The sequence below is a fragment of the Sarcophilus harrisii genome, chromosome 6 (assembly GCF_902635505.1).
Source record: "Sarcophilus harrisii chromosome 6, mSarHar1.11, whole genome shotgun sequence".
NCBI lineage: Eukaryota > Metazoa > Chordata > Mammalia > Dasyuromorphia > Dasyuridae > Sarcophilus > Sarcophilus harrisii.
In genome coordinates this window covers 182,963,545-183,174,982 of record NC_045431.1, presented here as the reverse complement: position 1 = coordinate 183,174,982, position 211,438 = coordinate 182,963,545, and the positions used below count along the sequence as shown (strand labels likewise).

General features: G+C 35.8%; 2 protein-coding genes across 2 annotated transcripts in view; both read left to right on the top strand.

Annotated features, from left to right (window-relative positions):
- LOC100926778 (peroxisomal acyl-coenzyme A oxidase 3-like) overlaps positions 1–6,836 on the top strand; it is an 87,864-nt gene extending 81,028 nt beyond the window's left edge. The window contains 3 exon segments of the mRNA XM_031943542.1: positions 427–590; positions 3,387–3,473; positions 5,553–6,836. Coding sequence (XP_031799402.1) covers positions 427–590; positions 3,387–3,473; positions 5,553–5,672 — 371 coding nt within the window. The 3' untranslated portion in view covers positions 5,673–6,836.
- A 34,539-nt stretch (positions 6,837–41,375) lies between these two features.
- On the top strand, positions 41,376–127,355 carry LOC100926515 (peroxisomal acyl-coenzyme A oxidase 3-like). Its single transcript, XM_031942373.1, is given in 18 exon segments — positions 41,376–41,566; positions 42,978–43,211; positions 44,613–44,636; positions 44,638–44,688; positions 45,711–45,800; positions 48,409–48,552; positions 52,362–52,450; positions 79,268–79,364; positions 83,061–83,243; positions 84,313–84,435; positions 85,801–85,921; positions 99,792–99,914; positions 101,652–101,765; positions 108,626–108,741; positions 118,782–118,956; positions 121,013–121,080; positions 123,838–123,924; positions 126,004–127,355. Coding segments are annotated over 18 exon segments (2,121 nt in total). The 5' UTR covers positions 41,376–41,404; the 3' UTR covers positions 126,124–127,355.
- The last annotated feature ends 84,083 nt before the right edge of the window (positions 127,356–211,438 follow it).

Below are 211,438 nucleotides of genomic sequence, written 5' to 3'. Positions count from 1 at the left end.
CAATCAGGTTCACAGACCCTAAGTTAAGAATCTCTCAATTTGATTTTCATAGCCTTGAAGAGGAACTGTTGTTGGAAAAGAACAATGAACTAGGAATCAGGAAACCTAGATTTTAATCCAGGTTTTGGGACCTTATGAAAATTACTCAAGCTTTTTCATCTTATAAAAAATAGAAATGGTAAACCTGCCTTACATCCTTCAGAGGGTTTTTGTGAGGTTCAATTGGAATACCAGATATGAAAATGTAAAGCAGTATAAAAATAGAAGAAGTTATTGATATTGTTTCTAATGAAACAAAGACAGGTTAAATTATGGGGGAAATGAAGCTGATTACTGGGTCAGGCAAAAAACATTTTGCAGAATAAATAGTACTTTTATAGGCCTAATAATTTGGAAAATAATCTTCAAGGTCATATTAATATTTAAAAACTATCCTTAATTTAGGATCCAGGATAATTTTTAAAATATGTTCCATTCTTATCCGTGTTACTGTATGTGTATGTATGCTATATATATTTGCAGGTGGATATTTTTCTGGTGAACAAGCAGGTAAAGTGATAAAGAATGCTATTTTGGACCTGTGCGCAAAGGTAAGTCCAATTAACTTCTAGTGCTGAGTATTAATAACATTATGTGGTAAATGGTAGTCAAACGGAACTCTAAATTCACCAGAACTTTTCAGCACATTTAACTTTTAAGGAAAATCAACAACAAAACTACACAAAATTTTAAATCAGTAGTTGAGTCACATAACTAATGTTCATAGAATGCTCATACTTTTATAGACTATTAGGCCCTTAGAACAAAGGCTGAGGGCCCTTCTAAGGATATTTGAAAGATAGAATTTCAAAATGGGAAGGGTTTTTAGAACATTAGCTACCAGAGCTAGAGAGGAACTCTTTAAGGTCATCTAGTACAACCATCCTCATTTACAGACCTGAGGCCCAAAGAAATAAATGAATGTGCCCTGGATCATTCAAAGTGGCCAGCAACAGATCTGAAGCTGAAATCCAAGTCTCCCAGGTCCTAGTCAGGTACTCTTTGGGGATAATGAGAAAACTGATACTATTTTCAGATCAAATTCCTACAGTGTCTGCATTAACCATCACAGGATGGTAGGATTGGAAGAGATTTTAAGAGATTGTGTAGCCCAACCTTCTCTTGTATAGAAGAAGGAATAAGGTTTAGAATGAAGAATTTACTTAGTCACAAGGACTCAGAAATTTCATAGCAAAGACACAATTTTAACACAGGTATACAGATTCTGTCTTCAGCATTCTTATTACTATATGATGCTTCCTCTCCTCCCTCCAGTTATGTTTGATACTCTTTTGATGTCATATCTTCAGGTACTTTAATTTATTTAATTCTCAAAATTAAATTATTTTTATTATACTTTGAGCTGAGACAGAAAAAAGTATTAATTTATGTTTAAAGATTTTCAACACAGTTTTCAAAGAAGAGTTTCAATTAGCCCTAAAATTTGTTTAAGCAAAGTATCCAATTTCCAGAACAAGTTTTTACTGTATTATTGTTTTACTCTGATGAGTAAAAATGAAAATTAAACATCTACCAACATTATTTGATGCCATTTTAAAGGTTCATTGGCAAGATAGCACAAGTTTTTCATTTCTTTAAAGTTATTATCATGAAAATAAAAAATGATTTCTTTGTGTTCAGTTTATGCATGGATCCGAAACATGAATAAATATTTGTGTACTATTCGTGACTGGAAAGAATATGCCATTTGGTTAAATATAGATTCTACTTATTTCTCAAATCATTAAAATAAATTCAGTGTAGCCTATACTTAGAAAGAAAATGTTTATGAAAAAAACTATAAATTGAAGGAATAGTCAAAACACAATTTTTTATAGTAAATACAATTTTAGATTTCTTATGAAATTACTTTTTGGTTAATGCTTATAGTTTTGGTTTCCTTAAAAAGGATTTCATTTTTGAATCCCAGCCACTATTTAGGGTAATGCTAATGTCTCAATTTGTATCCCATACTCTTTTGTTTATGTAAAATTTAAAATAGGAAGATTTTAACTTTTCATATTATATGCTTTGGAGTAGCTCTTAAAAAATACACACACACACACACACACACACACACACACACACACACATCTAAGCAAGACAAATACAATTTTAAGCTTTCTATTAGAATTTTTTTTAAGTTCTTCTGTTTTGATAGTTCCTAGTTCATTATATTATTAATTAGACCATGGTGTTTGATTCAGTTTTTTATGTGGACTAGTTGCTTTATAATCTCAGGCTGTTTCTCTAACTCCCGGCTTTGTATCTTGGAAACCTATGCTGTTGTGAATAATAAAGGAGAAAGGCAAGGTGCTATGTGTGATTCAGTGAAAATTCGATCTACTGGGACAACTATATGGTGCAATGGATAGAGCAGTCCTTAAGTCAGGAGGACCTGAGTTCAAATCTGTTCTTAGTCACTTAACATTTTTTAGCTGTGTGACTTTGGGCAAGTCACTTAATCCCAATTGCCTCAGCAAAAAAAAAGAAAGAAAGAAAAAGAAAAGAAAAGAAAAATCAACTTACTGCTAGAAAAACAGAAGAAAGGAAGCTCAGTAGTATCTATTCACCACGAAAAAGATGAAAATTGTTATTTTTATTTCATTTGTGTCTGTCCATCAAAAATAAAATGTGAAATGCTTAAATATTAGTATAAAAATAAGTAATATGAATATCCAATTTTATTTCATTTATTATATTCTACTTTATGTAATTCGTTTGAAGTATTATGTATTAAGTTGGTAGTTACAGACCAGACCTAAAACTTTATTCATAACCCCATTTTTTGTATTAGAGCAATTCATTTTAATGATACAATAAAATATTTTAAAATCTTTTTGCATTTAAAGGGAATTCCTCGGGGTTTTCCTATATAGATTTTATTTGTCATTTTGAATAATGGTGAGATAATGACTGAATAATAAAACATTAATGATGATCATGGACCATTTCTTTTTATTACTTTACCAGTTGGTCATAAACATCTTTTTTCACATCTCTTCTAACTAAAACAGAGAGTACCTGTAAAACAAGAGTCAAAAGAGACAAGACCAGGAAGACAATTGTAAAAAAAAATTAATGAGTTGCAAAGAAATCATTTGTATGAATGTGTCAGGCCTCATTGAAAATAAGTAAAGGACAATATGGTAAAAATATTAAAATGCAAACTAACGGAATCTGTTATCCAGGCCAATAAGGAGATAATATGTTCATAATGGATCTGTGTGTGAGTGCTTCAATTGCCGGTGGAGTGTGACAACAACTCTATTGCAATTCTTTTACTCCCTGGTAACCATTGAGACCCCAAGGAACTGCCAAGTTTACAAACTTTTGTTTTCAAACAGCTGAAAGATGATGCAGTTGCCCTGGTAGATGTCATCGCTCCTCCAGACTTCATTCTGAACTCACCAATTGGCAGGGCCAATGGCGAGGTAAAGAGGAAATCTTTCATTGTTTTGGAAAAAATAACTTATAGAAATGGGCAAATGAGGAAATTGAGAACTTAAAGGTTGGCCACAGCTGTTCTCAAAGAGAGTGTAAGGGCTGCTATCTGCATTAGTGGAGGGAACACTCACACTGGTGCAATCACAGGTGGTTGAAGTCTTGTGCAAATGAGAGGCTGTTCTTGTGTCCTCCAGGATTCCTTGCAGCTCTCAGATTCACAGTTCTGAGCAAAAACACAATCAATGATCAAATTATTACTGGATGTGATTTAAACAAACTGTGTTGAGATTGAAAATTTAACCATGTGTTCCTGGGTGAAGAGTTCATATTAAACCCAGTAACAACTAATGATCAGATCATTACTGGATATTGTTTAAAAAAGACAAATTGTTGAAATTGATAATTTAACCATGTGCTCTTGAGTGGGGAGTCCATATTAAATACAAATCAAGAGTAATCCTTCTAATTGTAAAATAAAACATTTAGTTTGTAACATGTGAAGTAAAAGACAAAGCTCATATGTACAGGAAAATGAAAAATAAACAAAATTGGAAAAAAAGAGGATACTAGGAGGAGAGGTTGATGGAAACATATGTAAGATAAAAAGAACCTTAGATGTTATTGAAGGTAGATAATAAGTAGGATCCTGCATGGAAATAGTAGTTTCTTATAAGCAGAATTATTTAGACCAGCCAGAGGCCTATATGCTATTCAAACTGATATTTTCTGACTCATTAATATCTAATTAACTGTAAGTCCCAGTGTTCATTGAAAGTTTGCTTTACATGTTTATTAACCTGATTGACAGTTTCAGTTAGGAATAATGTGTAATGACTAAAATAGTGAATGAAGACGCAGTGTAGCTCCATCTGCTCCTTGGGTGTTCATCCCTTCATCTATAAAATGAGGCATTTGCAATGATCTCTTAAGTTCCTTCCAGCTCCACAGTCTCTGATCCTGTGGTTCTGAGAACGTAGCCAAGGCAACCCTGAGTTTGTGGCTGCACTGTCTTACTCGGCCCAAGCTGTGTAGAGAAAACGTGTGTGACATGAAAACCACATTGTTAGGACTAGATAAAGGATGCCTTTCTCAGAGAGACGTAACCCGAATTTGGTGCTACACATATTTTTACTAAATTAAGTTAATGTGTCGAAATTCGGTGATAGTCTATGTTAGATATGAAAAGGGGCTGCTATCATAAAAACTCAAAAATCATAGATGTTCCATGCTGGAAGGGACTCCAGAGCACATTTAGTCCAGATTTTAATTAACCAAAAATTCCCTCTGCTGTGTCCCCAGCAAGTAATTATCCAGACTTTGTGTAAAAATATGGAAAGCAGCCCATTCCACTTTGGGGTAGTTGTAATTGTTAGGAAGGGTTTTTCCTCCCTGACATCAAACCTAAATATGTTTGTCTGCAATTTCCACCCATTGCTGCTAGTTTTGTCCTATGGAGCCAAAGAGTCCAAATTAAATCTCTCTCACATTGTATCCCATCAGATGCTGGAAGACAACTCCTTTCCCCTCCCTCCCCAGTCTTCACTTGTCAAGGCCACGCTTCATTCTCACATGATGTAACCTCAGCACTCATCTGGCTGTGTTCTTCTGGCTGGCCATTCTTCACCCTATCAGTACCTGTACCCCAAACTGAATATAGTATTTCAGATATTTCCACCCACGGTAGAGTACAGTGGGATTTATTACCTTCCACTTTGTGAACATTATAGTGAAGATCACATGTTTTTGTTGTTTTGTTTTGTTTTTGGCTAACATCATATTGACATCTTTTGCTTGTGATCCACTAAAACCCTGAGATCTTTTTTTCCCTAGTAAACTGTCACACTTTTCTTACCTTATATTTGCTCTTGTCTTCATATACTGTATTTTGTGACTTCATTTCAATCTTTTTTTTCTAGGACTAAAGATTTATTATTAGTTAAACATTTTAAAGTTATCCTAATAACCTGCCAGTACCAAATTTTTTGTAATTTCAACAAAAGTTTGAGCTAGGAGGTAAGAATTACTTATATATTCAACCATTTGAACAATGTGTTTCTTTTTTGCAGCTATATAAAAACCTCTGGACCACTGTCCTTCAGGGAAAGAAAGTCCTAGAGAGGGCATCATGGTGGGCTGAATTTTCTACCTATAAACCTACCATAGGAAGTTTGAAATCAAAACTCTAGATTGAGCATGAATGCTAAGGTACCACTTGGACATTTATCCTTGAGCACTTGCATCCTTTCTACAAAGATCCACTCTCGGAGGGCTATCATTCTGGCATCCTATTTGACTACATACAGAAGACTTTGAACAGCACCACTATTTCCCAGGACAGCACATCTGTTCTTATCAATCAATTCTGGACACACACCAATCTTGTTTAGCAGTATTTGCTTCCTTGCATAGGATAATTTATAATTTACCGTTATAATTTTATGCTTATCATGATTTGCTACATAAAATGGAAACATGGTAAAGTATATTGTCCTTGATAAGTGAACAGACTATTTAGATTGAGATTTACTTAGATTATTTGAACTTCACACAATTTTTTTATTTAAATCTGTTGATCATAGTCACTCATATTAAGTGCCTTCTTTGTGAAATTTATTATAATAATTCCTGAGGGAGATAACAAATATAAAAAAGAAAAAGTCCTTCAAGGAACTTTTAGTCTAATAGAGTCTGGATAAAATATTTATATAGATAAAAATAATTCATCTTAGAGTATGGTACAAGTAAAAAAAGAATTCAAGATGCTGTGAAATAAATGTAAGGAGACATCACTTCCAAGTAGGGCAAGTCAATGAAGACTTAATGGAGGAGTTAGCATTTGAAGAATATAACAGGGAGAGGTAACAATGGAGAACATTCCACAAGAGCAAGAACTTGGAAAGTGGAAAGTATGGGGTATGTGCCTTGTGGGAAGTTGGTGCTTAGCAAACATTTATTCCATGTCCAGGGATTCCAGGCCTTTGCTCTCTTCAATCAATCTGGGAATGTCTACTTCACTGAATTCCTTGTGCTGTTTGAGATTTATTCTAAATCTAGATTAGCTTCTTTTACCTAATCATTGCAATTCAATTTCATTAATCTGCACTAAATAAGGAAACACAAAGTCTGAATTATGGATTTGAGGAAGCATTGTGGTTTCATTGCTTTTAAGCATTTAACTGGAACTAACCATCAAGAAAATGTCTTTAAGAAGAGAGAAGAAATCTAGAGCTCATTTGCTAGATCATTGCTAATTTGAGACATTCATTATATTCCTTTGTTCCCTTCATTCATTAAACGTGTTTCTTCTCTTCATCAACTAAAATAAATCTATTGCTATTTTGTTTAGAGTACTCATTTGTTTAATAACCTGTTCTCCATAAGTAATGCAAAGGTAATTTCAGACTAGGTTCATTTTCTATAAATCCTAAATTAATAGAATTGAAATGATTGGAATTGTACATAATTCTAATTAAATATGATACAAATTGAATAATGATAAAGCCAAATTAATTAGATAAAAGACATCTTTTTTTTTTACTTTAATTTCATTTATGTTTGTATTTCTGATATCTCTTGGACATCATTGCATCTATAGCAGTAAATAGTACTGATTAAATTTCCAGCTAGGACTAAGACCAAAATGGTCCTTCTTGGTTAGACTCAGCCTTTTCTTCAAGTGGAAGTTGTGATTTGTGTTCCTTTGTTCCTCATTTTTCAAAGGACGCTTTTTTCCCAAAACCCATAAGTTCTAAATGGAAAGCATTAGATTACAAATCATCCAGTCCATTTCCCTAATGGTATAGAAGAGGAAACAGAAGCCTAGATAGGACAAAGGAGTTGTTCAAGGTTGATGGAGCAGGTGAAGGCCCTCTCTGGGACTTAGCACATGAGGACTACTTGGTGAATAATTTCATTTTTATCCTTTTTGAAAAACAATCTCTTATTTTGAATTACAATTACATTTCCAATTACATTCATAGTTGGGAATTCCCAATTCCCATTTCAAACCATTCTCAAGTCTAGATTTCTCTGACCTTTATTAGGCTGAAGAATATCAGTGAAAGGCAATCAGGATAGTGAGAGGCTAATAACCATGCTAGATTTATTAAAGGAATAAGGGATGTCTAGCCTGGAAAAAACAGGGCTCCAAGAGCTAGCACCAGGAGGGCCACAGGAATTATATTTCTTATGTCTGACTCCAGTGGAAAGAACTGGAACCAGTGAATAGAAGTTGCAGAGAAGAAATAGAATGTTTAATTGGTGAATTCAAGGCAGAGAGACTCTCATGTTCAGAGAAATCACCCAACTATGATTTACTTACATCACAACAAAGAATACAGGGAGCTTCTATAGACTAGTTTGTGACATGGCCATCCAGGATGCCATTGCTGTGGTTCTGGGGCCTGGCAGTAAGCAGGGGTTGGCCGGTTCTGCAGTGATGATTGCACAGTGAACTTGAGTGACTCAGTGCTATACAAGAGAGACATCCTTTTATACTCAAGTGTAAACAAGCTGCTCAGGTGTAGCTTACAAACACCAAAAAAGCCCAACGCATCTGGGAATTTATGAAGCAAAAGTAAATCAGATGAGAATGCTTGACTGGGATGGTACAGTCACTTTGGTGTGTTGTGGTTATACTTATTGGATTTGTCAACAAATCTTCTGGTTTCTTTATACATGTTCTGTCGCACTCCCACTATGGCAGAGGGAGGGGGTAATATGTGTCTGTTTTTATAATTTTGTGCATGACAGTGAAATACTGAATTGCCCACTTCTTGAATTTCACTCTTGCTACGTGACCCTTCCCTCCTTTTCCTTATATAGACTAGATATTGTCCTTTATATGACTTATTCCATGCAAAACATTTTGGGTAATATGTGCAGCCAAATGCCCGCCACACATCTTTCCATAGCATCTAAGTTTACACACACACACACACACACACACACACACACACACACATACAAATGAACACTTTGGTGTCTTGTGGTTATACTTATTGGATTTGTCAACAAATCTTCTGGTTTCTTTACACATGTTCTATTGGATTTGGGATGGGGGAGATTCCAGGCTAGGGACCAGCATGAATAAAGGCTTGGGGTGGGCCATTGTGGAGAGCACTAATCTAGCTGGAGCAATGTTCATCACAGGAGGAGGAGGAGAAGGCAGGGGTCAAACTGAAGAGGCCCCTGGATGTTAAATCTGTGCACAAGTTTCCCAAGACACATTAGAACACGTACTTCTAATTCTGGCATGACTTTTGCTGCATTTGGACACCATGTTGTCTAAGTGAGGATGACAAAAATTCATAGTTAGGGATAGAAGGGAGGCATTCAATAAAAACTTTCTTTTGTCACACGATTGCCCTATTCAAAAAATCATCAATGGCTTACTACTGCTTACAAAAATGATATTTTCTCTCAATGGCATTGAAAGCCCTCCACAAGCTTATCTTTACAACTTCATCTCATAGAAACACTCTACACTCTAGAGAAGCAGAAGTTTTGCCCCCAACCCAGAACTCATGTCTGACAGAGACAGGTAGATAGTCTAGTGGTCTAGATTCAAATTCTGTCTTAAACATTTACTAGCCATAATGACCCTCATCAATTCAGAACCTCCCTCCATCTCCGTTTCTGCATTTGCAAAATCATTGTAATAATAACCTTTCACAAAAGGTTATCATGAGGATAAAATCAGATAAATATATTAAGTATGTTGCAAACCTTAAAGCCAGTATATGTATAAGTCAGTAGAGGCTTCCAAATTTTCCAATACTCAAAAAGCATTTTGAGAGGCTTCCAATGTCCATCCTCCCTCCTTTCTGTCCTGCCATTTTCTCCACAATCCATCTTTCACAATCACCTTGCTTCCTAAGCCAGAAATCATCTAATGAAGTCTTTTTGTTTTTTCAGTTTCCTGATTAGTGACAGTGCCTCTAGGAATATTGTTTCAAAAAATCCTAAACCATCCTTCATTTTCCCAAAGGAAATAAATTATATTGAAACAAAGACATAATTTTTTTCTTTTTAATTTTATTTTAATAGTTGTTATTTTTCCAATTACATGTAAATATGGTTTGCAACTTTGCAATTGTAAAGACTAAATTTTTTCTTCCTCCTTCCTACTCTCCCTTCCCAACACTAGCAAACAATCTGATAAAGGTTATATATGTATATTTATTTTTAACATATTTCCATGTGAGTCATGTTAGAAAAAAAGAGAAAAATCATGAGAAAGAAAAAACAAAACAAAAGAAAAAAAGTGAAAACAGTATGTTTTAGTTCATATTTAATCTTCATAGTTTTCTCTCTAGATGTGAATGAGATTTTCCATCCAAACTTTATTGGAAAGGGATGAGAGAGGAATGTACTGGGAGAAAGAGAAAGGGAGAAGTGGGATGGTGTAAATTTTCTGCCATAAAAAAGAGACAAGAGAAAGCTTTAAAATTTTAATACACATTGCTCTATGAATCATGTTGGGAAAGAAAATCAGAGCAAAAGGGAAAACCATGGGAAACAAAAAAAAAAGTGAACATAAAAAACAAAAACTTTTCAAATCACTATTGATCAGAGAAATGCAAATTAAGACAACTCTGAGATACATACATACCTGTCAGATTGACTAAAATGACAGGAAAAATGATGGATGTTGAGGGATGCAGGAAAACTGGGACAGTGATGCATTGTTGGTAAGTTGTGAACGAATCCAAACATTCTGGAGAGCAATCTGAAATTATGCTCAAAAGTTATCCAACTGTGATACCTTTGACCCAAGAGTGCTACTACTGGGCTTATACTCCAAGGAGAGGGCTTATACCCCAAGGAGATACTAAAGAAAGGAAAGGAACCTGTATGTGCAAGAATGTTTATGGCAGTCCTGTTTGTTGTGGCTAGAAACTGAAAATGAGTGGATGCCCATCAATTGAGAATGGTTGAAATTGTGTATATGAATGTTGTGAATATTATTGTTCTGTAAGAAATGACCAACAGGATGATTTCAGAAAGGCCTGAGAGACTTTAATGAATTGATGCTGAGTGAAATGAGCAGAACCAGGAGGTCATTATACTCTTTAACAACAATACGGTATAGAAGGTGTATTCTGATGGAAGTGGATTTTTGACAAAGAAACCTAACTCAGTTTCAATTGATCAATGATGGACAGAAGCAGCTACACCAAAGAAAGAACACTGGGAAATGAATGTAAACTGTTTGCAGTTTTGTTTTTCTTTCATGGGTTATTTCTACCTTTCTGAATACAAATTCTGCACACATATATTATATCTAGGATATACTGCAAACATATTTAATATATATAGGACTGCTTGCCATCTAGGGAGGGAGTGGGGTAGAGAGAGGAAAAATCGGAACAGAAGTGAGTGAAGGATAATGTTGTAAAAATTACCCTGGCATGGGTTCTATAATAAAAGTTATTATAATTTAAAAAAACTTTTAAAAGTTGAGGGAAAAAGGGGAGGAGAATAGGACTAAGTGAACCTTATTCTATCAGAACTGGCCATAGAGGAAATAATATACACAGTCAATACAGGTATAGAAATCTATCCTGCTAGGAGGAGAGAAATGGGAACAGGAAGGGGTGACTGGTAAAAGAGAGGGCATAATGGGGAGGAAAATGAGAGGTAGCAAAACACTTTTCAGGATGGAAAAGTGAAAGGAGAAAGGATAGAATGGGAGGGGAACAGTTAGCAATAGTAACTGTAAAAAGAATTTTGAAGCAGGTTTCTCTGATAAGGCAGAGGGAACTGAGTCAAATTTATTAAAAAAAGAGCCATGACCCATTGATAAATGATCCAAAGATATGATCTGTGCCCAAAGGGCTATGAATTCATACATGTTCTTTAACCCAACAATACCAGTACTTGGCACAAATATCAAAAGATTTTTTTAAGAAAAGGAAAAGACCTATATGTACAAAAATATTTGTAGGAACTCTTCCTAGGGCAAAAATTGAAATTGAGGGATGTCCATCAATTGGGAAATGGCTGAACAAATGTGGTATGTGATTTCATAGAATGTTATTATCCTATGGGAAATGATGAGCAGGATGCTCTCAGAAAATTCTGGAAATTCCTCTATGAACTCAGACAAAGCAAAATATACTGTATACAAAGTAGTAACAATGTTCTGGGATGATCAGTGTAAATATCTTTGCTGTCTCAGTAGTATAATGATCCATGACTACCTGAAGGAGTTATGATGAAAAATCTATCCATACCCAGAGAAGAAACTGATTATGTTTGAATACAGATTAAAGCATTCAGTCTCTTACTGCTTTTTTCTCTCCTTCTGTTCTTCTTCCTCCTTCCTCCCCTACTCCTCTTTCCTTTCTCTTTCTCTCTTTGTCTTTTCTTAATCAAATATTTTTCTTGACTTTTTTATTAGTATGGGAGATTTATATTTTTTCACAACATGACTTATGGAAATGTTAAAAAAAAAAAAACTAGTTTATTGGAACTGCCTTGGATCACTGTATCACTGAGAAGAGCAACAATATAGCTCTTGGTAAGGGTACAATGTTTTCCTGGATCTGCTCACTTTTACTTAGCAAGAATTCATGTAAGTCTTCCCAGGCTTTTCTGAAATCATTGTGCTTATCATTTTATAGAATAACATATTCCATTAATCTATATACTCATAATTTATTTGGCCATTCCCCACTTCAACAGATTTCACTCATTTTCTAATTCTTTGCTACCACCAAAAGAGCTCCTACAAACATTTTGCACTTTCCTCTTTATGATTTCCTTGAGATATAGGTCCATTAGAGACATTGTGATCAAAAGGTATACACAGTTTTATGTATAATTCTAGTTTAGGCATAGTTCTAAATTGCTTCAGAATGGTTGGATCATTTCACAACTTCACCAACAATGGATTAGTATCCTACTTTTCCCACATCCCTCCCAGTTATCTACCTTTTCTTGTCAGCCAATCTGAGAGATGTGAGGTGGGTACATCACACTTCTTTTAATTTGCATTTTTCTAATCAATTGTGATTTAGAGCATATTTTCATATGACTATAGATGCCTTTAATTTCTTCATCTAAAACTGTTCATATCCTTTGAATATTTATCAACTGGGAATGACTTGTATTCTGCAAATTTGGCAGGTTTTTATATATTTTAGAAATGAGGTCTTTATCAGAAATACTGGTGTTAATTTTTCTCCCAGCTTTACACCCAAATCATGTACCCATTTAGACCTTATTTTGGTATAGGGGTATAAGATATAGATCTAAGCTGAGTTTTGACATATTATTTCCTCTTTCTCAGCAAATTTGGGAAACAATAAGTTCTTATCCCAGAAGCTAGAATTTTGGGGTTTATTAAATAGATTATTATACTCATTAAGTATTGTGTTATATGTATTCTAGCCCATTACATTGATCTATCACCCTGTTTCTAGCCAATACTGTGGTTTTGTTGTTGTTGTTGTTTGTTTCTTTGTTTTTGGTCTTTGCTTTTTTTGTTTGTTTTTGTTTTTGTTTTTGTTTTTTTGCTGAGGCATTTGGGGTTAGATGCTTACCTGTCACATAGCCAGGAAGTCGTTAAAGTGTCTGAGATCACATTTGAACCCGATCCTCCTGACTTCAGGACTGGTGCTTTATCCATTGTGCATCTAGCTGCCCCAGTACCATGATTTCATGACTGCTGCTATAGTATTCAGTTTTAAGCCTGGTTCTGAAGGAAACCAATTTTGTATTTTTCCCATCAATTCTTTGATATTCTTGACCTTTTGTTCTTCCAGATGAATTTTATTATACTTTTGGCAGTTTGATTGAATGGCATTGAACAAATAGACCAAGTTAGGCAGAATTATCATTTTTATTATATTAGCATGGCCTTCCCATGAGCATTTGATAGTTTTCCAATTATTTAGATCTGACTTTATGTGAAAAGTGTCTTGTAATTGTGTTCATATAGTTGCTGGATTTATCTTGGCAGGTAGACATCTAAATATTTTATTCTGTCTTCACTTATTTTAAGTGGAATTTTTCTTTCTATTCTTTGCTGCTGGGCTTTTATTAGTTAGATATTGAAATGCTAATTATTTGTATGAAGTTTTCAATATCCTACAATTTTGCTAAAGCTATTAATCATTTCCAAGTAGTTTTTGATCTTTTATAAAGTTCTCTACATTACTATCATATCATCTGCAAAAGAGGGATAGTTTTATCTCCTCATTGCCAATCTAATTCCTTTAATTTTTTCTTTCTTATTGCTAAAGCTAACATTTCTATTACAACATTGAATAATAGTGGTGATAATGGGCATCCTTGTTCAACTTCTGATTTTATTGGGATCAAATAATGCTTCAATGGTTTTAGATAGATGCTGCTTATCATTTTAAGGAAAACTCCCTTCATTTATATGCTTCTGTAGTATTTTTTAATAGGAATGGGTGCTGTATTTTTTCAAATGCTTTTTCTGAATCTATGGAGGTGGTATCTCAGAGATGTTTTAATTTGCATTTCAAAGCTATAATTTTTCCCATCTAAGTTTATGCACCTGTAAAATCTAAGGGGAAAAGTGTCCATGAATTTCAAGTCAAGAACCCTGAGCCTGCATGTCTATGGCTGACCTGATATGTTAGACCAGAGTCCAGGGTTCAGAATCACTGCTGGGAGCAGTCAGTAAGAACCATGAGTTTATCCGCGTGTCAACTGTGTACTTGTGAGGTCCCTTCTGAGTGGGCACAATTCCCCAGTGGATAGAGACATGACATACTGAAGGTTTCTGACCAGATAAGAGCAAGCAGAACTTTGCTTTAGAAAATCACACTTGAAGGAATGTTAGTAACTTCCTTAGATTCACGTTTTGGGGTAGCAGAAAAGTGTATGGGGGTTTGGGGTCAGGCCCTCCTCAACTTTACACTTATTCTACTTATTCCTGGACAAGGTACTATCTTGCCTACTTCTACCCTACTTTTTAGGAGTGTTGTGAAAAGCAAACAAAGTCAACATTTTACAAATTTCCAAAATATGATAGAAAGGTGAATTGTTACTATTGTGATTATGGTCCTGGTGAGAGATGATTAAACTAGGGCTGGTGGCAGCAAGAATAGACCTGTCTCTTCCAGTTCTGAAACTCAATTATGTTTTTCATTTCTAGCAATGCCTTGCATAATTCTAGGCCAATAATTACATGCTAAGTTGAATTGGATATATAAGCAGACAGTGGCATGCAAATTAACTTGGGACAGAGCAAAATAATTAAATTTAGGACATACAATGAACCTTATTCCATTTCACATCTTTTAAAAGACTTTTAATAAAATGCAATGTCCCTCCTTTTGCTTCAACCATTTATTATTATATGACTAAGCACTGAGTTCCCAAGATTCTGACCCACGTCCTTCAATTTTTCATCATAAAACCCTCACTTTTGTCACAAAGGAAATTAAATATCCCTTTGAGTGAACAGTTCCCTTTTCCCCAAGTATAGTTATTTTGATTACAGCCCACTAATTTTTTCTAATGGAGTTTAAATCAAGGAAGCTCAGGCTTTTGATTCATATTTACTCCATCACTTAAGATAAATTTTTAAAACTTTGTCATATATATGTGACAAATTTGTACTGTAGAATTTAATCTCCATTTGGGAATTTCTATCATGTCAATATATCTATCAGAGTTCCATTATTTCCTCAATAAGAATAAATCAGGTCCACTGGAAGTCAAAAAACTCTCAATTAATTTTTACAGATACATTTTTATTATAGTTTTTTATTTACAAGTTATATGCATGGGTAATTTTACAGCACTGACAACTGCCAAACCTTTTGTTCCAATTTTTCCCTCCTCCTTCCATCCCCTCCCATGATGGCAGGTTGACCAATACATGTTAAGTATGTTAAAGTATAAATTAAATACAAAATAAGTATATATGTCCAAATCATTATTTTGCTGTGCAAAAGAATCAGAGTTTGAAATAGCTTTACTATTAGCCTATGAAGGAAATAAAATGCAGGCAGACAAAAATAGAGGGATTGGGAATTCTATGTAATGGTTCATAGTCATTTCCTAGAGTTCTTTCACTGGTGTATCTGGTTCAATTCATTACTGTTCTATTGAGCTGATTTGGTACATCGATTGTTGAAGATGGCCAGGTCCATCAAAACTGATCATCATATAGTATTGTTGTTGAAGTATATAATGATCTCCTGGCCCTGCTCGTTTCCTCAGCATACAGATACATTTTTACAATTTGATAAAGATGCTCAAATCTTAAAGGCTCATTTGGATTTCAAAGAGATTGTTTTGACTTAAAATTGAATTTAAAAATGACTAAAAATGAATATAAAAAACTATTTTTTTTCTCCCAATCTTCAGTACTGGAATGAAAGGAACATTAGCCAATCTAATCCAATGGCTGTCATTTTACAGAAAAGGAAACTGAGGATCAAGAAGGGTCTATGACATGATCTAGAAGAATAATTCTAAAGAACAATCTGTGGACTTATGAGTGTCATAAACCCTTTCAGGGATCCATAAGGGAAAATTATTTTATAATAATACTAAAATAGTATTTGATTAGTAAAATGTTTCTCCCTTTTCCAGGTACATATCTATGAAGTTGGATTTCTTTATATACTCCAAATAAAACAATATATCAAAACAGACTAAATGAAAAAGCAGATACAGAATCCAGTTGTCTTCTATTAAACTAGACATTAAAGAAATTTGCATAAATATGTAAAATAATGGTATTTTTATTAATTCTAAAGAAAAGTTATTTTATTAAATGTATTAATGTCAAAATATAATTATAATATTATTTTAATGAAAATGTTTCTAAATTTTTAGATTTTAATTTATAACATGGTAAATATCCATAGATATAACCCACATAAATAAGTTCTTTGAGGTCCTAAATAATTTATTGTACTTGTGTATTTTTCAGGTCCTTTCTGAATGGGAGAATTTTAGTGGACAGAGCCATGACATACTGAAGGTTTCTGATCAGACTTGAGACCAGAGTTTGAGAATTGTTGGCATGGATCTCACACACACACACACACACACACACACACACATACACAACATTACCTTCATATAAAATGTAGTTCCACCTTCATGGAGGAAAACTCATCCAAAACAAAGACATTTTTAAGCTATGTTATGAGAGATTTGTGTTAGGGAAGTAAAATCTTCACACAACAAAAATCCTTCTCTAAAAGACCATTTATCAAATTCTTTTACTGTGTGCCAGACATTATAAGTTCTGGGATATAAAGAAAGGAAAAAGACAGTATCTACCCTCAAAAGAGCTTAGTCTAATGGAGGAGATAATAATTAAACACTATGTACAAACAAACTATATACAGGATGGGATCTGAGACAGGATTTAGAATCACCTCATAAGACTCAGGAGGATAAGGGCATTCCAGCATGAGAGGCAGCCAGTGAAAATGTCCAGAGTTTGGGGATGGAGTGCCCTCACAAGGAACCGCAAGGTGACCTGTGTGTCACTAGATGGAAGAATACATATGGAAAGGAATAAAATTTAAGAAAACTAGAAAGGTAGGAGATGGTTGTGAAGAGGTTTAATGTCAAAGAGAATTTTATATTTGATCCTAGAGTTAATAGGGACCCAATGGAGTTTATTGATGAGGGATCAAAGTGAAATGCCGTCATTGGATCTGAGAGCATTTTATTCATCTTCATAAATGAAGGTTATTTTGGTTTATTTGTTTGATTTTTTTTGAGGAGAGGACAACAACTCAATAAATATCCAAGATGTCGTGATTTACATTGGTAGAGAGAAAACCACAGATGGATCCCAGATTTTTGAAGTATTAAAATATAAGAGTTTTTTTAGAAAAGTTCTGTCCATATGTGGTATGGCCCAAAATAACAATGTTTTGCTAACCTGCTTTTTAACGAATTCTAAATATATCACAAAATCCACCTTATTTCAAAAGAAATGCATCTTCTGATTATATTCTGGTTCAGTGGTTATGCATTTTGCTATAAATGGATTTGTACTTCAGGGTCTTGGTTAGGGCAAGAGGAGTTAGGTAGGAAGCAGGGAGCAATTTAGCAGAGCTAAGCGGATGAGGAATGAGGAAAGGAACACAAAGCTTTTACAATAAGTAAGCAAAGTAATCCCTCTGTGCACTGAATGATAGATTCATTTAAATGTAATCCCAAATGACTTACATGTCATTCTGATGTCCAAAAATTGATTAAAACAGAACTTGACTAGTTTTTAATCTCCCTTGCCACTGACACCTTGTTGGGCAAAAAGCTTAGCAGCTGGTAAATTAGCTATCAGAATAGTAAACTATGATCAGTGTTCCATTAATGAATCAATAACACATTATTGTTTCTGTCTTATATAACTGGAGAACCTTATGTTAAAAGTACAAAAAGTTACTGTAGGAACAAATCAAATCTGTTCTAATCCAACTTGAAGTTAGACCAAAAATTGGAAGGGTACAAAATTGTTGTTAATATGAGTTTGTCACAATCAAAAGGTATTAAGAATGTTGGAGTAGGGTGGGAACTTCCAGGTCATTTAATTCAACCCCATAATTTTATGAAGGAGGAAACTGAAACTTAGAGAAGAGTAATGAATGATAAAAGGTCACACAGATGGCAGAGTCAGAAATGAAAACCATGATTTTCACCTTTATATTGAATTTTTTCAATAGATCAAACGTTTTTAAAGACCCCATCATACACAGCTCATTATGTTGGACTTTGGGAGAATATAAATTGTGATAGCACATGAATCCTATATTTATGGAACTTATGGTCAAATACTGGGATAAAATATATACACAATTAACCATAATTCAAATGAATATATAATAAGGGCCATCATAGGCACATAGGCAAAATGCTCTGGGAGGTCTTGGGATATGTCATTTTACATTATAGTTATTTGTATATATATCATATTGCCTATGTTGAATGCCCCATAAGGCATGGTATTTTTGTTAGTCTAGCTCCAAGCACTGAACTTTAAAGCAAAGTGCTATGAATTTAATGAATGCTGAAATGAAGCTCATATTCACCAACTTATCTATGAAAATCATCCATCTGTCAAGAGATAATGGACTGAAATTTTCATATGAGAAGTCCTTCACAAAGCCTTGCCAGGTAAGGAGAGAAATATACAAACAAATATAAATGAATAGATTATAAATATAAAATGAATAAAAAAAATAAAATAATAGATACAAGCAAAATAGTTTAATATAAGGTAATTTGGGAAGAAAGGCACTAGCAATTGGGGAATCAGGAAAATCTTCAGGCAGAAAGAGGGACTTAAGCTGTGATTAAAAGGAAAAGAGAGACTGTAAGAGGGATACTAAGGAGTTAAGTGAATTCTAGGCAGGAGATGGTTTGAAATAGAGTGCAATGTGTGAGAAGAAAGTGTTTACACTGGATCAAGTGTAAAGAGAGGTAGAGGATGAAAAGAGAGATAAAGGTCATTTTAAAGAGCCTACAAGCTAAACAGAAAAGTTTATAGTTTATCCTAGAAACAACAGGAAGCCATTATTGATCCACTAGGACCAAATGATATAATAGTTGTAAAGAGCTTAGCATAGTGACCTAGCACATTGTTGTTTTTTCACTTATTTTCAGATATGTCCAACTCTCCATGATGCTCATAGTTTTCTTGGTGGAGATACTGAGTACTTTTGCCATTTCCTTCTCATCTCATTTTACAGATCCTACTCCAAGGCTGATGCTAATCAATATGTCACTTACTGCCCTTGCCACTAGAGACTTTTAAACAGGGTGTCATGAAGATGTATATTCATATGTATAAGAAAGATTATTTGGGTACTGATAGAAAGACAGATCACTCCATTGTCCACCTTTGTGATGTCTGCTTCAGCACAAATCTTTGATTCAGGGAAATTCAGAAGCCAGAGAAGGAGGCAGGAGCTCAAGCTCAGAACCAAGAAAAGAGATAGGACTCTAAGAAAGCTAACTGGCCCCAGGAAGGAGACAAGACTTTGAAAGAGACAGTAAAGAATTTGGACTTTTAACCCCTGGCTGCACTTGTGGTGATTACTGAACAGAAATGAAGGCTGCCTCCAGAGACTCTAAGAAAACTCAAAAGAGAACTATATATATATATATATATATATATATATATATATATGTCATAAAAACACTAAGTTGTATATGGCCTGACCTAGCAATATCATGCAACCTCAAAGATAATGAAAAGAAAATAACTTTATGTACAAAATGTTACTAATAAATCTTTTGTAGTTTCCAAAAACTGGTGAAGTTTCCAAAGAACTGAAAATAACCACCTAAACAAATTATAGCAGATGAGCAAAATGGCATGCTACTTTTCCCATAAAAAATGAAAGGAATGAACCATTGCAATCACTAACATATCTGTTGGGAAATAATAAATTATGCTACTTCCTGAGAGATAGGTAATAGATTTAAAATGCAGAAATTTTGGACATGGACAATATAGAAATTTGTTTTGTTTAACTATTATATTCATAAAAGGGGTTTGGTTTCCTGCCCTCTTAATGGGGAATGGGAAGAGAGGATTTTTAATGGAATAATCTGAATATTCATGTATTTATTCAACAATCATTTATTAAGCAATTACCATGAATTATGTAGAGTACCAGCCAAGTTCTGAAAAAAAAGAGTCCTTCAAAAAGACTTTAAAAATCTAATGGGAATAATAAGAGATCCATGACATAGATAAATACTGTTCCTAGCCATTACTGAAACTTGAGCCTAGATCCACATTATTTATGGCTTGCTTTTACCTTTCTGGGCCTCCTTGAAATTCAAAGCCTAAACCAAATGATCTCTGAAGGTTCTTTTAATTTCTAAAACTAGAATGTATTATATGTTTTCCATGCTAGTAAAGCATAGTGGTCAAAATAAGTGCCTTAAGAGTTTACATCCTGATTTCAGAAAGATATGGAGAGATTTACAGAACTGATGCTATGAAGTGAGAAAACTAGAGATTATTATATGTAGCAACAATAAGATTGTATGATGATCAATTTTGATGGACATGGCTTTTTTCAACAATGAGATGATTCAGGCATCTCAAATGATCTTGTGATAAAAAGCCATCTGCACCCAGAGAGAGGAATGTGGAACTGGTTGTGGTTCACAAAAAGTATTTTCAATCTTTTGTTGTTTGCTTGCTTTTTGTTTTTTCTCATTTTTTTCCCTTTTGATCTGATTTTTCTTGTGCAGCATGATAACTGTGAAAATATGTATAGAAGAATTGTACATATTTAACATATATTGAATTACTTGCCATCTAAGGGAGAGGGTGAGGGAAAGGAGAGAAAAAATTTGAATACAAGGTTTTCTAAGGATAAATAATGAAAATTATCTATGTACATATTTTAAAAATAAAAAAGCTTTTTAAAAAGAGCTTAATCCTATTCTCCTTATATTAAATTACATTGCCTTAAAAAACTGATTTCATAAATGCAATATGAAGCCACAAGACTATTCCTGTGAAGCAATTCTGTTTTTAATAACATCATCCTAGGCCTTTCTATTACAAGGAAATATCTATTTTTGAAAATTTCCTCCTTTCTTCCCTGTCCCCAAATATTCAAAAGAATTTAACCTTTGTTAAAACAAAACTAATAATGGCAAGATTATTTTTCAAAGACTTTCATCAGAAGACAGCAAGGTATGGTGAAAAGGCAACAGAGTAGGAAAAATTCTGGATTCTTTGTTCTGCCTGTACCATTTATTTGGTAGAAGACTTTCAGGCAGAAGTCAAGAAACCTTTTATAGCTTTTAAGCTCTTTATTTAAAAAAAAAGATATTTTTTCCTGACACTTATAGATTATTTTGGAAACTAGATGAGATGATCTGTGAAAAAATCTTCTGAAAGCTTTTGTAACCATAAATTACAGTATCTGAGCTGTATCAGTTCTGAAATATCATTCTTTCAGAAACTAAATCAATATCAAATTTAGGAATATACAGCTGATTAATGAAGCTTTACTGATTATATATCTATAGAAACGGATATCACCTTTCTGCATCTGTAAGCAAAGTTGCTTTATATTTCTTGGCAGGAAGAACAGACAAACTACTGAGGAAAAGGATACAGCTGTTTTCATGGTAGCAAAGAACTGAAAATGAGTAGATGCCCATTAGTTGGGGAATGGCTGAATAAGTTATGGTAAATGAAAGTAAAGGAATATTACTGTTCTATAAAAATGATGAATAAGCTGATTTGAAAAGGCCTAGAAGGATGGGAAAGACTGATGCTGAGCAAAACAAGCAGAACCAGGAAAGCATTGTAACACCAATAGGAGAATTGTGTAATGATCTAGCATCACAGACTTGGTTCTCAGCAGTTCAGTGATCCAAGACAATCCAAAACTTTGATGGAAAACACCGCTTCATTCAGAATGAGAACTGTAGACTGAATGTAAATCGTGTTTTTCTTTTTCTTTTTTTTTTTCCTTCCTCGTGGTTTTCCCTTGTTCTGATTTTTTCCTCATAAAGAAATATGTATAAAATGATTGTAACATGATAACTAAAAATGTTTTTGCATGTTAACTAGAGAAAAACATTTTTAATTTTTTAAAAAGGAAGAATAGGCAAAATTGTAGCAGTCCAGAATTGAATATAATTTACCCAGTGAATGCTACTAGCTTCCTCATTTCTTTCCAGACTAGTTAAGTTTTGAGCCACTCCAGAGCAACTGTCATGATTTTACATGTTGGATAAAGGCTCAAGTTAATCCTCCCAAGACTCCTCTGCCTCAAAGTACATCTTTGGGACAGGTCCAGAAATAAAGAAGTCTTCAATAAGTGTTGGATGTCCAAGAAACAGATCATTTTTACACAATCACTAACAAGCATCTATTACCAGATAAAAATACATTTAAATGCTATGATTATCTAACTACACTATTTCTGTAAGTTCAAACATTAGGCAAAAACACTTATTCTTTTAACAACCTGATTTTTATACCTTAAAGTGTCATAGAAAGTTCAATTTTAAATCCTACTAATTGAGAGGGCAATGTGATAATGGATCCATTCCTCTTTGGAGATGGAAGACTTGGGATCAACTCCACAGCTGACACAATTTGGCTGTGTGAGCCTGAAAAGTCAGGTAAGCTCAATGCTCTATATAACTCTCTAAGACCAACCTTCTAGTATTCCTTTTCCATAATTTTCCAGCCCCCTTTTTTCTACTACAATTTATATGTCCTATACTGCCCTCTCTATAATCTAAAAGATATTAACTAATCTGATAGTTTAATCAATATCAATGTATTATTCTTTTAAATAATATGTGCATTTTAAAATTTAAGTCTCTACATCTTCCTATGTGCAGTGGCTTCTCATGAGCCTAATCCCTGCTGACTGGCACAGAAAATTTGACCTGCTTCAATTCTCTTTAAACATGATTCACTCCCTCCCAAAGGGCTCACCATATTGGTAAGCAAACTTAGTGTGAAAAGCCTATCCTCTTCACTACTACTTCAACTAAGCTTACTTGCAAGCAATCCAGCAGCCTCAGCCTCAACCAGCAGGGATTACAGGTACACCCAGGCAACAGGTGCATTTTAGCAGGGCAATTTTGGAAATAAAATTCAGAAAATCAATAATGGAGGAAATGTACTTAATAATTTAAATAAAAAAGGCATTGTATCATGGGAAGAAATAAAGTTTAAAACTTTAAAGTTTAAGTTTCAAATTTAAAGGCCCTACTACTATCAGCTATTAGGGGACAGTAGTTAAAACAAATCAGGATCCTTGCCTACCTGGGTCTAATACTCTAAAGAACAATTAAAATTCATATCGCTTCTACTGCATGGTTATGGAAGCTACAGGCACAGTTGGTAAGAAACCAGAAGACATAATGTATTTTAGTAACTTTATAATTCCATATTTAAATCACACCCTGGAAGTTATTTTTGCTACTAGAGACTTCTGAAAAAGCTGGACACAAAACCTATTTCCCTTTATAAAAGAAGGTTTCCACAGGCCCAACTACTCAGCATCTCTCAGCAGATGAGAATATCTTGCAAACAAAATGGATTTCAGATGGGACTTTTTCAGAAAAGAATACAAGTCTTTAAGAACTAGATCTTCTAATTGCACATGTTTAACATAATTGGATTACTTGCCATCTAGAGAAAGGGAGGGAAAAATTTTAGAACACAAAAATTTGTTAAGATGAATGTTGAAAATTATCCATGTATATATTTTGAAAATATAAAGTTTTCATTAAAAAAAAAAAGAAGATGAAGAACTAGATCTTACTTTATCTCTTAGGTAAGGTGAGAGCTTGCTTGAGGCACTATTTTTATATGGCTGATCCTTTTCAGATATAAACATTAAAAGTTAGGACAATCTGTAATATATGACATGTAAAAAAGTCATCATTTTCAATCTTGTCTAACTCTTCATGATGGTATTTTCTTGGCAAAGATTTGGCAAAAAGTGGTTTGCCATTTCATTCCCTAGCTCATTTTACAGATAAAGAAACTGAGGCAAATAAGGTTAAGTGACTTGCCCAGGGTCACACAGCTAAAACCTTCTGAGGCTGCATTTGAATTCAGATCTTCCTCACTCCACACTCAGCCCTCTATCCATTGTGACATCTAGTTGACTTTGAAAAGGAGGGAAGGGAGTTAGCAAAAGCATACAGTTCCAATTCATGGAATTAATTCTTGGAAACCTATGTATTTCTCTTTGAAACAGTTCTATATAAATTAAATAGAACAAGGCTACCTGGCCCTCCAAAAGTTTTAAAATTTATCTTCCAATTGGACAATTGTTGTCAATCTCCCTAAATATCCAATAGCACTTTGTGCAAAGTAGATGTCAAATTTGTCAAAGTGATTTTGAAGAGAATTCCCATTACCAAAAATAAAAAATATGGAGCAATTTGCTTAAACTATATCAAGTCAATAAAATATTATGCACTATTTTTGATAATCCCAAACTGTCTCCAATGTCCATAATCGTTCTTTATCAAATTTTTACTTTGTGTTAGGCACTGTGAAATCATTACACTATCTTCTCCCACACAGTAATTCTAAACTACAACAAAGAATACTTTTGCTAGTAGCAGGAATTTTCTGCTTTATGAAAGTAGAAGTCCCATCAAAAATAAATTCTTCCATTGATGGTATATAGCTACCCAATCAAATTGTGAATGATTCAAAATACATTAGACAGATTAAAGAATGTAAATAAAATTCAGCACTGGAATGATGACATGTATAAAAATTACTGAGTCCCACTAGTAAGTATGTGAATGGCTTGAAAAGATGTGCTGTTGTGTTGATGTTATTATTCATGAAATATTAAAAGACCTCTAACTGAAAAACTAATCCTCTGTAGTGTAATTTATACAAGAATTACACAATTTAGGAAAGCCCAAACAAATATCTTAACATGTACCAGTACAGGTGGTACTCATAGAGATGAGACCACACAGAAAAGTCTCAAAGGGAATTCCATAATCAGACATACCTCTGTTTAAAAGAAAAAGAAAAAAAAAACAAATCTATTCACTGAAGTATTTTTGCCCACATTAGAATGCTGGCTATAGTAAATGCCACATCTAAAATTATCGGCTTATAAAAAATCTTTATACAAATTTATCTTTACTAGAAAAGCAAAATTAATTTTCTGGTTAAAGTTGTTTATTACATTAAAAAGTAAAGTATAACAAAATGATTCTGAGAAGAAAATTACTTTGAATTGATAGCAACAATAGGTTTGTAGAACTTTTGCTAATGAAATGTGAATAAATGTAAAATAAATATCACATCAACTTTGACTCAGCTTATCTAAAACAAAATTTAAATTCCTTTCCACAATGCAAAATTAGGAAGTTGAATTGATATAGGTCACATTCAAATATAATGTTTTCCTTTCAAAAGAAATTTGCAATTATTTCCATTAACTTGATTTACACTTGTAAGGTCCAAGGAATGCCCATTGTAAAAAAAAAATAAGAAAACAATAGATTTTTGCAACACAGCAAATTAGTATTATTACCAATGTCAAATTGTCTTTAATAAGAACCAAATAAAAAAATACATACATATATATATATGCATATACGTATTACATTTCTAGGTACTACATAGTTTTAAAACATAATTTTAAAAATATGGACAGAGTAGACTTCTAAGTACTACATAATTTTGTTTTGTTTTGTTTTTGCTGAGGCAACTGGGAGTTAAGTGATTTGCCCAGGGTCAACAGATAGGAAGTGTTAACTGTCTGAGGCTAGATTTGAACTCAGGTTTTCAGGGCTGGTGCTCTTCCACTGTGCCATGTAGCTGCTCCATATTACATAATTCTTAAAACATAATTTTAAAAAATTATATATATATATTTATATATATATAATATATAGAGAGTGCACTTCTAGGTACTACATAATTTTAAAAACAGTAGTTATGCTAAAATGTTAATTTTTCTTTCTTTGTTTTTGCTGAGGCATTTGGGGTTAAGTGACTTGCCCAGGGTCACACAGCTAGTAAATATTAAATGTCTGAGGCCACATTTGAACTTGGGTCCTCCTGACTTCAGGGACTGGTGCTCTATCCACTGCACCACCTAGCTGCCCAAAATGTTAATTTTTCTAAAATAAATCACTACATTTTCTTTTAAGAACTGTAGAAACAAAAAGCTTCAAAAATTTTGATCAGAATTTCTATTATCTTACTTGATGAGAAGAGTTATCAATCAACAAGAATTTAATGAGACCACTATAAACAGGCACTATGGTATCTTTTTTTGGGGAGAACAGACATCTAGTTTTAATGGTGGTCTTAATTCCCAGCAAGGAACTTCCCTTTGTTCTGTAGTTTATAATTTTAATAGATTTGTTGTGGTACTGACAGCTTAAAATGTACCAGTCACACATCCAATGTGTTAAAGGCAGACTTAAACCCAGGATTTCTGACCCCAAAGTTGGTTCCTGATCTGCTAGGCCATATTGCCTTTCTGGTGATATATAGATAAAATATAGTCCGTGGCATCTGAACTAGACATACTACAGCCTTTGAGTGGCACAATGAGCTGTCCGTATATGCAACTTCTTCCTGATCGCTGAACAGTTAAGATTACCCATCAGCTGTCCTTGACTATCTTTCTCCTTCTTTTCTCTCTCAGACATTTCATATCTTGATTTTATTATAATGGTATCAAAACCCATATTAGAAAACTGAGTAAGTATTGTAGTCTGGACAACCTAGTTTCTGCTCCCAACTGCTCTAAGAAGTCTTTTCAACAAGGCTTTCTACAATTTAACTTTTTGTCCAGTTATTTTATGCAAGGATGTGATTCAAATACAATATACAATTTACTGATCATCTTGGGATATCATCTGAATTTGGAGTAATGAACACCCTCAGTTCAAATCCTGCCTCAGGACTTATTAGCTGTGTGATTATTTAGCCTTCTGATTCTTTCCACTGCAGGTTTAAGGGACAGCTGGTAGAAATGAAAGAGGAAAATAATATACTTTTAATCATCGTTAATCCAAATGTGTAATTTAATTCATACAGATGTTATTTTGTATGAAAGATTAGGCCTTGAAAGGCTTCAATATTGGGTCTTTTCTCATATATAAAATGAAGACCTTGGACTCGGAAGAGTAAATGGGACTCAATTGAACTATTTAATGATCAAATGAGGTAATATCTGTAAAGGATCATAGTACAATAATCTAGCTATTATTCATGTCAATTCCAATTAAACTGATAGCTTAAATATGGATAAGTATGGGTGTTTTTCTTACGTGTGATACAGTGGAATTCCAGAGGGCTGGACTTAAAATTTGAAATGAATGTTTATTGATTAATGTTATTAGCGTGTTTAGGGTATCAGAGTAATTGTCTCTCCCACTTAAACCTTGGAGCCCTCCTTTTCAAAATGGGGCTACTGTGAGAAAAGTTATAAGTGGTAATTGAAACTATATAAATGCGAGAATGTGTGTCAGGATACTAAACGTTAGAAGATTGCGTGCGGTTTCATTAACCTGAGCAGGTAATCCTTGAAAGCTTCCAGCCTGCATAGACTAAGTTTCTAAACTCTAAGCTTAGTTTCCTCACGTAGAAGATGCTAGGATGTTATTTCTGTCCACACTTAATCCTTCCATATCGTCCTCCAATGTCTAAGGTCGATTCAAGCTAGACATTTGAGGGAGTGACTTGAATGGTAAGAACTCGTAAAGGCAGCAGAATCATGTGAAACAGCTACGAACGTAGGAGGTATCTAGGAGGGCAAACGGAAGTCGCTAGGATAGGCTGAAAGGAGACCAGTTAAAATTCGCCTCATGATAGTTATATGATGTTGCAAGCAAACTCAACCTGAGAGGTTTATTAGTGCTCTCCATTTGAGAAATGAGATATAACCGCATTCTCCTTACAGAGCTGTGTAAGACAAACGGAGATATCTAGTGTGTTTTAGATGCAATAACAGCTATTTATAATTAGCTGCAAGCAGTGGCAGCATTGATTAGTAGTAAAGCACAGTCAGTGTGTGGTATGCAGTAGGCCGTCAGTAGCAAACTTCGTGCATTCCAGCAGCACACACCAGTAGTGGACATTAGGGAGAAATGTACAAAGAATTGTTCTCACTCAGGTGACAGCACTAACGAGTAGCTGTAGCCTCTTGCGGAAGGAAGAGTAGGGACTGCAATCTCTCGGGGATTCTAGAAGGTGCGCTAGCCCCACGGAGCCCCGCCCTGGCTGTGGAAGGCGCCGTTACCTCGGACAACCATTTTTCTCGGAGCTGGCCACGGCAGCGGCTGTTGGCTTGGGATGGTCCTGAGCATCACCGGGCTCGGGCTGGTCCCGCGGCTTGGCCTCCGGTCCCCCTAAGAAGCGCAGCTTCTCATCCGGGAGGTGAGGCTACGAAGAGATCCTCCAGGCGGTCTGGTCCGAGGAAGGCTGGGCCTCCAGCTGCGCCGCCGCTCCCGGTTCGGGCCGCGCGCCGTTCCGGGCCCTCAGCTGGCCTCCTGGGGCCTCAGCCTGCCACAGGCGTTGTGACCACCTCGGCTCTCACCCACACGGCCACGGCTGACCAGGAACCGAGGGAGCGCTGCTCTAGGACAAGGCCTACCCAGCAACCCCATGTTGGAGTCCAAACCTAATGGCAGGATCTAAGAACTAGAGGAACCAGAGCGAAGATGACGAGCTGCTTTTCCACCTCCAGCCTTTGCAAATTCAGTCCCTTCCTGGAGATCAATAACCTGAGTTTGAGGGGATTTAAGATTACCCAGCAACAGTTTCACAGAATTCTCCAGTCACCTGGGAGATCACGATAACCAAGTCTCTCACCGTAAATAGCCCTTTGTCATTTTCTGGACAAGCTTAAATTCTTTCAACAACAAAGATGGAATGGGAGGAGTGATTGTGAATTCACGTTTTCCATATATTTTCTCCGCTCTACAATGTGCTTTAAGTTAAACTCTTAGTAATTTTTTTACTGTGCCAATAGCTTCTACAGAATGAGTTTTACTGGGATTTAGAGGAAGACAAGGAGGTTAATAAATAGAATGGAGAAGGAAGGATTCCAGGGATGGGGCAGCAAGAAAATGATGGAGAGTCGCTCATTAGATTATACATTGTGGAGCAAAGTAAGAAGAGGGAAAAGTAGAGAAGAGGTTAGTTACCTAGGGTTTTGCATGCAAATAGAGAATTTGATCCTGAGGATAGTTTGAGGCGGAGCAGGGTCGATGTCATTACAGGACCGGTTTTACCAAAGTCACATTAGTGACCAGGAGCATGGATGAAGTGGAGGACAGGCGCCAGGCAGAACACTAATAGGTTCTCAGAGTCCAAATATGAAGTATGAATGTTTATATAGAGGTGCCGTTCAGAGAGAGTGTATGAGATAATAGAGATGAAATGGAAGACTTGGCAATGCTGAAGAGGATGAGAGATAAGAGGAACCAAATTTAGACTGGAAGTTTGAGGATTTGTTACCCTTAAAGTAATAGAAGATGGAGTGGAGAGGCTTTGGAGTCAATAAGAGTTCTGTTTTTGATATATTGAGTTTAAGATGTCTGTTGGGTTCACTTATATGTAGCGCTTTGTCTGTCCTGTCCTTGCCTTCTGACAAAAACAAATATATGTAAAAATGTTTTGCAAACATTAAAGCACTATATGTCGGCTAGCCATTCCTGTTGTTACTGTTATTGTTGTCTCCAGGGAGGAAGAAAAGATTAAATTGTATCTATTTGTTTCCTTTCTCTCAAAGCTGGAGGGGACTTGCTGGGAATTGCTTCCTTAGTAAGGAATTACTGGGACCTTGGAACTCATCCAGGGCCTACCCCAAAACGTTTCCTAGGTGATCACTAGTCGCCCTAATGATGACACATGAGAGCCTGCCCCTATGATTACTCCTATGGGTCTGGGTCAACCAGACCCATACCTGTGGAGATGGCGGGAGCACGTGGGGCGGGACGGGGAACATAGAGGTTTTCTTCCGCTCCACCCCTTGTTTCTCATGTAGCCCTGCCCCAGATCCGCCCCTTCTCTTGGTCTTAAAGCCCAGGGACCTAGAAGGGCTTCCCAACCCCTGAGTGTCCGGTACCTGGCTGGACAGCAGCTGAGCCGGTAAGGGAGGGAGCGCCTGGGCTTTCCACGCACAGCCGCGCTCGTCTCTCCACTTCCCTCAAGTCATCACCCTGGTCTCCCTCGTCCCTCGGGTCTCCTGCGTCCCTCCGCCCCTCATGTCCCTCGCTGTCCGTGGTGTGTCCTGTATCCCTGAACTTTTCTGCCTCAGCCCCTCGTCCCCTGCGGGATTTATGTCCGTGTCTCTTGTCCCAGCTAGTCTCACGTCTTCAGGTCCTCCTGGCCTGTCTGCCCTCCCCCTGTCCCTGGGCTGGTGACTTCCTGCATCTGTGTGCTCTCCTTCCCTTTGTGTTTCTGTCCCCGTGACCTTGCCCTCGGCCCCCGCCCGGGAGCTGCTCGTGTCTGTATCCCTGCTGCGCATTCTCTGTACTTTGCCTGCTGCCCCTCCTCAGGGTCTCTGTTCCTGTGTCCCCTCTTCCGTTCTCTCCTCTCCCTCTGTGTCACTGCCCAAGTGTCTCTTGGCCCTTTCTCCATTCCCATGCCTCACTTTTAGCGAGTCTTTGTATTTCTGTATCTTTATGTCTCACGCTTCTTTACCTCTCTGCTCCTCCCATCTCCATGGAATCCCTGTACCCCGTGTTCTTCTAAGAGAGCAGGTCCCTGTATCATTCTGAGTTCTGACATTCCATATCCTCCTTCCTTCTAAGGCTTCTTAAACTTTCCTGTCCCTAAGTTCTCTGCTTATTCCCTTTACACCCTTATGCTCTCTGGGCCTCAGTTTCCCACTTGTAAAACGGGAAATTGAAGTAGATAAGGGATTCCTGCCCCCCTTTTTCATAGTCTCCTTTGGCAATCTGGAGAAGTTAATAGACCCCTCAGAATAATGTTTTAAATATTTGAAGGGAATGCTACATTTCTATAGAGGTTACTGCAATAAAGATATTTCTTTTATTTTCATTCAAGTTTAAAGACTCTGAAATTCTATCCAGAATCGTGGTTCTGAGACCCCTCCCAACTCAACTCTAAATGTTGCTGTTCTATGATTTCTGTCCTATGTGTCCCTAATCCTTAGTGTTCTGATCCTTGTGTCTTCTGTCCCATTTGTCCCTGTGCTTTTCTGTCTCTGTTCTTATGTGCCCTCTTTTGTTCTCTCTGATGCCCTAGATATCCTGTGTTTTTTGTATCTGTAATCTTTTGTGCTTTTTGTTACCTTGGCCTTCCAGGCTTCCAATACCTGAGTCTCCATTTCTCTCTTCTTCACATGAGTTTTTTCTATGGCTCTTTCCATAAAGAGACGGATCATGAAGGTTGTAGAATGACAATTATTCAGGAGACCTGTGACCAAATCTCAGCTTTAACTCTGTGATCTTGGGGAAGTTACTGTACTTATTTCTCAATTTCATCAATAAAATGGAGCTTTTAAACTTCATAAAGCAAGGGGAAAATGCTCTGTAACACTTAAATCACTATAGAAATATAAGTATGCATCATTAATGTCAACAATAAATATAGATCTCACACCTTATACAGCTGATCTGTAGTTAGTTGCCTTTACTATTCCTGGATGTTTCATATAACCTGTTTTTCCTGGTTATCAGCTACTAAAGAGCATACAGTCTTACTAAAAGAATTAATATTGGGTCTATATGATTATAGAGAATTGAAGAGACCCAACAGCTGGTATAGAGCTTATTTTACCAGTAATGCATGAATGCTGATCATGGCTATAAGAAGAGAACATATGATAACAAATTAGAACTGGCATCATCTTTTGAAGCTGTTCTACAAAAAGAGATTAGAATAATAAGTAGTTAATCACTTTATAAATCTGATCACATAATGCTCTGGGACTTGATTCCTCAGGCAGCCAAAATTCTATAAGTTGGAGTTGCTCTGGAAATTGGAAATGTTTAAGATGAAAGACAGACCTGAGATGTCACTGAAGTATTTGGGTAAAATTAAGATGTGGAACTGTTAGTGACCCACATGGATTTGTAACTAATGTACTTATATAATATTGTATAATCTAGCTATTGTGTTGGTGTTGGTTTGTAAATCATACATGTCATCAGAGTTTTAGGTCAAACACATTGGACCCAAACTTTGTGTTTCTATTAGTTCCAGACGAGGTTCTCTTCTCACAGTTGGGTTTTTTAAAATCTTTCATTTTTTCCCAATTAATGTTAGACAATTACTTTAGAAAAAAAAAAGTTTTTGATTTTCAAATTTATACTTCTTACTCTGAGAAGGTAAACACGCTGATATAGGTTATATAATTGCAATTATGTAAAGATTTCATATTAATCATTTTGTGCAATGAATTTGAATAAGAAGGACAAAGGAATGAAGTAAAGAGGGAAGAAGGGAGGGAGGAAGAAAGGAAGGAAAAAAAAGAGTGTAATTTGTTCTGTATTCAGAAAACATTAGGTCTTTCTCTGCAGGGGGACAGCATTTTTTCATCATGGATCCTCTGGAATAGTCTTGGATTAATTATATTGCTGAGAATAACTAAGTCATCCCTGTTGATTATATATAACATTATTGTTTCTGTATACTATGTTCTCCTGATTCTGCTACTTTACTTCTGTATCAATTCATGTAAGTCTTTCCAGGTTTTTCTGAGATCATCTATTTGTCTTTTCTTATAGTACAATATTCCTTACAATCATATTCCATAACTTGTTTAGGCTTTCCCCAGTCTGATGGGCCAGCCACCACAAAAAGAGCTGCTATAAATATTTTTGTTCAAATAGGTTTTTTCTTACAGTGGATTTTTGGTAAACAGATTTATACTTTGTAGCAGATATGTCATTTGAACATTTGCAGTACTTTTACAAATTTGTATTTACATTGTGGTGGATTACTGTCTTTCATTCAAGTTGTCCAATACCTTGATGAGGAAAAGGTAACTCTGGTTCTTGGAAATCTGTATCATCAGAATGCAAATCTAGTAGGTTTTTAACGAGCAGAAATGGAAGAGAAAGGATTCTGCAAGAAGGAGATGGCTAGAGAAAAGAAAAAAAGGGAAAAAATACAGGGTTTGTTTGAATAATCCTAAATTGGCAGTATAACTTGAGTGTAGGAAATATTTAGTAAAGTGATGTTATATGATGTTGGAAAATAGAGGATACATCACACGGACTATCTTGAATGCCAGATGAATGAGTTTATCTTTATTCAGCTGGCACTGAATAGCCAGTGAAAGTTTTTGAAAAGGGAATGAATGGAATATTAAGAAGCTTTAGAATAAGAAAACAATGTAGTGGTATAAGGTAAAATTTCAAATGGAAAAAAAAATCTTTGTATTGTATGTCCTTGGTTAAAAATCTTATTATAATCAAGTTTCATATTATAGGCACACATTTATATATGACCAAAGAATAGAAATAATTTTAAAAAGCATTTCAAAATACTAACTACCACATGAAATTTTGTTCCAAAATCACTAAATGATAAGAGAAATGCAAATTAAAACAATCCTTTGAGTTTCACCTCATTCATCAGATTGACAAAGATGACAAAACAGAGTAATAGTCAACATCAAAGGGGCTTTGAAATATAGACACAATAATAAACAGTTGGTGGAGTTGTGAATAAATTTGGGAAAGCAATTTGGAATTATTTGGTAAAAGTTACTAAAATGTCCATACTCCTGACCTCAAGAACACATTGTTGGTACATGTGCCCCAAGAAAGTTTAAGACAAAGAATAGATTCCCACATACTGTAGAGTATTCATGGAGTAATTTGTTATGAAATTTTGGAAGTTAAGAAATGAAAGCAAAGCAGATGTTCATGGATTGGGCAGTGGCTAAACAAATTGTAAAAAAAAAATGAATATAATAGAATATTATTGCATGTTAAGACATGAGAAATATGAGAAAAACAATGGAAATATTATATGAGCTGATGAAATAAACAGAACTAGGAAAGCAAGATGCACTATTGCCTCTACAGTAATGTATTGATAACATCCATTAATCGAAGTTGAATGCTGGGTAATATACTAATCAATCTTGACACGGGAAAACAATCCAAAGAAATATATCTTACTCCTTTAATTAAAGAGGTAATTGAGGTGGAATGTTCTGTGAGTATATATATAACACTGTCAGATCCTATCCATCTGTTATAAGGGAAAGTTCACAAGGTGGTAAAGAAGGTGTTCATCTAGAAATGAATGGGGAATAAAAATAAAAGACATTAATTAAAACTTATTAATGAAAGAAATGATTTAGTAGAAGCAGTTATCTAAAAAAACTTATTAGAAGGGGAATCTAGGGACGAGAGAAAGAAACCATAGACAGTTTTTGCCTATGGCTCTGTGAAAGACTTTAATGGTAAAATGCATTTAATCTGAAATTAAAATAATGTGCCATCATTTCTCAGAAAGTGAGTTAACAGGCTACTCTGAATCATAGCAGAGAGCCAAAAGTAAGACAAGAGTCTTTGAGAAGCTTGTGTAGACATAGCAACAATTTTTGAGGTTCCTTTCAAAAGAAAATCTAGAGGCAATGTCAGCTACCCTCATTTCTAGTCAGTTTTTCCCATATCAGTGTTCTATTCCCAAACAAAACTTGATCTTCTAGTTTTATCTATGCTCAGGACTTGACTATATGCAGAGATCGGGGAGATAAATCTGTTAAATAATATTCTGTCAGTCTTCATGTTATACCATGGGCTCCAGACAGAGTGGGGAGCTTTGTCTCCTCTAATGTTCATCTGAAATAAATTCTACAATGGCTTCTCACCCAAACATGCTTTCTTTAGTTTGTACTTATTCCAAATCTCCATGCCAGCTGTCTCATCTCTGAGATAATGGACTCTGCCTACTTGAACCTTTAATTTAAAGATTTATTTTAATGTTGTCTTTGGACTTTACTCTAACTCTGAACTTTGTCTAAATGTCCTTGTCTTTTCATTTTTCCTCTCTTGGCACATAGTAAAGAGTTTAATAAATATTTGTTCATTTGTTAATTTTTTCAATAGTCTTTTTTTTCTAAATTTAGTATGTTATTTTCCCAATTACTTGTAAAAATAATTTTTAACATTTAGTCTTAAAACTCTTGAGTCCCAACCTCTTCTTCCCTCCCCACTTCTCTTATTGAGAAGGCAAGCAAGTTTTCCTTGTCTAAGCTTAGACATTGTACTCATACAAAACATATTTCCATATTATCATGTCATGAAAGAAAGCATAGGCCCAAAACATAACAAAAAAACAAGAAAATTTAAAACAAAATAAAAAGGGTATGCTTCAATTTGTATGCAGATATCATCAGTTTTTTTTCTCTGGGGATGAATAGCATTTTTCATCATAACTCCTTCAGAGTTGCCTTGGATCATTATATTGTTGACATTAGCTGTCAGTCATAGCTGATCATCTTATAATATTGTTATTTTGTACTTAGACATTTTACTTTGCATCATCTCATGGAAATCATTCCAGGTTTATGAGATATCCTGCTCAACAATACAATTGTATTCCATCATAATCACATACCACAATTTGTTCAGCTATTCCTAATTGATGAGGGCATTCCTCAATTTCCAAATCGTTGCACCTGAAAAGAGGTATTATAAATATTTTTGTAATATAAGTCCTTTTTCCTTTTTTAATCTCTTTGATACAGACTCATAGTGATATTGCTAGATCGAAGGATATGCATGGTTTTATAGCCCTTTAGGTATACTTCAGATTGTTCTAAAGAATGGTTGATTAGTTCACAGCTTCACCAACAATACATTAATGGCTCATTTTCCCTACATCCTCAACACTTGTCATTTTTCTTTCTGTCCTATTAACTAAACTAATACGTAGTGCCTCCAATCAATAATAAGTTAGAATAATTTTTCATGTGGCTATAGATAGTTTTGATTACTTCATCTGAAAACTTCATGTCTTGATCATTTATCAATTAGGGAATGCCAGTTATTTTTTATAAATTTGCCTCAGTTCTCTATATAGTTGAGAAATGAGGCCTTTATTAAGAAATTTGCTTCAAAATTTTTTTCACAGTTATCATTGCTTGTTATATTTCCCTGCCTCCTATCCCTGACCTCATTTATCTTATTCTGTCTCTCACTTGTCTCTCCTAAAATGTTTTGTTCTGACTACCCCTCTTCCAATTTTCTCTCTTCCATTCTACCCATCCTTGTCTTATCCTTTTTCAATGCCTATTTTTATGTAGAGTAAGATGGATTTCTATAACCAATTGAGTGTTTTCTGTTATTCTCTTTTTGAGCCAAAGGTTCATATACTTCCTCACTTTGAGAATTTTCCCCTCTACTGTGAAAATTTTTTCTTTCCTCTTTTATAGCAGATAATTTATCCCATTATATCTTTCCTTTTCTCCCAGTGCATTCCTCTTCCTAACCCTTTAATTTTTATTTGATTTTAGATGTAATCCCTTCATATTCAACTGACATCTGTGCCTCCTGTCTATATATGCTGCTTCTAAGTTCCTTAATAATGAGAAAATTTTATTGTCTTCCCATGTAGGAATGTAAATTGTTTAACTTTATTAAGTCCCTCATGATTTCATTTCCGTTTACAGTCAAATTTTCTATTCAGGGTCTGGTCTTTTTCATCAAGAATGCTTGAAGATCCTCTATTTCACTGAAATTCAATTTTTCCCTGAAAGATTTTCACTTAATTTTGCTGATAGGTCATTCTTTTTTGTTAATCCTACTTCCTTTGCCCTTCAGAATGTCATATTACAAAGCTTCCAGCCCTTTAATGTAGAAGCTCTAAATCTTGTGTTATCCTGATATGCTGAATGCTACTTGCATTGTTTCTTTCTTAATATTTACAATATTTCTTCTTGATCTAGGAGCTTTGAAATTTGGCTATAATATTTCTGGGAGTTTTCATTTTGGAATGTCTTTCTTGTAGTGATTAGTGAATGCTTGATTTTTGTTTTATATTTTGGTTTGAGAATTTCATGGAAGTTTTCCTTGATAATTCCTTTGAAAGATGGTGTCTAGGCTCTTTTAAAAAGATTATGGCTTTCAGGTAGTATAATAATTTTAAAATTTCTCTTGGGGAAAGGACCCATGTGCAAAAACGTTTGTGACAGCCCTTTTCATAGTAGCAAGAAAGTGGAAACTGAGGGATGCCCATCAGTTGGAAGATGGCTGAATAAGTCATGATATATGAATGCTATGGAATATTATTGTTCTATAAGAAACAATCAGCAGGATGATTTTGAGAGGTCTGAGAGACTTTATCATGAATCTGGGTAAAGTGAAATGAGCAGAATCAGGAGATCATTGTACACACCAACAACAATATTATACGATGATTAATTCTGATGAATGTGACTCTTTCCAACAATAAGATGATTGAGGGCAGTTTCAATGATCTCAGATGAAGAGAGTCCATCTATACTCAGAGAGGACTCAGGAACTGAGTGTGGATCATAATATAACTTTCTTCTCTTTTGTTGTTGTTCATTTGCATTTTGTTTTCTTACTCATTTTTTTCTTTTTGATCTGATTTGTAGCAAAATAATTGTACAAATATGTTTATATGTTGGATAGATATATTTTAACTTGTATAATATATTTAATTACTTGCCATCTAGGGAGGGGGTTGAGGAAGGAGGGACAAATTTGAACACAAGGCTATGCAAGGATCAATGTTGAAAATTATCCGTGCCTATGTTTTGAAAATGAAAAAACTTTAATAATTAAAAGTCCCTCTCTCCTGATTTATTTTCCAGGTCATTTGTTTTTCCAGTGAGATACTTCATATTTTCTTCTATTTTCATTTGTTTGCTTTTGTTTTATTGTTTATTGATTTTTCATTAAGTCATTAGCTTCGATTCTAATTTTAAGGAATTCTTTTTCTTTCACTGAGTCTTTGTACCTCCCTTCATTTTGGCCAATTTTACTTTTTTCAAGGAATTTATTTTTCTTCAGTAAATTTTTGTGCCTCTTTTTCCATTTGACCAGTTTTGCTTTCAAGGATTCTTTTTCCTCATTAGCTTTTGTACCTCTTTTATCATTTGAACTAATCTTCTTTTAAGGTGTTATTTTCTTCAGCATTTTTTTGTGTCTCCTTTTCCAAGCTGTTGATTATTTTTATGATCTTATTGTATCACTTTCATTTTTTTTCTAATTTTCTTCTACTTCTTACTTGATTTTCAAAATTTTTTAGACTCTTCCATGGCCATAGAATGAGATCAATTCATATTTTTCTTGGGGTTTTTAAATGTAGGAGCTTTGACTTTTGTTATTATCTTCCAAGTGTGTGTGCAAATCTGCCTTGTCACCATAGTAACTTTCTATTGTCAGAATCTTTTTCTGTTGTTTTCTCATTTTCCCAACATATCACTTGATTTTTTAATATTTTATTAAAGTAGGGCTTTGCTTCCAGGGGTGAATGGTATACTGTCCCAAGCTTCAAGAGGTTTTGTAGCTATTTTCAAAGATACTCTAGGGACCTGTGAGTTTTCAATTCTTCCAAGTTAATATGCTAGTTCTAAAGAAAGAGAGTTAGAAGGAACATTATTGTGCATCCATTCCAATCTGCCTTGACAAAGATATCCTCTACAATACTGATTTAAACATTTGTTGGTTTTCAGTTGTTCAATCAAGTTTAACTCTTCATAGACTTTACTGTCCAGGGATTTTCTTAGCAAAAATATTGGTGTTATTTGCCATTTTTCTAGTGGATTAAGGTGAATCAGAGATTAGTGATTTATCCAAGAGCGTGCAACTTTTTTTTTTTTTTAATTTTAATAGCCTTTTATTTACAGGTTATATGTATGGGTAACTTTACAGCATTGACATTTGCCAAACCTCTTGTTCCAATTTTTCCCCTCCTTCCCCCCACTGTCTCCCCCAGATGGCAGGATGACCAATAGATGTTAAATATATTAAAATATAAATTAGATAACAATAAGTATAATGACCAAACTGTTATTTGGCTGTACAAAAGAATCAGACTCTGAAATATTGTACAATTAGCCTGTGAAGGAAATCGAAAATGCAGGTGGGCAAAAATATAGGGAATGGGAATTCAATGTAATGGTTTTTTAGTCATCTCCCAGAGTTCTTTTCTGGGCATAGCTGATTCAGTTCATTACTGCTCCATTGAACTGATTTGGTTGATCTCCTTGCTGAGGATGGCCAGGCATCAGAATTGGTCATCATATAGTGTTGTTATTGAAGTATATAATGATCTCCTGGCCTCTGCTCTGTTTCACTCAGCATCAGTTCATGTAAGTCTCTCCAGGCCTTTCTGACATCATCCTGTTGGTCATTTCTACTAAACAATAATATTCCATAATATTCATATACCTACAATTTATTCAGCCATTCTCCAACTGATGGGCATCCACTCAGTTTCCAGTTTCTGGCCACTACAAAGAGGGCTGCCACAAACATTCGCAAGGTCATAAATTAATACATGTCTGAGGCCAGTTTTGAACTCAGGTCTTCCTGACTCCAGGTCCAGAACTGTGCCCCATCGCTGTCTCAGATAGAAATGGGAACCACAAAACTTGACTTAGAAAACTAAAAATTGAACATTATCTCTGTTTGTTGTATTTTTTATTTATCTTGTTAAACATTATCCAATTGCTCTTTAATCTAGTTTACAAACCACCTAGTTGATACCTCTGTTGTGCAATGACTGCCAGTGCAATAGTCAGAGGCTGGGTGCTGATTAATTCCAACTCGGGAGTTCATAGTTACCCATCCTCTGTTTAACAATCCTCTTCAATGGAAAATAGAGGAACATTAAAAAATTGGATCATACCTATACTTTACTAGGGAACATTCCTATTTAAAATCCAGTCTGTCTTACACTCTGATTTCATACTAATTGCATTTTAGATTAACTGAAAACTGCTCACCATCATCCATTGTGGTCCTGTCCTTTTAGTCTTTATGTTTTTCCTCATATTAACTCCTATGCCTGGAATGGATTCTTCTTATTCCTTTCTATGCCTGTTAAAAGTCCCATATGAGTTTTCCTCTTCTTCTTTACATTTCTTCTGGCATATTTCCTGCCTGATCTCCTTTCACTCTTGCAGTCTACCTGATGATACTGTTATTTGTGTATTTTCATCTGCATGAATATGTTTAGTGGTCTCTTAATAAATGTTGAATTTATAATATTTTGAAAATGCCTACCAAGGCATTTTTTTGATGAAGTTTTCTAAGATCATTTTCTCCTTTCCCAACTGCAAGTAGTATTTTTCTCCTGAAGTTTTTGTAGCGTTGTGTTTGTTAGGATTTCATATTTACACTTAACTCCAGTTTCAATTCTATTTCATTTAATTTATCAAACATTGATTAGGCATTAACTATTTGTTATAAAGTTAAATGTGAGACAGAGTTTTTTTTGAGTTTCTGGTAGAAAGAGGGATAAATGACCCAAATAATTGCAGTGCAAAGGAGGTTGAGATTAGTACAAAGAAGAATTTGAGACAAACGTAGAAATCTGAAGAGTTATTGGAGAAAATGGGGAATATTAGGAAAGACTCATGAGGAGGTAGTATTTAAATTATACATTTGTAGTAAAAGAGGGGAATCAACAAATGAATATTAAAGTGGGCAGTTATTTCTGGGAAAGGTAGTATTAGCAAAGGCTGGGAGAATATGGAAGTCTGCATGAAGGGAGAGTATAATCTACTATTTAATTGCAATATGAAATATACACAGAAGAGTTAGAATTTAACTCAAACTCTTAGGGTTTAACCCTCTATTGGAGGCTTTGAATGTTTGAGTTACAAGTTTTTTGTTTGATCCAATCAAGTTGGGGAATTATTGCAAATCTGAGTAAACGATGACACTGTCATAACAGTACATTAGGAGGATCCTGTTGCAGAATATAGGCATAAGTCAGGAGAACAAATTAAATTGCGAAGACTTGTACAATTATTACAATATTCCAAGTAAGAAGAGACGAGGGTCTGCATTGTGGTGCTGGCAGCAGCAAGTGGTACATGGGACTGATATTGCAGGGGCCAAAATTAGGGATCATGATTGATGGAGTAAGAAGTATTGCCAGAGGGTTTGGTCTGTGTGACCTGGGGGTGGGGACACTGTTAAAAGAAATACAGCATTTAGGATTCTGGAGAACCATTTGCCCTCTGGGGCCAAACAGAACAAATATGACTAATATTTCTTCACCTTTGTGACTTGTATTTGTGACAGATATTTAGTAAGCATCTACAACATGCAGAATACTGTGTTGACTGCTAATGGTTATTAAAAGGCTGCCTTCATAGAAGTTTTGTTGAAGGGAATGTTTGTTTTTGTTAAAGTATCTAATAAACTTCATTTTTGATACTACAAAAATATCAACCTAACAATATTAACTGATTTTTTTTGCAGAATAATTTCCAAAATGACACCAAATTCTAAAAGAAATGATTACAATCAAAGCTCTCAGAATGCTCTGTTGCCAGATCTCCCTAAAGGCCCATTATGTATTTATAGAGAAAAATCATCCTTCAGTTGGAAGGAACTGTTGCTATTCTTAGAAGGAGAAGACATGATCATTTTTAAGGTGAGATGTTTATTTGATATTATGTAAAATATATCAAGCACTTTATGGACTTGTCACACTGGGATTTATGCATTTAAGGAGTTGTTAGACTTTTTAGAGAAAGTGGACTTACTATCTTACATGTATTTAATGCTTTTTTTTTCCTTTATAAAAACTTTGAGGAATGAGTCATGCAAATGTCACCCCCATTTTACAGAAGAGGCAACTGATTAAGAAACTTGCTTAAGGGTACCTAAGGAATCAAGTGATAGCACTAAGTTTCAAACTCAGTTCTTTGACATTAAATCTAATGTTGTTTCATCTATTCAAAGATAATGTGTACTCTTTACAGTTTGACATACTTCACTTAAATCTCCTTTCAATTCACTATAATTTTAAATGATGAGGTTTAAGTATGTCTTATATACTAACTTAGGCAGGCTATTTAGAATAACAGAACAGAATTAACGACATTTAGAGATCATCTGTGATGACATTTCAAATTAATTTTACCTAGTGTTGAATGAAAGACTATATTTTTAATAACTAGAGACTTGATTTTGATGTCATTAAAAACCAGAACAGAGTTTCCGTTTACCAGCATGACAATCCTATTGAATGAAAGTAAGACATGTCCTCAACATGAGAGGATGTCACTCTGTGCTAATAGGCACATCTGGGTTATTGTGGAAGTTCTTGGCCTTGAATTTTTGCAAAAGCATTGACCAACCTAGAAAAAAGCAGAAGGGACAACCAACATAGGGTCAAGATTTTGAAATAGGAAAATTAAGTGAAAGAACAAATTATTTAGCCTAAAGTTGAGAAGACATAGAGAGGATAAGATATAGCTGGCTTCCATTATTTAAAGAACTGCCACCTGGAAGGTCTGGACATGTGTCTCCCTGGCCCCAGAGAACAACTGGAAGCAAAGAGTAAGATCTGTGAAGAAGGAAATTTCAATGTATTTCAAGAAAGATGGTATAGAAATTATGGATCAAAAAGTAGAATAAGTTTCCTTGGGAAGTAGCCCTCTACTACTAGAGGTTGCCCTCTAAAATTAATTTCTGATCATATGAGTGGACAAGATTATCTTTGACATCTCTTATAACTCAGATACTTTGGTTTTTTATAATGACTTGGAGCCCTTCTATCAGAAAGTTCCTGTGATCCTGTTTTTACTATGTATTTAGTGATCTGACACATTCCTTATTCAGGTTTGGCAGAACTGCAGGGTCCAAAAACAGCTTTGATTTTCCCCACTGTAAACCACCAGATCAAAGCTAGAGTGCTAGCACGTCTCCTACTATACCTGGGTTTTCAGAAACCCCAGACCTAAACAAATATGAAAATCAGTAGTCTATGAAAATTGGTTCCTTTGTCTGTGATTTTTTGTCTTTAGTACTCTGCTGTTTTTTTTTTTTTCCTATTCGAGAAAAGAATCTTCTCAGCCTTTGAAAATGATCCTCTTTTTGCTCATCACCCTGGAGAAGAATTGCCTATTGAGAAGTATCGTGAACTAAACTTTCTGCGCTGCAAAAGACTTTTTGAATATGACTTTCTTAATGTACGAGAGATGATAAAGAATCCACTGAAAATTTTTATGCTGATTAACTGCCTAGGAATGTATGATTGGTCCTTATCTATCAAATACTTTTTAAACATATATGTAAGTATACTTAATTTTTTTCCAAAGGGGAGAATTTTCCATTTCAAAGAATTGTGAAGACCACTGAAATAAAATGTCTAAAAGAATTTTAAAAACATTTTAACATTTAAGCCTTTTTCTTAAATAAAAGAAACCTCTCTAAATTAAAGATATACTTGGATTTTTATGATCATTACTTGAAGCTTCTTATGAGAATATGTTATGAGGTACATTTAGTTCAAGGGAAACTTTAAAAAAATAGGAAATTGTAAATAGTTGGGAGGATAAAATGTGGTGAAGTATTGAATAGAGGCTTATTATGAAATTTTGTATTTTTCAGAATTTTTTGGAAATAGCTAAAGATTAGTCAATTAGTATGAACTTATTTTTAGAGCATTATATGCTATATCCTGCATAAATGCATTATTAAATTTGTATGTACAGCTGCATCAATTAGTTACAAGTAGGTGTGATGATGGTGAATATATAGTGATAATAGGTCTTCATGGCACTTTTTAGTGAAAGGGCTTTCTGACCTTTGTTGGGGCAGTTCTTGAATGCACTTAAACTTTTCCAGCTGTATAGAACTTGTCAGACTTGTCTTCCATGAATAGCTTTGAGAACCCAGAGTAACTAAGGAGTCACTAGATTAGAACTTTAACAGAAGAATAATAATCACATTCATGTTTCAGTTTAGAATGTTTAAGGTTATAGTGCTTTCTCACAAAATTCCATTAAAGGCAGATAGGAGAGCTATTTTGACCTCTATTTTACAGATAAGGAAAATTAAATTGAAATTTAAGGAACTTGTCTCTGTCACTTAGCTAGTACACTAGAGATTCTAACCTGTGTTTTCTGATATATCCAGCATTCTTTTCATCCTATCTCTATAAAGCCATGGTCCTAAAAAGGACATTAGATTTTCCTCTTGGCCTCTTATATTCTTAAATTTTCACAAATGGAAAAATGAAGATCTACATCTGTCTTCTCTCTTCATGATGGCATGAAAGATCTTAGATAAACAGATGCAAGTCTTCTCATTTTGAATAACACATTCCATCTTTAAGTTTTTTATTGATTTTGTCTCCCTACCCACTTATATCCTTTTCAGGTTTTAAAAATTCAATTTGGATTCTTTCTTACAAATCAACTATCTTTGGGTCAAAATAACTTTTTATTTCTAATATGTCCTCAGTATTATAGTTCTTAAGATAAAAATCTATAATGGATAGGATCATACAATTTTAGAGGTAGAAAAATACAGGTCTTATTATCTGATCCAATCTTCTCATTTTACATACAGGAAGCTAAGTCCCAGAGAACAGAAAAGACTTGGCTACAGAAGTCTATTCATAAGATGGTCTATGATAAGCTGGATACAGTTCAACAATACATAGTTAATTGTCAGTATTATATTTTCAGGTTTTTGCTTCTACAATTCAGAGTTTCTGGGTCCCAAAGACATATGCATTTTATTCAGAAAACCTTAAACATGGAGGTAAGTTTAAACAGTGACATGTAAATTCATTATTCATTTTCTTTTTTTTTTTTTTGTTTGTTTCACTGAAAATTCTAAAGAGGAAGAAAAAATAGATGAATCTTTAGGAAGGATGATATCCATGTTATATGCAGTGAATGGTTAGCTCTTTCTGCCATTTCAATTTTCTTATTTTAGTCTCAGTTACTTTACTTTGCTTAAAAGGTAAAATTCCAGTATTCTCTGACAAGCAAGTACTAGTTACTACTCTGGGATGTTATCATAACACACAGTGAAGTAATCCTAAAATTTTCTCCTTCTTCTGTTGGACTCAGAAACAATTATGATATATCCATAGTGTGAATCTCTTCCTCCAATAGCAGATTCTAACCTATGGTCTTCCTGGTTCAAGTATGTCTTCTAGCCACTGTGCAACATTTTGTTTGTTCAGAACACCTCTTTTAGATTGTCAATTTATTCCAGAGAGATTGGATATCAGTGATTCATTAGCAGTCCTCAGGCTGACCAATAAAGTACATGTAGACAATGTTCCTTAGAATACAATTTCATTCTAGGAAAGAATTTAGATGAATTAAAGTTAGTTGTGCTGGTATGGTTTTTTGATACTATATGATAGATGTTTTCTTAAAGAAAGAGAAATGATGGATTTTCTTCATACCTGACAAGCCACATCTAATCAATTCCTACTGTGTCCTTCAAGACCCATTCAAATGTCATCTTTCTCTAATTATTCTAACCCCAAAAGCTGCAAGAATTTTTTTTCTTCCTCTGACTGAAGAGGAGTACTTTATATTTTTATGCCATTTTAACACTTATATATATTTTATGCAGTTATTTGTGTCCATGCTTTCTTCTGCTATTAGATCATAACCTCAAGGAAGCTAAAATCCCCATCTCTTATTTATATCCCTCAGCATGGGGCAAGACTTGAAAATAAAGGACCAAATATCTTTTTGTTCTATTGAATTGAGATGAGAAGGACATATGGTCATTCTTCATTGACTTTGTGCTTGAATATTTAGATTTTTGGATGTTTTGCTCTGACTGAAGTGAGTCATGGGAGCAATACCAAGGCTATTCGGACAACGGCCCAATATGATCCCACCACTCAGGTTAGTTGTCTTTAATCATAGATCTTTAGGTTCATGATATAAAAATTTCTGGTGTTATTAATTTAAAGCTTTCAAGGTCAAAATTATGTTAATTTTCATTAATAAATGTACTTGCAAATGTTTTTGTGCAATATGAAGAGATATAACATGTTTGCTCGGAAGTACATATATTTTTGAGGGAATTTGTAGTTGGGTCATATATGTGTGGGGAGAACAAAAAGAAAGTGTGTTGACCTCTAACCCAATTATCTTTTGAAGTATCCAATACCAGTATCAAAGAGTTTAGTGCAGAAGATAGAAATAAAGTATACTACTCATTGGATCATGAGGGGCCCTCCGTCCTAGAAGTGGACAACTCCAGAAACCTATGCCTCTTAATTTCCCTTGACTTTGCTTTGAGTAGACTCTGTGCGGAGGCAGTATCTATGCAGCAAGGCTGCTTTTCAGGTAGTCCCCATGATCTCTCTGTGCCCAGGACACTCCAAAGAGCTTGACAGATTCTTTTGGTCAGTGATTGGCCCAAGATGACCTTGTGTATTTGTGCTGTGATGGCAGGTCTCTCTCTTTTTTCTACTGGTCATTAAAGGTGGCTCAGAATTTTGAATTTTACATGGAAGTCTGCTAACTTGGTACCGCTGACTGGAGGCTCTGATATCCCAGGGCCAGTCTGGTCATTAATCTCCCTAAATGATGAGTCCACCAGAGGAGACGACACTAGAACACACAGATCAGAGATTCTTCTTGTCCCCCACCAGTGCCATGTAATTAGCTGGTCCAAGGCTAAAGATGCAGATATCTGAGTGTTTTTCACACAGTCACTGTTCCCCAAGTCACTCAATTTGGATACTTGATGACAACTTCCTACAAATACTCACTTGCAGTCACCATCTTCCGAGGAAGTTCTCCCAAATGCTGACATAGACAATCTGTAAAGAGAGAGCCAGTAATGGACAAGACTTGTCTCTAGGAGTTTTACATGCAGTCCTGTGCCCACTAAGCTGATGCTACAGACAGAGCTTCTCCCTTGCTCAAATGGCTCCGAGCTGCAGCAGCACATTCCCACCACTAAAATCAGATCCTGACCCGAGTCAGGGTCTGACAGGGCCACCGTGTCAGAACCACGGAACCCCCACAGAACAGGGGGTTGCCAGTGTGTGCTTTTGCACATAACTCACTTCTCCTAAGAGCCTAATTTAGGGCAATACTGGTACGAGGTGACCATCCTCAGCTTTGAATCCATCTCCATAATGTGACCCTTTCTCTGAAATAGGAACTTTTGTTTAGTATTGAGAAAAATCAGTCACCAACCTTTGATTATTTTTATCATTAATTAATGTTCTGAGGTAGCAGTGTACAATGATAGTCAGATATATTATCATTGAGCTTCTGATAACCAATTCTTGACTGTTGCTTCCTCTGTATGTGTGTGTGTGTGTGTGTGTGTGTGTGTGTTTGTGTGTGTGTGTGTGTGTCTGTCTGTCTGTCTGTGAACGTAAGGAAACCCCTCAGGAAGAGTAATCACTTTCCTGATTCTGACCCTGGGATTTTAGGAAGCTGACAGCAGGTTGCTGAATTGCATTCCCCCTGTATTTCCATTGATAGATTTAAAGCCGTCATCGTAGGTTTACCTACTCATGTCTTCAGGTGGCTTTTCTTCTGAGTTCATACAATCTAGTATACACTAATATCCAACATTGAATTTTTACAAAAACTAGTTGTCTCTAATCTATGTCTGTAAAACTTTGAGCTGTCACAAGGGATTTCTTGAGCTATTTTATCATTTGTATTTCTAAATTATGCTTAATATTAAAGGATAAGATTGTACCACTGACAAAGATATTTCAGATAAAATCAGTCAGAATGCTGCTTCTGGGCAATGTGACATCACCAGACACATTTGCAGAAATTGTATGTTAGCAAGAAGTCCAAATAGAATTATTGCCTATAGCATTATTTCTGCTATAGAAATAGCAGCAGGTTAACATTCAAGATTATACTGATAAAAAGATCTTTCAATATGTAGTTTACAGGAATTCATTTTTCTTTAAGCATGGAAACTGCCAGTGGTATTTTTAGTGGATATGTTCTCTCAATCCACATAGATCCAAGCTTCTCTATGCCTTAGTAAATGGTCTTTGTGAATTGCTTATATCGAAAAAAAAATTCATGCTTAATGCCAAATTTATCTGGGCTAGTGCTTAGGTAACAGAGTAGAGCATGTGACTGGGTCTGTATTTGAAGCCTCTTGTGAACCTATACAAGGTCCAAGTCCATTGTCATAACCTTCATGAACCCAAGGTCTTTTCCACAACAAGACTTTTTCAAGGCCAGGGCTATATTATTGATAAGATTAATGGCCCCAAATGTTTGCTTTTATACAGATTATCATAAACATATTGTCATTTAAAATTTTGCAAAAAATATTGACTTTTATTATTATAGTATTATACATAGTATATATAGCATATATATTATTTATTATTATACTATTATTACTATTATTAGTCCATTCATCTAATTCTGTATTTCACAAAACATTGTGAAATAGTACATTAAAACCCCCTGACAATATATGCTTAGTTTCCTTATTTCCTTTTTATACTGCTAGGAGTTCATCATCAATTCTCCTGATTTTGAAGCTTCTAAATTTTCCATTGGTAATATGGCAAAGAATGCCACTCATGCAGTAGTATATGCCCAGTTATATACCCCAGGAGGCCAGTGCCATGGATTACATTCTTTTGTTGTACAGGTAAAAAGTATTGTTTACATTTTTCTGATTTTATTTTTTTCAATGAACAAAAATCTTTCTCTCCCTCCTATCTTTCCTTCTCCGCTATTTTAGGGGGAAAACAAACAAAGAAAGAAAGCAAAAAAAGTCACCCTTGTGACTTGCAAAGGTTAAGAGAACTACATAGAATTATATAACTGGTAAGTACAAATTCAAGAGAAATTAATTACCCTCAATGGCCATATCCAAAAATAATTCAGTATGCTCCCTGAGTTTTTGTCAAGAAGTGGGCAGCAGGCTTCACCATCAGTTCTTTGGAATCACAGTTAATCATTCTCTCAATTAGAGCCCTTAATTCTTTTTTAAGTTGTAATTCTTTTGAAGTTGTATAAATTCTGCTTGTTTCATTTTGTATTAGTTCATACAGTCTTTCTAGATTTCTCTGAACTGCCCCATTCCATTACTTTCCATTTTGTTCATATGCAATAATTTGTTCAGCCATTTCTAATTTGACATGTGCTCCTTAGGTTCTTTGACACCACAGAAAGAATTATTATAAATATTTTTATATAAATGGTTCTATTCCTCTTTCTTGCTCTCTTTGTGATATAGATCTAGTAATAGTATCACTAATCTAAGTGTATATATATAGTTTAGTGACTTTTAAGAAAACAAATTCATTACTTATTTATTTTTAATATTCATTTAAACATTTTTGAGTTCCAAATTCTTTCCCCTAGTCCCATATTGTTAAAAAAAAAGCAAAAAGAATAAAGTGAAAAATTATATTTCAACTTGCATTTAGACATCATCAGTTCTCTCTCTGGAGGTGAGGTAGATAATATTGTTCATTATACATCCTTTGGAATTGTATTAGATCATCACTATATTGTTCAGAGCATTTAAGTATTTCACAGCTGATAGTCTTTACAATATTGCTGTTACTTGTGCACAATGTTTTCCAAGTTCATATATGTTTTCCCAGGTTTTTCAGAAAATCAACGAGCTTATCATTTCTTATATATAACAGTATTGCATCACTAGCTTAATAATTTTTGGGGTATAATTATAAATTGTTTAGACCAATTTATAGATCCTGTTTTCCCACAAATCCTCCAGCATTTTTCATTTTCCTTCTTTTGTCCTTTCTGTCAGTTTGATGACTATGAATTAGAACCTCAGAGTTGTTTTAATTCACGTTTTTCTAATTATTTATGACGTCACATTTTTTTTTTGGTGACGTTTGAGAACTTGGATTTTGTTTCCCTAAAGACTTCTTGTTCATATCCTTTTACCTTTAATTTTTTAGGCACTTCTCTAATTTTAGAAAACCATAGACTTTCAGAGCTGGAAGGTATTCTAATTCCTAAGATTATATCTCATTTACATAGTGTTGGGGTTTCAGAATATATTCACATCCATTTGATTTTAACTTTGAGGTAGGTATGAAAAGTATATACTCCCCATTTTACATTACATTTACAGTAATGAAATTTAGGCTCAGAAAGTCTCAAGATTACATAATTGGTGAGTAGCAGTTTTATAATTTGAACTTTTTTCAACAAGTATGTATTACCTATTATGAACTCAAGGCGTCCATCATCTTATGATCCTAGTGTCTCTCCTTTCAACATTCCAGTTTATCAATATCCTTCTGAACCTGTGGTACCCAGAACTGAACATAGTATTTCAAATGAGCTCTGATAAAGACAGAATATGGTGATACTGTTCCTTCTTTCTTCCTTTAAGCTAGGCCTTTCAATTCAGTCCAAGATCTAATTAGCATTTTTGGCTGCCAAATTACCCTGCTGATTCATATTGAGCTTGCAGTTCACTAAATCTCTCCACATCTTTTTCAGAATAACTCTTACTAACTATGCCTCTCCCATTTTTTTGTCCCCAATTTCAAGACTTGACATTTTCCTATTTATTTCATCATATTAGATTAAAGCCATTGCTCAAGCCCACACAAAGGCTTTTGGAGCCTCAGTCTTAAACTATTGCATCAGCTCTGTATCATCTGAAAGTCTGAGCATGCCATCTATAATCATTATTAAGTCAGTAATAGAACTGTTAAACAGCATGCATTCACTCACAGTTATTTGGGGTACTTCCCTAGAGACCTGCCATATTGACATTCCACCATTAGCATTTAACTACTCCTTGAGCCGGCCATTCAACTAATTCTGTATCCATTAGGTTGTATTATCATTTTATCCATACATCTTCATATTCTCCATAAGAATGGTATGAAATACTTTATTAAAAGCTTTGGTAAATTTAGATAAACTACAATCACAGAATTCCCCTTCTCTATTAGCATTCCATTCCTTACAATTCTAGTCAAAAAAGGAAGTAAAATTCATCTGACATAACCTGATTTTGATGAAAATCCATGTTGGTTTTTGCCATTCACCACTTCTTTATCTAAGTGTTTGCTAGTCATCTCTTTAATACTCCATTCTAGACATGTAGAAAAGGGATTCCAGGATAAGAAAAAGTGCAAAGTTAGACTTAAGGGTTGAAACTGAAGGGAAGAAAGGAGAAACCTAAGGAGGACTAGGGGACCAGAACAAGGAGAGGTGAGAGGATGGATAGACAGGCAAAGAAGGGTGTGATGAGAAGTACATGGAAGGCTAGGAAGTTATGATTAGAGAAATGAATCTTAGAATTCTGAATCATGCAGGTAGTTAAGTTATTGTTACATCTAAGACATGACTGTGGCTGAAGCGGAATGAGAGTATCAATAGGTCATGAAAGTTGAAAAGGTTAATGCCCTGTGGGGTAAGGATAGTTTGGGGGAATCAGAATTTATATTGAATTATGACAGCAGGGGCTGTGGTATGGAGACCAACCTGATGGCCTATAAATAACTACCTGAGACATTAAAGGAGGGGAGCTTACTAGTGATGATGGAAAATAAATAGTCTTTCAATGGATTCCATCTGCTTAAGGATGTTTAGGGCTGAAGGAATACTGGTGGGAAAGGGGAGATCAATAGAGCATATTAAAAACAGGAGAATATAAAATTTCAGATTATTTGGTCTAGCCTCTTCAATTTGCAATAACTTTGCATTGAACTGATGTTTTTCTTCTCATTGTTGCTTTTCAAGTACCCATGATTTTTTTCCTGAGTTATTTTCATGGTAGAAATAAATCACCATTGGATTTTCTAGTTGTTAATTTGCCTCTTTACTACAGGTGTGTTTTTCCTAACCTGAGCTCCAGATATCATTTCTTCTCTTCAATTATGTTTGAAGAGGCCAGTCATATCAATATTTTTACAGAGAATATTAAATTCTAGTTAGATCTAAAGCCTTTATAGCCAGAATTTTAAATTCACTATAGGTTAAGTTTAAATAATTTAAATCAATTACATTTTAATATTAATTTTTAAAAAGTTAAAAATAATTTGCAGAGAGAACTGAATCTTTACACCCACTTTTAAATGTGTTTATATTTATCTTTTAGGCTTATTGAAAGTCTATTTATCAAGAACTGTTTATACAATATTTGCAGAAAGAAACTTAGGATTTAAATATATAATTCAAAATCCTTTTCCCCCCATATAAAAATAATAACCATATTTCAGATCATGGAAAAGCTTTTTCTTTACCTACTAAATCATCAATCAACAAGTACCTATTGATTGCTATCTGCTAGTTATATACATTTACGTTAGATATACACATATATATCTTCATATATATATATATATATATATATATATATATATGGAGAGAGAGAGAGAGAGAGAGAGAGAGACACTTTATATTTTTGCTTGATTATAACATTGCATTTTTCTCATTGCTTTTTATGGGCATAAATAGATACGAGATCCAAAGACACTTCTTCCGATGCCAGGAATCATGGTCGGTGACATTGGAAAGAAACTCGGACAGAATGGTTTGGACAATGGGTAAGTGAATATATCCTGCTGGAGAAGTACGGTTTGGTCCAGTTTGGAATCATTTGGTTAAAATTACTCACAAATTAGATTCATACTAAAAACCTAAGGTTCCCTCTCTACCCGCAAACAAAATGAAAGAAAACAAAACTGAGACCCAGAGAGGAGAGGTCACTTGGTCAAAGTCCCACTGAGACTTGTTGGCAGAGGGAGGACTGGAACTCAATTCTGGTGGTTCCTGATTTCATCAGTGTGCACAGAGTGCTGGGCCTGGTTCAAATCCCAGTTTGAAACCTTGGATAAAGCTTTCCTCTTGTGTAATGTGGACATAGCCGTCATGTAGGTAAAGCTGACAATGGTCTTTCAAGGCCGTGTGGAACTCGTGATATGGGGGCTGAGCTTAGAAGGAATCTCACGATTCCAGGACATTTGAGGTGAGCAGGGATTGTGTTCTAAGTGCAGGAGACAGTTCATGCACAGAATTTAGAGACTTGAGATAGAATTTTGAAGTGGGGCCCCCGCTAAGAGTCAGTCTCTACATTACACATAGCATGAGTAGTGCAGATAAAGGGGGAGGTTTGACTAGCAGAATAAGCACAGTTTGTCACATCAAGGATATGTCGAGTCCACAAGCATTTTGTTAAGTGTCTCCTGTACCCCAGGCACTAGGCCAACCTCTAGAGCTTCAAAGAGAGACAAAAATAGTCCTTAAAATCAAGGAGCTCACAGTCTAATGGGGAAGATAACATTCAAATAACTATGTGTAGAAAAGATGTATATGGGGCAGCTAGGTGGTGCAGTGGTTAGAGCCACCGGCCCGGAGCCAGGAGGACCTGAGTTCAAATGTAGCCTCTGACACTTGAACCTTATTAGCTGTGTGAGCCTGGGCAAGTCACTTAACCCCAATTGCCTTGCCAAAAAAAAAAAAAAAAAAAAAAAAAAAAAAAAAAAAGGAAAAAAAAGATATATTCAAAGGATTAATTGGATGTAGTCTCAGAGGGAGATACTTGCATAAGGTAGGATTTTGGCTGAGACTTAAAGGAAGCCAGGAGGCAGAAATAAGGAATGAGAGCATTTCAAAATTAGAGGTCAGCCAGTGACCAGACAGATAGTCAGGAATTTTTAGTGCCTTGTACAAGAAATAACAGCCAGGATGCCCTTGTCACTGACTTGTAGACTACATGGAAGAGAGCAAGGTCTGAGAAGACTTGGACAGGTAAAAAAGGGCCAAGTGATGAAGCCTTGAAAAACCAAATGAAAGATTTTATATTTGACCCTGAAAGCAAAAGGGAGCTATTGGAGTTTGTGGAATGGGGCTAGGGAAGAGGTGAGTAGTCAGAGTTGTATTTGAGGAAGGTTCACTTGACCCCTGCCTAAAGGAGAAATGGAGAGACTTGAAGCAGGGAGGCCAGCCAGAAGTATGTGCCTCTCTTTGAGTTCTCCCTTTATACACAGTCTGCTAAAACCCAGGAAATACTTCTCCATTACCTTCTGGGTCATCTAGGCAACGGACATTCTTCATTTATTTATTTTTTCCTGTGTAAGTTGGTGGGAAATATATAAAAAAAGAAGACATTTGAGTCAGTCCATTGAGGAGTAACAAATAAATTGTCTTGAACTTCCCTGGTGTCCTGATGATGTCCAGAGAAAGTGAGATAGGCCCACAGCTTATTGGGCAGACCCTCTGGGGTAAGGAGAACACCCTCACTGATAGGATCACGTCCATTTGAGTCTTCATATGCTACCTGTTCACTAGAATCAATATGTAACAATCCAGGTTCACAAGTCAGAAAAATTAGGGGGTAAGTCAATGCTTGGGGTATTGGCACATTGATGGCACAACAGGGTCCCCTGAGCAGCAGCTTCCTCCGTGAAGTCTGATGGAGGTTACCATAATTTATGTGCCACATTCAGTAATCTCCCTCTTTTATGAAGGACTGAAGGGCCTCATCGTGGTATGTCAGTGATCGTGGGGGATCTGGAAGGCCATATTTGAGGACACAGAAAGGTTCCAAGCTTGATGACAGGCAGACCCACACATCTCAGCGCAGAGAAGGCCCTCCACAGCCTGAAGGCTAGCGACTAGCTAAGGAGCAGTTTCAGGCTCAGTAACTTCAAAAGACAATCTGCTTGAATAGAGAGGGATTAAGATCTGCACTGAGGGAAGGAATCTCCGGGAGCATCTTCGTGAGTAGCCATTGTGCAAAGTGATTGTTTCTCTCCTTTGCTTGTCAGCCAAAGCTGCTACCTGGGCTTGGACAGGGGCCAAGGGGTGACTCCTTTCTTCAGCACTCACAAGGCCCTAGGTTCTACAGCTGTTATTGAGCCTGTAAACAGAGACAAGAAAGGCTTGATGCTGAGGCACAAAATACTGGTTCTTTTCTTTTTCTTTTCTTTTCATCACTTAACAAACATTTTATTTTCTTTCTCACTGCCTCTGGGGGAAATAAAAAGAAGAAAAATAAAACTCTTATAAACAAATATGTGTAAGTGAGCAAAACAAATTCCCAGGCTGGCCATGTCTAGAAGTGTATGTTCACTGAATGTACCTTTTGTCTGTCAGGAGGTAGGCAGCATATTTCATCATTGGATGATAGTGATTGGTCACTACACTAAGCAACCGTTCTTAAATCTTTCAACTGGTTTTCAGATACAATTATATTGTTACTGTACACATTGTTCTCTTTGTTCTGCTCACATTACTTCATAAAATACTTTTTCCAAATTAGGTTTAAGGTTCTCTGACATTAATATTGTGCAAATGCTATTTTTCTATATTTAAATTTTGTTTATTGTTTTTATATGGCCTTCCAGCTTTTCATTATTTCAAGGTTGTAGATTCCAAGTAGTTGTGCGACCCCAGGAACTCACGTAACTTTTCTGAGCCTCTTTTTTCTACTGTAAAAAAAGGATTATGATATACATATATCCCTTCCAGGGTTGTTGTAAGAATCAAAGAAGGTGGCATATATGAAGCACTTTGTAAACCTAAACGCTATATATGTTAGCTATCATCATTATTGCTATCATCACCATTCAGAAGTTGGCCCCTTCATCTGAAGTAAACCACTCCAGGGGTCTTCGATTTCATTGTACTCCCACTCCAAACAGAACACAGCCCTTTTTACTGCTTAGCAAACATTCTTTTTGAGTTGCTGTGATGAAAAAAAATGTCATGGATAATCTTTCCTTCTGGTAATGAACCTGTCTGAATTAAGCTAATTTGGCTTATAGGTAATAGACATAGTTGTTGGGCCTGACCTAGACCTTTCCAGTTGGATCAGATCTGCCAAAGATAATGCTCTGCTGTAATAGATTAAAAAAAAAAAAGAGCCTTTCTGCTCCATGAAAAACTGGGAGGAATCTGTAGCAAAAGATAAGAAATTAAGAAAATTTAATGGGTTCTTATTTCTGTAATCAGTTTTAGAACACAGATTTTAGTCAGAAAGAATCTAGTCCAACCCCCTCACTTTACAGAGGAGCAAGCTGAAGAGGTTGAGAGTGACTTCTTTTGGATAGCTAGATATTGGCAGAGCCAAGACTGTAAATCATATTTCTTGACTTTTAAACTGGTGCTTTTTCTATCATACTATATACTGCCTCCGTTTGCTTTCTTATTTAAGAAATCACCATTGTGCATTCTTCATTAAAAACATTCAGCTTGGTTCTACCATTGTTCCCTTAAACTGTCTTGCCTGGTGACTGTTTTCTGTGGTTATAATCCACAAAACCTCTAAATAAGATTACATAAAGTCAGTTGCCTTTCCATTTATTCAAGTAACAACAAATAACATTCATTCAATTAATAAAATTCATTTACATAAGAGCAGTTAACTATATTGCTGTAGAGCATTCAGGTTTACCACGCTTTTTTCCTCCCAATAACCTAGAGAGGTAGGCAGTAGGTAGTACAAGTCCCCATTTTACAAATGTGGTTCAGAGAGATTATATGACTTATCCATGGTCACCTGGCTAGTTAAGTGACAGTAAGAACTCAAAGCTAGACCTTCTGGTTCCAAAGTCAGGGCTCTTTTCTCTATTGTTATTAGTCATTGAAATAAATTATTCAAGATACTGGGAGAAATATGAAGTTAAATGAGATATAAGCCCTCCTCGCCAGAAGATCCTTTTCAAGGTATCTTTTTGGGCAGATTTCTTGTTGTCTATTGACAATGCATTAGAGGAAGTTTGCTGTTTTTCTTCTTGAAATAAGGAACAAGGTGAAATTAATGTATGTGTTGAAATAAAGAATCACCAATTCTTTCAGTGTCATCATCCTTGTGGCTTCTCATAATCAGACTTCTGTCTTTATTTCCCTTTGAGGCCTTTTTTCAATAGTACAAAGTTCTCTTTCCCTGCTTCTCCCTCCACTCTTCCTAAATGACTTGTCTGGAACAATGCCAAGGTTCTTTTCCCTCCTGTTTCTTCCCAATGTAGAAGAGTGGGGTGGAAAGAACCTTGGACTTATAATTGGATTATCATTCTTTGTTTACTATTGACTATGGAAATTCTGGCAAGTCATGTTTTTTCTCTGAACTTTGATTTCCTCATCTACTAAATTAGAGAACTGGAAATCATGACATCTGCGACCCCAACAGTTACCAAAAAAAAAATGTGCCATTCTCTTCCTCTCTTTTGCACAGGGGATCCAAAGGAGGGTAGGACTTGTCTCACACTCTGTTGCTTTATCTCTAAAATGGACCTCTAAGGATTGTTGTGAAGAAAGCACTTAGTAAGGATATTTAGATCTTAGTTCTGAATTTAAATTTAGACCTAAAATAGTCCTTAAAGATATACAGTACAACCTTCTCAGTTTTATAGATGAGGAAACTTAAGCTTAGGAAAGTGGATTAACTTCCCTATGATCACACAAATAATCAGTAGCAAAGTCCTTTGATAAAAAATCTGGTGTTTGTTCCATGGTGCCATGTACTTACTCTTTGTCTTTCCTTTTATTCACTACCCTCAGCCTCTGTTTTTTCATCTGAAAAACAATGGGCCTAGATCAAGTATCTCTAATGTTGCTGGGAGTTTAAATGCCAAGCTAAGCTATGTGGATTTATAAAACATGGGAGTGGGCAGCGACTGAGTTTTTTGAAAAGAGTGCCATAATTAAGAAATCTAGGAGCTATTTCTAGGAATTTTTCTGAGTACTAATTCTGACCATGGCCTGTTCTATCACCACTTCAAAACCATTGTAAAACACACACCAAATAAAGCAAAATAAAAATAAAAAAACAAAAAACTCTTAAAGGTGATCTCATGGTGGAGACAAAAGGCCACACTCCCAGCTGTCCATTCCCTCTCCAGGTCTCAGGACTCTCCTAGTTCTAAATTTAAATTAAAAACTCAAAATCTAAATATTGCTTTTAGCTTTGCAAAATACTTTCTTCACAGTGACCCTGGGAAATCCATTTTAGAGATAAAGAAACTGGCTGTGAGACAAGAGGGCTGATGGCTCCATTTGGCTCATCTTGGGTCCCCAAGACTCACTCCTAGTAGGAACTTCACTTTAAGGGTTATGAGAATTTTACCAGTGAATAGTACTACCACTGTTGCCATCATTACCACCACTGCCATTGCTGCTGCTGCTAATAATAATCATCATTTATTAATCTATACTAGTGATTACTAATAATCATTTTTATAGTTCTTTAAGGTTTACTTCATCTGAATAATTTCATTTGATCATTGCAGTTTTTTTTAATCACCATATTAGAAATGGGAAAACTGAAGCTGAAGGAAAGAAAGTGTCTTTACCAAGTATCTCAGGCAGTATATGAACAGAGGTCTCATTGATTACAAGTCCCAAACTCTGTTCCCTGTGCTGTCTAGCTGCCTCTATAGTCAAAAGAAGTTGGGAAGTCACAGTGACTGGGTCAGACTTATACCATCTGTACCCAATAGTCATCCCTTGGCAACAATTAAACCAGAGCACGCCTTCTTTCTTTCTTTCCTTCTTTTTTTTTTTTTAATAACTACAACTTTTTATTGACAGAACCCATGCTAGGGTAATTTTTTTTTACAACATTATCCCTTGCACTCACTTCTGTTCTGATTTTTCCCCTCCCTCCCTCCACCCCCTCCCTCAGATGGCAAGCAGTCCTATACATGTTAAATATGCCACAGTATATCCTAGATACAATATATGTGTGCCGAACCGAACAGTTCTCTTGTTGCATAGGAAGAATTGGATTCAGAAGGTAAAAATAACCAGGGAAGCAAAACAAAAATGCAAACAGTTTACATTCATTTCTCAGTGTTCTTTCTTTGGGTGTAGCTACTTCTGTCCATCATTGATCAATTGAAACTGAGTTAGATTTTTTGTCGAAGAAATCCACTTCCATCAGAATATATCCTCATACAGTATCGTTGTTGAAGTATATAATGATCTCCTTGTTCTGCTCATTTCACTTAGCATCAGTTCATGTAAGTCTCTTCAAGCCTCTCTGTATTCATCCTGCTGGTCATTTCTTACAGAACAATAATATTCCATAACATTCATATACCACAATTTATTCAGCCATTCTCCAATTGATGGGCATCCATTCATTTTCCAGTTTCTAGCCACTATAAACAGGGCTGCCACAAACATTTGGGCACATATCCCTTTCCCTTCTTTAGTATCTTTTTGGGTAGTAACCCAGTAGTAACACTGCTGGATCAAAGGGTGTGCACAGTTTGGTAACTTTTTGAGCATAATTCCAGATTGTTCTCCAGAATGGTTGGATTCATTCACAACTCCACCAACAATATATCAGTGTCCCAGTTTTCCCGCATCCCCTGCAACATTCATCATTATTTTTTCCTGTCATCTTAGCCAATCTGACAGGTGTGTAGTGGTATCTCAGAGTTGTCTTAATTTGCATTTCTCTGATCAATAATGATGTGGAACCCTCTTTCATATAAATGGAAATAGTTTCAATTAAATCATCTGAAAATTGTCTGTTCATGTCCTTTGACCATTTATCAATTGGAGAATGGCTTGATTTCTTATAAATTTGAGTCATTTCTCTATATATTTTGGAAATGAGGCCTTTATCAGAACCTTTAACTGGGAATATGTTTTCCCAGTTTGCTGCTTCCCTTCTAATCTTGTTTGCATTAGTTTTGTTTGTACAAAGGCTTTTTAATTTGATGTAATCAAAATTTTCTATTTTGTGATCAATAATGGTCTCTAGTTCATCTTTGGTCACAAATTTCTTCCTTCTTCCTTCTTAATTTATTTATAATCTCGTTCTTTATGCCTAAATCATGGACCCATTTTGACCTTATCTTGGTATACGGTGTTAAGTGTGGGTCTATGTGCACTATGCTCAGAGAGAAAAACAGCCACACAGTAAGTATAGGAAAATTGTGAAGAATAGTGTGAGTTAAGAGAATCCCGGGAGAAAATTCCAAAAGAAAATTAATTCTAAAATAATTACAAAGAGAGTCCTATAGAAAAGAATCAATTGACTACAAAGCTTGAAGAAAGAGATAAGTAATAAAATTTGAGCTTTTGATGAAAAACTATACTTCTTGTCATTGTGAGAGGCTGAGCCTGAAGGAAGGCGTGACCACCTATGTTCTAAAACAAAATAAAGCTGGAGATGTAAAGAGCAGAACTCTGGAGAAGTAAACTTGAAAGAAGGTGTTAACTCAGTAGAATTGATAAGACAATGGTTATCTAGTTTAGCTTGGTGATTAATAGTTGTCCAGTTCAGTATGATTGATTTATTCTTATAACAAGGTGTTAACTCAGTTGAATTATGATAATGATTCTCTAGTTTACATGTACTTAGTATTTAATATATTCTACAAGATTGACACCTATGATGATGTATACTTCTAATAGAGTATATAAGAGCCAACAAGTACTGGGAGAGAGACATTCCATCTCCTCCAATCATGGTGGCTCTCCTGTCCTTCATTTCTCCACTGAGACCAAGGCCTATCTGAAGGCCTAATGTTACATATTGGGAGTTAAGGCCAACTTAGCTTCTGAACTTAGGCTGATCAAAATGTGGTTAAGTTCATGGGAGTAGAAGGTCACCAGGCAGGAAAAATGCAGCAAGTTAAGAGCTTTTATGCGCAATATTGAACTTTGTAGGTAGAAAGAGAAGGAGGCTAAGAGTAAGGAATTAAGGAAGAAGCAAAAGTCGAAAGGATCATAGATAATTTAGAACAAAAGTTGGGAAATTTTAGCAAGATATAATATACCCTAAAAAAAGGAATGGAGGAAGTAGATTAAATAAAGCAAAATCAAAAAGCAGCAAAACTGAAAGAATATATGATATGTAAGATTATGGAGATAAAATTTAAGAATTGTCAGAATTTTTAAAAAGCTAAGGGGGAAATCTAATGTCTATATTTCATTAAGGAGAATAGAAGGCTTGGATAGAATATATTTCTTTATATCCCTAGTTCCTAGTACCTCCCATATACAAATACTTCTTAGTTGATTGAAAGGGAAAAGCAAAACAACAAAACCAAACTACAAAGGTAAACCAGTTTGGGCAATTTTAACGTAGTACATGATGATCAAGGACAGAAATTGTCCCTTGAGAATCCCAGCTTCTCTAAGGATCAACAAGGAAACAAAAAGAGACAAGTTCATATGTTGCATGTTCAGAATTAGAGTTCTTAGGGGAGAAGGAGGGAGGATCTTAATAGTTCTTATAATTGTTGTGCTGCAGCAAAAGAGAATCAAAATGGAAGATAGGGAAAAGAAAATGTTAGTATCAAGGAAATCTCATTTTTATTTGAACTAGGCAAGGGAAAGTGGAGGAGGGAAATTTTAATGGTAGAAATATAATAAATAGAAACCATAAAAAGGGTGTTGAGAAGGAAGGAGGAGTGATAAGTGATAGTCACAGGAAGAGCTGAAAGGGAACTCAAAGATCGTGGGTCCATCTTTCTTTGTTTTACAGATTAGGAAGTGAAGGCTGACAATGGTGAAGTGATTTGTCCAATTTCTCCCAAGAAAGTAAGTGACCAGACGAGGATTCAGACTCATATCCTCTGATTATAAATCCAGTCCACATTCCCTGATGCAATGATTGGAAGGAAGTCATTGTTTAAACAGTGTGAGCTGGAAATCCCTGAGCCCTGTAGTGAGAGACAGTCCAGACTGCACCTGGCATCTAGACCACCCTCCCCTCTTCTTTCACAGATGAAGAAACAAAGTCCCAGAGAAGAGACATAAATAATCATAATTTACACTCACGTAGCACTTAAAGAAGCTTACAGAACACTCTGCATACCACAAAGTCAGTGGTGCAAGTATTTTTAATTCCCATTCCAATTAAGGCAACGGCATCCTAGGGGTAAAAATCCCTTGACTCTGGCTGCCAACCTGATAAACATCAAAGAACAGAGTCTCTAAGGCTGGCTGTCTTTCTACCATGATACTTGGTTTGTGGTCATTTGTTTCTTTTCCAAAAAGCTGAAAACTGAGAAAAATTCCAGGTAATTAAGGTTCCCACTGAAGCTTTCCTATATCATGATATTTTACACTCACCAGCACATCTTCAGAGAACTTTACTCACTGGGGACTAAAAACACCTACCGAGTACAGAATAAACTTCCATAGGTTTGACTAACATAAGTGATTCCTTATCCTCAAATGCAGAAAGGGAGAAATATTAATGAATTAATACATGTTCTTTAGAGATAATAGTGCCCTCCAGTAGTATCATCAGAAATGGGCCTGTGAACAGACATCGGGCTTGATATTCTCTAAGATCATTTTGCGTCCAGCAGAGGGTGCAATTGCTTTGATTATGTGAGACTTCAAAGCTTGAAGTGAATTTTGATAGGTGATTTTCCTTTTATTCTGCCTTGTTTGCCCACCTAATTCAAAGGCAAAATTTTGTGGCACATCACATTTGTGATTTTAATAGTTGAGTGATTTTTTTCAGTTCAAAAACAGTTTGGTTTTAATAAGAAGGAACTAAAGAAGAAATGTCTTGGTGTAGCTTTGTCTGGCAACTGAATGAAACAAGATTCACAGATCAATGTACTCTTTTCCTTTTAAATGAAATCTTCCTCCAAATTCAAAAGAAGTCTAGGAATGAGAGGATCCTAGAGAGAATTTGAATGGGAAAATTCTCTGGCTCACCTCCACTTTAGCCTGAAATGAGGAACATTCCCTGTCCTCTTCAGGATGCTTTCTTCTCTCATGCCCTAATTTTTGCACTGACAGGCTTGGATACAACCACTAGGGAATGAAAATATACTTTATTAACATTTTCAGATAATGGAAGGACAGGTAGTTAAATCATCCCAACCCCTCCTATAAAGGGGAAGTTTTTTCTGGGCATCAGTTCAGGGAAGCAAAGGGAAGGTAGATGCGATGGATAGATTCTCACAGCTTCACCAACCCTAGAATGCTGATTGGTCCTGCCTCATTTCTCCCCATTTTTCCACATACTCTATCGTGTCTCCAGGTCTTAACTTTGCTTTCCCTACTTTGTGTCATATTGGCAGGGCCCAGGACTCCTGTTCCTTCCCCCCCCCCCCCAATCTGTTGACACAGCAGGAAGCAGAGAGGACCAGTGAAAGTATCAATTATATGCCTTATTTGCTTCCTGGAAGAAAAGATTTCCATCTCCATAGTCCAAAATCCCAGAAATGTACAGATCTCTGGGTAATGCCTGCATACCATTCTTCACATCTCTATAATAGTGCCCTTTGGGGAGGAGTTACTATTGAAAAAATAAAATATTGCTGAAATAGTATAGTCAGAATTATTTGAATTTTAAATTTATATAATTTTTTTGAAATTAGGGATCACTTACAATTTTTAAACATTTAAAATACTATATTTAAAACTATTTTTTTAAAATGTCTAGACTTTAAAAGCTGAAGCTTAGAGAAGTTATATGACTGGATTCCAGGTTACAAAGCTAGTTAATACCATTTAATTAAATAGAGGAGTATTTTGTCATAGATCACTTCAATCAACTACCAATAATTGATGGTTTAATAGATCATGTTTCTATAAGATTAAGTCCTTTTCTCATAAATCTCTAATGTGTTTCATTATTTTATTCAGTAAGATCCTTTTAAGCATCTTCTCCATATACTATGCTAAGGTGATAGGAAAAAATAGAAAAAAAATATGAAATATTTTATCAGAAAAACAACTGACTTTAGATCAAGGAGAAAAAAAAATATATGTAATAATTACTGAACTCCCTGAAAGTTATTATTAAAATAAAAAGAGCTCAGATACAATGTTTTAAGGTATTAACAAGAAAAACTTCCCTAATATCCTACAACCAGAGAAAGCATCAACAATTACCTCCTGAAAGAGATTCCAAAAATGAAAACTCCCAGGAATGTTATAGCTAAATTCTAGAGTTCCTAGGTCAAGGAAAAAATATTACAAGCAGCTGGAAAGAAACAATTCAAGTATCATTCAACCACAGTCAAGATAACACAAGAGTTAGCAGCTTCTACATTAAATAACCAGAGAGCTTGGAATATGATATTCCAAAAGGCAAAGGAACCTAAATTGCAATCAAGAATTACTTGCCAAGCAAAGCTGAGTATGTATACACACACACACAGCACACATATACACACACACTGCTGGGTATATAAATGTAACTTAATCAACAAGAAGGGAATAAGTATAAGAAAAAGGGGAAAGAATGATTTAAAAAAAGAGAGAGGACAGATTAAAAGAGACAATGGTCAGAAGAAAACAGACTTTTGAGAAGAGACCAGGTTAAAAAAAAAAAAGTGAAGGATAAACAGAAAAAAATAGATGGGGCAATTACACAGATATTTTTCAGTTATTTCCAGTTCTTTGTGATCCTAGCTGGGATTTTCTTGGCAAAGATACAGGACTGGTTTGCCATCTCCTTCTTCAATTCATTTTACAGATGAAACTTAAGCAAACAGAGTTAGGTGACTTGCCCAGGGTCATACAGCTGGTAAGTGTCTGAGGCCAGATTTGAACTCAGGAAGAATCTTCCTGAGTCCAGCCCTGACACTTTATCTACATCGCCACCTAGCTACTTTATATTGAAGTAGAATATCTCTACTGAATTTTAGGGGAATAGAGGAAAATATCTTTGTACCCGGGGCCCAAAATAGTGTCAATTAATGAAATTTTTCATTTTGGGCATGGCATCTTTTAATGCAAAAAAAAAAAAACACAAAATGCCTTTTGGATGTCTGTTTATTTGTTATTAAAATAAAATTTGAATATCCTACACTCAGTAGTTTTTGAACAATTAGCATATATTTTAGCTTGCATATTGTCAATATTAAAATACCTGAGGGTTTTTTTATTTTGAAAAAAACTGGCAATTATTCCCTCTTTTCTTCTTATTAATTATTATGATAATCCAGATATCATTAAGTTTTTGCCCATTTGTTCAAGTATGAAGCTTTTCTGCTTTCTTAACTGCATGTATACATAGGTATTATATATTTTTAAAATTTCATTATTATGGAGTCCCATAATTAAAGTTCCTTTTATATTGTCTGTATGATTATCTTATGTCTAGACTTTAAACTTCTTCAATCAACTTTTTATCTTGTGTCTAGAATAGAGCCATAAGTATGTGAATAAATTGAATTAAGTTCCCAGTGGATTTTAATTAAAACCAATAATCTGATTTAACTTTCCCTTAATTTCTAAATAATATTAATTGAATGGAATATAATTTTCTAATCAATGTTTTAAAAATATAATTATAAAAATATATAATTATCTTTAGTATAATACAGCATAATAATAGACAGTTCACAAGCCTCTTATAATATCATTTTAGATTGACCCTTGAAGAAAATGTAAAAAAAATATGTAATGCTCGTTCTGTGTTGAAAAATTATGCTGTAGTGTTTCTACTGGGCTTATACCCCAAGGACATACTAAAGAAGGGAAAGGGACCAGTATGTGTCAAAATGTTTGTGGCAGCCCTGTTTGTAGTGGCTAGAAGCTGGAAACTGAGCGGATGCCCATCAGTTGGAGAATGGTTGGGTAAATTGTGGTATATGAATGTTATGGAATATTATTGTTCTGTAAGAAACGACCAGCAAGATGAATACAGAGAAGCTTGGAGAGAATTACATGAACTGATGCTAAATGAAATGAGCAGAACCAAGAGATCATTATATACGTCAACAACGATACTGTATGAAGATGTAATCTGATGGAAGTGGATTTCTTGGACAAAGAGACCTAATTCAGTTTCAATTGAACAATGATGGACAGAAGCAGCTATACCCAAAGAAAGAACACTGGGAAATGAATGTAAACTGTTTGCATTTTTGTTTTTCTTCCCGGGTTATTTCTGCCTTCTGAATCCAATTCTCCCTGTGCAACAAGAAAACTGTTTGGATCTGCACACATACATTGTATCTAGGATATACTAGGACATATTCAACATATATAGGACTGCTTGCCATCTAGGGGAGGGGGTGGAGGGTGGGAGGGAAAAATCAGAACAGAAGTGAGTGCAAGGGATAATGTAAAAAAAATTACCCTGGCATGGATTCTGTCAATAAAAAGTTATTATAATAAAAAAAATCAATGGACAATAAAATAATTCCAAAATGAAAAAAAAAGAAAAGAAAAGAAAAATTATGCTGTTTTAAAAACTGAAATGATATTGCAACCTAAAGGCACATGAGAGTGCTCTAAGTAGTCAACAATAAAGGAAAAATGTTTAGCTACTAAAATTGATACTGTCCAATATATTAATGTCTACTTTTAAAAGCACTAATGAATTTAGGTTCCTGTGGTTGAGCAAATTGACCAACACTTTATAATGTACAATTTATTTTATATATATATATATATATATATATATATGTATTTATAGTTTATAATATATATGTGTATATATACTTATAGTTTATAATATAAGTTTATATTATACAGTTTCCTGGATAACTTTAATAATATGAAATTATTGTGATATTGCATTTAAGAGACTTCTATACAGAAGAGATTCCAGTCCTGAGGGAATCAAGTTTATTAAATGCTTCCAAGGATTTAGAGATTCAAGTCAATTAAGTGAACATTAAATGCTTGTTGTTCAGTCTGTTTTCAGTGACACCATTTGGAGTTTTCTTGGCAAAAATAAACTTTAATGATTTCCTATTTCTTTCTCCACCTCATTTTACAGATCAGGAAACTGAAGTAAACAAGGGTAAATAATACACAGGTAGTTTGAGGCCAGATTTGAACTTACTAAGAAGAGTCTTCTGGACTTCCAGCTCTATACTCTGTCCACTGTACTACTGTAGCTACCCCCTTGTTAAATGTCTATTATTTGTTTAATATAGAAAAAGGAAAAATAAAAGTCTCCTTATCCTCGAGGGGTGGATATTCTGTAGGAAAAATAAAATATGAGAGATATGAACTGTGGCCAGTGAGCCAGAAAAGCCCTCCTGGAGGAGGAGGAGGCAGTTGCTGACTGACAGGCAAGTGACTTTCCTTAGTTGGGAATCCACCTTTGTAAAGGGATGGAATTGAGAGAGAGTAGCCTTTGTGAGCAGCAGGTCAGACAGTTTGTCTGGAGCAAAACATAAGCAAGAAATCAAACAGAAATTGCCTTATGGGAGGCACAGGGTGAAAGGAGAGAGAATAAATGTGGGTGGGTGGGAATACAATTAGCAATAATAATTGTAAAATAATTCAAAGCAAGTTTCTCTGATGGAATATTATTGTTCTCTGGGAAATCTTGAGGAAATTCTCAGGCAAAAAAACAAACAACAACAACAAAAAAACACCTTGAAAGTCCTCCATGAACAAAGTGAAATATTGCATATACAAAGTAATAGCAATGTTCTGAGATGCCCAACTGTAAATGACTTTGCTATTCTCTGTAGTATAATCATCCATAACTACTCTGAAGGAATTATGAAAAATCCTATCCATACCCAGAGAAGGAACTGATCTAGTCTGAATACAGATTAAAACATTCTCTATTTCTTTCTCTCTTTATTTTTAGCTTAATTTTTCTTGAGGGTTTTAATTTTCATGGGAGATCTGTTTTCTTTCATAAATTGACTTTTATGGAAATGTTTTACATAACTTCACATATGATTTCTTAATTGTGGGTGGTGATAAGAGAGAGAAGCTAGAATTCAAAAATCTTAAAAACAAAGACAATTGTTTTGAATGTAACTGGCGAAATATTAAATTTTTTAAAAATTTAAAAAATAGAAAATATCTCATTGGATATATAATGCTCTTCAAAACCAGCCCTTCCTTTTTTTTTCCTTTCAAGAAGATCTGAGTTCAAACTCAGCTTCAGACATTTACTAACTGTGTGTCCCTGGGCAAAACACTGAGTCGCTATGTGTGGGATGCAAAAGACCCTTACCCAAAATGACTACTCAGAGTTCACTCAAAGTAGACAGCAGAAAAGGTTGTTTATTATAGCAACTAATGAGTGGTGGGCAGTCCAGCCATGAGAGATAAAGGGAAGTGAAAGCACTCACAGCAGGAGGGCCAAAGAGTCAGTGAATACATACCATTTTTACAGGTTTTATTACAAGAGATTATACTACAAATTAGAAAGCCTTAAGAAGTGTGGGGCCTCCTAATTTGGATATTGCTGCCAAAAGAGATGGGAATGGAATGTTTCAGTTTCCCTGAAATTACCTGCTTTCTAGGAAACCATAAGTCAACAGATAACTAAGCTGACAGTATTTAAACTAATAGACTCAATAATATCAAACATTGATAAATGTCACCAGTTTAGGTTAAGTAAATATGTCTGTAACTGGCCTAGGTTTAAGTAAATAGAGGCCTGCACATATTGTAGGTCATAGGAACATACAGAAATAATGAAAATAAAATAAAGAAAAATAATTCACACATCCCTGTAAGTTCTTCATCTCATCTTTCCATTCCACACAGCTACCTGCCTCAGTTTCCTTTTCTGTAAAAATGGATGTCATAATAACACCTATCTCCTAGGATTGTTGTGAGGATCAAATGTACAGTGCTTAGTGCAGAGCTTAACACAAAAAATGTGATTTATTATGCAAGCAGTGGGCTAATTTCCAAGGGAATTTTAGTAAAGAGTCAGATCCGGGAGATAATTGTGACATCAATTAAAGTGGGCTAAAGTTCCAAGGGAATCTAAGCAAAGAGTCAGAATCAAGGAGATAATTTTTTGGAAAGAGAAACAAACATTAAGTTGATATGCTAATATGATGGCGTAGAGGTACAATTGAGAGGTGGTAGGAGTGAGATAGTTCCCATCGTTAAGTTCTATAACTTATTATAAGAAGGGACAGGTAGCTGTAATTACAAAAGCTACATGAGTGGAATAACACGATCGCCCCTATATTTGAGGAATAGAAATTTGGCAGTTGTGTAAGAGATAGACTGAAGAGGGGAAGGCTATGGAAGAAAGATAAATTTGGGGCTACAACAATAACCCTGGTAAGAGTGAGGAAAGTTTGAATTAAGAATGTTATTAGTACTTGCCACAAAGTTCCTTGTAATTTCTTAACTGGGAACTTATTATATTCTCCCTGTAAAATATAACTACCTCAAGGATAAGAGCTATTTAGTTTTTTTTTTTCTTTTTATGGATAGAGTTGGGCACAGCACTTTACTTTTTGAAGTAAATATTGTTGTACTCTGTTGGGGTTCTTTCCTTATCTCTAATATGAAAGTGTTAAATAGAAGGATTTCTAAGTTCCCTTTCAGGGCTAAATTATTTATTCTTCATATCCTATGATGTAATGATGGCTTAATATAAATATTAACTTTCCTTGTTAATGCCATATTAATATTCTATTTTCAAGTATATATTTAATCATGATTGTTTCATTTTTTTTGTTATTGTTCATTGACAGCAAAGGGTAAGCAATTCCTTTAAAACTTGGCCACATTTTAAAAAATGAGATAGTTTTTCAAATGTATTCAAAAAGACATTCTCTGGATTGTAAATTAATTAATTGGACTGTGATATAGTAGTCTGATTTTTTTAAAAATAAATCTACTTTTAGTGAAACAAAGTGTATTGTGTAGACTGTGAATTCAGGAAAACCTGAATTCTAGACCTACTTTATATACCACTGGCTCACTTGAGTTGAACTTTATTTAACTTCTCCATGCCCCAGGCAACTCCTTCAAACTGTAATATGTGAAACAATTGTTTTTTTAGTGAAGGGAGCCCCCACTTCTTTGAAAATATTATTTTGAAAAATTTTGAAAATAACACACAGGTAAATTGTTTTGCTCAGACTCTTGATCAAGTTTTATTTTTTTTAAATTTATTTTATTATAGCTTTTTATTTACAAAACATATGCATAGGTAATCTTTCAACACTGACCCTTGCAAAACCTTCTGTTCCAAATTTTCCCCTCCTTCCCCCCACTCCCTCCCCTAGATGGCAGGTAGTCCAATACATGTTAAATATGCTACAAATATATGTTAAATCCAATATATACATATATATATATATATATATATATATATATATATATATGTATATATATATGTGAAGATCGTGTATTTTTAAATCAACAGGAGTCAGGAATTCAGGTTAGGGGAAAATCGTCAGTCTTTATTCTCAGTGAAGAAGGATCGGAGGTGGAAGAGAATCGGCGATAGCAATGTGTGCAGCTGAGTCAAGAAGCTAGCTCGACCAGCAGCCACACAACCAGCAGCTCGGAGTCTCGAACCCAGGCCCAATCTCTCCCAGCTTCTCTTCCTGTCTCTCTCTCTGCCTCCACCCACCAAAATCGTCATTTCCTATACAACACATCAGGACTTGCACAGAGAGTGGGCAGGGACCATTCTTTATCCAATCATGTATATTAATAGAGTATAGCCCAATTACTATTTAGCCTCACGTACTTGGGACCTCAGTGCATCAACTCAAACCTCAGCCCATTACATCTCCCGCTTTCTTTTATTTTAGAACACAGGTGGTCATGCCATCCCTGACTCCTCAGGGAGGTCAGAGCCCCCAAGGGGAGGTGATCACAGCCTCCCTAACTTCTCAGGGAAGGAGGTGAAAGCACCGAAAAGGAGGTGATCACAGCCTCCCTGACTTCTCAGAAAAGGCGGTGAAAGCACTAAAAAGGAGATGATCACGCCCTACCTGACATCTCAGGAAGGGAGATGAAAAGCACCAAAGGGAAATGGGGGTTGCTAGCGGGTTTCTGGGCTGAAGGGTCTTATTATGCACAAACCCATCAGCATGGGAGGTATTACACAAGCACATAGCAATAACGCAGAGGCTATTAGGGATGACCCTCCCCTCAGTCAGTGCAGGCTCGATGTGGTGTAACAAACATGAATTGTACACACAAGTAGCAGAATAGTGTGTGAAGGAGATGAACAGCAGCATGGCAAAGAAGCAGGCCTGGCTTCTCAAGAACAAAATTAAGGCTTTCTACACTGCAGTAGCAGCAGACTGCTTTAGGGATGGCGTCAGAAGTCTCCTTCAGGCCTCGGGCTTGGGCAGAATGAAACCAAACACTATGGTGATCGGATTTAAAAAAAACTGGAGGAAAGCTCCCTCTGCAGAGATTGAGAACTATGTGGGAATTATACATGATGCCTTTGACTTTGAGATTGGTGTGGTAATTGTCAGAATCAGCCAAGGATTTGATATCTCTCAGGTTCTGCAAGTACAAGATGAATTAGAAAAATTAGAACAAGAGAGACTGGCATTAGAAGCCACAATTAAAAATAATGAGAGTGAAGAAGGAAGTAAAGGGATCCGGGGACTGTTCAAAAAGGCTGGGAAGTTGAATATCATCAAGCAAGTTCCCAAAAAAGACAGTGGCATTAACACAATCCAATCAATGCATGTGGGAGAGTTCAATCAGAGACTGGTGGAAGCCAGCACTCAATTTAAAAAGAAGCAAGGCAAAGGCACCATTGATGTTTGGTGGTTGTTTGATGATGGAGGGTTAACACTCCTAATCCCCTATATCCTGACTTTCAGGAAAAAATGGAAAGACTGCAAATTAAGGATTTATGTTGGAGGCAAGATAAACCGTATTGAAGAAGAAAAAATAGCGATGGCTTCACTTTTGAGCAAATTTAGGATAAAATTTGCAGACATCCATATCATTGGTGACATCAATATTAAACCAAACAAAGAAAGTTGGAAATTCTTTGAAGAGATGATTGAACCATACTGTCTTCATGAAAGCTGTAAAGATTTAACAACTGCTGAGAAATTAAAAAGAGAAACTCCTTGGAAAATTACAGATTCAGAACTGGAAGCATTCAAGGAAAAGAGTTATCGCCAAGTCCGATTGAATGAACTCTTACAGGAACACTCAAGAGCTGCTAATCTCATTGTCCTGAGTCTTCCAGTGGCTAGAAAAGCCACTATTTCGGATATCTTATACATGGCCCGGCTAACTCAGTCAGTAGAGCATGAGACTCTTAATCTCAGGGTCGTGGGTTCGTGCCCCACGTTGGGCGCCAAATGTGAAGATCGTGTATTTTTAAATCAACAGGAGTCAGGAATTCAGGTCTCCCAGCTTGTCTTCTTCCCTCTCTCTCTGCCTCCACCCACCAAAATCGTCATCCTATACAACACATCAGGACTTGCACGGAGAGTGGGCAGGGACCATTCTTTATCCAATCATGTATATTAATAGAGTATAGCCCAATTACTATCTAGCCTCATGTACTTGGGACCTCAGTGCATCAGCTCAAACCTCAGCCCATTACATATATACATATATACACATATTTATACAGTTATCTTGCTGCACAAGAAAAATTGAATCTAGAAAAAAAAAACCTGAGAAGGAAAACAAAAATGCAAGCAAACAATAACAGAAAGAGTAAAAATGTAATGTTGTGGTCCACACTCAAGCCCCTTAATCCTCTCTCTGGGTGTAGATGACTCTCTTCATTACTGAACAATTGGAACTGGTTTGAATCATCTCATTGTTAAAGAGAGCCACTTCCATCAGAATTGATTGTCATATAGTCTTGTTGCTGTGTACAATGATCTCTTGGTTCTGCTCATTTCACTTAACATCTATTCATGTAAGTCTCCCCAGGCCTCTCTGAAATCATCCTGTTGCTCATTTCTTAGAGAAAATAATATTACATAACATTCATTTATCATAATTTATTCGGCCATTCTCCAATAGATGGCATCCATTCTGTTTCCAGTTTCTAGCTACTACAAAAAGGACTGCCACAAACATTATTTTTGCACATGTGGTTCTCTTTCCCTCCTTTAAGATCTCTTTGGGATATAAGCCCAGTAGTAACACTGCTGGGTCAAAAAGTATGCACAGTTTGATAACTTTTTGAACATAGTTTCAAATTGCTCTCCAGAATGGTTGCATCTGTTCACAGTTCCAGCAACTATCAGTGTTCCAGTTTTCCTACATCCCCTCCAATATTGGTCATTATCTTTTCTTGTCATTTTAGCCAATCTGATAGGGGTGTAGAGGCATCTCAGAATTGTCTTAATTTGCATTTCTCTGATCAATAGTGATTTGGAGCACCTTTTCACATGACTAGAAATAGATTCAATTTCTCTGTCTGAAAATTGTTCATATCTTTTGAACATTTATCAATTGGAGAATGGCTTGATTTCTTATAAATTTGAGTCAATTCTTTATATATTTTAGAAATGAGGCCTTTATCAGAACCTTTGAATGTAAAAAATGTTTTCCCAGTTTATTATTTCCTTTCTAATCTTATCTACATTAGTTTTGTTTGTACAACAAAACTTTTTAACTTAATATAATCAAAATTACCTGTAAGGATCTCTAGCTCTTCTTTCATCATAAATTCCTTCCTTTTGCACAGTTTGAGAGGTAAACTAGCCTATGTTCTTCTAATTTACTTATAATATCATACTTTATGTCTAGATCATGAACCTATTTGGACCTTATCTTGGTATATGGTGTTAGATGTGGGTCAATGCCTAGTTTCCACCATACTAGTTTCCAATTTTCCCAAGAGTTTTTGTCAAATAGGGAATTCTTATCCCAAAAGCTGAGTTCTTTGGGTTTGTCAAACACTAGATTGCTATAGTTATTGACTATTTTGTCCTGTGAATCTAACTTATTCCACTGATCAACTAGTCTATTTCTTAGCCAGGACCAAATGGTATTGATGACCGCTGCTTTATAATGTAGTTTAAGATCTGATACAGCTAGGCTACGTTTATTTGATTTTTTTTCATTAATTCCCTTTTGTTCTTTCAAATGAATGTTTTTGTTATTTTTTCTAGGACAGTAAAATAGTTTCTTGGTAGTTTGATTGGTATAGCATTAAATAAATAGATTAGTTTAGATAGTGTTGTTGTCTTTATTATATTCACTCGACCTATCCAAGAGCATTTGATATTTTTCCAAATATTTAGATCTGATTTTATTTGTATGGAAAGTGTTTTGTAATTTTGCTTAAATAGTTCTTGACCCTCCCTTGGCAGATAGATTCCCAAATATTTTATCCTTTCAACAGTTATTTTAAATGGGCTTTCTCTTTGTATCTTTTGCTTTTGGATTTTGTTAGTGATGTATAAAAAATAATGATTTATGTGGATTTATTTTGTATCCTGCAACTTTGCTAAAGTTGTGGATTATTTCTAATAGCCTTTTAGTAGAATCTCTGGGCTTCTCTAAGTATACCATCATATCATCTGCAAAGAGTGATAATTTGGTTTCCTCATTACCTACTGTAATTCCATTAATCTCTTTTTCTTCTTTTATTGCCAAAACTGTCATTTCTAATACAGTATGGAATAGTAATAGTAATAATGGGCAACCTTGCTTTACTCCTGATTTTATTGGGAATGGTTCCAGTTTATCCCCAATACATATGATGCTTACTGATGGTTTTAAATAGATGCTACTGACTATTTTAAGGAAAAGTCCATTTATTCATATACTCTCTAGTATTTTTAATAGGAATGGGTGTTCAATTTTATCAAAAACTTTTTTCTACGTCTATTGAGATGATCATATGTTTTTTTGTTAATTTGGTTATTGATATAGTCAGTTATGTTAATAGTTTTCTTAATATTGAATCAGCCCTGCATTCCTGGTATAAATCCTACTTGGTTATGGCTTGGGATGACTTTCTAATCTCTTTGCTAATATTTTATTTAAGATTTTTGTATCAATATTCATTAGGGAGATTGATCTATACTTTTCTTTCTCTGTTTTTGTCCTACCTGGTTTAGATATCAGTACCATGTCTGTGTCATAAAAGGAATCTGGTAGGACTCCTTCATTCCCTATTTTTTCAAACAGTTTATATAGCATTGGAGTTAATTGTTCTTTAAATGTTTAGTAGAAATCACATATAAATCCATCTGGTCCTGGGGATTTTTCTTAGGGAATTGATTAATAGCTTGTTCTAATTTTTTTTCTAAAATGGGACTGTTTAACCAATTAACTTTTTCCTCTGTTTATCTGAACAACCTATATTTTTGAAGTTATTCATACATTTTATTTAAGTTATCAAAGTTATTGGCTTAAAGTTGGGCAAAGTAACTCCTAATTAGTGCTCTAATTTCCTCTTCATTAATGGCAAGTTGTCCCTTTTCATTTTAAGACTAACAATTTAATTTTCTTCTTTTCTTTTTCTGATCAAATTTACCTATCTATTTTGTGGGTTTTTTCATAGAACCACCTCTTAGTTTTATTTGCTAATTCAATATTTTTTTTTTACTTTTAATTTTATTAATCTTTCCTTTTATTTTTAAAATTTCAAGTTTAGTGTTTGAGTACGGGTTTTTAATTTGCTTTTTTCTAGCTTTTTGAGTTGCAAACCTAATTCATTGATTTTCTTTTTCTCTATTTTATGCAAATAGGGCTTTAGAGATATAAAATTTCCCCTTATTACTGCTTTGGCTGTATCCCACATATTTTGGTATGATGTCTCATTATTGTCATTCCCTCGGGTGAAATTATTAATTGTGTCTATGCTTTACTGTTTCACCAAATCATTCTTTTGGATGAGATTATTTAATTTCCAATTACTTTTTGGTCTATTTTTCCCTGGTTTTTATTGAATGTAATTTTTAATGCATCATGATCTGAAAAGGATGCATTTACTATATATGCCTTTCTTCATTTGAATGTGAGGTCTTTATATACTAATATATGGTCAGTTTTTGTATAGGTTCCATGAACTGCCGAGAAGAAAGTGTACTCCTTTCTGTCTCCATTTAGTTTTCTCCAAAGATGTATCATACCTAACTTTTCTAGTGTTCTATTTATCTCTTTAACTTCTTTCTTATTATTTTGTAATTTGATTTATCTAGTTCTGAGAGCTCAAGGTTGAGATCTCCCACTATTATAGTTTTGTTGTCTGTTTCTTCTTACAACTCTCTTATAGCTGTCTTATAGCTCTCTTATAGTTTTAGATCAGATCTAGCTAGGCCACCTTCATTTAATTTTTTTTCATTAGTTCCCTTGAAATTCTTGACCTTTTGTTCTTTCATAAGAATTTTGTTGTTATTTTTTCTAGGTCATTAAAATAGTTTCTTGGGAGTCTGATTGGTATAGCATAGATTATGCTATAAATAGCATTAGTTTAGGTAGTATTGTCATCTTTATTATATTAGCTCAACCTATCCAAGAGCACTTAATAGTTTTCCAATTGTTTAGATCTGACTCTATTTGTGTAGAAAGTATTTTGCAGTTTTGCTCATATAGTTGCTGACTTTCCCTTGGTAGATAGATTCCCAAATATTTTATATTATCAACAGTTATTTTAAATGGAATTTCTCTTTCTATCTCTTGCTGTTGGATTTTGTTAATGATGGATAAAATAATCTTACTTGAGGTCAACAAAATGTCATCTCTGTAGCTGACCACTTCTCTAGCTTCAATGTCATTTTAAGTACATTAGTTTTGTTTTTAAAGTTCTCTTTATGGCTGATTCAATAAGAAGATACTACATATGAAATTGAGGATGATCATAATAGTAAGAGAAGTTGCTATAGGAACTACTGATATTTTTCAAATACATTTAGCACAGTTTGTATAACATCTGTGAATGTGACTAGGCACATTCTCTAGAGTGTTGTGAAATAAATTTTTCTGAATTGGCAAACAGAATCCTTTCATTATTAATATTTTTTGATTATATAAATGTATATGGTTGTCCAATGTTTTAAAAACTAGAGCCATTATGATCTCTCCAAGCATATTTTTCAGTTCAAGAGAAAAATATTCATTTCTATTTGAAACCTATAATAGAGAAATATGAGTTAAAAGGGACCACAGTCAGCCATCTGGTTCAAACTCTGGTTCAAAGGAAGTCCTTTTGCAGACTTACTGCTTAAGAGATCTGCCAGCCTTTGTTTGCAAGGGAAGAAGAGGAGTCTATGCTTTTGGAAACAGCATGTCTACTTTCAGAGAACTCAAAGAGTTAAGGAGCTTTATATTCTCTTAAGCTTATGTTTTTTGTTTTTGTTTTTGTTCTGAAGTTTCTTCAGCTTAACTAGTTCTACCTTTAGCAATCAAGCAGATAGTCTATTCCTTCTTCTGTGAAACAGCCCTAAAAGTACTTGAAGCCAGCAGGCTTAGTACTTGCCCTATTTTTTATAATAATTTTTTGCTTTGTTTTCATCATGTTACATTATAAAATTTAGCAAGGTGTCAATAAAAAAAAATTCAGTTATTTTCCCAGACCCTTTTAACACTTTTGGTTCCCTTTTAAATAGCTGAATTTGAATTTCTAACATTTGTCTTTAGGATCTTTTCAACACATTTCTATAAACAGGTCTTGTAATTTCATTTTACCATACAGAAATATCTCAGGAAATTGAAATAAATGCTATCTGAGTTATCTAAGCACATGGAGGGGAGGCAGTACTTAAAAATTGAGAACAAAATGTGATTTCTGCTGATGTTATTTCGCCTCAAAATATTTACCATTAAAGGACATTTGCCCTTTTGTATCACTCAGACTGTTAACAAAACAAGAAATGAGATACCTGAATTATGAGAACTAGATGGGAGCAAGTGTGGCTGTTATGTCAAGAGAGTACAATAATGTTTCTTTTTTATCTTTCTCTTTTCTTATTTCTTTTTTCTTTCCTTCCTTTTTTTTTTGGTAAGGCAATTGGAATTAAATGATTTGGCCAGAGTCTCAGAGCTAGTAAATATTAAGTGTCTGAGATCAGAGTTGAACTCAGATTCTTCTGATTGCATAACTGGTGCTCTATCCATTATACCATCTAGCTGACCCATTATACCAATGTTTCTGCTCTTGCCAGCACTAATTTCAACCAGTATATCCATAGCATGAATAATAAATCACATTTATATATAGATAGAACTTTATAGTTTACCAAGATCTTAACCTATGTTGATAGGTTTTATCTTCACAGTACTCTTGTAAGATAGGTAGTATAACTGTTATTCCCATTTTGCAAAACAAAATTTGGGTCTTGGACATGTTCAGTGATTTGCCTATTAGTGCAAAAGTAGTACGTTACAAGCTTATGGCTTGTATCTTGGCCTACTAATTTAAAATCCAGTTCACATTCCCCCTATTTGTTTTCTCTCTTATTTGAACAACTGAACTTAATGAAATCATCATTTTAAAAAATCACAAATAGTAGTAGTTATATAAATAATGATGTACACACAAATACATTTTGCATCTACCAATATGTTAGCACAAGGAGGAAAGTTTGAAAAGTTTCTGAAAGTTTGCACGTAAGTTTGCAAAGCATTTATTTTGATAACAATGCCATGAAGTATATGTAGTTCAAATCTTATTATCCCCTATGGACAATCAATGTCAGAGGAGTAAAATGATTTGCTCTTCCTGAAAAACATGTTTGGGAAGACTTAGGAGTCTGGTACAAAGAAATAAAAGCTCATCTTTAAATTAAGTGATTTCCCATTATCTCTAGGTGCATATACAGGCTCTTCGATTTGCCATTTAAAGCCCTTCACAAACTTGGTCCCAGTTTATCCTTTCAGTCTGGTTACACATTGCTCCCTTTCATGATGGTTCAAAGAATCCCTTACTTTTCCTCATACACATTATCTTCCTGTAATGAATCCCTTCCTTGCCTCTGCCCCTTTGAATCAGCTCTGTCATCTGCTGATTTTGTGACCTGAGAATAATCCCTGAATTTCTTTGGGCTTCAGTTTCCTTATTGGTAGAATGAAAGAGTTGAACTAATTAGTTTCTGAGATTACTTCCAATACAAAACCTGGGATCCTAGGAATATATGGACACTTTTCTTGAGACTTTGCTGGAGCATCACCTTCTATAGTGTATCTATTTTGATTCTCTCAGCTTCAACTGTCATCTTCTTCTAAAAGCACCTTTCATATATTTGGTCTCTATCTGTTTATGTGTGTATAGGTGTTGTTTTCCCCATAAAATATGAGTTCTTTTAATTTTTTTGTCTGTTTTCTTTGTATGTAGTAGTGCCTGGCACATTATGGAGAGTCTATAAATGATTGTTGGTGGATGGATATAACATAGTTCTAACAAGCATTCCTGTAGTTTCATGATATCATTCATCACTGGCCCTCATCATTCCAATTAACCATCTCTCTGTACCTTCTTAGTTTTTGTCATTCTTGTATACTTTCTTTTTTGTAAATTCGCAGTAAAGGATGTACCTACACACTTCAGAATTTCCTCTTTGTCCTTTACTATGTCAGGTGATGGAAGTATTCTTCCTCTTATTATTCAGCCAGCCTGTCATACAAAAGTAAGCAGATTTTTTTTTTGGCCAGTCCTGATATTTAATTAATTGTTAACAGTATCCTACAGTCAACTTGTGAAGTATCAGAATCAGTGGTATAACCAAGCTTTTGTTACACGAACTAAGAGGTTTTTTTTTTTTACAATTCTGAATTGTCTTATTAATGTTTTTGAACAGATTCACCATGTTTCATAATGTGAGGATTCCCCGAGAAAACCTGCTAAACCGAACAGGTGATGTCACTCCTGAGGGAGTCTACAATGCTTCCATTAAGGTACTGTGCTCCAAGATTAAATCTGCATATGAAATGATGACTATCAGATGCACAGATTCCCATGAATAGCTGATCCATCTTTCATTATACCAAGAGAGACATTTTCCCATCAAATGAAACTTGGCCCTTTGGAATCAATAGGATGCAGTAGAAGGAACAAACCTGGAGTGTTGGACTGGTATTGGAATCCTAGTTTTCTGCTACTTATAAACTATGTGAATGTGAACAAATTGCTCAACCTCTGTGGGCCTCACGTCTCTCAACTGGACAATTGCAGGGAGGTTGAACTAGGAGACTTTAAGGGACCTCCCAGTTCTAAAGGGCATTTGAAATTTCCCCCATGGATGCTTGCTACTTCAATAGAATTCTGGATGTATCTATCTGTAGGACAAGCTGACTCTACTTTAAGAGAAAGACAGGATCAGATAGCTCCAAGTGCTTGGGCAGCTCCCTAATGGGGTTAAACGTTTGTGGGTTAGTTATTCACAGTGTTTACATCAACTGTGTATACAGACCTGCTGTTCATAAGGTTGCCACAGTGAGCCAAGAGGTCTAGGACTGTTTAAAAGCAAAAAGGGAAAAAAGAGTGAGTATTTGTAAGTTGGACATGAATATTTTCAAGTCGCAAAATTCATGCTTCTCATATTAGCTTCAGTAGTCTTTGTTGGTACAGTAAAACACCAGATATCATACATAAGTAATGAAATAAGCAAAATTTAACAAATAAATTGGTCTGACTTATAAAAAATTCATATGAAATTATAATTTAAAACAAAAGAAAGAGAAATGCTATTTTTAAAAGGGCATTATAATTTAGGATTTCCATATGCAAGAATACTGAGTTGAGAATCTTTTCAGCAGTTCTCCATGAATTCAGGAGTGCCAAATTATCTCTGAGAAGGTTCCACAAGGTCCCTATGGATTCATTCTTGGAACTCACACTGACAGCCTAAATCCCCAGAGTTTAACAGCTATTCCTACTTTCTTCAAGATTCTATGGACAACCCTAAAGCCCCGAGGTTTCTAAAATTATTGCACCTGTCCCTCTATCCAGCATGTCTCCATCTCCAGAATGATTAGTTTGCTGATATCTACCTTTTACAAAATGATGTTTATTAGAAAGGTATAGCAAGAATAAAAAGACAAAAGGCATTTCCCCAAACTGTGTGGTGTACTCTTCCCTGGGGCAGTGGGCTCAAATTTAAAGTTGAAAGGTACTTAGTCTCATATGTAGGGAACACATTTGGTCAGTAGATACCTCAAGACTTTTTGCATAAGGAGTTCTTTTCCCACCAAACTAACTTCTAGGTGTAGTATCACTAAGAGGTGAGCTACTGTCGTACTTAGCTGAGCTAGCTCGTTGCAACACATGATGTCCTCCCGCCATTGGACTGTGTCAAGCAGATCTCTGCTCAGGGTCAGCCCTTCAGTAGACTCAGCTGTGGCTGCTTCCAGTCCCAGAGTCTCTGCTATCTCCTCCAGCTGCTGAGGGGACCTCTGCTGGCTCTTCCAACCTTCTGAAGCTCACAGCCATAACCTGTGCTGTCCTATGTCTGGATGCTCCTTGACCTAACAGTAGGAAAGAATAAATACAAAAGATTTATGGAGGGGAGACAAGACAGCCACCATTCTAGCCCTCACTTAGATGCTCCTCCTTACTTGAAAGCAGCCAGGGAGTACAGAAGCATAAAAATGGAGTGAACTTGCTGAGTTTTAAGAGTAGATCAAGTTTGTCCCTGAATATGATTCTTATAATGTTTAACATAGTGATTGCCATGTGGTAGGTATTAAATAAATGCATGTGATTCATGGACAATATTAATTTATGATGTTAAATCATGACTAGATGGTAAGTTCTATAAATCCCGGAATCAGCATGAATATGGACCCCAGAGAATCTCTTGAGCCGCTCTAGACCTCCCCTGGAATCCCCTACCTAGCATCTCTGACAAGGGCTGTTATCCAGCCAGCCTCTGCATGGAGTCTTCTAGTCCCATGAAACCCTCTGCCTCCTCCAACAGCATATTCCTTTTACATAGCTCTGGGTGTTAACTATTTTCTTAATTAGAATTGAAACCCACTTCTCTGCAATTTTTATTGGTTATTCCCAGCAAAACAAGTCTTTTATATCTTCTGTACCCCCAGGGCAGTTGAAGCAGCCTAGCTGAAGTGGCAGGGCATCCTGAAGAAAGCCAGGGACTCAGACTTCCTTCATCCCCACCATCTTGATCTCCATTTCCCCTCAGAAGCAAATGGACATAGTTCAGGACCAGTACACAAGCCCTCAGAATGGTAGTGCCCCCCTCCTCTTCCCATGCTTTCATCCTTATTTCCAGGATGTCTTCCATAGGCATCATTAAGGGGATCAATCCCCTGTTTTCAATACCACTAATACCAGCCATCAACCAGTTTCCATCATTGGGCATTTAAACCCCAAAACTTCTGGAACAGTAGTGCTTTGAAGCCCACCTGCCCTGCTTAGGACAGCCCATGCAACCATCTGGAGAGCAGCCTTTCTGAAGAAGGGGCCAACTACTCCCACCAGCTGCCAGCCAACTGACCCAGTGGGGCAGGCAGGCAAGCCCTGGGGGGAGAGAGGTGGGATGGACAAGGCAAATCCTGTCACTGTTACCTTGAGCACCACTTCCTCAGGCCATGGTCAAGGTAGCCCTGGAGCCCAAGCCTAAGAGTCCTGGGAACAGCAGTGGCCTGCTTCCTGCCCCACCTCCACCCTATGGAAATGTGACTGAGCTGCTGCTGCTGCAGGTTTCAAAGCCCTGTGAGGACTCACAAAGAAAGCTTTTTCCTCCTAAAGTTGGGCATGGACAAACAAATCTAGGGCAACCACGGTTTGCCTCTACCATTGCACCCTAATGACCATCAAGCCTTTCCAATTGATTTGAAGCCGAAATCTGTGTTTCTCTCCTGCCTTACAGATGATAAATAGCTGATAAATGCTCATTCTTTTATTCTAAATGACAGATTTTTAGTGAAGTTGGTGATTATTTTCTAAGTATTTTCTCTCAATATCTCCAGTTCCTTCAGCCTTTCTCTATATCACATAGTCCTCAGCCCTCTTACCATATTGTTTATCTTCTGGATACATCTAGTTTTTTAATGTTTTTCCAAACGAATGTGTCATCCCAAACTAAACCCAATGCTTTAGAGATATTCCAACTTCAGCAACACTTTTATGTCCATCATTCTGAATATTGTGCTTCAATAATGCTGCCTAAGAGGGCATTAATAGCTTCTAATAGCTTTTTTTGGCTGCTAGATCCTATTATTAACTTCATTTTGAGGTTATGACTTGCTAAAAACCCAGATTCCCCACACACATACACACACATATTTACTCTTCTTTAAGTAGCTCTTTTCCATCCTGAACTAACTTTTCTCACATTTAATTTTCTTACATTTGGCTCAACATTCTAGACTACCAAAAGTCTTTTGGATTCTAATTATAATTGGCCAGTCTGTTAACTGTCACTTCTAGATTTTTGGCATCTTCAAATTTGATAAACATGCTATATAGGAACGGATAAAAGCTTTAGCTAAGTATATTTATCTCCTTAACTCTTATCCAGTCAGGTATTTAATAAATATTTGCTAAATTAATTGAAATGTTATTTATTCATAAATGCAAGCAACACATTTTCTGATTACTTGAGTGATTTCTATCTTTTATACCAACAGGATTTTCAACAACGTTTTGTTGCTTCACTGTTTTCTCTGTCTCCTGGTAGAGTTAGCGTTATTGGAATGTCTGTGGTGAATTTGAAACTGGCTTTATCAATAGCAATTCGTTTCTCAGCAACTCGTCGTCAGTTTGGACCAAGTGACGGTGATGAAATTCCAGTTCTTGAATATCAAATGCAGGTATCAACTCATGAAATGAGATTTTTTTTTATGTGATGGTGTGTGTGTGTGTGTGTGTGTGTGTGTGTGTATGTGTGTGTGATAGAATTTATTTATAAACTGAATTAAACAGCTACTATTAAGTGACTGAAGATTAGGGAAACTTTTCAATGTCGAAGATAAAGCAGCAGAAGTGAGACCTCAACACAGGAAGGCATTCAATCTTGAATCATTGACTCAATGCCATAAGTCCCCAAACAACTAATCCTTGCCAACACCATTTTGGTAGTAAAGTTGCCTTTATATATTGCTTGGAACATAGTAAAGGGATTTTTATAATAGTCAATGTATTGCCTTTAATATTTTCATAACTTGAAAAAGAAGTGAAATAGTCATATAGCAGAAGTGGAGGCAAGGGCCCTGATTATTGGACTGAGGTCTATGAAATGTTAAAAGACTTGAAGGAAGGTCTCTAGAAAGTATGGATCCTCCAAAGAATTTGTAGAATGATGTGAACAATAAAATGAAAAGACATGGAGGTGATGTGATCTGTATCAGTCAAAGGAGTACCCACATCACTGAGATCTGAGAGCTAGCAAAATAAATAGTTGATTTGTAAATGTTGATTTTGACCATATTTCTTTTATGAACTTGTCATAAATGATCATTGAAATTATATAAAACAATGCCATATTTTCATTTGTCAGAATAGATGATGATTTCTAATAGTTGGAAGAGACCATTAGGATGCAGTCTTTCATCATCATTATCCTCATCTTCTTGGAAAGATGGTGTTCCAGTGACTAGGAAGTCATGAGGCATTTCTTTCTGTGGTTTGGCAGCTCTCGTTGTTAGAAAGATTTTCTTTTTATTTCCTCATTTAAATAAAAGAATTTAAATGAAATGAAGTAAGAAACAAATTTGTCAGTAAGATAATGTTAGGCTGGTGGGGTATTGAAAAGAATATGATTTTGGAACTGGGTCAGAAAAAATCATTGGAATAATTTTTAAAATTTTACTTAAATGTATAGCACATTTGGTTAAAGGTAAGTATGAAGTGTATTATATTAATTTAAGATTTTTTTTTCAGCAATGGCGCCTGATTCCTTACTTGGCAGCTGCGTATGCCTTAGATCATTTTGCAAAAACTTTGTTCGAGGACATGATAGAATTTCAAAAAGGCCTTTTACAAAATGATAAAAGTATTAGACAGGTAAGATGATACCAAATATTTTTTGGCATGCTTATAGTTGATAAAGTGATACTAGTTAAATAACTATTTTATGTCCAATAAAGACACAGTACCCTTTTAGCTCAAAACAGTATTAAACTTTTTTTTCATAGAGTTAGTGTTTAAGAAATATTTTGAGTTGTGGTGCATCATTGTATTGATAAAAATAGTAAGTCTTTCAGAGTTGATTCCCATTATAGTATTGTTATTACTATGTACACTGTTCTTTATTTGCTCACATCATTTTGCATCAATTCATATAAATCTTTTAATGTTATGTTGAAACCATCTCTTCCATCATTTTTATAGTACAGCTTGTTCAACCTTTCCCTCAAATAATAGCATCCTCTCAATTTCTAACTCTATCTCTACAAAAAAAAAATGCTATAAGTATTTTGGTACAAATAGGTCTTTTCCCTTTTTTTTTTATCTTATCAGGATATAAACCCAGAAGTATATTATTGTTGGGTCAAAGGAGAAGCAGTTTTATAGTCTTTAGAGATAGTTCCAAATTGTTCTCCAAAATGGTTGGATCAGTTCACAACTCTACTAACTTTGTATTAGTGTTCCTATTTTTCCACTCTCTCAGAAAAACTTTTGCAATTTTTGTTAATTTCTTCTACAGTTATAGTTGGTTCATAGAATTAAATATTTCATCATCAAAATTGTAAGGTTGAAGAAGTATTAGAATGATGTGCCAGAAACAGCACTGCATTAGCAACCAAAAAACTTTGGTTCTAGTTCTCTGCCACTGGCAGCTTTGTGCCCACTTCTTTCTGAGATGACTCACTTCCTCTGTAAAATGAGGTGCTAGATTTAATGATCTCTAAGTTCTCCGCTTGTCAACTCAATATTTCTTTTTCTAATGGGTATCCCTCTGGCTTTTTTTTCTGATACAGCAAATGGTTCTCAACTTATAATCTGACTTATTCATCATTTCTATTCCATTAACTATAAATAATGAGGACATTTAGGATAATACCAACAGTAATCATAATAATATTATCTTACATATATGTAGAGTACTCCAACATTTGCAAAATTCATGGGAACCCCATGAGACAGGAAATGTAAATATTATCTCTTTTTTTCATTTGAGAAACTGAGGTTCCCAAAACTAAAGGTATTTGCCATTAGTCACACAGATTAGTGTCAGAGCAAGTACTTGATCTCAGGTTTTCTTTCTGATTTCCAAATTCAGCTATACCATATGCATAATTTAATATACCATTAATTTCCTACATATAATTTTGAAAAATAATTGTTGTTTGATAAGATGAGCCTTCTTTGGAATATTATGGTGTTTTGAGGATTTAAAAACCTTCTATTTAATCCTTTCTTTTTAAGGCTGAACTTGGATATGAAGTTCATGCATTAGCATCTGCTGGCAAACCTCTAGCTTCCTGGACTGCCCAGCAAGGAGCTCAGGAATGTCGAGAAGCTTGTGGAGGGCATGGTTATTTGTCCAGTAAGTGTGAAGATAGTCTTCTCTTTTGCCTCTAGTTCTACCATTTAACTTTGGATACCTTAAGACCCTTTATTCTGAACTGAAGATAATAATGCATTACATAGAATCTGTGAGAAGCAAAGCAATACAGCATTTCAAGAGGAACTCAACGTCAATCAATTTGAATTCTGACTTTTCTTTTGACTGCTTGGGTAAGTTCATTGACGGGATTCTCTCAGTGGGGAGAGAAAGTGGTACAGTGACTCCCACTGACTTGGGGGAATCAGAATCCCTGAGTTCTAATCCTGGTTATACCTAACTTGCTATTATGTAATTATGGACTGGTTATTTAATTCCTTCACATACCCAATTTCTCATCTGTAAAATGAGGAGGCAAGATCCCTTAAGACAAATGTTTTGTGAGTTTAAAAATCGGTACAATTAGGAACATTATGTTTAAAAAAGCATTTTAAAATACTCCATTTTGACAACTCAGATACTGATTTTACTGGTAAACATTTCAGAAATGAAAATACATATATTTCAATCTTTTTTAGTCCTTCAAGTTTTTGTATTAGCAAAAATTTGATAGATCAACTGCCTCTTGCACCTTTCTCATAAACTTTTCAAATGATCAGAAATGTAAACGCTTTCAGTGATAAATCTCTTTGTTTAAGGATATCCCAGTGATACAAAGGTCTCCTCTTCTTTCTATTCAGTGGTATTTTACAGCAAAGCAATAATTCATATTTTTATAGATTTTGAAGTTTGCCAGGTACTTCTCCTTATTTAATGCCTTTGTCTTTGTATCAGCACAATCCTCTAGAAAATGAACCCATTCTGTGACAAAGAAAAGCAATTGAACAAGGACCATCAGATAAAGTAGATAGTCAGGTGTCTGTTTAATGCCATGACAAAAGAAATATATTTACTATCTCTTCAGTACCTTCACTGGTTTTTCCATTTCTTGGAGCTCAATTTCTTTTTGGCATTTTAAAAAAATATATCTTCTTGTAATGATTATGCCAACATTTGTCAAATTATGGAGAAAGCAAGGGAGTTCTAGAAAAAATATATATTTCTGCTTCATTGACTACATTAAAGTTTTTGATTATGTGGATCAAATGTGACAAGTCCTTGAAGAGCTGGGAGTATCAGATAATCTTATTTGTATCCTGAGGATCCTGTATGTAGGTAATGGAACAAGATGCAACAACTAGAACTGAGCATGTAACAGCTGATTGATTTAAGAATAAAAAAGGAGGCGGAGTCAAGATGGCAGAGATGATACACATTTCTCTCTGACCTTCTTTACAAGCCTCACAATGATTATGAAATCCGGCCTCTGAATTAGCTCTGGATGGGCAAAACCCACAAATATTGGGAGTGCAACAAATTATCAGCAGAAGGTAATTTCAAAGATTGCAAAAAAAAAAAAAAAAAAAAAGATCTGTTTCAACTGGAAACAGGAGGAAGGTAGCCAGGGCAGCCAGTATAAATGCTAGCGCAGATAGCTCAGTGTCCCCCACAGAGAATTTGCAGGAGGAAACATACCAGAAAAGATCTCTTTCAATCAGAAATGGGAGAGAGGCAGCAAAGCACAACAGCTGACCACAAACACCAGCACAGACAGGGCAGAGCCTGGGGCAGAGCAGTCTCAGGGTGATGGTATGACCTACATGGGGCAGAGAGTTTGCAGGAGGAAGAGGACCAGAGAAGGTCTATTTCAGTCGTAAGCAGGAGAGACACAGTGAGCCCTGGGTAGCTGACCACAAACGCCAACACAGACAGCTCAGAGTCTGGGAACAATGCAGTCTCAGGGTGGTTGAGCAGACTCAGACCACAAACACCTGGGCAGACAGCACAGAGCCCTGGGGCATTGCTGATGACTCCACGTGGCTGAGCAAGGACCAGGAGTGAATCGGCACTGACCCAGTGCAGTGGTTGCTTGGAAACCTCTCCTGCCCTAAAAGCAGACCTTAACTAACTTTTTAAAAATGATCAAAAAGGTAAAGAGGATTCTAAAAATTGACAGCTTTTATGGTGAAAGAGAATAAGAGATTTCAAACCCTGAGGAGACTAAAGGCAGATTGTCTCCAGATGAAGCTCTAAAAGGTGAAATAACCTGGTCCCCATCATACAAGGCTCTCCTAGAAGAACTTAAACGGGATCTTAAAAGAGAGCTAGAAGAAAAATGAAAGCCTTATCAGAGAGTTTAGAAAAGACAACACAAAATAGACATAATGAAATGGAAAAAGCATATAATTCATTAAAAGATAGATTTGATAAACTAGAAAAAGAAAGCAACTCCCAGAAAAACAGAATTTGTGAAACAGAAAAAGAAAATATCTTCTTAAAAAACAAAATTTGTGAAATGGAAAAAGAAAATAATTCTTTAAAAAACAGAATTTGTGAAATGGAAAAAAAATCCATAGAACAAAACAGCTCATTCAAAAATTCAATTGGATATATACAAAAAGAAGTGAAAAAAGTAAATGAAGAAAATAATACACTAAAATTCAGAATTGGAGAAATGGAAATGAAGGACTCAATAAGGCAACAAGAATCCATCAAGCAAAACCAAAAAAAAAAAAAAAACTATAAAATACCTAATGGGGAAAACAGCTGACCTGGAAAATAGATCTAGGAGAGACAATCTAAGGATTATTGGACTCCCTGAAATACATGATGAAAAAAAGATCTTAGACACTATTTTTCAGGGAATAATCAAAGAAAACTGCCAGGATGTCATAGAAACAGAAGGTAAAATAGACATTGAAAGAATTCATTGATCAGCTACAGAAAGCGATCCCAAAATTAAAACTTCAAGAAATATTGTGGCTAAATCCCAGAACTATCAGACCAAGGAAAAATTACTATAAGCAGCCAGGAAAAAAAAAAACAATTCAAATACCAAGGAGCCACAATTAGGATCACTCAGGATCTAGCAGCTTCCACATTAAAGGATCAAACTGCCTGGAATAGATATTCTGAAACGCAAAGGAACTTGGTATGTAGCCAAGAATAACTTACCCAGCCAAACTGAGCCTTTTCTTCCAGGGAAAAAGATAGACATTCAATGAAATATGTGAATTCCATTTATTCTGATGAAAAAAAAAAACAGAGCTAAACAAAAAGTTTGACCTCGAAATATAGGACTCAAGAGAAGCATAAAAAGATAAAAAGAAATCCTGAGAAGTGTATTTCTATTATGGGTATACAAAAAGAGTACATGTGTACTTTGGTTTACTATTATAATATGCAAAAAGGATCTAGAGGTGGAAAGGAAATTGTACCAGAAAAAAAGGGAAAAGTAGAGGTACTACATCTTATAAAAAGGCAAAGGAAATGAATTATATCTGAGAGATAGAACAGAGGGAGATAATAAAGTGTAAATCTTACTCTCATCAGAATTTGGCTCAAAGAGAAAATATTAGAAATATTTGATTTACAGAGAAACTTCTCCCACCTCATTGAAAAGTGGGAGGGGAAAAGGGAAAAGGGAAGGGGTAGGATAAATAGAAGGGAATTCAAAAATTGAAAAGGAAATTTGTTTGTTTGTTTGTTTGTTTTGTTTTACTTCAGTTTTTTTTTATTATAACTTTTTATTGACAGAACATATGCCTGGATACTTTTTTACAACATTATCCCTTGCACTAACTTCTGTTCCGACTTTTCCCTTCTCTCCCTTCACTAGATGGCAAGCAGTCTTATACAAGTTAAATATGTTCTAGTATATCCTAGATACAATATATATGTGCAGAACCGAACAGTTCTTTTGTTGCACAGGGAGAATTGGATTCAGAAGGTAAAAAGTAACCTAGGAAGAAAAACAGAAATACAAACAGTTTACACTCATTTCCCAGTGTTCCTTCTCTGGATATAGCTGCTTCTGTCCATCATTGATTAATTGGAAATGAGTTAGATCTTCTCTTTGTCAAAGATATCCACTTCCATCAGAATACATCCTCATACAGTATTGTTGTTGAAGTATATAATGATCACCTAATTCTGCTCATTTCACTTAGCATCAGTTCATGTAACTCTCTCCAAGCCTCTCTGTACTTATCTTGTTGGTCATTTCTTACAGAACAATAATGTTCCATAACATTCATATATCACAATTTACCCAACCATTCTCCAATTGATGGGCATCAATCATTTTCCAGTTTCTAGCCACTACAAAAAGGGCTGCCACAAACATTTTGGCACATACAGATGATCCCTCTCCCTTCTTTAGTAATTCTTTGGGATATAAACCCAGTATAGCACTGCTGGATCAAAGGGTATGCACAGTTTGATAACTTTTGGGGCATAATTCCAGATTGCTCTCCAGAATGATTGGATTCATTCACAACTCCACCAACAATGCATCACTGTCCCAGTTTTCCCGCATCCCCTCCAACATTCATCATTATTTTTCCTGTCATCTTAGCCAATCTGACAGGTGTGTAGTGGTATCTCAGAGTTATCTTAATTTGCATTTCTCTAATCAATAGTGATTTGGAACACTTTCATATGAGTGGAAATAGTTTCAATTTCATCATCTGAAAATTGTCTGTTCATATCCTTTGACCATTTATCAATTGGAGAATGGCTTGATTTCTTATAAATTAGAGTCAATTCTCTATATATTTTGGAAACAAGGCCTTTATCAGAACCTTTAACTGTAAAAATGTTTTCCCAATTTGTTGCTTCCCTTCTGATTTTGTTTGCATTAGTTTTGTTTGTACAAAGGCTTTTTAATTTGATGTAATCAAAATTTCTGTTTTGTGATCAATAATGATCTGTAGCTCTTCTTTGGTCATAAATTCCTTCCTCCTCCATAGGTCTGAGAGGTAAACTATCCTATGTTCCTCTAATTTATTTATGATCTTGTTCTTTATGCCTAAATCATGGACCCATTTTGATCTTATCTTGGTATATGGTGTTAAGTATGGGTCCATGCCTAATTTCTGCCATACTAATTTCCAGTTTTCCCAGCAGTTTTTGTCAAATAATGAATTCTTATCCCATAAGTTGGGATCTTTGGGTTTGTCAAATACTAGATTGCTATAGTTATCGACTATTTTGTCTTGTGAACCTAACTATTCCACTGATCAACTAATTTATTTCTTAGCCAATACCAATGGTTTTGGTGACTGCTGCTTTATAATATAGTTTTAGATCAGGTACGGCTAGGCCACCTTCATTTGATTTTTTTTTCCATTAGTTCCCTTGAAATTCTCAACCTTTTGCTCTTCCATATGAATTTTGTTGTTATTTTTTTTAGGTCATTAAAATAGTTTCTTGGGAGTCTGATTGGTATGGCACTAAATAACTAGATTAGTTTAGGGAGTATTGTCATCTTTATTATATTTGCTCAGCCTATCCAACAGCACTTAATATTTTTCCACTTATTTAAATCTGACTTTATTTGTGTGGAAAGTGTTTTGTAATTTTGCTCATATAATTCCTGACTTCCCTTTGGTAGATGAATTCCCAAATATTTTATGTTATCAACAGTTATTTTGAATGGAATTTCTCTTTGTATCTCTTGCTATTGGATTTTGTTGATGAAAGGAAAATGTTTAAGAAAAGGGAAGGGACTCTAAGGGCATCCTAAAGAGAGAGAGCTGTGTGAGGCAAGCGGTGCTCATAAGTTTAATACTGGGGAGGTGGGTAATGGGAAAAGGAAAGAGAAGAGCATAATCCGGGGTTAACAAGATGGCATGAAATACAGAATTAGTAATTTTAACCATAAATGTGAATGGGGTAAACTCTCCTATAAAGTGGAGGCGGATAGCAGACTAGGCTAAAAGCCAGAATCCTACAATATGTTGTTTACAGGAAACATATTGAAGCAAGGTGATACATACAAAGTAAAGGTAAAGGCTGGAGCAGAATTTACAATGCTTCAAGTGAAGTCAAAAAAGCAGGGTAGCCATTCTGATCTCAAATCAAACAAAAGAAAAAAATTGATCTAATTAAAAGAGATAAAGAAGGGCACTATATCTTGCTAAAGGGTAGCATAGATAATGAAGCAATATCAGTGCTAAACATATATGCACCAAGTGGTATAACATTTAAATTCCTAAAGAAGAAGTTAAGAGAGCTGCAAGAAGAAATAGACAGCAAAACTACAGTAGTGGGAGATCTCAATCTTGTATTCTCAGAACTAGATAAATGAAACCATAAAATAAATAAGAAAGAAGTTAAAGGGGTAAATAGAACACTAGAAAAGTTAGGTATGACACATCTTTGGAGAAAACTAAATGGAGACAGAAAGGAGTACACTTTCTTTTCAGCAGTTCATGGAACATATATAAAAATTGACCATATATTAGGACATAAAAACCTCAAACCCAAATGCAGTAAGGCAGAAATAGTAAATGCATCCTTTCAGACCATGATGAAATGAAAATTACATTCAATAAAAAGCCAGGGGAAAATAGACCAAAAAATAATTGGAAATTAAATAATTTCATCCTAAAGAATGAGGTGAAACAGCAAATCATAGACACAATTAATAATTTCACCCAAGAGAATGACAATAATGAGACAGCATACCAAAATGTGTGGGATGCAGCCAAAGCAGTAATAAGGGGAAATTTTATGTCTAGAGACCTAGTTGAATAAAATAGAGAAAGAGAAAATCAATGAATTAGACTTGCACCTAAAAAAAGCTAGAAAAAGAGCAAATTAAAAAACCCCCATCAAACACTAAACTTGAAATTCTAAAAATAAAAGGAGGAATTAATAAAATGGAAAGTAAAAACTATTGAATTAATAAATAAAATGAAGTTGGTTCTATGAAAAAGCCAAAAATAGATAAACTCTTGGTAATTTTGATTAGAAAAAGGAAAGAGGAAAATCAAATGAAAAGGGAGAACTTGCCACTAATGAAGAGGAAATTAGAGATAATTAGGAGTTACTTTGCCTGACTTTATGCCATAACTTTGATAACTTAAATGAAATAGGTGAATACCTTCAAAAATATAGTTGCCCAGCTTAACAGAGGAAGAAGTAAATTGGTTAAATAGTCCCACTTTAGAAAAAAAAATAGAACAAGCTATTAATCAATTCCTTAAGAAAAAATCCCCAGGACCAGATGGATTTACATGTGAATTCTACCAAACATTTAAAGAACAATTAACTCCAGTGCTATGAAAAAATAAGGAATGAAGGAATCATACCAAATTCCTTTTATAACAAAGAAATCGTACTCATACCTAAAGCAGGAAGGATGAAAACACAGACAAAAAAGAAAATTATAGACCAATCTCCATAATGAACATTGATGCAAAAATCTTAAATAAAATATTAGCAAAGAGATTACAGAAAATCATCCTCAGGATAATACACCATGACCAAGTAGAATTTATACCAGGAATGCAGAACTGATTCAATATTAGGAAAACTATTAATATAATTGACTATATCAATAACCAAATTAACAAAAAAAATGATTATCTCAATAGATGCAGAAAAAGCATTTGATAAAATCCAGCACCTGTTCCTATTAAAAACACTAGAGAGTATATAAATAAATGGACTTTTCCTTAAAATAGTCAGTAGCATTTATTTAAAACCATAAGTAAGCATCATATGTAATAGTGATAAACTGGAACCATTCCCAATAAAATCAGGAGTGAAACAAGGTTGCCCATTATTACTATTACTATTCAATACTGTATTAGAAATGCTAGCTTTGGCAATAAAAAAGAAAAAGAGATTAAAGGAATTATAGTAGGTAATGAGGAAACCAAATTATCACTCTTTGCAGATGATATGATGGTATACTTAGAGAAGCCCAGAGATTCTACTAAAAGGCTATTAGAAATAATCCACAACTTTAGCAAAGTTGCAGGATACAAATAAATCCACCCAAATCATCAGCATTTTTATACATCACTAACAAAATCCAACAACAAGAGATACAAAGAGAAAGCCCATTTAAAATAACTGTCAATAATATAAAATATTTGGGAATCTATCTGCCAAGGGAAAATCAAAAACTATATGAGCAAAACTACAAAACACTTTCCACACAAATAGTCAGAGCTAAACAATTGGAAAAAATATTAAGTGCTCATGGATAGGTCAAGCGAATGTAATAAAGATGACAATACTACCTAAAGTAATCTAGTTATTTAGTGCTATACCAATCAGACTCCCAAGAAAGTATTTTAATTACCTAGGAAAAATAACAACAAAATTCATCTGGAAGGACAAAAGGTCAAGAATTTCAAGGGAATTAATGAAAAAAAAAATCAAATTAAGTTGGCCTAGCTGTTCCTGCTCTAAATCTATATTATAAAGCAGCAGTCACCAATACTATTTGGTGGTCTAAGAAATAACTAGTTGATCAGTGGAATAGGTTAAGTTCACAGGACAAAATAGTCAATAACTATAGCAATCTAGTGTTTGCCAAAAGCAAAGACCCCAACTTTGGGGATAAGAATGTAGTATTTGACAAAAACTGCTGGGAAAATTGGAAATTATAATGGCAGAAACTAGGCATTGACCCACACTTACCACCATACAAAAAGATAAGATCAAAATGGGTTCATGATTTAGGCATAAAGAATGAGATTACAAACAAATTAGAAGAACATAGGATCATGTATCTCTCATACCTTTGGAGGAGGAAGGAATTTGTTTCCAAAGAAGAACTAGAGATCATTATTGATCACAAAATGGAAAATTTTGTTTATATCAAGTTAAAAAGCTTTTGTACAAACAAAACTAATGCAGACAAGATTAGAAGGGAAGCAATAAACTGGGAAAACATCTTTACAGTTAAAGATTCTGATAAAAGCCTAATTTCCAAAATACATAGAGAACTGACTCAAATTTATAAGAAATCAACTCATTCTCCAATTGATAAGTGGTCAAAGGATATGAACCAGACAATTTTCAGATGATGAAATTGAAACTATTTCTACCCATATGACAAGGTATTCCAAATCATTATTGATCAGAGAAATGCAAATTAACATAACTCTGAGATACCACTATAAACCTGTCAGATTGGCTAGAATGACAGAAAAAGATAATGACAAATATTGGAAGGGATGTGTGGGAAACTGGGACACTGATGGATTGTTGGTAGAGTTGTGAATGGATCCAACCATTCTGGAGATCAATTTATTGTCAAAACTGTGCATACTCTTTGATTCAGCAGTGTTACTACTGGGTTTATATCCCAAAGAGATATTAAAGAAGGGAAAAGGGCCCATATGTGCAAAATTGTTTGTGGTCCTTCTGGTGCACTAGAAGGTCCAGCTAGAAACTGGAAAATGAATGGATACCCATCAATTGGAGAATGGTTGGGTAAATTGTGGTATGTGAATATTATGGAATATTATTGTTCTGTAAGAAATGACCAGCAGAATGAATACAGAGAGGCTTGGTGAGACTTACATGAACTGATTCTAAGCAAAAAGAGCAGAAGCAGGAGATCATTATGTACCTCAGCAAGAATCCTATATGAGGATCAATTCTGATGGAAGTGGCTCTCTTCAACAATGAGAGGATTCAAATCATTTCCAATTTTATCAGAACTGAACAGAACCAGCTACATCCAGAGAAAGAATACTGGGAAATGAGTGTGGACTACAACATAGCATTTATACTCTTTCTGTTATTGTTTGCTTTCATTTTTGTTTTTCTTCCAGGTTATTTTTAACCTTCTTTCTAAATTTGATTTTTCTTGTGTAGCAAGACAACTGTATAAATATGTATACATATATTGTATGTAACATATGCTTAAATATATTTAACATGTATGGGACTACCTGCCATCTAGGGGAGGGGATGGTGGGAAGGAGGGGAAAAGTTGGAACAAAGTTTTTGTAAGGGTCAATTTTGAAAAATTACCCATGCATATGTTTTTCAATAAAAAGTTATAATAAAAAAAGAATGAAAAAGGAATACAACAAAGCTCTATATTATTACCTTATTTATTTAACTTATATGCAGAGTATCTCATGAAAAATGCTAGGGTGAATGAATCAAAATCTCACTTTAAAGTTGCTGGGAGAAATATCATCAATCTCAGATATGTAGATGATACCACTCTGATGGTAGGAAATAAAGATGAATTAAGAAGCCTGTTGATGAGGGTGAAAGAGAAGTGTAAAAGTTGTTTTAAAGCTTAATACTTAAAAAAAAACTGAGATCATGTCATTTGGTCCCTTTACTTCCTGACAAGTAGAGAGAGAAAAAATGGAAGCAGTGTCAAATTTTGAAATCTTAGGCTTAAAGACCATTACAGAAGATGGCTGTAGCCTGAAATCAGTGGACTCCTGCTTCTTTTGGAAGAAAAACTGTGGCAAATCTGGACAGAATATTAAAAAGACATGATCTTTCTGATCCAGGTCTATATACTCAAAGCTTTGGGAATATTTTAGTAGTAATGTATGGCTGTGAAAGTTGGACTATAATGAGAGCTGAGTGCTGTAGAATTGACACTTGAACTATACTAGAGAAGATTTTTGACTCAGAGTACCTTGGTCACCAAGGAGATCAAATCAATCAATAGTTTAAAAAATGAATTCAGACTATTCAATGGATAAGAAATATTGAAGCTAAAGCTGCAATACTTTGGCCATATAACAAGAATACAGAACTCACTGGAAAAGGCCTGAAAGTTTTGCAAGAGTGAAAGCAGAAGGAGAAGGGGACAGCATCAGACTTTGAAGGCAGAAGGACCTGATGGCTGTCCTCCATAGGGTCACAAAGAGTTCAACATGACCCAATGATTTTGTCTGTTCTTCTCTTGATTCTGTTTATTTTGTGCTCTATTAGTTCATATGGACATTTCCATGTGAGGCTGAATACTTCATATTAATCATTTCTAATTGTACAATAACACTATATCATATTTATCTAGCATAATTTGGTTTGTTTTTTTCCCTAGCCATTCACTAATTCTGTGAGCATCTACTTTGTTTCTATTTCTTTGCTACACAATAAAAGAAATGCTGCTATACATATTTCAGAAACATTTGGTTTTATCTTTGACTTCCTTCCGGTGTAAACTTAATAGTGGGACTGCCAAATTAAAGGATATGGACAGTTTAGTCACTTTTCTTGCATAATTTCAAAATGAATTCTAGGACACCAATAGTATATCATTGTGCCTGCTTTCCCACAACCTCTTCAGTATTGATTAATCCCATATTTTTTTCCTCCTTGCCAATTTGCAAAGAGTGAGGTGAAACTTCTGAACTACTCAATTTGCATTTTTCTTACCACTGATGGTTTAGAGAATGTTTCTTATAGTCTCCTGTAGTTTGCAGTTCTTCTTTTAATCTTTTGAAAGGAATGGCTTTTGGCATTATGTGCTTGTATATCAATTACATAAATATTTTGGACATTAGGTTTTTCATTGATATTTAATGCACATGTTTTCTATATTCTCACATTTTTCTTCTACTTCTTTATTGATTTTGCTTGTGAAAAAATTTGTAATTTTATACAACCAAAATAGTGGGTTTTTTAAAAATCTTTTATGATCTCTTCTATCCCTTGTTTTGTTAAGAAATGTCCCCTTAACCATGGTTGTTAAAGTAGTTGATTTCTTTCATTTTGAACTTTGATTTTGAACTTACTGTGGTATATGGTGTATGATACTAGTCTAATACTTCTTTTTCACAAACTGCTTTCCTGTTTTCCAAGTAGAAAAGGGAATCTTGCTCCAATTCCCACTGCCATAATTTAGTTCCTTGAGATCATCAAACACTGGTCTAACGTTTTTATCACTTCATTTTTTTGCTTATTTAATCTGTTCCGCTGATGAATTTTTTCTGTTTTAATCAATAACAAATGTTTTTCACTGGCTGATAATATATTTTGAAGTTTAATAATATACTGTGTCTATTCATTTATAGATTTTCTTATGATTTCTCTTGAGATTTTATACCTTTTTTATTCCAATTGGATATTGTTATGGTGCCTAGTCCCATCCCACTCTACCTTCCCCCAAAATACTCTCCACATAATTTGTTTACTTAGCATTAAATCTTTTATTTATTTATTTATTTTATAATAGCTTTTTATTTACAAGTTATATGCTGGGTAATTTTGCAGCATTGACAATTGCTAAACCTTTTGTTCTAATTTTTCCCCTCCTTTTCCTCCACCCTCTCCTTTAGATGGCAGGATGACCAATACATATTAAATATGTTAAAGTATAAATTAAATATAAAAATAAGTATACATGTCCAAACTGTTATTTTGCTGTAAGAAAAAAATCAGACTTTGAAATAGTGTACAATTATCCTGTGAAGGAAATCAAAAATGCAGGTGGGCAAAAACATAGGGATTGGGAATTTTATGTAATGGTTCTTAGTCATCTCCCAGAGTTCTTTCGCTGGGTGTAGCTGGTTCAGTTCAGTACTGCTCCATTGGAACTGATTTGGTTCATCTCATTGCTGAAGATGGCCAGGTCCATCAGAATTGATCATCATATACTATTGTTGTTGAAGTATATAATGATCTCCTGGTCCTGCTCATTTCACTCAGCATCAGTTCATGTAAGTCTCTCCAGGCTTTCTGAAATCATCCTGTTGGTCATTTCTTAACAAACAATAATATTCCATAATATTCATATACCACAATTTATTTAGCCATTCTCCAATTGATGGGCATCTACTCAGTTTCCATTAGCATTAAATCTATAAATTTATTTAAGTAGTGGTATTATTTTTGTTATATTGTCAAGGCCCAACAATAAATAATAAGTTTCTTTCCAGCTATTTGTTGTCTTCTATTTCTGGAAAGTGTGTGTTATAATTGTATGTATTTTACTTGAGTAGGCTAACTCCTAGACATTTTGTTAATTTTAAAATTATTTTGACTGTAATGAGTCCTATTATATTTTTTCCTGTTCTTTAAAAAAAGATACCATAGAGAAATACTGATAGCTTTTGTAGAGTTATATTTTTAAACCAGCAACCTTGTAGCCTCAATTGTTTTATTTTCTTCACTGCTTCTCTGTGGGTTTTTAACTACTCTTTCATGTCATTTACAAATGGGGAACAGTTTTTGTCTCTTTGTTGCAAATGTTTATTTTTTTTTCTCTTATGTTATTGCTATAGTCTTTTTCCAGAATGTGAGATAAAAGTAAGAAGAAGGGATATTCCTAACTTTACAAGCTGGCTTTACTGAGAAATCTTCTAGAGATTCTCCATTGCAAACAATGCTAGCTCTTGGTTTTAAATATAAACTTTTCAATACATTAAAGAAGGGACTTTCCATGATTGATTATGATATTAGTATTGATAAGTACTATATTATCTCAAAGGCTTTTTTCTACTTCCATTGAAGTCATCGTGTGGCTTTTTTAAATCTTTGTTGGCTAATTGCTTTCATAATGTTGAAAAACCTTGAATCCACAAAATGAATTTAACTTGGTCATGGTGAATTATTTTCTGGATAGATAAACAAACAGACAGATAGAGAGCTTCAATTTGTATTCAGATTCCTTCTCTGGGTATGGACAGGATTTTTCATCATGTCTTCAGAGTAGTAATGGATCATTGTATTGCTGAAAATAGCAATCCTTTACAACTGGTCATCCCAGAACGTTGCTATTACTTTGTATATAGTACATTTCACTTTCTTTGATCAAGTTCATGGAGGACTTTACAGAGTTTTTTTTCTTTCTGAGAGCATCCTGCTCATCATAGGAATGTTATTTCTTGATGAAAACAATAGTATTTCTGTTAGTCAAGAGGCTAAGATGAATAATTTCATATAATTTCTTCCATCTTTAAGATTTTTTACTTCCATACTCATGCTGAACTTAGAATTTTGGATCCTTAAATTATCAGTTATAATCATCTTTATTGTACTACATATCTGATACATTCCATAAGCTTTCAAAATTGTGGTTTTATTTCAGTGAATCATTTGGGTGATATTAGAAATGACAATGATCCAAACTGTACCTATGAAGGAGATAATAATGTCCTGCTTCAACAGACCAGCAATTATTTACTGAGATACTTCAGAAACAGACATCAAGGTTAGTGTTTTTAATGGAAGTAATAGCACATTGTGGAGTATCTTATTTAAACAAAGTGATTAATCTTACAGAGTATGCAAGAGTGTTTTCCTTTTATGTGCTTATTTTAAAAGGTACCTTATATTTGAGAGAAGAAAATATTATATATTTAAAACAGTGGTTCTCAAAATGAGGTCAGTAGACCTCTGAAATTCCCTGAGATCAAACCTAGGTTTATAGTGATATTAAGTGGCCCAGTGAATAGAATCATGAGAACCTACATTCAAATATGACCTCAGACACTTACTAGATGTGTGCCCCAGACATGTTACTTACCCCTAATTGCAAAAAAAAGATACCAAGATGTTATTTGCCCATTAAAATGCTCTTCCCTTTCCTAGTTACACATCTGTATGAGGCTAGATTTTCTTCATATACGTCAACCAAACCACAAATTACAGTGGATTGAATGCAGAAATAAAACAATTAGCATTTTTTGGTACTGTAAAGTATAATTTATTTTTCATAAAATTATGTTTTTGTTAATGTGTAGTGGGCTTATTGTTACTTTAAACAAAGTTAAATTAAACAAAAAATAAATTTTTTTTTACATTTTATCGATTTTAATTTCTAAAATGGTAAGTATTGACAGCTATAATCAGTGATCTGCTAGGTAAGTGTTTAATAAAAATATGCAGATTATTAACATTTCCTCCATCACTTTTTAAGTTTAGATTATCAGCAAAACAGTACACAGGCTGGATTGATAGTCTTTGCCAATATCCAAAGCATAAATATTTTCATTGAAAATTTATTATTCAGCTCTTGTGAGCCAGTATGAGCTGACTCTAGTATTCTAAACCCACATAGACACATAAATCAAAGTGTTTTGGGATTCTCAATGATTTTCAAGAGTATAAAGGTGTTCTGAAGCCAAAAGGTTTGAGAACCACTGCTTTAAAAGGTATAAATCAATATAGGTAGTGTGATGCTGTTTAAAATGTTATCCCAGAAGAAAAGAAGAGCTTGTGTTCATGGGGGCTTATTGAGCAGCATTTGGTTTTTAGAGTCTTAGGATGAGGAGGCCTGAAAGCAGCTTCTGAAAGCAGAAAAAGGCCACTGTGGGCTGGTATCCCCTCAGTGGCACATATTCTGGATCCCTGGAGGAAAGTATATTAATGACTTTGAGCAAGGAATCCAAGTGAAACCTCCAGGTGCCCCAGCAGTGCAGCCCTAGAACCTGGAACATGGGTAGTTTTTCTACATTTGCGTTACTGTGTTGTGTGATCTGTGAATTGCAGTTTTAGGCAGTGAGTATATCAATAGGTGATATATATATATCAAAAGGTGATTATGACTATCACAAGGTCATTGATGGTATCTTTTGAGTCAACTCTTCTTTCCCTTGAATGAATCTAGATCTTGGGGCTTGGAAATCAGTTGTTGCTGATCTGGAAAGAGTGCTACATTGGGATCTAAGAGAACTACATTCTACTCCTACTCTTGCTGCTAAGTAGCTGTTAGGTTGCCTAGCCTTTTTATGTCCCAGTTTCCCCACACAGAAAGTCAAGGATAGGATTAAATGACCTCTGAGAACCCTTCTGATTCTAAAATTCTATGACTATATGATTTTGTATGACTTCTAAAGTGGTAATTCTGAAAGAATAAAGCTTACCAAGGCAAGACATTCATTCAGTCAAGATTATATATTCTTAATTTGTGTTTCATTCTTTCAATAAATATGTTCAATTTTATCAGATAAAACTCGTATTAAAACTCCCCTGGAATCTATAAATTTTCTTGCAGATTTTAAAGATATTCTTGGCCAAAAATTTATGATATCCAGAGTTGAAGATTGCATGGATTCTTCAGGTAACTATTTTCTCTTATTTTTAATAGTTTTTTACTGTTCTCTTGTATCTTGCATTAATCATATCTTACATTATTATAATCACAAAATTCACTGCATATTTAAACATCAAGAAAATAATTGTAGATTATTTAATTTAGGGCATGATTCAGAATGTAGGGTTTTATTTCGTGAAAACTTCATATTTTATCGAAAAAAGTGCTGGACTTGGAATCAAAAGATGAGTTTGAATTTTTTTCTCAGTCTTCTTACAAGCAATTTGATCCTAGGTGTCCCTTTTTCTCTCTAAGGCTCAGGTTCCTATTCTGTCAAAGAGATATACTACTTGCCCCATAGAACTTTTAGAAGAAAAGCACTTTGAAAACTTTAAATTTCTATAAAACTAGGAATTATTATTATTCACTTGTATTATTTCTTTTCTTTTTGATATGTCATGGGGTTCTCAACTAAGCCAGTGGTGAACTACCCAACAAGTTCAGATTTTTAAGAATATGACATTACAAAGTAAACTTTATTTGGACATAGGCTTTCCCTTTGCTTGCAATCGTTAATCAGCTTTTCATGGTCGAATGACTGGCAAGCTCACAGGATCTCTCTGTGTCCAAGCATCCCAAGTTTATTTTACCACCAACTACTACTCAGACTGTTCTGCTTGTCATCTGTGTATCTCTAAATGAATTAACTGAGGGATCACTAAGAATTTGGGGTTTTATCCTAAAAAATTCAGGCTGTATCCTATTATCTGTGTTGTGCCATTGAAAGCTTTGAAGAGAATTGATTTGATCCCTCAGGAATATTAGTTTGGTGACAGGTACAGAGTAGATTAGAGAAGCAGGGAACTCAGCTGAAGCTAATGATATAGTTGAGATGGTATGAAACTTCTTTTGAGATGTGTCAATGTGTCCTTCTGGGTATTATGGAGAAAATATTACATGCTCTCTCTTGCTGTCTCATAGTTACTACATATTTCAAAGATGTATAAATTCACAAACTCACAGCAGCTTTTGCTTCTTATGAAATGTGAATAATGTGAAATAAGAATAAACTATGGAGGACCTAGGACTAAATTGCTGAAGCAGTAAAGCCACCCATTGTTATCAGTTCATTGGTTAACATTCATTGTCTTATAGTAGTCACCTTGACATCTCAGGGAAACATTTCAAGGAAAACTCATTTTGTAAAAATTGTTTGCTGTTGAAAAAAAAAAAGGCATCATCTCTCTAGATTGTGTTGGAAAGGAAGTTAACATATTGAGCCAAAACCTTGGCCTCGGAAAAATTTTGATCATTTAATCCTGAATCTCTGCACTGACTAAATAAGTTTTGTCTCATCTGGATTTATATTAAAGATTATAATTCATGTAGAACCATGATGCTCCACAGGAACTGAGTGACCCCAAACCATCCACAATTAATTCAATCTGTTAGATTAAAAAAATTGATCAAGCTTGGTGAACCCATTTTATCAAGGATAAATCTTTATTTTGGGGAAAGCATATTTAAACTGTCTGTTTTATGCATTAGTTTAGTATTTATTGCATTGAAAACATAATTTACTCCATATATTCTATGTGAAAGAATTTTATTTATTTTCGAAAAGTGATTCATGTATTCCCCTTTTATATTTGGATTCTAGGCTGCTCATTGCTGCCAAGGTCCATTCTCATAAACTGTCAGTATTCTCTGTCATGGTATATCCCTGAGAATCATGGACTACCAAGATCTCATAAGAATCAGAATTAGAGATGGCACAAAGTACAGTAGAGAAATAAATTTCAGGTGTACCATAAGTACACTAAAATATATTATTAATGGCAACTTGCCAGAAGTAAAAAATATGACCAAAGACATGTATGACCTCTTTTTATATCCCCAGCACTTAGCACAGTGTGGGTGCTTAATATATTTAATTGTGATCCATAAAGGAAATGGGTGAAGTTGAATTAGCCACAGCATCCCCAAATATTAAAAAACCTAGAAAAAGTCTCCAAAACCCTAGGTGATCCTTAATTGAAGTTGTGCTAAGGCTACCATAAAATCACACTATTCCTAATTGTAAAGACACTAAAAAGGCCATATCAGTTTCCATAGAGTGTATGAATTCTTTCTAGCATCGCTTAGAGATGCCATCCTGGTTCTCATTGAAGGCCTCCACTAATGGAGTTCACTGTTTCTTGAGGGAGCTAATTTCCATTTTGAGATGGTTCAGAATGTTCAGAAATTCTTTCTTCTATTGTGCCAAATTCTGTCTCCCTGTAACTTTTAACCATTGGTCCTAATTCTGCTTTCAAGAGGCAAGAAAAATAAATCTGTTCAGTCCTTCACAAACCAGCACTGGAAATATCTGAAGATTGTAATCGTCACCCCTTCCCCACTCTTCAAAAGTCTTTTCTTGTCCAGACAAAATATTCCAGATTTCTTTAACTATTCCTAACATGGTTTTTAGTTCTGTACTCATCCTGAATATATGCTAGTTTATTAATGAATATATTTACAACCTTGTCTGAGGAAAGTAGTGATAAAGTCAAAAAAGTTTTACCAAGTAATTAGCTTAAGATGTGTTTATTGCATTTTGGAGCAAGGTGACTGGTTTTTTTTTTTCATTTCATCCATTATTTTTGGTTCATTTGGTTTATTTCATCATGTATTTGATGTACAATTGCAGTCAGCATCAGCTGATACTTATCAACTGTATGTAGGCAAGAAAGCCAGAGAAGCACTTGGCTCTTAACAGTCCTTGAGCAGAAAGAATATTAACTCCCCACTTGCCTGGAGAGTCATGTGTGTTCTTACTGCTAACTATGTTGGATTCCAAATGTTTTTCATTCCAACTCACCTGATTGGATGATGCATCAAGTTGGATCATCTCAGCATTCTGTACTTAAACGTTTCCCTGTCCCACCCTAAGTGGAATGAATGATACCCAGGAAAAGATCACAGACCATGGAAAGCCCAAATGCTGATGGCTGGGGCTGGATGGGACTACAGATTGTCCCATCCAAACCCCTTGTTTTCTGTATGTAGGAACTGTGTCCTGGAGGGGTGAAGTGACTGGTCAGAAGCTATGATTCCAAGTCTTATAATTTGAAAAGTCGATTTCTGCTGTATTGGCCTGGGGACCTTCCTTATCACTTCTCAACTGTGTCTCCTCTGCAGACCATGGCTTTGTTTTTCTTCCAAACTATTCTTAGCCATTCACACTACTACATGCAACTCTCTAAATAATCTATAGTCTATAGTCTATAAAAATGTAATAATGAGAGTCAAGATAAAGTTAGACATTTGTCAGCAAGAGTATTCTCAGTGTAAGAGAGTGGAATAACTCATATTTGAATATGTCTATTTTTGTGTCTTTATTGGAATTTGTTTTAAGCTGATTTTCAGTATGAAAATACCAAATAGAATAGCACCTCTCAAAAACTAGCATGAATTTCAATTCAACTCCACCTGAAAATTATTAGTTCAGGGCCTACTATGTACAAGGTCCAATAGAGATTATTGGGGATGCAAAGAGTTTAATTAGTGAGACAAAACATGGACCCAGACAACGAGACAAGATAGAATTTAATAAGAACAAATGGAAACTCAAAAGATTGTAGGAAAATGGAGGAGTAGTTTGAGATTTGGAGGTTCAGTAAAGGCACCACAAAGATTTCAATCACTGCACATCTTCAATCAGGGAATATTCTAGGCATGGAGAAAAAACTACACAGATTCATGGAAGCAGGGAAACACTGGTTAATGTCAGGAAATAGCTAGTAGTTGAATGTGAAAATAAGGCTAGAAATGAAGTACAGAATCAGATTGTGAGGGTATTAAATGCAAGAGTAAAGACTTTGTGTTTATCTTATAGACAACAGATACATCTAATTCATCTAGTAGGACAATTATTTGTCAACCCCAGAAGGATAATTTAGAGAGGGGAGGAACCAAAGACAAGAGCAGCCATCAACTGTTCATCAAGAGTTCTGGTAAGGTATCTAAGTGCAGATTCTGGTACATTCTTGGGATTATACTCAAGCTTAGGAGAGATTGGGACTGAGTATACAGATTTAGGAGTCATCTCCAGAGAGGTGATACTTGAAATCATAGGAATGAATGAAATCACCCTCTGTGGACAAGAAGACTAAGGACAAAATCTTGAAAGCATTTTTTAAAGTAGCTACTGTGTGTAAAAAGCTACTCGGGGAGGAACAGTCATGAAAGTTTGAGAGTCTGTAACTCCTGCCCTCAAAGGGCTGACAGTCTAGTAAAAGGATATGCACAGAAATAACTATATTACCGGTTTATGGGTAGGAATAGTCAAATAGAATGATGTAGGGGCTTCAAGCCTCACATAACCTTAGAGTTGAAAGAGTCTTAGGGATCATATAGTGTAACTGCATATGAACAAAAATCCCTTCAACAGTATTTTCCAAAGAGTGACCATCTCTACCTGATGCTCAGAAAGGGAAAGAAACACACACACACATACATACACACACACCCCACCACCAGTTATTGAATAACAACATATAAGTGCTGAAGGCATTGGACTCGATCCTTTTTTCCTAGCTCTAACATTCTACCATTCTGTGATTTCCATTTTAAGACTTCCGGGGCAGCAGTTGAGAAACAGCACATGTTGTGGAATGGTCTCATAGTTAGTGGATCACCATGCAGCTGTTATTTCTGATTTGTTGAAAAATGGAATTGGCAAACAAACAGTTTTGTGCTGTTGGCAGATTCCTTGAAATACTTGACTGCATGGAAAATATTACCGTCCTCTTAATGCCAATCTTGTATTCATTTTTATGAGAACTGACCATCAGAGGAAGAATTTAAGACAATGAGACATAAAAGAATATAAAAATAATTTTGTGGAAATGTCAACAGATATGAATGTTCCCCAGATTACTACTACACCAGAAATATAACAGGTTTTTTAATGTTCTAATAATAAACATTCTAGTTGGTAAAACTGAGTTTGTTCAAAATAAATTTTACAAGAATTTAGAATCTTTATTTCTGTGACTGAGAATAAAAGGTATTCTACAGCATTTTTTAAGAGGAAAAATGCCCTTAAAAAAACTAATTAATGTAGCTCTTTCTCAATGCCCATGGCATCGAGGGCCATCTCCAGTTGGCCAGATCTATATCTTATCACTGAACCCTTATGGCTCTGAAGGGGAAAGTGAGGCAGGTGATCTTGCCCAGCCCCACTTCAATTCAGTTAAATTCATTTGCATGCCATGGCATCCCCTCCTTCAAGAAGGAAGGACAAACAACAACAATCCTTTTTGACCTCTTAGCAGCTTTTGATATGATGGGCCAGCTCCTCTTAGACACTCTGTGTTCTCTGGCTTGTGACATTGCTCTTTGTTGCTTTATCTTGGTCTTCCTTGCTGGATTGTCTCTATCATTATCTATATCATTTCCTTTCACTATGTATGTCCCCAGAAGCTTTATCCTGGATTCTCTCGTCTCTTTTATTTTTTATACTTACATACTTTTATACTTACTTTTATACTCAGTGACTGCATCATATATCATAGGATTAATAATCATCTTTTTTTGTAGATTCCTAGGTCTGTATGTCCAGCCTTAGTCTGTTTCCCTAGCTCTAGGCACCAGATGCCTATTGAGTGTTTTGAACTATATGATCTATTGGCTGAAATTCAATATGTCCAAAACAGAACTTGTTTTCTCACCTTCCCTCTCCCACTCTACCATTATCATTCTAGTAACCTAGCTCTTTAACCTTGATATTATTCTCAATGTCTCATTCACCACAATACCAATCAGCTGCTAGCTCCATAACTTATCTATACCCCGTTTCTCCACTCACATCTCAAAATCTTATCACCTCTCATTCAGATTAGCGATAGACTGATGCCCCAGGTTCAAGTCTTCTCATTCCAATCTGTTTCACACAGTTGTCAGAGCAATTTTCCTAAAGTGAAAGCTTAGCAGTGGTATTTTTTACTCATTAATTAATAGGGACTCCTTGTTACCTTTAGCATGAAATGTAAAACCCCTCTGACACTTACAGCTCTTTACATTCTGGCCCCTTCCTGCCCTTACTACATACTAATTCCCTGCATGCACTCTATACTCAAATTAAACTAAACTTGTAACACTCCGTCACTTGTCTCAGTACATTTCTGTTGGATGTACCTTCATTCCTGTAATGAAAATGAAGTAATTCCTCACTTCTGCTTCTTAGAGACTCTGCTATCCTTTAAGACTCAGCTGAAGTTCCATCATCTGTCTTTTCCGGTTCCCCGGCTGCTGTACCTCTCTTTCCATTTCCTTACAAAGGTTATTTTGTATGTATTTTATATGTGTTCATATATGTGCAAGTTGTTTTTTCAGTTAGAATTTAATCTCCTTGAGGGCATTGTATACCTGGTATACAAGTACCTGGTATATAGTGGGTACTTAATAATGCTTATTGATTGATAGATTAGCTTCATTTAGAATACTCATTTTGGGGAAAAAATAGCATTCAGTCCATCCTGCATCAGAAAAATGCATGATGTGCATTTGACACTAGCCTTAGTGTCAAAAAATCTGGATTGTGATCCTGCCTCCTCCTCCTCTTCCTCCTGCTAGCTTCCCAGATTTTGACATTTCAGTGCTCCATGCTCAGTCTTTCTTATCTGCAAAATACAGAGGATGCACAGTCAACCCTCACAAAATTGTGGGGAGAATCAAATAAGATAACATCTATACAGTACTGAGTGACCATCAAGTGTCATGTCACGTGAGCTCTTATTAGTTGCCTTTTTTCAATTTAGAACTCCACAATGTAAGTGCTTGCTAATGGCATGAAGATCCCAAGCTACAGTCATTTGACAGCTGTCATTTCTTTTGTTTTTAAGTTTCTCTGGCAGCATACAAGTGGTTGGTTTGTTACCTACTACGAGAGAGTTATGAAAAATTAAATCAGGAAAGAAAATCTGGAAGTGGTGATTTTGAAGCAAGAAACAACTGCCAGGTACTAATCTGGTAACTTTTTAAGCTTTTGATTCCTTTTCCCCCCCAGTTTTTAGCTGCTTATGCCTCCTAGCAATATAACTTTAAGTTGACATAATGTACTGACTCAGTTTTCATTATTTTCTATTGTTTGGAAAGCTTCATGTGAGAGTCTTTAGTTCTGCAGTTTGTTGGAGGGAATTAACAGTTTGTAGTCTTGTGGTTAGAGTCGTGATCTGGGAATCAGGAAATCTGTCTTCATTTCCCAGATTTGCCCCTGACTCATCAGGGATTAAGTGGTTTATTCCAGGTCACACATCCTCACTGTTTGTTTTTCTTTTATAAAATGAGGATGTAGTCAAATGTTGTCTGTTCTAATAGAGGAGAAAATGTGGTGTGAATCATTCACATTGGTTTAGATTGTGATTTTCTTTTATTTGGGGCTGTATGTTTCTTGAATCTTGATTTTTCATAGTACAAAAATGTTGGTTAAAAAGTATGGGACACAAAATTTACTATAAATAAATGTTCTCTCTAAACACAAATAATGTATGCCTATGTAAAAATACATGATCCTATAGAAAGTATTATATGTCTTCTTACTTGTAACTATACTGTAAACAAATGGTGTGTCTTGCATATATATCAGTGCATTTAATATATGTGTATATGTATTATTTATATGCATATCTATAATCCCCCCATATACATATTATGTATATCATCACCCTTTCTGTCCTAGACACTTTCTTTGTGCCTTTTGCTAACCTTGTCATGATTTAAACAAATCTACCTACATTCTCAGGGGGCAGCTGCGAAGAGCAGTGGTTAGAGCCTGGCATCAGGAACACTCATCTTTATGATTTCAAATCCAGCCTCAGACACTTACTGGCTCTGTGACTCTGGGATAATCACTTAACTGTGTTTACCTCAGTTTCCTCATCTATAAAATGAGTTGAAGAAGGAAATAGCAAACCCCTCCTATATCTTTGCCAAGAAAACTCCAAATGGAGTCAAGAAGAATTGGACATGACTGAAATGATTTATAACAACAACAATAACAACAAACCTACTTTCTCAAATACTTAATTCTTCACATTAGCTATAACCTCAGTTCCTCTGAGGATATCACATCCTTGCCAATCCTCTCTACTGCAGATAACCTCTTCCATTTTCTTCCAAATTACAAGGTTATGAGGGAGGGCCAAAGGTTAATTAAACCTTTGCTACTTTTCATTCTTCCCATATGCAGTCATTTGGCAAGTTCTGTGATTTCTACTTATGTCATCTCACATCTTTTCTCTTTTATCTCTTCTTGCTACCATCATACTAATTCAGAATTTAATGGGATTACCCAATTTAGAATTGGAAGGGGTTTTAGAGATGATCTAATTTAATCTCCTCATTTGGCAGTTGAGGATTTTCATGACTTCTTTTAAAAATTATTTTTTATTTTTAACATTCTTTTAAAATTTTCAGTTCTAAATTCTCTCCCTTTTTCCCACCCTTCTCTCACCTATTGAGAAGACAAGCAAAATGATATCAATTATGCATATAAAATCATCCAAAACATTTCCATATTAGCCATATTGCAAAAATAATAAAAAAACAAGAAAATTATACTTTATTTTACACTCAGAGTTTATCAGTTCTCTGTTTAAAGGTAAATAATTTTTTTTTCATGAATCTTTGTAATTACTTGAATCATTGCACTGAACAGAGTAGACAAGTTTTTTTTAATAGTTGATCATCATTACAACTATTACTATGTATAATGCCAGTTCTTCTCATTCCCAGTTCTTCTCACTTCACTTTGCATCAATTCATGTAGTAGGTCTTGCCATGTTTTTATGAATCCAACCCCTTCATCATTTCTTACAATACAGCAGTACTCCATCACATAATAAATAACTTGTTCAACCATTCCCCAATTTATGAGCAGTTCCTCAATTTCCAATACTTTGTCTCTACAAAAAACAGCTAGTTTAAATATTTTTAAACCTGCTAACAATATCTGGTTTGACTCTCCATTTCTCTTTGGTGTATTCACTCCCCTTTCTGAGAAGTCAGGGAGGTCGTGATCACCTCCTTTTTGGGGTTCTCGCCTCCCTGAGAAGTCAGGGAGGGTGTGACCATCTGTGTTCTAAAACAAAAGAAAGTGGGAGTTGTAGAGGGCTGAAACTCTGAAAAGGTGTACTTAAGACTCAGTATGATTGATATAATCTTGCAACAAGATATTAACTCAGTGGAATTGAGGAGATAATTGTTCCCTAGTGACATAATGATTGGCTTATACTCAGTATGATAAATTGATGCAATTGCAATAGAGTATTTAAGAGGTCAGAGTCAGACCAAAATGAGATGTGCAGACTGTTGACTGCTGACTGACTGACTGACTGACTGAGACTGCTGGTGCAGACTAGGAGAGTGAGAGTGTTCTGTAACTTTAAATACTCCAGTACAATCATGTCACTACCTCACACAGAGCATGCCCAACCACACTTGAGCATGCGCCAACTTGTCAAGGGAGCCATCACATCACCTTATTACCTTAAGTATGTGTACTTGACTAGAGTGAATACATCAATAGCTAGAGAATTATTACCTCATCAACTATACTGAATCTTAAGTATACCTTTTCAGAGTTCCAATCCTCTACAAAAGTCCTTTTCCTTTTTCTTTGATCTCTTTGAGATTCAGACATAGTAGTGATATTTCTGGGTCAAAGGATATCCTTTGATATGCACAGTTGTAAAGTCCTTTGGGTAGAGTTCCCTATTGTTCTCAAGAACAGTTGGACCAGTGTACAACTTCACCAACAGTTTATTAATGTATCTGTTTCCTATGATCCCCTCAGTATTTGTCATTTTCAGTAGTTGTAAGGAGATACTTTAGACTTATTCTTGATTTGCATTTCTTTTTCATGTGCCTCTAAATAGCTTGGTTTTCTTCTTCTGAAAACTGTCTATTCAAATCCTTTGATCATATATCACATAGGGAATAGCTCTTATTAATTTTGCTTTAAAATTATTTAATAATGCTTCATTGTCTATGGTACATTTTAGCAAAGTGTAATTTCTCTACTTATGTCATTTAATTAGATCTATTTTTGCTTTTGCTTTGTCTGACATCATGATTGCTATCCTTGCCTTTTTTTTTTTTTTACTTCAGTTGACTTATAATGATTTTGCTTCAGCCTTTTATTTTAACTCTCTGTCTTTTATAAACAGCATGTTGTTGGATTCTGGTTTCTAATCTATTTTGCTATCTATTTCCATTTTATAAGTGAGCTCATCCATTCACATTTACAGTTATGTATTTCATTCCATTCTATTTTCTTCTGTTTCATTTTCTTTCTCTCATTTTGTAAGCTCCATTACAGGGCCACTGATTGCCAGGGTCATACATATCAATCTTCTCTCGAAACACATGAAGATGAGTTGATGTTGAGGTGCCAAACAGCTTTTCTTTATTGGTAATCTCAGCAGAGGTTAGCAGGAAACAAGAGCAAGTGTATGTATATCTCTGTGTCTCTCTGCATCCCTGAATCTCTCTACATCTCTGCCTCTCTTTACTTCTCTTCATATTTTTATTTTCCTATAGCAAAGCTGGCCATTTGTATTTACTCTCCTCTGGGATTACCCCGTGCCTAGCCCACTCAACACTGTGTAGGTAGATGTGCAGAAGGGATACACCTGGAGTTAGTGCTACAGCCTAAGAAGAGGATACACCCCTTTCCATCTCAAGGTAACACCTGTAAGACACAACCTCCTGCCTCAGAGACCAAGCCCTTTTTTACCTCCTGGGTCCACCCTACCAGCTGATGTGGCATACATGGCAATTCTCAGAAGGGAAGTTCCTAACATCATTTGATCTTCTCTCTCCTGAAAATTCTGTTTTGCTTCTGACCTTTGACTCTTATCTTATTCTCTTCACTTCCTGTTTCTCTACTGAATAAGATAGATTTTCATACCTAACTGAATATGTGTCTGTGTGTCTATGGGTATTTATGTGTGTGTGTATCCTTTCTCTCCTAGAACCAGTTCTGATGAGAGCAAGGTTCAAGCATTACTGGTCAATTCCTCTTTCCCCCATTTGCCCCTCCATTATATACCGTTGGGTATCTCTTTTATATAAGTGGAAAATTTTTTCCTCATTTTACCTTTCCTTTTTCCTTCCTCCCAGTACATCTCTTTTTCTTATACCCTATCATTTCTTTTTCTTTTATGAGATCATCATATTTGAATTATTTCTTTAAGCTGTATCCAATTTTCTCCTTTGACTATAATGTTCCTGGAGATTATTGTTTGGAATCTTTTTCTGGGGGTGATGAGTAAATTCTTTCCCTTTCTTTATCTTCTGCTTCTAGGGTATTAGGGCAGTTTTCCTTGATAACTTCTTAAAATATAAAGTCTTGACTTTTTTATCATGGCTTTCAAATAGACCAATTATTCTTAGATGATCTCTCTTTAATCTATTTTCCACATCAGATTTTTTTTAATGAGATATTTCACATTTTCTTCTATTTTTCATTCTTTTGACATTGCTTTTTTTCCTTGATTTCTTATAGAGAGAATGGCTTTCAATTGTCCAGTTATAATTTTTAAGGAATTCAAAATACCTTTGGTACCTTCTTTTCCATTTGACTTCTAATTTAGGAGTTCTTTTGTTCAATGAATGATTCTGCCTCTTTTTCCATTTGACCAATTCTGTTTTTTAAGGTGCTATTTTCTTTCACTATTTTTTGAATTTCTTTTACTGAGCTGTTAATACTCTTTTCATAAGAGAATATCTTGAATTGTCCTCATTTCTTTTTTCCAATTTTTCCTCTAGTGTGCTTATCTCTTTAAGGCTTCCAGGAATTCTTGTTGGGCTTCAATTAGCATTTACTTTGAGGTTTTGCTTATAATGGTTTTCACATTGGTGTTATTTGGTGGTTATATCTTGATGTTCTTGCCACTGTAGTGGCCTTTTATGCTCCTTCATTTTTGATTGTTGTTTGTTTCTTTTCCCATCCTATTTCTTAACTTTGAATTTTATATTAAAGTTGGGTTCTGCTCACCTGAAAAATCTAATTCTAAGAGCCTGCAGATTTTCAGTACTTCCCAATCCTTGGTGAAATATGTAGTCTCTCCTGGTTTATGTTATGGTCTTTCTCCCCCAGTAAGAGCCTTTGCAGATGCAACCCCCTTTGTTTTAATACTTTGCCCAAGGCCCTTACTTCCTTCTGATTTCACCCCCCTTTCCCCTTCCTCCAAACTCCTTTTTGTCCTAAAACTATGATCCAGAACTAAATAAGGACAATAGACATACCACCATGTGCCACCTTCACCCAATGTTTGCAAAAGACCCCTTGCAATCTTTCTGTTAGTCTGACCCCCATACTGTCTCTGTCCTGAGAGCTCCTGCCACTGATGCAGCAGCCTCCAAAGGCCCACCTCTTGGGCTGTGACCATTTGTCCTCTGGCCAGCCCCCCCAAATTCTGTGTTACGGACCTTTTCCCCTGACCTCCTTAGTTGTCTTAAGGTGGAAAAATGCCTCACTGAATTTTTTTGTTTGTTTGTTTCTCCAAAGTTTGATTTAAGAAGTTATTTTTGCCTCTTCATCTACTATTTCCTCCATGATTTCAGGTTTCAGTATTTCTAACATACTTATTGATCTCAAAGTTTTTCCATTTCCTATAATCTTACATAGTCCCATAGTCTTACAATTCCAATTGTAACAGCAGATATGTCCATCCTGCTTTACCTTCACTGGCCTTGGGCTTCATCCTTACTCATAACTGCTCCACTTTTTATCTTTTCCTCTTTCCCACTTCTTTACTTTTGCTAAACTTGGTCTTTAGTTTCACTATGATCTATCCCATTAGAAACTCAGAGTTTCTCCATGTGGTGGCCAGTCTCCTGGTGAACAGCTTCTCTGTACTTAGCTATGCTAGTCCTCAGAGGGCACATGAATGGATCTTTGTCCAACCCCTCCCCCCCAGACAATTTTCCAATGGGACTAATGTATCTCAATTTTTGCCCCCAATCATTCATTATTAAATGTTTGGTAAATTTTATCTTCTTTCCTGAGAGTCATTATAATGGGATTATACTTGACTTCAAACTCAATGAAAACACACTTGGAAATTGAATTCAGAAAGAAGCTGGAGCTTATTCTTTTCAGGTCTCTGTATTCAGAAATTTCCCTCCTCACACACTTTGCTGGGAACAAAGTGAAACAGACTTATCTTCTTTATCTTCCTTTAATTGGAAGTCCCAGAAAGTCCAAACACCTATGCAGGGCAGAGATCCTGATTCTTGTGATGGCTCTGCTTCACATATGATGCTGGGTGATCCTGGGCAAGTCTACTTAAACTCTAAACCCCAGCTTCCATCTCTGTAAATGGGAATATTCATAATTATACTACCTAATTCATAGGAAACTCAATCCAAGCAGAAAGGAACTCCTTAGTAAACAGTGTTCATGAATCACTCTAGCTTTCAAAACTCTTCACCTGATGAACAGTCTCCTTGTGATTATCTTGTCGGCATTTAGCCAACCTGATCCTCTAAGGACTCAGGTATAATCTTTCACCAAGTCTCTCCTAGAGACTTTTCCAGAACCTCCAGGAGTTGTATTCATTTGAGAAGACCTTCAGAAATCCAGACCCCCCTCTCCACTGTGATTCAGTGTTAAAGGAAAACTTTAGAAAATGATCTCTGGCATATTTTGGGTGAAATGATTCATTTTATAGACCAACCTGAGAACTGAATCAGTTTTTACAATTATTTTTTCTAGGAGAAAATACATTCTTCAATCAACTTTTAAATAACATTTAGATTATAATTAATACCTTGTAGACCCACTTCATAGGATTGTTGTGAGGTTTCTATGAGAGTATCTATGTGATATGCATTGTAAATTTTAAAGTGTTATATGTTTGTCATCATTATTATTCCATAAAATTCTTCTTGGAGAATTATGAGAAAAAAATTTTGAACCTGGAAGTATTACACTTGAATGTGGATTATTATGTCAGTATTCAATGTGATTTACATGATATTAATTAGTTCTTTCAAAGTTACATTGGAAAATTTAGTATTAACTAAGAATAAATAGCGTCATTCCTTAAGGTGTTAGTATGCTTTTCCCCTTTTAAAAGATTATATTTTATAAAAACAAAATAGTACAACTGAAGGTTTATTTTACAGATTTATTTCCCCTTAAATTTTCTCAGGTGAATATTACCAGCCAGTAATTTTTAAATATCCTTAATTGGAATTTTGGATAAATGTTCTTTTAGAATCACCAACTCAGAAGAAAGATCACTGATCTTTAGGGCTTTAAATGAATATTAGCACATATTCAAATCCTAATCCAGCCTTGAGATTTGTCTTTGACAATCCCAACTTGCCCTTTTTTGTATCTTCTCTCCTCCAAAACCATGGTGACAGTTTTCCTCAGTTCCTCCAAGTTATTTTTAATCCCAATCTCAGAAAAATTGTCCTATAGGATTTGATCAACTCATTCACATTAATTAAAAAGATTATTGATAGGGTTAATGTGTTTTCCCTACCAGTATTTCTAACAAATGAGAAATCCTTAAGTCTGAAGAATGAAATTTTATAGCATTTCAGGTATCAGGCAAATGAGTTTGGAATAAATTTTTTTGGGGGGGGCAGGCAGTGTTTTCTGGAACACTTAAAATTAAATTACATAGTTAGCTGCTTACTCAAAAGACATCTCTAATCAAAGCAATGTTAGAATTATCATGTGATTATAATTTCAGGGTATTGTAAAACTCTGAGAAAGTAGTTCTTCAGTTTTTAAGAAGTGGTACTTATATTTCTTTTTAGTCAGATCTTTTTTTTTAATTGAGGTTCTTTTTTCAGTCATTTATTATGCTGACTTTTTATTACATCCTTACATTTAAGTTAATTAGCATACTGTAGTGTTTCTATTACTTTTTTTTTTTTAATGTTTAACTGTATCTCTTAGGCCAACTTCTGATACTAGGTCATTGTATCCTAGTTATTCTTTGACTGAACTCTATGAAGTGTCTCTTCTTCAAATCAATAGCACATACATTTTAGTCCATATATGGCTTTTTCTTCTCTATCATGAACTCCATGATGAAACATGATCACTTGCTCTGACAGTTCCTATTATTTTTCTTTTGGCAACTACTTCCTCGGTTTGGTCAGAGTCAGAACCAGATAGTAGTTCCTCTTGTTTCTTTGCTTTTTGAAAAAGAAAATTATGATCATCATCATCATTTTCATTATCATCATCTACATATTATAGATGTGCCAGCTTTCTCAGTCTCATAAAATTAAATATAAAGAACAGAATAGAAATTATCTCATTAATTATTGGGTCAGTTCCATGAAGAGAGGAAATTGAGGCCAGAAAAAGAACAATAGAATAGTGAGGACAAAGAATATTTATGAGCAATGAATCAGCAGAGATATGGAATTACAGATTATGATCAGAGAGGGCAATTACAGAAATAAAGGTTATAGAAGTGACATGGTTTGGGGTGGTAGAAAAGTAGATCTCTTAAGACATGAGCAGTTCTATCAGTGGCTATAATATGGGAGTTGAGAAAAATTAATGATTTTGGAGGATTTTATTTTCAGGGAAATATTAAAGTAAGATATTAAAGCCACCAAAAATTAGGACATATGTTGGAGAAGAGGGGAAGACTGTGAAGCAAGAGTAGAACTTGAGAAAAGAGGCCCAGTAACTAGTAAACCAGTATGTGATAACAGGAAGATTTAGGTTGGATGATACAGAAAGTTGGAATGAAGATTTTAGGATCATGGGTTCATAAATATAAAACTTAGGTAGAAAGGACCATAGCGATCATCCAGTCCAAGTCATTTCTCCTTGTATTACTGACTTTGGTCAATACAGACTTTGGTGTCTAAGATCTTTCCCTCTACTCCTGACTTCGTATACTAAATTTGCCACATTTTAGATCATTCCTTGTTCTTTTGAAATGTTTACATTATATGTGAGTGCTTGCATGTGTTTATACATGTATATATTGGTATTATGTATATGTGTGTATGTGTATAAGTATTTCTGCTAGGTCACTTTAACGTGCAATTGGTCACTTGGTCTTTTTGATCCTTTGCATATATTTCCAATAAGAAGTTTTCAAACATTCTCCAGGCATCCTGTGGTCTGTTTACTTTTTTAAAGTACTACTCTTAGTTTTGTTCTTGACTGCTGCTAGCATGATGTCGTAGTTCAACTAAGTAACTGCTTGATAGATTCCTTTGGCTTTCTGGGGCCCATGAAAGTTTTGGAAAAGTTACTCATCATTTACCAGAGCTCAAAACTGTTTCATTTCAGTTAGAAGTGTTTTTAGCATCTCTTCTAAACACATTTCTTAGAGTATGTTTCCAAAGTCTTCCTCAGTTATCACAAATGAATTTTATATCAGATCTCCCCTAAAGCCTTCCTCTTGCCTATTTGCCATTGCCTAAATCCATTCCTTTATCTGCCACATCATATTTAGTTCCTGAGACATTCCCTCCCACCATCTCAAATGTTAACTTCTGGAAAGCTTGTCTCATACCATCAGCTCCTCTCATTCTCTTCCCTGAGACTCTCTTTTCCTTTCTTATGTACTTATCATGTTAGAATCTGTAATATAACCACTCATGTACATATTTCATTTTCCCAATTACACTGTGTGCTCTTGGAGGGCCAGGACCATTTCTTATTTATATTTGTATCTCGGGGTCTATGAATTATACAGAAGTAGGGAATGGACTTGTGATTTCACTGGGATAGAGAACTCCCAAATGAGAAAGCTCCTTTTATGGATGTAGGTCAGCACCTTCTCTTCAGTTTAGGGTCCTTAAGGTTGGCTGAATCACTGGGAGGTTAAGTGACGGGCCTAGAGTCACATAGTAAATGTCAAAGGCATCACTCAAACCTTGGTTTCTCTGGGCTCCAGATCAGGTCGTGATCTTCTTCCACTCTACTCATGATAGGTACTTTATATGTTTGGTAAATGAATGCAGTTAAAGTCCTTCTTATGTGATTTCCCCCCCCCCCCCAAGGCCTACTACTGCCATTCCCTCGCTCTTGTCTTCATTGAGCACACAGTGTTACAGAGGTATCATGAATATACACACCAGTCCAGCATACCAGCTCCTCTTCAGCTGGTCCTGAGTCGTCTCAGTGCTTTGTATGGACTCTGGTCTCTAAGTCAGCACATGGGAGTGCTCTATCAAGGTGAGAGGCTTTCTTTTATTATATGACAAAAGCAGCAAGATATATGAGGTTTTTTTGTTGTTGTTTTATTTTGTTTTTGCAAAAGAGAAATGTCCCCATTGAAAGGGAAACCAGCAGTATCCATTTTTGTTTAAGTCCATGTTACCCACTCACATTTTAGCTTTCTCTCAATTAGATACTTAGATATGGAGCATTAGTGTAATAAAATTATAATTATATTCTAAAAATAACCAAGCAGCAAGAGTAGGAGGCAAATCAGAGTGAGATTTAAATTCTAATAGATAAGTGGAAAATCTCCTTACACTATACATTCTTGTACGTTGAAATTATTAGCCTATTCAAGAGACATATAAAATTTTCTTGTGGTCTATCCCAATCTACTTGGAATTTTATTACCTCAAATAGTTTACCCTCTTTTGTAGTCATCAAGCTATTACTGTATGTTTCTTTAAAATAATTTATGAAAAGTTAATAGAATTAAGGGCAGGATTGTTTCTAAAAGGATTTCATAGTTTATGGTTCTTCTAAGGAATGCTCATTTATTATTTTTTTCCTGAAATCCTCTTTAGTTTTTTTTTATACCAAAAAAATGTGTTTAAAATAAAACCCCTTACCTGTATGTGCCAAAATGTTTGTGGCAGCCCTGTTTGTAGTGGCCAGAAGCTGGAAAATGAATGGATGCCCATCAATTGGAGAATGGTTGAGTAAATTGTGGTATATGAATGTTATGGAATATTATTGTTCTGTAAGAAATGACCAGCAGGACGAATACAGAGAGGCTTGGAGAGACTTACATGAACTGATGCTGAGTGAAATGAGCAGAACCAGGAAATCATTATATGCCTCAACAGCGATACTGTATGAGGATGTATTCTGATGGAAGTGGATTTCATCAACAAAGACCAGATCCAACCGAGTTTCAATTGATCAAGGATGGACAGAAGCAGCTACACCCAAAGAAAGAACACTAGGAAATGAATGTAAACAGCTTGCATTTTTGTTCTTCTTCCAGGGTTATTTATACCTTCTAAATCCAATTCTCCATGAGCAACAAGAAAACTGTTCGGTTCTGCACACATATATTGTATCTAGGATATACTGTAACCTATTTAACATGTATAGGACGGCTTGCCATCTTTGGGGAGAGGGCGGAGGGAGGGAGGGGAAAAATCGGAACAGAAGTGAGTGCAAGGGATAATGTTGTAAAAAACTACCCTGGCATAGGTTCTGTCAATAAAAAGTTATTAAAAAATAAATAAATAAAATAAAATAAAACCCCTTAATAAGACACATATTATATGTGTGCATCATGTGCCCTGTTAACAGTCTGCTGAAGTCTATGGACCCCTTCTCAGAATAATGATTAGATGCATAAAATAAAATACCTATGATTGCCAGATAAATAAAATATATTGAAATTCTGTTTACATATATATGTGTATATATGTAAATATATGTAAAATTATATATGTATATTATATATATATTTATATGCATATGTAAATACGTGTAAAATTACATATATATGTATACATATGCACATATCAAGTTCACAGACCCTAAGTTAAGAATCTCTCATTTTGATTTTCATAGCCTTGAGGAGGAACTGTTGTTGGAAAAGAACAATGAACTAGGAATCAGGAAACCTAGATTTTAATCCAGGCTTTGGGACCAAATTATTCAACCTTTTTCATCTTATGAAAAATAGAAATGGTAAATCTGCCTTACATCCTTCAGAGGTTTTTGTGAGGTTCAATTGGAATACCAGATATGAAAATGTAAAGCAGTATAAAAATAGAAGAAGTTATTGATATTGTTTCTAATGAATCAAAGACAGGTTAAATTATGGGGAAAATGAAGCTGATTACTGGGTCTGAGAAAAAACATTTTGCAGAATAAATAGTCCTTTTATAGGCCTAATAATTTGGAAAATTATCTTCAAGGTCACATTAATATTTAAAAACTACCCTTAATTTAGGATCCAGGACAGTTTTTAAAATGTGTTCCATTCTCATCTGTGTTACTATATGTGTATGTATGCTATATATATTTGCAGATGGATATTTTTCTGGTGAACAAGCAGGTAAAGTGATAAAGAATGCTATTTTGGACCTGTGAGCAAAGGTGAGTCCAATTAACTTCTAGTGCTGAGTATTAATAACATTATGTGGTAAATGGTAGTCAAACGGAACTCTAAATTCACCAGAACTTTTCTACACATTTAACTTTTAAGGAAAATCAACAACAAAACTACACAAAACAATTTTAAATCAGTAGTTGAGTCACATAACTAATGTTCATAGAATGCTCATACATTTATAGACTATTAGGCCCTTAGAACAAAGGCTGAGGACCTTTTAAGGATATTTGAAACTTAGAATTTCAAAATGGGAAGGGTTCGTAGAACATTAGCTACCAGAGCTAGAGAGGAACTCTTTAAGGTCATCTGGTACAATCTTCCTCATTTACAGACCTGAGGCCCAGAGAAATAAATGAATGTGCCCTGGGTCATTCAAAGTGGCCAGCAACAGATCTGAAGCTGAAATCCAAGTCTCCCAGGTCCTAGTCGGGTACTCTTTAGGGATAATGAGGAAACTGAGATTATTTTCAGATCAAAGTCCTACATTGTCTGCATTAACTATTAGCCATCACAGGATGGTAGGATTGGAAAAGATTTTAAGAGATTGTGTAGCCCAACCTTCTCTTGTATAGAAGAAGGAATAAGGTTTAGAATGAAGAGATTATTTAGTCACAGGGACTCAGAAATTTCATAGCAAAGACACAATTTTAACACAGGTAGGTATACAAATTCTGTCTTCAGCATTCTTATTGCTATATGTTGCTTCCTTTCCCCCCTCCAGTTATGGTTAATTGATACTCTTTTGATGTCATATCTTCAGGTACTTTATTTAATTCTCAAAATTAAATTATTTTTACTATACTTTGAGCTGAGACAGGAAAAAAAAATGTATTAATTTATGTTTAAAGATTTTAAGCACAGTTTTGAAACAAGGGTTTCAATAAGCCCCAAAATTTGTTTAACCAAAACATCCAATTTTCAGAATAAGTTTTTACTGTATTACTATTTTATTCTGATGAATAAAAGTGAAAATTAAACATCTACCAATACAATTTGATGCCATTTTAAAGGTTCATTGGCAAGATAACATGCAAGTTTTTCATTTCTTTGAAGTTGTTATCATGAAAATAAACAAAGATTTCTTTGTGTTCAGTTTATACCTGGATCCCAAACACGAATAAATATTTGTGTACTATTCATGATGGTAAAGAATATGCCACTTGGCTAAATATAGATTTTACTTATTTCTCAAATCATTAAAAAAAATTCTGTATAGCCTATACTTAATAAGAAAATGTTAATGAAAAAACTTTAAATTGAAGGAATAGTCAAAACACAATTTTTTATAGTAAACATACAATTTTAGATGTCTTATGAAATTACTTTTTGGTTAACATTTATGCTTTTGTTTTTCTTAAAAAATATTTCATTTTAGAATCCCAGCCTATATTTGGGATAACCCTAATGTCTCAATTTGTATCCCATACTCTTTTGTTTATGTAAAATTTTATTTTGTTTGTGTAAAATTCAAAATATTTAAATAAATATTAATTAATAAATCAATAAAAATAATAAACATAAATAAATAAAATAAAAAACTTTTCATGTTATATGCTTTGGAGTTACTCCAAAGCATATAACATGAAAAGTTTTTTATATATATAGTTTTATATATATATACATATAGGCAAGACAAATACAATGTTAAGCTTTCCGTTGGAATTGCTTTTTAAAAGTTTTTCCGAATTGATAGTTCCTCGTTCATTCTATTACTAATTAGGCCATGGTGTTCCATTCAGTTTTTATATGGACCAATTGCTTTATAGTCTCAGATTGTTTCTCTAATTCCTGCCTTTGTATCTTGGATACAAAGATTGTGCTATCCACACAATAGCTATGCTATTGCAAAGCTGTGCTATGCAAATAATAAAGGAGAAAGACAAGGTGCTATGTGTGTCAGTGAAAATTCAACCTACTGCTAGAAAAACAGAAGAGAAAAAGCGCAGTAGCATCTCTTCACTATGAAAAAGTTGGTAATTATTTGTTATTTTTAGTCCAGTTGTGTCTGTCCATCAAAAATAAAATGTGAAATGCTTAAATATTAGTATAAAAATAAACAATATGAATATCCAATTTTATTTCATTTATCATATTCTGATTTATGCAATTTGTTGAATCTTTTGAATTATTATGTACTAACCTGACAGTTATAGACTAGATCTAAAATTTTATTCATAACTCCATTTTTCTATTAGAGCAATTCATTTTAATCATACAATAAAATATTTTAAAATAAGGTTTTTGCATTTAAAGGGAGTTCCTTGGGGATCACCTATATAGATTTTATTTGTCATCTTGAATAATGGTGATATAATGACTGAATAATAAAACATTAGTGAAGATCATGCACCATTTCTTTTTATTACTTTACCAGTTGGTCATAAACATCTTTTTTGATATTTTTTCTAACTAAAACAGAGAATACCTGGTAAAAACAAGAGACAAGACCAGGAAGACAATTAAAAAAAATTAATGAGTCGCAAAGAAATCATTTTTATGAGTGGATCAGGCCTCATTGAAAATAAGTAAATGACAACATGGTAAAAATATTAAAATGCAAACTAAAGTACTCATTTGTTATCCAAGCCAATAAGGAGATAATATGTTCGTAATGGATCTGTGTGTAAGTGCTTCAGTTGCCGGTGGAGTGTGACAACAACTCTATTGCAATTCTTTTACTCCCTGGTAACCATAGAGACGCTAAGGCACTGCCAAGTTTACAAATTTTTGTTTTCAAACAGCTGAAAGATGATGCAGTTGCCCTGGTAGATGTTATCGCTCCTCCGGACTTCATTCTGAACTCACCAATTGGCAGGGCCAATGGCGAGGTAAAGAGGAAATCTTTCATTGTTTTGGAAAAAATAACTTATGGAAATGGGCAAATGAGGAAATTGAGAACCTAAAGGCTGGCCACAGCTGTTCTCAAAGAGAGTGTAAGGGCTGCTATCTTCATCAGTGGAGGGAACACTCACAATGGTGCAATCTCACAGGTGGTTGAAGTCTTGTGCAAATAAGAGGCTGTTCTTGTGTCCTCCAGGATTCCTTGCAGCTCTCAGATTCACAGTTCTGAGCAAAAACACAACCAATGATCAAATTATTACTAGATGTGGTTTAAACAAATAAACTGTGTTGAGATCGAAAATTTAACCATGTGCTCCTGGGTGAGGAGTTCATATTAAACCAGTAACAACTAAGGATCAGATCATTACTGGATATTGTTTAAAAAAAACAAATTGTTGAAATTGATAATTTAACCATGTGCTCTTGAGTGGGGAGTCCATATTAAATACAAATCAATAGTAATGCTTCAAATTGTAAAATAAAACATTTAGTTTGTAACATGTGAAGTAAAAGACAAAGTTCATATGTACAGGACAATGAAAAATAAACAAAATTGGAAAAAAAGAGGATACTCGGAGGAGAGGTTGATGGAAACATATGTAAGATAGAAAGAACCTTAGATGTTATTGAAGGTAGATAATAAGTAGGAGCCTGCATGGACATAGTAGATTCTTATAAGCAGAATTATCTAGACCAGCCAGAGACCTATATGCTATTTAAACTGATATTTTCTGATTCATTAATGTCTAATTAACTGTAAGTCCCAGTGTTCATTGAAAGTTTGCTTTCCATGTTTATTAACCTGATTGACAGTTTCAGTTAGGAATAATGTGTAATGACTAAAATAGTGAATGAAGACGCAGTGTAGCTCCATCTGCTCCATGGGTGTTCATCCCTTCATCTATAAAATGAGGCATTTGCAATGATCTCTTAAGTTCCTTCCAGCTCCACAGTCTCTGATCCTGTGGTTCTGAGAACGTAGCCAAGGCAACCCTGAGTTTGTGGCTGCACTGTCTTACTCGGCCCAAGCTGTGTAGAGAAAACATGTGTGACATGAAAACCACATTGTTAGGACTAGATAAAGGATGCCTTTCTCAGAGAGACGTAACCCGAATCTGGTGATACACATATTTTCACTAAATTAAATTAATTTGTCGAATTTCGGTGATAGTCTATGATAGATATGAAAAGGGGCTGCTATCATAACAAACTCAAAAATCATAGATGCTCCATGCTGGAAGGGACTCCAGAGCACATTTAGTCCAGCTTTTAATTAACCAAAAATCCCCTCTGCTGTGTCCCCAGCAAGTAATTATCCAGACTTTGTGTGAAATCTGGAAAGCAGCCCATTCCACTTTGGGGTAGTTGTAATTGTTAGGAAGGGTTTTTTCCCCCTGACATCAAACCGAAATATGTTTGTCTGCAATTTCCACCCATTGCTGCTAATTTTGTCCTATGGAGCCAAAGAGTCCAAACTAAATCCCTCTCTCACATTGTATCCCATCAAATGCTAGAAAACTCCCTTCCCCTCCCTCCCCAGTCTTCACTTGTCAAGGCCACGCTTGATTCTCACATGATATAACCTCAGCACTCATCTGGCTGTGTTCTTCTGGCTGGCCATTCTTCACCCTATCAGTACCTGTACCCCAAACTGAATATAGTATTTCAGATATTTCCATCCACAGTAGAGTACAGTGGGATTTATTACCTTCCACTTTGTGAACATTATAGTGAAGATCACATGTTTTTGTTGTTTTGTTTTGTTTTTGGCTAACATCATATTGACATCTTTTGCTTGTGATCCACTAAAACCCTGAGATCTTTTTTTCCCTAGTAAACTGTCGCACCTTTCTTACCTTATATTTGCTCTTGTCTTCATATACTGTATTTTGTGACTTCAATCTTTTTTTTTCTAGGACTAAAGATTTATTATTAGTTAAACATTTTAAAATTATCCTGATAACCTGCCAGTACTAAACTTTTTGTACTTTCAACAAAAGTTTGAGTTGGGAGGTAAGAATTACTTCTATATTCAACCATTTGAACAATGTGTTTCTTTTTTGCAGCTGTATAAAAACCTCTGGACCACTGTCCTTCAGGGAAAGAATGTCCTAGAGAGGGCATCATGGTGGGCTGAATTTTCTGCCTATAAACCTACCATAGGAAGTTTAACATCAAAACTCTAGATTGAGCATGAATGCTAAGGTACCACTTGGACATTTATCCTTGAGCACTTGCATCCTTTCTACAAAGATCCACGCTCGGAGGGCTATCATTCTGGCATCCTATTTGACTACATACAGAAGACTTTGAACAGCACCACTATTTCCCAGGACAGCATATCTGTTCTTATCAATCAATTCTGGATACACACCAATCTTGTTTAGCAGTATTTGCTTCCTTGCTTAGGATAATTTATAATTTACTGTTATAATTTTATGCTTATCATGATTTGCTACATAAAATGGAAACATGGTAAAATATATTTTCCTTGATAAGTGAACAGACTATTTAGATTGAGATTTATTTAGATTATTTGAACTTCATACATTCTATTTTTTTATTTAAATCTGTTGATCATAGTCACTCATTAAGTGCCTTCTTTATGAAATTTATTACATTAATTCCTGAGGGAGATAACAAATATAAAAAAAAGAAAAAAGTCCTTCAAGGAGTTTATGTTATATCAATAATAGAGTCTGGATAAAATATTTATGTAGATAAAAATAATTTATCTTAGAATATGGTACAATTAGAAAAAGAATTCAAGATGCTGTGAAATAAAATTAAGGAGACATTATTTCCAGTTCGGGGAAATCAATGAAGACTTAATGGAGGAGTTAGCATTTGAAGAATATAACAGGGAGAGGTAACAATGGACAACATTCCACAAGAGCAAGAACTTGGAAAGTGGAAAGTATGGGGTATGTGCCTTGTGGGAAGTTGGTGCTTAGCAAACATTTATTCCATGTCCAGGGATTCCAGGCCTTTGCTCTTTTCAATCAATCTGGGAATGTCTGCTTCACTGAATTCTTTGTGGTGTTTGAGATTTACTCTAAATTCAGATTAGCTTCTTTTACATAATCATTGCAATTCAATTTCATTAATCTGGTCTAAATAAGGAAACACAAAGTCTGAATTATGGATTTGAGGAAGCATTGGGGTTTCATTGCTTTTAAGCATTTAACTGAAAGTAACCATCAAGAAAATGTCTTTAAGAAGAGAGAAGAAATCTAGAGCTCATTTGCTAGATCATTGCTAATTTGAGGCATTCATTATATCCATTTGTTCCCTTCATTGATTAAACATGTTTCTCCTTTTCATCAAGTAAAATAAATCTATTGCAATTTTGTTTAGAGTACTCATTTGTTTAGTAACCTGTTCTCCATAAGTAATGCAAAGGTAATTTCAGACCAGGCTCATTTTCTATACATCCTAAATTAATAGAATTGAAATGATTGGAGTCTGTATATAATTCTAACTGAATCTGATCCAAATTGAACAATGATAAAGCCAAGTTAATTAGATAAAAGACATCTTTTTTTATTTCCTTTAATTTCATTCATGTTTTTATTTATTTCTGATATCTCTTGGACATCATTGCATCTATAGTAGTAAATAGTATTGATTAAATTCCCAGTCAGGACTAAGGCCAAAGGGGTCCTTCTTGGTTAGACTCAGCCTTTTCTTCAAGTGGAAGTTGTGATTTGTGTTCCTTTGTTCCTTAATTTTTCAAAGGAAGCTTTTTTCCCCAAACCCATAGATTTTAAATGGAACTCATTAGATCACAAATCATCCAGCCCATTCCCCTAATGATATAGAAGAGGAAACAGAAGCCTAGATAGGACAAAGGAGTTGTTCAAGGTCGATGGAGCAGGTGAAGGCCCTCTCTGGGACTTAGCACATGAGGACTATTTAGTGAATAATTTCATTTTTATGTTCTTTGAAAACCAATCTCTTATTTTAAATTACAATTACATTCCCAATTATAATTGTAGTTTGGAATTCCTAATTCCCATTTCAAACCATTCTAGTCTAAATTTCTCTGACCTTTATTAGGCTGAAGAATATCCAGTGAGAGGCAATCAGGATAACGAGAGGCTAAAAATCAGGCTGAGATTTATTAAAGGAATGAGGGATGTCTATCTGGGAAAAAACAGGGCTCTGAGAGCTAGCACTGGGAGGGCCATAGGAATTAGATTTCTTATATCTGACTCCAGAGGAAAGAAATGGAACCAGTGAATGGAAGTTGCAGAGAAGAAACAGAATGTTTAATTGGTGAATTCAAGGCAGAGATACTCTCATGTTCAGAGAAGTCACTCAACTATGATTTACATCACAACAGAGAATACAGGGAGCTTCTATAGACTAGTTTGTGACATGGCCATCCAGGATGCCATTGCTGTGGTTCTGGGGCCTGGCAGTAAGCAGGGGTTGGCCGGTTCTGCGGTGATGATTGCACACTGGACTTGAGTGACCCAGTGCTATACAAGAGAGACATCCTTTTATACTCAAGTGTAAACAAGCTGCTCAGGTGTAGCTTACAAACACCAAAAAAGCCCAACGCATCTGGGAATTTATGAAGCAAAAGTAAATCAGATGAGAATGCTTGATGGGGATGGTACAGTCACTTTGGTGTCTTGTGGTTATACTTATTGGATTTGTCAACAAATGTGGTTTCTTTATACATGTTCTATCGCACTCCCCCTATGGCAGAGGGAGAGGTAATATGTGTCTGTTTTTATAATTTTGTGCATGACAGTGAAATGCTGAATTGCCCACCTCTTGAATTTCACTCTTGCTACGTGTCCCTTCCCTCCCTTTTCTTCTGTAGACTAGATATTGTCCTTTATATCACTTCTTACATACAAACATTTTGGCTAATATGTGCAGCCAAATGCCCGCCACATATCTTTCCATAGCATCTAAGTTTACAAACACACACACACAAATGGACAATACAATATAATCTTATAGAGAAACCATCAAAGTTATACCAAGCTATTCCCCTTTGCCCATAATAAGACGTAACTCTGGGCCTCTTCTTGGTTTCCCTGACAACTCAGCTCTGCAATCTCAGGACCAATCTAATAACACTCTCCTAGCCTCCTGGTGATTTTAAACTTGTAGAAACTGGCTATAGGTAGCCTCAGAAGGAAATAGACTAATATCCTTTGGAGGATTGGCAATAGCTGCTGACTTTCTAGTTGTGGTGACACCATTGAAACAGTGTTTCATAGTCCCACATCCCATTCCTTCCTGTTCTCTCAAATACATCCACAGAGTTCTAGGGTTTTTTCCTCTTCTTTGGGGAAAAAATTAAATTAAGCACTAGTATAATCTTTATAAGGGCAGGATTCTTAAGGGATAAAAATAGAACTTGAGAATTATTGTTGAATTTATTCCTCATGTGTTTTTGTTTGAAGTTCCATTTGATCTCTTTGTTAGAATCCTTGTCAGTTCTTAAGGTATCTCTAAATTTCATATCTCACCATCAATAAGCTTATACAAACAAAATGAATACTTAGGAATATATCCCTTTATTATTATGCTAAGAGGGAGCTGGTGGGTTTTGGATTGTTCAAGAATAAGCTAACCACAATTAGGACAAGTGGGCTGGACCAGGTGAAAGACATTGGAATTAATTCACAAAACATTTATGAAATTCCTAAATAGGTGTTCATTTTATGAACATTCAACATTTTAAATACAAAGATATAAAATGCATGACACCATTTCTTGTCTTTGGGGAGTTTTTAGTATTCCTGGAGGTGTATGTAGACAAATTGTGTGTATAGAATCAGGGAGTAGCAGGTGAGTGTTACAGTAAAGGAGAAGAATGCCAGGCCTGGAGTCAGAAAGAATTGAGTTCAAATCTGGCCTCAGACACTAGCTGTAAGACCTTAGAAAAGTTATTTAACACTGTTTGCTTCAGTTTCCTCATCTGTAAAAATGAGCTGAAAAAGAAATGGCAAACCATCCAGAAGCTTTGCCAAGAAGACCCCAAATAGGGTCACAAAGAATCTGGAATGACTGAATAATAACAGAAATACGGAGGTTGAGATATTTATGGATACTTAATAGTTCTAAAGAACATTAACAATCTTTGATAAATGAGTCTGAATTTTAAGGGAATAATTGGTAAGCTATTCTGATGCCAGTCATTCCACATAAAATACTATGTGCTAGGCACTGTGCTAATAACTGGATTTACCAAAAAAAAAAAAAAAGGCAAAAGATAGTCGTCATCCTCAAGGAGCTCACAATCTAATGGAGGTCAAAACCAGAAATTCACAAAAGCAAAAGCTATGGAGGGAAAACTGCAAAAAATAAAAAAGTAGGAAAATATGAGTTATGTCTGGGAGCTGAGGACATAAAGGCAGTTTAGGAATAGGGCTGGGGGACGGAAAGAGATTACATTTAGAATAAGATAGAAAAAACATCTTGATCAAAATATTTTTTATCATTTTAACTGTTTGGGAGGGGGGAGCATAAAATGAATGGGATCTGGAGCCCTATCTCTTCTATCTAACTTTTTTCCAATCTACTTCCAATGTACTTGAGCACATTGTATTGCCTACAATGAAGAAGTGAAAAGATCTTATCCATGACTTCATGTGACATAGAACATTTAGATCCAGTAGAAGTTTTATCTGTGAATATATATTTAGGGAAATGAGAAAGGATTGAAGGAAAGAGAGAGTAGAAGTAAGAATATATAGTCTTCACTTTTCACACAAATTAAGTCTGATCTAACTAATTGGAAAAATATTAAATGCTCTTGGATAGGGCGAGCAAATATAATAAAGATGACAATATTACCTAAACTAATCTATTTATTTAGCGCTATTCCAATCAGACTCCCAAACTATTTTAATGACCTAGAAAAAATAACAACAAAATTCATATGGAAAAACAAAAGGTCAAGAATTTCAAGGGAATTAATGAAAAAAAAATCAAATGAAGGTGGCTTAGCTGTACCAGATCTAAAATTATATTATAGAGCAGCAGTTACCAAAACTATTTGGTATTGGCTAAGGAATAGATTAGTTGATCAGTGGAACAGGTTAGGTTCAAGGGATAAAACAGTCAACAACTATAGCAACCTAGTCTTTGACAAACCCAAAGACCCCAGCTTTTGGGATAAGAACTTATTGTTTGATAAAAATTGCTGGGAAAATTGGAAACTAATATGGCAGAAACTAGGCATTGATCCACACTTAACACCGTACACCAAGCTAAGGTCAAAATGGGTTCATGACCTAGGCATAAAGAATGACATTATTAATAAATTAGAGGAACACAGGATAGTTTACCTCTCAGACCTGTGGAAGGAGAAGGACTTTATGACCAAAGCAGAACTAGAGATCATTACTGATCACAAAATTTCGATTATACCAAACTGAAAAGTTTTTGTACAAACAAAACTAATGCAGACAAGATTAGAAGGGAAGCAATAAACTGGGAAAATATTTTTACAGTCAAAGGTTCTGATAAAGGCCTCATTTCCAAAATATATAGAGAATTAACTCTAATTTATAAAAAATCAAGCCATTCTCCAATTGAAAAATGGTCAAAGGATATGAACAGACAATTCTCAGATGAAGAAATTGAAACTATTTCTAGTCATATGAAAAGATGCTCCAAGTCATTATTAATCAGAGAAATGCAAATTAAGACAACTCTAAGATACCACTACACACCTGTCAGATTGGCTAAGATGACAGGAAAAAATAATGATGATTGTTGGAGGGGATGTGGGAAAACTGGGACATTGATGCATTGTTGGTGGAGTTGTGAACGAATCCAACCATTTTGGAGAGTAGTTTGGAACTATGCTCAAAAAGTTATCAAACTGTGCATACCCTTTGATCCAGCAGTGTTACTACTGGGCTTATATCCCAAAGAGATTATAAAGAAGGGAAAGGGACCTGTATGTGCACGAATGTTTGTGGCAGCCCTGTTTGTAGTGGCTAGAAACTGGAAACTGAATGGATGCACATCAGTTGGAGAATGGCTGAATAAATTATGGTATATGAATATTATGGAATATTATTGTTCTGTAAGAAATGACCAACAGGATGATTTCAGAAAGGCCTGGAGAGATTTACACGAACTGATGCTGAGTGAAATGAGCAGGACCAGCAGATCATTATATACTTCAACAACAATACTATATGATGACCAGTTCTGATGGACCTGGCCATCCTCAGTAATGAGATCAACCAAATCCTTTCCAATGGAGCAGTAATGAACTGAACCAGCTACGCCCAGAGAAAGAACTCTGGGAGATGACTAAAAACCATTACATTGAATTCCCAATCCCTATATTTATGCCCACCTGCATTTTTTATTTCCTTCACAAGCTAATTGTACAATATTTCAGAGTCTGATTCTTTTTGTACAGCAAAATAATGGTCTGGTCATGTATACTTATTGTGTATCTAATTTATATTTTAATATATTTAACATCTACTGGTCATCCTGCTATCTGGGGGAGGGGGTGGGGGGGTAAGAGGTGAAAAATTGGAACAAGAGGTTTGGCAATTGTTAATGCTGTAAAGTTACCCATGCATATAACTTGTAAATAAAAGGCTATTAAATAAAATGATAATAATAATAATAATAATTAAAGAATATATAGTCTTCTTAGGGACAGTAGTCAATTAATATAAACATTACTATTCCTATGGATGTCTGTTTCTAAATTGCCAAACCATTGCCAGGGAGATGTTCTTGGGATGTTCTTTCAAATAAAGATCAACGGCCCTTTGGAAATGCTTATAGCTTCTCCTCTGGAATTGTACAAAGAAATATTCATTCATCCTATAAGGGAGGGAAAATAAGCATCCAATGCAAAGATTCCCAAGGGTCTTGGTGAGGGAGGGGATGGAAAAGCTTTCATTTATACTTACATGGCTATACAGAAATGTGTGTATATTGCATCCCTTAGCAAATAATATCAACTCGCTTATATTCTTTTATAAATCCTATAGAGGGTCAGAGAAACCATAAACCAATTACAATCAATCTATCTACCAACACTGATTATGCAGTTTGGCAGCATGCAAGGCATTGGAGACTCTTAAGACAAATGGAAAACAGTTTCTACTCTTATGTTTTAATGAAGGCAGCAACATGCATCACACACACATATATGTACATATATATCTATCTACAGATATATACATATATAAAGAATATATATATGTATATATACATGTGCACGTAACAATGGGGCAATTAGCTGGTGCAGTGAATAGTATGCCAAGCATGGAAGACTTATCTTCTTGAATTCAATAACCTCAGACAGTTCCTAGTTTTGTGACCCGGAAAGTCACTTAACTTTTTTAGCCTCAGTTTCCTTATTTGTAAAATGATATAGAGAAGGAAGTGGCAAACTACTTCTGTGTCTTTGCCAAGAAAAGCCCAACTGGGATCATGAAGAATCATAAACAACTGGAAAGCAACTAAACAGCAGCAGAACATAATATATCTGTATTGTTATATGTATATAGGTATATACAGAATTTAGTTGATCCCATAAGAAACAATTGGCTACTTTATGGGTTGCTGAATTTTCCTCACTGTGTAACTCAAGCCTGCAGGTATGGATAGACACCCTAAATCCATTTAGTAGATACATTCTTGGACTTGTGCATGTTTGGCTCTTCTCTCCCTCACCCTAAAAATCGAGTGTCAGCTGAGATGGTCTGGGAGTCAGTGAACTTGGGTTCAGATCCCAACTTTGATACTCATTTGCCCTTATGAAGTAGGCAAGTCAATGATAAGATTGTAGCTTCAGAGCGCAGAAAACAATCTTAGAGTCTACCAGAAGTCCTCAAACTTTTTAAATAGGGGGCCAGTTCACTGTTCCTCTGACTGTTGGAGGGCCGGACTACATATAGTAAAAACAAAAACTTTGTTTTGTGGGCCTTTAAATAAAGAAACTTCATAGCTCTGGGTGAGGGGGATAATCGTCCTCAGTTGCCACATCTGGCTCATGGGCCCTTAGTTTGAGGACCCCTGTGTGTGTAAATGAGGAAATGCAGGCCCAGAAAGGCATGGGTCTCTTTCAAGAAATCATCTGACTGGAATTTTTTCCACTACAAGATGTATCCTGGTCCTCAGTTTTCTCATTGGGAAAATCAGGGGAATGGGCTTACATTCCCATCTCTTCCAGACTTAAAATACCATGATAACATATGAACTTGAGAAGCCAAAGGGGAAAGATTCTGGATTGGATTCAAGTCCCATTTTTATTCCAAGCTGTATGATCTTAGGCAAGTCATTTTCTCTCAGGGTATCAGTTTCCTCATCTATAAAATAAAGGTATTGGATTAGATGGTTTCTAAGGTACTTTTTCAACTCTAAATCTAGTTGCTATACTCCCATAGCAGTGAGATCAATAGAAATGGAGGACCTGAAGGGAAGATTTGGGAAGCCTAAGGGATTAATACAGTCCTATTTTTTTTTTTTTTTTTTTGCTGAAAAGCAAACCAGACCATTCTAACAAGACCTGAAAGTGATATACTGTAGCTGAAACATACTTGGCACCAGATTTAGGCAGGTTTTGCAACAGGTAAAAGACTTGGCTTTCAAAGTTGTGAAACCACTAACTTGTTTAGGGGTGTGGGGAAGAGGGGAGAAGGGGGCTCTGAACAAAGGCTCTTTATGGAGCGGAAAAAAGAACTGTGTGTTTTTCAGTGGGAAGCCACTTCTCCATGGACGGCCCAGTGACTTTTTGCCCAAATTGTTTGCATCTCATTTGCAGTCTGGTTCATGTTTACTCAATGTCTTCCCACAGCGTGACTCTGGCAAAATGCAGTACAATCAAACTTGAGTGTGGGGGAATTTTTCCACTGCAGCTTTCCAAATAAAGGCTTTAAAGAAAATAGCAGGCCCAGACCCAGGGGTTTGGTTAGAATAATTTCCAGTGGTTTCCTTAAGTGACCTTGTAAACTTTAGATTTTTTTTCAAGGAGTATGTGACTCGAAAATCCAGAAAAAGACAAACTTCTAGGATAATGAATCATAGCACATGAGTGGTGCAAAAAACCTTAAAAGGCCATCTAGTCTAATGTCTTCATTTTAGGGCCAGTTAGAGAATATAGTATGGAATGGGGGAAGGATGAAGAACTCAATTTGGATATGAAAATGCTAATATTAATCATGGCTCTTCTGGAGGCCACAGTTTTCTCATCTATAAGATGAACTGGTTGGACTATGTATTTTTTAAAGTACCTTTCAGTTCTAGATCCTATGATTCATACCAGGGGAAATGATTTACCCAATGTTTATAGTTGGTACCTTGTAAAATGACATACATCACCTAAATAATAGCAACAATGTCCCTGAAAAGTGGTTATCTACATGGAATTTCTCCTTATAATACTTAAATTAAGGCTCATCTCTGACAAGTGGTAATTCACCCTCCACTTTAACATCTCCAGTATTAGAAAATGTACTCCTTTCTTAGGTATAGAAGTAGAATTTTAGCATCAGAGACTTTTAGGATCTGAAGAGATCTCAGAGATCATCTGGTTGGGTATTCTCATATTTCAGATGAAGAAATTGAACCAATTAGATAATATCACTGTGTGATTACACATTAACTGCCTCCGTTTAATTCAGTATTGGTTCCAAATGCATTGGAAAAAATCATCAAGGCTGATTTTCAACTCTTTCCATTATATCGCAATACTTCTTTTGAACAGTTCTAATTGCTTGTTTTTCAGCATTAAGGATTACAGAAATCCCTTAGACTCTTTAGTTTTTCTACCAGCATCACCAGAAGAATATAAGACTAATAAGTCAATCAGTATATATCATGCACTTACTTTGTATTAAGTAACGCTAACACTGTAGATACAAATCCAGGCAAAAAGAAAGATGGTGGAAGGGAGGGGGAGAAGTCAAGAGAATAAAGAATGAGTAATCTTGGCCCCTTCCCAAAATAGACCTCCTAGGAAGAACTCCCCAGTGGGAGAAGGGGGCCACAAGGGTAGAAGGTAGGAGAGAAGGAGTCATATGGGAAGAGGTTTTATGAATATGGTCATCACACCCAACACCTTCATTTTGTAGGTGACAAAAATGAAGCTCAAGGTAACCCAACAAGTAATAGACTTAGTATAGGGACATGAGTTACTTGTTGCAAAAGATTATAATCAACCAGAAAACTAGGCGTGTATTCATTGGCATGAAATAATAGAAGAAACATTCTCCTTAAAATTAGGTCTGGGTTCAAATTCTGGCTCCAGTCTATAACTATATGACACTGGACAAGTAACTAGAACTTAGTTTCTTTATCAAGAAAATGGGACTAATGCTTTTACTCCCCACTTTGTAGGATTGTTTTCAAAAACTGTTTTATGCATGATAAATACCCTAGGAGAAATAGGAACAATGGGAATATCTTAATGGCCATATGTTTACACATCAAATGTGGGCCACATTTCTAGTTCTCAAAGTCTAGTCTGTGAAAGGCCTTTCCAACAATCTGCAGATGGGTCTCTTGTGTTGGTAACTTCTAGCATCTGCACTTTTAGTTTTGGCAGAAGAGAAGAGTTATATAAAATAAAAGCCAGATTTTCTTGAAATTATATAAAAGTAACATGTGGTGTCCTGTTTATTCTGGATAGATTTTAATCACAGGGATAATGGGTAGAAGCAGGTGGACTCAGTAGTTTTCAAATTCTTCTGGTTCATGTAAAGAATGTTACGGGAATGGTCGTAGAAAGAAGGAACCTTCTTCTATCCAGACATATCATGCAGTAAGCAAATATCCAAATGAAAAACTGGACTTGCAAAAATATATTCAACTAATGTTAATTGAATACCTGTTGTGTACCCAGAACTGTGCCAGAACCTTGAGCAGATGTGAAAGAAGAAGAGATAATCACTGTCCTTCTATAACAAACTCGTGGAGGGATAACACAACATGACAAATATTTCTTTTGTGCCTTTTGAGTTCAGAGTAAGACATACAAAACAATGAAAAAGGACCCATATTTAGAAATGTTTGCATTTATGCCTTCATTCTCCAGGACTCATGATATTTAAATCTTATAATGGTATTTAAAACTATATGATAATGAGTCATGGCAGAGAGAGAGGGGCGGGGGGGAGAGAGAGAGAGGAAAAGAAGAAGGAAGAGAAGGAGGAGGAAGAGAAGAGAGAGAAAGAAGAGAAAGATAAAGAAATAGAGAAACAGACAAAGATGAGCTATATCTAGTAGTATGAGATTTGATCAGCAGGAAAGGCTTTCATGGAGGAGGTAGGGATTTGAACTAAGCTGCAGATGATGAATAGAATAATTGGGGAAAAAATGGAAGGAAGAGGAAAAGGTACTCTAAGTTAAAAAGGCAGATGTAAACACAAAATTAGGAAGAAGGTGATTATTTGGTGGTGTGAGAAGAACGCTAAACTAAGTCCTGAGATCTTCATAAGACCTTATGAAGTCCATGACTATAGAGAGAAACCACAGAGAATAATAGCTTAAGGACAATAACTGATTTTAGTGATAAAGGGAACTCCCAGAAATGTAAAATCCCCCTGTCTATGCAGATTGGCGCCTTCACTTCAGTCTCTTATTCTTTGCAGGGGTCCTCAAACTACGGCCCCCGGGGCCAGATTCGGCAGCTGAGGACATTTATCCCCCTCACCCAGGGCTATGAAGTTTCTTTATTTAAAGGCCCACAAAACAAAGGTTTTGCTTTTACTATAGTCCGGCCCTCCAACAGTCTGAGGTGCAGTGAACTGGCCCCCTATTTAAAAAGTTTGAGGACCTCTTTGAGAAAAGTGAAATGATTTGCATAAATTCTTAGAACTAGTTCATGGCAAGCAGAGACTAGAACTCAGGCCTAGGGCTACTTTTTCTCAGCTCCCTTCAGAATTACAGACTCCACAGGCCAGTTATTTCCTCACCTTCCTTTCATCTTAAAGTCATTATTCTCACATCATTTATTCAGAGTCACAGGAGCATATAATAACTTACGGCTAAAGCTGGAAAGGATCTCAATGAGCATCTAGTTCAATCTTTACATGTTATAGATGAGAAAAATGGAAATCTAGGGAAGCTTTGTGATTTACCCTTTGTAACCACAGAGATAAAGAAGCATAACTGAACCCAACGAAAGAACATTGGGAAATGACTGTGGACGGCTTGCAATTTTGTTTTTCTTCCCAGGTTAATTTTGCCTTTCTAAATCCGATTTTTCTTGTGCAACAAGAGAACTGTACAAATATATATATATATATATATATATATATATATATATACATATATTGTATTTAAGATATGCTTTAACATGTTTAACATGTATAAGATTGCCTGTCATCTAGGGGAGGGGATGGAGGGAAGGAAGAGAAAAGTTTGAACAGAAGTGTTTGCAAGGGTCAATGTTGAAAAATTACCCATGCATATGTTCTGTCAATAAAGAGCTATAATTTAAAAAAAGAAGTAAACTGAGTTTGGTATCTAGTTCCCCTAACTGCAAATCAGCACTTCCCCCCACCCCCGTACCTTAAAACTCCTCTTAGCCCACCATTTCATTTTATTGAAGATGAAATTGAGCCTCAGAGAAGTCAAATAATCTGGGCAAGCTTATATATATAGAAAGGAGCAAAGCCAGCATCTAAATCTGTATCTGCTGAATCCAAATCCAGTGGGATTTTTTTCCCACTTTGCTTATAACCTCAACATGTAATTCTTTAAAAAAAAAATCCTGAAGTTATGGAAAAATGAAGCAGTTATCTCTAAAGTCCCTTCCAACTCTGAGAAGCTATAATTTTCAGATTGTATTAACCCAAGATCCTATGTGGGTAGGAGAACTAAAAGAGCCTTAAAGTACCTTACTTTTTGAAAAGCTCTGTGCTGACAACAGAACTGTTTGAGAGTCAGAAGTTAAGAAATGACTTTAGATTACAGAGAAAGGATTGTTGTTGTTTGTTCTTCTTTCTGGAAGAGGGCCATGACATAGCGGAGGTGATGGCATGACTACGCCCAGAAGGTGCTAGATTCAGCATCGGGAAGACCTGAGTTTCGCATCTCTGCTGTGTGTCCATGAATAATATTCTTAACCTCTCTGAAACTTAGACAACTTTCTGCAGTGTATCATCCATGTTGCAGATAGGGTGTGATCTTTAGGGAATGAAATCACTGATCTTAGATATACTTTGAAAGTGGTACAGTGAAAAAGATGCTAGATATGGAATTAGAAGATCCTGGAATCAAATCTTGGCTCACCACCAATGTACTGTGAGACTCTGAAATGTTTGTCTATCAATTTCCCTCTCACTCTCTCAATTTCCTCCTCGGCAAAATGAGGTGTGAGGGAAAATAGCATGATCTCTAAGATTACTTTGCACTCTAATATTTTGATTCCTTAACAGTAAAATAAATTAAACTTTTGCCATCACCACCAAGTCTCCCATTCTATATTTGTCTATAACTAAGTACTGCATTTATGCCAGGATTTTTTATATTTGTTCTAGGATATGAGGAATTTTAGAAGTCAGAAACCAGGTCTTTTCTATTCATAACCTGATCAGATTTTGGCCCAGTGATGTACAAATAACCTATGAGTCTTCATCCCATACCATGTAAAAAGTGCCATAACAGAGCAGAAAGTGCTGGTTTTGAAGTCAGGAGTTTTTGGGTTCAAGGTCATTTACCATGTGATTTAGATCCAGTCAAGATCACTTAGTTCTATCATTTACTGTGTGATTTAGGCCTAATCAAATCACCACTCTGGTCTCATTTTCTCCCCTTTAATCCCTCAAGATTTTACTCATTTTCTCCTTTTCAATATCACCCTTTTAGAAAGTTATCCAACATTTCCTTCCTCTGTTTCCTCCTCATGCACTTAACCGTTTGGAACCAATCTCTACCATTCTGCTGAAATTGTTCACTCAAAGGATAACACAATCTCTTAACTGCCAGTTCCCATAACCCCCCTCTTTGAATGTTCATTCTCCTTGGTCTCTTTGTAGCTCATGGCACTGTTGACCAACACTTCCTTCTGGATGTTCTGTCCTTTGTTGTCTTCTAGGCCTTATTGCTATTACCTTTCCTTCTCTATTCATTTGTTGAATTGCCATCTATCTCCCGATGGCCTCCACTTCTCCCCACCCCAGCTAGCACAGTGCTGGGCCCTTGTAAGAACTTTAAGAAGTATTTACTGATTAGTCCCATCTGCTCTGTGGCATCAATAGATAGATTACTCCAAAATGGATATATTAAGTCTCAGTCTCTCTCTTGAACATCTCACATCACTAGTTGCTTTGTTGGATATCTTTATCTGGATGTTTTATCATTATCTCAAACTCAGGACCAAAATGAATCTCATCATTTCCACCCTTAGGCTTGTCCCTTCTTCAGATTTTTCTCTTTCTATTGAAGGGGCTGTCATCTTTTCATTTATCCTAGTTCATCACTTGGTAGTCATTCTTGACTATTGAATCTACTTTCCTTAGTCAATCATTTTCAAGATCTAGCAGAATATTGTTTCCTTTGTGACACGTCTCATAACTATCCCATTCTTTCCACTCACAGAACTACCAACCTAGTTTTAAATCCTCATTATCTCTCTTCTGCAATTTTCTCCAAAGTGATTTGCCTGATTCCATGTTCTGCTTTTCCAACCTCACCTTCCATACTGCTGCCACAGTAATCTTCCTAAGACACTGGCCTGATCACATTGCTCTTCTGACCATGAGCCTTGATTGGATCCCTGTGGTCTCAATAAATCACAAATTTCTCTGGTATTGATCCAGACTTTTTCTCTCTTCAATGTGGCTCTAACCTATTTTTCTTTCCTCATTTCATATTATTCCTCTTCACATACGCTACATAATAATAAAACTGAACTACTTTTCAATAAACCTGACATTATCTCCTGTTCTGCTCCTTAATCCAGACCGTCCTCCCTGCATGAAATGCACAATACTCCCTCCTCAATTGTACCTCGTAGAATCCACTTCCTCTAAGACTCTTTACTTGAGCTCTTTCTTCTGCCCCAAGTAGTTCGTATTCTCTTTTGCTTCGAATCAACTGCATGTTCTATTTATTTCTTTTCATCTAGCCAGTGATTTCATTGGTGTAAGGAGCTCACAGATCAGGAAAAACTCCCTGTGCTGTAGTTAACAGTCAAATGACTTGCTCAGGGCCACAGAATCAATATGTCCCAAAGGTGGAACTCGAACCCAGAACTTCCTAACTCTTAATCCAGTTCTTTATCCACTGTGTCAGTTTAACTCTGATGTATCAAATGAGAGGATACATATAAAATTTGCAAACCTTAGTGTCATATAAACATCAGCTTTCCCCGAGTAGACAGCTAGGTGGCAACAGAGTGCTAGGAAAAAATAAAAGTTCATATTTAACACTTACTAGCTGTGTAACCTCAGGAAAGTCACTTAGCCTCTCTGTGCCTATTTTCTCATCTGTAAAATGGGGATAATAATAGCCCCTATCCCTCTAGATTGTTGTGATGATCAAATGAAATAATAATTGTAAAATGCTTAGCAGAGTATCCAGCACACAATAAAAGTGCCATATAAATATTTATTCCTTTCCCCTTCCTCCTTCCCCTATAGAAAGAAAGATCCTTGGAGACCACTGTTATTTTTGTCTCTGTAACCTTAGTGTTCAAACAAATCTAGACCAGTTAGGGCATCTAGGTTGTGGAATGGATAAAGTGCTGGGGTCATGAAGACCTGCTTGTGAATTCTGTCTCAGACAAGATTTCTAGCTCTGCGACCCTAGACCCCTCAGGGCTTCAGTTTCCCCTCTGGAAAATGAAAGCCTCTTTCAGCTTTAAAAATCTGTGTGACTCTAAACACCAGGAATTGTCAACCACGGTTATCAATTCTACTCAGCAAACATTTACCATGAAAATCAGCGCTTAATAAATAGTAGGAATACCAAGCCAAACATAAACGTTCTTTGTCTGCATATTAAGTTTAAGAGAAAATACTATTTAGAGCAGCCTTAGGCTACAATCCCTTTAGAACAATTGCTTTTTATGAAGTCTCTGCCTATGGAGAACACCAGGCTGAGCACTGGGGGAAAGACAGAATGTTTAGAAACGAAGTTTAGTAACTGCCCTTTGGGAACTTATGTTCTGGATGAAACCCTCAGTTTCCTCCTCTGTAAAAAAAAATAAAAAAGTGTATATCTATGTATTGGTATATGTATGTTATGTGTGAATGTATGTATTGTGCATGTGTGTATGTATTTGTGTATCTACATATGCGCACAATCTATATATAACCTATATACACATACATAATCTATAGACATACACACAAAAATACATCTATATACACACAAAATATAAATACATATATGCACACACAAAATATAAATACACAGTGTACCTATGTATATACATACATGATATAAATACATATATTTATGATAGGTGAATATTATATATGTGCACACATATAATGCAAATATACCCACATGTGTGTAAATAGATGCATATATGCTTATATGTATAAACTTATGTGTGAGCACATGCACACATATCTACATCTATGTATCTATCTATTTATCTATCTATCCTAGCTATAGTTTTGACTCTAGGTTGAAAACTCCAGTAATAGGAGGGCTGGAAAGATAAGGCTCAGAGCTCCATAATATTATATAATAAGGATAACCACAGTTGGAATTGAGCAGCACAAGATGGGAGTGGAGTGGAAACAGCAGACCGGGAAGGAGAACATAAGGTGTATTCAGGAGCCAGAAGTCTTTGCCTGGAGCGCAAAATGTATTGCAGGATACTGGCATAAGATACATCAGGCTACCCGGCTGAGACGTGCATATCCATGAAGTTTGAGTCTGGATGTCAGGAACCGTTTATCTGCTTTCTAGAGTGTGTATGGCTGATGAAAAAAAGAATCCAGCTAGATCACCCCCCGGAAATGCTCATGATGTCAGTGGGCCATCCGCTGGGGTTGGCCTGGTTTTAATTAACTGGAAGGTTCTGAGTTGTAAAGTATCTCAACACTCCTTTCAAGCCCTGGCTTTATCCTCTCTTGCCCCGACATTCTGAAGTTGTTGCTAGGGGTAGGATTTTTGGTCAGATTGTATTCTGTTTCCTAGGGTCAAGATTAGAAATTCGCTTCATGGATAGCTCATATTTCTAATGCAATTTAGTTTCCAAATAATTTCTGATTCCAATTTAGTTTGGTCTTTACAAAGATCTTCTGAAGAGACAAATGTAAGAACTGTTATCCCCATTTTTCAGATGTGGAAACTGAGATGATGTCTTATTCTCTTTTGGGTTGAGGGTGAAGCTGACTCTTTTATTTGCTTCTCTAAGAAGAAACTGTGAGCTGTTATTTCTGTGTGACTACAACATCTTTCTGACTACTTGTGGTTTCTCATGTGGGGAGAAACCTAACAGAGATGTAATTTAATTCTTTCATTACTAGACCAACTCAGTGGTCACTGAACAGAGATCTCACACTTATAGAGTTGTGGTTTTTTTGGCTTAATAATATTTTTATTGCCTTTAGATAAAAAATATGCTCTTCCATCTCCACTGAACCCTACTTATAACAAAGAAAAGCATTTAAGCTAAACCAGCATATAGATTGGTTATGTCTGACAGCACAAACAGCTTTCCATAATATCCAGTCCCCCACTTCTCTAGTGAGGAGATATCACATTTATCTTTTAGATTTTTTTTTGTCTTCCTTTAGTCTTTTTTTTTCTTCATTTTGTTTATTGAACTAAGTACGAAATAAGAAAAAATAGAATAGAAAAAGGAAGACAGAAAAGAAAAATATAACAAAACATTGTCACATGCCCTTCAGAACAACAGGGAGGATTCAAAATATATAACAATAAATTTCTATTTCAAGAAAGCATATATAATAATAGAAGAGATTATATTCATGAGGGTCCTTCTTTCTGCTTTGTAGGTTATTCTTTTGTTCTCTGCTGTGCACTTTTTACTTTATTCTTTTCTGCCTTTTCATTCCCCCCCCTTCTTCTCCAAGAAGGCTACAATTAAACAAAAGATATATTTCATATATATATGTATATATACATACACATACACACACATACATACATACTATGAAAGATATTGCAACCTTCAAAATCTATAAAGAAATAAGGGAAGGGGGAATAGGATAGGGTGGGGTATAGAAGGATGTGTAGCTGTATGGCACTGAGCCAAATACAGTAGAGTATAGATTGATGGGCAAGGGTAAGGATAAAGTGGGATATAGAAGGGTATGTAGAATTATGATGGTGGGATAAGGTATGTAGATTAATGGGGAAAAGATAAACTGGGGGGCAAAGGGCTGGCATAGGATAAGGTGGGGTACAGGAGTGTGTTTAAATGAACAGAAGTGGGATAAGGTGTGTAGATTAATGGGAATGGGATGAAGAGGAAAGGTGGAGGGAGAAGATAAGGGAGGGATTCATGGGTGGGGGGTGGGGGGATGTTAAGTAATAGCAAGACAAGTTAAGAAACAGAATTAAAGTAGAAGAGTTAGGAATAGAAAATAAGAGATATGCACAAATACTACAAGGAGGATCAGGAGTAGAATTCATTAGGGAAAAAAGAAGCAGGGCTAATAATCATTGATCTTAGACAAAGTCAAACTTAAAGATTCAATCAAGAGAAAAATCTACATTATATGTCAGTCATATTAATATTGTTTTAGATGCATGTTTACATATGAGTAAATGTATATGTGTATAGCTCTTTTGAGCTATACAGGTGTTGATGTCAGTCTTAACATATGCTATACATTCCCATGTTTAAAAAAACATAAATGATTTGTCCATGTTAAGTTCTTTGAAATTTATCTTTGAGATTGGCTCTTACATGTTAAATTTTCTAATAAGTTCGGGTTTGGTTGTGGCAAAATCCTGAAAATGTGCAAGTTTGTTGAATGTTCATTTTTAAAATTCAATATTATGGATAATATTGCTGGATATGATATTTTTGGCCACAGGCTTAGATCTTTTGATTGCTAGTATGTATTATTCCAGGACCTGCAGCCTTTTATTGTGTTTGCTGATAAATCCTGTATAATTCTAATTGTATTTTTGAATTTCTTTTTTTTTTTCTCAGAACATTTTCTCTTTGGTCTAGGAGTTTTGAAATTCAGCAATAATATTTCCGTGTGTTTTCCCACAAAAGATCTCTTTGAGGTGATAACTGATGGGTTTTGTTTTCCTCTCTTTCTACTTTCCCCTCATGTTCTAACCACTTCAGGACAATTTTCTTGGGTTGTTTCTTACATTATTGTATCAAAGTTCTTTTTTTTTTTTTTGGTATATTTTAGGTTATTTAAAAAATAATTTGTGCTATCTTTTGATATGTCTACATTTCCTCTTCTTTTCTTTCTCCCATCCCCTACTAAAGTTATAAAAGGATCTGTCCAGGATGACATCTGTAGTAAATGTCTAATATGGGATTTCAACTAAGGTTCCTCAGCTCTAAATACTTGGCTGGTTAGTTTGCCAGCAAATGTTTAACAGCTGACTCCAGGGGAAAATGTAGGCATAATAATACTTTTAAATTGGATTACCATTGTTAATATTTTCTTCATCTCTTTCTTGTCTATGAGTTAACAACACAATAAATCAAGTTTTGATTTTCAGTGTTTGTTGATTTCTGAGATGTAGATGTTCAGAATGAAAATCTGACACAACTCTCAGAGGTAGTAAACTCCTGCCTATACAACATGAATGACCTGGGTCTATTTGGTTGATTTCTCACCTCTTTGTTTTCACTTTTCTGTCCCATCTCCATTCATAAAATATGGAAACTTTACAATCTGACGCCGCCCAGGGTGTATATTGTCATCATCTCTTCTTACATGCAAACAGTTAGCAAACTCAAGGAACAGAACATCTATTTTCAAATCAATGAAAACAAAACAGACCTCATAAAAAATACGGCCACCCCCAAATGAGCAATCTTTCCCAAGAGTCATGCACCGGATGGCATATTATTGCTTCTCCTAGTTTCTTATATCCTACTGCCACCTTTGCCCTAGCTCTTTGCATTAGGTTGTTTTTCTTCCTTGTCTCTTCTCCTGTTATTTTCTATAGTTCTCTGCAGATGTTTCTAATAACCCCCTTTTTCCTGACACTCTCTTGTCTGGGATTCTCCATTCTGGGATGATGGTAATGTTGAGAGGAGCAACTTAAGAATTTTCTCCATGGTAGGGAACTAAAGATCTCTCTGTATTACAATTCCAAAAAGAGATACCAGATAAAATTGCTTCCACTCTGAAGCCTTCTCTTACAACATAGTTCCCTCATCTTGATCCTCATGCAAAAGTTCATCCAGGAGCTAGGAGATAGGAGCACATCTTGTTCTTCTCCTCCCTAAACTACATTCCTTGGTTGATACTAGGAGGAAACTTCATGGTCTACTGTATTCTTCCCCCAATTTCCCATCCATATTAATCCCTCCTATGAGCATAAAATCACCCCAATTTCTCTCCAATTGTGTCTCAAGCATCTGAGTCCTTTTGGAAGCAACTAAGCCGGAAGTTAGTCATACTACTTTCTACCATTGCTTGAGTAGGATAAGAGAGCCAAACATTCCCATTATTATATACTGAGATGATAAAAGATTGTGTTGGGGTAGGTAGTCACCTCTATTACACACATAGCAGGGAAGACAAGAAACACCAGAAATAAAACTGAATTGAGCATCAGGATACCTGAATGGGAATCTCATCTCTGCTACTTGGAAGCTGTAGGATCTTGGGGGAAATGATTTCCCTTAGCTAAGGTTAAGTTTCTTCATCTGTAAAATGAGTAGAGGAAGACATGATTTGATGTGGGTCCTTTCAAAAAAAGGAAATGTGTTTATATTTCATATGTCTTTGATTATCACAGGGCTTGAATTTTTTTCAGGAAGCATATTTAATGATTATTGGCTAACTTACATTTTGACATTTCAGTGGGTTCAGAATGTCTTCAATATGGGTACTCCATTCCAAGGGGTGAACTGTGACTCAGTCAAAGCAGACTTGAATTAAACAAATGACATCCCTTTAGAATAGAAATGCATGCTGTCTAGGGGAGAGAGATAAAGGGGATGGAAGAAGAAAAATTTGGAACACAAGGTTTTGCAGGGGTGAATATTAAAAACTATCTTCGATATAATTTGAAAATGAAAGGCTATTATTAAAAAACAGCTTCAAGTTTGTTTTGTCACTCAATAGTTTTTTTTCTTTCAATTTTATTAATCTCACATTTGATTTTTAGGATTTCCAATATTATGCTCAACTGGGAATTTTTGATTTGTTCTTTTTCTGTGTGTTTGTTTGCAAGCCCAATTCAATGATCTACTCTTCCTCTTTTTTTATTGATTTAAGAATCTAGAGAGATACATTTTCCTCTGGTTATTGCTTTGGATGCATAATTTTGGTATGTTGTCAAATTTTTTTAGTTTTCTGTAATGAAATTTTTGATTATTTCTGTGAAAAAAAGAATAGAAGTGCATGCAAAAGGACATTTAAGGAATTTTCTTCTTTAAAAAGAAAGTATAAGTGAATTATATATGGGCATGTATAATGGTATAATTATATATTTATATGTGTGTATGTATATATATGTATGTGTGTATATTACAATATCTTACTATGCTATTCTGTAATTTTATGTGATATGATGACATATACTACAAAATAGAAAAATAGTATTAGACTCCACATAGAATATATAATAAAGTAATATATTTCAGCATAATATATATGTATATACCATATGTAATTTGTCTTTTTGCCACTCAATATAGTAAAATGGAAAGGCACTGTCCTGAGAATCAAGGTACCTGCTTTCGAATCCTGACCTCTATGGGTAATCTGTATTACTCCCAATCCTATTCCCCTTCTAAATGAAGGCACTATTGTACTTCCCTTCTGTGTGTGCCAACAATAAGAGGTCCCTAGCCAGCTTTTGTGGCGTGTTTTAGACCCTTCTGGGGATCCAGTTTTCAGTTTGGAAGTAGTTCTCTCTGGGCCTAAATGTAAAATAAAATTAGATGATGTGATCACCAAGGTCTCTCCTGACTCTTATATTCTCAAAGTCAATGAATCTCAAGTTTCAGTCTCTGAACACTTCTTCCTGCTTCTTTCCCCTCACTTTTTGAGATTGTCTAACCATGGCATACCCCAGATCAAATATAAAACCCTATAATTGTCATTCAAAGCCCTTCATAATCCAGCTCCCCAACTACCTTATTTTCATACACCTTACCCCTGAGCCACCCACATCCTCTACAATTCAGTAACACTAGCTTCTTTACTCTTCCTTACATTAAACAGTCTATCTCCCCCAAACCAGACATTTTCTTTAACTGTCCCTTATTCATGTCTGGGACTCTCTCCCTCCTCATCTTCACTTCCTGATTTTTCTGCCTTCCTTCAAGTTCCAGCTCAAATCCCACCTTGTACAGGAAGCCTTTCCCAACTTCCCTTAATGTTGAATATCTCCAAGTCATCCTGTATGTAATTGTTTACACATAGTTGTTTGTATGTTGCTGTTCTTATTAGATTGTGAGCTCCTGAAGAGCTGGCTGTCTTTTGCCTTTATATCTCTAGTACTTAACACTGTGCCCAGCACATAGTAGGTACATAATCTTTCCTGGCTGCCTGCCTAATTGACTATTTTAATAAGAACCAGTTAGGTTCACCCTTCTTGTTAAGAATATTTTAAGAAGTCTGTTCTTTAGTTCCCAATTTAGTCATTCTCCTGCACTCTTCCATAGAAACCAATGGCCAACAAAGTTATATCCATGCAACATCTCTGTAGCCAGATCTCCTAATGGGCAACACATGATTTGCAATGTATCCAGTTCCATACTATCAATCCAGTCCAACAAAAATTCATGAAGTATTTATTATGTACAAGTCATTGTGCTAAGTACCGGGGACACAAAAACAAAACAAAAAAGTCTTTGTCCTTAAGATGTCTACATATTAGTGGAGGTAAACAATAAGGAGGGGATAAGTTTATTCTATATTTGATGGTTGGAGTGGGAAAGAGAGGAAGAAAGCATTAACAATTAAAGGGAAGTAGAGAGATATCCTGCAGAAAATGAAGCCAATCTCTATCAAGCATATTTTTACTGTTTGAAGGTCTAAAAAATAAATTGGATAGAAAATCTCTTTATTACATTTGATATAGAAGAGGAAGAAAATGCCTGGACTCAGAGTAAGAGTCTGATCCTGATTGTGTGGTTTGTTAAGTCCCTGAGCCTGAAAGGGTTCTCAGTTTCTTTCTCAGCAAAAAGGACTTTGGACTAAATAATTCTAAAATCTTTTCCAGTTCTAGCAATCCACATTCTCAGGTCCTTTTCAGCACCACAACAATGACAACTAGTACTTACATAGTGCTTTAAGCTTTACAAAGTGCTTTCTAAATATTACCTCATTTTATCTTCATAATAAATGTAGGAAGTAAGTGTTATTATTCTCATTTTACATATGAGGAAACTAAGGCAGAAAGCCAAGTGACTTGTTCAGGATCACACAGCTAAAGTGTCTGATGTAAGATTTGAACTCATGACTTCTTGACTCCAAATCCAGCTCTCTATCTACTCTACTACTAAGCTGCCATTATTGTATGAGTTTAAGTCTTTTTAAGGCTTAATACTTGGGAAAACTCTCCTAATAAAAATGATTAAATGTCTTTTTTCTTTCTTTCATTGTTAACTACTCCCTTCTTCTCCCACTCAGATTTATTTCCTCACTTGTTCTTTACCTCCAGTAATATGTCGACTCCTTAAGGAAAAGACTATTTTTGTTTTGCCTTTGTATCTTTAGCACTTAGCACAATGCCTTGCACATAATAAATGATTGATGAAGGATTGTTGGACTGGATTGGGTGGGATGGAATTGGATACATTGGAATCATGTGTTGCCCATTAGGAGATTCAGCTACAGAGATGCTGGATGGTTGTAACTCTGTTGACCATTGGTTTCCATGGAAGAATACAAGAGAATGACTTGTTAAATAGGTCACTGAAGAATAGATTCATTAAATGTTCCTAACAAGAAAGATGGATTGAATTGGTGCTTATTAAAGTGGTCAGTTAGGCAGGCAGTCAGGAAACATTAAGCACCTGCATTCATAGCAGAAAGTACAACAATTGCATCATGAGAGAGTAGGAAGAAAAAGAATTGAAGTCACAGAGGCCATAAAGAGAATAATTAAGAGCCAAGGTGAAAGAAATTAAGGATACCACCTAGCTAATTCTAGGTGTAGAATAAAAGGGGCTTCCTGGAGGTCTTCAAACAGAGTTTAAGCCAACTTCTGCCAGGTTTGCTATGAAAAGAATCCCTGAAGAAGCCTGCAGAAGTACTCTAATATCCTATGAGTTCTGAACCAGAGGAAAAAATACTTCTGCAATCAGATTTCTAATGACCTTTCCATGTCATTCTGAGTTCAGGTTCATCTTTCTTGATAGGCAACATAAACATCCCAGTAGTTCCTTAGGTTCTTCTTTAATCTTTCTAAGTCTCAGTTCCCTCATCTGTAAAATGGGGATTGTTATTCTATTTAAGGTTGTTGTGAGGATGAAATGTGGTAATAATTCAATCATACCCTTTTACATACCTTAAAATACTATTATACACATATTCATTCAATTTTCTAGGCTCATTTACCTTTTTTGGGTTCTCCCAATAGGAGATAGGATTGATTTTCCTTTCAAGTCATCCTCTTCCATCCCTCCTTTTGTAATGAAATTTCTAAAAGTTTATCCAGAGGAAAAGATTCAACTGCTATGATCATCATCTCAGCATTTTAAAAGACCTGGGATGACAATGGTGTGAAGACCCTACTGAGAGTCCCCCAGTCCTTAAAAGTTACCTTATTCAGCAACTAAGGGCAAAAAAGTGATTCTCTTCTAGCTAAGTGGCTGGTGATAGATGGACTTTTCCAAACTTCGTGAGATTGGTTCTTGAATGACATATATGCTGTTCACATTGTTAAAATTTGTCTAAGCTTGAAAATCTACCGTATAACCCTCAAAGCCTCAAGATCATGTCCCCAGTGCTTAGCACAGTGCCTGACACATAGTAGGCATTTAATAAATGCTTATTGACTGACTGATTGACACAGTTTGTGGATATTAAGGGGCTGTCTATATAGTTTGAGCATGTTAAGAAGGCTAAGACTAATACACAGCTGTTAGATGAAAACAACTATCAACCTTCCCACCCCCATCGCCTTCCTTTTAAAAAAAACAATTTTTAAAAAAAGTAAATGCCTGCACTCTGTGTCCATAAAACAGGAGTCTCTATGGCAATGTGTTTCTTATCCAAGATAAAGGTCAAACACATCTGGAAGTCATAACAGTTTTGTCTTCTACGGAGAGCTTCAGCTTCCTCCCTGCAAAACTCTACTATAAACAGACCCCTCCCACCCATCTCCCATCCCCTTCAATCCCAAATTCATCTGTTCTCCTTCCTGACTGTCAAGGGTTTCCAAAACTGCTCTGTCCGTTTTCAATTATAATTTGCTGAAGAAGGGAGACGTGTGATACACAAGCGTGAAGACACATTAGCATGGCTTGGAGTTGAGCAATCAGTTGGGTTCTGCTCCTTTTCCCATCATTCAGGGATCACAGAAAGTATTTTGGTAGTTTTCCTTTTTGGAGGAGAAAAGTTGATTCAATTATTTTGCAGGCTCTTCATCGGTTTAAATTATCAATTGATTTGGAATAACAATGGCCATCGATGACATCTCAGAGAATTATAAAATCCCAGATATTTATACATGGGAAAGACCTTAGGAAAACAGAGCTGGAAGGAACTTTGGTACAGGAAATGTTGAAGTCAAGAGAGTTTGGATGCAGGATAGCTCTGAACCTTAAGGCAGAGAATATTTGAGCTGGAAGGAACTTTAGAGCATAGAATGCCAGGATTGAAAAGATTTTAAAACGTTAGAGCTGGAAAGGACCTTTGAATAGAGAACATCAAAGCAATGTTCACTTAGAATATTCACTCTAGAAAAAAGCCTCAAGGAATAGAATACTAGAGCTAGGAGGACTCAGAGACCACATAACTGAGCCACCTCATTTTATAAATGAGGAAAGGAGACCTAGGAGAAAAAAATAAATGACCCAGAGATGCACAAAGCCAGATTAGAACCATGGACTCCTGGTTCTCATCTCTTTTGAATACTCTATGCTATCTCCATGTATATAGCACTTCAAGGTGACAAAATGCTTTTCTATATGTGATTTCACTGACTTTCCACAATATTCTTTTTCCCCCTGATAGGCAATTGGGGTAAAGTGACTTGCCCAGGGCCACATAGCAAGGAAGTGTTAAGTATCTGAGATCACATGTGAACTCAAGTCCTCTTTACTTCAGGGCTGGTGCTCTATCCACTACACAAACTGCCCCTCCATAATGATCTTTTTTTTCTTCTTAAGGAAGTTGATAAGGCAAAGATAGCTATCATCATTTTCCAGATGAGAAAATTTAAATCCAGAGAGAAGTTATTTGTCAAAATCACAAAGCTAATGAGTGGTCCTCAAGTCCAATGCTCAAAAGCCATTATCCCAAGAAACTTGTGTTCTAACTTATAGAAAGAGAAAAAGCAGAGAACTCCTTTTGGAGGTTGATTTATAGATTTAAATTGCTTAAACTCTATTTTTAAGCCATGAGAACACAAAAAATAGCTGACACTTATACATAGTTTTAAGACTAGGGAAGTGCTAATATGTTATCTCTTTTGATCCTCACAATGACCCTGGGAGGTTGGTGCTATTATATTCATTTTACAGTGGGCGACAGAAAATTACGGGGTTTTTTTTGGCCCAGGAACACACAGCTAAAGTGTCTGAGGTAAGGTTTGAACTCAGCTCTTCCTAACTTCAAGCTCAGAATAGCACTCTGCACTGTGTTACCTGTTATTATAAATGACATTTTTAGGTCCTTAGTCAATAAACATTTATTAAGCACTTATTTTGTACTAGGCACTATGCTAAGTGCTGGGGATACAAAAAGAGACAAAAGGCAGTTCTTGCCCTCAATGAGCTTATAATTTAATTTAAGAAACAACAAGCAAACAAATATTTACAAAGTAATCTATTAACAGGACAAATAAGAAATAATTAACAGAAGGAAGGTATTAGCACGAAAAGGGGCTTAGAAGGATTTCTACAGAAGATGGAGTTTTAGTGGGAGCTTAAGACAAGCCAGGAAAGTAGATCGGTAAGGATGAGGAAGAAGGGTTTTCCAGACATAGCTGCCAGCCGGAGAAAATGCCTGGATTGAGAGAAGGAATGAACCAGAAGGCTCTTTGTCATTGGACCAATGACTATGTGGTGGAGAGAAACCTGTAGAAAGTCTAGAAATGTGGGAGGAGGCAAGATTATGAAGGGCTTTCATTGCCAGACAGAACATTTTGTATTAGATCCTGGAGGCCAAAGGGAACTACGGGAGTTTATTGAGTAGTGGGATTAACTTCATTAGGTTTGTGCTTTAGAAAAATCACTTCGGTGATTGAATAGAAGATAAATTGGAGTGGGGAGAGACTTGAGGAAGACATATGTATCCACAGAAAACCATTTTCTTCAGAAAACCATCAACTAGTTATTGATCAATATAAATGTTTCAAGAGTCAACTATATATTAGGCACTGTACTAGGTGGGAGTGATACAAAGACAAAAACAGTTTCTGCCCTTGAGGAGCTTACATTCTATCAAATAATACTATAGGTATCTTCAAAAAATAAATAGGTATCTTCAAAATAAATTCAAGATAATTTTTGGTGTGGGGGTGAGGAGGAATTAGCAACTAAGGTGATCAAGAAGGACCTTGGATCTGAGCTTTGCTGGAAATTAGGCATGTTGAAAAGAGAGATGAGGAAGAAATCGATTCCAGGTAGAGGGGACATCCCGTGCAAAGGCATAGACATAGAACATGGAGACAGCGTCATATGTGAGAAACAAAAAGAGTCAATACTGAGTCTATAGGGAATCTGAAGAGAAATCATAGAAAGACAAAAACATAGAATACTTTGTCAGAGTTAGTTCCTTCTCTAGCTACTTCAGCCCATTGATTATTTCTCTGGTTTCTGAACAGTGTCTGATTGTGGACAAGGTTCATGATCTTTCGATGACTTCCCTATCTGTCTTATCAATGGATGCACTAACACAAATCTGCTGACATTACTTCATTCAATTATTGAGTGCCTATTACTGTGTATGATGAGTTCTGTGCGTGAACCTATGGACAATTTTTTTTAAAAAGCATGAAATGTCTCCTTGTTCCCTAGATGTTGTGGGTTTTTGGCTCTCAGAAATGTGATGGTGTCGAGGAGAGAGCCCTGGATTTACAGACAGTGAACCTGGCATCAAATATAGCACTGCTTCTACTGTTTGTGTGATCCTGACCTACTCCTCTTCTCTGATCCTCAGTTTCCTCCTGTATAAAATGAGATTTAAGAATCCTTGTTCTTTGTCTTTCCCAAGACTGTTGAAATATTTGAATGAGGTAATTTGCTTAAGAGCTATATAAATGCTATGTCAGCGTAAACTATTGTCATTATTTGCATTTTGGAACCTTTGTTTGGAGTTAACAAAAAAGGTATATTGCTGGTTTCTTGGAAGTGACCTCAGGATTTTCTATTCAATGACTGGAACAAACAGGGACAACATTCAAGTCCTGCTTTGAAAGCCAGAGCCAATAAAACTCATTAGTGATGACAGACCTTATGCATCTGACTTCTCTCAAGGGGCTAAATTTTTTTAAATGTATTTGGCAGTAATGGTGGCTCGCCTTGGTCCCAGCTTTGGTCATAAATCTGGAGCTGGTGGAATGGGGAACCAGCACAAAATACTAAATCAGCACATTTCTCCTACCAGCAAAGGCCTTTCTCGACAGCAAGGCAGGCAGGGCTGAAGGCATCCACATTGACCTAAAGCCTAATTTTTAACTCCTGACGTTCAATTACAAGACTATAAGTCAGATGGCTCAGTTCCAAGCCTTGATTCTACTACTAATCTGTTCACCCTATTCCATTTACGTGGTAGTTATTCTGTTTAAATTTTACACAGCAGGTGCTTAATAAAAGCTTACTGACTGATTAACTGACCACCTGAAACAAATAAATCACTTTATTTGTTGGGGTCTTAATTTTCACTTCTGTAAAAATGAGAGTCTTGAATTAGAGCAGGGATTCTTAGCCTGATAGATTTCAAGGGGTCTATGAACTCAGGTGGAGATAGAATTATATCTATGGATTTTTTGCTAACACTCTAGCCAGAATTTAGCATTTCCTTTAGTGAGGAATGTGGACAAGAAACTTAATTCTGAGAAGGGGTCCCTGGTCTTCATCAGGTTGCTAATGAGTTCTGTGACACGGGGCCTAGGATCATCTCTCCGGCTGTTCTGATAGTTCATGTTTAAAGTTCTAGGGCCCCCTGAAGTTCTAACATTTTGTTATTCTCTGATTTCTGGACTCAGAAGGGAGATCTCTCCAGACCACTTACTTCATAATTTTGGGGCCCCAAATCTGAAATTGTTGATACCTTAGAGTGCCTTTCCATTAATAAGCAGTGGATCTTCAGAATCATTTAAAATATCTATAACATTTCCCTGGTTTCAGGTGCCTCTGACACTTACTATCTACGTGACCTCATATGAATCAATTAATTTCTCTGGATCTGTTTCTTCACATGTAAAATGAGAGGATTTGGTTAAAAGGTCTCTAAGGTACCTTCCAAATCTATATCCATGTTCCTTTTACATATAGCTCACATTTATGTAGTGCTTTACAGTTAGTTTAAAATGCTTCCCCATTTATTATCTTGTTTGATAATGAAGTACTCTGGAAAGAGTACTTGGTGTGGGATTTTTCCCAAGGAACTGACATATGCCAGTGATTAAAATAAGCACCAGAGGAAGGGGGAAAGTACTGTTTTGGAAAAGAAGACTGTGATTTGATGTGGAAAACCAGGAGAGAAGAACTCAATATCAAGTTCCTTTGGAATATTTGAATATTACTTTGGATCTCATGGGGTGAAATGAGAATAAGAAACCATTCCCAGGAGCCAAGATTCAGGTTGGTTGGCCAGGTCAGGAGGCAAGATAATGGAGGTGTTGGAAAAGTGACTATCTGACTTAGCTGCCTCTCCAAAGCTTCAGATGTTTGCAGTGGGTTGTTTGCATTACCCACATTTACTTTATGCTGAAATATTGATATAGTTATAAACTTGGACCACAAAGCCCCTATTGTGCCCACTTTCTCCCCTGTAAACCCCTATTCTCCATACTCAGCCATATTCAAAGACTGTCGCCTTGGGGAGTAAGCAACTTTGGTCTTTGGGGAGGTCTTGTCTGAAAGAAGACCAAACAATGCAATAAGATTTAGAATGTATAGACTAAGGAGAATAGAAACTGAAAGACTGAGAAGATTTAGGGGAGCCAGACTGATGTAATACAGAGAGTGCTTGTGTTCTAGACTCCTGGTGTCTCAAGAATTGAGTTCTTTTCTTGACTCTGATCTTTGCTTGGCACACGACCCTGGGATTCACTGCTCTGTACCTATTTTCTCCTCTGTAGAATGGGAATTATCATTTGTGTCTTCCATTACTCACAAAACTTTGGCAAGGCTAAGATGAGATATGAGATACAATTTTTTTAGTAGAATATAAGGAGCTATGGAGATGTAAGTTATATACATTTTTTTAAATCAGAGGAGGATGGGAAAAGTAGAATCCAAAGGTCATAAAGAATTGTGAAGTCACTCCTCCTTATTGTGTCTCTCTGAAGAACCCACTTCAAACACTCTTCTGAACCATCCCATCTCTACCATACTGGTGGGAGGAAATGTTCTCATGACCCTTATTTTTCTTTAGAGAGAATCGACATTTGTGTGACTAAGATCCTTGAAAAGATTCATCTGGGAATTAAAAGACATAAACTATGATTACTTTAATAGTGCACAAAATTTTCTCTTCCTTAAGGTACAGATGGTCGCATGGAGCTCAAGTCTGTGTAAACAGGAAAAGAATGAGACTTCTACAAACAGACATAGAGAACATGAGAACTTTGTCAAATTATGAACTATAACATGAACTTTAAGATGATAGTTGATTTTAAAAATCAGTTGAATTGGACAGAAGAAAAAAACAGGATAACACTGATCTAAGGATTGATAGCATTTAAAGAAGAATCATAGATTTATGGACTCAGATTTATGGACACAGAATCCCAGAGCTGGACAAAATCTCTGAATTATATCCAGTTTGTCCCCCAACTGAAACATGAATTCCTTTCACAACATGTCCTAGTGACCATTCATCTTCTATTTGAACACTTCTGGTGATGGGGAGTTTGCTATATTTCTCCCAATGGCAAAAAAAAAAAAATTAAGGCATAAAATTAAGGTAGATAACTAGAGAGAATCAAGTAATAGAATCACATCTGTCTCCAATGCACAGTGTTAGACTCCATATCTGCCATCCAAGAATCAGCTTAATGGAGCAGGATGGCTTACTGAGTAAAATATTGGACTTGGAATCAAGAAGGGTTCAAATATTCAGACACTTGTATGGCATTAGGCAGACCATTTTCCCTCTTTCTCCCTCAGTTTCTCATTTGTAAAAAAAGAGGTGGGGCAGGCTAGATGGCCTCAAGGTTCTTTTCCAACTTTTGATCTAACCTGTTTAAGAGCAAAGAAGTTTGTCACCAGGGGGTTGACCAAACTCCATCAAGCAAAGGCTTGTTTTCGCTACAGCAACTTTGAAAAGGGTTTCTAAGGCAGAGAGTGGCTGGGCTCTATCTTGATAGAGAAAGTAGCCATATCAGTGAAATTATAGTCTTGAAAAACTGAACTATACCATGTACATTTGAAGAGGGAATGATATAATATTCACATTGACACAAATAAATCATACTGTACAATAGCTAGAATATGGAACAGACTTTACATTCTAATTTTAGAAAATAATAAATAAAACGGAGCTGAAGGGAGGCAGAGGTGGTACTTATAAGGGCAAAGTAAAGAAATCTTAAGAATTAGGAGCAGAGCAGAGAGGAGAGAAGGAACAAATGTAGCTGCCTTGGGAATTCCTTCAATGGAGGAACTGAGGAGGAGCTCAGTAATGGAGGGAGGGAGACACTGAGGCTGAGGAATCTTCTGGGAGAAGGCTTCTGGGAGATGGTGGAGAAATCCAGGGAGTCCAGAATGGAGCAGGAAGAAAACTGAAGGAGAGAGCTCAATTCATTAATGAATCATTAAGGTCCTAATACATGTGAGATTCTGTACTAGATAGTACCGTTAGACAAAGACATAGCCTTTGCCCTAAAGGATCATTTATTCTAATAGATAAGATTTATTATTGTTCAGTTGTTTCTGATGCTTTTGGAAGAGATACTGAAATGGTTGGCCATTTCCTTCTCCAGATCACTTTACAAATGAGGAAACTGAGGCAAATAAGGCAAAGTGACTAGTCCAGGGTCACACAATTAGAAAGTATCCAAGGCTAGACTTGACCTCAGGTCTTCATGACTCCAGGCCCTAGCATGCTATCCATCTGGCCGTCCCAATAGAGAAGATATGACATACAAAAGAGGCACAAAACTTGATTGCTCTCTTCAAGACAGTTGTGATAGTGGTGAAAAAAGAAAAACTGAGGCAAAGGTCCTGGGAAATTTTACATCAGTTAAGTTTTAGAGAAGGATTTTAACTGTAAAAAAAGAGGAAAGAATTCATTTCAGGCTTGAGGGGAAGGGCAGCAAACTACATTTCCAGAGGCAAAAGAGGTAGGATGTGATCAGGGAAAAGCTTTACTAGAATTTAGAGTATATGCAAGGGGGCAAGATGAAATAAAGCTCTATGGGTAGAATGGTGCCAGATAGTGGAGGGCATTTAATATGGGGCTAAAGGTATTGTGTCAATAACCAATAGGGAGGTCTTGAAAGTTTCTGATTAGGAGATTAAAATGGCCAAACAGGTGCATTATGAGCATTATTTTTTCAGGTGCAGGAAGGATGGATTGGAGCCAAGAGAGAGTAGAGATCAGAAAACTAATTAGATGGTTATTGGGTGAGAGGTAATAAAGTCCTGAATTGATGGTATAGCTATGAGAAGGAGAGAAGAGGAAGAATTAATTTTGTTTGCTTAATAGCATTTTGTTTTGTTTTCCAATTACACGTAGAGATCATTTTCAACATTTGTCATTGTAAGATTTTGAGCTCCAAATTTTTTCTTCTTCCCTCCCTCTTCCCCAAAATGGTAATCAACTTGATACAGGTTATATCTGCACAATCAAGTTAAACATATTTTCATATTAATCATGTTGGGAAAGAAAAGTCAGAACAAAAAGGAAAAAAACTCCATAATTTTTCTCTGGATGTGTGTGGATGAGATTTTCCTCTCCAAATCCGTTGGAATCCTCTGGGATCACCAGAGCTAAATCCATCAAAGTTGATCGTCACACAATGTTGCTGTTATTGCCTATAATGTTTTTCTGATTCTGCTCACTTTACTCATCATCAGTTCATGTAAATCTTTCTAGTCTTTTCTGGAATCAGCCTGTTCATTACTTTTTATAAAACAATAGTATTCCATTGCATTCATATATCATAATTTGTTCAGCCATTCCCTAACTGATGGGTATCCCTGATGAGGATGAATTCGAGACAAGTTTTGGAGATAATATGGTTAAAACTTGATAACTGGTAGGTTTTAAGATCAAGGAAGAGGGAAGAATTAGAATGACTCCAAAGGTGACAAACCTGAGTAATCTCGAGATTGGTGGAGCCCTCAACAAAATGTGGAAGTCTAGAAGAGAAACTGGCTTGGGGCAGGGAAAGGATGCAAAGAAAATACATTCTGCTTCACATACATTGAGTTTGAGGTGCCTTTGGGACATCCAGGTGGAGATATCCAGCAGGAAAAAAAGAACTTCATATACCTTAAAATACTTTAGAAATCATACTTATTATATAAGCCTCTCTCAGGTTCTTAAGGCAGAAGAAAAGCTCTGGACAAATAATTAAACCCTGTGCTTGTGAGTCTGAGGTACAGCCATAAGTTGAGAGATAGCTGTAACAGAAGAGCTATAAAGGAAGCTAATGGTTCTATGTGGCCTGGAGGAAGTTGGCAAAGTACACTTGCCCCTCTTCCACAGCAAAACCCTCTAAATGCACACTTAGCAATAATCATCCTGGAAAATATTAATATGTGGGGGAGGGGGAGGGTGCTTTTCCTCCAGGAGGGAGGGTGGGCTTAAATAACCACAGGACAGTAGGTTGTAGCAACGGACCCTGCTGTAGCCATGTTACTCACTGGGTCACCATGGAGATGTCCACAGATTGCCAAGTTTATGTCCTTTGTTTTCCAGTGGTTGAAAGCTGATGCAGACCCTGTGGCTGCTGCCATCATTCCTTACTCCTCTCCCTCCCTCTAGCCGCCCTTCTGCCTGACCTCACAAATTGGCAGAGGCTGTAAGAGTCCTTTGCTAGGTATTTTTAATAGAAAGATCTGGAAACCTGAAGATGAAGGATTATAGGATCTCAGATTTAAAGCTGGAAGGAATCTTCAAGATCAACTAGTCTAATCTTATAACTTTACATGTGAGCAAACTGAGGTCCAGTGGTAAGGTTAAGTGATTTGCTCAGGATCACATGGGGCCGACTCTGTTTCACTATAATAACAAGGTTATTATAATATACCACAATAGGGATCAGAGTCCCTATTACAGTGTCTCATGGGATCTCTCACTAACTTACTGTGGGATCTCGGATAAGTAGTAGAATCATTTGTTCATTCAACAAATGAAGTCCCTACTATGAGCTGAGCATCCTGCTGGAGGATAGGTTTGATGTAGAGTTTTTATTAGATGAAGTCCTTTTTCCTGGCAGAATACATAGTTGAGAAATAAGCCCAGATGTGGCAAGCTCAACTAACTTCATTCAGTCAAACAACTTGAGAATGAATCCAAACTCAGGGCTCTCAACACTGCTCATACTGATACATACTGTAGCAGTCAAACCACCATATGATTTCTTCTGATTTCAAACACCAGTGGATGACTTGACTTTGTCCCCTACTATAATAATCACATAAGGGAAACCCAAGGTAAATGCTGCCTCCCCAGATCCTGCTTGCAGCACAGTGAGGTGGATAGGGAATTGGATTTGGAGGCAGGAAGACCTGGATTCTAGTCTTAACTCAAAAATTGACTACTTAGGTGAATATATCACCTAACTGTTCTGTGCCTCATTTTCTACCTATGGCCTCTTCCAATTTAATTTTTCTTACATTCTGTAATATGCATCTTATCTAAACACTGATGATCATACAGAAAGTATAATTTAGTGGAAAGCACGGTTGAGACTTGGAATCAGTGAAGAACTTAGTTCTCAGCCCTTCTCAGGGACTAAAACTACTGCTGATTTTACTTGACCTTCATGAGCCTTGGTTCCCTCATCTGTAAAATGAAGCAAATTACATGCTTCACATCAAAGTAACTAGCTTCCTTCCTAGCATCCCTAAGTTGAATAAAGTATTCTAAATTGTTCCCATGTCCCTTGTCAGCTATATTCACAAAGGTAAGACTGGAGAGGGAACTTTCCTGTGGGAATGGCTATCATCTCTGTGTCTCTCCCTCCCACACCCATAGTTTCTCAGACTTCTGACTCATAGGATTTATCAGTATTGTTGACTCAAAACACACACACACACACACACACACACACACACACACACACACACACCACTACCACCATCATCTGTGTTGTAGGGGGAAATGCTAAAATATGGATTTGAAATAAAAACAAAACAAGTTTAGTATATTGTAAGAAAACTAGCCATTGTGATTTTCTATGGTGTTTTTAATTGAATGACTAGCTTAGAATCTTAGGAATCTTGGGAATGTAAAAGAATGTCACAGAATGAAAGTCTTAAAATATTAGAATTGCAAAATTTGGAAATCAGGAAACCTCTAAGAAAAAAAAGAGAGCAAACAACAACAAAAAAGATGAGAATACTATACTGTGATCCACACTCAGTCCCCATAGTCCTCTCTCTGGGTGCAGATGGCTCTCTCCTTTATAAGTTTATGGGTCTGAATCACCTCATTGTTGAAAAAAGCTACGTCCAACAGAATTGATCATTGAAACTTTTTGTTGCTGTGTGTGATGTTCTCTTGGTTCTACTCACTTCATTTAGCATCAGTTCATATAAGTCTTTCCAGGTCTCTCTGTAATCATTTTGCTGATTGTTTCTTATAGAACAATAATATTCCATTATGTTCATATACCATAATTTATTCAGCCATTCTCCAATTGATGGGCATCCACACAGTTTCCAGTTTCTTGCCACTACAAAAAGGGCTGCTACAAATGTTTTTGTGCATGTGGCTTCTTTTCCCTTTTTTATGATCTCTTTAGGATATAGATCCAATAGAGACACTGCTGGATCAAAGGATATGCACAATTTCATAACCTTTTGATCACAACTCCAAATTGTTCTACAGAATGGTTGGATCAGTTCACAATTCTACCAACAGTGCATTAGTGTCCCAATTTTCCTATATCCCCTCCAACATTTATCATTATTAAAAAAAAACTTTTTAAAGCATTAATAGTTGTCTTAACAAATGTCCTACTTGTCAAATAGTTATAGAAATTAAAGTGATAAGCTGAAATGTAATAGTGGTCTCTAACCTAGAATAAAAACAAATTTCCTACGTGTTCCTTTTAAAAAGATATTTGATTGCTTTATCTCCAGATAGAGTGGTTGAAGAAATATTAATGGTGAATTTTAACATGAGCACAGATCCAGTAGCTTAGCTGTAGGTACTCACATGTCAGAGTTTCAAGGTTGTCCACAGTCTGTCTCCAAGATGTCTTTTCCACCTTAACACACACTACTTCACTTCAGATAATCTATCTTCTAAACTGTTTGAACTATTTCTTTGTTCTCACCTGCCCTTCTTCTTGTCCAGTGTTCTCCCTTTTCCATTCCTTTTTTCTCACACAAATTTTCGAACATTAAATGGAATCATATCACTTTCTTCCTTGTTGAAATCTCCACTAATTCATTTGTCAAGGCTCATTTTATGTGGTGCTGCCTCTAAACAGCCATATCAGTGTAAAGGGAAACTATATACTACGACACTTGGAGTTTAAAAACAAAAACAAAACCAAGGCCGATGCATCATGGGAAAAATCATCATCATACCCAGTGATATCACAGTTAAATCTATATCCCAAAAAGATCAAGGAAAGAGGGAAAGGATTTTATGTTCGATAATATGTATAGTAGCTTTTGTGTGTTGGCAAAGAAATAGAAACTGAGTAGAGGTCAATCAAGTGGGAAATAGTTAAACAAGTTATAGTATGTGAATGTAATGGAATACTATTTTGCTATAAGAAATGATGAAAGGGATGGTTTCAGTGATGTCTTGGAAGACTTGTATGAACTGACACAGAGTGAAATGACCATAATCAGGAAAACGATTTATATTCTAATTCCAACTCTGTAAAAACAAACTGTTTTGAAAGACTCGTGAACTCTAGTCAATGCAATAGTCAATTTTACTTTTAGAGAACTGATGAGAAAGAAAGTTATTCACCTCCTGAGAGAGAGATGAAGTAAAATGGAGAAATTAGAATCTGTTTTGCTTGCCTATGCATTTTGAGCTGAACTCTGGATCTCATTGCCTAAAAGCCAGGCACATTACATTTCCTTCATCTTCTAGGATTTCACTCTTGGATACCACCAGAAGGAGAAAGAACACCATTCCCCATTTGGTAATTATTTTAAAGAAAAAAACAATTTTGTAGCCAATTGAAAGGGGATCTTGCAATCTACATGGAAACACAGAATATCTTATCTCAGAAGCAAATGCCTGGCATTTCCCATATGGGTTTCTCCATCTTAGGTGATCTGGGTATACATATTTATCAGAAGACTTATATTTTCCTTTTTTTTCCAGTAAGGGGGAGAGATAAAAGAGAAAGAAAATAAATTCTTGTTAATTGAAAAAATAAAGGACTGAGTACATTATAAAAGATAAAATGAAGAGGCTAGCACAAAAGATTTCTGGGGTCAGCTTTAAGTCCTAATAAAATTGGATAACTAAGGAAACACAAGCATTGGACTAAACGATAAAATCAAAATGTTGAAACTTGAATATGAAAGATCATAGGAATAAGTATGATATCTCTTGGTACAGAGAACCCTTAAAGAAGGAAACTCCCTTTACTAGTGGAAAATTGGCACCTCTCTGAAATTTCTAGTCTTAGAGATTTTTAAGGAGCAAAATTAAATGTATTGCCAGGATTATACAGCCAATATTTCTCAAAAGTAGGATTTGAATCCACTTCTTCTTGGATGGTTGGATATCACTATACCATTCTGCTTCTCTTTAAAAGTCATGCCATAAAACATTTAGAACAGATCAGATATCTTTTATAGCTATGTCCAGGGGGTGGCTTTTCAACCAATAAGGGGTAGGATAAATCAAAGGATTTGAAAAAAAACATTTTTTTGCATGAAGTTGCAAAGCTTTGCATGAGCAAAATTAATCCAGCTAAGACTAGAAGAGAAATACTTGAGGAGGGAAAATGTTTTGTGTCAAATGTCCTTGAAAAATCTATCTATCTATATATATGTACAATTAACAAAAACAAGTAAGATAAAATAAAAATCATGTTCTATATTCTAAGGTAACTTTAAGTCAGATCTCTTTGATCTCAGAAGCCCATTCTGTATTTTTCTTTTGATCATCATTTTTACTTTGAACATCCTATCATGCATTTGACTATGTGAGCATATACATGATCATTTACATCATTTAAAAATAATATACTAGGGCAGTTATATGGTGCAGTAGATAGAATGCCAGCCCTCAATCAGGAGGACCTGAGTTCAAATCTAGCCTCAGACACTTAACACTTTCTAGCTGTGTGACCATGGTCAATTCACTTAACTCCAATTGCCTCAGAAAATACATAGATAGATAGATAAAGATATAGACATATACATATATATATGTATATACTTTTATGAACTCATCTCCTCATGATCTAATTAGGCCTTTTGACTAAAACATGCTGATTCTCTCAAAAATAACAAGTAATCATTTCTCTTTAGGGCAACTAGGTGGTATAGTTGATAGATTTCTGGTGTTGGAATCAAGAAGACCTGAATTCAAACTTAGCTTCAGAAGCTTTCTACCTATGTGACTTTGGGCTAGTCAGTTAAATTCTATCAGCTACTGGGGAAGAAAATGGCAATATCTATCCTAATATTTTTGTCAACAAAATCCAATGGACTGAGGTCCACAGGTCCTCAAAGGGTCAGTTATAACTGAAGAACAACAAAAATAACCCAAATTAAAAAGATGAAGAGAAACTGAGAAAGTTGTGTGGATTGTTAATAGTCTCTTAAATTGTTATCAAAACGGAATGCTATTTGAGCGGGGAGGGATGACTGCCCATGTGCTTACCATTCTCCTTAGGTGAAGGAATGTATATAAAACATCAATCAGAATTCTGACAGGAAAAGAAAGCCGTGATCACTGCTGATTTCATCCAGAGCTGGTTTACAGATCTTAATGATCAGCAGAGATGCTTGGATGTCTACTTCTGATGTACTCCAGGAGCCTGTTTCTATTCCACCTACTTAAAGTGTACATGACCCACTTTAGCTGCTCCTTTTTTTTTTTTTTTTTTTTTTTTTTTTTAGAAGTTTCTTTTTTGAAGACCTTGCCCCATTCTCTTGATAAGGAAGGCAGGATGTGAAGCCAAGGGAATCATGTGTGTCTGGGAAGCTGGTCTATTTAAGATGGTCTTTTGTTAACAGCATCTATGTCAATGAGGTTTCCTCTACAAATCCAGTAGGAATAATTTGTTAAAAAAAAAAAAAAACTAACGTAAACCAAATGCTTTAAAAACAATAACAATACAAAAGCCCACAATCATTGGCTGCCATTGGGTTGTGGTCCTGGTTAATCCTTCTCAATCATTCAGATTTCATGGGCCAAGAGGCTTCCAAATGATGGCCAGGAAAGATGAGATTAAAGAATCACAGAATTTGGAGTTAGAAGGGACCTTAGAGGCCATTCTGGTCCAACTCATATATGAAAGGAATCTCTACTATAATATGCCTGACAAGTGGCAGTCCAGATTCTATTTGAGGGCCTCCAAGGAAAGGAAACCTGTTACTTCCTGAAGCAGGTCACTCTTAGGCTAAACATGAATTTGCTCATTGCTTCTGATTTTGCCTTTTGGGGTCAAAAAGAATAAGTTTGATTTTCCTTCAAATATCCGAAAATCATTAACACTCCTTTGCACCTCTCACTTCCTACTCACTTCCTCACTTTCAGGCTAAAAAGTGTTTAGTTCCTTCAAGCATTCTTTATAGATTATTCTGAGGGCAATTCATATTGGCTCTCTGAGCCTCAGTTTCCTTTTTTTTGTTAGATAGGGGATAATAGAACTGTAACTAGTATTAAACATATGGGGACTTTATCACAGGGCACCAGCTTTCAGGGGATGTGTTTCTTTTCTGGGGAAACTCTTTTTCACTTCCATAATTCCTTTTTAAGGCAACCGCTGCAACCAGGACCATTTCCAATCATCCTGACATATATATTGTCATTGGATCCAGAAGGCTCTGGAGAAGAAAGTGAAGCTGGTGACTTTGTACATCTTTCCTTCCTCACTTCACTTAAATCCTATTCACTTGCATATGATGACATAATCTCCCATGGTGCTGTTAGAGAACAAAGGACAAACAACCGCTTTCCCGGTACATCTTCTTGCAATCTGGAGATAACATAGTATAACTACTCTGGCAGGACAATCTGGGGTATAGACTATCTTAGTGTAACTGCATCTATGTGCTACTATCTTTTTTAAAAATTATTTATTTTTAATACACATTGCTTTTGGAATCATGAGCAAAATGAAAAAACCATGGGAGAGATAAAGAAACAGAAAAAAGGAGTGAACATAGCATGTATTGATTTACATTCAGTCTCCTTAGTTCTTTTTCTGGATGCAGATGGCATTTTCTGTCCAGTCTATTGGGATTGCTTTGAGTCACTGAAGCACTGAGAAAAACTATGTCTTTCATAGTTGATCATCACACATTCTTGCTGCTATTGTGTACAAGGTATTATTAGTTCTACTTGTTTCACTCAGTATCAATTTGTGTAAATCTTTCCAGGCCTTTCTAAAATCAGCTTGCTCATTATTTTTTTTATAGAACAATAATATTCTATTACTTTCTAATACCACAACGTTTTCAGCTATTTTCCATTTGATGGGCATCTACTTATTTTCCAATTTTTTGCTAGGTGGTGCTATCTTTTAATGCTACTTAGTGCTGTTTCTGCCTTGGGTTTGGCCTCTGTAATATTGAACCTTCTCCCTTCAAGAAGGGGGGGGGGTGGGAAATGATATACCAGAAACTTCAAGGTATAGTGGATAGAGTGCTGAAGTTGGAATCAGGAATCAGGAAGAGCTTTGTTCAAAACTTTCCTATGACGTTTTCAAGTTTTGTATCCCACAGGGAAGTTAATTAACCTTTTGTGCCTCAATTTCCTTATTTTTAAAGGGTTTGGATTAGGTGATCTCTAAAGTCTTCTTCCACCTCTAAATATATAATCTTATGAATATGTCTCTGGCACAGTTTACTCTAGTTACACTTTTGGATAAGACTGGGCTGTTTTGGACAGAACGCTTTGCAAATCCAAGTGCTAGAAGGTAAGTGAGCTGCTTATAGACTTCATTCTTTCCTATAGTCCCAGCTGGCAGGTAATGAAAGTATTAGATTACTCCTCCTTCTTCCAGTACTGTGAACTTATATTTATAGAGTGCCAAACTTTTACAAAGCACTTTTTGTCCCTATACATCCATCAATCCACAACTCACATTTGCAGAGAGCTTTACAATCTGTAGTTTTCTTTGTCTGACTCTCTCTTTTGATCCTATCACATTGTATTTTCGTTTACTTAATCACATGATCTATTCCCTTTAGTCAATTGTAAACTCCATGAGGGTAGGAACTGCCTATTTTCAAATGCAAGAAATATAGGAATATATACTACATAATAAATACTAATGTGTTTGTTCGATTCAATTAAATTGAGTTGACAAATCACTTTTACATCTTCCTGATGATAACCATGCATTGAGGAATAGATTAGATGTATCTAATATAGACACATGTATATACACATAATAATATTTACACATGTGTATATATGATACATATATATGCTAGATATATTCAGGAGACTGAAGGCTCAATTTCAGTTCAGTCAGAGGCCAGATGGAGTGAGATGGGATGGATATGGATTATAAAAATTCTGAGATCCTTTCCAACTCTGAGATTCTCTGATCCCAGTGCTATCTTTTTGAAACCTCAGAGACTGAAACTGGGAATAATATTCATAAGCACTGGTGGAGGTGGAAGTAATTTTTGATTCAATTTAAGGAAAATTACCCAACAATTTGAGCTAACCAAAATTGGGATGACTGTCTCATGAGGCAGTGAGATCCCCATCATTAGAAATCTTCAAAGAAAAGTCTGGATGGTTATTTGTTCGCGATATTTCACAAAAGATTTTTTAGTGAGGTATGGAATTAGAGAAGATAAACTTTGAGGTTCTCTCCAACTTTGAAATTTAGTGATTCCAAAATTAAATTTAGAAGCAGGAGACTGGGGTTTGAGTCTCAGATCTCTCACTAATAAGCTGTGTGGTCTTGAACAAGTTACTTTTCTTCCCTGAACCTCAGTTTCCTCATTTGCAAAATGAGATAGAATGAATACTTGTTTTATATCTGATGGTTGTGAAAAAATATGCAATCATATATGTACAACATTACATAAGTACAAGTGGTTGTTTTAATATATTATAGAAACAAAGTAGTCCAGGTAGATACATTCTCCATTTCCCTGTCCCTCTTCTAGAGTATCAAGTCCCCTAAGTGCCATTAATGACAAGCCTTCCATCTCTGGGGTTTGTACCCAATCTCCTCCTGTCAGGACTCTCTGTATGGATAGAAAAGTGCATGCTCAGCTGGAAACAAAGCCAATACCAATAAGCTTTTGGACGGCAGAGGTAGGATGAAGGGAATCAGCAACATGAGCTGAGGTCAGCCAAGGGTAGGCAGCATTAAGATGGCCCAGATTAGCCGGGTTCCATTCTCTGGAGGCTTCCTTCTGCCAAAGTTGGCTCCAGTTCTTCCAATGGTGTCAGCAGAAAGGGGGGTGGGAAGGGCAGTAGAGATAGTTCAACTCGAAGGAAGAAATGACCAGGATGCAGGGGGGAGTCTGGAACCTTGGATTTTAATCCTTGCTCTTCCACTTAGTATTTGCATGATCTTGACCAGTTTACTTCCCTTTTCTGAGCCTCATCTTCCTCATCTGTAAAGCTCTGCCCTGCACGCAGTTATTGAGAAAATCTAATTAAATAATGCCTACGAAATTAAGTTATGTTTAAATCAGCATTTATCAAGAACTTATTGAGTACAGAATGCTATGCTTATTGATGGAGATGGGATACTATTTAGATAAATTAACCAGTCAATAAATATTTATTAAGCACCTACTATGTGACAGGTACTGTGATAAATGCTGGTGTTCCAAGAAAGGTTTACACAGTCTCTGACTTCTGGGCATTCTTAATCTAGTAGGGGAGAACAGCAACAGCAAAGTAACTAAGTACAAATAAGTTATAGCCATAGCTGTAGCTGGACATAGATATGATACATATTTAAATATACCTAGCTATATCTTGGTGCTTTCTCTCCAAGATCATTTCCATTTTATCCTATGTGTATATATACATAAACACACGCATATATAAATAAAACATTTTGTGCCTCAGTTTCTTTATTTTTAAAAACAAAAGGTTTTGATCAGGTGACTTCTAAAGCCTTTGAATATGTCTCTAGCACTGTTTACTCTAGTAACTAATCTTATGGATAAGAAACTATGTACTTCTTACTTCATAAGGCTGTTTTGGAGAGAATTCTTTGTAAATACAATCCAATATATAGGATAAAGTGGAGATAATCTATTACACACGCATACACAGATAGGTATCAAATATGTATATACATATATACATATATATATAAGTACCTTCCCTCTGAGATCATCTCCTATATGTGTGTGTATACAGACACATACACATAATAAATTACAGATGATCGCTCTCTCTATATTTAGTATATACAGATGCCTAGATATATATACAAAATATATGATAAATTGGAGATGATCTCTCTATATATCTACATAATAAAGTGGAGATGGTCTCAGAGAGAAAGCACTAGGCTTAAGAGAAAACTAGGAAAGGTTTCTTGCAGAAGTGGGATTTTAGCTGAAATTTGAAGGAAAACAGAGAATCCAGGAGACAGATGAGAGGAGAGAGCCAGTGACAATGCACAGAGTTGGAAAATGAAATATCCTGTTTGGCCAGAAGTTACCAGATTGTGAAGAGGTATGAGGTATAAGAAGAGTAGAAAGGAGGAGGGGACCAGATTTAAAAAGCTTTAAAAGCTACAATATTTTATACCTGTCCCTGGATAGGGAGCTACTGAAGTTTAGTGAAGTTTATGGGATGGGAAGAGGGGTGTATAGAGATAGATGAGGTATAGATCATTTTCTATTCTCAAAGGACTCAGTGATTTGTAGACAGTAAAGAATTAAATGGGAATTATGGTGGAATGAATGAATGAATGAAACATTTATTAAGGTCCAACTGTGTGCAAAGCACTGTATCAAGAGAGAGAGTCTTTGATATCAAATAACCCACATTCTATGGGAAAGATAAGAGACAGAAGGGATTTTAGATATAAATCAGATGGAAAAGCCCTAACGCAAATGGTGACATTTTTTAGTGACATTTTCATTTATAAAACCATATTAACTTCTAGTACTGAAACATTTTATAGTGCTCAGGATTTGGGTGGCAAGAATTTTCTTTCTAGGCATTCACTAGCTGTAGATACAAAGCAGGTAGAGGCTTCAGATAACTGATAGCTCACATCTGTACCAAGAGCTGTGGAGTCAGGTAAAAGAGTTAGTGATCTGGAGCAAAATTTCTTTAACTGTGAGTTGGGACCCCATAGGGGATCATATAAGTGAATGTGGGGATCATGGAAAAATATGGCAACAGTAAAAGGCATCAAATATTCCACTAATATCAAAATAATCCACTATATCAGAATAAACAAGCACATTTATCTCATCAGTATGCAAATTGTTTTTGTTTTTAATAAATGTCAAAATTATATGTATCCCCAAGAATTGTTTCAAAATAAACTTGTTTATGATTTATCATCAGTAAATGTTTGATTTATATAACTATTTTATATACTTATATACCCGGGGTCACATATTCTGCCTTCATTTATCACCTAGAGTCCTCTAAAAATGTGAGAAATGTGAACTTTTATACTTCCACTTCTGTATGGAGGAGATGAGTAATAATCTCAAATAGAAACTGAAGGCAGTAAACTAGGACCCCTATGGGCTGCATATTGACTTAGAAAACCATCTCTTAACATTATCAAGGCATTATACTAATCAAGAGCTATGGGTGACTAGCCTTTTGTTTGACCTCTCTCTCTCTCTCTCTCTCTCTCTCTCTCTCTCTCTCTCTCTCTTGAATATGTGATAATATAAGGATAATCCTATTCTTATATATTGCAGATTTTGTTGTTGTTTTTGTTGTTGTTTAGTTATTTAAGTTGTGTCTGACTCTTTATGACCCCATTTGGAGTTTTCTTGGTAGAGATACTAGAGTGCTTTGCTATTTCCTTTTCCAGCTCATTCCAGAAAACTGAGGCAAACAGGGTTATGTGACTTACCCAGGCTCACTCAGCTAGTAAGTGTCTGAGGCCTGATTTAAATTCAGGTTTTCTTAACTCTAGGCCTGCCCTAATGCAGCGAGCATGTTGCATACATTCAACAAATTTTTATTAAAAACCCTTCGTGTTGTTGGACTCAGGGTAGAGTAAAGGAGAGAGAATATGCCCCTTCACTAAACTCCTCATCTTTTAGATTTTATAATCATTGTGAAACAATCAGGGCTAAAACAAAGTCTGTGGGCTTGGCCTGGAACTTTTTGACCAACCATCGAGAGCCAGAGTGATTTGGGTTTAAGGCACAGGACTTAAGGAAAGAAAGCTAGCTATGAATCTGAAAGAAGGAAGGAAGGAAGGAAGGAAGGAAGGAAGGAAGGAAGGAAGGAAGGAAGGAAGGAAGGAAGGAAGGAAGGAAAAGAAGGAGGGAGGGAAGAAAGGGAGGGAAAAAGGAAGGGACTGAGGGATTGAAGGAGAGAAGTTGTGTTGCCCAGTTCTCAGCAAGGCAGCTCTTTACTTATAGATTTTGTTCTTTGTTGTTCATTCTCTTCTATCAGGGAAGTGACACCATGACATGCAAATGAATTGGATTGAAGTGAGGGAGGGCTATGCGAAGTCACCTCCCCTCACTTTTTCCTCTGGAGCCACCTGGGTCCAGTGACAAGATCTAGATGAGGATCTGGAGATGACTGTGGATGCAGTAGAAGACCTTAGCCTTGCATATCGGGGCAAAACCTCCCTGATGTCATGGTCACCTTCGAGAATGAAGGACAAACAACAACATCTTATAAAAGAGATAAGAAATCTCCAAATACTTGGAATTAGAATTCTAATTGTCTTCAGAATTGGCAGGGAGATTCCCCACAATTCCTGGCAACCTTTCTTCTGCTTTTTATGGGGGAAGCCTCTGCCTTTCCTCCTGCCTCTTGCTCCCCAGTCCATTCTGCCTTCAAAGCAGGCACCCTTCCCAATTATCTTGAAGCTTGTCCCCTATTTGGATGGCCAAAAACCTGTTACATGAGAAAAGGAAATGCTTGAATCGGGTTCATTCTTTGTTTTTGCTTCCCAGATACCTAGTACAATGCAGTGGCCAATACGGTAGGAGGCGCTTAATAGATTTGCTGATTGAATCATTGGAAGCAGTCTTAGAAATCATCTAATTCTCATTTCTTTCACAAGCACAAAGTAAGGCTCCATCTGGAGAAGTGAAAGGTCACACATCAGTTAGAAGTAGAGAGGGTGTCCTGGTTAGCTGGCTGGCTGATTTTCCATTCTTCCTGTCTTCTCATCAGATGACCCCAGCTGGCCCTGGTACTGGCCATCAGTGTTCTGGGGCCTCCTTTTGAAACCAGATTTATTGCAGTTATAGACCTAGCCAATCTAACTCTACCAGAAGATGCAGGAGCATTATCTTAGCAAGAGATTTTTCAGAAGGGATTGAGAAGGAAGCAAAATGAGGAGGCTTTGCTGGCTGAGAGTGTTTTATTTGCCACTATAGAGCACTAGAGTCAGAATAAGAAGACTTAGTTTCAAATATTGACTCTTTTGTTTTAATTTTTAAAGGATTTGTGGTACAATGGAAAGAGGAGTGACTTTGGAGTCAGGGATCTTTGATTTAAATCTTGCCTCTCTAATTTAAAAAAAGCAGCAGAGAAAAAACTGGCTTGGGATTCAGAGCTGGGACTCCCAGATTCTGATGCTGTCTCTTACTACCTGTGTTACTTTAAGCAGTCACGTCATTTTGAGCCTCAGTTTCCTCCTCTGTAAAATGGAACCTTGAAGTTTTTTTCCCAGTTGTGACCCTGCATGTTAGTTATCTGGAGCTTGTTTTGAGTTCTAAATAATACGACTCCTCTTGACAATAGTTGCCTTTTAGCTTTAGAGTAAAGATGCAGGTGGAGCTGAGCTGTGATGCTTTCCCTCTCTGCCTTCCCTCATTAGCTCCTTCTCCTTGACATGCTCCAGGCCCAGTCACTCTGACAGCTGGATTAAGAGCCAATTAGAACTCTTGGTAGCCTGCAGCTCTCTGACCCAGGATTTGGAAGTAGAGGAGAAGCCCGCATTGGTGGACAGCAAAGCCTCTCAGGCTAATGATCCTCAATCCATGGGGAACAGCCAGGAGTCTGAAGCCATCATTCCTGCTTGGAAGCTGGAATGGGTCCAGACTGAGACTAGGTTGACCTCAACCTTAGAATCCTCTTATGTTTTGTTAAAGGAGCAGCTGCTGGAAAGCTAACCAATCTCCAAGGGGACAGCTCTGGTTTTCATTATGACCTGTCAACTCACCTCCTACTCTCCAGTATTGTTTCAGGGAATGCTAAGCCCCTAGTACAATCCTCATGGCCAGCTACTGCAGTGCAAGAGAACCAAGGACTACTGAGAGAGACAGTGTAGTATCATGGAAAGATCACTAGACATAGGACTGGATGAGCTTTAAGATTGGATCTCCTCTGACTCTCATGGAAATACTCTTCAAATTGCACATGTTTAATTTGTATTGGATTACTTGCTGTCTAGGGGAGAGGCGAAGGGGAGAGGGAGTGAGAAAAAATTGGAACATAGTTTTGCAAGGGTGAATGTTGAAAACTATCTTTGCATGTATTTTGAAAAATAAAAATATTTTATTATTTTTAAAAAACAAAACATTCTACAAATTGCGGTTAGAATGAAGAACCCTACAATTTCAATAGATTTGAGATAAGAAAGTGCCATCTGTATCCAGAGAGAGAATTTTGGAGACTGATTGTGGATCAAAGCATAGCATTTTCACCTTTGTTGTTGTTGTTGTTTGTTGGTTTGCTTGTTATTTTTTTTCCTTGTGCTTTTTTTTTCCCTTTTGATCTGATTTTCCTTACAGAGCATGACAAATATGGAAATACATTTAGAAGAATTACACATGTTTAACCTATATCAGATTGTCTGATGTTTTGGGGAGGGGAGAATGAGAGGAGAAGTAGAAAAATTTGCAACACAAGAATTTTCAAAGATGAATGTTGAAAACTATTTTTGCATGTATCTGGAAAAAATATATTTTTTTATTTAATAGCCTTTTATTTACAGGATATATACATGGGTAACTTTACAGCATTAACAATTGCCAAACCTCTTGTTCCAATTTTTTACCTCTTACCCCCCCACCCCCTCCCCTAAATGGCAGGATGACCAGTAGATGTTAAATATATTGAAATATAAATTAGATACACAATAAGTATACATGACCAAAACATTATTTTGCTGTACAAAAAGAATCAGACTCTGAAATATTGTACAATTAGCTTGTGAAGGAAATCAAAAATGCAGGTGTGCATAAATATAGGGATTGGGAATTCAATGTAATGGTTTTCAGTCATCTCCCAAGAGTTCTTTCTCTGGGCATAGCTGGTTCAGTTCATTACTGCTCCATTTAGAAATGATTTGGTTGATCTCGTTGCTGAGGATGGCCTGGTCCATCAGAACTGGTCATCATATAGTATTGTTGTTGAAGTATATAATGATCTCCTGGTCCTGCTCATTTCATTCAGCATCAGTTCGTGTAAGTCTCTCCAGGCCTTTCTGAAATCATCCTGTTGGTCATTTCTTACAGAACAGTAATATGGAAAAAATATTTTTAAAAAAGAATGTAAAGCCTCTAAATGTGACTTTTGTCTCTGAATGAACATGGCATATTATGGTCCCATTTTACCGCTTGAAGAAACTGATACTCTACTCTGAGAGTCATCATGATGCAGTGGAATGAATAGTTCTGCACCTGGGTTGATCCATTGTAGAGTGCTGGATTTAAAATGAGGAAGATTTAAGTTCAAATCCTCCCTCAGAGACTTAGGAGTTGTAGGAGTCTGGACAAGTCACTCAACTTCTCTCAGACTCAGTTTCCTTTCCTATCTGTAATATGGAGATAATAATGCATCTACTTCATAAGGTGGTTGTGAAGATCAAATAAAATAACATATAAAGAGTTTTGTGAACCTTAAACTCTAATAATAATAGATAGTATTTTTATGGTTCATTAAGATTTACAAAGTACTTTTTACAAGCCTTATCCTATTTAATTTTCACAACAACCCTAAAGCTCTATGTAAACACTGACAATCATCGCTGTTATTATTATAAACTTGGTTATATCACTGAAGTTTTCTGGGCTACAGTTTCTCCATCTATAAAATGAAGCAATTGGATGAGAACTCTGAGAAGTCTCTGCCAACTTGAAATCCACAATGCCAAGTTGTGACTTGCTAAATTGTAAATCAGAGAGCAAGAGGTGTATTCTGAGACCGGGCTTCTTGAAAATGGGGAATAGTCATTTGCCTGTTTACATCCCCATTGCTTAGCATAGTGCCTCGCACATAGTAGGTGCTTATATATTTACCTATTGACTGACTAATTTAGAGTGGGGATAGTCCAGCCTACAGACCCTATAAGGCTTGCACAATCATTTGATCTAGCCTATCAGGGCAACCACAGCCAATGATGAGCTGAAAGCTGGGTACAACCATCTTCCACTGCTGGAGTACAATAAGTTGATAATTTCATATAGCCCATGAATGATGTTATAAATATCCAAATGTCCCTTGGCAGAAAAAAGGTTTCCCACCCCTAGATTAACTAGGATAGAAGGTTTTGGACTGTTCCTGCTAGATCACATAATGGACAAAGCACTATAGTCAGAGTCAAGAAGATATGAGTTCAAATCCTAACTTGGATATTTGCTAGCTGGGTAACCCAGGGCAAGTTCTTTGACTGCTGTTTGCCTTATCTGTAAAATGGTGATAAAATAGCACCTATATCTCAGGGCTGTTTTGAGGGAGATCACATAAGCTGCTCCACAAACTTTGAAGAGAGGGAATTCCAGATGAGAAATATCTGCTCTCACAAATGAAAAAGTTCCATGAAGTAGGAAAGTTATAATGACGGAAATATGGTCAATAGAAATATGAACTATGAATTGAAATGCATCCCATTCATTACTTCCATTAATTCATTAATTCATACTCAGATATAAATGTGAACTATCAGTGATTACTTATTCTATTAGTTAATAAGAATTTTTAAACAGAAATATAGATAAAAATGAAATGGTCTCTGTCTTCAAGGGACTTATTGTCCATCAGGAGAGATGATATATACATAAATGTAAAATATATAAATATATTAGAAATTATAAAAATATTAATAGAAAAGATAGAAGATGTATCCATGAAAAATATAAAATAAGTTTATTGGGAGGGGGAAGCTACTATCAACTAGGAGATCAGACAAAATTTTATATATAAAAAGTAATACTTGGGCAGAGTGTTGAAGGAAATAAGAGATTCTATAATGTAATGTGAGATCACATTCCAGATCTGGAGTGCAGATGGCAGACAAATGTGCAGAGATGGGAAATAAAGTATCTTGTGGGAAATGGGGTAAAAGTTAGTTTGGCTGGATTATGTAGTACAGGAAAGGGAATAATTCATGAGGTTAGAAAAGTTGGTTTGGATCAGGTTCTGACAAGTTTTAAAATTGCACAAAGGGGTTATATTTGGTCTTAGAGATTTAGGAAGGCAATTAAGTGTAAGGGAGAGGAGGGGAAAGCATATGCAGTGAGGCTCATGTGTAGAAAGGGTGCCACCAATATTGAGGCCTGTCATTGTATGACTCCAAGGGAGTCAGAATAGACATCTCTAGGCTCTTCCTTCTCACTCCCTCCTTTCTCCAAAGGACACTTTCATTACTGCCCATAGAAGGTTGGGGGTCAGATTACTCTGGTTTCTTCATAAAGAGAGGTGGTCCCAGATTAAAAGTATATCTATTTACTCTCTTAAATATTGTTAGTCTAGGAAATGTAGACGGGCTAATTCAACTGAGAGAGATTGTCTTTGATTTTATCCAAGGGGTAGGCAAGATACATAAAGGGATACAATGAATACTTCCAGTGCTACTCATGGCTTCCCAGAGTCTTTTTCTTCAGTATCCTAAAGTGACTATCTGATCAAGTCTCTTGAACTTAGAAGCCAGAAGCACCCAACTGACTCAAAGTTTGCTAAATCCTGAAAACTGACTTTGAAACGCTCCAAAGGAGAGCAATTGAATACTGAAGATCTCTTACCTCTCATTAATTTCCCCCCACCTCTCATATACTGCAGTTCACTAATCTCTACCAGTGAGCAGAGAGTCCCATGCCAATGGACCTTGGGACAAGGGTTATAAGAGTTTATTGAGAAGTGGGATAATGTAGAAAAGCTAGATTTGAAGAAAATTTCCCTGGCAGCTCTGGATAGAGAAAGAACTGAAGAGGTAAAAAATTGGAGGTTGGGGGAGACCAATTTATGAGACTTTTATAATATTCCTAGCCAAAGATGATAAGGATTTAAAAGTGGGTGGTGGAGTGAATAGAGTAATAGACTTGGAATCTGAAAGATTGAAATAATGATTGCAATTCTTAAAGTTAAGAAACTTAACCTCTTAACCACTTACTTAAGCCATTCAAAGCTTCTGATTCTTTTCCTATAAAATGAGAGAGTTGGATTCAATATCCTTCAAGATGCTTTCCTTTTAACTCTAAATCTCCTGTTGCTTATCAAGTTTAAAGGGCTGACAGAACATTTAGAAGGTGATGCTCAGAAAGCAGGTGAAGATATGGGACTGGAGGTTAGGGGAGAGTTTGGGGCTCCATGTTTTACTTTCAATAGCCCCCATCTAATTCACAAGTCAAATATGTGTGGATGTTTTCTTGGGCCAGAGGCAAGTCCCCTACAAAGGAGCTTTTTTGATGTTCTTCCTCCAAATTTGGTTTCTGAACCTGCCTTCTGTTTTTCAGCCTGGCTCCTTGGCATAGGAGTGATTTTAGGTGGTCTCTTAAGCCAGGATGGGGCAAGATGCCTTGGTGAAATGGACACAGTGTTCTAATTTCATTCCACTTGACTTTTGAGACAGACACATTTCATTTTCCAAAGCAGGTGCCAATTGGGTGATGGGCCAGAGCCTCCCTCTGTGAGCAGGCACAGAAAGCAGACACCTCCCTGCTTTTGGCTTCATATAGGGAAGACAAGCCCATTTTAATGAAAAGCCCAAGCTGTGGAAGCATGAGAAATGAGTTTGAATCCTGGCTCTGACACATACCAACTGTCCTCCTTGAGACTCATCACTCATTATATCTTCTCTGAAACTCATTTTTCTCATTCGGAAAAAAAAAAATTCTCATTAGATTATAAGCTTCTTGAGGGCAGGGACTTTGTTCTTTTCATAATCTCAGTGCTTAGCATAGTGTCAGGCACACAATAAGCTTAATAATAAGTAAACTTATATAAACGTTTATTGATTGATTTATTAAATGGGACTGTTAATTCCTGTATTACATATCTATAAAGTTGTTTTGCCCAAAGGGCTAAATGATATCTTTATTATATGAGGCAATTTTCAGATCTTTTTACTTTGTCCATTATTACATTCTTCCGTAGCACTTAACTTACCCTTACACTTGGAGGTTTTTTTCCTTCAGATAGTGGAAGTTATGTGCTGGGGCTAACCCTGTAGGAATGTAGTTTTAATATTGCATAGCTCAAGAGCCATTAACAATCATGCCAATGACCTAATTTGCTCTTGACCAAGACATTTACTAAGAGGGCATAGTAACACAAAGAGCGACAAATCATTGCTCCCATTCCCCTAAATTTGGACTGCACTCTCCCACAAATGCACAGGACATCCATGGGAAGAGTGGGCTCAAATTTAGAGGTCCAGGAAGTAAGTTGCATGGATGATGCATCTTTGGCAAAGGCAACTTATAACTCCTGGTGTTTTAGTTTACACTTCCTCTCTTCACAGAGTCTTCGGATAGCTCCTCTTGGTTTTGATGTTTCCTGGTGGGCAGGTGGCTCAACTATGTAATGTCCAGACCTGCTCACTGGAGGATCTCAGTACCAGCCTGAGTCCTTGATCATAGGAGAGGAGTAAAGAAGCAAAACTCACATGGATGGTCAAACATGGAGTCCGTTTTTTTCAAGTTCTCTCGCCCTTAAATACCCTAATACCCTAACATGTGCTAACTATATACTATGCATGTGGGACCACATAAACAACTTGCCATTGTGTATAGATGTCTCTTTATATATCTCTGTATTTATATCTTTGATATATCTCATTTTCTGAGTATATCTCTCATTTTTCTGAAGAGAAAAGAGTCTCAGGAAGTGACTTATTCACCATCACAAAGATACTGAGCACAGCTAGAATATCAGCCCAAAATTGTAATAAGTAACTGTAGCTTATCCAAGTGGAGAGTAACAGTGCTAGAGTGAGTATATCTCATTTGTAAAATCATAATGTAAAATCAGAGTATATCTCTGATTTAATTACAACACAGATTGCCACACCCCCTGACTTCTCAGAAAGGCTGAGATGCCCCCAAAGGCGATGGAGAGCTAAACCAGAACTAACTAACTCTCTCTCTCTCTCTCTCTCTCTCACTCTCTCTCTCTCTCTTTATATATATGCATGCATATATGTATGTGGGTATGTCTATGTGCATATTTGGGTATGTGTGCTTATATGTATCTGCTCTAAGTTTATTAGACTATAGGATTTAAATCCCCTGATTTTTCATAAGGAGAACTACAAACAAGAGGCTTGTTCAGTCAAACAGGCAGCTAGTACTATAGCTAGGATCAAAATCAGAGTCCCAAGATCTCCCACCCAGTGCTCTTTCCACTATTCCTAATCTTTCTTTCCTACCCCCTTTTTTCTTTCTCACCTCCTGTTTTCTCCTTTTCCCTTCTTTCTTTCCCCTTTCTTTCCTTTCTCTCCTCTTCTCTCTTCCCTTCTTTAGCCCCTTCTCTCTTCCTTCCTCCCTCTGTCTCTGACTCTCTCTGTGTTTCTCCCTCTTTCTCTCTGTCTGACGCTCTCTTTTTCTCTCTGTCTGTCTGTCTCCTTGCCTCCCTCCTTCTTTCCTCTCCTTCCTTTCAGACTTTCTGGGTGAACTCTCTGAAAAAACACTCATCTCTCTCGTGGAAAAAGTTTGAGTCAACCACTGTGGACTGATGCAGGAAAGGACAGAAGAGACCACAGTGGATCTCCCTTAGATAATTCTCCCAGGGCTTGTGTGTTTAGAGCCTATAGGACTGTCCTTGCCTGCTCCTTCCTCCTCCCCGCAAGATTACTCAAGCTGATGGCCTCAGGCTTTTAAATACAGACACTACCTCACCCATGCTGACCTTGGCCAAGGCAATGGGCAAGCAAGAGGTACACCAAGAGCAGAGAAAGCTGGCACTGACCAAAAGAGGGCTGTCATTTTTTCCACTCCATTTCCTCATTTGTATTTAGACTGCCGTGTGTGTGTGTGTGTGTGTGTGTATGTTTGGGGGTATCACTGCAAAGGATCTCGTGTGTAAGCTTTAATGTGAATAATATAATCAGATAGGACAAGACAGTTCAAATCTGGCCCCCTGGGACATACTAACCTGAATCTTTTTTTTTTTATTTTTTGAACAATCTCTCAGGTGTTTGAAAACAATAATCAAATTTTTTCATCTCTGCAGCTAACTACCCTTAGTTACTAACTCATCTAAGTACATAATATTGTTTCCAGCCTCACTCTAGCACTGTTACTCTCCACTTAGACAAACTACAGTTACAGTAATTATTACAATTTTGGGCTGATATTCTAGCTGTGCTCAATATCTTTATGATGGTGAATAAGCCACTTCTTGAGACTGTTTTCTTCTCAGGAAAATGAGGCATTTACCATTTATACAATCAACCTTAGAAGACTTGCAAGAAAAATCCTTTGTAAGCATTTATATAAATGTGTTATTATTATCATCAATATTATTAAAGCTTAACACCTAGAACTGTGCATGTGTACATGGATGCACATGCATACATGCAAATGTACACACACAAGAATAGGAAAAAAAAAAACAAAGCTCTCCAGTTGTTGTTGTTGTTGTTGTTTTTTTTATCAATACAGAAAATAGCAGGACTACTACCTCCTAGGTACTATCTAGGCATGAGGTTTTATTTTTTAATAGTATTTGACTTTTCCAAATATACATAAAAATAGTTTTCCACATCCACTTTTGTGAAACTTTGTGCTCTAAATTTTTACCTTATCTCTTCCCTTCCCAAGAGAATAAGAGATCTGATGTAAGTTAAATATGTGCAATTCTTTTGAACATATTTCCATATTTGTCAAAAATATTTGTGCAAGAAAAATCAGATCAAAAGGAAAAGAAACCATGAGAAAGAAACAAAGAAAGAAAAAGGTAAAAATACTATGCTTTAATCCACAATTCTCTTGGAATGGTCTTGAATCACCACATTTCTGAGAAGAGCCAAGTATATCACAGTTGACCCTCATATAATCATATTGTTACTGTAGCTGTGAGATTTTATTCATGTAGTCTAGAACTGCATAGATTTTTCTGGTGAAATATTTCAATGGATCCATGATCTCGCTTATATGCTTATTCTTTCCATTGGTATAAATTATAAACTTGTTATTGTTTATGATCCTTCTTTTTCAAAGAGCACCAATGACATCACAGAGCGATGACTTCTGCATAAACTGCATTTAAGTGAAGCATAGTTGCACAAAATAATCAGCCTCACTCTGTCTTCAAGAGTTATTGAAGTTCAGTGGTAAGGTAAAAGTCAGGACAACTGGTGATGGTCCAGGATATAGTGGATGTCATTGGTCACATTGATGTCTGACTATGCTCTAATCACTCCACAGCGCCTGCCTCCAAACGATCCACATATCATCTTGTGCTATCCCATATTCTTCCAAAATCCTTTTTAGAAAGATCAATCCAACACTCTAAATATGTCTTGGTACATTTTTTACATCCTGAAGCCTTACCATTCCTTAGAAAATAGTGGAATAATAGAATGATTCATTTATTATCCCTTCTCTCACTCCATGATTGGTTCTCATTTTTCAATATGATTCTTTTCTTCATTGATGTCCATAACACTACTTTTTATGTAAAAGTCACAAGCAGAAATTTGTTATGGTCTATTTATGCACATCATGTGTTTCTCTATTGATCATCAATCCAGAATCAATTTTGATTCTTTGGCTGACTATGACACTCCACAATTCAAAAACATATAAAATCACTTACAAAATACTGATATTAAAAGGGGTTTTGTGTAAGAGAGGAGGATGGTATCTTTAAAAGTGTCATAATTGTAATCTTATAAATATATTTCAATCTCTTCTCTTCTTCCTTTTTAATACTGAGCCTAGTTCATTGCTCACTTGTAATCCCTGATAGAGATAGTTAGATAGATAGACAGACAGACTAAAAATGGGTTGCCCATCCAATAATGTATCATCTCCTGAAAAATAAAATTTCATCTATTTGTTCTTTCTTACATGAGTTATAAAACCATTCTTTTCTGAATGTTTAAGGTTCTCATTGAAAACATCACGTAGATAGCAAAATGCTCTCAACTGAAGAACTGCACTATCTGTTGGGAATTCCTGTAGTGTTTGAACTTTGCCCAGAACATCCTCCATGATTATAATGAACAAGTTTAATGAAGTGTTTAATGTTAAAAGTCAGAAGCTCACTGAAAGAAGTTATCTCTGTGGCAGCATCTTTCAGACAATCTTGCATGATCTAAACATGTGCATGAAAAATATTTTCTTGAGGGAACCATTAAGGCTATCTTTTGCCTCACCAAATCAAATGCTTTTTCAAAATCAACCAGTGAGAACTGAAGTAAAGTCTTTTATCCTTCATCCCTTCCCTCCCCCCAGGAAATACATTCTAGCAATCTGCAACAGAAATATAAATGATCTTAGAGAATTGCCTGGGGGCACCTAAGAAGTTAAGTGGTGTATTCAGGGTCACCCAGCCAATGTGTATCAGAGTCTACAAGAAGAGTCCAAGTCTCTCTGGTTCTAAGGATGAGTCTCTAACCACTGTAGCAAATTTCCCTACAGATGAGATTTATTGAGAAATTATATGACTTGTAGCATTCTTTGTTCTTTCTTCTTCTTGGAAATCCAGAGAGGAAATCCATAGCATTCTATCTATGCTGAAGACATTGGGAAGGGACCCTCACAAGCCAAAGGCCATTTAACCTTTTATTTACTTTAGGGGTTGCTGTGCCCAAACAATTTATCACCAGCCTTACTGGTGAGGAACCACTCTATACTTATTTGGACTGATCCTTGGACAGCAGTTAAGTCTATTTCTAAGATTACATTTGAATATTTTCCAGCTTATTTGAACCTGCCAGAATCCACATTCCACTGGTAAAGCCTTCAAGAGCCCAAGGTCAGGTTCACAGGATGATGAATCCCATTGGGTTGGGATATTTATTGAGGTGGCCATGTAACACTCTTGATTAATAATGAACTTGTGCGCAGGTCAAATCCACAGGTCTCTTTTTCACATATACTATTTTCTAGCCAGCTCTTTCCCATCCTGTACTTGTGCAATGATTTTTCTTTTTAAATATCAGTATGAGACTTTTTACTTATCCTTGTTACATTTCATTCTTTGTGAAAAATGAGCTTTGTCTAGATGATTACTTGCAGATGCATGGGCGGTTCATGGAAAGTCCATCAATACGTCTGTCTTTGAGAAATACTGCAGGTGGACAATGGGATGGACCTGGAATTGGATAGAGAGAGGAGTGTAGGCTGGATTAGGTAAACTATATACCAGTTTCAATGATCCCAATGTGTATCCTACTGCCACAACCCTCTTTCTCTTTTAAACAACATTAGCTTACAGGCTGAAATTCACCAAAATCTCAGAAGAGTCAAACTGGCAGTTGATCCTTATTCTATCATCCTATATGTTAGTTAACCTATTCAGCTTTATGTCATTCAAGAGTTGCATACGCCTAATATCTATGTTTCATTTGAATTATTAATATTCATGATTAGAGCAGAGTCAGGTCAGTTAGCCAGTCAATTGGTCAATAAGCATTTATTAAGTGCCTAAGATGTGCCAATGAATGTACCAATTGCTGGACTTACAAAGAAAGCCAAAAGCAATCCCTTTTTTGAGTTGTGCATATTATAATGGGAGGAAATAACACGTAAATAACTAAGTACATACAAGATACATACAGAAGAGATGAAAGGTCCTCTTATAAGAGAGGATACCAGTAGCTGGAGTGAATTAGAAAGGCTTTTAAGGAGATCTGATCTGTATTAAAAGAAGTCAAGGAAACTGAGAGATGAACTGGAGGAGGAGATTATTTTGATACTCTGGGAAATAATTCACCTTAGCCAAGTAGCTTGAACTATTTGGCAGAAGGAAGTTAGGATAAAGGGCAGAAGAGTTCTCCAACCAACTTTTCCCAGAAAAGCTGCTTTGCCCCCTGTAAGAAGAAGTCAACAGCAGCCAGGGACCATCCACAGAAGCAAGTTATTCAGAGCACTGAGGAAGATAGGGTTGTCCCCTGCTAAGCCTCATAGGACACTAAAAGCTGTCATGTTCACCATGTTTGGTGAAGCACATGGTCTACAGACTGGATCCAGTCTGCACCCTTTGGATTATTTACTTCTTAACTGAACTAAAACCAATGTTCAAGATTTTGTGCTAGGTGCTAATACGTATTTGATTCTGGTTTTTTTCTTTGATTATGGGTATAAGGATGTGAGAGCAAGTTTGACAGCCAGGGAATGAGGTGGGGAGAGGTACAAATAGGGAGAGATACAGGTAGAGAAAGGTAGAGGAAAGGAAAGAGCTCAGTATAGCATTAGAAAAGGTGACCCTGTCACTATCACTAAAAGACATTTGGTGGAGAGCATGAGATTTTCTTGCTTCTCTAGTCTCTGAAAGGTATGAGGGGTAGGGACAGCAAAGAACCTAGGAAGGGGGTGATAGTGACATCTGAGGAGACCATAGACAAAATTGGGAACTATTGTAACTTATATTTAGCAACAAAGAATTTGGAAAGAGAAAGAAAACAATTTATTCAACTACTTGGTGAGCTGTAATTGTTTCAATTTCCCCACAGAGTTAAATTGTTATTCTTTTTTTTTTTTTTTTTAATTTTGACTTTGGAAAGAAACTTTTATAATTGAATTAAATTTTGCATGTTTGACATAAGAATTTTCTTTTCCTTTCTGCTCAATGAAGAAAAATGGGAATAAGAAAAAATAAATGCTTGTTAATTAGAAAAGAATAAAGAAAGTAAAAATATACTGCAAAATTCAGAGGAATTTCAGAAGGAAATAGACAAGCTTTGAAAGTAACTGCTGATGATTTTATTATGCATATATTTTTTAAAAAGCAAGCTATATGTAATAGTGATTCATGGTTTCATGTATTCTCTTTTATTAAAAATACATACTTTAGTGCTGTAAAAATGAAATTAATATCAGAAGAAGAAAAGGAAACAAACTTAGAGCTTTCCTCGGCATTAGGCATGTGGATGTGTCAGCATAAGAGAGCCAGACCTTCGTGTCTGACTATGGTTCCATTAACTGCACTAGCAGAGGGAAGAAGAAATAAGCTTACAGAATTCAGTGTAAAGGGGACTTGAGCTTTACTATGATGGTTGAAATGCTGAACAAGGCTGATATCTTTTTCTTCCTCCTTTTTCTTCTTTCAGTGCTTAAAACTTTGAGGCAATGTGCCTCAGGTGCTGATCATGTGAAATCAAGAGTAAAGTCTTTGTGATGTGTGAAAAAAGATCATCAATAAAACACTTTTTTAAGAGTTAGGGATGTCATCCAAGTTGTGAATTTATTGGAAAGAAAGAGGTATCCTCAAAAGAAGTTTTTTTTTTTTTTAAATGGAGGAGGAGTGGCTTTGGCAGGAATAATAGTTTCATGGAGGCCTTGATTTTGAGGTGTCAGAAGAACATTTTCTTGAAGATGTTCAAATACACAGGAGATAATACAGGTTGGAGTCCAGGAGAGGTTCTAAGGCCAGAAATATAGATCTTGGAGTTGATGATTGAATGACTCATATAAAGACAACATGAAGAGAGAAAAGAGGGCCCAGAAAAGAACATTCTAGGACACTCTTAGTTAAGGACTAGATCATGGAGGAAGAATCAGTAAAGGAGACTAAGAAGGAAGAAAATAGTATAACAAAAATCTAGGGAAAAAGTATCAAGGAGTAGAGTGTTCAACTATGTCAGATATTTCAGAAAAGGCAAGAAGTATGAGAACAGTGGAAAAATCCCATCATATTTAACAATGATCATTGGTAAGAGAATAATTGTAGTTGGGTGATGAAGTCATAACTCACATTGGAACAATTTGAAGACTGAGAGGGAGGACATGGAGACAATTTTATAAATAACCTTTTCCACGAATTTAGCTATGAAACTATAAAAGGGAAGAGAGACATACGATGATAAATTGAGAATATGACAGGGGCCGAAGAAGGATTCTTTTTTTTTCTTTGAGAATGGGATATAATTGGATATTCTTGTTGGCCTTGGTAAAGAAAAATTCTGGTTTTTTTTAGGTAGAGGCTAGAGCAATGGAAAGGGAGAATAAGAGGTGATCTCGGGGATTTTGAAGGGGAGAATCATGGAAAAGAGGGAACTAAAAAAGTAGGGTATCTGTTTTTTTCAGTAAAGTGTGTGGTAAATGAAGTCTTTTGCTGAGAGAATGAGAATACAAAAGGGGTAGGGTTGAGAAGACAAAAGAAGGTTTTAAATGGCTGCTGTGGTGAGAAATAGAGTTGATTGGAAAAAATTAAAAGTTCCTGGACCATGTTGCAGAGCTGGAGATAGAACTGAGAAATAGCAAGATTCAGCCAGCCACCAGGAGACAAAGCCATGCAGATTATGGCAGAAGGAATCCTCCAGACAGCAGACAATACTGGAGACACAATCCTTACTAGCTCAGAGTAGGAATTTTCTAGGAATTTGCTCAGGGAGAAGCCCATAATTTTTTTCCCATTGGGTTCAAATTCCTATATTCATTTGGATAATGCGTGTGATTGGGGGGAGGGCCCATGAAAATGATTCTATTGTTTGACTGTTTCCTATTTTTTACTTTGCTATTCTCTCCCAATGAAATATTTTGTTCTTTGATTAATGGTTTTTGCCTGCTCTATTGATAGAATTGGCACTTGATGGGGGCTTGAGTCATGTATTATCCACACATTGTAAGCAAAACCCTATAAGAATTCCAAAAATGAGTGAAATACATGGTTTCTATCAATTAAACAAACATATTTAGCACCTATTATGGAAAGAAAAAGAATTCCAGGTTGGAAATAAGGACTAAGTAAACATGGATTTTAGTTCTTCTGACCCTAAATTATGTGATTTGGGCAAATAACTCACTTCCTTTCTCTGGACTTCAGTATGAGATTTGACTTACAGATCTTTAAAGTTTCTTCTAGCTAACATTCTATAAAGTCGAAACATATTCTTTGTCCTCAAGGAACTTACTTCTGCCTCTAAAAATTTGTCATTTCCTTTAAAGTACTGTTCAGGTGCCAATTTTTATGAGAGCTCTTCTGCTTGCCCTCATTGCTAGTTATCTCTTCTGGAAATAATGTTATATAATCTTGTAGAGATTACTTGTGATACAAATTTTTTATTCTTTTGAGTTAGAATACAAAGTCCTCAAAGGCAGGAAGAATCTCATATATAGTAAATGGCTAATAAATATTTTTAAAATTGAATTGTTCAATCTATCATTTGAACAAATATAATACTTTTTTTTCTTTTGGGAATGGTTAAGTGGCACAGTAGATAAAATGCCAGACTGGGAATCAGAAGACTCATCTTCCTGAGTTCAATCTTGCTTATGGTATTTACTAGCCATGTGATACTGGGCAAGTTACTTTAACTCTTTTTGCCTCAATTCCCTAATCTGTAAAATAAACTGGAGAAGGAAATGGAAAATCCTGGCAGTATTTTTGCCAAGAAAACTCAAATGAAATCACAGAGAGTTGGACACAACTGAAAATAACTGAATAATGATAACAATATTCTCATTTGGGTTACTTCCCCCAGACTCCCATTACAAAGGTGGTTTGTACTCCTATAGCATGTAGCTGATTACTTCTCCCCTCAAAGTTCTGGATATAATCCAGAAGCGTTTGGGAGTTTTCTAATACTATTATTCATGAGCCTATCATGTATCCAATATTAATTAATTAGTCAAGGTAAAGGAGTTAGAAATCGATATTTTCTAATGTGATTTAGTAATAACAGTTGGTACAAAAGTATCCTGTTAAAAATCTAGGATATATTCTCCCACAAGTACATATTGAGACTTCTAGACAGAAGTCCTTTTCTTTTTGTGAAGGTTTTAAGTTTCCTGTGGGTGTACCTCTCTGTTAGAATCTCATCTTTAGAAAATCCTGAATATGCTTCTTTTTGCCCCACAGAGAACAAACTCTCCAAAGCTGCCTTCCTTTTATATTTTATTTACCTCTCTCAGCTCTTAGCTGGATTCATAGTTATTGGTTCTCTCCCTCTGGTGATATGATCACTGAGGGGTGGGGAGTGTGGCCCTCCCTCTGCACTCACTCTTTATACCTTCTGTGGTACAGGTACAGGAATCTGAGATTTTAAGGTTTTACTCACAATAGCCTTAAGACACAGATAATACAAATGTGTTCCCAATTTATAAATTCTTTTCCCCAAGGTCATATGACTGATACATGTTAAAGCCAAGATTTGAATACAGCACTTCTAACTCTAGTGCTCTTTTGATTAGGGAGTGAGACATTCTCAAGAACCCAGACAATCAAACCCCTTTTGCTGGCTTCTAACCCCTTGGGTACCATAAAGGAGGAGGTAATTCTCTGCTCTGGTGAATAAGTCACAAAGAACATGAACTTCTTTTAGATAACCGAAAGGTGACTAATCTTTCTGTTTACTACCATTAGTATCTTAATGCTCGTACCAAAGATCTTGCTTTTGCTAAGGAGGGTATAATTAGGATGGAATAATGGGGTCCTAAATTTTATACAATTTATATAATGCTGACAGCATTGACACTCCTTCAGCAGCATATAAACAAGTGCTTTTAGCATTTGGCTAGCAAGAATTAGGTAAAACAACATACCACCAGATGGCTTCCACTTCCTTTCCCCTGACTGTGAATCAGAGGTGAGCTCTCCCTTCCTATCATATCCTCTATAAAAGAGAAGCCTGGCTTTGCCCCAGAGTCTCTATTTCCTTCTTCAAGAACTGGATTTGTCTTAAAAAGTTGATTTGAGAATACTTTTCACATTTGCCCCCAAGTGTAACAAATGCTAGTTATAGTTCTGATGGCCAGCTAAGAAAAAAGGAGGATATCATGTATTCTGATATACTAATAAGGGAGATTGGAAGAAGAGGAGGAGAAGGAAGAGGAGGAGAAAGAGGAAGAAGAGGAAAAAGAAAAGGAGAAGAAGGAGGAAAGGAAGAGGAAAGGAGGAAGAAAGAAAGAAAGAAAGAAAGAAAGAAAGAAAGAAAGAAAGAAAGAAAGAAAGAAAGAAAGAAAGAAAGAAAGAAAGAAAGAAAAAAAGAAAGAAAGAGAAAGAAAGAAAAAGAAAGAAGGAGCATTTCTACAGATGTCTACAGAAAGAAAGAAAGAAAGAAAGAAAGAAAGAAAGAAAGAAAGAAAGAAAGAAAGAAAGAATAGCTGTTGCATTGTACTAGAAAAAGTACGGTACTTGGTTCAGGAGTTTATTTCAGCTTCTGCCATTGACTAGCTGTGTGACTGTGGAGAGTTGCTATATGCTTCTAAGTCATAGTGCTTTCCTCTGTAAGATGAGAGAGTGAGACTGGACAGCCTTGAAGTTCTCTTCCAGGTCTTTGTTTTAGGTACTAAGATCCTTTCTGGTTCTAAGATTATGTGCATATGTATATGTAAGATTATACATAGTCCCCTTCTTTAAGCTCTAAAACTTTCTTCTGAAAATCTAATAATGAGAGCACTTGGCAAAATGCTTTGGCTCCTGAGGGAGGATGTGTCTAACAATCTGTCAGACTATGGAGTTCTGGAAACAGAATTAGCCAGGTTATTGCAATTTCCAAACCAGGGCTGCAAAACAGTGCAGGTAGAGAGATGGTGCTTCAGTGCCTCCCTCCTCAACATCCCCTTCTTGTGACCTCTTCTTGCCCCACTGGTACTTTTTCCATACTCTCTGCCCCCTTTAGTTGCTCAATGTTCTCAGGCTTTCTTCTTCCCCAATATTAAACCTGCTTTCAGAAAAGGCTCTGCAATTGTTTCTCGGTCCTGAGGGAAGCTGTCAAGATATAGGGGCTGCTATGGGACTGGGAGGAGGGGAGTGAGTGCAGGGGTTTTCTGAGGAAGAATCTGAGAGAAAACTCTTTGCCTCTCTCCACCCCTTTAGGAAGTAGCTGAGTGAGGACATTGCATGGGGTATTTCTTGTTTATTACTTATAGATCCTAAAAAATAGGAAGCTCTGCTGATGGATGGGAGACATTGAGCCTTAGTTTTTTCAGATATATGAGATAATAATGCTTATTCTACCTAAATCACAGGGTAGTTATGTTGCAATAATTTTGTAAATCTTTAAAATCCTAGCAAAATATGAACGCATACCATATAAAGATCATTGGTATTCAAGTTGAAAAGAACTTAAGAAGTTATTTTGCAAATTACTCTCATTTTAGAGATAAAGATCCTGAATCCAGAGGCGAGGAAAATTGACTCATGTTATGTTACATTATGTTGTATCCTATTATTATATTATATTGTTATATTACACATGTCTTATATCCTTTTATGTTATATTGTCATACTGTATCATGTTATATTATCATATTGTGTCATATGATATTATCATAGCAATTTACATTGTAACATTATATTTGATATCACATTATTGTATCACTTTATTTTTGGCAGGTGTCATGCACAGAGGTTGTACAGAAGAGAGATTCCCCCCAGATGTCCCTGTTAACTGATAAAAATTGTACATATTTTATCAAAAACTAAAATACTATATACCATACTTTTAAGGATATTCATGACCAATCAAAAGATTATCTTTTTAACAATCCACACTGAAAAAACACTAAGTGAATGAAGAATGTTTATTATTCAGATTATTCTATTTCATAAATATGGGAGTCACTACACTTACATAAGAAGTCACAAATTGACTTTAAAAACCCCACTTTAATGTCATCTATATTTTGTTGTATTTTCATTTGTTAAATATTTCCCTACTGCAGTGTGAACTGGGAAGCCTATTTAACTCCTTTGATCTAGATTATGACGTACAGTTAGATGAGCAGTTCATTGCATTACTTAATTCATCTTGGACAGTTTCTGCAGATGGACACTGAGTTGAAATGATAATTGAACAGGAAGACAAGAAGAAGCTGATTGGCTTTGTAAAATGGCCCTTCTCATTTAGTGATCCCAAGCTTCCATCTTATTCAAAAGCATATACATTTTTCAATATTAGGATCCTTCTAATCTGATTATATAAGCATATAATCAAATGGAGCTATTAAGTCTTTGAAGAACCAAAATTACACGTGACCCAAAGAGAAAGATGCATGGTGAGTGCAAGTAACCCAAGGTATGTTGCCAACAATGGCATGTATAAAAGAAGTGAAAATGTCATCCAAGAAATATAGACCCAGAGATGGAGATAGGTTGGCCATGTGATTAATGGACAGTCTGAGAACGACACTGGTAACCACAATGTCAAAAGATCTAAAAAAAAAGTTCTTAGTGCAAAGTGTGGATTTTCTATAGACACTGATATTAACATTGATATTGGATGAGATAAAATGGTAGGGATAGGTTGGTGTTTATATCTAAGGAAGGACTATTTTCATTGATTTCATTAAGTTCATTGGCTCACTCTTAAAATCATTTATCAGCATGTAGGCTATTTAAAAGCATCCCTTTGAATCTGCTAATTTACAGCTATGTTTTCTCTACAATGCTTACTTTGTTATTTATCTGAAATGAATGAAGGAGACCAAGGAGACCACAGCTGGAGAAATAATTCTCCCTTTTTCTACAGATGTCTACGGAAAATTTTACGTTTCTCCTGAGTCTCTAGTTCTACAGACATAAAATTCAGAAAAGATGAGGACTGGGCCCTGTTTCACTTAAATGATCCTGTTGGACAATATTGGAATCTTCGTAGTATGACTAGAGAGGCCAGGCCATTCCTGGGAAGGAGATTTGTGACAACCGGCATTAGTGAGAGTGTTTCTGGGTCCCATCCAGTCCTGGAAAGAGTCTGATGCTGAACTCATCTACCTTTCTGATCTTGTCAATCCCTTCCCTGATCGTTAAACCAAGTCTTGCATTAAATTCTAAAACCAGAGAAAATTGATGAGTTCTATCTAATAAGCTATCAGCATTCTAGTGCCATTTTATTTGTTCATTCAGTAGCCTGAGTCTTAGCCTCTTTATCTATACTTCTTTGGAAAAGAGTTATATAGTCTTGTCAAACTTAAAGAGTTCTAGTAATAGCAGTCATTTTTTCATTAATTCAGCAAATGTCCTGAGGATCTGAGATATTGAATAAAAGTACTAGCTTTTGTAAAATACTACACCAATATGGGTTGTCAGTGAGAAGCTACCATGTGTACTTTTGTTCACCAAGAGAGATAAAAAGTCAATTAAGACATGATCCCTATTCTCGTGGTTTTTAAAGTCTAGTTGGCAAAGGGAAAGTAGAGAAGATAGGAACACAAATTACTATGATAAAAGGTAAGATGTGATAAATTTCAAAAAAAAAAAAAAAGGATAACTTCCATTTGGCCAGACTCTCTGGAAGGAAGCTTCATGGAGGAGTAGACATTTGAACTTGGCCTTGAAGCTCCAAAGAGCTCCTAACAGGTAGAGATAGGAATAGTCCATTTATCAGCCCTGTTTTCCAAGTTGTCATGACTTCCACTGAACTTTTTTTGAATGTAAGAAAATTTGGCTGAAAGACTGACAGTAAGAAAGACATGAAGTTTAACAAATAGATGAGTTATATTCTCTTGATTGGCTGAAACCTACATCTAGGCTAAGAAATTTGATCCTAGATTCCAAAGGTTCCAAAAGATAAAGTGGGATTCTAAGCCAGCCCTTCTGGTTCCAAGTAGCATGCTCTTTTCCCTAAGCCATGACTCCTTATAGATTTATCCTATTCTATGCATTTGGTGTTGTTTTTATTTTTTCAGGAGAGCATGTAAGCATCAACTTTGAGTCTAGCTTGGCTACTCCTAAATAATTGCCTTGTAATTCTAGATAGCATTTATATAAAGTTTTAAGGTTTGAAAAGTGGTTTGCAAACCTGAAATCTAATACCTTAATTGTCATTGTTGCTGCTGCTACTGCTGCTATTAAAGTTCAAAACTGTACTTAGACTTTTGAGACACCTTGTATTATTGCTTTTGGGTCTCATGATAACCTTTTGAAGCAGGTGTTATTGTCCCCATTTTACAGATAAGAAAACTGAGCTTCAAAGAAGTGAAATGATTCATCTATGATTAAACAATTACTCTTTTAAATAGGATAGGAGGCTTAGTTTTCTGTTTCCCTCCCAATCCAGTGTTCTTAAAATCCTTGTGCAAGAATGTCTGCATTCTGGGTGTCCAGAGAGAAAATCTTCTGTCTTAAGTGGCTGTTTATTTCTCAATTTATGATGAGGAAAGCAAATGTTTAGTAGTGGAAAGGCCACTGGACTGGTAATTGGAGGACTTGAGTGTGAATCTTGGAACTACCATTTACTGCCTTGTGGGAGTGGGCAAGTCATTTCTGTCTAGACCTGTTTCTTCATTTTTAAAATGAGAGTCAGCCTGAATGTTCACCAAGGCCTCTTACTTAGTACAATAGAAATTAGTATAATAAAGGACCGTATTTGAGAGATGAAGATATAGGTAAAATGATTTACCCAAGATTACGTGCTTAGTAGGTAGCAGAGCCAACACCTGAACTCAAGTGTTTGATTCCAAATTTGCCAATCTCCTTGTGTTACCTCTTTAACTTACAAGTATATTTTCTCTTCCTGCTCTTCCTCTTCTTCTTCTTTGCTCCTCCTTCTCTTTTTCTTCCTCCTTCTCCTTTTCCTCCTCCTTCTTCTCTTTCTCTTTCTTCTTCTTTTCTTCTCCTCTTTCTTCTTCTTCTCCTTCTGCTCTTCATCCTTTTTTTCCTCCTCCTTCTTCTCTTCCTGTTCTTCTTCCTCTTCCTCTTCTTCCTTCTCCTCCTCCTTCTCCTTGTTCTTCTTCCTCTCCCTCTTCCTCCTCCTTCTTCTTTAAAACATTTTGCTCATTTATCTTTATGACACTAAAAAAAAGTTGAGGTAGGAAAACTCTCTTTGATTTCATTGACATTTAGCATAGTCCAGTCCAAGTAATTTGTAAAATGTCTGTGGTTTTGACTTAATGGAGGCCGCTACCTTGGATGCATACATGTATGTTTCTTTAATGTGGGTAATGGAGAACTTTTGAGGGGAGAACAGAATTAGAAGAACGGCCAAATCTCTGGTCAATGACACTGTTTTATCTTAGCGCCCCAGACATGCCTCTGGGCAACTCCCTTCTCTCAACACAGAGCTTACTCATGGTTCCCTGGCCATGGGATGATTTTGGAGGCAGCCACATAACTCTCAGATTCTGGGTTTCAGCCAAACCTTGGGGCTGCAGTCACTGATGTAAAGGTCATCTCCTAAGTTGCCCAATATTATAGTGTCCTGTCCTGCTGGTGCAATATTGATAATCAGATGTGTCTCAAATCTCAGTTGGGGATCTTCACTTACCAACAATTATAATGCCAAAATCCCTATTAGGTAAAAAAAAAATTTCTTCTTTTCAAATTTTCTTTTTTTTTTTGTTAAAGCTTTTTATTTTCAAAACATATGCAGAGATAATTTTCAATATTCACCCTCACAAAACCTTGTGTTCGAAAAAATTTTCCCTCCTCTTATCTCTCCCTAGTCAACAATTAATCCAATATGTGTTAAACATATGCAATTCTTATATATATTTTTCCACAATTATCATGATGCACAAGAAAAATCAAATCAAAGAGGGGAAAAATGAAAAAGAAAACACAATGCAAATAAAGAACAATTTAAAAAGTGAAAATACTGTGTTGTGATCCACACTCAATCTCCAGTCTATCTGTGAGTGCAGATGACTCTTTCCATCACAAGACCACTGGAACTGCTCTGAAACTAGGTAAAAATTTTAATTGATAATATGACATGTCAAGATCAAGATTCTACAGACAGAAATATATATTGCACACAATGGCTTCTATCCTTGATCTTCAAGCAAAGTTTGGATAACTGATTGGATCATTGCAAAGAAGATATACATGGACAGCTTGAGGTTAGACCAGTTGCTCTTCCAACTCTGAAATTTTGTGTTCTGGTGTCACTCTGCCCATATTATCCACCAATTGTAGATGAAATTCTCCTTATATACCTCTCATTTTAGTTAAGAAATCTGCTTCTCCCCACCCTCAGTGAAGAAAACTAATATAGCACAGAAGACAGAACCCATGAAATAGCCATATGGAGCCATTGAACATAAAACTTGGATTTTATGGGTTCAAAAAATAGCAAAAGCTTAATTTGCTAATTCATTCAAGATATTCATCTCTTTTCTGACACCTTGATGTAGATGTTACCTAAGGGTTTATCTTGGGCTGCACCCCTCCCCTCTTTCTATGTCTCATTTATCTGTCTCTCTATCTCTGTCTCCCTCACTCCATCTCTGTCTGTCTGTCTCTCTTTCTCTTTTTTCTCCTCCCTCCCTCTCCCTTTTCTTTATTCTTTTCCCCCTCCCTCTTCCCTTCTCTCCCTTTCCCTCTTCCTTTCTCTCTCTCCCTCTCTTTCATGACTTTCTCATTGCCTCTGTGCAGATGACTTTCAAATCTTTTTTTTCTAGTTGTGACCTCTCTTCTGAGCTTGAGACCCACATCTCCAATTAGCCAAAAAGCTTCCCATCTGGATGATACAACAATTTAAAACTCTAAAAATCAAAGTTATGAAACTCTCAATTTGGCTAACTCTAAATCAGGTCTATAAGCCCTAATGACTGGCTAGATAGAAATTTAAATCAGTCCTAAAAATACTTTAGTTCTCCTGAACTATTGTAGACTTCTGGATCAGTAGAAGATTTTCCATTATGGACACTTTTTTGAGTGTTGGTATAATCACAGGGATTGCAGTTTAGTTGCAGAAGACAAGACTGGAGGATCTGTGGCTTATGGCTCTGAGAAATGCATTTGCTTCTCTTCCAACTCTTAAGATGGTAAGTAGTTCACATGTAAAAGAAGGCAGAACTTGGACCTATGGGCTGGAACACTAGACCTTGTATTGCAGTTACAGAATGAAATGCATTACCAAGAGGGAAGACTCAGGTGAGACTTCTGTGTGGCTCAACTATATAACTCTGAAGAATATAGTCATTTAAATGGATTTCCTTCTGTGCCTATATTTGTCTTATGTTTGTGTGCATCCCCAGAAAATTTTTGGGCATTGGGCTATAATCTAAATTGCCTTCAAAGGAACCGAAGAGGTACTTAGTCTACCTATCTTATTTTACAGATGAAGAAACGGAAACCAAGGAAGGTTAAGTGATTTTCCCAAAATCATCTTGTAAGAACTACAGCTGAAATTTGAACTCAACACTTCTAACTCCAAATCTCCTGTTTTCTTCCTCTGAACTATTCTGTTCAAACAAAACCATTCTGTTCTCTAAGACCACAAGAATTTCAACAGGGATGATTCTTTGGACACCAAAAATGCTACACACTTCACTTCAATGCAGAGAATATGTTTCCAAGAATCAGAGTTTAGATAAAGCATGTTTCTTAATACCAAGAACTTTGCATTTGCGTCAGATTTTATGACAGCAACAAAATAACCAGAAATACAATATTACATCATTTGGGCATTAGAGAAAAAAAATATGGTATGTAAAAGGAAGGAGAAAAAGGGAATCAGGAAAGACTTCATGGAAGGGCATCATTGGACTTGGACTTTAAAAGATGTATGAGAATTTAAGAGAAAGAGTAGGAGGAGAGAAATATATTCTTAACCCAGGGGGAAGAGTGAACAAAAGCACAAAGCAGAGAGACAGAGATGGGGGGAAGGAGAGAGAGAAAAAAGACAGAAAGGGAGGGAGACAGAGAGAGAAAGAGGGAGAGAGAGGGAAAAAGAAAGACAGAGAGACTGAGAGACAAAAAGCTAGACAGAGAGACAAAGAGAGAGAAAGGAAAAAAGAGAAACAGAGAGAAATAAGAGAAAGGAGAGAAAAGAGAGAAGGAGAAAATGAGAGGGAAAGAGGAAGAGAGATGAGAAAGAGAAAGAAAAAGAGAGAGAGAGAGAGAGAGAAAGAAGGAGAGAGAGGGGAGAGAGTGAGAAAGAGAGAGAGAGGGAGAAAGAGAGAGAGAGGAAGAGAGAGAGAAAAAAAGAGAGAGAGAAGGAGAAAGAGGAGGGGGGAGATGGAAGGAGGGAGGAAGGGAGGAAGAGAGAGAGAAAAGAGAGAGAGAGAGACAAAGAGAAATGTGTTCAGACGTATTCATAGAGGAGTTCTACTTCCTACAGCTAAGTAGAATAGTTCAGTATGCCTGGAGTAAAAAATGTGTGGAAGAGATTAATATGTGAGAAGCCTGGAAAAGCAGAATGGTACCAGATTGTTGAGAGTCTTGAACATCAAGTTAATGACATTGACAGTTAGCAGATCTAATAATAATAGCTTATAGTTAACTTTTGAGAAGCAGTGTAGTATAGTGAGTAGAGAGATAGTCAGAAAAAACTGGGTTCAAGTCTGCCCTCTGATATATATTGATTTAATTTCCCTGTGTGCAGACTCTAGGCTACTCTCTAAGATTATAAATTACAGAGAAGATGCCTATCTATATTGGTAGGGAGAATTTCCTCATTCAATACTTTTCTATATCAATGAAATTACAAGTTCATTCCCTAGCCCTAATATATATGTAGAACTTCAAGATTTCCAAAGTGATTTACATATTTTATTTTGTTTGATTCTCCCAACAACTCTTTAGGTAGATGCTCTTATTAGCTCCATTTCACAAACGAGAACACTGAGGGTCAAGTGACTTTTCTTGGTTTACACATACAAAAATGGTCTGGGGTAGGATTTAAACTCTGCTTTCTTACTCTCCATTAAGCTACCTAGCTGCCTTTCTAAATTGGATTGACAATGATTATGAAGTAAGAAGTAGATCAAGGAAAGAGTAGATGTTGGAAGAAATCATTGCAATAATCCAGGCCACTGGTAATCAGGCAGGCCTATGCCAGAGTAATGATTATAAGAATTGGAAGAAGATGAATTCGAGAGTGTTGCAGAAGTGGAATTAATAGGACCTGGGGAATGATTGGATCTGATAGATGAAGGAGAAGAATGAGTTAGTGATAACTCAAAACATGATGTAGGAGAGCTGTGCTGTATTATGCTGAGCTGTTAGTCTTGTCTTGGGAGACATAACCTTTGAGGTGCAAACTTATAAGTTTAATGAAGTGACTTGGATATAATCATTTCTCTCAGAGCTTGTAAGCTTTACATATCTAACAAGAAAGAAAGTTATTTATGGAGTGAAAATTAGAGTGCTGATGGGAGTGAACCAAGCTCAATGGGTCACCCCAGTAAAAATCCACTACAGTTATGACCTTCTGCCATCTTTGTCCATGATTGATCCTCTTGCTCTAATAGTGGCCAAATAAATTACATGACAAGCTAGCTGTTCATCAGGCATTGGAAGAGGGTGGGGTGAGTTAAAATAAACTGGCTAGGGACTTTATTTGGTATGAATTATTTAGTGGCAGCCAGTGGGAAATTTTCCAGCAAGAAGGAAACTAGCCAAGTCTTAGGAATACTGTATGTATTTCATAGTCTCATGGAATGTTAGAATTAGAAGAGACTTTTAGACTATAGAACATAGAATGTCAGAGTTAGGAGGAACTTTAGAACACAAAATGTCACTGGAACTGGAAGGGGCCTTAGGACATAGAATGTCATTGCAGCTGGAAAGGCCCTTATAACAAATTGTTGGAGATGGAAGGGACATTAGAATGTGAATCATAGAATGTCAAAGTTGAAAAAGAAACCTGGCTCTCCATCTGAAGCCTTTCATCCACCATCCTCAAACACTTGGATTGAATGCAGATCTTCCTCAGCTTCTTTCCATCAGAGTTAAAGACCAGGTGCAAAATCACAGTTTTCAAGCCTTCCACTGCATGAATTTAAAAATGATCACATAAACCATGACTTCTATCCAAACCTATTTTTAGTCTTGATTAAACTTGAAAAACAAAAATATTATCAATCCAGTGGCCAATTTGGATTTCATCCACTTAAATACTCTGTTATATGATGAAAAGCTAAAAATATAGTGTTTTAGATGACCCAGACTCTTGACCAAACTTTTAATTTATTTATTTATATATTTTTGGTAAAATAAGTTTATTTTTTATAGCTTTTTATTTTTCTTAAGTACATGCAAAGATGTCCAGCTTCCAGTGACATTTCTATTGTTGTTTCTACTTCATTTTTGAAAATGACAAATGATATCATGAGGTGATGTTTTGCCTTGCATATGAATTGGATTTAAATGAAGCAGTTGCATAAAATCAACATTCACCTTTGCAAAACCTTGTGTTCCAAATTTTTCTCCTTCTCCCCCCCCCCCCCCCCCCCCCCCCCCCCCCCCCCCCCCAGATAACATGCAATCTGATATAGGTTAAATGTGCAATTATTCTAAACATATTTCCATATTCATCATGCTGTGCAAGAACCATCAGATCAACCATCAGAAAAAAACACAAGGAAGACAAAAGTAAACAAACAAACAAAATAAAAGGTGAAAATATTATGCTTTGATGCACATTTGGTCTCTGAAGTTCTCTCTCTGGATGCGGATGACTCTTTCCATTAGAAGTCTATTTGAATTGACTTGGTCACTTTTTTAACATATAAAGAATTAATGTCAAATTCTGGTATAATGACCTCAGGTATTCCTTATGAGCTACAGGTCCTTATGGAATTCATTAGTTTATTATTAACTTTTTCAAGCCTCAGTTTTTCATCTGTAAAATGGGATTAATAATTTTAATCCATGCTGTCAGGATTGTTGTGAGAGTATGGAAATTAGTTTTATAACTATGAGCTATTATTGTCACTACAGCTACTATTAATAATTTTTATCATTCAGTTTCAATCATGTCTGACTCTTGGGGTTTTCTTGGCAAAGATACTTGCCATTTTCTTCTCCAGCTCATTTTATAGATGAGGAAACTGAAGCAGAGTTAAATGACCTGCCCAGGGTCATACGACCAGTAAATATCCAAAGCTGAATTTCAACTCAGGTCTTCCTCCCTCCAGGCTCCTCACTCCATTCACTGTATCACCTAGCTGTTCTATTATTAATAATAATAATATATTAATTAATAATAAAACACCCTGGTTTAGCCAGTCTGCCTTGATAGTTTTACCAGGAAATTAACAATAATAATATTAATATAGTAATAATACTCTTAATAATGGCTCTCAATATTTCTCTGTCATTTAAAAGTCTACAAAGAATTTTGCACACCACAAACCTGTGAGAAAGGTTGTACAGGTATGATTATCTCCATTTTACAGATGAGATGACTGAGCCTCAGAGAGGCATCTTGTCCAACCACACACATTAAAATTCACCTTGGTTCAATGAGCACATAATAAGTACCTATTGTGCTTTAAGTGTTGATAAATAGTGTTACTAGAATTTGAACACAAGCCCAAAGTCCAACTTCCAGTGACATTTCTATTGTTGTTTCTACTTTATTTTTGAAAATGACAAATGACATCATGAGGTGATGTTTTGCCTTGCATATGAATTGGATTTAAATGAAGCAGTTGCATAAAATCATCAGTCTCACTCTTTCTTCTAGAGTCAACCAAGACCAGTGGCAAGACAATGGTTAAGACAATTGGCAGTGACCTGAGACGTGGTGGATGACCTTAGTATCTTTGATGTGTTACCCTTTAAATTCCCCACCTGGTCATCCCACCCTCGTACCTGCTTCAGCTGCTATCATGACTGTTGGAGCAAATTGTTCTTATCTGTCCCTTCTGCTGGGGAAAGTCTTCATATGCTTGGGGTGGACATCTCCGTGAAATTTATTGGAAATTGATAGTCATTCAATTCAATTAGTACCAAGTCCTTACTCTCTACTTGAGTGTGTTCCCATGAGAGTCACACTTCCCTCTCTTGTTAGTTATTCTCAGTTCCTGCTTCTGTTAATGTCATTGTTTCACTCAGCTAAGGGTATTTCTAGACTTTGGTTTTTAACCTGTTTTCCACAGAGTCCAGGGGGGTTTAATTAGGTTTCAAGTAAAGAAAGTCATCTGTGACTGAATGGGAAAACTTACATATTTATTTTCATTAACCTCTACATGAAATTTAGTGTTTGCTTCAATAATGAATATAGAATGACAAACATGATTTTGAGAAGGGAATCATGGCTTTCATCAGACCCATGATGCAAAAAGAATCTCTGCTTTGGAGTGTTCTCTTTGCTGTACCCATAGACAATGTATTCATTTGATGGAGCCACTGTGAAATATGGCTTCATTTGCCTTAACATCCCTGACTAGCTAGAAAGCCTTTGCTATGTTCCTAGTGACTTCCCTTTGTCTCTTCTTGCCTTATGATGAAATTATCCTTAGAGTAGGAAGTCTATTTTGTGTGTTCATTAGCATCCCCAACAGAACTTTGGACATATGATTATAAATTCAGAACTGGAAGGATTACTTTTAAAGGTATTCAACTCAATACCATTATTTTACAGAAGTCTTAGAGTAGGAAGTCTACTCTATATGCTCATCAGTGTCCCCAACAGAACTTTGGTCATATTGAAGACAGAACCCCGAAACTGAAAATCCTTAAACTCTGCCTTAGTGAGGGGACTCCACCCCAAGCACAAACAGTTTCATCTTTGTTATCTGGGTGGCCAGGCTCAGTCCTGAAACCCATTGAATTCAATTCAAATTCTAGCCCTCTCCGAAATCCAGAGAGGAGCCAACTTGGGACTCCACCCACAAGCCCCCTTCAGCTTGTAGCCAAAGCCCCCTATTATAAAAGAGCCAAACTAAAACCCTCTCTTTGCAGCAGTTCCAAACATGCCATGGTATGCTATGCTTAGCATGCCAAAGGCCTCTGCCCACTGGAATACTGTTTCCAGTGCCATCCTCTCTTTACCCTCACCTATTTCCTTACCTAGACTTTAACCTTACTTCCAATCCCCATAATAAACCTCTTTTATCAATCTAGGTTTTGGGGTCTGTAAATTCCTTTACAAAGAACTGCTCGTTCTTAGGGAATCTTCAGAACCGCCTACCCTTGTGCTGCCATTAGACCTTATTTAACTCCCTGAGCCACCAGAAACCCTAATTTCATTTGGATGCCCCAAATTTAAATCTCATCAATATGGTTATAAATTCAGAACTGGAAGAAATACCATTAAAGGTATTCAACTCAATCCCCTGATTTTACTGAAGAGCAAATTAAACTGAGAGAGGTGAGGTTATTTGCCCAGGATCACACAGCTAGTAAATATCTGAGGCAGGATTCCAACTCTGGCAACTCTCTCAACTCTTTACCACTATATCATGGAGCTTGGGATAGTATATCTAAAATGCATTGCTAGCTTTAAATATATGAATTCTAGTTTCTTCAAGGGTATTTTGCCTAATACATTTTCTTAGCAGCTAATTTTTAACCAGTTTTTGCTTTCTTCTAGACTTCCCGGTTTCTGCCTCTCTCCTGATCAATAGCTTAGTTGGGTGTGGAGAAAAATAAAATATCTTCTTAATTATTTCCATAGTAACAATCTCAGATCCATCTGCTGTCTTTTCTGAACTGTATTCTTTCACAGACTTCCCTCTTTCCACTTACAACTGTTGTACAATACTATGCTTTATTCTAGGTAGCTTAAGAAATTTTTAAGGGTAATTTTGATTACATGAGCTTTTCTTCTTATTCACTGACTTTAGAAAATAACTCTTAGATAAGATGTAAATCCATTCTTCACTTTTCCAAAGCAATTCAAATAGATGGAAACCCTTTCCAAATGGAGAAATTTGTTTGCCTTTCCAGTGGTCACCAATTCTTCCAATTTTTGTCATCATGGCTATGTTTCCATTTATATTTTTTTAGTGGGAAGGCTGGGATTTTTGATGGAACTGTTTAGTCATTGTATCAGATACAAATGTGAAGAACAATAGCTAAGCCTGATTTTGAGAAGCTTTTCTTTTGCAACAAACTCTTGCCAGTTTCTTTGCTCAGTGGGAGTTCTCTCTACAGCTGCTGCCACAGCTGTTCACCTCCAGAGGCAGAAAGGTAATCTTAGGGCCTAGGGCTATTGCAGATAAATAACTATACTAACTTCTGGTGGCATCTAGCCCAAGTACTTTGCAAGATCATAGTGTTTATTCATTAGCTGAGTCAGTATTAGAGGGAGTGTCAGGAGCTCTGGGGATCTGGGAGAGAAAAGAGGTTATAGGTATGTCCAATGAGGACCTGGGGCAGATTTCCTTAATTTTTCCTTCAGCACTGGAGTTTCTGGGAATAGTTGAAGGAGCAGTTGATCACAAAGCATTCCCACTAAAGTCTTTAAGAGAACTAGATCCTGGAAAGAGAGCTAGTCTATTTGGAATTGGCCTCTAAAGGATAAATAATGAAGCAAGTAAAGAACAGTTCTTGTGATAAGAGAAAGGAAAAATGGTAGAGCTCTCTGCAGTATTTGGTACCAAGTCTCATGCTTTTTAAGTTATCACTCAATATAATTTAACCTGACTCCTAGTCCCATATCTATTACTTACTAGTTGTGTGGCTTTGGCCACATTTAACCTGGCAGCGTTTGAATTCTGCCTCAGACATTTATTATCTCTGTGTCCCTTGATGAGTTTCTCCATCAGCAAAAAATAAAGTACAATCTACTTCTTTTTTTCTTTGTTCCAAGTCAAATACATCATGGAGCCTCTTAGTTCTCTAGGTGTCTTTCTAAGGCTAAAGTATAGAAAATGCTAACCTGAATTGGTAGTCTCCTATTCCAGTAAAATTACAGAGCCAGATCTCTAACCTTATTTAGTTTCCTAATTGAAACCTGATCCTAATCCAATGTCTAACTCTAATTGGACCCTTAACTCCAATCTATCAAACCCCTAATTTCAACCCTATCCTTCTCCCTCTCCTTAATCCTCATCTCTAATTTCTTTGTGAAGAAGGATGATTTTTGGATTAGAAAAGATAGTCAAACTGGCTAATAGGAAATGCTATACAAAATATATAGGGAGTAAGAAAATATTGTTCTTGTTAGATTCAGGTGTCTAGGAACAGATAGCTACATCTCAGAGTACTGAAAAAAGTAGCTGACTTGATTGATGAGCCACTTGGAAAAATCATGGAAAATAGAAGTTCCATAAGACTGAAGAAAGGAAAATGTCAAAATTCTCTCCTTTCTCCAGTGAAAAAGGAAAGATAGTAAGCTATAGGAAAAAGACCTTCACTTTAATTCCTAGAAAAATTCTAAAATTGTTCATTAAAAGAAATAGTAAAGGAATAATCAGTGAACATCTACAAGTTGTGATCATAAAGAACCAGCTTACCTCAATAAGAACAAACTAATTTTCTTTGTTGCTAGTTGGATAGAGCTGAACTGATAAATGAGAGATGTTATATACTTTAATTATATTTTAGCAAAATTTAGCAATCTTTCATAATTCTTATGGACAAGATGGAGGAATGTAAGCTAGATGATAAGTGTAGTTAATTTGATTTTGGAATTGGTTGAATGCATAGAACCACCAGTGTTCCTTGAGTCAATGCATTCAACCAATCCCTAATATTTCAATGTCATTCTGATAGCAGATCTCTAGGAGATACTAAGGGATCTCCACTTTGCACTTGACTGTTTGAAATCTTTATTAATAACTTGGATGAAGGCATAGGCAACACACCTATCAAATCTGTTTACAAAACAAAACTATATTGGAGGGAAAAAAAGGTAGTAAAAATATTGGCCTACAGACTCCAAATCCAAAAAAACCCCATCTAGACTGGCTAGAACACAGGGCCAATTTTATTCAGATAAACTTTAATAGAGATCAATGTAAAGTCACATACTTAGGTTCAAACAATAAATTTCATAAGAGAAAAACAGAAGTAAGCTTAGCAAGCAATTCATCTGAAAAAAATTCTAGGGGTTTCAGTCTGTAAGCTCAATGTGAGTCAACAGCATGGTACCATAGAAGGAAAAAAAAAATGGAATTACACCAAGAGCTATCTTCAAGCACTGAAAAAGCTGTCATGTGGAAGAGGAACAAAGGTTGTTCTACTTGTACAATTGTACAAATAAAAAAAAAATGTTGTTTTTTTTTTTAACAAGGAAAACTCTTACAGTCAGAACTATTCAAAACTGACATAGGCTACTTTTTCAAGAAAGTGCTTTTTGGAGCAAAGTAGCACAGTGGATAAAGCATTGGCCCCAGAATCAAGAATATCTGAGTTCAAATCTGCTCTTAGACATTTGCTAGTTTTGTGACCCTCTGCAAGTAATTTTACCCTGTTTGCCTCAGTTTCCTCAATTGTAAAATGGGGAAAATAATTGCATCTACCTCCCAGAGTTGGTATGAGAATAAAATGAGAAAATATTTGTAAAGTGTTTAGCACAATGCCTGACACACAGTAGGTATTATCTGTATGCTTGTTATAAAATGTAAGTTTCCTCTTATAACAGAGTTCGAAACAAAGATTGGATGACAATTTGTTGGATAGATTATAGGGGAAATTCTTTATGAAGAAATGGTTGGATTTGATGATCTCCAAAGTCCCTTTCAATTCTAGGATTCTAGGACTTTAGAGGTGACCTCTAAACTATACCATCTATAGTAAGTTAGTTCTTTGGGCTATGAATTCAATTCAAGAAATGTTTATTAAGCAGACACTATGTGCAAGGCTTTGTGTTGAAAAGAGTTGTCCATAAGTGTCTCTGGTAATCTGGAGATGAAACTCTATGCTATTCTAGAGGTAACTCCCACACCCTGGAGTTGAAGGGGTCAGCTCTGATAAGAATTGTTGTAAAATCTAGCCTAGAGTTGTTATAGTAAATAGTAATAGCTGAGTATTTGAACAATGTGGCCAATCCAATTTTGCAATAGAGTTGGAAAGCTTGGCAATTTTGTTTGTGAAAAGACCTCAGTGTCTGGTACTTATCTTGACAAGTGATCTTCATAATCTTCCTAAGACAATTCATATTGAAATGATTCGGTTTCTTGGCTTGGCAAAGACTGTTTTGTGGAGAACTCATATAGGACAGCATTCCCAAGGTGGTCAGAAAAAGTGTTACAAGTCACTCTCTTGAAAACTTTAAAATTGATTTATGACATGGAAAACACTGGACTGCCCTGAATGGCCGTATTCTATGATCAAGGTAGAATCAACTCAGAAAAAACTTGAGATGCACAAAGTTACAGAAATCACTTCAAAAGTTTATATGGATTATTTGTGTATGACCTGTGGCAGAGCATTCCAAGATCATATTGGGTGGATCAGCCACATGATCCTAGTGATATCATTAAATTGATTCTAATATAGTGATATCATTTTGATTCTTTTCAAGACAGGAGGACAACAATCAACCAGCTAGCTGAACAGCTCACTGATACACCATCCCTTTTCTGTTAAGCCGAGTTGATGCCATTTTGTCTAGCTATACATGGTGGAAAAATTCAGGATACTTAGTTTCTAAAGCTGGGTATGGCATTTATTTGTTCTGAGATCATAGACAAGCCCCAGAATTTTTCCAAATTCCAATTCCTTCTGTTTTTTTTAAAGGATGGGTGGGAGATTGAACTAGTTTCTTTTTTTTATAAAGCTTTTTATTTTCAAAACATATGCATAGATATTTTTTAACATTCACCTTGCAAAGCCTTGTGTTCGAATTTTCTTCACCCCCTATTTCCCCACCTCCTCCCACAGATGGCAAGTAATCCAATATGTGTTAAGTATGTGCAATTCTTCTGTACAAATTTCCACAAATATCATGCTGCACAAGAAAAAATAGATCAAAAAGGAAAATAATGAGAAAGAAAACAAAACGCAAGCAAACAACAACAAAAAAGTGAAAATATTATTTAATGATCTACACTCCAACCCCACAGTCCTCTCTCAGGGTGTAGATGACTCTCTCCATCAAAACTGTCCTGAATCACCTCACAGTTGAAAAGAGCCATGTCTCAGAACTGATCATCTTATAATCTTGTGGTTGGGTATGTACTGTGTTCTCTTTGTTCTACTTGAACTAGATTCTTAAAGCTTTCTACTTCTAAGTATCTGATCAGGAACATCATGAGAGGTCATCTAGTCCAACTTTCTCATTATAATGAAAACTGTAGCCCAGAGAAGTGAAAGAACTTGGCTAAAGTCATATAGCTCAGTCAGTCAATAAGCATTTTTTAAGGACTTACTACGTGTCAGGAACTATGCTAAGTGATGGGGATATAAAGAAAGACAAAAGACAGTTCTTGCTCTCAAGGAGTTTACACTATAATGAGAGAGGGCAGAGCTGGGGTTTGAATCTAGATCTTCAGATGGCAAATTCAATATTCTTTCTGTTATGGCTTAGAATTCCAGAAAACAATATGCTTGATCTTTTAAAAATGCATTCATTAAACAACAACAACAAAAACCACAAACACATCAACAAAAAACCCAACAAAACACATGACATAATGGAAGCAACATAGATCTATAGTTAATGGAACTCACGTTCCACTCTTTGTTCCAATGCTTATTAACTATGTCACTCAATTTCCTTAGCTGTGAAATGGAAACAAAAAAGATTTATATTATCTAGTAGTATTGTTGTGAAGAAAATTATAAACCTCCAGGTACCTAGTTTTTTTTTCTTTTCATTAATAAATCTTTTATTATTATTATTATTGTTACTAGACAATTGGGGTTAAGTGATTTGCTTAGGGTCACACAATTAGTAAGTGTCACAAGTGTTTGAGTCTGGATTAAATTCAGGTCCTTCTGACTCCTAGGCTGGTGCTCTCCTGAATCACCTAGCTACCCTCCTTCATAGATTTCAGAAAGAAGAATCATGGGATGTTAAAAGTGGAAATGATCATGAGGAACCTGTTCCTTTGAAGTTCATTTTGATGAGTGCTCTATTGTTCTCAGTCCTAGTTTTATACCCTTAGCCTTTAGGGAAAGTGTTGATTAGCCAAGCATGGGGATGGAGACTTGGAACAAGTCACTGGCAAACTCTCTGGAGATATATGTTGAAACATATTTTATAGAGAATTTCTTAATCCTTTGGGATGAGAGATACTAACAAAAGGAAGTCTTTTATTCTTCTTTAATACACTCTATCATTCTTCCCAATTAAAATAGCAATTGAACTCTTCTGTCAAGTTATAAAAAGTCATTATAGACTCAGAATCATTGATCTAAGTGCTGAAGTAGATTGAAGTCAGGGAGACTCATCTTTGTGAGTTCATATTTGGCCTCAGACACTTACAAGCTGTGTGACCTTACACAAGTCACTTAACTCTGTTTGCTTCTGGTTCCTCATCTATAAAATGTGCTGGAGAAGGAAATGGCAAACTACTCCAGTTTCTTTGTCAAGAATACCTCAAATGGCATTATGAAGAGTTGGAAATGACTGAAAAATGACTAAAAACAACAAAAATCAAATTGAAAGCATTCACCTAGTTTGTTCTCATCTTGACAAATATTAGCAAACACTCAGTAAAGTTACATGACTTGCCAATGATTGCACAGGTTAATAGAATCATACGCTTAGGCCTGGAGGGACCTTAGAATATGAAAGCTGAAAGGGATCTTAGAACAGAGATGTTTGGGCTAAAGGGTGACTGAGAAAGAACATTTATTAAGTCTATGTTGCTAGACTGTGTCAAGCACTCAGGACACAGACAAAAACAATAACAAAAAAAAAAAATTCCCTGCCTTCATGGGGCTTACATTTCTAGTAGGAACAGCAATACACATAGAAGAGTGAAGATTTTAGTTTGGATAATTATCTACCTGGGGAAATAATAAAACAGAACTAAAGGGGAGGAAAAAGGGAAGGGTAACTGGTTGGCTGTGGGGAGATGCCTGAAAGGCAGGGACTGGGATGCCTGGCCTATGGCCCATGGCTTGGGCTTTCCTGAAATAGAGTTAAGATTTTCAAATTGTAAAGTACATTTAAACACTACCTAATCCAGCCTTTCAATTTCTTGATAAGAACCTTAAGGCTTGAGAGGTGATGAAACATTCATAGAAGTAAATGTGGAACCAGGACTAGAACCCAGATCTGACCTAGATTTCTTTCTCTTATACTACATAAGCTACATAATTTCTCACCATTTACTTTCAATTATTGGTCAGTCTTATTTGGGGGGAGATTTTTCCTCCATTAAACTAACTGCTGGATTAAAATGAATTTTCAAAGACATCAACTTGATGTAAACTTCAGATTAAGAGGATTTCTCCCATTTCCCATTCTTCCACCAATCCTCTCAAAGAGGTAATGACCCCTTTATTTTGGAGACGTCATCTCTCATTCAAAAGTATATTTTTTGTAATATACTTTTCTAATACACTTGTCACATAAGATAGCATACTATTTCTGTATTGGTATCATAAAGCTTTTTTTTTTCTTTAAATCTCCTAAACTTAGAGTATATACCAGTAGATAGAGTATATCTAATGGTTCTGCCCAAAATAGGTGTTTAGTAAATAGGAGTTTGGGCATTTATATGCTGGTAACTTTTACCAACCGGCTCAATGAAAAAAGAATATAGAATGCTTTTAATTAATTGATTAATTAAAATTGAAATTTTCTCCATCTCTATCTCAAATTTAAAAGATCAAGAATACAATAAATCAAGCCCTAATGTGTGGTGTTTACTGTTTTCCAAGATATAAATACTCACACTGAAAATTTAATCATCAGCTTCCTATTTGAGCAGTATATCACCTGAGATCTGTGATGCCATCAGTATAGTGAACTCTGTGATGAGAAATATTTCTCTATTAATTGATACCAATACCTTCTTTACAACTTATAATTATTTGAGAGCTGCCTATAGCAGAACTTGAACTTTGGTCTTGCTAGCTTTGAGACCAGCTTTCTGTCAAATAGGCAAGTTGCTGCTATACTTGATAAATAACAAAGAACATTGTTGATAGAATATGACCTCCTTCAGGGCAGAGACTTTAATTTTTATTTATTTATTTATTTATTTATTTATTTATTTATTTATTTTGCTGTGTGTTTATATCCTCAGCACTTAGCATGGTGTGTTCCAGCAACCAGATTAGAATAGTTGTGATGCACAGTGAGAACACGAAAATGGAAAAAAAAAAAAACTCCCTCCCCTTGTGGCGTTTACATTCTACTAAAGAGAATATGACATACACAAAAATAAATATGATTTAAGGCAAAATGTCACATGGGCAAAAGTTTGATTTGAAAGCAATACTTTAGCATAATTTGAGGAAGGAGGGAGGGATCACTTTTAACTTTCACATCACTTTAATGAATGTGAATCAAATTGAATAGATTCAAACTGAGGAGAGGCTAAAGTTGTTGTTTCCAACAAGGTGTGATCACTAAATCCTGTTTCTCTTTAAGGTTCTGGAGGACCCAAGACAGGATGCATCAAATCCAACATTGCATCAGGAAACAGGGAGAATTGCACAAGCCGGGTTTTGGCAG